The sequence below is a fragment of the Astatotilapia calliptera genome, chromosome 7, assembly GCF_900246225.1.
Source record: "Astatotilapia calliptera chromosome 7, fAstCal1.2, whole genome shotgun sequence".
Lineage (NCBI taxonomy): Eukaryota > Metazoa > Chordata > Actinopteri > Cichliformes > Cichlidae > Astatotilapia > Astatotilapia calliptera.
In genome coordinates, this window is record NC_039308.1 from 53,236,987 (window position 1) to 53,484,606 (window position 247,620).

Below are 247,620 nucleotides of genomic sequence, written 5' to 3' on the forward strand. Positions count from 1 at the left end.
GAGTTCAGGAAGCTCCACCGCCGCAGGAGAAACCAGGAAGAAGATCCAATGCAAAGCGAAGATCAGAAGGATATGCTGATGCTCATGACATACTCTATGGTTCCTGTAAGACATCAGCATGCTTGGATGTTTCTGTAGGACTGTGAATACTAATGCTAAAAGTTGTTTACTCTATTATGACAAAAACTGAATTTTTTTATTTTTCCACAGTTTGGTGTCTTTAATACGATCACGTGAGGCATCTCCTTGCAATCTAAGAAATCCAGGAGTCTGTTGTAACCATTAACAAATTTCTAGTCTTGAGTGCTTCCTGGAAAAGTACTTTGTGCTGTGAAGAGTGACTGCTCCTCCCTCGGCTCCACTTTCTTCCACTACAAAACTGGCATTTCTTCAAAGCCGTGCTACTGTATATTTTGTGAGGGAGCCGGGGGCAGTATCATTGTTTTTATTAACAATTAATCTTCACTTTCAGTTTGTTTCATCTAAAGCCTAAAGATTAAAAGAACAGCAGACATTTAAGAAGTGAGAAAATTTTAGGGAATTTTAGTTGTTGTTGTTGTTATACTCTAACTGCTTCAGCTCTGTTAACGAGAATGATTCTTTTGCTGGATTTTGGGAATAAACACTGAACATGGCAAAAGATTAAAATATAGACCTTTAGAAAACACCCTGTCCTTTCTGTGTTAACAGGGCCTAACTCAAATGGCCCTATATGTGGTTAACTTACACCTAAATCAAAACTTTCCTCATGCCTGTCTTTTTCTTTATTTCAGGTCAAAGCCTTCACAGACATGTGCAGGAGCTCCAAAGGAATTTGTTTAACAGGTGCACATCATAAAAACATGCATCTCCACTGTTTTCATTTGCGTATTTACTGCCCATAGTTGTTGTTGTTGTTTTTTTTAAATATGTGAATTGTTTTTTTCTTTCCAGGCCCACCTGGACCCCCAGGTAAAAACTGAAATTTAAATTTACTGAGTAAATTTACTCAAATTATGCTAAATTCCTACTGCATTACAAAGTGTTTTTGTTCTGTCAGGTAAACCTGGTTCACCTGGACCCCCAGGTCCACCGGGGCCAGAGGGGAGACGAGGTAGAAAAGGTGAGAACTTTTATATGTCTAAGAAATCTGAGAACCCATCTCCTCTCCCATTCAGCGAAAAGCTGTATGAAAACAACCAAATTTGCAGAACAGAAGCTTCTCGTGCATTTCAAACAGTCTTTCATTGTTCCTGCTGTGATTGCACAACACGAGCATCCCACTCACTGTCTGCAAGAAACTTGTATTTAGCTGCCACATAGCTGTTTACTGCAGTGGGATAAGTGTTTGCTGCACTGATTAGCACTGATTAGCCCAAATTATAGTATTTTTGTTGTTTTGAAACTGAAAATTGCAGTGTGGGCAATGTTTTTTTGTTTTTTTTTAACTTTCACTCATTCACTGTATCTTTTTACCAACTCTGCATGGCTTAAACTCTGAGATTAATCTGAGATTCTGAAGAAATTTAGGTTTTTGAACTAACATGAAGCTCTTGATGAATACTCAGGGAGCCTGACATTACCTTAAAAGACTGTTAACTGTTATTGGTTCCTTTTCCTTCCTTCAACTCTTCAGTCTTTTTGTGATGTGTTAAATTTATGCTAAGTAGGGCTAATCCTTACTTCTCTTTTCTAAACTGAGTAGCTTTTGTCATTTTTCAGGCCTGCTTCCAGAACAAAATAACTGGGTGTGCATCAAATGTTAATGAGGGTAATCTCTGCCCATACAGCTCACTAGGGCTACCTGAAAACCCCAGTGTTCTAATTTCCATCAAAAAACACACCTTTAATATGTCTTGTGTCCTGTTTCCCTTCACTCACTCCCAAACCAGTCATGGCAGAGGCTGCCACTCCCCGGTAGTAGTTTTTCTTTCCCACTGTCCCCAAGTGCTTGCTCATATCACCTGATTTTTGTGGCTTTTTCTCTGTTATTGTAGCATCTTTACCTTACAATATAAAGCACCTTTATTGTGGTCGTTGGTTGTTGTGGTTTAATACGATAAAAATAAAATGTAACTGAACTGAATACATTTGAGGCATCACAAGTCATTACTAAGGTTAAAACAGTCTTATATGAACAGTTAATAGGGTAGCCCACATCACAGCATTCCTTTTTCTTTTATTGTTTTTGTTACTTCTGTGCCAGACTTCTGTACTTACCATACACCTTATAACAGGATGCAGCTGTTCTAAAACTCTGCAGCAAGAGTACTTACAGGGAGTAGAGAGAGGTGATATTTCTGTCATAATAAGGCCCTTTCATTTGTTTCCTGTTAAATCTAGAACCGAATTGCAGTCCTGCTTAATCACACTCTGACACATGTTATAGATCTCATGGTACCATATTCTGTAGATAGCACCAGAGGGCAGACTTACTTCTGATCCTCACATTTTCAGCATTTCAGTGGGAGGCAGAGCCTTCAGATATCATGCTGCTCTCATTTGAAACCAGCTCCCAGTTTGGGTTTGTGAGGCAGACACCATCTCTACTTTTAAGATTAGTTTTAAAACGGTCATTTTTGATAAAGCCTGTAGTTAGGGCTGAATCAGGTGACCCTGAACCATCACTTAGTTATGCTGCTGCGTCAGAGGAACCTCCCATGACGCATCGAGCACCTTTCCTCTACTCTTCTCTCTTTTACTCCACAGACTTCAAAGGGCCATGAACATTGCATGCCATTACCTCCCTGTGCTTTCAGCAGAGGTCTCTGGCTCTGGAGCTGAACATTTCTGACTCAGCCAACCTTCTTTGTTTTAATTGTCTCCTTGACCTATTTTCTCCTCTCTCCCTTTAACCCAACCAGTCAAGGCTGATGTGTGCTCTTCATAAGTGTGGCCCAGGCTGATCTTTCTTCATGTTAAAGTCACTCACCTCATATTTATGCATCCAGTGATATTTATGAAAGTGGCAATAACTGATAACAGCTTCTTTGGCTGGTAACATTCAAAATGAATATAGAATCAGAGCCCCCACCCACCCACCACGTGAAGTCTTAGCCTTACAGTGTAAAAATACTCTGAGATGACTTATGTTTTGACTTTTCACTATATAAATATAATTGGGTTAATATTAAAGAGTCTATATTAGCAGTATTGTTAATTTGGTCTGTTCTGCACATCATATTTTTAATAATCTGTGTACATAAAGGTCTTCCTGGTCCACCTGGTCCACCCTGCTCCACCTGTTGTTCCAGTGACATGAAAAACAAGATTACTGAAGGAAGTAGTCGTCAAATTTACGCATGGAGAGGTAGGAATAATGCCACAATGAGCCAGTGGACCAAGGACCGCAAACATGATATGAGAAGCTGTGTGATTATTAAAAAAACAGTGTTGGCTGACCTGAAGAGTGTTCAGTTGCTTTTGTTCACTCTATATTCGATTTCAGTAGTAGTTAAAAATCACTTGTTTATCCACTATGATATTAAGCAGTGTAACATTCACAGTTCTAGTTGTTTTACCACAAAGTAAAATCTTTTCACGTCTCTCCTCACAAATCAGACTGGTCAAAGGCATGATTAATGCCGAGATTTTAAAAGCACAGAAGCCATTCTCCTACAGAAACAAGATTTAAGACTGTTATTTAGATTTTAATTTAAACTCTTTGATTGTCTGGATTTGTCTCTATTTTATTTAGTCTCTTAGTTTCAGTCATGTTGATCTTAAAGATAAGTTCCCAACACACTGGTCATAGAGGTGTCCATTAGCCTGATCGACAACTGTTCATCCATTCATCCATCTTCTGATTGTTTAGAGTTAGAGTCAGAGTCAGGGTGATCACTGATGATGACTTAGACCTCACAGGGTTAAAATTAATAGCTAATAAAACAACACAGAAAACAACAAGTTGCAAAGTATATATGTATGTCTGTATGGGTGGATGTTATGGATGGTGTGTGCTTCGTAACTGCTCTGAGATAAGGGTAGCAATTTATGTCTCTTTTTTTCTTCTTCACAGAATCACCGACACCACGTCCAGCTGATAACACAACTAATGTTTTGAATGTTAGTGGCACAAATATAAAATTAGGTTAGTTACCACTCTGAGCGATAAGAAGTCTTGTTTGGCAGACTAATATTTGACTAAGAAAAAGCATCAAACTCAACATCTTTTATTTCCTAGATTTTGGTTCTTTTTATCCAAACCACAGTCAAGACGCCTTCAACAATACCAAAGAAGAAAATGTCACAGAGGTCCCAGCAGGTGAGAGGTCCCAATCATCAGCAGGTGAGAAGTGCTGAACTTCAACAACAGTCAGCGCAGCCACGATCATTTGTTTTTTGTGTCACAACTGAAAATGCTGCAGAATTGTAAATGTCCTCTTTTTCCCTCCAGGCCTGCTGAGTGTAGCCTTAGACAACAACAGCGACTCCTTCAGAAATGTTACTGTTACTACAGTGGAAAGTGGTAAGAAAATGTCTGCTGTGCTTGCTATCAGTATTGCCACATCACTTCAGAACACAAATAAAAATGGTTGAATAATTGCATTTCCCACTCAGTTAAACCTTAAATGCGATCTTTTGTGCTTATTTCCATTTTGGCTCAAAAGGATTTGAAACTTTGGCCACATATACAGTATAATAGTGTATCTGGATTCATTTAAAAACATTTATGGTTATGCTGATCATGTTTCTTTTCTGCAGACTGGATATCACCTCACCCAGATTACCAAAGTGACAACCTGACTGAAATCGACCCAGAAAATGTTACAGAAGCACCAATGAATTTATTAGCAGGTTAATATTGGTACTCATTCATTGTACACACAAATCTTATTTCACACTATACTCATTGTACTGGATTTCCTCTTTGATTCCACGGTGTTACCAACACCAGGTGATTAAAGCATGATGCTGGAAAAGCTCTCTCTGATGAAACTTTAGACACATATTTGAAAGCTGGTAAGAAACCATTTGAGTGTCAGAGTGTCTCTGCTAAGATATTTAAGAGACGGCTGAATGTTTTAGAACTGACGTTAACAAATTCATTTATATTTCTGCAAACGATACATTTACGATCACCTAATAACTGGAGACACAAAAACTGGTGAATTATGTGATTTTAAATTACACACGATATGACATAAAGATCGCTTGCTGTTTGTAATAAACCAGCAAGTTTCTTCTACAATTATGATAAATTGTGTGTCCAATCATCCAGTGACATCTTCTACGTTCCTTCTGCAGAATCACCAACAGCACATCCATCTGAAAACCTCATAGACGCTTTGAATGTCTCTGACTCTGAGAAACTGGACAATAAGACAGAATCAGGTAAATGATCAAAAAAACTAAATTTGAATATATGAAAAATGTATTTAAACCACACAGTTTAAACCCCCCCCCCCCCAAAAAAAACAAAAAAACCCCATTCTAGACCGTTCACCGTTTTATGAAGATTACAGCTACAGCACAGCAATTCTTAGAAACCCTGAAGTCATCACAGAGGCAGCAGGAAAATTAACAGGTATTAAACTCTAAAACATCCTCTTTCTGTCACTTTAGAAGTGCTTTCACTGTATAGACCCCAGTGATGCAGATCTAAACAGTGCTGCATTTAAGGGCAGCAGAACTGTCAGTGAACAACAGTAAAAACTGGTGTGTTTTAAAAATGCTCCTGTTGTGAGTGTACGGGCTCATACTTGGTTTGATTAGTTTTACTGGCTGCAGATACTTTATTCGTTCACAATCATTCACAAGCTGACGTTACAACTGACTAACAGACTGTGCACTAATATCTTTTAAATGTCTTTGAATACTTACCTTAGTTATATAGTATTATATTATCACTTCATATTTTTAATCCATACTTATTTTACTTCATTTGCTTTCAGATTGTTTTTTAACACTTGTTTTTAATCCTAATGTGATCATACTGTATTCTATGTTATTGAGCTCTATTTATTTAAGCAACTTAATCATGTCTGCAGTGTTTAACTTGATTTTAACTTCTATGCAAAAAGATTTTTCCAATTTTGGGATTAAAATAAACTGCAAATTAAATTTTTCCTAAGAATGAAAAACTGTTTAAAATACTTGCAGCAGAGTATGAAGTTGAGCTCCAAATTGAGGCAATTAACTATTCGAATATATAATTTTTCTAATGTGTGGACCAACTTCTCTTTCTTACTGAAGAATCACCAACAGATGGTCCAGCTGCAAACACCAGAGGAAGTATGAACATTTGTAACCCTTCTGACACAAAAATCCAACACAAAAAATTCACCAGGACTGATTAATGACAACATTTTAATTCCTCTAGACACAAAACCATTTATGAACAACTTTAATGATGCCAACACTGAAAATGTTACAAATGGACCAGTACAATTATTACCAGGTAATAAACCTTGTGCTTTGAGTTATTAACTGCATGTCCTCCTCTTGTTGTGCTTGGTATGCAAAGAAGACGTGTTGAACTTTGTTGTCTTCTTTTCACAGCTCCACCTGATGCAGATTTAAACAGTGACTCCTCTAATGGCAGCGAGACCTTCATTAAAGCAACTCTGAAAACTGGTAAATTCAAGCTGTTTAAAGTTCAGTGCTGTTTTATGTTTCTGTAGTAAATGTTTTGGGGTGGTAAGAGCTTTATCTCTTAAACATCATTAATTATGAAAATATATAGTTTAGGCTTTTTATTTTTTTTATCTCATGAACAGTGAGATTTAACCAGGAGTGAGAAACCAATTTTTATATATTACTTGTATACAAATCTAATGTGTGCAGCAGAAATTGTAGTTACATCTTGTGTTTCTTCCTGAAGAATCACCAACAGCGTATCCTCTTCAGAAAGCCACCACAGATGCTTTGAATGTCTCTGAATCTGAGAAACATCTGAGCATGAAAGTGAAAACTGGTAAATCAACCAAGACTGCAAAGGCAAACATAAGTTTGAATATATTAAAAAACAAAATTCAACCTAATACTTATTTTTTAAAATCATAGAACCAGTAACATTTGATGACGATGAAAGCCAGGGGACCTTGAATGACACAGAAACTAAAGGACCAGTAATGCTGTTAACAGGTATGAAATCATTGCTTTGGATTATGAAATATCCTATTTGACTTTGGTTATTATTTATATAAAATTCTTGAACTTTATCATTTCACTCTAATCTTGAATAAATATCCAAAATGATGCCTGAGCTGCTGACAAAATCAGGAGCTATGCTGACTCAAGGTTCAATATTTAACTAAACCTTAAATATCTTAACTTTTTACATTTAGTGACAAGAAGCTCAAGCTTATAAGGACTGGTTGATTCTAGTTGGTGTGCCAGCTCTTCTAGTAAAAGTTTTCTTTCTTTTTGTAGAATCACCAACAGAACATTCACCAGAAAAATCCAGAGGTGCTTTGAATGTTTCAGATGCAACAACAGAACTTGGTAAACCTCAGATGAGACAAACCTTAGTCTGACTACATGAAGAGAAAATGCTAAAGCCATTTTTTTCTTTAAATTTTCCAGAGTCCTTAAATTTTGATCAAAATGACAGCCAGGGCTCCTGGAATGATACAGACACTGCAAATGTCACAGAGGGGCCAGTAAGAGTATTAATAGGTAGGAAATCATATGCTTTGAATGGTTAAGTTACTTCTTTCATAATAAAAGTTCTGAATGTGGCTCCAATTTCACTCTGCAGCCCCACGTGATGCCAACATAAAGAGTGATACATTTAATGGCAGGAGAACCATCATTAAAACAAGCACAATAACAGGTAAAAAACTGCCATACTGTATCTGATTCTGGTTATACTGTTTATACGTGTACTAACTCACTTGTATCTTTGTATCTGCAGTAACACCAACTCCACATCCAGCTGAAAACACCAGAGATGCTTTTACTGTTCCTGGTTCTAAAAAGGATGCAGATAAAACAATAGAACCTGGTAAAACATTAAGACACTAGAGATAAACTGAAGTCTAAATATATGAAAAAAAGAGAAAAAAAAACAAGAGAGTAAGCACTCTACTTTGTTTTCTAGAGCTAAAAGAGGCTGATAAAGATGTTGCCTTCAATGTTGCTATACGAAATGCTACAGAGGCATCAGTGACACGATTTATAGGTAAGACTAACACACTCGTTACTCTCATAGCGTTATTTATTTATATGGAATATTTCATCCTATTTATATTGGAGTCTTGATTTTTGCTGGAACATTTGGATGGTATGGTTAAAATTTTACGTAAACACCATGTGACACCATGGATTTTTGGGCCCCTAAGTACAAGTTAAACATCATTAAAGACCGTGGCCTACCCGCGTATTGATCCTGATCATGTCCATGTGCTTATGACCACAGTGTACACGTCTTCTGAATGGCTGCTTCTAGCAAACTGGTTAATTGACATGACTCGTCAAATGGGCTCCACATTCACCAGAACTCAATCCAATGGAGCACCTCTGGGATATGTTGGGTGGGAGGTTCACATTATGGATATGCAGCTGACAAATTTGCAGCAACTGTGTGTTGCTATCATATCAATATGGACCAAAATCTCTGAGTGTTGTTTACAATACCTTGTTGAATCTATGCCAAAAAAATCAAAGGTGTGAAGGAAAAAGAGGGCCCAACCTGGTGCCAGTATGTGCCTATTATGGTGTTTTTGAAACTATAATATCATTAGAATCTCTATACACTCTTTCATTTTTTTTTTTCAATTTAAAGGTTCACTTTCTGAAGAACTGGATAAAAACAGAGACACTTTCAATAACAGTGGAAACGTCAATGATAAACCCATGACAACTGGTGAGGAATTGCCACGTGTCCCATTTTGACCTCAATACTGACACTTCACTTCACACCTCACACAAAAATACAAAGTAATGATCACTTGCTATGACTCAAACATCATTAATATTTACATTAAAAATGATCTTTCATTTTTTTTTCAGATTCTTCAAATAAGCTCTGGTCTGATAATAAGATCAGTGTGACCACTGGTGACAAATCAACAGAAAGTGGTTAGAGACTTGCTAATTAAGCTTCAAATCGTGCCATTATCTAATTACCTTCTACTGTATAGTTTACTGAAATACAAAAGTGTGTGTGTGTGTGCTTTTTTTTTGTTTAGAGTGTATTATTAAAAACATAAAATGCTCAGAGAAGCCCACTGAAATGGAAAGCACCTATGGAGCCTGGATGTCAGACGCGTCGCAGCTGGATGAAGATCAGTACTGGATGGCCGATCATTTTTCAGGTGACTTACACAACATCCATGAATTCTCACTTCATAACAGACTTTTGAGAGTTATTTGATTGGATTTAACGCAAGAACTTTTTGTCACCAGGTCGACATTTGTGGGAATATCAGGACCTTTCAACATTGCAAAACACTAAAAACACTATAGACACCAAGAGGTTCTACCAGGGGTGTGGCCATGTTGTTTATAAAGGATCATTTTACTACCACAACGGCGGAAAAAACAGAATTATAAAGTAAGTGCTGCACCATCTGCACCTGTCTTGAGGTGTTTGATGCCTGCAACATTTATTTAATGGTCAATCTTTTAAATTTTTACAGATTTGGTCTGAAAACGAAGAGAACGCAGATTCTGACCATGCCAGACACCAGATATCACAACCTGACTTATCTTTTTCGAAACTCAAAGACATACTTCAAGTTTGCTGTGGATGAAAGTGGACTGTGGGTCATCTTTGCCTCAAACGCAGATGACAGCACACTGGTCGCAAAGCTCGACGATGACACATTCTCTATAGAGTCTGTCATAAACACCACCTACCCGACAGCTAAAGCAGGAAATGCTTTCATTGTGTGTGGGGTGCTGTATTTCACAGATGACAAAGACAGAAGGGTGACATATGCCTATGATTTAAAGAAAGAGAGTCCTGTGGATGCAGGTTTTGACATAAGATCAGGTAATGGAATCTTAGCTATGCTGTCGTACTATCCCAACAAAAAGATTTTGTACGTGTGGGACAACAAAAGTGTGAATACCTGCAGAGTTAAATTCAAAAAGACCTAAAAATAAATAATCAAACTCTATGACATCATGCAGTTGGCTTCACAAGGCATTGTATGATTTAGTTTTGTCACAATATACAGGTAAATAATTGCGCAATTTTTTTAAATTTTTTTTATTTTTTTTGTGTCCCGTTTGGATCTTTAGCCATCAGAATTGTTGTCTTAAGGCCAAGAGAGATGCCAAGCGGATTTATTTTACCAAGTGGATCATCATGGCCTTGCCATATTGGTCCATTTGATTGACCTTTATTATAATTATGAATTTATTTTATTTTCAGTTGCTACAAAGCGCAATTTTTCTTGATGTGTGCTTTTCAGTTTAATTTGTTTGTGAAAAACAACAAAAAACCAAGGATGAATAGTATTCATAGCAACGTATATTTTTGTATTTTTCTGTAGACAGACTTCTGTACTGAAAGTCTTATAATCCGGTCAAATAAAAGGTGTGTGATACCTCTTTAATAATAATCAGGTTCTACTGTGTCAACGTGATATTTAGCATTTTTCACTTCTCTCGAGAGCCTGCCTTAATGAGTATGTGCATGTGATAAAGCTATCTGAATACATGATGGTGGTGTACAGGTGGTGGTGGACGGCAGAAGCTCACAAGCCAAGTTTTGTCCAGGAGCCTTAAGAGATGACACACTGGAACAGCTTTTACAGCTAACTGTGCAGCTGGGTTGAGACATTTGAAATCAGACTTTAAATGTAAATTTATATGAGTCGTTTTTGTTTGCATGTCTTACTTTGTACAACTGACTGGGAGAAAAGTTGTAACCTTACACATACACTCATTGGCTACTTTTATAGGTACAATTTGCTAGTACCGGGCTGGACCTCCTTTTGCTTTTAGAACTGCCTTAATTACCATACAAATGTTGCAGTATAAACTGAGAACCATTCAATCAGGTAATGTTTTTTCAGATCTTCTGTTGTCCAATTTTGGTGAGCATTTGTGAATTCAATGTAGCTTTGGTTTCCTGTTCTTAGCTGACAGGAGATGCAGTCTTGAGTGTTATGTTTTGCTGCTGAAGCTTCAAGGTATGCTCTTCTGCATACACTTGGATGTAACAAGTGGTGATTTGAGTTACTGTTACCTTCCAATCAGCTCAGAGAAGTTTGGCCATTATTCTCTGACCTCACATTCATTCACTTATATTTAACAAGACATCTTGTGACAGCCGTCTGTTTGAATGATAGTAGCATACAGTATTTCTGATGAAACATGTCCCTAAAATTAGTAGTTTTTCCGTTATCCATATAACATCCATGACAAAGTGTCATGGCCCCTTCTTAAAACAAAAAAACAGCTTCTTGTTTGTAGCATACAGTATATTTCCGATGAAACATGTCCCTAAAATTTGTATTTTTTCTGTCATCCATAGATAACGGGCATAACTTCTGATTTAAAGTTCTGTCTGTCTTTTATCAAGCTGCTTTAACAGGGTGAAGAATTAGCTGTGCAGAAACAGCATGACATATGAAACGGTCAAGATAATCATACACTTTTTTTTTTTCACTTCACAGACTCGATCTCATCAAGTGTCCCAAAAAACCTTGTCAGCAAAACAGTGACACAAAGACAACTTTATATAGGACTGCACAGTATTTTTTAACCCTCGGGCCCTTCCACTACACATAGACAGACAAATGGCCCTAACTTTGAGTGGCTCTGGGTTACAGAGGCGGACACATATCACAAGAATCCATAAGTGATGTACTGAACTATAAAATCGCAAACACTATTGGATAGCGCAACAGGAAATACACAAATTAACAAGAACACTGCACAGTATCAAGAACAAAGACAAAATAGTGCATATTTGCCAATAACACGGGTGATGTCAAACCTAGCCCATATTTCTGAGAGTATTTCTTCATTTCTTTCTTTGTTTAAAGTTACATGCATTTGGCTGCGGTCGTGAGGTCTCAGAATCTGCTATGTGAGCAAAAAAGAGTGACAAGACCACAGAATCGACGGCTAATAACATCACGGAGAAGCTCGCAGCTATTAACGGGAGATTGAGAGACCAGTGTCGGAGTGTTAAAAACAGCTTGAAATTCTCAAGTACCATCATAATGCGGCTACCCCTTCGGCGCCAGCTGTGGGCTCAAGGCCGGAGCTCAAGGCCAGAGCTCAAGGCTGGAACCGAACAAAAACTCCCTGATAACGACTTGGTTGAGTCTGTTCCTTCCCATTCCCTACAAGGCCACCTGGGTTGGCTGGAAGACTGTTTACTAAGCCTGGCAGGGCGAAGGACACTGTCTCAGCTGAACTATGGACACGCACACACATACTGATACTGATAAGCACTCACTGACGCATCACCCTCCCTACCCCGGATCCAACGCCACCTCCAACGCTTACCTCCCCCATGATGTGGACATCGGGTCAGCTGGAGGCGCAGTCGAGAGATTGCAGCGGTCCCAGATCAGGTGTACACACTGGAACTCTTTCCCATGTTGCTTGTCTGTGTTTATTGTGTTATGGTGTGTTGATACCTGTGCATTCCTGTATTATCCTTTTGTGTTGCACATTTCAATGTTTTTTTCCCCTCGCTACCTGGCCTGACCTGTCTCCCCAATGTGATGTTTGTATTGTATGTACGGTCGGCAAGGTCTGTCATCTCGGTTGTGGGTAAAAGACCTGCAACTGACAAATAAAGGCTATCTCATCTCATCTCATCACATGCATTAAAATGTCAAACTAACTCTCATGAGTACCAAGGCTGTGTTAAACTTCTACATAATAATGCATACTGAATCTGAACTGAGCCTATCAAATAACAAAGTGTGACTGAAACGACTGTTAACAGGTTATAATGCTAGATGTGATATGTCCCTTAACTACCAAACGCAACTTAATTTCACAATATCTTTGTTAACGTTGCATATTACTATGTTGTCATGAACGCACCACGAATCGCGCTATGTTTGAGCAGATCTCAAAATATCTGGATGGGTTTTGAATGCTCTGGCACGAATGAATCCACCATGCTGCTGACACCTTGCACACTGTTTTTAACGCTTCCTTTGGGGAAGGCTAGTTCGCTAGCCGGGTAACCAACCTAATAACCTAGCTCATAACAGCAGGCGTTACATCACTTTAGTTCGTGTCACACCTGTGAAATAACGGTCTAAAGAAGTTGACACTTTTCAGTCCATGTAACAGGCACTGTGGCATTAGCATGACACACTGACCTTTCTAGCTGTAACAAACGTGCAGAAGCTTTAGTGATTTATCAAATTTGTGTTTCAGAGAGGGGCTGTCAAGACGCGACTGCTTTCAACGCGCACTGTGAGTAAAACTGGAAAGCTAGTTAAATGTTGCTTTGTGTTTCGTAGTTAGTAGTTTTAAATAAGCTGGGAACGATACCTGCAAATTTGTTTTTCTTAGGAGTCACTCTGCCTATTAGCTCTGCAGCGTCGGCTGCTTGTCATTTCCTCTAGAAGAAAACGCTTAGTGAATTTTGTTAAGGCCTAGCATGCGAAGCTAACAGTTACCTATTTACGTAAGCTAACTAGATAGAGTGTTCATAAAGGGTACCTTTATAGCATTAGCATTGCGTGATAGCTTAAAATACCAACACCTTTTCGTGTGGTGTACAGTGTAAATATTTAGACTGTAGTGGGGACTATCTAGTCTCGTCAACGAGCTGCTGTGCTAATGCTAACTGTGACGTTGGAGTATTGAGGCGTTAAACCGGCCTGTCTTATTCAGCGCAGTCTGTTAGCTGCACGATGCTAACTTGACACTTTTTTGCTTGTTTAAGGAGTTTGAGACAGAAGAAAAGATGTCCTGTCCATGTGCTTCGGCTGCCAGGTTGTTCCTAAACACTGCTAACAGAGGTACGAAAGGGAAGACGCACACACTCCCTGCCCTACAGCTGCGTTAAGCTGCATGACATTGAGCTATTTGCTTCAACTTGTGGAATCAGGGCCCCAGCTGACCTAGATTACTGTTTGTTATGACAGTTCTGTAGCTAACGTCAACAGGAGGTAAACAGGGTAAAAAGGTAATTCATGACAGTTTAGAAGCTAAAGTTAGGACAATGTTGTCACATCACCTACGTTTTCGTATTTCAGATTTTAGACCAACAATACATATGATTTCATGACAAACAACAAAAACATAAGGAGCGATTTTACCCCATGTAAATACAATGCTTGCATCAGACCGTGAAGTACTGCTCTTAATAATATACATGAAATAGAAATATGGTCTTTGGTATTATGGTATTTATGCATTATGTAGCCTTATAACATGTAATATTAGACATGTTGTTAAAATGCCCCTTTTTAAATCTTTAAACGTTTCTAAAAAACATTTTTGTTTTACTTTTAACCTTTATTTGCCCATTTCCCAGACACACGTGAAGCCTAATTGAAAACTAAAAGAAAATTTAAGTGAAAATATTATGCCCTCTTCCCCCAAAATTAATGCTAAGGACACTATGCATTGTATAGGAAAACGCAATTAAAATCATATGTAAATGTCATTAGTTTTCAGACTTATGGCTGATAGAAATCTAAAGGGATGTTGCTTTTTTTTAAAATTTTTAAATTTTTTTTTTTTAACAGGACTGTCGTGCTCTCGGATTCAGTTGTTTTTTCTGAGTCGTCACGGGTTTCGAGAAACTCATTTGCCTCCTCGAGTACGTGTGAGGTCGTTTTCAGAGACCTCTGTCTGTTATGGCTCTAAAGATGGGACAACCAAGGATGGTGGAAGTGATGGTGGAAAGGTAATCTTTATTTGCAACATTTTGTAAATGTGGACGTACACAACCTAGTTAAAGCAGTGGATGATAATACTTTAATTTAACACGTGCTAACACAGTTGTTTTTACACAGAAGAGCCTCAGTGAGGGGAAGAGAATGTCTGGCTCCGGAGGATCGGGTAAGGGTGGAAGCCAGCTACGCTGCCCTAAGTGTGGGGACCCCTGCACACATGTAGAGACCTTTGTATGTGAGTTCACATATTACTCTTCAACAATTATTTACAAATGGTCTAACTGTTGAATGATGTCATGTCATGTTGTGTCAGTTGTGGAAATGTTTGTGTCCCAGATGTTTTCTTACGATATAAAGTTGTTGTTTACCAGTTGTTAAAAAAAACAAACCAAAGTAAATAAACTGATTATAAATAAATACATGGTATTATCACTGCTAGAAAACTAATGGTTGCTGTTACTGGATTCCTCTCAACATGGATGATGAGCAGGGAGAAAAAAAGATGAATTAGATGTCACTTAAATTCATGATTTAGTGTTAAAACATGTTAACATCAACTTTCATATTTCTCTGTTACACAGACCTTTGTGCATGGAAATAACTATAAACACTAGTGTAAACACAGGAGATGAATAGTGCACCACAAACCACCACTTCAAGTATTTTCCTGGCACAGCTTGTCAAAATAAAGATGTGGATATAAACTGTGTAATGTCGGTTTTATTGCTGTCTCAGGAATGTTTTAGAGTTTGCGGTGCCACATAAACATTTTGACTCATTGCTTTAAACCAAGAGGGGCTGGTATATTTGTTTTTACGACTTTCTGACTTTAAATCGGCCAATCATAGTGAGTACTATCAATTAAAAATCACATTTACATCAGCTGTACCTGCTTTATTAATTTTTGCCAATCTAAATCTACAATACACTTTCCAGACAGAGAAGTGGTTTATGATGTACAGTTCGTGAGCTGTTTAACAATTTATCCTCTTATAGACCACAGGGAAAAGGTGGAGGTTTGTTTTGATGCTCAAATTAAAACAAAAATAAAAGCTTGAGAATCAGGTGTTCCAGTTAGGAGGATAAAACCTGAGTTGCAGGTAATAAAGGTCTTTATAAACAAAGGCCTAAGAAAAATCAATATCTGGGTTTTCATTATTTCTCAGTAAGACAAACAAATGCAGAAAATGTTGAGCTTTTCCTGTTGTCTAGGGGTAGATGGTCGACACCACACTAGTCAGTCAACACATCTCAGAAATATTCATGAACTATCTATAGCTTACAGAGGAAATGAATATGAGCAGCTACAGGAAATCTGATGGGGTTATTGGGGAGTTTATTTTCTTAAGCCTGTAATGCATGCGATGAAGAGAACTGCTTGTTATGTGTTAGATTGTGATTGTCCTTAACTGGATCTTAAATGAGCATGTGTTGACTGTTATTGGTAATCAAAGCTGAACAGTATTCAAAACAACGAAGGATCAAAAACATAATAAGGTGCAGTTTTTCACTTTTTCCATATTTAGTTTAGGTTTCAGCATCAGTGGGATTAATGCATAAATTTATGTTGAAGTGTCTTTAAAAATTACTTCAGCTTGGTTTAAAAATGTCTTTAATACTGTATGTGGTGTTTTTTTTGTTTTTTTTTTTTGTAGCATCAACACGATTTGTCAAATGTGAGAAATGTCATCACTTCTTCGTGGTGCTGTCTGAAACTGACTCTAAGAAAGGGCTAAACAAAGAGCCAGAATCTGCTGCGGAGGCAGTGAAACTGGCATTTGCACAGAAACCTCCTCCACCTCCAAAGAAGGTAAGAAACTGAAGCAGGAAACAATTTGTCAAAACAAGCTTTTAATATTCGATTGGGAATTTGATTGTGTTTTTCTCCTGTTGTGAAAGATTTTATTTTTTTTTCCTTCCCAGATATATGCCTATCTTGACAAGTATGTGGTTGGCCAGTCCTATGCAAAAAAAGTGTTGGCAGTTGCTGTGTATAATCACTATAAGCGCATCTACAATAACATCCCCTCTGGGAGCCGACAGCAGGTGGAGGTGGAAAAACAGCCATCTTTAACACCTCGTGGTTAGTGTCAGTCTTCTCTGCAGACACGGCATCATTCTGCATCTAAGGATTTATTTCAAATAATATCGACCATTACTGTCTGATGGAAACCATACTTGATTTTATCTATTTATTTATTTATTTTTTAAAGCTTATGAAAGTCCTTTTTCGGTATTGGTAGATAGTGCCGAGCTTAGTCAAATTTTGTGTGAAATTCTTGTCTTCATTTAAAAGCAGAAACACGATCCATAAATGAACAAGAGCTGAAATGTAATATGAATCTTTAAAAAAATTTTTTTTTTTAATGATTTCAAAACTAAACCTCAAAGTGAAAATAGGCTGTGCTGAATGTCTGTCAAACTTGGAGTAGAGAATTGGTGAATTCTAAGTTGAATTTGGACACAGCAACAGTATGTCCTAAAAGCAAAGCTCATTTAAATAAGCTGGTAATAAATTAACAAAATATGATCATGCAAGTTTTCACTTTGAAATGTGTTCATGCAAATGCCAAAATAAATAAGCAGACTTTAATGTTTGCCACATTGAAAACAATAATGGTAAATGGCCTGCATTTGTATAGCGCTTGTCTAGTCCCTAAGGACCCCAAAGCGCTTCACACTACATTCAGTCATTCACCCATTCACACACACATTCACACACTGGCGATGGCAAGCTACATTGTAGCCACAGCTGCCCTGGGGCGCACTGACAGAGGCGAGGCTGCCGGGCACTGGCGCCACCGGGCCCTCTGACCACCACCAGTAGGCAAACACGGGGTTAGTATCTTGCCCAAGGATATTTGGCATGCAGCCAGGAGGCAGCCTGGGATTGAACCACCAACCTTCTGATTAGTGGCTGACCTGCTCTGCCACCTGAGCTACAGCCACCCCCAATATTAAGTATTGAAAACAATATTAATATTTGCATGTTAAGAGTATCAACGGTTCCTCTTGAAACGTCCTTACAAATAACCGTAGAGAGGTTACAGCTGTGGCCTTAAGTTATAATCTGTATTATTTGGCATTTGTTCAATATTTATCATATGATTTCATAAAGCTCTTTTTCAGCAACTGCATTGATAATGTTATAATGGTAATATAGCAATATTAGTATTAATATTGATTTAAGCACTTTCACCCTCTCCCTGTAGAGCTAGAGATGAGAAGACGAGAGGATGAATACAGGTTCACAAGTAAGTGACTGTCCTACTCGCTGTTGTCTTTTAGCACTTTTGAAGTCACTTAATCAGCAGTTTGTTGTTTTTAAATTGTGCAAATGCCAAAGTGTACAGACCGCTGTGACAGTCAAGGGTTTGTTTTGCCTTTTTCAGAGAGATTACATTTTTTATGCATTTATGGCCGTGTCCAATTTAAAAAATGATGAACTTTGAACTAAAATGATTAAGGCATTTTGTCAACATCAGATAGTAGGGTATATTTCCAGTTTGTAACGGTGACCTTTTGTATAAAATAAAACCTAGAAATTGAACCAGTAAAATTACACTTTTCAATGATTGACAGACCAGACAAGCAGATGAAGTTGACCTTTGACCGACTTTCAGATGTTTGCTAATTTTAGTTGAGCTGTTCTCAGTAAGTCACAGTGACACTGAACAGGGTGTGTGTATTTTTAGCCCATGTATGGGAACTGTTACTCTACACAAATGGTTGCATTCATGATCAGTGAATGGCATATTTGTCTAACAGTGACTCAAAGGAATCCATTACATCATTGCATTGCATTTTAGTGATTTATGAAGCATAGAGTTTTTACAGTTCTTTTTAGTAATGAGGTGACCTGTCCGGTTGGCTTGTTGTTCCAGAGCTGTTGCAGATTGCAGGAATCAGCCCTCATGGAAATGCTCTCGGGGCGTCCATGCAGCAGCAGGCGAGCCAACAGGCACCTCAGGAAAGGAGAGGTGGGGAAGTGTTGGACTCTACACACACTGAGATTAAACTGGAGAAGAGCAACATTATTCTGCTTGGTCCAACTGGTTCAGGTAAGTTTGGTTTGTAATACTTTTAAGCTGATTCTGTCAGATACACTGTGCAATGTGTTTGTATTATGTCCTTCTCCAGACAATTTTATGATTCACATAAATTTTCACAGGAAAGACATTGTTGGCGCAGACACTGGCACGTTGTCTGGATGTTCCATTTGCAATTTGCGACTGCACCACACTAACTCAAGCTGGATACGTGGGAGAGGACATCGAGTCGGTTATTGCCAAACTCCTGCAAGATGCCAACTACTCAGTGGAAAAAGCACAGCAAGGTGGGCAGAGGGACTTTATTTACAGAAGGAGTTTCCAGTGTCAGAATGATACGTATGTTTACTAAGTAAGAAACTGCCTGTTTTGAAAACACTGAGCACAAGCAGCAAGCACCAGCAGTATCTAACACAAACATAATCTCGTTCCTCCCCCTCACATCCACCCAACTGTTTCTTTAATGTTAACATGCAATTAATAATAATATTTCATTTGATATAGGAAGTCTCAAATCATTACCTAAAATTAAGACAAGTGTTGGATTAATGAGAAAATATTTGAATGTCACAATGTTTACCATACAAACCATTGTTGTACAAATTAATGTACCTGATTATTTACAGATTCATTTATGGTGACCCTAAAAGAAAGCAATCACAGTGGTATTTTATAAAAACAAGGCCTCAACTGCGAGACCAAAACTCAGTAGTAATTAGATTAGAGGACTGGGAGTAGATAAGATTAGAGTATAAACAAATTAAAATGGTACCATAGGACTCTTGTATGGAAAATCACTTTGTGAAGCTTAATCATTGAGAAGATTAATGCTGTTTCATTTTCATATACATTACTGAATTACTCTGCTACAACACATCTAAAAACTAGAATGCTTTTTTTCATGTTGCATCCTTTACTGTGCTAAAGAATGTGTTTATGGCTTTACTATGTTGAATATACTGACAAGAAGAGGAACAGGTTTAAATTAATTGGATTTCAGGTTAAATTAACAAGTTAGCTTACACATGCACTGTACTCTGCACTGCATGTTTCCAAGCTTTCAGCATGAATACTGGTGAGGTGTATGCACCAGAAAGCATGAAATTGGAAGAAAATACTAAGCAGTTATCCACAGAAAGCTCATCAAAGACAAGAAGTGTCTCAGGCAGTGTCTTTGTAAGACATTAAGCTTTGTTCTCCTGTTTCATGTGCAGGTATTGTGTTTCTGGATGAGGTTGACAAGATTGGCAGTGTTCCTGGAATCCATCAGCTGAGAGATGTGGGTGGTGAGGGAGTTCAGCAGGTTAGTGTGCAATCTTTATGCAGCAGTTTGTTTAAAGGCTGCAACAAATTATTTTTGATTATACTTTTATTTAATTTAGAGATCATATGTTCGATTTATTCCTCCTTGTTAAAGTTTTAGGACAGTCCAGGTTTTTTTTTTGGTTTGTTTTGTGCGAACACAGACAGATTTTGTTTACATTTATGACCTTGCGGTTTTCTGTTTGTTGTCCTTTTCATTCTGTATTGGTCAACTGAGACTTACATTCACTTTTTCTGCTCTGTCAGGGTTTACTTAAACTTCTGGAGGGTACAGTTGTCAACGTTCCTGAGAAAAACTCCAGGAAACTGAGAGGAGAAACTGTGCAGGTCGACACAACAAACATACTCTTTGTTGCATCTGGTGCCTTTAATGGACTTGACAGAATCATTAGCAGAAGAAAGAATGAAAAGGTAAACTTGACAAGGCTCAGATGTATTGCACGCCAGCAGGTGTTCAGCCTGTTTGTTATTCCTGCCTTTAAAATGTTCCTTGTGTTTCATATCTGTCCAGTATTTGGGTTTTGGAACTCCCTCTAACCTGGGGAAAGGGCGCCGCGCAGCTGCTGCTGCAGATCTGGCAAATACCAGCGGCGAGACAGACACCGTAGCAGAGATCGAGGAGAAGGACAGGCTGCTGAAGCACGTCGAGGCCAGGGATCTAATTGAGTTTGGAATGATCCCAGAGTTTGTTGGCCGTCTTCCCGTTATCGTTCCTCTGCACAGCTTGGATGAAGACACGCTTGTCCGGATCTTGACTGAACCACGCAATGCTGTAGTGCCCCAGTACCAGGCTCTGTTCAGCATGGACAAAGTAGGAGTTCTAATATTGCAGTTGCTGCAACGCTGTGTGGGTGGTGGAGGTAGACATTCTCATATTTGGGCTGCTGTGTTTGCACAGTAAGGTTTTCTTGAGTCAAAATACAGCAGTGTCCTCTCAAATATCTGCACACAGTCCTTTTATTTATAATACAAACACTTTCCAGAGAGTAATCTGATGCATGTACTTTCTTGTTTCACTGGTACCAAAAAATCATGTCTCTCTAAACACAGCCTCTATTTCTTTTGTTAGATCAATGTACAGAAACATAATACATTTGTGTTTGTGACTTAAATGACTTGATTTTTAGAATTAAAATTAAATGGTCAATATCTGTTGTTTCAGTGTGATCTCAATGTGACTCAGGATGCCTTGAGGGCAATAGCAAGAATGGCTTTGGAGAGGAAAACTGGAGCTCGTGGCCTCAGATCCATCATGGTATGTGATTTTTACAGAAGGTGCCAAACTTAGGTTTTTATTTTTTTGTTGTGGTGTGGTGTAAAGTGAAAACTTGTCTTTATGCACAGGAAAAACTCCTCCTTGAGCCCATGTTTGAGGTGCCCCACTCTGACATCATGGCTGTTGAGCTGGACAAAGATGTTGTCCAAGGAAAATCCCAACCCAGATATGTCAGGTCAGTACCTCTCCTCACAGTTTCGGGGTAGATGGGTCATGCTAGAGATCAGTTTTCTTACACAGAGTACATGGCGACTCAGTAACTGAAACTCGACCTGCATCCTTTATTTGAATTTCAGAACTCCTGCCAAGGATTCGGCAGAAGAGGAATACGACTCTGGCATCGAGGAGGACAACTGGCCTAGGCAGGCAGACGCTGCTAACAACTGAACCATTTTACCCTAAAGGCCACGCTGTCGCAAATCATTAGATCACTATGAACCTTTTGGATACCAAGTTTGGTACCAACTCTTTTATTAAAACCCCTGACGAATAAGCTGTGGACACTGGTGGGGAGGGTTTTTGTGATGAAGTTAAGAGAGTGTAACAGCCTTGGGTCCTGTGCATCAGATGTAGATTCTATAGTGGTGCACTCACAGGGTGGACCTTAAAATATTTCAATCTCTGGGGATTGTTAACATTTTATCTATATAAAGATAATGAAATTTTATTCATGGAAATATTTGTAGCTAGTTTGTTTTTCCTTTTTGTAGTGAGGGGTTGTAATGGCAAGGGAAGCAAATGGAAATTATGGGATCATACTGTACACTTGCAAACATGGGATGCTGAGAAAAGAAAGACCCGATATGATGTTAACATGTTAGCTGATGCCTCATCAGGGCATCATATTCCATGAGCACATCAATATTTTTGATGTTTTCTTTTTCCTTTACCACCACACACAGTGAAATCAGCTGTAAATGTTTAGGCACGCTGCTTAGGTAGCATTTGTAAGCAGTTTGTATGACATGACCTCTAATTATTAAAACATATTGTGAGGTATAATGCACCAGCACACTAATTACAGCAGGTGAGACACAATGGTGACCTTTTAAACAGCCAGAATGGTTATTTTCAGTTTTTGGCTTCCTCCTTTAGCACACTTTTTAGGGAATGTATAAGTGTTTACTTACAGACCTGTTTCACAGAGGGCTGTTTCACAAAGCTGGTTAGCCGGGTCACTTTGAAGTATCAGTGAAATAGCTTCTGAAGTTTTGTTTTATAAAAACTGAACCGTGTTCAGATGCTCTCTTTCCTGTTAATGCTGGCTGCCTCTCCAAACCTGCATTGTCAAACACCCCTCAGAGCAGCATGGATATTTTTTATTTTCCTTGTGGTTGCCTGGTTGGTTGTTGGAAGCTCACCTTACCTTTAGTGATGTAATATCCTGTTACTAAATGGTACCTCAGTACACGTCTGTAATCAAGCCTCTACTTAAATGCTCTGACTGAACCATGCTGCTGCGGTCTTTAAAATGCTGTTTGTGCTTTCAAACTAGATTAAACTAGATTTGTTCCCCCCTTTGCTTGAAGCTTCATTTTATTTTACTAAAGTTTTCAGAGGTCTGTTACAGAACCTGTACCCCCCTACTCCCAAAATATTGTGAATCTTAAATTTATTGTGATTGTTTAAAGTGTACAAATAAAATGTATATCTCGGTACAATTTTTTAATTGTTCTTTCATTCTCATTTAAGTTTGAGGTGCGAATAAATGAATGCAACAGACATCACAATGTTGCGATGCACTGTTAGGCTGTCACCTTTATGTAATCAGCTAATCTCTGGAAAGTATTGTGCTGTGCTTTGTTTCCTGATACCTCAGCATTTCCCTAATCCTCCTCCTAGTACACAGGAAAGTCACAAAGTGTCCGTACAAAGTCTTTAGTGTGGCCTTGAATACAGATGGAAAATGATACAATCTGCTGAAAGGGATAAAATAGTGAAGTTTTAATAATAATACTTATAAATGTTAGACAACTGTATTTGTTTTTCAAAATATAATATGTATAATATGTTTTGGTGTTACATGGTTTAATTTTGATATGTTTGTTTGATATATTTCTAATGGCTGTATGACTGTGGGATTAACCTCCTAGGACCTGGCGTCCACATATGTGGACATCACATTTTGGGTTATTTAGACCAACATACTCAATTTTGCTCTACAAGGGCCTGATATCCACTTACGAGGACATTATACTGCTACTGTTCTAAAATTTTAAATGAATATCTTCATTTGTGGCTCTTATTTTTCTAAAAACAAAAATAAGGTTAAAAAAAAGAAAATCTGGTAATTCTTTGTTTTTACATTCATCGGGCCCTAATATGCCCAAATATCAAAGAGAAATTAAAAATGCATGCCGTTTAAGAGTTCGGGTCTTAGGAGGTTAAAGCAGGCACCTGAGGTATTGGTAAACAAACTCAATGATGTCAGAGGCTTAGTGGCGAAGGGGTTTATCGCGTCTGCTGTCTGTGAGTCATTTACTCCAAACACTTGCCGATTGTTTCAGAGGACCGTGGACCTGGAAGAACATATCTGACCAAGGTAAAAATGTCAAAAGGTAAAACTTTCTTTTAAAACTTAAAGCTGAAGATACAGGAGATCTTCATGTCTTCTGATGCAGGTTGGTGATTTGAAACATTTTGGTGGTGATGAACATGCTGGAAGATGTCCCGTTTCAGACCGAGCTGGGTCCACTGGAGGAAGAAATGCAGCTGTTGCCTGCTCCGGACATTACTCTACCAGACTGCCGACAGATAATGAAGGAAACTGAGGTCAAACATTAAAAAAACATTTCAAAAAATTTCTCAATATAGAGCCTGTGTGTTCTTTCTTGTTCAGTATCTGCTTGCAATTTTACTTTCTCAGTTTAATTACTTTAAAATCCAGTGTTTGAGTTTTGGAGTTTAGCAAAGCTTTTTTTTTTTCTTCATTTTAATGCACTTCTGAAGTTACAGATTCTAATAAGAGTTTAAACAGTGCTGAAGACAATGTTCTCCTGAAACAATATGCACACTGTAATGAAGGATTAAGTTCAAATAAAAAAAGCTAGATTGGGCTTTTACTGTGAAGTTGAAAATGGTTTTTATTGCACCTTATTAACATTACTGGTATAGGTCTTTTTCCCCTGGAAGAAAAGCACAGGTTGTATGATAAAATTTGTATATTTAGGGTCATGTCCACACTTGAATACTACACAGTTATTACGGTTTTTAGTAACCTCCACACCTGTAAATGTCAGCTGTGGAAAAGGCTAATGCTCCAAATCTTTATAATTTTTCTGCAGTACGGATTCAACCTGGAGAGATGGATTTTAACTGGCCAGCAGCCAGTCTGCCAGGCTCCATCCTGCCCACCTTACTGGTTGATGTTCAGCAGCCCTAAGGAGAGTCACAGAGTCACTCCCAGGAGCAGCGATCAGTGGGTCCCCAACCCTCGGCCCCGCAGCCACAGCTTGAACTCTGCAGACGCTCACTGGCTGCGCCATCGCACCGTCAAGTTCCTCGTATCTGACTCTGATGATGAAGATGGTTATCATGAGGACAATGAAATGTCCTCTACTGAAGATGCCCCTCACCTCATCAATTGCAGGGAGCGGCCCCGGAGCGCTTCACTCAAAGGCCCAATCTCCAGAGTCAAAGACATGCACTTTGTTGCTTCCCCTCACAACTGTAAGACTGGCTCAGCTCAGTGTTTCAGAGGTCACAGGGGCACGTCTTCTCCCCAAGAGTGCAGACAGCCTCTGCGTGTGCTCGAGCAGCACAGATCACAGCAAGCCAGCCCGCTCCCTCAGGGCCAGAGGAACATCAAGAAGAGGCAGCGCTCTTCAGGCAGGAAGTTCTCCCAAAACACACCACCCGCTGGACCTTCCCCACCGAGGCAGCAACAACGACCCTCCTCTGCAGGGCCTGTTTTAAAAAACCGCAGAAAGAAGGTTGGTTTTTCTGAGAGCGTCACATAACAATATAATACTTGAAGCAGGTAAAGCTGTTTTCTATTATTTGTGCCTGGTCTTCCCTTGTCATCATCAGGTTCTGACGAGCGGTGTGTCTCGGGGGGTTTTCTTCGACTGTGCAGCAGAGCTTTTGACAGCCCTCAGCCAGGAAGAGAGAGAGTTACTTGAAACAATCACTGAGAAAGGCTACCCTTTAAGAACAGCTATTCTGGCGCTGCAGAAGACAGGCTATAGGAGCCCTGAAAAGGTACGTAACACACTGGGGCTAGAACATGCCGTTTAATGATTGCATTTTTCTACGAAACTGTGAACTCTTAAGTCTGACTGAGTAAATTCTGACTCGAAATTAAAACTTTTAGGATAGAGCGGCACAGTGATACAGTAGTTAGCACCAAGAAGGTTCAAATCTACTAGCCAGCTGGAGCCTTTTGTGTTGAGTTTACATGTTCTCCTGCCTGTGTGGGTTCTCTGGCTTCTTTGCACAGTCCAAATACCTGCATGTTGGGTTAATATGTGAATCTAAATTGGCCATAGGTGTGAAAGTGAGCATGAATGGTATCTGTCTCTTTGTTAGCCCAGCATCACAGTTATGAGTGGTGGGATAAGATATATGCTATTGTATTTTAATTAAAGACACTGGGCATCAAGTCTGGCCTCAGGTGCTCTTACTACTGAAAGGCCCCAAGGTATATGTCGAGTCCCCAATATGCTTCAATCAATCATTCAGTCCAGGTTTGGAGGACTGTGTGTTTAAAATCTGGAGGCAGAAGGGTATAAGTTAGTTGGGAGACATCTATAGAGGGCTAGCTTGCCCCTTTCCAAAAATTACAGAAGACATTCAAGCTTTCCATTGAAAAACTGAAAGACGTGCGCAAACTTGAGACATGTATCCTTTTTAAAGATGAACAGAAGCCCAGCCACGCGGTCTTGGATGGTCTCCTGAAAATTAAGCTATTTTCCAAATGAGCTGTGTCTCAACTCTACAGCATCCAACCAAATGTAAATGATCCATCCTCAGTCATTCCAGGCAGATTGGCATGTAAAACTGGATTGGTAAACATTCACAGTATCTCTATAAATGCTCAGCACACCTCAATTCAAAGCTGTCCATACTTCTATCCAATTAGATTAAGTAAAATATTCAAAGGCACTTCACCTCTGTGTGCAAATTTTTGAACAGAGCAAGGAACCCTATCTAATGAGTTCAACAACATCTGTAAAGTAATAGTATGTAGGTCAAGCTATATCCTGTATTCACATTCCCAAACGTTAATGAATAGACTTCATAAAATTATACACAGAAATGGATAAAATTCATGCTTTTTCTGCTATCGACAGGTGTTAAAATATCTGGTTACCTGTGATCGTCTGTGTCAGCTGGGTTATGACCAAGCACAGGTGGAAGAGGCTTTGGAGATGTTTCAGAACTGTGAAAGCAAGGTAAATCCAGTTTTTCCAAGTCAGCACCTGTCACACACTATTGTACCTTGACGTGAAGGAGCAAAACAATATCTTCTTTTTCCAGGCTGCTGAGTTCCTACGCCTGTTGGCTCAGTTTAACGAGATGGGCTTCCAGCAAAGCGCAATCAAAGAAGTGCTGCTTGTTAATGAAAATCACCGTGAGAGGGCTCTTGAGGAGCTCATGACACGCATGGCTTAAATAAGTCATCACATTTCCAGTGAAAAGAAGGGAAGGACTTTTACATCCACTCACTAGAAGAGCACTCATGAGAGCTCAGTTCCTCCAGACCAGTCCCCTACCTATAGTTTTATAGAAAGAACAATACTTTACAATTACAATGATAACTCTGGCAAGGATTTACCTCTGGCTGAAATCAAATACTGCGTTTTGGCTTACACTCAGCTGAAGTAAAACCATGTTCAGCTGAAAAATTAGGGGCAGGAATGATGGGAAAATAATAGCCACAGAGAACAAACTGCTTTTAAAACGTTTATTTACAGGTTAAAGAAAAGAATAAAACCACCCTATGTTTGGTTTCTGATAAGCAAAATTAGCTGTCAATCCAGCTCGAAAAAGAAAATCATGGTGCCACTTTCCAATTTAGTAAAACAGTAGTGCCGTAGATAACAGATAATATTTAATCTAAGCCAAAATAGGATCAAATAAAAAGACATCGTAAAACTTTTAAAATGCCAGAGAAATGCAAAGAGCAGAGGAAACCCTGGAAAAAATTCTAATAAAGAGAAATGTTGACAAAATATTTACAGTTTTTTGTAAGAAGTTCCCTCTTGTTCATTGTGTCACCAAACTACCCCTGAGGTGGGCGACCCTCTGTGCCAGAGCAGCTCTGTTGAACCATCACTGATGACTGACAGTCGAGTTCAGCAGTCCTGACTTTACATTCGATTTAGAAGACTTCGTGAGGTCCCTCTGTAAGAAACAGTCCAAATTAATGTTTTCATATTTAAAAAAAAAAAAAGAAGAAAAAAAAAGATCAAAGGTAAAATATTTATGTATCAACATGGTTTTCTCACATGACAAATTAAGTAGATGTATTCACTTTGGAAACCTTTAACCTCATGATGACCAGATTTGAGTCATGTGGTGGAAAGTTTTAGCTGCAGCTCAGACAAATAAGTCATTGAAACTTTGGCATGACAGGATTTTTTTTAATTTATTTTTTATTTATTAGTTATAGCACAGGGCCGTAGCCATTTCAATATTTTTTTCATAAGACCTAGTGTACTTTGACTTTTTAAATTTATACATTCATTGTAGACAGATTCTTTTGGCTGTCCCTTTATTAACAGGGGGTTGCCTCAGTGGATGAATCAGTAACTTTGATTGTATGCCGGCTGCCCCTTCTGACGCAATCCCCCTGCCCGCTCTCCCAGTGGATGTGTCAAACACTATATGTATACTTATATGTAAAAGGTGGTGGTTCGTGTAAATCTCAATACAAATAATCAACATTTTCTATATATTAATTACTGCTGACTGTATGACGAAATTTGGAATAAATGTATTCAAACATTAAAAGATGGCAGACAGCTTTGTTTCTTAAAGTCTTGTCATCATGTTATAAATGATTTTTGTAGCTTTTTCTTTGCATCACAACTGCATAATGTGGGAATTTCATCTGCATTATAAAATACATGTACACCCACATAGCAAGAAATTAAATAAGTTGTACATTTGGTGGTAAACTTAAACTGTGAGCCAAATGTTTAGTCTTACAATAATCTTTACCACTGAGTTGACTAAACAGATGTAAAAACCCCATTTACCGCAAATTCCGAATAGGAGCCAGCAATAGAGTTAAAGGTGAAGGTGTGATCTTGAGTATCCTGAGACCTTAGTGGTGTGCCACTTGGAGTGTTTCTATTAAGGTGGGAGATATTTTCCTTGTTTCGCTCTAGCGCACGGGGTGCCTTTCCATGTCCAGGGGTTCGCAGGCCAAGACCCTACAATGAGACCAACTAGAATGATGATGTGTTTTGGCAAGCCCTTTCATTTTAAAGACTATATAGGACATTATGACAGATGAGCACTTTCACCGTGTCCAATATCTTGACATACAAAATAATGCATTTGATATTATGTATATTTATCTTAGTTAACAACACTGGACTTGACTAGTTGGGTAGAATGATTATCAGTGTCAACGTCTGCATCATATTCAGAGCACACTAAACTCAAACGTTGACCAACATTGAGTCTAGATACAAACTAATGTAAGAGGTTTTACCGTTTCAATATGAAAATAATGATGATCAAACCTGTCTAAGATACTGAACAAGCCAATCTAATCCTGATGGTTTGACTGTCAAAAACAACATGAAGCACAATACCTTGCTAGCAGACAACGGTGGTTTCTGGGTGGACGACAGGCACATGGTCCCACTGAGGCCTGAACTCAGGAAGCTGGTTGGAGTGGAGAAAGTTGAGGTGCCATTGAGCTGAGTGGACAGGGCACACAGGCGTTTCAGTCAGTGCTCACGTTTGACATTAACACAGTTACAGAAAAACCACAGAAATATTTTTCTTCTTCAGCTCTCAGCGAAGGCGGTCGCACTTTTCTCCTCTCCTCCTCACCCTTATCTTCCCTACTTAGCCTATGTCCTTGTCTTGTGTGCATTACTTTCCCTGGAATAGCCTCACACTGTCATTCTCTAAAACCTAAAAGAGAATTATGGATTTGATCAACTGGTCTCTGAATGCTATTGACACCCTTTTCTCAACGAGAAATCTGGGCTCGGGAGAGCCTGAGTGCCCTGGAGGGACTTTCCCTGCCGGATACACGATGGACGGGTGGCAGAACTGGAGGATCATGTGCCTGGCGGGACTGTCTATCGAGGACGCTGAAGATATCCATCTATTCGGAACCGTGATAACAGGGTTCATGCTGATCGGAGTTGGCTTAGCCCTGGTTTATTGGAGAAATAAGAGAGCGGAACCGGCTGTTCAAACCCCCCCAAGGCTGCCCGCTGGAATCGAAATGGAACGAGGCGCAACCTCTCACAACGAACGTAATATGGTCAACACCTTGGAGACGCTTGCAGCTGCTGTGAAGGCTCAAACAACACCATTGAGCGTATGGGGGGAAACATCAGAGAGAGGCCTGCTCAAAATGAGACCCTTGAGTGACAGTTGGAAAACATCGCGGAACGGATCACTGCAGTTGTGAGGTCTCAGAATCAAAAGAATGATAACACCATGGAACAGAAGTTTGATACCATCATGGGGAGGCTCGCGACTCTCCAACGGGAGATTGAGAGACCAGCGTCGGAGTCTTAAAGAGCAGCCTGAAAATTCTCCTGGGCTGCTCGCATGGAAATTAACAAAATCAACATGAACATTGCGGATCCCCATCACGGCGCCAGCTGCAGGCCCAAGGCTGGAGCCGAACAATCACTCCCTGATAACGACTGTGTTACGGCTATTCTTCCCATCCCATGCAGAGGAGTTTTTTTGTTTCCTGTTCTCATGCTGTCCTACCATGGAAGCACAGCATGAGTAGGGGTCTCTTTTTTCCCCTCTTGTACTTTCCCCACTGTAGTGTACATTTCAATGTTTTTTTCTCTGATTCTACCAATCTCCGACCTGTATCCCCATGTAATGTTTGTGCTATATGTGTAAGGTCGGGGGGGTCCCATTTCACTGCAGGGCAACCTGCATGTGACGAATAAAGCTTTGATTGATTGAGAAAAACCACAGAAATATCTACCCATTTACCTTTTTCATTTTTCCAGGTGTTGGAGTCCCTCCTATCCGCCTTTTAGACGGGGTTTTCACCATCGTTCCATACAGCATTTCCTCTTGCATCTGCTTAGTTTTCTTCATTTGCTATTTTCCAAAGAACAATGCATTTAAAGAAAAAAAAAAAAAAATGCACTGGCAAAACTACTGCTACAGGGAAGTGAAAGTCACGACAGAGTGTGTCACAGCAATAACCTCACATACCCTTTCAAGCTTCTCCTTCTCCTTTTCATTGTGGTGTTGATCCCACTGCTGCTGCACATAATCGAGGAATTTCTGTCCATTCACCAGAAAATCTTTGCCATGCTCCTGCTCCCAAACGTCGATTTGGGCTTTCAGACTCTTTTCCAACTGAAAACAAGCATAAGTTTTTATGTTGTCACAAAAAGGGGCCTTATTACACTTACTTCTCTTATATGTACACTTTAAAAAACAAACAGACACCACTGTGAAACAATACCAATACTTAATAATGAGGAGGGAGTCTAATGTGAGAAAAATCCCTGTGAGCCAAAACTCAAGGCTTCAAACTGCACTCAACTGGTTTTTTAAAGACCGTGTGGGCCTGAAGTAAGGTAGGAAAGATTACATCCAGTCATCACGGACATAATGTCAGAGTAATTTTGAGCATTTAATGATTTGCTCTGAACTGTTCTTTTTCCAGAGAAAATCCCAAAGCAGTTGAACTCACACGATATACAGTTGACCATAGATTGCAAGGCAGAAATGCAGGGCCACCCACCAGAGGCCCTTTGCTGCATGTGTCCCCTGACTAGGCTATCTAAATAAAGCCCATTTTGAACAGCAAAATGCGCATTTTTGGATTAGTAGAGCTCAGCCGATTCCCTTTTAACAGCTTCTGCACTGACAGTGGACTTTCAGATTACATCAATTTCTGAAATGCTTTTGATGAACAGACATATGCACCTGAACCAGAGAGTGACAGTCATTTAATATCCCCATCTGTTGGACAAAACCTGCAATACAGCAATGGAGTTTTTCTTCATCTCCTTTTATTTGCCAATTCATCCAATATGACATCTTTGAAATGTCTTCTAAGAGAATATCTTACAGGCTGGCATCTGCTTACAGTAATGCTATTTTTACTGAAGCAGCATAGAAATTCTCACCTTAGGCAAACTTTTCTGCAGGTCAGTTCTCTGCTTCTCTTCTTTCAGAAGGTTCCCACCCCTGTTGTTGAATCTTGAAGGGTCATTAGCCTTTTTCTAAAAGGGGAAGCATACAGCCACATGTCACCATGCCCAGAGATAAGCATTTTAAAAGCTTCCACAAAAAACTTAGAGACAGCACTCACGTCAAGCTCCAAGTACAACGTCCAGTTGTCCTGCCATTTAGTGACTCCCTCAAAGAGATCTTTGTGGTCCTCATAACACTTCTTCAAGGTCGTGATCTTAGCCTCATGTAGATTGAGGAGCTCTTCTGTGAAATCATCTGAGTAAAGAAAAGATGTACCAGAACAGTAACGCCCTCTGTGACCTTTGGTGCATATGTTTGAAATAAAGCAGTCGTTATTAAAACAGACATTCACCATCATGGAATGGAGCAAAAGCTTGTTGCTGTTCGGGGCTGTAGAAACATTTATTCCATAGGAGGGCGATCTCTGCTCGGATGGCCTCAATGACACTTTGCATGCTCTGCATTTTCAGCACCTCTAGACGCTGGACCTCAGCCTGGAGCTAGAAACACAGGATACACATTATCAGAACCTTTTACGAGGGCTTAGAGGATCTGGGTGGAAAGTAAACAGACACATTATTTAAAATTATAAATCAAAAGGTAGGTTTGTACCGCTTCCATGTTTCTTTTCTTTGTGTTGATCATATGCTCTGAGAAAATTTCCCTGTCCTCTTGGGGAATCTGAAGCCGTTCCCAGAGCTCCTGGATCTTAGTGCGGTAACCTGAACAAAGGAGCTCATTCTCAGCCTTGCGGTTTTGCAACTGGAAGAAGAAGAAATCACCCACGTTATTCTATGCAATACCATAGACGGATCATATTAGAAAAGGAAAGATCACAAACTCACTTGACCGAGGAGGAGTTTGAGAGCAGCAATGTTGTCATTCGACAGGCAAAATGCCTCTTCATCCTCACAAATCACATCAGTCTCAAAACTCGTCTCTGGCTGCTGCTCCAGATCATCCATGCATACAATGATCTCCTTTTTGATGCTCACAAATTCCTTGCGACGATGCTCCTGCAGTGACGAGACAGGTTACAAACCAAAAGCAAAAACTGTAATATTAAAGAAACAAACAGAAAATCAAAAACACCTTCTCTTTGGTGAGATCATCAACGTAGGCCCGATAGCTCTCTAGCTGTGTCAATGATGGAACAGAGTCCTGGTTGATGCAAAATGGGGTAGTGCACATAACATCACACAGCTCTCGGTCTTTGACAACGAGGCCTTTAAGCTCTTCCATTCTTTGCTTTTTGTGCTCCTTCATCACCTCCAGATGTGTGCGGCAGTTCTTCTCCATCTGCAACATGCTGCAGCCATCCTCCTCCTGCAAAGAAATCCAAAAGGTAAGGCCTAACACAGATCGTCTTGTTGGTTATAAAAAAACAAAAAAAAACACTCAGACACACTTCTCAAATGTAAATACCTCAAAAGGGGCCATCTGAAGCTCACTATACAAAATACTGAGTTCCTTGCGACAAGACTCTATACTTTTGAGTACTCTCTTCTTGAGCTCCTCTTCTTCTGCAATCATGAGGTCCAGCAAACCCTGAAGGCAAGAAAAACCAAAGAGGCAATTGTATGATTAGTCCTACAAGGCCAAAAGGTACCATAATGTACACCAGTGTCAGAACTCACTTTAATGTGCTTGTGAACATCATTGGTTCTTTGTAGGCGCTGCTCTTCAGGAATCCCTATCTCTTCCCAAATATCCTGCAACCTGACCAGGGCTCTGTTCAGGTAGGCAACAGACTCAGCAGCGTGGACTTCACTGGAAGAGAACCAGATCCTCAAGTTTGTTAAGATACACTTTACCACAAAAGTTGAGCAATTCCTTTGTTGCAGCAGTTCAAAAATAAGCTAAATACAAAAAACAAACAAAAAACATAACAAAATGGCATAAAAAAGTAGAAAGGTATACATTTCAATGAAATAAAATACAACATGACAACGCAATACAAGTAAAATTTTAATTTCATGAAGTAAAAATAAAGTTCAAGAGCTCATCAAACGGAAAAACGTATCCGCTCACAGGTTCAGGGTAACCGAGTGTAAAGTGTGGTGGATACTGTAATAAAATAAGCTGGTGTACACAGAGGTTACGGGTGTGTATTCGGGGCTAACAATCAAATCAGACAGGTTTCACTGGGTTTTTCCTGACTCAAAGTGGCCCTCGGGGTGGGTGGGGGGCGGCCTGTACGTTAGCAGGACTTTGATATTTTAACTAGTGTTTCAATTACTCAAAATGTAAACAAAAAAGTATATTATTTTATACTACAGTAAGCCAGGGATTTTAAAACCAGACAGGAAACAGCTGTGTTAGCACCCGCAAAACCAGACGCAACAGCCCTTCCACCATCGACCGAGCAAACTAACATTTAAATAGTTGCAGACGGCGTAGCATATCCGTGGTATCCCTAATCCTGAACAATATGAGTGACCAAAAAAACCCAAATAGTAATGACAGCATAACCTAACGACTGCTCCGTCTCAATGTGTGAAACAGGCTGTGCGACCTTTCTCACAATTAACATTAAATGCTAAAGCTAATCAGCAAGTTTAGAACACAACTTACATAAACCGCTAAGAATTATATTTATATTCAGTACTAACCTCACTCTCATTTCGCCACCGCAGACAATTGAAATGTTTTAAAAAGAATCGTCCTGTTCCTGCAGACGGTCTTTTGACTCCTCAAATAAAAAAATCTAGGTTAAAGTCAGTGTAGTTGCCCGACTGCCCGTTCGTTTGTCGAGTGCATTTGAAATTTGGACCGAAACAATGCTTGGACTCTGATTGGCCGGTGAAATGACGTAAGCGGAAATAGCTGTGGAGCGGAACCAGAGAACTTGTAAAATAAAAGCTTATGCTGTACGTGCAACTTCTCCCACTTGTCCAAACGCGGGGCTGCAGCAGTCTTCAGCAAGAGGTAAATGGGGATACATTGCTTTAATGATTCATACAAAAGTGTTTGAAATGTCTGCAACAAACAAAATAAAACAAAACAAAGAAAAATAAAAGTCCTTCCTCTTAAATAGCCAGGTATAAGGACTATACTGACGAGTGAAGAAAAAGTTTTGTCCAAGGAAGGACGTTACATAGGTACAGACTAAATACACCTTTATAATTTACTCGCAGGTCATTTCGTAGCAACTATTGTACTTAATCTTTTGCACGAAGAGTGTTGTTGCGACATCTATTTAATTTAATATTCTAATGAGTTCTCTATCTTTCCAGAGAGGGACAGCTCTATTCTGCCTTTTTAACAAGGCTAGGAAGATTTTTATTTTAAGGAGTAAAACACATTTTTTGTTTGTTCAAAGACAGACCCAGTTCATTTGAATAATTTGACAAAAATAGCAGAGCATTATATTTATTTACAGCATTCAGAAAATTACAATATGCATTTTTAAAACATTTATTTGCAGCTGTCACTGATCTTTTACTCTTAGTTTTGTTCTTATTCACCCATAATTTGAGTTTAAAATTAAGCTGTTTATATAGACATTAGCAAATGTCACAGATTACAAATAAATAAGGAAGGAAACATGGTAGAAAAACAAACTGAAATTGTAAATCTACAGACAAAATTTGAGTAGTTTAGCATGATTAAAGACAGCGTTTGTTCCCTTGTCATTGAGGGTACTGACGTGAATATAAGTTTCTCAACACATTCTCACTGAACTGGTAGGTTAGCTTCTTCTTCACTTTTTTAATCTCTCCGGTTTTACCATAGTTTCTCAGAGCTCGAGCCATTTTCTGGTAGGTCATTTTTTTGCGGTTTCCTTTCTGAATACCCCAGTGGTTCGCCAGGGCTTCCTTGTGTTTGGTGGAGAACTGGAAGATGCCCTTGTCCTGGTCCACCCACCAGATACTCTCACTCATGTCGCCGTTTCTTAGCATGTCCAGGAGGAACTGGTACAGACGGATTTTCTTCTTGTTGTCTGGAGTGGAAAGTATAAGAATTGCTAAAGCAATTTTATTCAGTTTACAAGGTTTATGACTGAATGTAAGAAAAAAAAAAGAGGTTTGAAAATACCCACTAGTGTCTCTCCTGAAGGAAGAAGGGTTATGACCTTCATATTCATCCTCGCCCTCTGATACCTCAAGCGGTGGACTGATTCCTCTCTGGTCCTCCTCTGAGTAGTACTGTCCAGGTGAGGCCGAAGGCGGGTACTGGTAGCACAGGGGTGAGGTGTAATATGGGATCTTTAGGGGAAATTTAAAGCATGTTTATGCACAGAAGTGACAGACCGGGCAACATTTTTTGTTTTGCAGTTATTCATCACCTGACATTTTCATTTAAACTCAGTCATTGTGTTAAAAGAGGAAGTTGCCGTGCCAGAATTAGAATTCAGTGCTCAGCAGTACCCAACAGTGCAGATGACATTTCAGAGGAAATATCCCAGACTGTCCACATCATGTGCTGTATTTGTGTAGATAAAATCACATTATAATCTTCTAAATCCCCGATTCAGTTCATAGCAGCACAGTTTGTTTTCATTTCTTGGCAGCAGTTGAATGATTCTGAAAGTCAGGAGCACGTACAGTTTATATACACAGTTATGTGTGAAATGGCTAATCCATTTGTTGATTAATCTGTCAACTAAATATGTTCATTACAAGTGTGTAGTAGAAAAATACCAAATATTGTCTGGTCTTCTTGGCCTGTGATTCTGCTTGGAGTATAGAAAATTGTTATAGGCAATTTTCTGACATTATGTAGGCTTCATAGTGAACGTGACCCTTACATGAGGAACATTTTAATGTCAAATGAATCAGAGTAAAGTCAAATAATTTACTGTTACTTCAGACATGGCTGTGTTCAAGACAGTGAGAATAATTACCAAAGCTTTAGGGTTTTTTTTTTTTTTTCTGAGTTTCTTTTAATGTTTGAGGTCTTTTTAAAGACTCCAGTAAATGTATTCTCCCTCAGGGAAGAAATAATGAGCAATCAGACTGATGTGAGTCACGCAGTGTAGTAACAGTTGAATAAATGTTTTTTTCATCACTGCCTAACATCACTGCTACATGTTAATACCTCAATCACAGTAAAACAAATAAAAAAAAACAACCCGGCAGTACACTTAAAAGGATTTCTCTACTTTAGAATAGTAGCTTGGGCAGTGAGTGTATCCTAATAGAAGGGGGTTCGTTACTTGTCAGGCCACTTGTCAGTAATTCCAATCACATCAATGGAAACTGTGTTTTTTCAAGCTACCATACATGGACTTACTTGTGGTGATGCAGACAGAGGAACGAGTGGAGGATCAAGTTGGAGGTACAGTGACTCACTGCCATAGCGGTAGGGTGGTATCAGCTGTGGGGGAGACACGGCCTGAAGCTCCGTGAGGGGATTCTCAAAGTCTGACGCCTGGACCCGCTCAGATTGGAAGGTCCATCTACGTTCTGAAAAGTGACCGAGGTTTAAGCACATGGCCGTATGATGAGTCACCTTCTAACACTGAAATCCAGTCTACTAACCATCGCAAATCTCCCCCACGCCGGTGAGGTAAGGGTACAGCTCCACAGACGGTCGATAGTTCTCTGCCTCATTTGCAATAACCTCCTCTGAAGCCTTTTGGGGGGGAAATATGAGATGTTGTTTCTGAAAAATTAAAAGTTTGAGTCTCTTTGTCTTTCCAAAATGTTTTCAGATATGATTTTAGAAGAACATAAAACAGACAAAACAATCAAATCAGCTGAATAAAGCAGGAGTGCAGATTATATACTGGACTTTACCATATGTTAACGGTTAAAATGCAGTGAAATAAGTATATCCTGTTTAAACACAAACAAAAATCATCTTTGCAGACATTAATAACAAATAAAGTACCACCTCCAGTGTCTTAAAGCTCTACTTTGGTCACTAGAATAACCTTCAAAGGTAACTGAAAACTCAATCTAACAGAAACCCACATGGAAAACAAAATACCTTCACGATGTCGCAAACTGAAATCAAAGCCTTATCTCCTGGTGTATGACATATACATGGTAAAAAAATCAAAAGAGATCCACTTACAGATGATATAACATAGCCATCCATCATGTAAACAAGGCTTCATGAGCTTCTTGGTTCTTTAAGCTTGTGGTAATTTTTAACTTTTTCTTATTGCTTCACCGATAAATACGGAGTGTCGCCAGGCACTGACTGCAGCACGCAAATGGGAACTGAAAGTGAGAAATAAGCTGGAACATATACAGTCTGCATTCATATCCAGTTGCTAGGTTCATATGGTGAGTTAGTTCCTGATGGCCATACACCATGTTTACATGCATGCATTAAAAGTCTAAAGCCCAGTGTGCTTTTTTTGTGTGTTATAGCACACTCTGAGTGCAAAACATCTCCACATGTCTGTGAAAACATTCACACCCTTAAAGAAGACGCAGTGAGAGGAGAAGGTTATCACATATTAAATGACGAGCCCTTCCCTGCTTCAACTCTTCTCTCTCATCAGTTCAACTGATGTGATTAGAGAGACATTAACTCTAATCTTTGCACTCATTCCTAACATGATTAAACTTAAAGATAATGCAACACTTATTTCATTTAACACATCATAATTGAAGAGGAAAGCAGGCTTTATGAGATTCTAACTCTCAATTACAATGAGTATGGTTTATTCACACAGGAATTTTTTAATCGCTACTGCAGGCAGCAGTCGAAACCAAAAGTGAAGTTTGGACCAGCCTTGTTCCTCTTTTTGTTTGGCATTATGGTTTCAATTGAGGAAGTTCTGACCATGAGATGAAACCAGTGAAAAAAAGACGGAAAGAGCTGGACTCACTTTGTCCCTGTAACTTGTCTACGTTTTTATACATACAACACTGAGATTTTTATAACCACCTTCTGACTTTTTTTTCTGGCATGGAGGTGGATTTTTATGACTTCTTTTAAAATAATCGAATGAGTCAAACATTATTACGCTGTGCTTTGACATCTTTGCCTCTGTTTAATGGAAACTTACCAGAGGCAGTCTGCTGGCTGTGATGAAACTGTTTCCTGTGAGCACACCACAGGGAGAAAAGCAGGTTGTTTGTCTGCATTTTTGTGTTTCACGGAACACATCAGCTGAGGTGCCTTGAGACATGGTCTATTAAAAGACGGCAAAGGTTCCTTTATTTTGTTTAACCCCAGAAAATCGTGTTTATGACGACTGCAAACCGTGACCCACGGTGCGTAAAGTGCAGGTCTGGGGCTTCTCGTGCTTTCAAATATTTGCTCTGTCTCCATCTACTGGAAAGAAACGTTGAACTGGCCAGTATCTAGGCTAGACTGAGTTCAGAGGCATAGAGGAGACAACCAAAATAGCACATCGAGGCCCAAATCTATTTATCCTCCGCCCCCGAATATGGCTCTTTTAGGGGATGCTTGACAAATTAGAGAAATGAGGGCTTCGCCGATTGATCAGCATTTCCGATTTCCAAGTATTGCCAAATTTCCTCCCCACCTTAGACACTGACATCAGCAGCAGCCAGGAGCGGAGTCCCGCTGTCCCGTGGAAATATCACGGCACAGAGGCGAGATACGCATGGAACATGGCTGCTATGAGGACTTTAACCGTGGCAGGTCTGTTTTTGGCTTTTTGCGCTTTGGGACTGATCGCGGTGGCGATCAGCACCGACAACTGGTACGAGACTGACGCCAGGAGGCACCGGGAACGCTGCAAGAATTACTCAAACAAAAGAAACGACCCCGGCTACATTTACATCTCCAACAACAACCTTCCGCTTCGGATGCTGCCAAAGGAGAAAAACGTTGAAAGAAAGGGCTCCAGTGTCAGCGGCGAAATGCTGCTGCGGGCTAAGCGGCACTTCTTGCCTCCTGCCCCGGCAATGGAGTCTCTCTGCAGTCGGCATTTCAACTCCACCGTCACCGGACTGTGGAGGAAGTGCCACAGAGAAGGGTTTGACTTGGAGACGGAGGATTTGATCTTTAAAGGTTTGGTGTCGGGCTTCGTGTTTTTGTGCTGTAACGTGTTTGTTTCGGAAGCTTTGTGTCGAGTGACAGGCGCTGTCGGTAACAATACTTTGTGCACGAATGCGCTATCCAAGGTGCTGATGCTGCGCAAAGACCCTCGAGGCCTACGCAGTATCGCACGGAGTACAGTTACAATGCGATCGACGTGCTGTTTTTTTCTCTCGCCCCAGCACAAAAGGGCAGCCTGTAGTAACAGAAGCCTCGGGATGCGTACAATAAGCTACTCCACAGTGGTGTGGGTGGATGGGTGGGCGGTGGTGGAGTGGGGGCTGGGTGCGTATTTTTGGGAGGTGGGGGGTGGCAGGAGCGAGCCTTGTGATATCCTCTTCATCTCGTCTCAGTGCTAATGTGAGACATCCTTTTTGTGTTGTTTACATCCACAGGATTGGTTCCACGCTGCACACCAATAAAATACTACTACTCATCATCAGAGCTCCCCAGAAATCTGCCAATCAATCTGACGAAGACAATAAGGCAGGATGAGTGGCACGCGCTTCGTGAGTTACCTTTTTTTAATCTGATGAATTAATGTAGAAAAACTGAGCACGCCCCCTGACATACACGGTGTTTTCTGCTGTGCCTTTTTTTTTTGCAGATCTCCAGAGGATGACTGCCAGTTTCATAGGAATGGCCATATCCATCATCATGTTCGGCTGGATCATAGGCGCTCTGGGCTGCTGTCAAGACCACGATCTGATGCAGTATGTCGCCGGACTTCTCTTCCTCATGGGAGGTAAGAAGTTCTTTACATAAAGAGCACTGCCCCGACTCACCGCAGAGGGGCGGTGTGGTCTTTATTAACCGTGGCGCATCAAAACGGGGGGATCAAATCGGGTTGCTGACTTGTTTCATCCTCGCTCTCTGGCAGGGACGTGCTGCATAATCTCCCTTTGCACGTGTGTGGCCGGAATCAACTTTGAACTGTCCCGCTATCCGCGCTACATGTTTGGCATACCAGAGGACATCAGTCATGGTTACGGCTGGTCCATGTTTTGTGCGTGGGGTGGACTGGGCCTCACGTTGCTGGCTGGCTTCCTGTGCACACTCGCTCCCTCCCTCTACCCCCCACAGGCCAGTGCGGTGCACAAGCCCAGACAGGAGAACGGCTGTGTGTGACAGGCCGCGGGCATACCAAACAGACACCTGTCTCATCTGTGAAACAGTGACGAGCCCTGTTCCAGAGACAGCTTCACCCAGGGACTCAGAGAGAAGAGAAAGCCTTCACTTAGCCAGGCACAGAGAAAGCATGGGACACTTGCTCGCACTCACATGGGAAATGATAAAGAGGTGACATTTGACTGAAGACGGTTTCAGTTCCTCTGGTGCTTTTTGATTTTTTTCTTCTGTCCCTCTTTATGAATAAACTGTTGAGTGTCATTGCTTGCTCTTCAAGAGGAGAATATAACAATTTCTTCTTGTAAAATCTGCTAGTTTGAGAAGAAAAACAGAATAAAAAAGAGAAAAAGATGCACTGGCAGGAGGTCAATAGCACAACTTTCAAATGGGAACTGAAGATCAAACCATGGACTTGTAATTCACATTTCAAAGGGCAACTGTGTATCATTATGTACCCATTCAAAACAAGATATGTACATGTACTTTATGAATTGTATGTATGCAGATGCATTTGTGTTTATTCAAGGAAAAAAAATAATGAGCATTAGACCAAACTGTGTTTGAGGGAAGTGTTTTGTTGTTCTTGAGGTCTTACCCCTGTCGGAATATTTTTGAAAAATAAAAGAGCCATGCAAAAGTATTTTTTTCCCTCCCCCCTCATGTAATGCACTGAACAGACATCATATAAAAAGAAACAAAAGCAAAAAAAACCTTTGTGGTTGTCTTATGTCTTAACATGTGTTCACTGTTATGCCAGCAGGCAGAAGAGGCCTGCTAACCGAGTCAAGGCGTTTACAGCATTGTTTTAAAACTGCAGCTGAATTTATTTCTCTTGGTGTTGGAGCTGCTTGCAGGCCACCGTTTTATGCAACCACTTCTAAATGCTTAAATGTGCAAATGTCAGTGGCCAAAATGTGCATCAGTGACCAAAACTGAGTGACAAAACTGACAGAAATAAATCAGTCCAAATTTAATAGAACATGAAAGTGAAGTAATTTTTTTTCCGCCTGCACGCTTCAGTGGAAATTCAATCTATGTTTATAAACAGCAGGGCCACATAAAATGAGGAATGTCCGGATAACTTCATCCAAAGCTCTCGGATCACAACATGCTGACAATTCACAGATTAACACACTGATGTTGCTGATAATTTTTCAAGGTGTTTTTTTTTTCATGCGTACTAGTTTTAAGAAAAAAATTAATCGTTCTGACAGCTAATTCAAATATTGGCTTCACTCATTTCCTGAACTTTTGCTGCTCATCGGTGCTATTCTGTTGCTCAGATTGTGGCAATCTTCATCTGCAGTCTTCAAATAAATCCCTGTTGTTGATTAGGCACAGTGTTTGTTTACTTAAGTCACTGGAGATTTAAGTAAACAGACACTCTCCATCATAAATGAACAAAATATATTCAGTGATAAAATCATTTGCCAGAGGATGCACAGACTCTCTTAGTGGACCGTTAATTCATTGCAAAGAGCTCCTTTTTATTCCGTTAACAGCCCCTGGAAACATGAAAACATTTTTCATGTAAACAAACAGTAGTCCTCTGTTGTAAATGTATCTAACTGTTCAAACGAATTGTGAAGACTGGTTTGTTTTGCAGTGTTACAGTGTCTGGTATCAATGATACAAAGGACTGTGTGGTTAATGAGGAGGAATCATACATGTCCTACATGTGCCCACATCATTAAAAAGTCATCCGGTGCTGTAGGTGGTCTAATTATGCTACATACCCATGGCTTGTTGGCCAAAGTGCATTCAATTGCTTGAACTTTAAGTATGCTTTGCATTAAAAACCCCAACCCCAACAGTGACTAATACCATGTCAGATAAGTGGAGTAAAAAGCGTGTATGCTTTTCTCTATATAAGGTCAAATGGGACTCTGTGGAGTCTTGTGAAAAGAAAAGCTAAATGCAGCCCATGATTCAGTAGCTTGTAGCCAACTTTTCTTTACAGCGTGGCTTCAGTTCACTGAGGGACTCATTTATGCACAGCTCTCTTAAGGTCCTATCACAGCATTTCAAACAGGTCTGGACTTTGGGCCATTGCAACATCTTTGTTCAGCCATTCTGTTGAAGATTTGCTGCTGCGTTTGGGACCATCGACCTGTTACATAATGCAGTTTTACACCAAGCTTTAACTGTCAGACAGATGGCTTCACATTTGACTATACAGAAGAGTTCATTGTCGACTCATGACTGCAAAACAAGCCTAAATCATCACTTTTCCACCACCGTGCTTGACAGTTAGTATTAAGTGTTCGCTCCAGGATGAGTGCTGTGTATTATGGCCAAGCATCTCCACTTTGGTCCTGTCTGTCCAAAGGAAATTGTTCCAGAAGCCTTTTGTTTTGTTCAGATGCAGTTTTGCAATCCAAAGCTGTGCCGTCATGTTTTTTTCAGAGAGAAGAGGCTTTCTCCTGGCAACCATTCCAAACAAACCACATTTGTTTTCCTGATTGTGATATTCATGAACTTTTACATTTAACATGCTAACTGAGGCCTGCAGAGTCTGAGATGTACCTCTTGTTTTGTTTTTGGCAGTTTCTCCGAGCATTGCACAGTCTGAGCTTGAAGTGTCTTGAAAGCTTTCCACGTGTGAATAATCTTCCTCACTGCACAATGATGAACTTCAAATTGTTTGGAAATGGCCTCATAACTCATCTCAAATTGATGGGCAGGAACAGTTCTTGGTATTCCATTAACACCCACCTGAATGCTGCAGACATCAAACTGCCAAAACATCTGGTTTTACAAGGGTGCTCACACATACAGATGATTAATTAATCAAGTGTAATCAAGTAATTAGTAGCACCTCACTGTGCCTTACTCTTTGAATTTCAGTGGAAGCAGTAAGAGTGTACTTAGTTTTCCATAGGCCTGGATGCTGAAAGTAGCAAGGACTATTTACTAAAGTACAGTTTGAAGGCCATTGTACTTAAATGTTGGTATTTTATTCTAAAATATATTTTTGAAAAAAATATTGTACTTTCCATTTCTCATCAATTAAGTAATGACTTTACAAATATAAAAAAATAAGACAGACTGATATACATAAATAGTTATAGTTGATCACCAGCTACTATAGAGTAAGGAATCAACTTTTCCACTTACAGCAAAGTAATGCTTTTTCATTGCAATTAAGCAGTGAAAGAGGTCATCCGTCCCTTCCGAATGGGCTATTCTGCATTTTGTTTTCTTTAACAATACTTCCTATACTAAAATTAATTTTAAATGTAGGATTTTTGCTTACATCCCTGCATACCACACTGGTATAAGTGTTTCTTTTTTACTGAAGTTAAAGCTCTCACTTCTTTTCGTCTTTGACTTAGTTATGTTGTCTTGTTACATCAGCAACATTTGTTAAGGATAAAATTAATTCTGCTCCTGAGTATGTGAAAGGGGGGGGGGGGGGGGGGGTTGGCCTTCAACACAGCAATCTGAAAAAAAGTCTTATCTCAAGGTTCACTTTCCTGCTCTTTCAAGAGCTTTCATGGTCTTTAGCAGAAGGCAGACTTTGCTCAGTGGGAAGTTTCTCTGTTGTCATGGAGCTGGTCCACTGAGATGTGTTAAAAAACTTGAGAAGTTAAACAGTATCTCTATTTTTATTGAACAAGAGCTCCTTAAAAGAGCGTCAGATGCAGTTGAATCATATTAAAACGATCAGTCGTTTCATTGCAGTAATAATAACGGTAAGACTAGTAGCAGATGGAGCACTTAACAAATCTCTCCTTTCTAACAATAGCACCCCAGAGGCCTGTCATTTTCGGGTCAGAGTAGTTTCAGGTCGACTGTGGTCTGCATTCTTGACCTTTCTTTCTTTTTCTTAAGGAGAATAAATTCTTCAACAGCATGCTTAACGCTCGGGCAGTCGTGCCTCTAAGCAGCGTGGATCTGAATCTAATCTTGCGGGAAAAAAATATTTTCCTATAGGTGGATTTATATCAGAGCCAAAAAAGACAAATTAACTATGATGGGCAGGTTGCTTATGAGAGGTTTTGCGAATAGCTCCACTTTTACTAACACAGTGGAAATTTTGTCCAAATATTTTAATCAAATCTTGGAGCCCTGTACTGTGCCCCTGGAAATTAAGAGCTGTATAGACATATAGGGTTTCTCAGGAGCTCCTGCAGCTCTGGGTTTTTGCTGTGCTGGTCTGCACTGTGCTAAGAAAGAAAGAGCTGTTTTTTTAAAAAGGGGTCCCTCAGGGGAAGCTGGACTGTGAGGAAAACCAGACAGAGGAAATCACACCCAGTTGCGCCCATTGCAGCCCATCTGGCTCACTCACATCTGCATAGACATCATCTCTGTTAACAAAAAAAAGTAAGAAAGAAAAAAAGTGGGCATGCTTGTAGCTGTTACTTTGTGGTTGTTGCAGACGTTGGCTGGAATAAGAACATTTTACGGTAGTCAGAGAAAGAAAATACAGAGATTACCACCAAAGGCATTTGTGATATTAAATCCAAGGCACTTCAAATGAAGACTGCCTAACAGATGTGTTTATGTGTGACCCTGTTAGCCAGGGTTAATGCTTATTTTGGAAATTCAAAACAATTTTCCATCCATAAACAGTGTCTCTGAAATAAACTCAAGAGCAAAACAGGGCTTTTTTTATAGGCATATAAACAACTTGCCAGTTAAAAGCCTATTTTTAGTAAAAATGACATAATCCAAAACAGCTCAGAGTTTAAACACAGTAACATCTCATGTCAACCTCGAACTGCGTGGATTATGACAGACAAAAGACTAGATAATGATGACAGTGACGGCCTTTGAAGAAGCATATTTCATACTCGAGCAGATTACTTCCAGATGGAAGTGGGAGGCAGTGACAGACTTCAGACGCCAATTAACCACGGCCACTTGAAGGGACAGTCGAGCCTGCCACTTGTAGTGCCAACAGCAAACACGGTGATGTCAAGACATGAGGGAGGAGGAGGGTCACATGAAAGTGATGAAAGTGAAAAAAATTACAATTTCAAAGATTTCGAGTTCTTATTGCACATCGCAAATTTTAAAGGATGGGAGACGTCTCACATTGAAAAAGAAAATACCTGAAAGTCCTGATGTGGTGAGAAGAATGAAGAACATTTTGTCTTGCTTGAAAGAAAGGGAGAAATATCAGATATTTAATATTTATTTGATCAGTTATGACAACCTAACAGCGTGAACAGCATAGTTAAAATCATACAGAGTTACATATTTTACTGACAATAAATCCATGTTGGGGGGGGGGGGGGGGGGGTTGTTTTCACACTCTCTCTTCTGGATAAGATTTCTCCTCTGGGGTGGCACTGAGGGTTCCTTGCAGACATAACTTATGTCCACATTTCTTTGTTCCCTCCTGATTCAGAGGAATGTGCTAATATTTCTGTTAGAGCTCCTTCAGTGACACAGCTCCAAGGAATGGGAACAACCAAAGGTCAGAGAAGTTCAAATGCTTAAGAAGGATATTCATAAGCCACAATAAACTTTCCAGTTGGTTAATGAACTGGAGCGTCCTCGCTCTTTCTTTTTCCTCAGTCTCTCGCTCTCTCTTTCATACACACATACACAAACACACACTTAAAGCTCCCACAGCCCCACTAAGAACCAGCATTAAGATACTCAGTCTTTAGGCGGCTCAGCCTGGTACCGTGACTGCGAATGATGAGAGACAGCAGCTCATGTTTATCTTTCAGGCCCAGCGAGATGTCGGTGGTTTCCTTCAGTGCGTCCCTAACGTCACCCACTTGCTTCACCACATGCCCGTTCAGCTGTTGCTCTTCCCTTAGCTCAGTCTCTTGACTTTGTTTAAACTTCACCTCCAGCTCCACCAGGGACTTGTCCACGTTTGAAAAAGCCTCGCCGATCTGGGAGATCTCCCGCCGGAGGAACTTTCCGTAGCTGTCCTCTCCGTCCAGATCCTGGGCCACAGTCCGGCCGATGCCCTCGAGCAGGCGCGCCGAGTCCTCCGCCTGCAGCTTCGTGAGGACGAAGTCCTCCCTCACTACAGAGTCACTGTCCTCTAAGGCCGCGCATGGATACACGTCTGAAAATTTAAACAGCATCTGGCACTTCTCGGGATCTTCTGTCTCCTCGTAATCTCCATCCGGGACGAAGAAGTGATGGAAAGTGCCATTGGAGATCTCGGGCTGCAGGGGCCCAGTGTAGACTGCCGAGCAAATTGGCAGAGATGTGACGATGATGAGCAGCAGTGGGACGGGATCCATCATGCACCTCCTCTCTCTCTCCAGCGAACAGCATCTGGACTGGCAGCCGGATTCAGCGCGCAGTTTTCATCCCGACTCATATTACACAGTCCCCCGTCACCTAAAAGGCGCAGACTGCCTGTTTTAAGGCAGAAGGGCCCCTCTGCGGTGGCTCCAGGGTCAGGCAAAGCGCGCAGCACCAGTGCAGAGTCATGCGGCTGATCTTTGAGCGTCTGTGTTTCCGACCGCAGAATTTTAAGGCATGGTTCACAGCAGAAAAATATCTTTGGGTTCCGTCAGTCATATCTAGAATAAGTGGTTTTTCTACAGCGTGTTTTGTGCATTATGCTCTATGATTTACAAATATAACCTCGTATTTAACAGTTATTTGCAATCGATCATGTATCAGCAGTCTGGTTTGCATTTTCATCCCCCCCCCCCCCCCCCCCCCTTTTGTTACAATCAGAAACCTTGCTAGACACTTTTCTGGGCATATTTGCACTTTTAGGTAGAACATTTGCACACTGAGAAGCATAAACTTACACACGAGAACCATTAACCATTTATTGATTTGATATTGATCCTTTTAATGCTCTTCTCTCAGGCCCTTGAGCCGCTACTAAGTGCATAGTGAACAGACGCTTTAAGATAAAGAGACAGCATTGGCCATAAATGTAAGTGATTGTCATATGATTAGAAAAGGGTGCAGGTAAGTGTATTTATGCAGCTCTTGTGAAGAGCAGTGCTTATTTCAATACAAGTGCATTCCCACTGTTTGCTTTTTGTCCTTTGTGGGGCGTTTTGTGGGCCTGAACATGATTTAAAGGGTCCAGGAAACAACAAGAGCAAGATTTTTGTGGGGAAAGTTGCATGTGATGTTTAGGTGTTTAGCTGGTTTTTACACGGATATAATACAGACACAGTTTTTTGTGGCAGCTGTTGGTAATAAGCCATAACATGCAAAATTGTTACATGTCTTAATTGCCTTTTTGGAAGCATGGAAACATCCATGGCATATAATAAGCAAAGCGTGGCTCACCAGCAAGAGGGTACAAAGTGCTTCCTTCTACATTCACAGTGACACTGTGCTGCTGAGAAATTGTGGGTTTTGGGATTCAGATGGATGTGACTTTGACATTTACTAACTAAAGGCGCTCCTCAATAGAACAAACCTCCTACAGGAGAATAATTTCACACACCACGTGACAAATCCGGTGTCAGAAATATCAAAAGGAAAATGACAAAGAGCCAAATACAGCGATGGAGCATTAGACTTAAATTGGGCGAGCACACTCAAAAAAATAACTCTTTGAATGAACATAAAAAAATCATGGAAAGAATTTCCACATAATTAAAATTGCTTTATTTTAGCATTATGCAATTCTGTTATTCCAACTTAATGCACTTGATTAATTAATGATGAATCAACTGTTTCACTACATTTGAGTCCAACTTAATTTAATTGAGTTGATCCAACCCATGCAAATTACGTTAGTGTGACAAAAATGCTTAATCGTAATAGAAAGCCATTTATTAATGTGCAAATCCTTTCCATGATTATTTTAAGTTCATTAAATGAGTTATTTTTTTGGAGTGTTCAACAGTCTAGGGTCTGGCTAACATAAAATGTTAAGGCATTTATCATAACTTCCACTCCATCCATCCTCTTATCTTTACCAGGGTTGCAGGGAGGTTGGGGCCTATCCCAGATGTGATAGGGTGACAGTCAGAGTACTGGACAGGTCACCAGTCTATCACAGAGAAACAAACAACCATCTGCACTCATGTTCACAGATATTTTAGAAACGACAATTAACCTAATCCTAATTACTGCGTGACTTTTAACTGTGGCAGGAAACCAGAGTACCCAGAGAGAACCCACTGCAAACTTGGCCAGATTACAGATTTATACCCAAGACCTTTTTGCTGCGAGGCACTGGACTGGCCATCGGGCATGCCTGGCATTTGCCCGGTGGGCCGATGTGATTTTTCGTTTTTATGGGCCGATCTTTGTTTGTTTTTCCGTAACGGTATAAACACTGAAAGGTGGTGGATTGGCCAGATGCTGGGAGATGTGTAAAAATAACTCAGTTGTTTGGTGGTGGCTATCGCGGAGCTTCCACAGATTCAGTAACATTAGCAAGTGGTGGAGGCCAGTAGGTGGATGAGAGAAAGGGGAGGCAGGAGGAGGACAGACCCGAGGCGGCCGCCAGTCCGAGTGTCAGGTGAACTGAATTTCAGGTAAGAAGTTATGAAAAGCTTGATCAGCTGTTGTTAGAATTTATTTGATATTAATTTCTAGTATCAACTGATGTTTGCTGGAGCCACAGCTGTAAAAGCTGCTGGTCATGATGTCGGTTTGGATATGTGGTGAGAGGGAAACATGAAGATGCAACCAGGAGATGTCCTTACTGGATCATCAGAGCTGAACAGGTGATGGAGAAACAGATTTACCTTTTAGGTGACATGAATGAGTTGAAGGGAAGTTATGAACTGTTTCTGAGAAACAAATAACACCAGGATCCTTTTCTAAGTAGCTGACAGCTGGTAACTGTGCAGGGGCGGGTCTAGCAACGTTTGTCCAGGGGGCCAGGTAGGGCATTAACAGGGAAGGGGGGCACAAAGAAATACTTTTCTTTGTTATGTCATTTAAAAACTTTGAATACATAATTATCTGAATCTTACAACAAAAGTGGTCATCTGACTAAATGTATAGAAATCCATTATTGTTCATAGTAATTTTTTTAGGGTCCCATCATAATTTCTTCAGAAGTAGCTAAGTACTGTATATGATGCCAGTATTTTCCCACATTTTCTAGATTCTGTACCAGTACTGTGTGTAAAATACCATCAAAAAGTCAATTAAGTTTTATTCTTTCTCACCTGTCTTTCTATCTCCTTTCACTTTTTAAAGGTTATGTTAGAAAAAATATCTTGCCCTGCCATGCTGATTATTGATGTGGTAAATGAATAGTTTATGAAAATATCCTTAAATCTGTCATTTATTATTTTTAATATTCACTAATGGTCATGTCTCACCTGTAGTCTTCTCTGTCTTAATTTCAGGTTTCCACCATGTGTTTCCACCATGTGTTGTAGATGTATCAATCTAATAAACTTAAAGTTTATTAGATTGATACATATATGCCAACAAGACAGTGTATATCACTGTGACAACAGCGTTTGTTTTCATTCAAAGGCTTTATGGTTTTTCCTATAATACCTGGTGGGCGGGTCTCTAGTCAAAATGCCCGGGCTGATTTTTTGTCCCAGTCCAGCCCTGCGAGGCAACAGTGCTAACTACTGTGCCACCGAGCTGTCAATATAGACTTCAAAAAATAGGGAGGCTATGATTACAAGGCTTGATGTAGAATTTTCTGTACGTTTTTGTCCTTTACAGGTTAAACCACAATAAATAGTAAAGGCATGTACATAGTGTGTGTATGGTTGTCTGTCTCTTCTAACCCCAGTGATTTTCCTGTGGTTTGAACTCTTGGGTGATCTTGTGAATTTTGTGAGTCCAGCTAACTAACCACTCTTAGTAGATTGTATCATGTCAGCTCAACAAGAATAATTTAAGTTGCTGAATTTCATGCAGATCCTACATGATTTAATTACATTCACCACCGAAACATGAAATTATTTTGTTCACATTACAAGCTTGAAATTTGTAAATGTAACAACCACCCAATTTCATTTTTTTGAGTGCAATGTAACAAGCCCGATCCACGGAGGCATCACCCCACCACCTACTGAATCCAAAGGATCAACTGTCATTTTCCAGGTGCCACACTAGCAGGGGTGGGCAACATTTTTTAGAAATGTATTTGCTAAAGTGAATGAAGAGCTGCATTTTGAACAAACTGAGTAGAAGCATTCTGTACATAATGCTCAACTCTATGAACATTTGTGGGGAAAAGAATGAATTCTTAATTCAAAAACAAAAATCTTTGTGTTAGAAATTGTCTACTTTTCCTCAGTATGGTGTATTGTGGCACAAAACAATCCATTTAAAAGCTATATCAATTTTATTTTTCACAATATAATTTTAATCTTTAGAATAAAGGTGCTGAAGTTTATTGCAGAAAAAACATTTGGATTACCCTGTGCTAAAATCAAGTCATAGGGCAGTACAGACTTGCTATAGTCAAAGACGTCACGGTCCATTAATTGGAGGCTGTGTTTTATAGATTTTTTAAATGTTAGCGGATGTTTAATTTCCCATTGAAGACATTAGGGGTCATATTGAGATAGCGCATGGGTCAGTTCTGGCCCTCTGGCTGTATGTTTTCTACATTTGCACTAGAGGTTACCTCCAGAACCCCCCTGTCTATACACTGATGGGTTAGAGCTGCTGTGGTGGTGGGGGGGCCTCCAAATTAATATGTAGTTTTAATGTTGTGCTGTGCCTCCATGGGGATAGGAGTGTCTCAAACAGATTTAGTAGTTAATGCATTTTTATTATATTTTCAGACTGTGAGAATATAGTGAGCAGTGAGCACTCACTCTGATGACTTTAGTCAGGTGATTACATTACTGTAAAGGGGAGAGTCCCCTGGGCTTCGATCCCCTCTAATGCACATCCTGTCCAAGATAATTGCATCATCACCGGGTGGCCTCAAATATGGCTCACAGCTTGTCAGCAATAGTCACCCAAATTGGAAACATATGGTGAGTTGTAAACACAAGGCTGGAAATGTCTTGTTTGGTCCTGTGTTTGATCCATATAGTATTTGCTATAGAGGGGATGCATCTTTGTCACTAAACAATGAGGTAGAGCGGTTGGAAATGCTTTTTTTTTTTTTTTTACAATAATACAAAACAGACTGGATTTATTCATGAACTAGGACCATGCAAAAATATTCAGTGAGCTCTAAATTTGCAGTATTTCACATTCAGCATGCAGGAGTTGCTGTTCCTTCACTTGCCTTTCTTGACTGACACCAACAAGCAGTTTAGAGCAGCAGGATAAAAGCAGGATTTATAGGATTTGTCAACAGGAAGGATATAGGTCAGCAAGATGTAAGCTGACAGCAGCAGCAAACAAAACCAAAAAAATAAAAAAAAAGGTAGGAAAACAACAGTTGAATAGAGATTGGGGTTACTCTTATGGACAGAAATGGACTGATGGAAAAGTGGAAATACAGGGGGGGCAACTGCTGCAGAAAGAGGTAATGGGCTTTTCTGCATTCTGCTTTTTATTTAATAATTAATGCTAACACAGTCTAGGCTCCTTCTAAGAGTATCAGTAAGCCATGTCAGCATACATAATGGGAGGTTTCCCTCTCTATAATGTTAAAGCATCTCTTAAAACCTTGTGGCAAGGCAGACTGATGCTTGGATAAAGAGGATGATTAATCAGAAGCAGATGTGCTGTTTAGTCAGAAAACCCACATTTGAGATGATTTATGGCCCCAGAAAAATATAGTTAGAGTTCCCCACAGTTATGTCACATATAAAAATCAGGGAGCCCATACAGGTGGATGTTGAGGTGGTGGAGGGGCTGACACAGCTGGTGTCATTATAGGGCAACAGTGGCAAAGAGATTGAACATATGGAGCTTAAATGCACCCCAAAAGTGGGGTGGGGATGATGGGAGGGGACAGAGATATGATGTATATGACACAGTGCAGCTTGAGATGACTGGTTGAACTAGCTCACAGGCCTCCCTCCAGATTAAGCTCATTGCTATAACTGTTCTAATGCAGGGATTTCCCATAAATGAAGTGTATTCTATCTCATCTTAGTCTTCATGGAAATATGTTTCAATTGCACTTTGAAATACATGTGAGAAATGCTACAAATGCACATGTTTTTCATTTCCCGTCAGCTCTGGGTCATCGGAGTGTTGCTTGTTTGTTTGAAACTGCTGTTGCACTTCTGAACACACTGCTGAATGAGGGAAACAAGCAGAGACAGCTTGAGGCTTCTCGGCATGCAGGCCCTCTCTGTTTCTTCTTAAGTCACACACCTGAATAAATACAGCGTCTCTCAATATAAACACGAACAGAATAAACTGTCCTGCTCGCAGAGGCAGAGCGGGGTACCATGGGGTAAAATAAAGCCGCCCAAAAGCAGATGTAACAACACATGCAGAAACAAATATAATTTAGCGGAGTTGGAAGGGATGTTCTTGTTGATCCACTATTGTTGACTTTGTGAGTGTGTACGTGTGCAGTGCATGTGAATAAGAAGGCCCAGAGTCTATTGTTTCTAGCAGATCCCTATTTGATGGTGATGGGCTTCCTCATGGTGCATAGGTCGAGGCCCTGCGGGCTGCGTGGGAGACTGCAGAAACAGCGAGCTGACTCACTGTGAGACTGTGAGTCAGCTCGCTGTTAATGACTTCATGCTCATTTCATTCCATCAAAAGGATTATTTTGATGTGATCATTCATATCAGGCTCATGCTCACATGTTTTATTAAAGCAGAGGATTTAAAACGGTGACCTCCGCTAATCAGCAAAAAAGTTTCCAAAGCACGCAGAGAGGACAAACCTCAACGCAACCCTCTAAATCTCTCTATAGCCACTTCAAATCTGTACAGGACCCCCTCAGTCCAGAAAGCATGCATGTTGGGTTAGGCAGTGATTCCAAATTGGCCACAGGTGTGGATGTGAGGATGAAGGGTTGTTTGTCTCCCTGTGTCAGCCCCGTGACAGTCCTGGTACCAATCTGGCCTCCGCACCCTCTGGCTACACACTTGACTCCTTTTGCAAACCAAACAGCCTCAAGCAGAAGTGGGTTATGAATCTTGCTATTGTTAGCTGATTACTTAGCACGCCACCTTCTCATCCGAACACGATCACTTGTGGCATCAAAAAACATGTTAGCAGCCAAATTGATGGATGACATTATGTGACTACATCTATTTGTTTTTATACAATCTATGAACTCCATAGCAGAGACTCAATAGAGTTACACCATAGTGGAGTAGGAGAGGGATTGGATTTGAGCCTGTGGAGACCTGTCTACTGTGAACTGGGAAAGGCTCCAGCCCCTCTCACCGCCCTAGTTAGATGAAAGATTAATGAAGGACTGTTGCTGCAGTTCTGTGAGAAAAAATGCTATCTTTGGAGGACTGCATCAGACTGGCATTTTGGCCATATGCCCTTAAGTGTTTTTTCATTAAATATTCAAGAGAGGTAGTTTTGTAAAATGAGCTAAATTTGGCAGCAACATACAGGAAAACAAATCAGGGTGTTGAAAAAAACAAAAGTGCCAAACAGAAGTGTAAGAAACTTTGGTGAAAAACTGGAAATAAATGTAACATTTTAAATGAAAAAAAGATTGTTTTATATCTCATGCTTCAGTAAAACAAGTTGGATCTTCATAAACACATGGGTAAGCCTTTCAGTCTTGACTGTGCACCACCACAGGACAATCAAGTATTTGTTTCAAGCTGTGTTGGTTTGATTTTTGCAGATCACATGCCGAGTCAGATCAGTCAGATCTCACTGCAGCTGCAGTTGAAATTGATTAGCATCCAAAGCGTGAACTGTAAGGGGTTTGGGAATTAACCGTAAAGTCAGAAGGCTTTTCTCTGGCTTGCTATCGATCCCAGTTTGACAATCTTACAAGCAAAAAGAAGAAATCCACTGAAGCCAATCAAATAATTGTTAAATAATTGTCAGCAGCCCCAATAGACTATTGTTATAACTACAAAACATGCCACTGTCAGCTGTAGCATTATGATCAGTCACAGTAGGGTTTATGCCTTTATGTTATGAACTGCGCATACTCATCACCGAAAGCAACAAGGTCTCCAGCCCATCTGTGATGAAGGAGCATTAAATTATTAATCCACTGGAAATCCACCTGCTGAAGGTCACATTTATATTCAAAAGTCTAAACGAGGGAGATTTTTCTCACACTGCCCTTCCCTCCTGTGCACTGTCTCTCTGTCGTCTCCCCGTGCTCATCACTCGTTTCCTGCGTTGAGTCGCCCGCTTTAATGATGACTTTTCATGTGGAAACTCTGCAGATTTCACCTCCCACGCAAGTGTTGACACGGAATTAAGTGCCCCTAGTTCCACACAGCTACACAGCTTCCACTGCTTGCTTTACTAGAGTGTGCTTTACTGAACTTCTTGTAAAAGTTCACACATTTTTCTGGACTGCGTTCACTTTTCATAGATTTTCTGAGCATTGTGTTGCAGCTTGCACCTTTAAAACATAAAGAGAACCAGTTTGCTAATGATTATCACACCGGCATTGAGACCATCAACAGCAGCGCAACAGTGACTGACATCAGAGCTGTGCGGTATGACTGTCTTCAGTGCTACCAGCATAAAAGTTTGTATAAACACACACGAACGAGAATAATCAGGATAATAATCACAAACATGAACCAGTAATATGTTAAAGTGGCCAAGCAGATGCAACATAACACATTTTTACAAGGTAGGACCAGATGTTGGATTAATCTTTTCATGTTTACTTTGAAGCAGCATGCACTTCACTGTCAGTTTTCATGTTCTCTAATAGGAAACGACCAAAAAATGCTTTCAAAAGTAAAATGAGTTCTGGTGTGGGAGTACACCCACTCTCCTAATACTATTACTGCTAACTCTATTATGAGAATAATAGCATGATGGCATAAAAAGATGGAGTCTGCTCATTAAGGTCCTGGTGCTTCAGAGACGCAGGTTTTGCTTTGTCCCTCTGCACAGCCGCCAAATCGTTCATCCATTGAGCTCTGTGAAGTAATTTGAGGCTGCTTCTCTGTGCAGGAGGCTTTACCTAGGTCCACTCATCCATCATCGCTGTTATTCACGCCTCATATCTGAGTCTCACCTCTTTACACCCAGCTCATTTTCCCAACGTGCGTGCTGCACATCTATCTTCCCCTCGTATGCTCTGCAAAATACCAAATTATATTCTTATAAATGTTACTCAAAGTGGTTCAGCTGCGTGTCTAAAATTGTCTCTCTCTGATAGGTATTATGCCACCAGATAAGAAAAAAACTTGCTCACGATGACAAAAATGGCTACCATGTATCCATTTAGAATGCGTGTTGCTAACAAAAAACCCCAAAAAACCAAAAATGAAGCTGATGGGAACGCTGTCTGGATTGTTTGGGCTACTGCATGACCTTTAGGAGCAAAAAAAAAAAAAAAAAAACAGACTATGACCCCCAATTTTTCTAATGGTGTGACAGAAGAAAACTTGTTACTTGATGGAAACTCTGGTGAGCACTTAATCAGAAGGTTTGGGGTTCGATCCCCTGGCTCCTCCAGTGTCGTTGCTGTGCCAAACAGTGATTTCAAATGTTTCTGTATATTTTCTGTGTAATACTTTTGCTTACACTGGCACATAGACTGGAGTCAACAGGAATTATGAAGGGCTTATATATAAAATAAACAAATGACCTGTTTTGTAAGTATATTCATGACTGCATTATTGTGCCTACAGTATAATCAGTCCAGTCGTTTTTGACCACAAAGAATATCTTTGCAGAGCTGTGATGTTATATTTTTTGCAATTTCTGCTGCCCTCCTGGCCACATCTCTCTGGAAAAAGACATTTTAAATGTCAATTACACTTTTAGTCACTGATTGCAGCTTCTACATCGTGACATGAATGTTCTTTCTGGTTCAAAATGGCTTGATATCATTCATGAGAGATATGTTTGACAGATTATAGGCCGACAAGTGATTTGCAACAGTTCAAATATGGGCAATCATTTTTGGCAGATGGTCACGTTTCGACACAACAGTTGTCGCCGATGCATTCATTAGCATGTTAGCTTCTGCATTAAGCACTTAAACTGCATAGAGCGTGTGTCAATGGTTGAACACAATGTAAAAGGCTTTTGAGTGGTAAGCGAAAAGCCAGACCAGTAAATACCAGTCCATTTAGCTGGTGAGAAAACTCACTCGGAACATCCTCCACGCTGACGCAGAGGGTGCAGAGAAAAATGTTAGTGGGCTTTCAACCTGTGAGGATCATGTCTGCACAAAATGTCATGGCACACTGACTAAAAGATTGTGAGATCTCTTTCTGGAGAACGACCATGAATCATCTTTGAATCATCTCTCTAGGACAACTAAAACTTAACTACCAGATGAAATCAGTGGAAATTCATAAATATTCTGACTTGCTTGTGAAAACACATTTTTCCATTACAAATCTCATTAAGTACACATTATGGAAGAGTAAACACCTCCCTACATAATGCTGAGAGCATTTTCCTGCACTGAGCTATCTCAGTGCTCTGATTTGTTGCTGCTGGTCTTTATTTACTCGCTGTCCTGTTTACACATCTGTGCTGGTGGATTTATGACGGCAGTCTCAGGGGATCTATTGATTGCCTTTCTAACTTGTAGTGTAGATCTGTGTTGTATCAATAACGTCAGTCACATGGCGCTGCTCTTAGAGACCAAGAACTGATGTCTGCAGTCAGGGGTGGAAAGATAGTTAAATCATTCAGTATATGGTTGCTCAGCCTAAAATGTGAATAACCTTTCTGTTTTAGTGGCAGAGCTACTAACGTGCTTCTCAGTGGAGAATAAATATTGTATTGAACCAGAGCATCTGTCGTTTTGTGGGGAGCAGACATGTGAAAAGATTGCTTGTCTCTCTGGAGCCTTTTCATCCATTTGTTTGACTTTCTTACATTATTCATTCATTTTTTTCCTTCTTTTTTTCCAGCAGAATCAGAATGTTCTCAGTTTGTTTTATTCGATATATGACAACAACAATAATAATATAAATGATAATCATGGCACCCATCACAGCAATATTTGGACACCGAGGGTCTCTTTCGTCTTTTATTTAATCCTCAGTTTGAAAACAGCCACAAGAGCCTCACAGTAATCGGAACTGGTTTATATGGTCAGTGTTTTCCATCAGACTTGGACGTGCTTTAAAACTGAACAGTGAAACTTTTTGTGGCTAAAATATAAAATAACAAGTCGAGCTTCTCAAGGGTTGACTGTTCAATCAAGCCTTGAAAAAAAATAACTATGTATATAACTTTTTTCAAAATGTGAGATAGCCACTTTGTTAGGTACACCTTCATAGTACTGGGGTGAACCCCCTTCTGAAGCAGAAGCTATCTCCTCTTCCAACACAGGTTCTCTATTGGATTGAGAGCAGCTAAGCATTTGAGCAGTGCACAGTGTATTCTTTGTTATGTACTGTATATAAAACACAGTTTGAGACCTTCCTGCTGTCAGAAGATGGGTACACTGTGGTAATAAAGGAATGGACATGGTAAGCAACAATACTCAAGTAGGCTGTGAGGTTTAAATGATGGTCAGTTGGTACTAAGGGGCTCAAAGTGTGGCAAGAAAATATCTCCCACACAATTACACTGCAGGCCTGAACATCGATACAAGGATACAAGAGGAGTGGCACTGCGCTTCTGCTGTAGCTCATCTGCTTGAAGGTTCAGCATGTTTCAAGTTTTATTTGTCATGTACAGGTAAAATGGCACATTACTACTGGAAATGAAATTCTTGGGTTCAGAGCACTCTCAATATCGCACATAAAAAGGTAAGTAAGTAACACTTGGATAAAAATAAGATGAGGTATATAAATAAAGAAAAAAATATAACAGAATAAAATAAATAAATACAGATTACTAAAACTACTGTAGGCTCTCGTGTAGAGGTGTAGACTGATTGTACAAAATAAACTGCCCAGTGTTTCAGTAGTTCAGTAGACTGATGGCTCGTGGGTAGAAACTGTCCCTGAATCTGCTGGTGCGGGTCTTTATGCTTCTGCCAATACAGGAGCATCCAGAGTGTAAGATCAGTGCATTCATGTTGTGCCTACAGACATGCTCTTCTGCATATCTTGGTTGCTTGAGTTGCAGTTACCTTCCTCTCAGCTCAAAGCAGTCTGACTATAATAATTGCAGCTCACTGAATAGTTTCTCTTTTTCAGACCATTCTCTGTAAACCCTAGACACACTTGTGTGGAAAAATCACAGTGGATCAGCAGTTTCAGAAATACTGAGACCAGCGTGTCTGGTACCAACAACATTCAAAGTCACTTACATCACCCTTCATGCCCCATTCTGATGCTCAGTTTGAACCACATGGTTGTGTTGACCATGTCTACATTGCTGACATGTGATTGGCTTTTAGATGTATGTGTTAATGAACCTTTTCACAGGTTTACCCAATCAAGTGGCTGGTAAGTGTATTATTACTACTCAAATGTATTTAGAGTGCTGCAGGATAGTAGATATCTGTTACTGCTACATTGTTTCAGTCGCTGGTTTTTCCCTCGTCTATAATTTGATTCTGTTTTTGGGTGTTTTGCTTCCATTTCATTAGTTTTTTGTCCATTAGTGGCATTTTTTTTTTCCTTCTATAGATCTGAGGCTTTAAAGTTTTTCCATTACCACATGGTCTAGCTCCTCCCACATGGAGCAACAGTACTAGAAGATAAAAATATCTGTATCCACTTTTGAAATGCTATTCTCCCTGAAAGGCTCAACGCTGACATGAAAGTCAAACCACAGCTTTCTAAGTCAAAGAGGTGAAAGGATATATGTCAGTGTGGGCGCCAGAAGAGAGGAAAATACTCAGAGTATAGAATATCAGTCATCGGGGCTCAAAGTAAACGAAATCGTACCATGTTTCTTCTGGACTGTTTAGATTTCATTGTAAAAAATGAAGCCTAATGTTAACCAAGACGACATAAACGGAAAAGCAGATAGAAGAGAAGCAGCATTTAACAGTAACATAGTTGTGGGGGGAAAATACCCCTGCCATACTCAAATAGTGGGTTTGTTACAGAAATGCAATCTTTTTTAACAATATGTTACATGAACACTCTGTGGCCAGAGGCTTGGTGGTTTATGATAATAGTGAGGAAAAAAGAAAGAAAGGGGGAAAAAAGCACCCTTTGGTGTGTGAAGAATATCAGCTATAGGCACAAAGGCCTTTTCTCTGCTGTTTATAAGAGAGACAAGAATGAAGCGAGCAGAATTGATTTAAAAGATACAATCCATGATTTATTACAGAAAAGAGTGATATCCAAATTAGTTTATGTTACATTGTTTCTTTTTTTACATGTAAACAGGAACAAAGTAAACAATGTTATTGATACACTTCATGTCACGACTGCTATCGTCCTATTATACAAATAAATCTACGGGCTTACGTCACTGTGCTTCAAGTACATCATTGCTCAAGCACAATCCTATTAGGAGGCATAGAACAGAAAGCTTAATCCCCCTCCAGACTGCTATATTTTCAGAGATGTGCAAGGTCACGCTATTATTACTTATTATACAATACCCAGATTGTGCTATTGCCAACAGTAGAAAGCATGAGAGACACCTTTCCACCACTGTACAGCATTAGTATCAGTGAGGTGAACTGATGAAGATCCACCCAGAAACGATTAGTAACTGGGCAAGCCAAACATCCAAGGTCATGTAATTTTTCATTCATAAAGTGCCCCTATTCCCTTCGGTTAAATGCTTCAGCTGTTAGAGTGTAAGCGTGATTATATGTCCAAGCGGAGGAAGTCTGAGGTTTCACATGTTTTATCAGACTCTGCGTAAAATTCCCGGACATATTTTTTAAATGAATCAGTCTGGAGATCATGCTGTTATTTTAGAAAATACTGCACCAGTATAAAATCCTGCCACATCTAGAAACACACCGGTCCTTCCAGAAACGATCAACACTAAAAAAACAGGGAAGTGATATGTTTAAGACGCAACTTTACAGAAGTTAGCTCTGCTCAAAGCAGTAGTTAAGTCATGCATACTCCACAGCACAAATGTACCAGTACATTTATGACTGTTCAAAATAAACATAGCATTCAAGGATAACAACATGCATAGATTTTAGGTGTTCACATAGCAGGGAGGATACTCTGAAAACACTGACTACTTTCCTAAGTATTGGAATAAGATTTGAAAGCAAATATCTCTCTCTCTGGTGAATGAAATCGTGAATTGTTGGACTGAATGTGACCCGAAAGGAGTTTTTTGACCAACAACCTGGAAAAAAAAAAAAAAAAGCCAACTAAATGAAGTATATGAGTGCGTTCCATGATCTTTGATCTGCTCTAACATACAGCAAAATAATAAAAAAAAAAAAAACATGCTTATTATTGTGAGTGCGCATTTGAGTCATGCAAAAACATGGCAGTGCAAAAATATATATCTAAAAAAAGCAGAATACCTTTGATTGCATCTTAGAAAATATGATAAAAAAGTTGATCATTGCAGACATTCAGAGGACACCTGAGACAAGTGGACGTAACGTTTTCTATCTGAGGGTGAGAACGAGTGAACTTGCACGTGATAGCGCAAAATCAAATGTATAAAAACATTACGTATTTCATTAAATGTATATACAAAAAACAGGCAAAGTAAAATAAAGAAAGGAGGACAATCCTTGCAAAATGAAGAATGTTGTCATTGTTGTGCAATGCATTCAGGGTAGAAATTTTCCCTTCAGATGTTAGATTGGTGCAGCTTTTACCTTTACAGTGCATAACATTTTTACATTTAACACCACATGATCAATATGATGCATTTAAGTGTTTGAAGTCCCCATCTCAGTTCACATCACACACCCTTTAACTCTTAAACTCAACAGCACAGAGAAAGGAAATTATCCCGACTCAACCTCGCAGGTCCAACTATACCTGCCACGATGCCTATTTTCCTGAGTTCATTAGGCAAAAACACACTTCTCTAATCCATGACATCAAATCTGATCACAATATAAAAAAAAGGCAATGTCACCAGTCTGCAACTGAATAAACTCTCGCGTCCGTTTGATCAAAGATCAGACAGCTGCTGAAACCGTGTGTCTCACTGTGTGTTTAATAAAAGTCTGCAACAGAAGCTTGTAGCGTATTATGCGAGCGAAGAACAGTGGATAGAAGTTCGTTTCAAAACTGAACATCCAAGCCACAGGTATTTCTAAGTGATCCAAGTTTTCAACCACGCTTTGGGGCTTCCAGCAGCAAATGAAAACCAGACTGCGAGGGTCAGAGCGGAAGAGCAGATTTGTGGATCCTGCATGCGAGCGTACACGTTATGTTAGGGCGTGCGCTGCTGACGTCAGCCGAGATCCGAGTAGGTACACTGCGGCGTGACTCATGTCCAAAACAAATCCTAAACGGAGAGTTCAGAGAGTCTGCTGCAGATCAGGACAACAGGATGAGGAGAGAGAATATTTCTTGCACTTCAAAGAAAAACAAAAAAAAGCACGTGCTGCACAACACAGGCACACGTGATGTTCGGTGACACAAACTGTGGTACGCGGCCATGTTGTTACACTGTAGGCACAGTCAAATTGCACAGAGTTCACATTTCCTCAACTCGAGACAGTCAAGCTCAGCGGTAGCACAGAGATTAACACACAGCTCACACTGAGTACAGACACATGTGAACCAGGCCTCGAGACAGGAAGTTTGTCTATCGAAAAGGTACAAAGCAGGATTACCATGCACTTCTTGTGATGTCTGAGGGAATACTTTGTCAGATGTACTAAATGGATGCTAACATCCTTTACAAGGAGTACTTTTCAGTTTTGTTTTGTTTGTTTTTTTTCCTTTGCAAATATTAATCAGCATGCTTCAACAGCAAATATACATTTAGGAAGCAAGAACAGAGTCATTCTTATTTGGTAGCCACATCACCAGAATCACTTTGCAACAATAAAAATGCCACTGTAGTTCTGTCACACAGAAGTGGCTCTGCTGATGTTCACGAAGGGTTGGGGCGGTGGCGGGGGAGGGGATACACGGCCATGCTGCGAGCTGCACTGGACTGCAGAGTCAAAGCAAAGTGGTAGCTGCCACACGGAGAGAGAGAGAGTGCAGGATGGGACAGTGAACAGTGCTGATCTGCAGCCCTTGATCTGCATAGTAAACATTACAATTGCAAAGTTGTTTTGTTTGTTTTTTTCCCAGCTAAGCCACAATGCAGCACAGACCCAAGGGCACCCTGTTGGGTGAAGCCAGGTAAGGGATGAGGGCGGAGGCAGAAAGGGTCAGAGCCAGAAACCGGGAGGTGGAACAGATGGCAAGGGAGTGGCCAGTGCCAGATCTGGAGAGGATCTCGAGAGGGTGTCTTTGGTGTACAGAATCAGCCATCAGTGAAGCTAGACTCTAAAAGCTAACACATAAATAAGCAGGCAGGGGAGGTGGAGCTTGTGAGCTGAGGATCGCGTAGCGGAGACAGGGTGAGGGGATTTAAGCTAAGGCCACTCGTGGTGATAACGCTTCCCATTCTTCTTCCTCTCCTTCTGCAGATGCTCGAGTTCTGCTTCATACATCATCTCTTGCATCAGGTACTTTTCCCTCCTCATGCGATCGCAGAGATCCTTCGGCATGTCTGGAATGAGGTACGCTATGAAGGACTTGATCCCAAACACCAGGTGCTGAGGGAAGATTAAATTATTCATAAGTCAACATCCAGAGAAATCACGTGCTTTAGATGCCAATTTTGTTTTGGTATTAGTGGCGCATGCAAGAGTAAAAGTAAACCCAAGGAACTTCATATGCCCTTCTATCTTTTATATGTAGTGTAGTGTAGAATGTGCAAGGCAGTGTTGTCAAGGGAATATCTTGCATGGCAACCATGTAATTTGTGATGGTTTTTATTTTATTTTTTTCGAATGGTAGAATTTTCTCAGCCTTCTCCAGGACCTTGATTTAATTAACCCATGAAAATCACTTAAATTGCTGCTGTGAGGTTTCGGTTTCAGTCTCAGCACATAAAATAATTAAAATAAAACATTTGCAAAGCTACAAAAATATTGAGGCTGACTCAAAGTGGCACAGCGTAAGAGGATTTAGCTTCAGCTGCTTGTCCTGCTTGTAAACATACAGAAGAGAAATGGCCAATGGTTACAAACCTCAAAGACGATGATGAATGCCAGCCTGGCAGCCAAGACATGCCAGAACTGCAGAGTGAATTCGTATGGCACTGTGTTCCAGGGCGGCGCTCGGTAGTCTCTATACCTGCAGTATCCCGAGTGGTTTCTGTTATTCAGCTCACCCATGTCAAACACGGACAGGCTGCTGTTCACGTAGCCTTGCAAACACCTGCGAAAGCAGACGGCCATCACGTAAAACGCATAGGCTACATACAGGGCACTTAAAGGTTACACGCTGTTTTTAAGGCTTACTCATTGCCATGGTGGTGCCTCTTGTTCACACATGGGCCATATTTGAAGGCGTAAACAAAGCGGGGGATATAGTCTGAGGTTATGGCAATGACGAAGGCGTTAGTGATGACTGCCAGCACACCAATACCTTCGAGAATCCCGTGCCAGATCCCTGACAGACAAAACAAAGAAGAAAGAAAAACAGCTGGTATGTTGGTTTAAACCTGGGTGCCTTTATCTGCAATGGCTGACATGACCAGCATACCGTATTTTGCTTTATAAAACACAGACTACATCAAATACTGTAGGCACCGATAAATTGATATGCTGATTAAACATTCATGCAGTGAATATGAGAATGCAGCTGATAGATTTATAATAATAAGGACGAGGCCATCTTATTCAGTTGTTCTTGCTCCCTTTTTAACCAATAAACTAAAGTTTAAATTGCAGTAAATTTATAGGTTGCACAGGTTTTTGTTTAAAGCTTCTCCCGGGGTGAACAATCCTGCTCCTTCTCCACCTACCGATCGTGCGCATAGTAAGTGTCATCTAATTGGCTCGCTTCTGATCAGAGAAACTGAAGGTGTGACAAGACTCCATATTAGTGATAAGGTCACAAATAACAGAAATGAACCTTTTATGGTCACAGTTGTTAGCAGTTCCTGACATGTGTAGCTCAAGCTCTATAAGTAACAATTTTCAAGATGCCATTTTCACTTCACTGCACTCAATTTACTTCTGCCTTCGTTAATAATGTCCCCGAATGCGATTGAACAGCTTCCGGTAATGGAGCATATTGAATTACACAAAATGTTTTGTTTTGTGGCAGTTGAATGAAGACAGAGACAGTAGATAAAAAGGATCTCTCCTCCTTATCTGCCTTAGATCTGTGTGTGGATGATCAGGAAATGTCAGCCTAACTCTTCAAAGGAGCTTAGCTTGCTGTGTGACTGACACATAATGTGTTCATTACAGCGGAGGAATTTCTAAATGTTTCAGGGTGGATTCCTCCTTTAATTACAAGGAAACATGCCACATGAATCACTGGGTCATATGGCAGTTTAAGGATGCAGTTTGTAATCGTATGGGGAGATGGGCTGATGAGAGGGGAGGTGCAGCATATGGAGTTGCAGAAGGACAGGATATGGAAACATATCCATCACTGTAGGAGAGGTCATGTTAAACTAACACAACATTTTACTGCTGGAAGAAAAAACAATAATTAAAAGTGACTCTGATCCAAGAAGATGTTGTGTGAGCCGCACAGACCTATATCAGTGGCTCGAGCAGGCATGGGTCTCCTCCACTGAGTGACAAATTTGTAGGCGTCAAGACGAATCTCAATGATGTTGTTGAGCAGAGCGAGGAGAGGAGCCAGCGGGAAAGCTGCTACAAAGATGGTGGTGAAGCCAAACTGAAGAACTGCAGCGGAAAGAATCATTCGGATGTCAACACTGGCACGAAAAAAAAAAAATGCTGAGGTTTGAATAATAGCCTGCATTTGCATGGATTATTTCCTTCTCCAGAAAGTCAAAACACAATTCTTAGTAGGAGTGCATTTTTTACCCATTTCGAGATATTCATCCACAAGCCCATGGGCGTTCATCGGCTGCAGATTCCAGTCCTTGTCCCACTGAGGAAGCTGGGCCTTATTCTCTACATTCTGCCCTCCACCACCTCCTTTCTTCATCTTTCTACGAGACCACCAGTTCTGCAGCAGACTGAAAACATAGAGAGTAGCGATAAACCCTGGCAAAGCACTGTGCTCTGCAAGAACTGTTTTACTGAGCCACATGCGAGAGGATTTGATGTGCTTCTTCAGGAGAAAAATCTTTTCACATGCAAATGAGCTGAAAGAGGAAAAGCCATGCAGAAACTACATATGGCCTGTTAATTGCCATCACTTGAATTCACGTCATTAAGCTTCATGTCATTTCTAATAGTTCATAGACAAGAAGGCGTGCGATTATAATGAGGCACTTACGGATAACCGAGCTCCATGAAGTTGTTCCAGATTTGCTTGAAGAACATGATGACTCCCATTTGCAGACACAGATCAATCAAACACCCACTTGGGTGACACTGAGAAAAATAGATTTCAATGAAAAATAATAATAATACAAAAACCGTATCATTCATATTTTGTGCCTAATAATTCAGAGCTAGGAGCAAACTCTGGGACACACTTGATCCGATTCCATTTTTTTAATCATTAAAATTGAAAATCACAGTAATTATGTGGTGAGATTAATGGTTCACATGCAGGCGGATCATTAGAAAGATGAATTACTCGAAATTTCTAAATATATCCCAAAACAGAAGGCACTAATCAGCCCAGTCACTGCTGACATAATCACCTACTTACGTTTGATGGCTAATTGCACTCACCTCCTCCAATCTCCATCGACTAAAGAGTTTATTGTATTTTCCAGGCCTGCCAGCAAACCTGATCAAATTAAGACGGCCAACATTAGCTGTTGATTCAATCAATGTAATAATAATAATAATAATAAACTTAGAGTAGAAAAAAAAGACACTTAGAGGTGCTAATTATGTGCAACAATCCGTGACCTAGTTACACTTGTAGGCAGGGCAGCATTTTGTAACTGCTGAAATATGAAACACCCAAAAAACACGATTTCCCCGGCTGAGGAGGGGAAGGGAAGGAGTCTTGGCTTGGTCATGACTGGGAGTTTGAAAGGAAACATCTTTGCACAATCCCTCATTAAAGTCGGTGTAAACAGTCACTGTAAAGTTTATGGCAGTTTGCCTACCTTCCAAGGAAGAAGGCGATATAAAACGTGGAGCTGTTTAAATTCACAAACTGGAACAGAAACATCTTCAGAGCAAAGCTGTTCTCCCACTCAGACTCCGTCCGTGGGTGCTCTAAAAGGGGAGGGACAGGGGTTTGTTAGGCAGATGGGTGAAGAGAATAAATAATGTTCAACCAGCTGGGAAGCCAAAGATAATGAAGGCATAAATGCATGAAACACTCACCTAAATTAGTCAGCAGATAGGCCACCTTTTCATACACCTGACAAAATGATAGTACACATCAGTGTCAACAGGAAAAGGTTGAGGAGGGTAATGATTATGAGAAACAGAGGAAGGCTGGAATGAAAAAAAAGTCTTAAATAAATGCTGAGTGAAGTATTTATGGGATAGAAAATGCGAACGTGGGATGTAGGATGATGCTCGTCCGGGCACCCACCACATTGAGAGACATGATGATCATAAAGTTGATGCAGACACCGGTGCCAGAGGTGGCGAACTGCCAGTTCTTCTTCACAAAATACCAGTTAAAGGAAGCAAACTTCTCCATCGCAATAAGGCGGAAAACCACTACAGCAAACACTGCTGTCAGAACAAGGGAAATCTAAGCAGAGGTGATGGAGAGAAGACAAGCACAGCAGAAAGGATGAAGAACCAGTACGATTAACAGGGTGAAAAAAAGTTTTGAATTTATCCTATAAGGAAGAAGTGTGCCATAAATATGAAAAAACTGTAAGTTTAGAAACATTGAACTATTTAGATGATAGATAATCAGAAGCAACTTATATGTAAACAGGAGAAATTAGGCCATGAGAAAGGGCTAATACACCATTTCCTTTGAGTATGGTCTTTGTCCAGCAGGGGGAGATGTTACACCACTGCAAACGCATCACACTGTTCTAATAAAGATGGCACACAAAATAACTGTGAGCTTACACCGAGCCCGATTCCCAAAAAGACAGATTATTCAAAGGTTAAAGGGTTTACCATGAAGAATATTCCGGACACAGACACCATGAGCCGACTAAGCTTGTCTGAGAAAGGCTGGAAAGGCTCGGGCTTGCCGGAGATGGGGTTAACTCTCTCCATCCTGGAGTACTTGGCTTCAAACTGTGGCCTCAGCTCCTCCTGATTAACAACACATATTCCAGCATTGTCTACTGAACTGTAGCTCTCTTACAGCATGAACACCTTAAAACTGTGAGGTAATCATATATTTGAGCATATGTCTAACATACCTCTTCCTCCTCCCAATCAATAAGATCCCAGTCATAAGTCAGTTCTGCCCTTCTTCTTTTCCAGAACTCAAGGAATACAGTGGCTGCAGAAGTGATCATGAATCAATCACGTTATTGATCATTTTTGATGTATACACTATAGCACAGCTAACTGCAAAGAGGAAGAGGCCATGCAGAAGCAAACAGCACATCATAGTCAGATATCCTGGGTGAAACAGGCTGCAGTGATGTGCACGGCCCAAGATGGAGACTGATTACAGTCATCAGTTCACACTCACACTGTGGATGTCAAGTTAAAGGAGACTGGCAACAGCAAATAGACTTTTTCTTGTTCAGTGCACATCCTCAAACTGTGTCTTTGTCGAGCAAGATCCATTTTGGGTTGAGAGACTTCTAAAGTAAAGCTTTTTGTGGGATGACTTCACAACTGGAGGCATTGTTTCCTTTGTGTCAGGCTCTGTTGTGACTTGAGGTAAAAAACAACGTCGGAAATGATGTTCTTTTTCTGTCAAGGCTTTTTATGTTTTCCGCCTTGAAAATGTGACAAATGTGTAACAGAGAAACGGGGGCTTTTATAAACGTGCACACAAAGGAATCATTTACATAAATCCACATGTTGGAAGAATTTGGCTTCAAAGTCAGTAAAAAACTGAAACTTTATCATGTATGATGGAAAACACAATGTAATTCTATACATTAAGATGCACAATTTGCTGGATTAAGACGCAATTGTTGCAGTTTTACCTCTGTTAACATCACAGTGGATTTTAAATAAAATAACTAAGACTGAACTGCAGACTTTCAGTTTTAATTCAAGTAGTTTAACAAAAGTGTTGCACTAACTGTTTAGGAAATTTAAAATATTTTAGACAGATGTCTCCATTTTCAGAGGCTCAAAATTAATTCTACAAACTAATGTAATTTGAAATATAAGGACTGTTTTTATTATTTTGGTGAAAATCCTGTACACTCAACGACTGCATGAAGTCTAGAACCCATGGACATCACGCTGGGTTGAGATGGGTCTCTCTGTCGTCAGTTTTGCATTCAGCAACTGAAAAGCGCCTCGGCTGGGTTGAGATCATGTCACCTATTTCGCCATTGAAGAATATCCTATTTTTATAAGTATTTGGCTGACTCTAGGCAGAGAGTACAGCCCTGCACACTTCACAGTTCATCCTGCTACTTCTACCTGCAGTCAGATCATCATGAAACACCAGTGTCCCAGTTCCAATTGCAGCCATACATGCACATGCCATAGCACTGCCTCTAACATGTTTGACAGATGTGGTATGCTTCAGATCATGAATTGTTTCTCTCCAGCTGTATAATTTTCTGTTCCCATCATTCTGGTACAAATTCATCTTTCAGGTTTCACCTGTCCAAATATTGTTTCCAAACTGTGAAGGCTCTTTTTTAGATGTTTCCAAGTCTTTCGAGTCTAATCTGGCCTTCCTGATCTTGAGTGTAACTAGTGGTTTGCACTTGTTGTGGTTTGCACCTGTTGTAAACACTTTTATTTCCTTTTATGAAGGCATCTCTTGAGTGCAGATCTTGACAGTGATAGTCTTGCCTCGTTGACAGTATTCTTGGTTGGATGTTGAGAAGTTGTTTTTCTTAACTAAGGACAAAAAAAAGTCTGTCATCACTAGGAATGGGTACCGGTATCGGTTCTGACATAAACGGTAGTAAACAGACCGAAAAGCAGCGCACATTTCGGTGCTTTATTTCGGTGCTTTATTTCGGTGCTTTTCTTTCCTGAGCTGTGATACATTTTGGATTCTAGCCAATCATTTTACGTTTCCAATGATAGTAGGCGGGCCCAGGTACGTACGTTCTTTTAGAGCAGAGCTACAGAGTAAAAATGCCCAAGGCGAAGCGGTCAAAAGTCTGGCTGTACTTCACAGCAAAAGATGCAAACTCAGCAGCCTGCAACAAGTGCTTTAAGGTCATACTGTGCAAAGGAGGTAACTCCTCGAATCTGACGACGAACCTGGCGACCTATAGCCTTTTGTTAAAAGCCAAGAAATGCGCCGTATTTGATAGCTTGCTGCGAGACCTCACACCGTGCACATCTACTGCGGTGTGTGGTGCCTGTTATCGGACCCGGAGTTAGCAACATCCCCCAAAAACCCGAAAAGGAGAGTCCTGGCCCCTAGCCCTGCCAGTGTAGCAGAAATGATGACGGATGATGATGGCAGCAGCAGCCGTTCTTCTCTGCGTGAGTAGCTTAATGTTGTTCGTGTGTAATTTACGTTGAGTACGCTAACCGCGTGATTACATTAATGCACGTATGGTGAACTAGCAAACACCGTCGTAGTTACACGAGGCTGTCTTCTTGTTTGATGGCAGATACTCCCTTCACCCTGGCCAAAAAGGCTAAAATGACCAAAGGAAAAGTGAAAAACAGCTAAAAATGAGAGGTTTTTGGACAAAGTTTGTGTTTTTTCCATTGATTAAGCACTGCTTCCAGCCAAGAGTGATACCATAAATCCCCTATAGCTGCAGAAAAGGCTAACATTGTTATCTTTTTACAAAAAAAACAGCTGCACATGAGAGGTTTTTGGACCAATTTTGTGTTCTCCATTCTTTAAGCACCGGTTCGAGCACCGTTTAAGCACCGGCACCGTTTCAGAAGTACCGGTTTGGTACTGGTATCGGATAAAACCTAAATGATACCCATCCCTAGTCATCACAGCCTTTAGTAGTCTTCTGGGGTCTTTCTTGTTATTTTGGTGTTGCTGAGCTGACAACACCATCTGTTCAAGTATGTAAGATTGTTGATTTGGCTGCTCCTGAAGTTTTTATGTCTTTTCAGTCCTCCCTCACTTGCCCTGAAATCTCATCTCATATTTAAGAAAGACAAAATACAATATTTTCGAATGAATTTTGAAAATTATTTGTCATGAAAGAACAAGAAAACCGATCTTGTCCAGTTTATATTGTAAAAATGAGCGATGCTTAATTCAGTGCTTTTGTTAAACCCCTTGAATTGAAGCTGAACGTTGGCTCTTCAATCACATCTCGATTGTTTGATTTAGAAGCCACTGTGCTGTAGTGCAGAGGCAAAACTACACAAATTGTGTCTTTGTCCAAAATATTATTGACCTCACTGTAGCAGTGATACAGTTTGTGTATTAGTTTGCATTAGATATGCACACAATGTGGTTTTTATAACAGATTTCCAATAAAATATATAAATATGTGGTTGGTTCTTTGTAGCCTCACAATGGCTCTCATTTATCTATTAAAATGTTTTATCCTTGGGGATTTTTTTAAACCTCATGTGGTTTGTTTTGCTTTTTTTCCGGCACTGTTTTAACTCAAATTATTAAAAGCCTGCAGATTAATAAGTGATAAATCAAGCAAACAAAGCAACCAAACAAGTGATATATTTTCTGTGAACTTATTTAATGTAGAGTAAAATGAGAAAGACCAGAGGCAAAAAATGCACCAGAGTTTGAATCCTCAGTCAGAACAACTTTAGCCGCTCGTAAAGATGTTGAAGTTTAATATAGCTTGACCCACTTTTGTTTAAAGAGAGAGAAAAGCGGCCTTCTCTGATGCCTACATTCAATCCCTTGGGCTAACCAATTTTTCATGTCTATCTCACACACACACTCACTAACACTAACTCCAGACTTTGAGTGCACTCACTCAGTGGTGCAGTGCTGCTAACTTTGGTCCAGATAGCCAAAAGCTTTTATGCAGGATTTGGAGCTACAGACCTCAGTTAGTGCAACTGTGTAGACATTCTTTGGCTTTTGAGCTCTCATTATCCTTCACTTAGTCCAAATAAAGAACAAATTGTGTCAATTGCTCCCTCTGGCACAAGTGATTATTTACCTCCTTGACAGATAGATGGATCTGGGCCAGCCGATGCACTCTAATGCTCACACTTCACGTTACAAAGTTATTATAGCTGTGGGAAACGTAGCTGCAATATATGAATATCACGGTGCAATTCTACAACCTTGACAGCCGAGTGATATTCTGCCCCTGGAGAAATCTTTAATTATCAAACTAATTACATCAGAACTGCACTGGAAGTACAAGTGTGGAGTCAGAGAAGGCGGACTGAGATTTACTTACTGAAAAACACATTACAGACTGACGATCTCTTGTTTGTCTTGTTTGTGTACTGCAGAGTGTCTTGTGGACTAAATTCTCAGTTGAAAAACTTAATACGTTTGGGAGAGATGAGTGGTGAGTGGAAACACAAGCACTCAAGTATAAATAGAATCAAATTCCAGTAGGGTTGGTATCAGGCAGAGAACAAAGCTTATGTGGAACAACAAGAAAAAGCCACCAACACAAACTGCTTCTACGCACCCCAAATAGCCATGAAGATAGCGAAGAATACAGTGCCACCGTTGTCAAACAGATAGGTCACCTAGAAGCACAAGCACACGGAGCGCTGCTCTTAAAAACACAAAAGTGAAACAGAATACATTATCAATATCCACAGCCCCAATTTTACCCAAAAAGATCTCCAGGCTCTCTGACAATCAACATTTTTGAGTTCAGGTCCCAACGCAGGAGATTTGTTAAAGAAATCATGGTTTTAAAATAGCATCAACTGCCTATAATAATGATCGTACAGCTACAGCTACCAACTGATTAGCTTAGCTTGGCATGCAGACTGGAAGCAGGTGGAAACAGCTCACTGGTTATTGTCAAGTGGGAATAAATCCACCTAATACTTACTAAAAAAAGACCTAATTTATTTAATCAACATTAAAAAAGTCAAATAAAATAATAAACCTAAGGTTTCACCTGAAGAACCAGGTTCACTGTGCCCCCGTTTCTAGTCTAGATACATGTCTGCTGGCATCTTTGTAACAGTTTTGAGAAACTCTAAGATCATGTAATGTTGTGCATATGGAGAAATACCAAAGCTGCACTGACCTTTGCATATACACAACTGTCACTCAGCGTCCAAGGCTCACAGTTTTCCTCACACATGGGACACATGATGGTAGTGTTGGCCTCGCAAATCTCTTTACTGGGGAGAGAGTAAACCAATAAATGCCATCATCAACCGACACGATGTTCGGACTTACATGGCATAGTTGTGTGAACTGACCTGATTTGGCTCGCGTCCATGGTTAAAAGACCATAGAGGAAGACAAAAACCCCAACCAGGGCAGCGGGGATTAACATGCCCGTGTACCAGCCCAACCACGCAAAGTACAGACCGATTTTCTCACCAAAGTATCGCCTGGGAGAGACACAAAAAAATAGAGTGGAGAAAATTCACCAATTAACTGTGACGACTTAATTAGACTTGACCGTGCCCGTTCAGCGTGGAGTTGTGGGCGTCAGTGGTGCACTGTGAGATGATCACAGCGGCTTAATGGATAGAAGGTTGAACGCTAAGGCTGGAAAATAATCGATGATCCCAGCAAGCTTAAGCAAGACATTTATTTCAAAACTGCTCTCGTAAAGATCCAATACAGTGTAAAACCAAAAAACCTCTCCAAAGTACTTACTAGAACCTCGAAAACCTAATGACTTTCACGCTGTCTGTCACCTGTTTAATGCATACAAAGCTGTGAATGTGAAAATGACAAGGTGTGCTTCAGAGACAGTCATTTCAACTCCCTCTTGACAAGAAAGTGAAAATAATATTTCCCTAAATATGAAACCATTCCTTGCCACTCTCATGTTCCTCGTAATAAGATGGATATGACAGACTTGACAGATGGTGATGAAATGCAGAGCTACCAAGGAAGCCGGAAACTAAAGCGAGTTCATCATCAGCTGTTAAAATAGCTCCATCACTTCAGAAATAACAGACGTGCTGCGATGTCAAGGAGTTGTAGATGAGACTGCTCCTCGTGAGAAATCTGTGATCGTGCAGACTTCAAACTCCATTTAAACAACATATCTTGACTGTGATCAAAGAAAGGATCGGCAACATAATCAGGACGCGGTATCTCGCGTACGACGCACACACGTACACAATGTATGTGTACGAAAACAGCTCGTGATTTGTGTCACCTGCTTCAAAGCTGATTACCTGATGAGATCCAGAGGCTGGTATTTGTACCACATCCCCCAGCGGGCCCAGCGCTCATACAGAAGATGCCTGTGGTTCTGGGCACCGTGCGTCTTGATTGAATGTCTGCTCTTGTAACCGCCCTGATGAGACAAGAGAAGAAGAGTCTAGACTAAAAAATTTTTTTATATCCTTCAGATATAATCAGCCGATAAGAAACACAAAACATACCAGATTTGAATTTTCACACTATCCCCTGCATTGTTGTTTTTTGTGATGTAGTGAAGTACTACCAAAGCTACTCCTATATTTGCTGCCTTTCATGGAAAGTCAGGTTCTCTCCACCTGCACCTCTGTGAAGGGCACCGGAAGTCTTTCACAGTGTAAAAATGATGTACAGTACTGTGTAATAATCTTGAGCCGCACCTCATTTCTTTACATTTCGATTCAGAGGTGCCAGACTTGCTCGTAATTTTGAAAGTGGTCTTGAGCAATTGTTTTCCAGGCTTTCTGAAGGTCGAAGGTTTTCTTTGTACATTATCTGCTTTTTCAAATATCTTCAGTCCAGTTTTCGTACCTGACTATTTTCAGAGGAATGTTTTGTTTGTTTTGTGTCTACATACAACAGCCAGTTAGCAAAGAACCAATTTCTTTAGGTCTCTTTGGTGAGCCACGTACTGTCCACAAAGGCCTCATCAAAATCAGTGTACAACACTTAGTGTCTACAGCTAATTGTAAACTGTGGCGGAGGCTCTGTCTTGGTTTGGGGCTGCATTTCAAAATTGATGGATTTATGAACTCAAAAAGTATCATCAGATTTGATCCACCATGCAATACCATACGGAAAGCATCTTATTGGCAGCAGCTTCATTTTTCAGCATGACAATAGTTTACATGACAACTGTGTAGGATCACCTTTACTGAAAACAAAACAAAAGGCAGACAACATTCAAAGAAGAGATTTGAATGTGATCTGAAAAAAAATCTGTAGCAATATTCCTGAAGATGGGACAGCACGGTGGCAAGGTGCTGCCTCACAGTGGGTAGGTGCTGAGTTTAATTCCACCATCAGGCCAACGTCTCTCTGTGTGGAGTTTGCATGTTCTCCCCGTGTTTGCGTGGGCTCTCTCTGGGTACTCCACCTTCCTCCCACATTCTCTTGTCCAAAGTCAAGACATGCAGTTAGTGGGGTTAGGTTGACTGGTAACTCTAAATTGCCCATAGCTGTGAGTGTGAATGGTTGTTTGTCTCTATTTGTTGACCCTGCGACAGATGGGTGACCTGTCCAGTATGTACCCTGCCTCTTGCCCTAAGACAGCTTAAGGCAAGAGGCCCTTTTCAGCCCCCCCTGTGACCCTGAAAAGGATAAGCAGAAGAGAATGGATATTCCTAAAGATGACTTTATGGAAAAGTCATCTTCAGATAGAAATTCTAAGAAAGTTTGACTAAGAGAGTTCAAACTTTGAAGTAAAGGTGGTTATGCCAAATACATATATATATGTATTTCTATGTATTATTGTGAGTACAAGAAAATAATTATTATAATATGATGTGTTAAATTTGTTTAGATCAGAGGAATAGGGAAGGATTTGTCTGCGTTTTAGTTTGGCTTAGCTGTAGGCCTGAGAGTGTGTATTTGTTTAGAGAAAAAGGAATTTATGGACACTGGGGGTCTGCCTGCCATAAAAGGAGACAGGAAGCTACAGTTGGGGATTGCTGATGCTGATGCTTGTACCTTTAATAAAACTCATAATTGTTATAAACTTAGAAGTAGGTTTGTAGGAGACTCTCCACCTTATCTGTAAATGTAAGACAACAAGAGGCCAATGGCCCATCTGACCCATGCAGAGTGGGGGTCTCAGTGTTTGTAATATGTTAACTCTGTTTTCTATGTTGTGTAGAGGAATTTGGTGTAGCTTGGGTGAGATTACTTTTATGACCCCCAGGAAGTCACGTACGCAGAGACACACACACAGTGCTTAAACTGTTACACTCACACATCCACACGCACATTCACTCACGTGCACTCACATAGACATACAGGGTACACGCACACACAGGCACTCACGTGCTCGTGCATACACACAGACACAGAGTTTGCAGCACACCATGGGGGTTTTATGATGGGGTCACTTCTACAAAATTGTGTTTCACAGACAAAGGAGTGGAAGATCTGCAGAGGGACACCGGCCTTGCACGTCTTCCCTTCTAGAAGATGCATGCGTAAATGAAGATGAATAAAGATGAATAAAGGTTTTTGTGAAAATGACTACTGAGTCCGGTGCCGTCTCTGGATGCTTCGAGGAATAAAAAAAGAACCGGGGTGAAACTGATTTTGTAACAATGTTTAAATAAAAATTAACTGCTTTTCACTTTCTTAGCAAAATTTAAAGAAGTGAGGGACTGAGCTCAAGATGTTTGCACAGCCTGTGCAAGCAATCTGAATTTAATTTTAGCCAAATCTGGGACTCGCGTCAGGGTTTGAATCCACCAGCCAGCCAGTCAGACAGCCAGGACATTTCTGTGTGTGTTTGCGTGTTCTACCTGGGCACACATTGGTTCTTTTCGGGTACTCCAGCTTCTTCCCAGAGTCCAAAGGATAAGTTAATTTCTGAATTAGCTTTTAGGTACAACCCTGAATTGGAACTGAACTGGAACTGAATTGGAGCCACAAGTTTAGGTTGTTTGCATTGATCATTCTCTCAGACACCTCAGTTGTAGAGCTCTGCATCGATAGTCTGACATCAAATGGTAAAATTGCAATTGTGAATATTCATGTAGTAAGAACAAGACCTGGCATGAGTATGCACAGTCTTATAGCAAGACTTCTGGATGAGGTGCATTACCTTGTGAGGAGCGAACTTGGAAGAGAATAGCAGCCAAATTTATATCAGGTATCTCATTTGCTCTTTATGGATTTGTAATCAAACCACGTAGTTTAAAGACTTTCTCTTTCTTTGAATGAATGAATCAATGCAAAAGGTCTCTGAATGCCTTTAAAAACTCTGCATGAATAAAAATGTGATTACTCATATTAGTAATTTGTGAGTCTCAACATCTTTTCAGTAGGAATTAAAATCATCTCACCTCATGTGGAGGAAATGCAGCCTCATACGTATTGTTGCCCAATAGCCGGTTGATTCCTACAGTGGAATAAAGAACAAGGACGCCACATTAAAAATTTAAACCCACTTGTAATTGAGAGACAAATCCACAGAGTGGCTCATTAAAACCGTTATTTCTGCAGGACAAAAGCGCAATTATTGTCATCCATTTACTGAAACACCAGACAGTGCGATAAGGTGGAGTATGGATTTGAAAAGGGTTGCTCCATCTTGTGACTGAGCTGATCTGATTTCTTGGAAAGTAAAGTGGTCAAAGCTATTAAAATATTAACGTGAAACCCATTCCAAGATGCTGAGGCCAAACTTTAATCAGCAAATAATGTTGGCAGTAGACAGAGAAGATGCTGAGATAAAAAGAAAAAAAGAAAACCAATTGCCCAGAAGGAGAAGAGAGGAGAGATCAGACACAAATTAGACTGTACCACTTTTGCATCGGCAGCTCCCCCTATCACTCTGAAATCAAATTAACAGAAACTGACGTTTTCCCTTTTAAAATAAATGTAGGCTCCGTTCCTTTCTCAGTGGATAAATTGTCCTAAATGGATCATTAAGATGGTTATACGGAATGGCATTTGTGCGATGCTGCGGGAAACATTGTTCTGAACGTGAGGAGAAAGCACGGTGATTTACCCATCTTTGATTTTCCGTCCTCATACTTGGTGCGCTGCAGGACATGATGGACTATTCTACTTCTGGTAGAATTGGAGAAGAAGGTCTCTCTGTTGTTGATCGTGAAGCTGGGAGGAAATAACGGCACACTCCTTCAGTTATTCATAAAGCAACAGTGTATCAATATCACTCAGCAGAGGCCTTTAATGAGAGCTGAGTCGATAACGATGGGAGGTTATTAAAACACAATTTATGGTGCAAAGCTTGTATTCATCCCAACATTATTATCCCCTTTCCCCTTAAAAAAACGGCCCAGGCTGACAAGCTAAGGGAAAGTGGAAATGATTCACTGATAGACGAGATTAGATGATGCCTTTCATCACAGGGAAGTGTTGAAAATATGGAACAGCAAGCAAGTTATTTCACGCACATCTGCTGCTGTATTTCAATTTCTTATTTATGATCAACTTGTCTTTATCATCATGGCTCCCAAGTTCAAATGCAAAACTATAAAATATACAAGACTTTAAAGTGCAAACTTCATCGCGTGGTTTCTAAATTCCACATTAAGACTTCAGGACGTGAGTGGAAGTGATGGTTAAAAAGAGGGGTGGGGGGGCTAGGAATGCTGTTGCCCGGTAAAAACACTGTGATCCTGTTTGTGTGTCCTGGCATGCACGAGTGTGTATACATCCTCCTTACTGATGCATGCGTGCTCTGCTGAAGGGAGCTGTGTAGCAGTCGGTTTCCTCCAGGTCAGGCAAGGCCTCTTTGTCCAGCTTCATGGGATTTCTGGGAAGCCAGCTTTTGATTTGGCGACATCTCAGATGAAACCTGCTGCACAGGCGCACGCAGAGAAACGAGATTAACAGCACAGATTAAATGAAGATTGTTTACTTTGGTATGAGACGGAGTTCCCTGACCCTTTTCTCCTGACCTACCATGACGACTTCGCGCTAGCACAAAAAAGCATGTTTGCACACACATGTACATGCATTGCTGGACAGCACGTCTGATTATCTTTTTTCATTCTCATTTCCATGACCCGTGAGCCCGAGAGAGACTGATCCAGGATAACAGCTAGCTTAATCCAAATCATAGCATCACTATATTTTTGCTAACCCTATGCTAACAAACACCTACCCAAGTCAATTGAAAAAGGAAAGTTTTTGTTGAACTCCATGCGGTCTCTATACACACAAACTTTTTTTTTTATTGTTTATTTCATGCCAAATGTTTTCATTTGGTGAAAGGTGTAGGCCATTACATTTTACAGCGTCCACAACCCCCTTTAGCAGCAATAACGTGAAGCAATCATTTTCTATATGACTTTATAAGTGTCTCACTTATAAAGAATTTTAACCTACTCTTCTTTAAAACGTTACTTTACTTCATTGAGGTTTGCATGCAGCTAAAGCATTTCAGTTTGGTTGAGCTCTGAACTTTGGGTCATTGCAGCTCCTTGATTGTTTTCTTTTTCAGCAATTCTGTTGTAGCTTTGCTGCTGTGCTTGGCATCATTGTCTTGGTGTATGACCCAGTTTCAGGCCAAGCTTTAGCTGTTGGGCAGATGGCCTAACATTTGACTCTATAATACACTGATATACAGCGGAGTTCATACTCGACTAAATGACTAAGCTGCCCAGGTCCTGTGGCTGCAAAACAAGCCCAAATCAACTGTTCCACTGTGTATTATGCCAAACATCTCCAATGTGGTCCAAAGGACACTGCAAATCTAAGCTGGGCTGTCAGAGAGATGAGGTTTTCCTGGGTATCTAATTGCAGACATCTGGCACCAACTTAGCCTCTGAATTCCTATAGAAGTAGTAAGTAGTAGGGCGATCGTGGCTCAAGAGTTGGGAGTTTGCCTTGTAATCGGAAGGTTGCTGGTTCGAGCCCCGGCTCGGACAGTCTCGGTCGTTGTGTCCTTGGGCAAGACACTTCACCTACCGCCTACTGGTGTTGGCCAGAAGGGCCGATGGCGCGATATGGCAGCCTGACTTCTGTCAGTCTGCCCCAGGGCAACTGTAGCTTGCCTCCACCAGTGTGTGAATGTGTGTGTGAATGGGTGAATGACTGGGTGTGTAAAGTGCTTTGGGGTCCCTAGGGGGGGGACTAGTAAAAGCGCTATACAAATACAGGCCATTTAAATGTGCACTAGTGTCTATCTGTATGACTGTGCCATATATACATATATTCACCATTCAGGAATAACCAAATGTATAGTATTACGTTAGCACTGAACCCAGTTCCAAGTATGGTCATTTGTGGCGCCCAAAAAAAGAGAGTTTAAAACAGAATTTAACAAACTGGGTGATACTGTTGGATATCTTTTATATCCTGTCTGAGTTTTACATTGCACACTATCTAATTTTAGGACATTAACTTGTCATAAAAAAAATACAGTGAAGCATTAATTTTCAGATATTTAGTCAATAACAAGTTAACTGAATTATCATTTTCATCAATGCAAAGAGTACATTTGAAGATATTTCAAAGTATAAAAAGGTGAAAATCTCAGAGCTGCTGCCGATGCCTTGGTCTGTATAAATGTAAAAATTTGCATATAAAATTTAACTGTAGTCGACTCACAATTATAAAGAAATTTAAGTTAAAATCTAATAAATTGAAACCTAATGGTGATGACATAAGTAGTAAGAAGCTGCAAAAAGAAACAGATGTAAGGATCTAAGGGTAGAGAGGACATCACAGTTTTTGATACCAGGCTTTATTAATAAAATGTATCTGACTTTAATATCAGTCCCAGCAGGAATTATCCTCAGGCAGCCATCAGTTTCTGTACAAAATGTCCTGACAATCCTTCAGTCTGGACAAGTGTTTGATCAGCCTTCAGACAGACACTCTTTCAGTGACTCTGCTATGCAGCTAAAAATCTGCTCGCTTGGCAATGCATCCTTCTCCAGATTTGTTGGAGAGGCCTCCAGTAATTTGTGAGGCTGCTGTTCTTGTATGCATTAAATAAATACAAATAGCAATTCTGCTGCAAAACGTACTTGCTGACAGATAGTGTTTAATGTGTTGTTATGAAGGCTCCAGGTACTGTATGTAAAGATACTGATATCAAACCAACAAGCAGTCGCCACAGCCCATTTGTTCGGCATTACAGAAATGTGAGTTAGAGACAAACCATTAGTTAACACATAAAGCTCATTTACTGCTCGGGTAGATTTTTCTTTTAAGAACAACAGCTTAGCGAAAGCCTGCAGGAGCGCAGAGGAAAACATAATGATCCTCTTTCTTCACAATGACTAAGATCGCTCTCACACAAGATTTAATTTAGTTCCCTGAAGTGCTTTGTTCTCAGTTGGACAGGTGGGCGAGTGATTCTTGTCTGTCCGTGTGATATTGTCTGATTTTTGTGCGTGCGGTTAGTGTGTATACACGGTATGTGAAAGCGTAACAAAACAAGCCTGCAGTTATCAGACTACGGTCAACCTCTTTAATTTTCTACTGACTACAGTCTGTCTATCATATGTCATTGTGTTAGTTTATGGCTACAACGCAGTCGGCATTTAAGTAGAATAAAACACTAAAGCGGGCACTTATACTGCAGTTAGTGTGTCAGGTCCACTTAGCCTTGTTCAGCTATGCTAATAAGCTGTGTTCAAAACAGCAAAACAACAGCAACGACAACACTCCCAGCATGTTCATAGTTTAATGGATTGAAGCGAACAGTCCTCCACCACCAGCAGTATCACACTTCACTAAATGTTACCTTTACAGAGCTTAACAAAGGCCCTTTCATAGCTCAGACATTAAGTGTCCACTTTGCTGTTGCTCAAGTATCATTTTAGTTCTTTCTCATCAAGTGAGTAAAGCCATTGAAAAAATAGCTTTCAAATTTTATGCATTTCTCCATAATGTTAAATAATTATAACAAATAAGCCATGACTAAAGTTATCAAACATTTTGCTGAATGAGTGAGTATATATTTTAAAGGAAATATTGTAAATCAATATATTTGACCATCAGTTGAGAATCATTTGCATTTAATGAAAACTATGGCTGTGCACGACTCATTCACGACTGATTAACCAGATACTGATGATCTATCCAGCAATTTGATGCGACCTTTACATGACTGGGAAAATAAGTTTGGTGTACAAAAATCTAAGAACCAGGTGTTTTGATTTTTAGTATGGTGGTTTTTAAAACAGTGTTCTACCACATTTTCTTTCAGTTTCTGGTTATTTCTGTCTGCTTTCCAGTGAGAAGAGGAAATGGAAATTTGGAGTTCTTCAAAGAACTTGGACAACACTTGAACACCACATCAAAGTGCAAATGCGGCTCTCTAAAAATAGCATGCAAATAAGTCTGTGGGGCTCCATTTTATCTTTTATGAAGAGTATTTTATAGAAAAGCAGTCAGAACTGGGTGAGCTGCTTTACTGGACCTTTAAAAACGTGCTGTATCGTAAACTCATTATTTTTTAAATAAATAAAAAAGGCCATGTATTTGGAAAACCCTGAAAAATTAAGTACCGCACTTAATCAGTTAAGAATAGTAGTTGATATTGTTAATTATTGTTAAAAGCTTTCCTTTTCAATTATTTATTGCAACTCATCTTTACTGCATACCTTCCAACTTTAAAATTCCAATGTTTATAAATACTCTATATGTACAGTACACTCAACTTTCACATACTTTATCACTATGAGGGCTGCAAAAGGACAAAAACAGGCTTACTCAATCTTCCACCGTCTCTGTTCCTCACAGACTCATAAATTCAGTCCATCATCCAACTTACTACTGAATCCCCCAGACACACCTATGCCTATGGATTTGATTAGAGACACCGATGTATTCAGAGTAAATTATTCCTTAAATCGACTTACCTGCCCAAGGTTTTGCTCTTCCAGTCTGTAAAGTAGCATTTTTTTCTTTAATAACAGACAAGAATATAGGTTAGAAAGACTGTGTAAAGTTGCTTGTGGCTTAAAAAACAACAACAAAAAGATCTACTTTTATGTTTTTTCAGAGTTAAAAGGTTCATTCTTTATTTACCTGAAAGGCATTCGGATATTCATCTGCTCAGCGTACTTGCAAAGCGTGTCCCAGGTAGCATGGATCTTCACAAACATGATGTCGTTGTTCGTCAAGGAAGGCTTTCGAAACAAAAAAGGAGTGCAGGGAACTGAGAACAAGGGAGATTTAAGTAAATAATAAAGCAACTAAAAGTCTCCCGGGTATATTTACCTCTTTCTCCAGCATCAGACCTTCAGCTCGTAAATTCTTCTCAAACGTGCACCTCTTCTCCACCTGTGGACTCGACTTCTTATAAACCAGGATGTAGTCGATGCGCTTTTTACCATCTCGGAAAAAGAGCCCGGATGAATCCGTTGGTTTCTTTCTCTGGAACAACAAAGTTTTATCCAACACAAAGGACTGCTTCTCAGTGTGCTAATGCCAAAATAACTTGGAACATCATCAGTTTACATTTTGTGATGATTCAGGTGGATCAGTGAAAGTGTGTTACCTGAACTGAATCTGTCCGGGCCTCTAATTTAGCACGGGTGACAGGCTTTTGCAGCAGAAATGACTCGTCTGCCCTCGTTTCACACGTACTCACTTCAGACTCCTCCACAAAGTGATCCTTGCCATCCTCTGCTGCACACAAGTCACAGCAGGACCAATAAAAACACTACTGAACTGGTAAGAAACAACTAAGAGTACCTGAAGTGCAATAGGTCTTTGTTCTTGCTAAAGTCAATATTCTCCCTAATCTGGCTGCCAACGCTGACATTAGATTTTTATTTCGCTAAGAGCTAACTTATTTAAACGTGGGTGTCAGGTTGAAAACGGCACCTTGATGCAATTTAACAGATCCGAGCACCGACGTTTAAAAAGCCCCAATCTTATTTCCTGCCTTGATATGTGCAAACCAAATAACATTTTGTCCAGCCCACACAATATAAACAGTAAATATTGTGCCATAAATTCATTTTCTAAATGTCCCAGCATTGCTTTTTTTTTTTGCCTTGCTGATTATTCATCTGGAGCAAAATGTGTGTTAGCTTTTCAGCTCACCATTTTATGAGGGCAAATGTATTTGCTGTGCAAAACAAAATGATTTATTAGTCTCAAGAAATACTTGTTGTGTGGGTTGTTATGACACAATCTAAACTTCATAATACAAGCTCTGTAATTGTGTGACATGGGAGATGAGGCATTTCACAGCACAGCACAGCACAAGTTATACTTTCTCAGGTACATGTGACAGCTCATTAGCTAATTTCTTCAGGCAGCTGTATCTTTACCTCCTTATCAGTGTAGTGTATTGTTTGATACTGATGTGCAGAAACCAAGTATAAGAAATCCATATTAAGAGAAGCAATGCTGCTGTATGGGTTCTACTTATTTTTCTGTAGCTAACCTTGCTCCTGTGACCTGGAGTTTTCGTCTGGATTTTTATAGCGATCAGAATGAGCCAAAACTTCAGTGTTTGGAAAAAAAAAAGAAGCATAGGGTTCATTTATACCTGCTGTGGCTAACAACCTCCACGTTTTCAGCTCACCTTCACATGTGTCAGATGTCGAATGCAGGGAGGTTATGGAAGGAAATATCTGTTCCCCAGCACAAACAGGATGAAACTATAATAGTATTAAAGCATTTCTTCCCAAGTCTACAAATCTAGTCCAGAAAGAGGAGCTAAATTGACAACCTTCTTTACACCTACTGGTGTACACAGTTTGTATACAGTTTGTTTTAATTCTCTATTTATACTCACTTTATTAGGTACACCCGCTCAACTGCTTGTTAATGAAGTGGGGCAGGTGTAGAGTGTGCCTTCTGCTGAAGTTCAAACCAAATAACAGAGGGAGGAAAGGTGATTTGAATGTGGCATGGTTGTTGGTGCCAGACAAGGTGGGTTGAGTATTTCACAAAAAGCTGATCTAATGGGATTTTCACATACAGTTGTCTCCAGGGTTTACAGAAAATGGACCGAAAGAGAGAAAATATTTAGTGAGCAGCAGTTCTCTGGGTGGTGATGACAGAAGAGAATAGCCAGACTGTTTTGAGCTAACAGGAAGGCAACAATACCTGACATAGCCACTCGTTACAATCAATGTATGCAGAACATCTCTGAACACAGAGAAGCAGATGGACAACACAGAAAGTCACTGTTGTCAGCTAACAACAGGGAACCAAGGATATAGCTTGCACAGCCTCACCAAACGTGCACAAGAGAAGACTCGAACAACATTGCTTGATTTGATGAGTTTCAATTTCTGCAGGAGTGTTGGGAAGGTAGGCTCTGAATTTATCATAAACAACATGAAAGCATGGATCCATTCTGCCTTAAATCAGTAGTTCACGCTCATGGTGGCATAATTTTGTGGCACACTTTAGGCTCCCTTAGTACCGACTGAGCATTGTTTAACCACCACAGCCTGCCCTTTATGACCACAGTGGATAATGCTTCCACCAGGACAACACATCATGTCACAAAACTCAAACTGGTACAACGAGTTCACTGTGCTCAAAACGCCCCCACAATCACCAGATCTCAATCTAATAGATCACCTTGGGGATGTGTTGGATGTTTCCAGCACCTTTATGAATATACGCAATAATGAATTAAGGAAGCTCTGAAGGAAAAAGGGGGTCCACACTCAGTACTTTGTAAGATGTACCTAACAAAGCAGCTAGTTTAAAGTTTCCCCACAATTAAAGTTAATATTTGTAGTTTTTTTTATCATTTAGAAATAAAAGTATTGTGTTGAAAAATGACTGACGTCTGGCTAATATTTGGTAGTAAAACAAATCCAAAAGGAGACGAGATGTCCAATTACACTGTGAAACTAATATGAATATTTGAAGCTGATCAGTTGCGATGATTCATGAAGAGGCTCAGAAGTAAAAAGCGAGCGGATTTATCTATTTTATTTCACATCTGGAAAAAATATCATTATAATACAGATGAGCAGAAATACTTGCTACTTAATGTGATGTTAACTGTCAAAACCTTTTTATCTTTAAGGGGGACCGGTTATGTTTCTCCCTGTTTTCTGTCAGGTGTACTGTTACAGGGGGAAGAGAGGTAAAATAGCTTCTTTCTGTGAGTGTATTAACTGAGGTGTTGCACCAAGAACCAGTCTGAGATAAGTAAGGATTACTTTGGACTGTTAATAATGCAGAGTAGAGTCAAACAATAGACTTAATGTAGAAAAGCCAGTGTGTTAGTGTGAACTACATTACCCAGTGGCCTCTGGGCAGTGATGGGATTCATGGGATTTCTGAGCTAGATGGTCTTCGTTCGTTCCTGGGCTAACGATTGAGGAGAGAGCTGCTGGGAAGGAAAGCAAATAGCCCATCCTGTATTTGTTGGGGATGGTGTGCGTCACATAAACAAATCACACCATATTACCCCCCCACATCCTCCTACTGTATGCCATACCTCCCTGTACCATCCATCTGACCGCCAATAAACTCCACCTGCGGTAATCTAATCCCTGGATGTCAGCCTCTCCTTCTGACCGAGGATAGTTACTATTGCAGCACCACCCAGCATTAAACTGACGTACACCATTCTGTACAAAGTGGATAGCCCGCCTTCTCCAGTTTTCATAGCCGACGCTCATTGGCCCTCAGAAGAGCCATGACAGCTTCTTGAGGTGCCTTCACCTGAGTAAACTCCGTGCGGCGAAGCAAGGGAGTAGCATATCGGTGGACTCCCTCTACCTGTATGCGGACTGTCCTTGATTCAAGAATGTCGATTGCCTGCTGGTCTTCCTTTGACCTGGTGACCTCCTTTTCATTCCTAAACAGGAGGACATCAAGCTGCCATAGCCTCTCAACATCTTTGGAGAGCTCTGAAGTCTGTGGGATGAATGATGAGTGCAAGCATGCCTGTCCAGCGGCTGGATGAGGAAGACTCTTGGCAGGTCCCTGCAGCATCAACCCCAGCTCTGTGCAGACTGCTACTGGCCCTCCAGGTGGTCCACGAAGCACCGGGTATACTGGAGTGATAAGGTGCGGGTGATCTGATCCAATCAGGATCATAGGTTTCACCTTGCTGAAACCTGTGAAGGGAAGTCTTTGTAGGTGACTGTACTTCCTTTTGAGTGTTTCCACTGGGCTAGATTGCTCCGCCCGAACCAGTTGTTTTGTTGTGAATGCATTTAGTATTTGATGCCTCACCTTCGGCTTAGCTTTAGTGGACACCTCCAATGATATGCTTCCCCCATGCAGCTGCAGGACATCCTGTCTGATGGTTCGGAGGGCCAGAGCCTCGTCTGTTGGGGCTAGGCCGAGGAACTTCACAGCAGCAGGCAATATTATGGTTCTCTCTGAACCGTCATCCAGCACAGCATAGGTGTCCATGGTTTTCTTCCCATTGCGGACCTGAACTCTTACCACCTTCAACATCACTCTCCCAGAGTGACTGGGATGGTCAACATAGATGACACTGGATGCTGTGCACATGGTCAGGATACTGAGGTTCTGCTCTTTAGCCTTGGCGAGGCTATGTAATACAAGGAGGTGTTGCTCACCACAGGTGCTGCAGGGTTTCTTGAGCGTGCAGTTGTCAGCAGAATGGTTCCGGCCACACCTCCAACATTTATTCTTATCTCTGATCCAGTCCAAACCGCAGCCACATCCAGCCGGGAGAACTCATTACATCCACTCCAGTAATGCTCTGTCCCTTCACAGAAAGGGTAGTAAGGCTTGAAACGTTCTCTTTTCTTCTGCATCGCAACAGCCTTTGGACCTGGATGGGCCACAGCAGGTGGTTTGGTGGCTGTGGTTTCAGGTCCATAATAAACAGAGGCCAACTTGGGTTTGCACAGGATATCGCTGAGTTCACTCTGTACCAGTTGTCTTGGCTGACCATACTTCTGCTCAAGAGCCCTCATTGCACTAGTATATGGAGTTGGGTCATGGATGTAGCATTTAGTCACTTGGAATGCACTTGGGAACTTCAAGTGATCTAGCAAGATCTGATACTTATAATCCTCGGACAAGTGCTTGTGAGGCCCAAGAACACTATCCAGTCCTTTCTTCAGTAAGGCAAAGTCACTCTCCTTCCCAGAACTGAAAACAGTGAGCTTGGGCTTAGGGAGGCCATAGAATGATGCAATCAACATTTCCAACATACTGGGTTCTGAACTCACGTGGTTTGCTGCTGGGGGCATACCTGGCTGAGGTCTAAGCTCCTGTGCAGATAGCACAGGCTGGAATGAAGCATATCGAGGCTGTTGAGGAAGAGGGCAAAGTGGGGGGATCCATGGCTCAAAACCCCGAGTGAAATCCTCCTTTGCAGTAGAAGGTTGCATAGTGGCTGGCTCAGCCACTAAGGGAGGGTCTGGTTGAGGTGTCTGCGATGGCACAGGAGGCCCAGACATCTGTATTGCCGGTGGAGCTACAGTGCTGGCTACAGCAGGTGGAGCAGGAGTCGCTGGATGCACTGGTGTGAGAAGATAGTAAGGACATGGCGAAGTGAATCTCGGGGCAGACGTTGATCTATCCATAGAGAGCACTGTGGGTGGCCCAACGTGTGCAGTGGAAGTGCCAGGGACTGGGGCTAAAGGAGCTGACATCACACGGATGGGCTCTGTAATTCTCTCCCCCTCCTGAATTGATTCGGGCTCCCTGGCTGTAGGATTTGGTGTAGAGACAGCTGAAGCCATTGGTTCCACCTCCATTAATATCCCCTTTGGCACTGGAGAGGTGAGCCGCTCAAGTCGCTGCACACGTTTGTTAAGGTCGCGGGACTCTGCTACAGTCACTTGCAGAGATCGCATCTGATGCTGGATATTAATCAGACAATCCTCCATTCTTCGCCATCTTATCTCCTCCACATCCGGCCTCCTTGTGTAGTGGGAGTCTGACGGTGCCATCATAACCTCCTCTGTTAGATTGGGTGACAGCCTTGGCCCACGGATATGGTAGGACAACTCATAGTCCACCAGATGTCCAGGGATTCGATGGATCCTGCTAGGACTGGGACTTCGTGCATCATCCTGCTCTCTGGAGGAAGCCATGTCATGCAGGTGCGGCATATCCAGCTCGAAGGACCAAAGTGGCTCACCACAGGTGCTGCAGGGTTTCTTGAGCGTGCAGTTGTCACCATTCTGTACACGTAAGGAGGTGGAATAATGAGCAGAATGTGTCCCTTTAAGGTGAAGTGTGATCTAATTGTCTTTATATAATGTGGGCACTGTTCAAGTTCTCATTCAAATAAAAATTGTGTGGATTTTTATGCCTGTAGTTCCTGTTTCAAGGTGCGATAAAATGATAACAATAGCAGTAAAATATAACCCGCTGTACATTTTCAGTTCTCTAGCAGTTTGTCTTCCAGCTTGAGAACCACTGAAAAACATCTGTCACTTTCCACAGGTGGGAAACTGTTGATGGATGATCTTCCTTGTTTACCAGCTCCTGCTTTTTGCTCTGTCTACACTCTCTCCTTCTGTCTGCACTCTGAGCCAAAAAGGAAAAAAAAAAATTCAGACCTGCTCCTCACACGAAGAGACGGTTTACACCAGAATAGAAACACCTCGTGCAGACAGTGTGTAATTCTTATATCAAGTCCCACTTTTGCACACTGCACTCCGCACCAAAATAACAAGTATGCAGACAAAGGGCATTTCAAGGTCAGGAAAATACCAATATGCTGAAGTGCTGCATGCACTAGTTTTCATGCTGTGAAAAAAATAGCACTCTCACCGTCTGTGGCCTCTAAATATTCTTGAAGCTGTTAATGAGACCGAGTAATTTTCGTCTCCAGCAGGCACATCCGTGGTACTGGCCCATAACAATAATATACTGTATTTATATTACCAGCGTTTTCCCATGCTATCGCATTCCCTCGGAACGTGCTCCCAGCAGCTGCGACTTTGCGCAGTGTTTTCTAAATCCCCTGCAGCATTAACACAATCTGTTCCATCAATATTACACACAAACCTTAAGTACCACCATCAATATAAAAATCCGTGTAGTGACCAGCTCAATTCCTGTTGAACCTAAAGTTCAATACAATCAGTCCACAGTACGGAGAAAATAATTAAACATGCCATTCAGACAATGAAAGGCGATAATGGTGAAAACATTTCAGAGGCTTTTGTTTTTTTGGAAATATTATACAACCTGTGATGTATACAACACAATTACTTCACAGAAAACACTTACACTGGGGGAAATAATTCTTTAGGAAGAGCAATGCTGAGTATAAACCCAAAGAACACTATCCCCATCAAGCATGGAGATGTAAACGTTATGTTTTTGGGCCGTTCTTGTGCTAGAGTACGTGATAACTGTACGTCACTGTGGGGCCATTAGACGGGGCCATGTACCATAAAATCCTGGAAGAGAACCTCCTTCCCTCAGCCAGAACTCTTGGTCTTCTAGCACAACAGTGATCCAAAACATGCAATCATACCACCAAAAAACAAACGAGTGACTAAAGAAGAAGCACATTAACCGGATCAAGAAATTATTTCCTCCACTGTATATTTATTAGGAGGCCCTGCAGACCATGATTGCTGTGGATCTTTAAAAAAATTAAAATAAAAAATAAAGCTTCGTCAACAAAAACAAGAATTTCTTATTTCAAGTTATTTTTTTTTATTTATTTCTTTTTGGCCAGCAAAGAACAGCAGAAGTCACAAATTAAAAGCAAACAAGACACAGTGATTAAACCTACAGTTGTATGATATTGTAATGCTAAAGTGTGCACATACTTTCATGGTGAGCTTCAATATCTCGCAAGATCAATTTAAATTGATGTAGGCGCTCTCTAATAACTGAAGCATCTCGTCCACTAATGAGTATAGAAAACATGTGAGTTACTGACAGCGGACTGACCTGTCTGTGGGGGGAGGAGGCTGCAGGAAGTGCTGATGCTCTGACTCAGACCCTCAACCTCTGGTTTAGGCTCCGGGCTCAGAGGCACAGACAGGAAGTGGTTGAGGTTGGTTGGATGAGTCTGACTCTGGGCCAGGCAGGGCAGACTGCGGCGAGATGGCTTTAGGCTCTTCTCCTTCAGGATCTCGCTGATGCTTGTGTGCATGCCTGAGGAAAAAGAAACGGAGGAAAAGTTCATGCCAATAGTTGCTTAAAAGAAAGAAGAGCAGTCAGAAATCTCTCAAGCCTAAAAAAATTCCATGCATGAGTTTTTCAGAATAGCTCATGGAGAAAAAGAAAGTGTTTTATACACTTAGTTTTATGTCATATTGTACAATTTATACACAGATCCACTGTGAAATTTATATTTCTATATACGGCAAATAGAATAATACAAATATGTTTTAATCAGATGCACTTGCATTAAAGGATGGATTGGCTTTGGCTGCGCTCGTTGATGAAGCTCTCAAAGAGACATCAAAAAAACAAAAATTATGCAGAGAGAACTACTCACCACTACATCAGCACTTCATTATAAGTCAGCAATACTACAAAAGTGGTACTCTAAAGTCCATGTGGTATGTGATGGTTACACGTATTACCACGAAAGTCTCTGAAAATAATCAGGGAAGAGGTCTGCTCACAACTCACACCGTTAGATTACATGTTGACAGCTGGTAGCATAGTAGCTAATGAATGAGAAAGTGATAAGAAAATATGAAAGGCGCACCGCTCAACAGAAAGTAAGCTTACTTGTTATGGCTAAGTGGACAACAGTCATGTAATGCTGTTCTCCAATTTCAATGCTTGTACAACATTGTGGAAATCACCACAATGATGGCATTTCAGTTTGGACATTTGATGTTGCATCAGTTTGGATAATTCTTTAATAAATCCAGCTCTTCTGGGTCAGCCAGTTTTATATAATATAATAAACACCGCATGACTGGATTATCTCTTCAATAAAGCAGCTGAAGTCAATAAACAGTAAAATAACACCCCTGGTAAGATGTTAAAGTAAGAAGAACTTGACATGCTGTACATCAATTATAGCATTAATGAGTTTCTTTCCGCTGTTTCCTATCAGGTTTCCATCCATTTTCTTAATCATTTATCCAACCAGGGTCACAGTGGGGCTGAAATCTATCCCAGCTGACATTAGGCAAGATGTAGGGTTACACCTTTAACAGCTACATCACATGACTAACAGCCCAATTCAGAATCAACATTTAATTAAAGTGTTTGTCTCTGGACTGTGGGAGGAAACCAGAGCACCCATAGAAAAGCAACACCAACACAAACATGCAAACTCCCCATGGAAAGCAGATCATGAATCATCACTGAGGCAACACGAGAGTTAGTCAACCTGCTACAAGTTTATATAAAATATTCATCTTATCATTTTACTTCCTTGCTTGTATCTGCTTTGCATTCACCATTTTTATATTTGCTTGTATCTTACAAAACAGCATATATGACCAGTAATAATAACAACAAAACATTTAAAAAAAAAACTGAGCGCCCTGAAATCATGAGAGGGGATGAAAAAACAAAACAAAAGAAAGGAGAAATCTCTGTCAAAAGGTCCACTTTTTTATGGGCTCCACTGATAATGTCTGTCCTTCATAGTGCATTAAAACCATCAGCACTCCCTCATTTCCATCAAATGACGCACTCCAGTACCTCGAGACCAGCAGTGCCTTAGCACTCCAACCGCCTGAACAAATAAACATTTAATAACATTAACTTGTTCTACACCCCGATTAGCTTTGCGCTAACAGAATATTCATCACTGTGACGATGAACTGTAAAGAGAGAAGTTAATGAGAATAATGAATTACCATCAGTTGAAACAGAACACTGTAAATGACCTTCAGCCTCAGCTCTGCAGCTCCTGACTTATTTATTAACAAAATTAAGGCGTTGTCTTTAGACGGGAACGTGACTTCTTTTCACATCCAGTGATGAATTCACTCACTGACCTTCCTGAAACATTCAAGTGAAACATGAATTGATCATTTACTCTCTGTACAGTGAGGGCCCGAGCTGCAAGCTGTTCAATAATTCATTTTCATGACATTGAGCTGAATGGGTTTGTCATGGGGAGGCCCTGTAAATTAAAGAGGACGTGGCACGCAGTGTTCGTCGACCGCAGTCATCCTCATCCTTCCATCGTGCTGAAGGTTAAGCATTTAAACCTGTGAGTGTTATGCTGAACACAGGGTCATATATGAGATCTTGAAGAAGATTTTAATTCATTTTCGTGTTTCTCACCTGTTTTCTAGGCCGCACTTTCTCTGGTTTAAAAGCAGGAAGGACCAAACTGACCCCCATGTGGTGTGGGCTTTCCTTGATGACATAACGAGGAGGAAAGCTTGGAGGCAGCTGGAGACCAAATTTCCACTATTAGCATGCTTAGTATTGTTTAAATATAGTCTGTTAATGAAAGAGCACCACTTTAAGTTAATTGATTCTTTTTTTCTTCTGGACTGGTCTGCACAATTTTAATAAACAGATATTTACATGCGAATATGCAGAATTTACAAGATGCTTGGTATCAGACCTGGTTTCTGTTTAGAGTCTGCTTGTAGACTAAATTTAAATCAGTGATGAGGTTTAAGAAGGATTTACTTGTAGTTTTTATGGATGAAATAGAAAAATGTAGGAGTGTAAAAAATAAAACGTTTGAATGGATTATTCAGAGTTTGGACTGAAGCGAGTTATGTAGAAAGCAAAAGAGGGATTGAATTTGCTGATATACAATCTGAAATCCATTTGCTGCTGCATGACAACAGTTTCGCCTCTTATAAGATTTTTGAAATCATCTGCATTTGTAAACAATGACTAATGCACGCGGCAGGATGTCTTGAGCCAGACATCCATTTTTTAACTATCTGGAGATATGCTGGCAACACTGGAGTCTGAAAAATTTGCCTTTGCCCCGTAGGCTAAGGCAGCAGACTGCTTTATATAAACAAGGGTCATTTTGGTAAATCAGGCCACAGTGGCTGCTCTACCAAGGGCCCAACTTTAAAAGGTTATAGCCCGGTGCAAAGTTGTATGTTATAGTTTCTCCTTTTAAAGTTTAAAGCATCCTGTTGCTCTTCATTTTTTACAGTTAATGAATTTAACTGTAAATGTGCAGCATTAATCCCCAGCTCCAAAGACAAAGGGAAAATAAAACAAAAATGCAAGCTTCGAATCGGAAACAACTTAATGACCCCTGATGCTTTTAACATTCAGCCAACCATCACGGGATCTTTCAGCACTGAGTGAGAATAAAGCCAGTTTAATATGCAAGCTTGTCGGCCAATCATGGTGTTCGTTCCCCCAATAACCCCGCAGATATGAAATGAATGAAAGTCGTAAGCTCTAGCTAACATCTACAATGAATTATTGAAGTGAAAAACTTCAATGCATTAAAGAAAAATTGTGCTTACAGCTTAAAATCCACTCCATTCAAGAGCGGGGATTTAAAAATAACTCTGAATGGTCAGCAAAAACACGACATGGGGGCTGGAAATTATTTTTTTGTTTTCATCATGTAATTTGTCCTCAGGCTCATAACAACATGGGATCACAAAGGTTCCTCCTTGGCACGCTTAACGTTTCAGTCAGTTTCATCAGAGGCATTATCAGAGAGAGTCATTACATGCAGAGACTGAAATCTGTGGGATAAATCAATTCAAAAGACAGTTGTAGAGGCACAACTTCCAAGTTTTAAAACATTATTTTGGGGAAAAGTTTTCAAACTTTTTAAGTGTCAGATATGACTGGTGATCCTATACAAGTTGTCCCAGTGGCCACTAAAAGGCAATGCTTCAAAATAACTGAGCAACTAAGTTCCCAGAGGCATTTCAAGATGGCAAGACTAGTGACAAGACTTGTTTCTGGAAGGACTTTTGATATTTCTAATCAACTCAGAGCTGTAGGTTGTCAAGCACTTTTTTCTGTGGGGAGACTTCTTGTGACAATTACATCTGCACTAACATTTAAAAAGAAAACAGAGCTTTTACGGTCCGGTTAGCAAAAAGGCTCAGCGCATGTTTTGCTTTATGACTGGAGTAAATCATTGAGAGCTTAAGTGGCTAGAGGCCTAAAGTGTACTGGTCACAGTGGATTAGATTAAAGAGTGGCTGTATCCTTATACAATGTAACTGTCCAATAAGCTGACTCTGTGTTGAATCGCTTATGTTTATGCATAAAGGTTAAAAAAGTCAAACAATGTCCCGATTATTTTAAAAGACAGCAGCAAGACTCAACATGTCTGAGATGATACGTCAGAGCAAAGTGAGCTAATTGGTCTGCGGGGGCACTGCTTGGTGGTCTCGATGGGTCCTCAAAGTTTAAAATAGACCCACAAATTGGAGTTGGTGTTGTGTGAAATTGCTTCTGTGGAAATTGAGATGATTTAGAGATGATAAAAGCACCATTCAAATCAGACTCTGTGGATATTAGGGATATGATAATAGTTATCTGACAATCACTGGCCTGATCAATAATATTGGCCCAATTTTGTCATGCACGATGAATCTATGTACTCTGTTGTCAGAGCATCTGAAGACGGTGCACCGTGTAAGACATAAATATAAAGGGGGGTTCATCTAGTAATGCTTAATCTCGCTGTGTTCTGGCTTAAACTGGTTTGTGAGGAGAAAGTTAATCCCATGTGCATGCTCAGACTGTGCGTGCATGTGTGCACGTCCGAGTTTTGTACGGGACTCGCCCACTATTCAGAGAAAAAGACGCTCGCTGTGAGGTGATAAGGTTAAAAAACACCTCCAAATTCTCTCTGCATCAGCATACAACAAAGTCTCTAAGACAGTTTCTGTGCACTCTCGCAAACACCCACTCAGGCTCATCTGACGTGAAGCTGGACGAGCTTCAGGGAGGGTCGTGATCTGGGATTTGGATCTCTCCTGTGCAGCTTGTCCATGACGGTCTTTTAATGTGAGATTAAAAGGATTTTTCAGGTCTGTCCATGTGTGTGGGTATGATACCGTATACATGTGCCTGTTTGATCGTATACTGTGTACTCTATTACTGCCTCCAAATGTTAGTGACAAATGCTAAAGCCAAGAAAGGAGGATGATTATCAGATCGTTATGCTCCTCTTGATTAATTCTGTCATAATATGATAAGTCTGGCGTACGCCTGACAGCTTCACAGCACTGTGTCTAGGTGTGAATGCAGCGATTCTACTCTGAGCCAGCTGGAAGAGCAAGCGGTTGATTTGAAAAACAGCAAGGATTTGATGATCAGGTACAAGCAGTGAGATATTAAAAACAGTGCGGTGAAACAGACGTAAAGTTCTGCGGGATGTCACTTTGAGTCACTTTTGTCCGCTATCACTGAAAAGGGCTATGAGGCATTGAGGCTTTATGTGAAAGGATGTTGCACAAAGAGAATTCAGGTCAGTGGGCTGTTTCCCATCATGCCTCTAAGTTTCCTTGCTTTACCCTTTGAATTATTCATCCTTGTTCAGCTTATAACACTTTCGCTGTCACAGCTTTCAAATTAGGAACACTGCATCAAGGCCTTTTCAAACAATGCTGGGGTTAGGTACTTAAGGATTAAACATCACTTGGATTGTGTCATCAGATTACAAAAGAAAAATATTAATTAGACCAAATTACATTTAAAAATTCGATTTTTTCCATATTGATTAGTTTACATTTTCATTGCATCCTAAGATAACACTTTTTACATTATCAAAGCGAGTCACTCCTCCATGCTGGATCACCATTATTTTCTTCATGATGTTTAGTTAATATATTTTTTTCAAGACGTGGTGATTTATAGATAATTGAGTTTTTCATTATTTTTTTCTCTATTCACATTTGACACACAATCACTTTGGTTAAGTGCTGTGTGTGGCCTCCGATGAAAAAACAGCAGGAGTATCTCAAAAGGAAAATACACTTCACCCGAAGGCACTTCTTTTATTTCATCTCTAAAAGCAAAACAAAGTAAAACTCAGACCAGACGTCAGGCACTGGATAAATGCTGTCAAACCCTCTCTCTCACAGAGAGTTGGTCAGAATAGAGATTGAAAATGTGACGTCATTCAGGGGTAAAACCGCAAAGAATTCTGGGAACTCGTGGCAAGAGGTACTAGCGCACGCAGGCTTTCAATTGAAATCAGTCACACAGCGATAAAAAGAAACACAAAAAATGGCAAGAAGCTGTTGTATTATTAACTGCAATAGCCGGTCGCATGACAGCCACGGGAAGCCGACGGGTAAAGAGATCGGTTATTATCGGATTACGTCGTTGAGGAGAAATTGTTCGAGCCATGTTTCCGAAGTAAGAGCCGACAGATGGTCTGGATATACCAAATATAACGTCTCAGAACACTCCAGCTCACAGGTTAGTCTGCTCCAAGCATTTCCACAAAGGTCAGTGTTTTGTAGTAGTTAATACGTCATTTTTCTTAACATAATTGGTGATATAGGTTACAAGCAAGTCTGGCGCTGAACAGAAATTGTCGCGCTATGCTCCTTTGTTTATTGTGCATAAATAGTGAATTGTCCTGACACAATATTGCGTTTCGCTTCTGTTATTATGGTACATTGACAAAAACATATACTTTTATTCACAGGATAAAACAGTTTTTTTGTATCACTAATTGCCCAGTACGATTACAGCATACAGTATTATTGTCACTGCTACATTTCTGTAATGTGAACCAGAAATTATTTCCACTACTAATTAATTACCATTGAGCTCAAAGGTCCTATTAATAAACGGTTAACAAATGTGTATTTATGAAGACGATTTGTGAGACTGGTAAACTTATGATACGTACGATGGTCTTTCGTTCTACACAGTGTATTTCAAGGTCCGTACCTGGGCTTGTTGCAGTGACCTGAAGATACTAAACTTCATGAGTGTATGCACTCACTCCAAGAACCGTATAATTATAAATATGAGCGTGGTGAAAGTTGGGCAGCACGCTAACGTATTTTGTCCCTCTGTGTGCTTGTAAGGGTCTAACCCTTTCACTCCTTTGATTTTTTCCTCGTATCTTTTCTTTGACTTTTCATCAAGTCTGTCTTTGTACGGACCGGCATTGTTCTCCTTCGTTTTGTACATACCTTTTTTGGGGGGCAAAGAAAAACCAAGAATTTATTGGAACCGGAGAATAAATGTTTTGCGGTGCTGCAAATGCTTGCATTTGATGCGGTACTTGGATTGTTTCGCCACGAGTTCCCGGCATGCAATGCGCGAAAGTCACGTGGTCTGTCAATCTCTATAGATCACTGCAACTGTGAACATGTAACCTTGTTTGTGTTTTTTTTATGATGAAGCTTTTTTCTTCTTCTTCCGTGAACGTCCACATTTATTTTCTAGGATGTGAATTGTTTTTAAATGTCAACTCAATGATTTATTGGTCAAAAATGGATAAAAACCCTGAATAACCAAGTGTGGTGTGTACTGTTATTGTAGAAATATTTAAAATATCATGTCACATTTGACCTTTGACTTTTCATCTGAGGCCACTAGATTGATGTGATGGTCAAAGTGATAATACTGCTATATACAGCTTTTCAAAACTATGTTTCTTACTGCCGTTCAACAGCATCACATTACTTTGGACCTCTGACCTTTTCTTCAAGGTCAAATAAATTCAAATCTTCATAAAATGTCTTTTATCTTTAAAGCTATGCTTGAAATTCTGCTGCCTTTGCTTGTTTGGGAACATTTAGAAAATGATGTTGGTATATGGTGTTTCTAAATATCACATTCAAGGATGCATTTTATACACATTTGACCTTTGACCTCACTTTCACATCTGCGTTTCTTTCAAAATACATTATTTTCCTGCACTACCACAAAGAAAACAAATATTCCCTTAAAAGTAAAGAATACCCAGAGAGTGAGCTGCCCGGGGGAGATTTGCACTCTCGGAGTGTTTCTTGTTATCATCATCACCATTAATGTTATATTTCACTGTACTTTCTGGGTGTGTAATACTTCATGTTTTTCTTATATAATAAAATCTTGACAGAATCAGTTCAGATGATAATAATGTGACCTGAGTGCTCTCTCTGCTAGCTGCTGGGACAGACTTATTCAGAAGTCTGTGTTAATGTGACTGATGTTGTCTCTCGAGAGTTTGGCAGCGTGTTTCAAAGCCCACGTGATTCTTAACTGTAGCGTTTAGCTTGGTTTAACTTCAAGAATAGAATCCCTCCATAAAACAGACATACGGAAGTGGGGCAGCAACGAGAAAAGCTCATGTAGTAAACCATTCATCAGTTTCATTTTTTAGAAACTAATTGCATTTATGACTGATGACAAACACAGTTTTTTTTTTTGATTACCATAATAAAATGACTATGAAATAACAACTATGGCCTCTCCCTCACCACCACTGTGGCCTGGATTAACGTTTGTGACCAACACAATTAGCTTTTCCTCCAAACACCTCACAAAATAAACAGTACGGTTCTAGATGACTCAAACCTACTCATGCATAGGTTTGCAGGATCAAGCACCATCAGACTTGACATTTGCAGTAAAACGCCGAGGCAACAGCACATGGGAATGAACAAATGCACCTCCTCTAAGGAGCATTAAGTATGTAAAAAAACAAATATGATCGAGGTCAGAAAATCTGCAGGCTCAGATCAAGTACGGGCCTGTGCGCAGACAGAATACTCCAATACTCCAGCCAAGTGGGGCCTCTGTCTTGTTTTAAAGACTTCATGAGGTTCAAAGAGCCTTTCAGGGTGAGCTGTGAAGGGAAATCACATGTGTTCATTATCCAACTGGTTCTTGTTCATCCACATCCGGTGAGAGGACTTGCTCAGTGTCTGTAATATCCTGTACAAGTCCACATGAAAGTCCACAGTTTCCCCCTGGTGTCAGGTAAAAGCTTACTTGAACAATACTTGACATGAAGCCTGGCCACAGTAGAATATATTCTGAAATCATTTGAAGCACTACCTTGCCCAGCTGCCTCCATCCTCCTATCAACTGGAAATGATCCTGAGTGCAATGTCAGAGTGTTTTTGGTGAGTAAGACACTGTCGATACTGTAGTCACCTAACTGCCTGCTAAAGTTAAAGGACACAGATCTACAAAAAGCCGTTTTGCTTGTGAACACTGGAACACAATGGGTCGAAACTCTCTGCATTAGGGTGGATGATGGGTGGAGTGACTGGTAACAGCTTCCAAATCACTGCAAATTTCTGCATGCAGCCCTATTACTGTACTCAGCTATTATTATCATCATTATAAGGTTCACATTATATTTAACCTGCTATAGTTTCATGTCAGCATCCTTGCATATAAATAACTGACACTTGCTACAGAAACCTGTCTGGGCACCCACGCAGAAGTTCAAGCTCACGTCTCTCCTCTTTGAGATGAATGTGCGTCTGGAGAGGAGTTACACTGATCCATCATCATCAGGACAACAGCAGGAGTGCAGTTTGTGTCTGCTGGCTTGATTTGAAGCTTATTGCATTTGAGCCTTTGCAGAAATACACGCTCATCCTCCGTCTTCACCTTCAAAAACTAGGCAGGTGTCAAAGAGTCTGCTGTGTGTGGGGATTGTTCATTTTATAGATATGAAAACAGAGAGGAAGACATGCAGGGACAAAGAAAAATAAAGAACCGAGCAAATGTTATGACTTCACAGGGTTTTAGCTGTCCGGCCGATATATCCATCCACAACAGTAAATTAAATCATTCACCACTGTATGCGAAGGAGGCTTTCCCGCTGGTATAGCCTCTATTCTTTGTTATCATGCTGTGAGTGGGAAATAAACTCCAAAACATGTGTGTGTGTGTGTGTGTGTGTGTGTGTGTGTGTGTGTGTGTGTGTGTGTGTGTGTGTGTGTGTGTGTGTGTGTGTGTGTGTGTCAGCAGTTCTGGTGAGAGTGTTGTTTGCGTTTTTTTGTGATACACCCCCAGGGATGATGGCGACAGTTACTGCTGATCACACAGGGGGGCGATATGATGATCACACTGTGGAAATTGCCCAGACCTCAGGAACACAATGACACTACGACCACAGACACACATTTAAGTTACTGGGAGAATGGCACACTGGTTTGAAGCACAAAATGATGCCATCTTTAATAAACCAATACTTTTTAAGTTTAAAGACCTGCAAACACTGACTGAAGACACACAGATTACCACATTTCTTTTTCATACACAGTTATGACTCCCCACTTCCAGATGATGAGAAATTCAGTCTTAAAACATTGCTGAGTAAAGTCCGGAGAGTCTTCGAGTCTTGTTTTTCTTCACAGTATTTAAGATTGCCTTAACTCTAAGCTTCTAAAGCTTAATGCTTCATCAGGCATTGAAGATGTATCACCTCTTGGAAAGTTCATTTAATTAGAAGGACCTGAACAAGAGCCGTAACACATAGAGCAAGGGCACTTTTCCCATTCATCCGTCCCTTATCAGGCCTAGCCAGTAAAACATGGTGTGAAGGCTATTCTAATGATATGAGTCATATGAGAATTTTGGTGCAAACAGCTTCCTTGAACGATCTTAAAAGCCATTAGATGGCAAAGGGTGGCGGATTGTTTTCAGTGCACACCTGCCAAGTGATAGATTCACAGCAGAGTGCAATAACGCATCCCTAAGCTTGATTTAACACGCAGCAGTATTCAGTGCATTTATTCAGCTGTCATAAAATTGCAGTTTTGGCGACTCTGTTGTGCACTAATAATTGATTCAGCCCTCAAACTTTTTTTGTGTAATGAACCGTGTGGTTAAACAGTGGCATTAGGCTACAATAGCTTTAAAAGCATTTAAAAAACAGGCAATGGAGCTAAAACTATATGTCATCTGTTTGAGCAAGCAACCCATATGCTGAAAGGCTGCAGGGGCCTAGGCCTGCGAGTCCATCACAAAACAATTAGTATTTGCAAAATAAAGGCTCAAATAAGGGCTAAAAATTCTCAAATATCAAACTTTTTCTATTTCTGTATTTTCTGTCAGTGAAGTTTAAAGACTGTAAAAGGCCTCAATCCTAAAAAAAAATCGGCAGGTCTTCATAACCTCCCTCCATATTTCTTGCATCTCACTGCTGGTATTATAGCCCAAACAGTGTCAAATGTTCTTATACTGTTCCTGATATTTGGAGAAGAACTTTTGTGTTACCTTTACCAAAAAGGTGGTGATCCCACTTTATTAAATAACTATCAACCCATTTCTGAAGTTTGCATCCCAGCTAAAGTGCTTGAGGAACTGGTGAATGACCAATTAAAAAAAATACTTGGTCTCTAATCAGTCTGGTTTCAAAGAACAACATAGCACGGTCACTGCTTCGATTAAACTTTTAAATGCCAACAGCAAAACACTTTGAAATACATGAATTCATAAATGGTTTCTAACATTTATAATTAGCCCCACGGACACGTCTGTCAGTCACGTGCAGTTGAGCCGGACAGCCTGACCGTAAACGTACCTCTGCACAGATGGCAAATTTTTACCCACTGTTTACACAATTCAGGATCCTATTATACAAGCCTGGCAGGACCTCTGGGTTGCATCATTATAGGAGATTAAACATCCTCTTTCTCTTCCAATCTGCGTCCTCATCGCTTTAACGTCACACTATCCACTTATGCCTCCGATTGCTTCTGATTCCACTACATGACAGGATTTTCTGCAAAGCCTCTGTTGCATTTCTGCATACACACCTGAGGAGGGAATGGATACAAGCTACAGGATACAATATGCAACATCAAGCCTATATTGTACAGAGGTTTGGTTTGGTTTAAAATGCCCAAATGCTCAGACTCTGCGGGGGTTTGTGGATGTGATTAAATATGTTTTGGGCTCCAGCAGAACTTCTGCCTGCATTGTTCTTATAACCTAGCAACCAAACAAGCGCCGACTATTTAAGGACTGTGAAAGTGTTAAAGCCGCTAACTGCCAGACAACACACACACATGTGCGCACACACATAGAAGACAAGACTTGTTTTTGTTATTTTGTTAGTTTCAGCCAAGCATGCTGAATAAATCATCGTACATAAAACTGATGTCTGCCTACTATCCTACAGTAGCCTGTTTAAATATATAATAGACAGATAATATTATCTGTTCTGATATTAGTGTCTGTGGCAATAAACTCATCTGCCTGCTTGCATAAGAGGACAGGTGGTCAGCCCTGGACTGTGCAAGCAAAGGTTTATGCACGTGTGCATGCACACACCACAACAACAAATACACAAAAACTTCAACATTTACTGTAGAAAACTGCAAAGAGAGCACAGCCTCAGTCCTACAGATGCCATCTACCACTGACAAGCACTCGCAAACATCAAAGTTACTCCCTTTTAAGCTAATGAGGGCTTCTGGGTTAAAAATAAATAAATAAATAAAAAAGCAACACCCATGATGAAGATGAGCAGAATATCATCTGATATAGAACATACAAACTATAATAGAAGCCGGCTGGAAGGACTACACACCTCTCACCAAAGTGCACAACGCTATGTAGAAGCGTGGAGCTTAGACTTAAATCTTTGATTGAAGAACCAGGTTACCTTTAAATTTTTATTCGCTTAAAGCAAAAAAAAAAAAGAAGAAAAACTTTCTGCAGAGTGTTCAGGATTTCAACATGATCCACCAGCATGCTGCAGACAAATCTGACTTCATGATCAGTCTGCCAAAGAGCATTTGAAATTCACTCAAATCTTTGAAAGCACAAATCAGATGAGTCATTTTTGCCAAAGACTAACTGTAGCTGTGCTTTTTTTGCTGTTCATATCACCCGAGTGAGATATTTTTGAAGGCAAGATGAAAAGGACATCTCTTCTGTTAAATTTCAATTTCAATTTTTTGCTGCAGGAATCCTACTAAAGCTTTTCATATGGATTCATATGGTGAAACAGCATTTCCAGCTCCAAGCCTTTTAATGCATATGGCGCAATTGATTGTGTTCCAGGAAGTGCAATATAATCGCTGAGTTTTGCTTTAGCAGGCCTTTGTGAGCCAAAATTCACCACCTTCGCGTTTATTTTAATGGTGCACTTAACAGCCACTGAAATATTGAGTGGGTCCTCTGGGTTACAAACTTTAACATAAATCTGATATAGTCCTCTGGAGCGCTGACTGAAGTCACGAGGTCATTATTCTGAGCTTATAAAATTTTTTAATGTAGGATTTTCTCTGATGCATTAATACAGAAGGAAATAATAACTGAACAGACGAACGATTTGCACGATTAAACAAAGAATCCAAAATAAACAGAGAGGTGAACAAGAGCAGCCTTTCCCAGCAGGGCATCCCCCACTCATGAGGTCGAGGTGCTCAGCAATGTCTCATCAGAAGCCAGGGGATGCACCTTCCCATCTTCAGCTGGGTACGCATAACAAAAGAGGTAACTGTTCCACATTTATTAGCCTAGCTCAGCATGAAAAACAAGATCTTTCTTCATCGTTTTTCTAAATTTAGACAGCAAGAACCGCAAAGCATTGAAGAAGCACTAATTTCCCCCAAGGAACCCTACTTAGGGTGTAAAATCAATACTGGCCCAGCAGTGTAATCAAGCTGCACTTAGAAGCTGTTGTATGTGGCACTGTTTTTTGGGGTTTTTTCCCCTCACAGATTTGCAGCAGTGTGCAGACACGAAGTAGTTTTCTTTTACAGAACAGTTTGTCCTGTGTGTAAAAAGAGTACCTGTCCGAAATGCAAAACAACCAACAGCACACCAACATGGAGAAATTAAATCTGACTGTTTTCCCCTCCATTTTGACTGCATTACAGGAACTTTTAACAGCTTCATTAAAAAAAAAAAAAACAACTGTCAGAAAACGCTGAGGAAGCTACTCCTCGCAGGTTTCAGGGCACAAACATATCACTTTGTCACAAACTATCTGGCATGCTTCTGAACAGATCTAAACAGAATGGTTTTTATTTATTTTTCCCCTTCAAAGCACAGCTGAATATTAAGTTTGGTTATCAGCTTCTTGTCCTACTCATTCATATGAGCATGGATACGAACACAAGTTTAGAAACTGGGATATTTTTTGTATGAACTGCGCAGAAATGTGTTTTCTCTGAGAACCCGCAGCTTTCCGCTTAAATCTACCAAACGTGCTTCAAGTTTCAAGTTGTTGACCTTTGTTTTACATTACTGATCATTTTGACCTGTACGGTTTTATTTAACTAGGCTGGACCTTTATAATAAAAACGTGGGTATGACTGTCGGTGCAACGTCAAGTAGCGGACAAAATACCAAAAGTGCAGGTTTCAGAAACAGGCTTCTTCCCAGGAGGACGAGGCTGCAAAGCTTCCAACTCTGCGTCACACTAACAGCAAGTGGAGAGACCATTACCTCCGAGCACCACTTCACACACAAACTGTTCAACAAGAGGAAAAAAAGTAGCCACACTCGTCTAAAAACAACGACAAAAAAGAAAATCACATCTTGACACCTTGAATTTCCCCTGACGTTATCCACAAACCTTTCTGCTGCTTGAAGGACTGGATTGAGCCCGAGTGGTGCACCATGGCGGCGTTCAGTTGGTTCCCAGCGCAAATCAAATTCCGTATTTAAAAAAGCAAAACTGCGGAAAACATGGGAAACTGTGGCGGGGTTGTGTAGGTGTTCCCTCAGCTCCCATCCTGCCAAACGAGCTCACTGGCGATGCGCAAACGCCAGCAACACCTGTCTCCTCTATGCAAGCTCCCACCCCCCTACCCCAACACCCCCCTCCGCTCCCCTATCGCCACCATCCACGGCTGTTGTCATGGCGACCGGAGGTAGGGGAGGTCCTGAGATGGACGCGTCCACCTCCTGTCCTCCTCCGTGCTGATTTACTAAAGCTGCGGGAAATTACCACGGACGGCAAATTGCAAATGGACCGTCGACAAATTTGATTTGCTCTCCAGTTATCCTCCTGCTGAAAGCTGCACTTATCCAAACAGAAAAAAAAACCCACAGCCGTGGACCCAGTATTAAGTTAAATATAATGCAGTACAGGCTACTGCTTCCCAAATATCACAGATAAAAATATGTAATCATGGGGACGTTGTTGTTTGTTCTTTTTAAGTTGAATTCACATTTGAGACACTGCAATCAGCCTTTTTATAACAAAACGAAAAATACGAAAATGTAAAAATACTTTCTTTCCCTCTCTAATTTTCTCAAGCCATGGGACACATGATCATAAAAATCCAAGACCAATGATGGCGTAAAGTTGTTGTTAGGGGGGCGACCGAGGCTCAGGGGGGTTGGGAAGCGTATATGTAACCGGAAGGTCGCCGGTTCGATCCCCGAGCTCTCTGTCCTGGACGTTGTGTCCTTGGGCAAGACACTTTACCCTACCGCCTACTGGTGAGGGGCCGATGGCGCGATATGGCAGCCTCGCTTCTGTCAGTCTGCCCCAGGGCAGCTGTGGCTACAACTGTAGCTGCCTCCACCAGTGTGTGAATGTGAGAGTGAATGAATAATGGAATTGTAAAGCGCTATATAAATCCAATCCATTATTATTGTTAGAGGAAGCTGCAGCTACAGTCAGGCTTCAATTCAAATTTTTTAACACTAAAAGAAATAATAATAATAATAAAAAAAATAACTAAATGCAAAAGCAAAAGGTCTGTAAAGTCAATATCTCAGCTCACACAGGCCTCACAGAGCCCAGGCTGCAGAGGCAGGGGACCCCTTGTATGACAGTAAATGTTTCATCAGTCATGAAAACTAAAGCTGAACAGGGCACCATGTAGCTGCAGTGCACTTTGATTGCAGACTATTAAAACTGGAGGACTAATAGTCGTGCACTGCACAAACAGAAATCCACTTAAATGAGAGATTTGTTGTTTATTGCAGATTTGGGCAGTGAAATACACAACAGTGTATATTTCATCAGGAAATCATTCTCTGCTTCTGCACGTTAACATTTTTGTTTTCACCTGCACTGCTTTTGACAGTGTTAAACAGTTATATTACAGTTATGTGGAAAATAAAAAGTGCAACCGCACTAATTTCTAGGCTATTACTATCATATTTAGTATAATTTAAAACTTCATTGGGTCCTTAAAATAAGGTCTTAAAATAAGGTGAATACAAAATTAGATTAACAATAATACTTGAGATATTACACTGTGCCATTATTTCTTTAACAAACACTAAAGCAAAATGCAGTTCCTGCATTTTTAGGAATTAAGAGGGTAAGTAACAGCCAACTATTCAAATGCAACTGTTAATTGACAGCAAGTCAAACAGTTAAGTGTGAGTACCTCTATCTAAGCAGATGCTTTGATAGCTGAGTTTGCAAAGTTGCTTTTGAACAAATGTGTTTTGGAGAGATGACACCACCGTGGAGATGTTTGCCCATGATGTGCCACATTAAGCACATTAAGGAGTCCTTCAGTTGACCATGATGCCCTCTGTATACCAAAGAATTCTAGAGGCAAAGGTGAGACCATCTGTCTGACATTGATGCCAAACACAGTAATAAATCTACAACAGAATGGCCAACAAAGAAAAGAATCACAGTGTTGCAATTGCCCAGTCAAAGTCCTCAACTCAAGCTGACTGAAACACTGTGGTGGGATCCTAAGAGAGTTGTGCATAAAGAAATGCACAAAAACGTCAAAGAAGAAGAAGTTTAAAGAAGTGTGGGTCAAAACTCCTCCTATGTGATGTGCAAGACTGATAAAGTCATACAGAAAATAACTTCAAATAATTGAAGTAGGCGGTGTTTCTGCAAGCTACTAAATCATGAGGTGTGCTTAGTTTTTCCACACACTGCTTCTGCATTTTGGCTTTGTTGTCATGTGCTGAGATTGTATTTACAGAATTGTAAGACCTTCTAAGGACTTAGGACCGAACCTTTAAACTAAGACCACACATGTTCTTTTTAATATAACTTATTGACATTATATACTGGCAAACACGATAATGATATTTAAAAAAAAATTGTACATTTAATCAAAGACTGCACGTGTTACCTTTTTATCACAGGTGCCACCTTCTTCCTTTGGCATTCTCTTTAGCAGCTGTAGTCAGAGTCACAAAATAATAGTAATAATAATGGAACAAATCAGGAGATTATTTTTATTATTTACAATCAGGTTGTTAAAAGTGAGACTGTACGATAGATTCAGTTGATATAGTAATAATAATATTTGAGTAATGATGCAATCCTATGTATTTTAACCATGAAGTATAGCAAAATTCAGTGTATATGAATTACCTAACATGTCAATGAGGATCGTGATTATCACGGTTATTAGTAAAACATGCAGGTAGTTTATGGGATAGAAAATAAATTCTTTTTAAGTCTCCAGTTTTATAGTATTAACCAAGCTGCCAGTTCATCGAGGTTTATCTGCAAGGTCACTGGTCTTATTTCAATGTCATCCCCAGAGAGTTACAGCAGCAGACCACTAATCTGGATCATGAGAGGGAAAGCTCTCTCATGGGTGTTTCATGCTGTTTCTGTGCAAGCAGACACTGAACTGACTGCTGTTATCTGGTGACTGTTTGCCTCGGGAACAATAACATAATCTTTATCTTGGTCTTTGGCCTTAGTTTTGTATATTAATCTACGTCTGTGGGGTTACTGAGAAAAGAAGCCTGGCATCTGTCATAGATGCAAATACCATCTGTTTTCTTGCAGCTCGGCATGCTTTTACTCCTCCCACTGTTCTGATGTTTATTAAAGACTGCTATCAGGGCATTGTGTGCCAACCCCAGCGACGCGACATTGAACTAGCAAGCTAATGCATTTCTTCTACTGGGGTGATTAATAAATAAAACTGCAGCTCTTATCAGTGGGTCAGTCCCACTTTAAATTCTATCTTTTCCATTCCTGCCTGGTAGTTAGAGGATGTAGGTCAGATGGGAGCACTGCAAAGGGATGAATTTAGACAAATGATATACTGCCACCGTGTGGAAAGTGTGGCTAACTGTTATTAACCTCAGCTCATGAGCGCAAATACACACAAAAAGAAGGACACCCTTGAATCCTTGAAATTAAATGGCCAGCTGCATGAAATGTTTACATTTTTTAAAAAAGCAGGTGCGTCATAGTGCGGGCAAGAGTGGAAATGTGTACCCAGGGCCTCTAGAAATCCTGGAATGAAAAGTTTTTATTTGCAGTTTTTATTTTTAAGTAATATGTGTTATAACTAAATTGCCTGGAATAATCAGTTGGGTGACTGAGTGTTGGTTTCTGGCCAATTACATAAAAATGTATGTAAATGGCCAGAAAATGTGGATAATAAAGAGGAAATGCCAATAAAGCCATAATGAAAAATCTGTTAGTAACAGTAGTCGGCACATCAATACATTTTTATTGAGCTGTGATTTGTAGTTAGACCATTATTCAGCCTGTATAGCAGTGGCGTAATATAGAATAACAGATACTCAACTCAGAGAAAACGTGAAAAACAGCCACTCAGAAACCATCAAAGCTACCTAATATTCAACACATTACTCGCCCCTCAGGAAGGATCTGCATTAGCGTGCCATTCGGAGAATCAAAGAAGCTGCTTGAGAGGCTCCTGAATAGTGAAGGCCTCTGGCATCAACACTTTCAGCTAAATTAACTATGATGGTTTTGTTGTAAGGCTTAGCAACTGAGAGATCTGCTGATTAAGTCAGTTTAAAAGTTCATTTGAAGCTCAAAACTTTTCCTCTCTGGACCGAAGTGAAGCCAACCACTCCCAATGTGTGCCTGAACAACAAATGCTTTTTAATTCTCATTGATTAATCTTTAGGCTTGAGACTTTCCTTTTTGAGAAAGCTCATAGTTAGGGCTGGATTGGGTGACCCTGAATCCACCCTTAGTTATGCTGCAATAGGGTGCTGGAGGATTCCCATGATGCACTTAACATTTCTCCTTCTCTCAACCTTTTCACTCACCATGTTTTTATACACCACTCTACATTTAATTATTAGTTAATATTAATCTTTAGTTGTCTTCCACAGCATGTCTTTTGTCCTTTCTCCCTCAGCTCACCCCCAACCAGGCGTGGCAGATGGCCGCCCCTCCATGTGCCTGGTTCTGCTGGAGGTTTCTTCCTGTTAAAGGGGAGTTTTTCTTTCCCTCTGTCGCCAAAGTGCTTGCTCATAGGACGTCATCTGGGGTTTCTTTGTATTATTATAGGGTCTTTACCTTACCTAATATTAAGCAGCTTGAAGTGACTGTTGTTGTCATTGGGAACTATATAAATAAAATCAAACTGAATTGAAATAAATATTACAGTAACTGATCTTTCATATTATAAAAAATATGAAACAATGAAAATAAGGGCTCAAAATATTGACTTTACTGGCTTTAACTTTGGTTCAAACACTTTTTGTGCTGTTTGTGCTGTTTTGGCGCAAATGTGTGGAGCTTGCTCTAGACTGACTGAGTCAGCCACTCACTGGGCAACACGAGGGAGACAGCTTCAAATGTCATAAACCGCAAATTTATACACACAATTTAGATGTGGAAAAATATGCTTATCGACAGGAGGCAGTGCTTGGATTGTTTGTAAACATTTGGCTTTCCAAGACCTGCTGGCAGGCTCACCAGACTGCTGGTCGGTGTCTGTGCCTCCAGAGCGGGAACTGCTCCAGGATGGGCTGATGGTGGGACTGATAGTAGCATGGTGTCTGATGCCACTGGAGGAGCTGGAGACCTGACTCTCCAGCAGGGGGAGGTACACAGAGTTTTCCTGATGACATGATCCTGTGAAACAAAGAAAATATCAGAAATCAGTGAGTGGTAGCATCCCGAAGGCTTTTTCCAGCTCAAACAATAATATCACTTGTGTAAGTTGTCCACAGGAAAATTAAGCTTGCATGTCCACATCAGTTAATTTTGTTGATGATCAGAGAAGCCCAGCTCTCTACTTATCCTTCTCAAGTGACTACGCTCATCCATTATTAATGAGTCTGTGATATTCCTTTTTGTCTTCTGATACTTGACACTAATGGGGACCACTAAACACTCTGGCTTTCAAAACTCAACTGTGGGACAGTTAAACTAACAGACAAGTCCAGATGTTTAATATCAAGGCTTTGTTAAGGGATCATTTTCACTCAAACCAGCTTTGGAAAACCAGATTTTAGCCAAACTAAAATAACTGGAAGACACTGATGGTTTGGCCTACACCGTTATGTAAAGTTACCTTTTCATCTGCTCGCATTTTAAATAATGTGGATTTTCACAAATATACACGAGCAGCATTATTAAATCCACTGGCTGGCAAAACAAACGACATCTGTCATGCATTTTCATCTGGCATTTAGCTGGAGCTTCCTTTTGACACAGAAAAATATTGTAACCTCATCCAACCGCTAAGCCAACATGATTTCTGCCAAAAGCAGCTCCAGAGACGACGTGTCCATGCCCCGACTCGCTAGAACTGATTCTTAGAGGGACTCTTCTCCTTTCTAGCACCTCATTTTTAATCTTAGTCTCTACTAGAGTTCAACAGTATAAATGAGGACATCACTTATATTGTCAAACACCTCTATTCTTCTTGTGAACCCACCCATCTGGAAACTAAGTGGGACTGTATTAGAAACCTTAACACCAAAACTTTGAAGCAGGACTCGGGAGAGATGCGTGAGGGGGGCCTCTCTCTTTGTACCCTTGACTCCTTTTACTTACTACTCTGGTAAATGGACTGGTTCTTATATAGCGCTTTTCTACTCTTCTGAGCACTCAAAGCATTCACCCATTAACACCAGCACATTTTTTCTAGGTGCCTTCTAAGTAACAGTCACACACACATACTCCAATGGATGCATCGGAGAGCAATTTGGGGTTAATATCTTGCCCAAGGATATTTGGAATGCAGGAATTGAACCACCAACCTTCCGATCAGTAGATGACCTGCTCTACCGCCTGAGCTAAAGCCACCCCAGAGTAGCTATGCATGATACACAGTGCATTATGGGCCTTAGTTCATGAAATCTACAGGTATTTCTCCCTTGAAGCCAGTTTTATTCTTCTTCCTGCCAGCATTACATTTGAACAGCAGGTGGTGGAACTGTTCCTAACCTCAGCTGTGTAACCGAGATGACCACAGTAAGGATGCGTGCTCTGACTGATCTTATATGAAACAGAGCTGTTAGAGCACCACGAAGTCTGAACTTTTGACTCACTGGAATTATTTCATGTCCACACTGACTGCACTGACCTCTATATTTGAAACTCTGACCATGTTTGATTTGAGCATCCTTAAAATGGGAAAAATGGGAGAGAACACAAAGAAAATTTGCAGATCTAATATTAACAGAAATTTGCTCTTTTTAAAAAGAAAAAGAAAGAAAGAAAAAATAAGACTTGCATAGAGTTAGAGTACTTTCAAAAAAATATTTATCTTTATTTGTATTTTTTTATTTTATCTATTTTTAAAAAAAATATGTGGCTTTTAGAAGCAGTAAATAAAACATAGTTCACTATAGTGAAAGTATATACTGAATATCTGAATACAGTAGATAAGAAAAAGCACAATAAGTGACTTTTTAGTGTATGAAAATTGTTTTTTTTTAACTCAATTTAATTGATTAGAATTCTTTATGCTCAGTGTTTGCTCTTCTTTGTGTGAATGTGTTGAATTGAAATAATGAACACAAGGTGAAACGGCTTAAGGCCTCTTAAACATTACACTATATTTAACCAGTTTATTATTATTTATTCTATCTAAACAAGTTAAACTGAAATAATTGCTGTAATCAGTTAATGTGGAGGCTACGATTCATAGTCTTAAACAGGTCACACCAAGGTTAACCACATTTTAATTGTAAAAAGGAAAATAACAATCCTGTGTGTGTGTGTGTGTGTGTGTGTGTGTGTGTGTGTGTGTGTGTGTGTGTGTGTGTGTGTGTGTGTGTAATGAAGGGAGATGTGTATATTTAGCCTCATTAAGACCAACAGGAAGCTCACAGTCCAAACAACATGACTCAGTAACATTAAGAGTTTTCATGTCAGAAATGACTCTTCACAGATTTAATGTCTCATTTTAATGAAGCCCACAAGAAAAGTAAACTTTGGTAAGCAGACATGTTGAGTACAGTTTGTGACTGAAATGCCAAATGTTAAACTTTCTGCCATTAACGAGATCATAACACTTTGAGGGGATGATCAAAGAAAGTGCAACATCCAGGTCATCAAAGCTCTGGAAAACTAGTAGGGAGAAACATATTGCCAAAATGTGCTTGCGTCCATTAAAGATGTGCGTGCTAAGTGCAGCAGTATGTTCTCCTGAAGGTTTCAAAAACTATAGAGACATTAGGTATCGATTGATGAGCAGGGAACTTCCTACTCAAACTTCCTGGAAGATTGATTATTTATTTAAACAAGTGCGTTTCAAAGCTGACTAAATCCCCGTCTCAAACAGACGCGAATCTGCGATGAGCTGTCGAGGAAAGAGTGACTCCATTAAAAGCTCACAGCTCTGTTCAAAAAAACAATTTGAATGTCTGGCTCATTTTGGATTTTTTTTTTTAAGTGTTTTGGTTTATTTCCGTTTTACACGGCAGCCAAACTTTCCTGAGGGCTGGACTCACAAGCATGACCGAACACAACAAATCCCAGAAACACATACTGGACTTTTAACTGCTTAATGTGCTCGCACTCAAGCCAGCTAAAACTTGTCAACGTCAGCAGATGATAATGTAATTTTTCGTGATAAGTGTAGTCAGGTGCACATCTTCCCCTGCTGTTAATTCAATAAAAAGGGCCTAAGTGTTTATCATTTTAACACATGTAAGCTAAAGGGAGGTGCATGTCCGCGTATGGGAAATTTACTGTGTGGTATTTGCATTACACGATGACCACTCCAAGCTGTTATGAGCCTGGACAGCTTACATTAGTCTGTGTGAATCACTTTAGGCCACATAAATGGCTGTAACATGCATGCTTCTTTCTCTAATCCAAAGTGACTGAACAATATACTGGCCTTCTTCAGATTTATTAAAAAATGCATTATGAAGCAGCAGGTCTGTATGCATGGCCTGTCAACACTATAACAAAAAGAACAAAAAGAATCAAGTGTAACAAGAGGGCACAGGGGAAACCTCCTGTTGCCTTTATTATCCTTACTTTAAAAAAAAAAAGAGAAGAAGAGGATTTCAGAAAACACCTGCCTATGCTGGGTCATCAGTTTGTTCCTGATTTTTGTGTTTTTCTTTATATAAATTGATTGACATATGTTACAAAAGTCAGCAAGGAATCGGGTGTCCAGTGCTGGAAAGTTGAAAAAATACAAATTGTCAGCAAAAAAGGAAAAAAAATGTTGCATATTCACCTGAACACTCATGTCACTTTAAGCTACGGCCTCGTTTTTCATACAGAAGTTTCAGGTTAAAGTCATCCAGCTTCACTCTGTCATTCTGCAGTATTGTTTTCGTTACAGTTCATTGTTTTCAGCAAGAGATAACATTTTGCAGCGACTCTCGGAGCGTGAACTAACTGGGATTTTAAAACCTGACATTTACAAAATAAGCATCGTGGGCACAGTTACTTGGTCACGTCCCGGGTCGCTCGCTATCAGAAACTGTTTCTGTGACATCTCTGCTTCATGTGAGGCAGTCACAGGGAGAAGTGACCCAAATGGACCAGAATACACTCACAGCTTTGAACTCCTGATGACTTGCGACCACTTCATGACACTTCCTGCCGCGCCACCACGTCACGATTTGGCCCCCGCGCCCTCCCCCCTCCGCTCAAGAGCGCCTGTCCCCTGGTCATACATCGCCCACTCAGCACAGATGGGATAACCACAGCATTTACCATTTCCCCGATTGCCTGTGGCAGAGGTGATTTAGAGCAGCTAATAAAAGCCACTCCACTCGTGCGTTAGTTAGCCGCCTCATTGAACTGAATGACACAAGACATGTTTGTTGGATTTCGCTAGGAAAAAAAGAAAATAAGTTTCTTTACTTTTATCAGTCTGTGGCTTACCACTTAGGTTTTCAGTACAAGATTACAATGAGCTTTCCTGAGTGCTGTGCAGACACTGATAAGTTAGCATGCTCCAAGAAGGCGCATCAGTTCTAGTCAAGCACAAGCTGGGCCACTTTCTCTCTTCCTAACTTATAGAAAATGACATGAAGAACACCCACCTCTCCAAGGAAAATTATTATTGACCATGATGAAACTTCACTTCCAAGTGCTATTCATTTAACATCATGCTTCATTAATAAATTAACCCACCAGTATCAGTGTTCATCAGGAGCATTACCAGCATGTTTCATACATATGAAAGATTCATGCTCTCATCAGATGCTCATGTTGCAAGCACTATGAAAAGCATGCACTGCTACAGCATGCAATGTTATTGAATGACTGCATAATATTAGCGTTTGTTTATTCCACACAAAAAAGAGCGGGAAAACAGCTGAATATTGAACAGCATATACACGAGAGTATAGCCAGCAAATAGGTTTGTTACCAAAGGCAAAGCCATTAAATAAGCAAGCTGGGTGAAATAAGATAACGTTGTATAACAGATCATATCAAGTCTATCAAGTCAGCTAATATTAAGCCCTTTATTTTTACAGCTAGCTGCTCAGAAGTGAGCTGAACCTACCTGAGGAGGTGCCTAGAGCTTGTGACGCCTTAACTTCCATTGCATTTGCTTCCACCTTCAGTATAATTCCCCCATCAATAAGTTTCTGAATGATAACTTGCACAAACTGCAAACGCTGTGCAGCCTCATGGACCTGTCAGTCCCACAGTGCAGCACTTAAAGCTGTGAAATAGCCCAGACGCTGCAGCAGGGATGAATGGGTGGAGTTTGAGGTTTGGTCCGACAAAGAGGGGTACAACATTAAACTCTCAGACTATTGACTGTAGCATATTGAGTGCTTTATGGAACATTACTCATTTCACACACAAAGGTTTCTCGGGAGATTGTGTAAGTTAGAGTGTAAGTGTATTAAGAGAACATACTGTGAATCTATCCACCCCTTTAAGGGTCTTTTTTTTTTTTTAAATAAAAACTTTTTAGCGTTTTGTTGTGTTAATTCATTTTTGCTTCAAAACAAGATTTATAGGGAATAATGAACCCTAAACATTTGTTTACATTTTTGTTGATCTGATCATTTCAACATTTACTGTGCAGGTTATAGGGGGTGAATTCTGCTTGCAAGGTAGTTATGTGTACACCACGAAAGTCCTTGTGGGAATGAGAATAAAAGGATATAATATCCTGGTATTATAATATCTTATTACAGGGGAGTATATCCAGCAAAAACACTTGTTACCAGAGAGAATTACAATCTGTGATAAAAATTCTCAAAAGAGCAAAGATGATGTTAAATGCATAACTACCATTGGGAAACAAGAGCTTGTAATACCTTTTTTGAGTGTAAGTCAGTAAACCTTTATCAGATTTCACTGGACTCCATGCAGATGCCCAGATGACAATTGGATTTCACAAGTTAGATAACTAATTTACATACTTTCCCCAGGGATTAATAAAGTATTCTGATTCTCATTCTGACTGACAATAACTACCAAAATAAGTGACCGAAGACATTTTAAAATTTCTGCTAAGTAACGAGGCTTGTTTGTAGATCTGAAAGAACTTTTGTCGTATATTTTGTTATTATTTTGATTATGCGCATCCACATTTACATCAGGCTGAAGTGGAAGATCAGCACAGATGCCATACACAAAAAGGGGATGAGCAAGATCTAATTTCCTGAGATTCTTCAAAGTGTGCAGCAAAATCATGGATATTTTCTGTCACTCAGCTGTGGTGAACACAGTGTACTTTGCAGTGGTCTGCTGGGGAGCTGGTGACACCAGCATACTACATAAACCGATTAGGAAGGTTGGGTCTATGACTGGCTGCAAACTGGACACTTTTGTCGTGGTGGAGAATAGGTCTGTTATCCATCAGGGAAAATCCCAACTGCCCTCGGCACCCCTTACTGGACAAGCAGCAGAGCACTTTCTGTAACATATTCAACTCCACTCCCACCTGCTATCACTTGAATAAAACAGTTTATATATCTAGCAGAAATATACCTGCTAGTTAATATTAGTTATTAGGTTTATTATTATTATTATCATTATCATTACTATTGTCGTTGTAACAAAAGAATATAAAGTATTTCTCATTCGATTCGTTCCACTCTTCGCCACAAGGTGGTGCTGCTGACCTATCTACAAGCGAAGTATCCGCCCCTTGTCAGCTAGTTATGTTCAAAGTCCCGCTACACCTAATTGTTATTCAGAGAGTAAAAACTAAATAAGACTACAACTACTTACTGTACTGTCAACTGTTAAAAACAGTAGTAAATTTTTTGTGTTTTTCATGGTGGTATTGCAGTATGGTTACTCTTGTTTTTATTGGAGGCGAACAGTAAAAGAGTGTTTACTAACCTATCGCTAGTGAACATACTTTGGCTGACTCGTCAGCCAGTTGATCTCGGACCAAAACAAACTCAAAGGAGGAAAAAAAGCATTTGACTGAGGCGTCTGACTTCCACACTGCTGTTTTCCAAATGTCGCGGCGATTAAACAAGAGGTGCGAGGAGGAGTAATTTATCATGCGGCTTGGAGACGCAGCTGGGCTTGTAGTGGTAGCCGCTAGCTAGAATGCTAATGTTCCGTAGCTAACGGTAACGTTATGCCAGATGACCCAACAGCAGTAGTAGTAGTCGGGAATAGAAGCTGCTGCTGCTCCTATTTTATTTGCCTGAACTCTCACCCAGCATTATAAACGGGCCTGCCATCTAGTTAGTTTTGTAGTTAGGCACCACGAAAACAGAGAAAACTAATTTTCAGCGTTGCCTTTTACTGCCTAAATTAAAAACTGAAGTATGGGGATGTGCTTACCGTGCCTTGGTGGAGCAGCGGACGACGTTGTGGTCACTCCAGATCCTGTAAGTTAAGTTACTATGATTGTTATTACACAGCTTTAACAATAATTCGGTCAGCTGTATAGTAGTAATGAGTACGAATTGATATAGGAATTAGCTGAGCCCACGTGAATTTGATTAATCACCATTAGGACACCAATGGGCCCTGGTAGGTAACGCAGAGGAGGCGTTGACTGTATGTGAACAGCGGCATGTTAATAAGTATGCTTCAGGCCCAACATGCTTAGCTCAGAGAGGACAGCTTTAGCTCACAAGTTTCCCATGTTTCCAACAGGAGACCCGGAGACAACAGTTAGCTGAAGCCGCCGAAAAGAGACAAAAAGAGGTAAGTTACGACGAGTCGCGTCTTATTGTCCATTTTTCAAGTACTAAAACATTGTTACACGTGTGTAGTACATTTACCAGGTTACTGGGTGCAGCTCGCTATAGCAGAGGTGTGTTATTCAGTACAAGTACAAACATGAACTCTGCCATCACTCATTGAAATCAGCAGTGAAGTTGAATTGTGTTGTTTTTTGTTTTAGCTTTTTTATAACATCACTAGAAGTGCATTTTTGGTAGTAGAATTAAAATATGAATAAAAGTCACCATTCTTAAAGTGAGCTCTGTAAAAAAACAAACAAACAAAAGTTTCACCAAAAACTGAACTTCACAAAATGTATTATTTACCGGTATTTATGTATTGGACTGTGTCTTTGGCGCCACATACGTACCCAGTAATCTGGTAACTGAGTGCAGTATTAAAGGTGGAGTTAGTTTACAGTGTGGTGAGTATTTTTTATCGCACAGAAAACCCACTTGAAAAAGAGACGCACTAGAGTTCTCTCAAGGTAAGTAGACCTGGACCAGGGTGAAAAACTCTACCTGGCCAGGTGAGTCTTCTGGATTGGCTTAACTACCACAACCTTGTGCTCCCAGTCACCGTTTTCATCCTTAAATCTTCCAACACCATGACAGTTCACACTCTGATGCAGGTCAAAGCACTGGTCTCTAACAACCCACAGTCGTCTCAGTTGAGCAGCACAGCACTGCTGAAAGTAGCTGCTTCAACCTCCAGCTGAACTGCCTTATTTGGCAGTTGAATGCCCCCTCGCTGGTTGTGGTTGAACAAGCCTTGTGTGCACCTGAAAGGTTGTGGTAAAATAATTTATTAAAACCCACATGCATGCTTTTGAGACTGTTTGTATATGCTGAAAATATAGACAAAACAAAACACTTATTATCAAGCTGTTGCATCTTGGCACTTGATTATACCCCACACTTTTTTCCAGACGGCGTACAGGGGTGTTAAAAATCCAGAAGCAGTCGAAAGGAAAAGGAAAAAACAGGAAGAAGCTGAGAAACAAGCGATGAGCACCTCTGTGTCAGGTGGTGGTGGCGGGCTGAAGGTCAGTTGTGTGTTTATCCTCAAACTTAGCGGGTTAAAAACAGAAGTATCTGTTGTAGATAGTGGCAGTGGTGGGCCATAAACTCATGACTCAGAGGGAATCAAAGTGATCAAAAAACGCTTTGGTTATACTGAGAGACACAGGATTGCACATGCTCGATACCTCTCCTTGACCCATCTCCTCAGTAAAGATATTTCAACAAAATGAGACATCCTGCCTTCAGAGCCTCATTTAAAAGTTTGTCTTGAGTGCATCATAAATCTTATAGATGAGCTATACCTGTATTTTATCAACTCAGGTGTAAAAGTCCTTATGGCATGTCTTATTTTTAGGGCTACATTAAATAGAATTCATTAACTCATTAAAAAAGGTTTTTTTGCATCTTTAATAATTGAAACATCATATGATTAAAAAAAGAACAAGTTGCCCTTTTTAATCAACACTGAGATATGAAAACACAAGGCTAGAAAAGCTACGAACACAAAGTGGCACAACCAAGCCAACATAACAACAGGACCAACACACTATCAAACACAGTTCTGAATTATGTATTGGCATATATTTTTGTTCTTTAGACTGTGTGCTTATGCACTTTATCTTCAAGTAACATCATAAAAAATATTCACACTTCAATAAGGGGTAAAAAGGAATGGGGACACTAGGCTGCAGAATGTTTTTATTTATTTTTATTGTTTTAACGTAAATTCATGCACAAAATGTCTGAAACACAGCAGGGAGTTATTTGGAATTTGAAATATGAACTTTGGGTTGACATGGAGTTTATGTCAATCCAAACCACAGCAGTGAAGAAGATAACAGGGGTGTTTATGTTCCGGCCTGTCTGCAGAAACATTCAGCACCAGCATAGTTTCCATTGTTTTACTTCAAGTAATAAAGCAGAAACGCAAAACCTGAACACAGCTGCACAGCATGTAGTTACTAGGGGTGCAACGATACACAAAATTCACGGTTCGGTTCGATACTTTGGTGTCACGGTTCGATATTTTTTCGATACAAAAAAAAATGTTCATGCCTTTTTAATTTGTCATTTATTAAAATTATAAATATATATTTTAACTCAAAAGTACAGTTTTTAAATTTAATGTTGCTGAAACAACAAAGTAATAAAAAAAATATATATATCTGATTGAGGAATCACTCATCTTTGGAAAAGAGAGTTTATTACAGAGAAATGGCTCTTTCCAAAATAAAAGCTATACTATCCGCTTCTTCTGGGCTATATTCTCAGCAGCATATTAAACATATCAGGTCCCCATAAGGAGAATCATGTGCTAACGGCTGTCTAAATGACTCGGGTATGACTCGGGTTTGTAGCATGCGTGCTTGTTGTTTTTGTCTGCTTCCACTTGTCTTTGCACTAGGATGCTGTCGGAGTAAATGTGCAGTCATATTCGTTGTGTTCCCACTAGTGCTGTCAGCGTTAATCTCGTTGAAATGACGTTAAAGCCACAACACGGCAAATCTCCGTTAACGAGCTACCGTGGATCGCCCCGTGCGTGGGGCTGGACGGCGTCAACACGTTAACGAGCTAACTGCACTAACACACTAGTTCCCACCAATGTAATTGAGCATTGCGTGGTACATCCAACATACTGTTTTACTTTAGTCCATGACGCGCTTACCTTCAGGGTCATACGTCACATGAAAACCAAAATAGTTCCAAACGCCACATCTGAATGAGGGTGGGGGGGGGTTCAATTTGCCATGTTGCAAGGAGAGCTTAACTTCTGTCTCGCTAGCTTGCCCTGCGCTCAGTGAATCTGCATTCGACTACTCCGCCTAGGCTGCACTGTCGAGCGCAGATCCACTGAGCGCTCAACACAGACAGCATCGTCAGAAGGAAAGTTGATAAAATAAATTCAAAATTTTGTATTGTTCGATACATATGCGTACCGAACCGAAAGCACTGTATCGAACGGTTCAATATCGATACGAGTATCGTTGCACCCCTAGTAGTTACCCATAAGATGGGTTAGAAATCATTAAACACCACTTCGAGCATGTCTGTGTTTGTGTTCTTTTTTCTGGCCTGAACTTTACCAGTCAGCTTTTTAAAAAAAATTAAACTAGAAAAATCTTTGACATTTGCAAAAGAACTTTTATAATAGTTTTGAAGCTAATTAAAATGTGACTGTATTTTGAAGTGATTGGTTATTCTAGAGGATAATTTCATATCAATGATTGCTATTTATCATTGTGAATGATATACATTGTTGTAATTTGTTGTGTTGTGTTTTTCTTTTTTCCTGTAGTGGCAGGTGGGCTGAAAATCCTGATGGTAAAGTCTGAACTCGGATGTCTAAATATATAACGTATTGCTGCAAGATGACTTGAAAGATGTTGGAACTGCTGTCCGTTTTTACTTTTTCTTTCGTTTTCTTTTTTTTCTTTTCTTTGCTTGTTATGTATCTGTGTCATGTTATGAGTCTACAGTTGTCAGGTGCAAAACAGTTAAGTTATTCCACACAAAACACAGCAGAATTTGCCAAGTTATACAAACCAGTTTGTACCTTTGGTCGAGTCAGGGGTGACACAGTAATGTGCAAGCAAACACAATTATGTGAGATTTGTGTGAAGATTGATTAGATACAGTGTTGCAGTACAGTGACTCCCATTAGGTAACATGGAAGAACATCGCTATAATATGCAGTTGTACATTAATACAGAGCTTCCCTCAGTGTGTTTGGTTTTCCTAGTCAGAGTATTCCACGTATATCCATTAACAGTTGGATATACCTTTTTAGCATGAACTCACTTTGTGATGGGCTCTGTTATTTGGCAACTCAAAGACTAGTGCAAACAGTGCAAACTTGACTATCTTTACCCAACTCATAATGGGCTCCTTGCTCATCACCGAGGCGAGTCAGTGACACAGACCACATTGGGGTCATTATTTTGTGTGTTTGTATTGGGGGGAAAAATGGGTGTTTTGTGCTGAGAATGTAGGTGAACTCTATGTGGCGCATCTAATGCGGCGATTCCTTGGTAAGCACAAACTTTATACTTGACAAAAACTGCAGCAGCTAATAAATACTGCTGAATAATGTAGAGCACAGGTGTCGAACTCCAGGCATCAAGGGCCGGTGTCCTGCAGGTTTTAGATGTGTCCTTGATCCAACACAGCTGATTTAAATGGCTAAATGACCTCCTCAACATGTCTTGAAGTTCTCCAGAGGCCTGGTAATGAACTAATCATTTGATTCAGGTGTGTTGACCCAGGGTGAGATCCAAAACCTGCAGGACACCAGCCCTCGAGGCCTGGAGTTCGACACCCCTGATGTAGAGCAACTGTAGAGCACTCTCCAGCCAATAAGAATGCCCTAGTTCTTCGCACTAGTCTTTGCCCTACTTTAATAGAGCCCTTTTTTAAATTACTTTGTTTATCACGCACAGTTTTTGAGTTTGTTGCATTGAATTGTAGTGTATGCAAACACGGATGGAATGGCTGCTTAATCTAAATGAGAAATGTTTGTGAATTGCCATACTACAACTGAAGCTTTTGTTACACACTTATTTGCACACCATCAGCCAATATGCTCACTTTCGTTCGAAGGTTCAAGTCCACTACAATGGAAACGAGACTGAAGGAATATGAAGGAGAAAACGGATGTTTTAAGATATTTTCTTTGACTTACTTGGCTGAGTGCGTTTCTTACAGCCTTCCTTAAATGCTTCTGGTGCTCTTGTCATTTTGTAGAAGAAATCTAGCCAATGTTATTTGCTACAATAAATCACATTTCTGCTACCCTTGTGTCAATTTCATGCGTAGAATCACAGTTTTAGAGGTAATACTTAGTGGTAGAGTTTCACTGTTAATATAGTTGACAAAAATATAAGCAAATATTAATATTTACAGTTTGTGATGTGTCTAGAGTCGTTCAGGTGTAGCCAGAGATGTGCAAAGTCTTGAGCCACCCCCAATTTCTTTATATTTAAGGATTTTGTTTAATGTTGTCTGTGCCTCTTTTTTTTAAATGTATCTTTGCTTGTGTTGCTAAATAGACTGATAGTATCTTCTACTTTGTCACAGGAATGTTGTTTGTGGCTCCAAATGACTTGATATCATTCATGAGGGATGCATTTGACATTGTTTCACATATTATTGGCCAACAAATCATTTACAGCTGTTTAAATACGGATAATCACTTTTTGGCAAATACCGGAAATCACTTTTGGTCAGATGATTACTTTTTGACACACCACGGGTGTCTAATATCCTTTTGATAAATAGTCTGCAGACAGCAGGATTAAAACTGGTTATACAAATAAAGAAATAACCTGTTTTCTAAGTGTAATTACGACTGTCTTCTACTTTGTAATCAATCCGGGTCCGTTTGGACGCTTAAAAATATATAACTTGTGTTATAGATGTTGCAGTTTATCCTGCACTCCTGGTCTGATCGCTCTTGAAAAAGACTTTTTAAATGATTTTTTTTATTTAAACAGATTATCACGTTTTGCCACAACACCGGCTCACATGGCTTCGAATATCACATACGTCATCTACCCGAACCGTACGCGCTTCACAATCTCGCTGCCTTAAGGCGTAACTAATGACGTAGACCGACGCAGAAGTATTGTTCCGGTGTGTTCGTTAGCTCATCCACACACATGGATACGCTAACTGTCAGCGTCCCTTCGATAGCTCAGTTGGTAGAGCGGAGGACTGTAGACGTCACAGCTGAAATCCTTAGGTCGCTGGTTCAAATCCGGCTCGAAGGAGACATATTTTCACAATTTTCTTTTCGTCTAACTACAGTAAAATATCCTGAACGTTACAGGTCAGTGTCGTATTGAAACATTAGCTCTGTCTCCCAGAGTATACTGAAATAAGTATGTTCAGACATAAGCAAAGTCACAAACCAACATCATCGTTGCTGTGTTTTTATTATGAATATTATCCTGGACTCTTCTTCAGCTTCTGTGCAGACCTCATTATAACATATGTGCAAACAGCAACATGTTTCTTCATGCCCTTCAGCAACCTCTTATTAACGCCAGATTTTAATGCAGTATTAACCGGAGATGAATTACTGAGGGGACTGAAAATCACACAGTGTTCTTGGCTGACACACAAACTGCCTGTAACATCAGTTCTAGTTCCTACCGGACACGATGTCCACAAAATAAAAGAAACAGTATTAATGAACAAAACCAAAACCTCGTCTCATTAGAACAGCATGAACTCTGTTTTTACCTGATGGACTCTATTTCCACTTATTTTTGCACATTTCACCGAATCTGTGCACATGACGGGCGGCTCGGGTCTTTTGGACGTAACTGTAGGATGATCAGATAAAGACGTACGTACATTTTGTTTTTATACATATGGAACCCGCCCCCCCCCAAAAAAGCAGCCTACTCTTAAAGTGATAAGCAAACTAGTATTTCATTAACAATTTAAAATACAACGTGCAAATATCAAAATGAGAAGTTTCAACTTTTCAGCATTTATTGGAAATGTACAACTAAAATCTGGCTTGAAAGTTGCTTTCCACAACCAGTGAATATAATACCAAACCGACATATTTATTCTCCAGGAATAAAAGCAAATTAATATAACATGAGTTATTATGCAGTGATTGATATTTCTCCATTGTAAGAACCCCCCAAAAGTAATCAATAATAATCGTATTTAAATCACTGCACCACCTGTAGGGGTCAGTAATACGACACAGTGAAGAACGTGAGACCTTAAATGAGTAAATCTATTTATAAATCACAAGCTAGTGAAACTGATTCGAACATATGATTGTCGGATGAAGACATTATTACACACAGGATCTATTCTAGTAATGCATAATACAATCAAAATGCTAATATATAAATGTACTGCATAGAACAGTTATGCAAAATGTAAACAATATGAGCATTGCTTTATTTATTTTTTAGCCTACTAAGAAATGCACAAAGAAAAAGCTATAACATTTTGTGAATAAATTTAGGTTTTATGAGAGTTTTTACAAGAATTTAAATGTATAAAGTAAAGCATTTAAACTTCATTGGGTTTAAATAATTCTTCTAATGTGGGAGATAAAATCCCATTTGAGCCACAGCCCGATAGGGTCTGTGTATTATTAAAAAATTAGATAAGAAGATCAGTTTGATGGGAAATGAAAAAAAGTGGGAAAACAACACTAGCACAGACAAATCAATAGAATCCACATCAAGGTACCAAGGAATACTGGCTTCATAAAATTGCCGACATCTCCAGCACCCATTTCATTTCATGTAAAAAAACAACTTGTGTTTTTACCTTGTACAAATACAGATATTTATATGAGGAGCTAAAAGATGAAAGTGTTCTACCTACCATATGTGATATTGCTTCAGATGCAATAAAAACAGGAAAATCTCAAATCTCAAGAAAATCTACACCTTCCCTTGCACTAATTATGAAACCAATTATACTGTTACGATAATAATGAGCATGTTTTTCAAAGCTGTTTGCTGTTATGTAAAAGTAAATAACACCCAGAGGCCTACTAACATGTGTCCAGGCCCAATCAAATGAAAACACCCAAGAATGACCTTTAACCAACAAAACAAAATCATCACTATGAGAAAAATGTGCTTTCTGTGAATGGTGTTGCACTACAGCTTTAATATTTACTTCATGAGAACAGGGATATGTTGCATAGCTACGCCCCCTTCTCTACACAGTAAAAAACAGCACGAAGTCAATCTGTCCTTTTATTAATGGAATTTTTTTCAGTCTCGTGTCTTCACTTTTTGCTGCGGTAGTGCGCTGCCACCACCAGGTAGCTGTCAGGGCTGAGGTCCTTGATATTAGGGGACTTGCTGCTTATAGGGGATATCTTGCCCTCCACCCTGGAAATCTGGAGCATGCGGCATGGGTCATGTTTCAGCAGGTAGCTCTCAAAGGTCTCCCAGCCTCCACCGACTCGCACCATCACGTGCTTATTGTGCAGCATCTGCGGAAGAAAATAGGATTATGTTGTGATGCTGGTGTGTCAGAAGGGGTGCTTTAATAGATGTGGGTGAACCCTTCTATAGGACTAATGTCATTACCCTGATTGAAGCTTTGGGTTTTAGCTGAACGAACATGTAAGCGCGGCTTTGATGTCAAAGCTTGTTGATTGATGTGGGTGTCCCAAAAGTGGTTGGTATCCCTGGAGGGATTCTTTATCAACCCTGCTGCCCTAACGTCTAGGTGAATTGATTACTAAGAAACTCTTATTTCTTAACTCTAACAGTGATGAGACTGTGTGCAGATGCAGCACTGCTTTGACCTTATGTTCATATAAAAATAAAAGTAGCCCTAAACACAAATGCTTCTGTTAGTAGCAGGCATTTGATGATAAACTAGGCCCATTAAAATTTCCAGTTTTTGATGATGATGGTGCTACAGGAAACATCAAAGGATTAGGTTATTAAAATTCCTTCTGAGTGGGACCTTATGGTCGGTATGAGAAATTATTAATTAATGAGACATTCCCTCAAATAAGTCTGAGGATTATCTACTGGGTCATATATATTTTGTCATGCAAAAAATGCAATGACAAATAGCTGTTGGTGGTAGAATAAAAGTCAAGAGAGCACTGATGTTTGTCAAGTGGGAATTTTTGTTTGTTCTGTTACTGTACCTTCTGCTAATTGTGCACTAATTAAGACGTGTCGGTGTGTAGTCCCCCTAGAGTATATGTAACAAGCAAACCAAGCTTGCCAGCATTAGCTAATAGACAAGGTCTTCCAGTTCTAACTTCTATTGTTATTGGGCAGTTTGTTGAATTTGAATGGGTGCTTAATACTGGCTCCAAAACAAGTTAGTGTTCTTTGACACCCATGTTACAATTTACAACTTCAGAGCAGAAGCAGACACTTTTACAGGCTGTTTTTTTTTTTTTTTTAAGCTAATTACCCACTTAATGATTGTACAGCAGGGTTGAGGTGCAGCAACTTTATTAACATCCAAGAGGTTTGTGCTTCAGTTTTGGTGAGTGGTGTTCTATTGTTTTATTACTGTTACTTTCCCAATTACACCACCCATAAAGTCTACAGGTTAATCAATAAGTGATAGCTTAGCCCAGTAGTTCTCAAACTGCGGGGTAGGCCCCACTGGTGTCCAGGTGGGACATAGATAATCAGGCAATAAATATGAATGGAAGTTAAGTTGAAGCATGTCTGTAAATATAATCAACCTGCCAAGGAATGCTGAGGAAAATTAGCCTATGTGGCTAAGTCTGACACATTTACATCACTGACTCTAAACAAACATCAGCATTACCGAAAAATTTACAGATGTTCACTTTTATATGGTAAATGGACTGGTTCTTATATATCCCTTTTCTACTCTACTGGAGCACTCACGGCACTTTATTTAACATGTTTCCTACACATACACATCCGTGCAAGCACATTTTTCTACGTCTAAATGCTTTCTATTTACCACACTGTGATGAACACATTTGGACCAACTGTGTGTTCAGTATGTTGCCCAAAGATAGTTTGGTATGCAGGCTGTAGCAGCCAGAGAAGCACCAATCTTTCAATAGCTGCCCGCTCTAACTCCTTAACCACAGCCACCCCAATTTCATCGTACAATTTTGTTGACTGATAATTCATACACATGAATTTGCATACAATCTGCAGTGTTAATGGGATATCTTCTGGTAACACTGAACATTTTATGGGTCTGAGTTGACAAGCTGGAAGATCAACTTCCCAACCTACTAGGATAGCTAATAAATATTCAGGTGATTTCATCACTAAAAAGCATAAAACCTTAAATTATATGTCTGGTTAAACAGACACATGCAGTGTTTTTTTTTTCCTATCCCTTTTCTACAACATTTGCTTGAAAACGATGCCACCTGCCACATCAGGGCACATTCCCAAGGTTGGCTACCATGGCAACGTCACCGGTTATAATAAAGAGACGAAATAAAAGGCGCTGGTATATTCGATGATCAGAAGCCTGCATTCCCCAGAGGCTGCACACATAAAACATGTCTGCCTTGCTATGGAGGCTTTTTGCCCCTCTACCTCATTAACACACCATTACACCTCTGAGGAAACAAGCTTGTTTGCTGAATGGCCCTATCTGAAGAAGAGTAAATCCAAAACAAGTTATTATAAAGATTATTTACTCAACTCAAAAATGATTCAGACAAATAGGAAAGCAATACATAGTTAAAAAGGGCAAATTACATCATGCAATTGTCACCTCAGTTTGGCCAGATATGACGCTTCTTGCCCTGCAGCAGCATAACATACAACATTTATAGGCCTCTTAAATGAATCAATCGTGAGGGCAGGAGCAGGGCAGTAGATCCAATCATCAGCACCAGGCCTCAGGCTTTGTGATTGTGGATTTAATGGACCTGTGTGATGCAGAGGGGTTTTCAATCACGCTGCTTTGGGACGAGACCCTTGCTGGACTCCAAACCCTTCTCAGTAGGCCAGAGAAGGGCAGAGGCCCGGGGCTGAGCTGGGACAGCACTTCTCACAAAACCACTCTGGTGTTTTTCTGCTCTCTCATTCAAGCTACAACTAGCTCATTTATTCCAGCAGAAGGTCAGCCTCTCCAGCGGCCCAGATTATTGTGAAGTGAGATCTGCTGCACGTCACTGCTGTCCTTGCTCCCAGCTGCCTACAGACAGTGACTGGGCTTACTGTATTCATGCCTTTTCAGTCGACCCAGCTGCTGGGGGGGAAAAAGCCATGTGAGGAATTTTAATTAAAGCATGTTCAGCATGAAGAGTGCTGGCTGGGAGACAGAGGAACAGAGGCTTAACACTTGCTTTGTTTGTCATCCTAAGCAGTATCGCACATACTGAAGGTGTGACTAGTATCCACGATGACACATGGTAACGGATGTTTAATAATGTTGTTATAATTTAGCTATTTTTCAGTATGGCTGCCCATTTATATACTATACGGTATATATTCATCCTCTGCTGCTTGTCCTGAAGCTTTTTTCCCCATTTTTGTTTAAGACTTTTTTGGTTTGTTTTTTAAAAACCAACTACTAACTATTAGTAGTTGCAATACAATGGACAAACAGCAGAGGACATCCAAGAGTAAACTCCCTTTTGCTAATGTACACATACCGCCAGCATGAATCACATCTTTGGAGGTGTAAATCCCGGTTGTGGGTTGCCAAGTAACCAGGATCCCAAGGGGAGAGATGCTACTTCTCCGATCTGTTATTCTCCATTTATCTTTCACGAATCGCCTTTATCTCTCCACTCAGAGAAAGCTGAGTAACATTTCCTGAGCTTAAAGACTGATTGTGTGTGATTATGTTAGTACAACAGCCAGTTCTGGGTCAGACGTATTCCAAGTGGTAAGTTGGTTGTGAGATCATAGGTGAATGTGTGGATGTTGCTTTCTCTTTACAGCAAATGAAAGTAAACATTGTCAAGGCAAAGGCCATTTGTAGACACAATGGATGACCTTCATGCCAAAACCAGCCCCACATATCTGCTATACGACTGGAAAAAGAGTTTGCTTTGCAATGTGAGACGTTATTGTTACAAACCGCAAAGTGGAATGAAAATAAAATGAATGGAATAATTAAAAAATAAGAAAACGGTTACTGTCATTTTCCACTGCTAGAAATAGACTATTTACTCTTTTTGCCAGTTTGTAAAAGAAGGTTACAATGTAATGTATGATTTACTTTATTTGAACAATGATTTCATAGAGTCATTATTGTATAATGTGTAATATTTGCCTCTGAAGCTTCAGTGCTGGGACTAATGTCTTCATTATTATTTGGACTGAGACTTTATAGTAGTGCATAACAGTGTAATAATAGCAAACTGAATGTGAAACATTCAGAACAGTGACCTGAAAACTAAGCTTAAGGATAAGCTCACCAGTAAAGAACTATGTCCGTTGGGGCCTTCCCAACAATAGACTTTTTCCACTGAACAGTTTTATGCTAATATCCAAAACCTGATAATTTGATAACCTCATATGAAAGTGATACAAGTGAAAAAACGATTATGTTAATTATTATATACAGTACTGTGCAAAAATCTTGAGCCATCACTCATTTCCTTATATTTTGCAAGGAAAATAGGAAACATTGAAAATAGAATATATAAGGCAAAAACAGAGTTTGTACAAGTCTAACATGATTGAAGGTCAGTATTTGGTATGACTACGTTTATACTACAACACAGCCTCAACTCTCTTAGGGAAGCTTTTTATAAATTTATTTAAGCAGTCTTCTTGAAGGACATCCAAAGATTTTATCTGGATATTGGCCACCGTTTCTTGGATTCTCTGTCAAGATGATCCCAAGCTGCCTGAATAATGTTGAGGCCGAGCTCTGGCAAGGCCAATCCTTGACTGATTGCATCCTTTTACTGCACTGACAGTGTATTTGGGATCATTGTTATGCTGAAAAATGAAACTGAAACTGTCAGTCAAATGCTTTCCAGGTGGTATTGCTTGGTAGATCAAAATCTGACAGTACCTTTTTGTGTTCATAATTCCATCCACTTTAACAAGATCCCCAACACCACTGGCTGAAATGCACCCCCAAGCAATCACTGTGTTTTTAAGATTGCTGTAGTTGTATCTCTCTTGTGACCTGCCCCATACATATTGATGATTTTGATTTTCAGTTCAGTTTTGTGGCATACCACAGCCATTTTTCCCTGATTCCCTTCCTCTGTATCTCATTGTACAACTGTATAGTGACAATAAAGGCATTCTATTCTATTCTTAAGAATTAGCCACCCTTCCGCTGAGAGTATCTCTGATGCGGCTGCAGTGAATAGTGGATGAATCAGCTCAGGTCCTGCCTCAGGTCTTTGGTGGATTTTTCCCCCCCCATTTCTTAAGGACGGGACTTTCAGAACCTGTTCATATGCTCTAGATATTTTTCTTAGGCCTGCAACTTCATTTCTCCTCTATTTGTCCATTTTCCTCAAAAATTTTAAGGACATATTGCACACCACATGTCAAGTGTTTGGCTAATAGCTCTTTGGGAATCACTTTGTTGTTGCAAAAATACTATTTTATTCATGTAAAATGGTGACATTTTCCTGGATGCAACGAAAGAAATGGGGACAAATTATGTTTTTGTGACAGACTGCTAATAACAAGGTGCCTAAAGATAGACGATTTGCTAAGGTCTCTGTCGCGTGCAGACGCAAGACTGGGCCATCTTTTGAGTTATGTGCGTTTTTTATGCTTCAATGAGTCATAGGTTAGTGTTAAGTGGCATAACAAACCAAAAAAACATTCTCCTGAAACTGGTCGGGTACAAGGACTGGACTCAAAATGAGGGAAAAAACAGCCAATATCCAAAGAAAAACTTGGAAAGACTTGCAAAAAGCCTGGAGAAGTATTCCTCAAGACTGCTTTTAAAAAATCCAAGAAAGTCTGGCTCCTTGGAAGCAAAATACAAAGAAACGAGGACTTTTGTACAATACTGTAACACACTCACCCGAATAAAGAGCATCTTCTCCCCAACACGATATCGACCCTGCGACTGTCTCTCTACACAGAACTTATTTGCACATCTGCAAGGTGGATCATTGGCGATATGTCTTACCTGTTTTGACAAAAACAAACATTGATGTTTTTCCTCTGATAAGTTAAGTAGAAACAGCAAACAGAGGTGAACACTTGCTAACTTACGGCATCATCCAAAAGCTTCCCTGTGCTTTTTTTGATAGAAGTCACTTTGGTAGGAGTTGGGGATGGGGAAGGGGATGGGGAAGGAGATGAAGAGGGTGATGGAGGGACAGGCTGAGCTGGAGATACAGGTGACGGAGGAGGTAGAGGCGCTTTCTCTTCTTGCTCAATCTCTTTCTCCAGTTTTATAAGGCCAGGAGGCTCCACATTGTACCTAGATGAGGAATAAAAGAGACACGGAAATTATGAAAGGATTTGCAAAACAATCCAAAGACATACACAGGAAAATCTAGACAATCAAGGAGGAAAATGTAAAAACCAAGAGCATACCGTGATGCTATCCGGCCCAGCTCTAAAAGACAAAGGCAGACTTCTCGTGGCTGCTTATGAAGAACTGCAAAAAGAGATCACCTTTTAGGATTTGGTGATTAAAATACTGTACTGTATCTGGATGAAGGTGATGAATGAGAATGAGTGGCTGTGTGATGGTGAAATGGACATAAAAACAAGCTTATGAACTTCATGCAATCACATGGTCCTCTCTAATCCTGTTCATCCCAAACCAAATGGAAAGAATACTGCTCACATGTTCATTTTAACCACTTCAGAGGGTAACGGTAACCACGGCAAATAATAGATCAAACCAGACTGTGGACACACAAAGCATGAATAATGTGACACACCACACCATGCAATATAGAAAGAATATATCCACTGCGTGATAGCAAACCTGATGTTGTTACACCTACTGCTGAACTGACAAATCCATCCAGAGAAAGTAAGAGGGAAGGAAAGAAAGAAAAAAAAGACATTCGTCAGCTGGATTGTTCACTGAAGCATTTTATTACAATCACATGTCCACTGGATTCGAAGGCGATTATAGTTCACTGCAGCTAGCTCACTGCGTGTGTGTATATCCTGGAATCCAGAAATGATTTACATAGCTTGAATATTTTTAGCAATGGCTGATCAACCTTTTAGTCAAAAATATGGCAAGAATTTATGACTATTCTGCGTATTTGTGCTCTTGTCAGGGGCACATCTGATTATGAGGGAAATATTTCAGTCCGGGCATATCTTTGCTGCAAGGACACTGCAGTGAAATAACGTGCAAGAAAGCTCTGCGAAAGATCAGAAAGACACAGATAAACACTGAGAGAGCGAATGAGGAAGAGAGAAAAATATCCCTACTGTGCGCTGAGGAAAACATTTGCATACTGTTGGCCTACTTTCTCACCATCTCACACCTTTATGTCCACGCTCCTGTAGTTTTACTTTAGATGTTTTGTGCATGAGTGCATTGTATGAGATTCCCTTATTGTCAGGTAGAGCTGCTCCCATCACTGTGCTACCCGGACTGTGAGCTTTTTGAGCACGTCAAAGAAGGTGAGGCTCGGTCTGGTGATGTGAGGCTTCTAATCCTCAGAGGGGAGGAGAGGGAAGCAGGCCAACCTGCATGTCACTGTACCTGTACAATCAGGCCATTCACAGAAGATAGAAATCTGAGCCCACTGCCCCAGCAGTGCCAGGGATAACCAAAGCCTGAGAGAACTGAATCTTTGTGAGGAAAGTGATGCCTGTTTATGTACCCGGTCTGTCCTACATCTTGACATTTTCGCAGGGTGAGAAATAAAAACAGACTCACCTAAACCCTCTGACTCAAACAGACATGTTTCTCCAACTCCGACCTCACGACACCAGGCCAGGAAGTTGGCTGTGTTGTCCCGTGCAAAGAAGGAGCCGGATGGAGCGCTCCGCCGACACGGTATCCTCCGATTGGGAATTCTCTGTCACAGACACAGAGAAGAACCCCCTTACTTTCACTTAAACAAGATCGGATTTAAACATCTTATTCTGCAGTTTAACAAAGAAAGGACAAAAGTCCTCCAGAGTGACTTGTTCGAACCAATACCCAGAGCTCCACCAAAACACAGAGCCACATTATCTACATCTACACTGATGTCTGCTGAGGCTCTGATTTCAGCCCAGGATCAAGAACCCTTCCCATTGAGATCAATATGAGAAATGACGGGTTTGAAAACCTGTGCTACTTTACCAGGCTGTCTATGATTTGGGCTCAAATGACATGCTTATGGGTTTCAGCCCCCACACGGTCTGTTCGGGGAGATTTATGCGCTTTGCTGTGGTTTTATACAGGATATGTGTGTCTGTGCTTTGAGAAAGGTGGAATGAGCTCATGCTGGAAATATGCAAGCTTTTGTGGGTATTTTTCTTTTCATTCCAGACTCTCCTTTTGACTTTTTTTTTAGGGGATCTTTTGTGTTAAATGACTTTGCATTCCCGGATAAATATTCAACTTTGCCAAGGTTGTTTTTTTTTTTTTCATCTAACAATCAGATGAATGTATTATTATTTCTGCCTTGGCTGCCAAATGATCTGCACCTTTGAATGTCTAATGATTGCACAGGAGGTAGGGGACTTCTGGAAAAGATTATCTTTAAACATATGGGAATAATAATAAGGAAAAGGAACTGCTATGCTTGAAATGAGCAACGACAGCTATAATCAAATTATTTCATTCAAAGAATTTAAATACCTCAACATGCACACACGAGATGAGCAGTTTGACACTTTAAAAATACATTTACTTGGTACTTTCTTACTTTAAGAGGTAGATGAGAAGATTATGCTATTATCACATATGTTAGTTGGAGGTTGAACTGTCTTCGACTGACATCTCTGTTTTTGCACTGGTTAAGCAAATATGTGGTGTGCTTTATGGGTGCAAGCGGACAGATTTCATGAACTTTGTACAGAGCCGGGCTACTTTTTCCTCTCCAAGCCTTTCTGCTGAGATAACCAGCAGCTGCGTCTAGCTTCATGGCCCTTCCTTTCCCTGTAAAAAAAATCCCTTTTGGTCAATGCTACTTATTTACGATGTTTGATCTTCTCATCTCACTCTCCTGCCGAAACCAAGTCTTGAACATTGCACTTTTGCTTAAAATTTCAGTGCTATAGCAATAAGTTCCCCCAGTTATTGAAATGACTGTACAAAAATCAGCCTGTCAAAGTGTTATGACAAGAACGAAAACAACCTTTGCTCATCTGGACTTAATACTGATTGATATAAACACATGGGAAAACGTCTGGAGCACAGCATCTGCAAAGTGTGATTGATGGTACCCCTGTGCTGTAGTCACAGGCCCACTTCACACACCACATCGACTTATAACAGGGCTTGAACACAGATGGATGTCCTCTTTTAAGTGGTGAAATCTGATAGCAAACAACTAGAGCTGATCAAATGCCACGACAAGCATAAAGACTCATTGGATGACATACTGTGTATCAGACATGAATAACACGGTTAATCTTTTAATGAAAACCCTTAATTCAGACAAACAGAATCAAATCACGCTCGCTGCACAATATCATAATGCAGCTTTGTTTCATTTTAAAGCCTATCCAAGGACTCTCTCTCTCCCTCTGTTGGCATTCACAATCAATAGACTCCTCTATTTCGGCAGCTCCTCTGCTGTCTCACGGTCATTGACCTCAAGTATTTCCTCACATCTGTGCTGCTGCGCTCACACTGAGATCAGGAGACCCACTGACATCAGCACAGTAATGCTTCAGTGCAAACATCAACAACTCTCACTGAAGGACCAACAAACATCTTTTACTTCTTGCCTTCCGAACAGAGGCACGAACATGACCCAATCACAGTTTTTGCTGCATGCCACTGAGACCAGCTGTCACTTCAGCATTTAAATATCTGCAATAAACAGATACTGAAGGTAAATATCCATCTTTTAACATATATTTTTGAACTTTTGAGGATGTATCCATGGGGTTTTTATAATATATGGGGCATAAATAGAAACATTTTTCTTTTGCCTAGTTGTTTTTGTTGTTTTAGTCACCAACCCCATAAATATACATCTGGACAGACTGATTGGGTGAAATTACAGGTAACCACTCTCAAGGCACCCGTTTTAATGAAATTCATTAAATCCTCAGTCAAGGCTCACAAGAAAAGAACGTTTAATGCTGTTCTCCCAAATCTCACAGGGGATGTGGGGCCCCATCAGTTAACGTGTCCTTGCTAGCCTTATTTTTTTTTCTTTTTTGCCCTGTTGAAGGCAAGAGGCCCCCATCCCCCCATCCCACTTTATGTGCACTTCTTTCTAAAATTGTGGAGTTCTTTGCAAAGTAGGAATTCACGGGCGCAGTCATCAAGAGCGTCTTTCTGCCTCTGTGCTACTTTCCAAATGTTGTGTTGGGATATCCTTTTGTATTTAGATGTGAAAAAGACCATTACATGTGGAAGTGGTTTTAAATAGTGACTGTCAGTCAATCTGACCTAATAAGTGTCTGCTCAGATGATGTTTTCATACTCAGGAACAATGCTCTGTGAAATCGTTCAAGCTGATAGTCTGGGAAGATTTTCAGCCAAGATTTAACTTTCAGATTAGTGTTTTCACTGTAACCTGTATCACACAGGACTATTGCAGTCTCTCTGTACCTTGCTGTTGCCAAGGGTAGGCAGATCTCCATTACTCTGCCTGAACTTCTCCTGCAGTGTCTCAGCCAGCTGGCACAACAGGAAGCCATTGTCTAAGCGGTCCATGAAGCTCTCAGCAGTGATTTCCAGACCTGAGCAGGAGACACATAAAGAAAGAGCAGCGCCACAAGTTTAAAAAATATACATATAGCGTAAGGAAATAAAATTTAATCTCCACTTCACTCCGAGTTGCGGTCAAACCTGACGCAGTGCTGTTGATTCCTAAAACCGTTTTAATGACCGAGCGTCGCTTTTGCTGCCGGGTTTGTGGCGGCTCTGGAGGAGCCAAAAGCTGAAATAGTACAACATGATTTGAGAGGATCTGGGGGATTTCCTGGTCACACACCGTGGGATGGCAACTACGGGGATGCATAAAAAAAATCCAAAAAAAACGTGGCATCTGTTTGTACACAGTAATGCCTCATTATCCTGTGCATTTGCAGAGCTACGTTGGTGATCAACATGTGGTGTCCAGTTGACTGACTTCCAGAGGACCATTCTTTCTTAGTTAGATCATCGTGAAATAGGAGGTGGTGGCAGGGGGGTGTCTGTGGAAAGAAACTGGAGATATTTTTTTTTATCCCTTTTCTCTTTCTTATTGGAGGAGGGGTTTAGGGGTTCAATGTTTAATGAGTTCCAAATGTTGCAATTGAGCCCAGAAAAGAGAGATTGAAATCTTGAGAAACACTCAGTGAGTCTTATACTCTACTCGTACGACCCTCGTTCCACGCTGTGAGAGGAAAATATCTTTCACCGGGCTCCAATAGAAGTATAGTAAAATTAAATATTTAATCATACGAGTTGCCCAGTTCCTTCAATCTGACTTGAGATCATCTTACACTGGGAATATATTAGGATCAGTGAGCTCTGACCGTTTGCAAACTCAGCCTTCTCCTTGCATTAAAACTACAATTAAACACCTGTTAAGTTTCTTGGGTTTTTCTTGCACTGCTAAACAACTGAACAACTGTCCACAGACAAATGCACAAAGACAAACATAAACACCTGCCAAGTGCTTTAAACCACCTTTGTGGTAGTTCCTGCTTAAGTAAGTGTCTTGAGGAGCACATTTTGCCATGATGACAGACAAAAAGACAGACTCGGGAAGTGAAAACAATACGAGCCAAGCTGTTACCGCTTTGACAACAATGACTCATCAGTATAACCAAACATATGCCTCCCACACGGCAGCGGGCCACACGGCAGGTCTCACCTGAAACTGTAATCAAGGATGTCAGCATCTTGTTTCACAGAATAAAAAAAATACTGAGCAAATACAGAACTTGGCCTAAACCAACAAATTAATTCTGTAGTGTTTATTCACTGGAAACACTTGCATGCTCCTGCTTCTGAACCCTTTAGTTCCATGGCTTTCTGGCTCAGCTGGTTCCAGTGCAAACACACACACAGCCAGAGATAACGCGGAAGACACTGAAGTTGTTTTAAGTTGTTTACACACAGACATGAGAGAGTCTCAGGAACCTTATAGTTGGTTTGAAAAGTGTCTGTTATATGCATCCAGGAGTAACTCCCAGTCATAACACATACAGTAGTTCTTAAGCATATTTTAAACAAAAAGCACAGTCTATGAAGCGTTTAGCACCAGGGCCAGCGGAGGCCCTTGGTTTTGTGTAACAAGAAACAATCAAGCAGTTCATACTTATCTCTTCTAACATATAGGTGCGACCTTGTTAATAACCTAAAAGCAGTACAAACATGATAATTACAAACACAAACCAACATACTTATGACAAAAGCTAGAGTAAACGTGCTGCATGTGTGTATTTTTGTGTGTTCACTCATACACTGGCTTCCTCATTAGCACTCAGTCATTGAAATTTTGAGAACTTGACTCTAACAAATTTAAAATTCTGATGAAACACTGGTTAACAGACAGTTTACATCTCTGAAACCCAACTAACAAATACATAATTCTTACTCTGGTGGCAGCCTTTGTAAGAATATTTATGAGCTGACTCTGGTGAGTCATTGGTGCAAGAATGCTTAAGAAAACATCATGGAAATGACTGTAGGTGTTTCTCTAAGGTATTTCACTAATGATATCCATGTTTAATACAAATTTTTCCCTGGCTCTAGGAACAAACAAAAAGAAACAACAACAAAAAAACCATACAAAACTCATTCATACACACCCATTCAAATCAGATCAAAGTGCACTGTGCTTTTGTTTTGTGGCTGCGCTGTTAAAGAAGTACAGCGCAGAGAATTGTTTATTATGCAACCACATCCTTGCACAGTGCTGATGCTCCCACCCACTGTGCATTATTTAAGAACAGTTAATGGTGTCCATTATTCATTTAAAGTAAATCTATGAAAGAGCGTTGCAACTGGAACAGGTCCACACAATCTGGGGACTTTAAAATAGTTTGTAATGAGGTGCGGATTGATCACAATCCCCTGCAGAGGTGTTTACATCAGCAAAGACCAGTCGAGTTAATTTTAGACACAAAGCAATGAAATGTGCAGGATTTTTTCAAAGCCAAGCTATTTCTAAGCCTGTGTATCCAATGAATCTACAAACCACACCCTGATTTTTTAAATTTATTTTATTTCGCACAGCTAGCAAAACATCTGAGAAATGAATGATTTAAAACACATTTTAACCACAGTTCAGGAATATAACTGTAACTTTATATATGTAATAGTATTACTACTCCTCAAGGCGATTGTTGTTATGATTTGGCCCTATATAAATATAACTGAATTAAATTCGCTTTGCTTAGCGAATTAAACCATGTTATAAACTATAACTCGTGGTAATAAATCCTCACTGTTAATAGCATGTGTTTCTTGCTCGTTAGTGTGACTTACCAAGAATATTAGTGAGCCACAGGGCCAGGTCTTCCTTCATAGGCAGCAGGCTGGCCTCATGTCGACTGGAAAGCCACTGTTGGTACTGCTGCATGTCTGTCAGACCGGGCCCGCTGGGCTGTTTGGGGCTCAGGGAACTGCACATGGTTCCCTATTCATCAGCAGGAGAAGGTTAAGACAGTCCAATGATATAGAATTCATGAACATGTAAGATATCTGTAATATTATGCAAGCAGACACAATGTGCAGCTCCAGTGTGCAGTATAGCAGATCTTCAAAACATTAATAAAGGAGGTACATATTATCCAGATACCTCAGCATATTAATTGGACTCCATCTAAGTCCTGCTAATAAATGCTTTGTTGTTGTAGCAGGCAACAAAACCATCATGTTCTTCTCTATACATGCATATGTTTGAGTATGCACCCATGTATGTATGTATATACATACATGAGCCCCAACATTAAAACCATTAAGTGGTGAAGTGAAAAAAACATTGATCATATTGTTAAAAAGCAGCGTTCAGCTGGAAAGAACTGGAAAAACTCTGCCAGACATCAGCAGCAGCCTCCCCCAGCGGGACGATGTACCTCATCAAATGGCAAAAACGGCTCAGGAATGGCTCAAAGAACATGACAAAGAGTCCAAGACATTCCCTCCAACCAAGTCCCCTGATCACACTGTAACGCAGACCCACTCCTGCACACTTCACAGTCAGCATTACTTAGATTACAAAGGTTCTTCAGTTATCTGCACAATGAGCTGATTTTCAACTTTGCTGTTAGCTTTGTGTTAATACTTAAACAATAAAAGAAAGATCCTGTGTCCTCACTAGGATAGGGATTCATGCCAGTGTGTGGCACTGTAGTTCAAGGTTGATACTATTAACTGGTAAATGGGACAATTCATCTCAGGCAATGTTTCTGAGTAATGCTAAAGTAATGTAACAAGTACTGCGAGGAATTACTCTTTCCAGGGAATAATTAGGTGATGCAATGCATCACTTAATTCAATTTAGAGTTGCCAGGAGGTGGGCTGGAACCTATCTCAGCTGTCACAGGGCAAGAGCTGGGGTACACTCTAGGAAAGGGCTTCTTCAATTCATTTGATATCAAAAAGGAAAAAAACAAAAAACAAAAAGAGAAATTCCCAGTGTTATACCCATTCAGTTGACAGTGATGCAAAACAGAGTGAATCGGAGAATTCTCATATGTAATAACCTTAAACCAGAGGTTCATTTACCTTCAAAGTAGTTACACATTTTCTGGAAATATACTAATCCGTCATTTCAGCTCTAGTTAGCATCCTCCAAATATTGTGCAGCTCTTTTGAAAGCTTAAACAAAGTTGGTTACAGCGGTCATGATATGTCACGATAACAGAAGGAACCTCTGAACATGTGTGTGTTTTATACTCGTGATCTAAACGGATCCTCACAATAAAATTCTTCTGTATTAGCTATCATTCATGTTGCATATTCACAAAAGGGGCAGAGGAGGAGCAAGCTGAAACAGGAAAGGAGAGCAGCTTTGTTCTCCTGGTCAAAATCCTGGTATGGATTACAATAAACCTGATGACATTAGAGAGCACCATTTCTTTCCACCCCTTCTTTGGACAAGAGACACTTTTATACCAGCCAGACTGGTACAGTAGGACTTTTATTCAACCAACAAAGAGCTCCTTCAAATTACTCTGCCATCTATTAAGCAGTCTATCCAGCGGTGCATATCAGCCCATCACAGTCAACAGTGCAGCAGGTCTTGCGTTACAGGTTGATGGACAGATTGCATTTGACATCAGTACTTGGAACAATATTTAACTGCTGCTTATTTCCTTGAAAGTGAAGTCACTGAGTAAATTAGCATTTGGCCCAGTCTTTTCCAATACCAGGCTACAGTGCGCCAAGGGTGCACCGCATTAGCTGCAATATGAAAATCTTTCAGATATCAGTCCAGTGTCACTCCATTAACGGATTTGCGGTGGAGAAGAGTGAGTGCCTGACAAAACAACTGGGCACCAGATGCAAGACCTGAGCTGTGTAACAGGGCACATCAGCAGCACTGCAAGCGTCAATCTGTTCTCTAAAGTACTCTGACATAGAAAAACGATGCAATGCAGACAGAAAGGAGACACCCCAACCTTTAGAGCATAGAGGTAGTGGCATAACGGGGATTTAAAGGCTCCCAAAGTACTCAAGAGTTTCTATTTTAAAATAACAAATAAGATATGAGCAAAATGTCTTTTCTCTGTTACATACAGAACAGACATCTTAAGTCTGGTATCATTACAGCTTACCTAACAGCCAATGATGAAGTGACTTTGTTCTCCTTTTTTCTGGTAAAGTTCTTTGTCCGGGGTTCTTTAAAGAAACAGAAAGTTACTTGAAGAGAATTCACATTCTTGAAATCTTGTTGTTGCATTTTAAAGGTTTTGCCTCCACCGCTTCCTCCAAGCAGGAACATTTCACATACCCTCTGGCACGCAAATAAAAACAGGATATCGGATGCAAATTGCAAGCAGAGCTTATTTAAACAAGGAAGCTGCCACGAACAAGTAGTTCAAAGCACGCGGTGGATGAAAATTTCCTGTGAATACTGAGTGAGTGCAGCACGATATGAGGAATCTGACCTTTAAAGCTGTGTAACATTTCAAGGTCCGTCTGGAGTTGGCTGCAACTAAATGGCACCGTGATGCAAAACTGGACATCAGGACCTTGATGTCCGACCAAGGCTGTCAGATCTTTGAGAAGGCAACTTCTACTCGCTTGCATACACACACAAAAGTCTGGAGCTCGGCGCTCACACACAGGTGCTACATTCCCATGTCCACTGGTGAAGGCTGACAGACAGAACAAGGGCACTAGGATGTCTCATGTCTCCCAGTGCAAGAGCTTAACAAGCTCATTCCCTGTGCTGCGTCAGTGGGCAATGCATCAAGCTGCTATTTTACGTATTGTTATTGTACATTTTCCTTATTAAAGCTGTATGGTATAAAAACTTTCTGAAAGATTCTTATGTGTCTTCTCACATGTCACTTTAAATTAACTTAAAATTCACTACAATTTTCTTGCTTTGTTTGAATTCGCACATACTAGTCTCTGTTCAATAAATCTTCATGTCAACCTTGGTTCAGTTTTATTGTTCTTGACAAGATCGTAAACAAACATCGAGCTCAATTTTCACCATTTTTTCCCCAAGAAAATAGCCCGGGCCAGCTGTTGTAAAACATACCTGGTTCCTCTCACCATACTGTTTCCTGACATGTTTTGCTTCAGCAGCCTGCACTCTGCGAAACTGCGTGTATTTTAAGAATCTGGTTCATGATCGAATGCTAGGCTTTGTGCATTCACAAAGAGATCCCACTTTTCAACCCAAAACATTAAAAAAAATATATATAGAAATACAAAATTTACATTCATCCTGAGTCATCTCGTGACTTCACTAAAGCCATGCTAATGTGCCACGGTTGGCTGCAGATTGCTTCGGGAAAGGCATATGGATGGGAATTTTGACTGATGAATCACATTAGAAAGTACAAGAGCGGCTCTGTCCTCGTAACCCTCTTTGCCCTGCGTGCCCTCCTCCACTACAACAGTTAGCCGATCTGGAGGTTGATTTGTCCATCTAAATAAGGACACTCAGCATGTTTCTACTGCTGACAAGTAATCTGTTGTGTTCAGGTATCAGATTGCTTGAGGTGCTACAGTCAATGAAGCACACTGTCTGTATGGGAATCTGCACTTAAGTCTTACAAATGAAATGATTTCATAATGGAATATGCAACCTCAGACCTTTGATTAAGGAAACATTTGAACTGTCAACAAACCAAAGTTCAGGCTGACTGTATGTCAAGAAAACAGATAAAATGAGCTATTTTTATAGTTTCTCTGAATTTGGTGCCAGGGCTTGGTTTTGGGTAGAACTGTATTGGCCTCTCACTTCATTTACAACTGCAATAAGGCTTTTTAGGTTGTCTCCTTCTTTACAGCTGTCACAAATAAAGCGCCCACAACAGACAATTTACCACTCTTGAAATAGGTCCAAGGGAGGACGCTTGATGAGTTATGACTCAAATCCAGCAGAGCGCCTGCTAATTAAAAACCAATGAAGTGACTGAGAGCAGCTAGTACACAAAATATATGATATTCCGTTTAATTACAGATGTCTGGTGTTAACTCTGAAAGGAGTAAAAAGGCAAGCACCTTCCTGTCAACTGTCAAGAAGTAAGATTCAACCAAGCCCCCCTCAACTGTTAAATGAGTTTCATTAGATGGTATTGTTCTGCAAAGCACACAAAAGGAAGAGATTGCAAAGGGTACTTTCTAAAAATGATCTAAACCTAAAACAGAAATGCAAGTATGAATAGTCTGACAGTCATACAGCAACAGTGTAAAAGTAGCGAAAAATGTCCTGAATGAAAAGCTTCTCGTGTGTGCTCACCCTGAGGGTTCAGCTCGCTGGTGCGCTCCTTCCTCTCACTCGTCCTGTGAGATGCTGGTTCCCAATTTTCATGCTTTTCACAGTGGTGCACCGACCCACAGGTTAGCCTCCAAAATCACAAACCAGTGTGTACCGGGGTGATCTTTCTCGCTGCACAAGCTGACTGCACAAGCACACGCATACGCGCGCACACATATACTCACTCACAGCAGGCTACGCTGCTGCTGCTGATTATGATGATGGGAGGAAAGTTTGGTCGTGTTGGCACTGCCTCTTCTTTGTGTTCCCTCTGTAACATTTTTTTTCTGGCCTGAGTTTCTATTCTTCCAAACGCTTTGATGTAAAGTTTTTGTCTGTGTGTGCAACTGTGCTGTTTGATCCATCTAGTCGCATTGTTATTATATCAAGACTGGTTCATTTAGGCGTAATTTGACACTATCTTGCATTTGAGAATAAATTGAAATAATGAATGACGATCATTATTAATACATTAATTACGTGTTTCAGGTGTAGTCTTCCTAGTCAGAACACCCTTATGATGCTTTTTAATGTAAATGTGTGTGTAATCCATATAATAAATACACGTAAGCACAAAAATTCCGAGTTTGTGTGTACCGAACTCATTAACTCATTTTGTGGCGCTAAGATCACTTGATGTGCTTTTATTTTGAAGGGGATGAAATTATATTGGCACACTTGCGCACTAACGAGCGGTATATTCAACCGGAAAATCAAGCAGTAGAAACCGGCAACAGATATGTGAGTTTCTTCAACTTTCTCCGTGCTGTCATATTCATTTTTTATTGTAACGTCAGCTGTTATTGAAACCCACGTTACTCAAGAGGAATTATTTATTGAAGTGCGGCACCGGAAGTCTTGTTTTGCCATGCTAATATGTTGACATCTTAGCTAACATGTAGCTAAACCGCTACATCTCAAATGCTATAGCAGTTTTTCAGCAGCATAGCGAAATTCAGATGATTCAGGTTCAGGCTGTAACCTTTCTCCTCAGTGGGTTTCCGAAGCCGGACTGAAGGCTGAACTCTGAATGCTGAGAGCGCCACATGGAGGCGGTGCTGAAAAACTTAGCTAGCACGGTGGAGATGCTGGCGGTGGCGGCGCAGAGCGATGCGGTGAATCACTGGGATAAACAAACTCTGTCCAGGGCGTTTCACTGGGCCCGGTACTGCGAGCACGTCTTCTCCAGGTTCCATAATAACGCCGCTATTAGGAGGATCATGGAGAAACAGCTGCAGCTCACAAACCAAACTCTGCGAGATACCATCCCCGGATACACCGAAGTCTCCTTCTCGGACCTCCCCCGGTGCCAGCACTTGTTGCTCGTCAGGTTGTTGAACAACCCAGAACTTCCTAGTTCTCTCATGAAGATCCTCTTTGACACAACGCGTCCTGTCAAGACGATGCACGGAGACTATGAGGACGTCACAGGTCTCTGCAGTCACATAGTTCAATGCAAATCAGTTTATAAGGTCCTGAGCCCCCTAGCTGATATGTCAGCCCTTGGTGCTGATGCTGAGGTGCAGGGGGAGATGCTGATGGAGAGGCTGGAGGCTCTGCTGAACCAAGGCAGTGAAACCTGCAGGGCAGAGCAATTTTTAGGCTCTGTTCTCCAGGGATGCGAAGGGGCATTGCAACAATTCTGTCTAGTCATCGCTGCAGCTCTGCTGACATCCAAAAGCTGTACTGCACAAACTGCTGCACATGATTTTCTCTTAGACTGGTTGCAAAAGAAACACAGCCTGCTGCAGTACATGTGTTCTCTACTGTCTCCTACACTTTTGAAAGACCTGGCAAAAGAACATCAGAAACTCAGAGATGCATCTTGTAATGTACTGAAAAAGTGGGCCTCGGAAATGGAATACAGCTTAAGTGACGGCGAATGGGTTCTAACCAGCACGGGTCCCGGAGTGTCCTTCAAGAAACTTACTGAGCTCTTTCTGGCTTTATTCGATGCCAGTCCGTCTCTGAGGGGGGATGTAGAAAAAGAACTAAATGCTTTGAAGATTTCTGATGGAGACTTTGATGTCACAGGGCTGAGTGTGTGGGGAGACCTGCTGTCAGCTTTAAACATGTGACTGATGGTCTTGGAGCTTGAAAGATGATCAAATTGTGGCCAAATTCCTGTTTATATCTTGATATTGTCTATATTTTTCGGTATCAGAAAAAGCATATTAAACAGCTGACATCAGTTTTTTTTTCTTAATGGTCACGTTGTTCTAACAATTGTAATGATATTTCTGTCAGTTTTGTTTAATTTTACCAAAGTGTGAGCATGACTGTGGGTTTATGAAATATTTAACATGGCGAGAATTTAGGCTGGTGATGAGAAGAATTGTTCTAGCAGAGCAAAAAGTTTTAGGTTCTTCTTGAATGTTTTCCACCTTTGTTTACAGAAATGTGTTTCAGTACAATATTTGACTCATGTTGCACTTTTCCTCAGTTCATGTATCTAGACAAACACATAACTGCTAATTACAGATGCAGTAGAAAGATATAATAAAAATGGTCACTGTGGTGGCTCCTCTCAGACTGAAAATTTGTTGCAATATAGTAATTCTTGTTGAAATGTAAACATGTTTTTAATGATATATTGTGATAATTAGAATATTTGTGATGACTTCACTGTTGGTGAAATTGGCCAGATTGCTTATTATATGAGATTTTAATCTAGAAAAGTGGAAAAAGAGGCAGGACGAAGAACAGGGTGGGGCATATGATACAAGAACAATGGCAAATGAGATCCTGCTCTTGATGCTTCAGGAGTTAATCTCTATCTCTGGATTTATTGTTTTTAGTGTGTGTGTGTGTGTGTGTGTGTATATATATGTATATATATTAGTCAGTCCAGTTGGCTGTTTGTTGAACTGTTGAACTTACTTGTTTGGACACATTATAGCTTTTGTGCTGCTTTGTAAACCGTGTCAGCACACGATCCGACTCACTTAAACTGAACGTACTTGTGAGACAGTAAACAGATGCCATGGGTCTTTGGAAGCTCAAGGTTTCATTCAGCCTCATAAATTTGATCCTAATACCAAGCCATTAGGAGCTGCGTTGTTTAAAATTATTCTGCAGCGGCTGATTTATGAGGACCTAAAAAGAAATTAAAGTTTAATTCCACATTATGCAGATCTGTGGAGAGAGATGGGTTTGATAATAAGCTCGGGGCTATAAGGAAATAGCAATAAGCAAAGCCAGCAAAAGCGCTGTGCAACCACGTACCCTTTCCTAACTCTACACACCTCAAATGATTTTCACTTTTTTTCACACCATCTGTCAGTAAAAGCCTCCAGCAGTGCTTGATCTAAACCTATACATTTGGATTGGCTTAATTCCAGTCATGTGACCTGACTGCCAATTTACACATCTCAGACCTTGCCCATGTGTCTGAGCGCTTGTGCAGCGAGGGATCAATTAGTCAGATCAGGCGTCTTCAATCAAACTCTGCACAATGGCTGGTGTGTGACGTAACCCTGTCAGCGAATTAGAGCCCGGGCCACCGTGCGGAGGGAAACACCAACACAGCCACGGCTCATTTAACACACCGTGAAAGCAATTCTCGTAGAGACGGACGAGGGTCACTGAGTAAAGGGCAGCGCATACACAACCAGTTTATTTCCAGCCAGTGAAGAACATATGCCAACCAGCAACGACTGCAGAGATCTAACCTGCTCTTGTGTTATAAATGCATGCAAAAATAATTATGAATTTGTTGGGAGTGTGTTTAATTTACAAAATCTACAAAAATGCAGTTTCAGAGCACCATTCCACAAACTAACGAGAATTATCCACCTCTACTCTTTTAGCATGTAGCCATCGGGTGCTTCCACCCACAGTTATTTTCTTGTGTAGACTTTGTGGTTCTCACTCTGATTCACAGCCTTACACGTTACTGGCAGGGTGAGAGAGCTGCCATGGTGATGATTCAGATGTGTTACCATCTGACTCCAATAAGCCTACAAGAAAAGCAGCATTTTTAGTACTATGCCTATGCCAATCTAATATTTAATAAAACCATGTTTTACCCGTTATTTATAACAGTCTAAATCATACCCACATGTCTGGAAACCACTAAGAAGAAACTGCTTCTTTTGGCAGTCTGTAACACTATTTAGCTATTAAACATCCACCTATCCATCTATCTTCTGAATTGCTTATTTTATATTTGACCTCCAGCTGTTTGCAGCAAGCTATAAGCCTTTATTAGAACAGACTGAGAGTCGAAGTCAGCCGCTTACATCCAGCTTATTTAATTTAAATGTGTCATGCGCTTTATTAATTCAAAAGGACAAATGAGAAAACTTATAATTTCATACATGTGTATCAGTTCTGTCTGTTATAAAGAACATGCTCTAAGCAAAGAGTTGGATGATTGTCTTATCCTTCCTTATTTTACATTCCATCCGTCCAGCGTCACGTTTGTTCTCCAGCAGCGTGGGGGTAACAAACTGCAGTGAGACGTGCTGAGAGCGACTGCTGTCCTGCAGCTCCTGGAGGGTCATGAAGGATAACATTCATTAAAACTCAGATCCAGCCACCATCTGGTGGTGTAAATAGGGAGTCCTCTGAGGGGGTGGGCGCAGGAGGGTAGAGCCCTCCCTCGGCACGTGCCTAAGCCGCTCCAGTCTGGCCCCTTTTGTGTTTTCAGCGATGGATCACAGAGGCAGGAGAAACCCCTCCGCACACCTGTGTCCCACTCAGAGGATGACGACGATCAGCGACCACCGTCAGCAGGCACGCTGTTTAAATGGGTTTGATTATCATCATAACATCTTAAACTAAACATCTCTGAAGGTTGAACAAAGATAGTGGCAACAAATTTATTTCTTTGAGCGGCATGATGGATTATATAAATAAAGAAAAATTGTGTGCAGAAAAGCAAAGTGAAAATAAACCCTGCAAAATATTTTGTCTCATCACCTGCAAATTCTTCCACTCTCTTATTACGATTTCTTCCAGAGCTGACGGTGCTTTGTCAAAACACGACAAGTATCGTATTGGATCTTATCTTCCTTTGTCTGCTTCTGATACTATATCAGCGTGTATGAAGCTGTCAGTGTAATCCGATATGGAGGGGTGGGGGGTAGGGAAGTGGATGGACCTGTGATGGATTGCTTCAAATGTGACTGCACTTCCGTGGAAGGTGAAAAACAAAAGATAAATTAAATGTAGCAGTCTCTGTCTACTCCTCTCATCCTGGAAAATTCTCACCTTTGCATCCCCGTTTCTCTGACTCATTAGAGCAAATGCTATCAAATGTAATGCTAATGGATACAACTGGAAAGTACAGCAGAGATGATAGCACACCGTTGTAAAGCCGTTTTGCAGAGGGTTTCATTTAAAATCGTTTTTTTAATATAATATCTAAACGTTTAGGAGTCATGGTGGAAACACACCAGTCTTTTTTTTTTGTGTGTGTGTATGTTCAAATTACATATGGTTTGTAGTGGGTGCAAAGTAGTGATATATAACATGTTATTTTGTGCAAATCCAATTTGAGCCAGCAAGATCTCCATTAATAAAGCAATTAACAAGAGAGAGGAAGGAGGTGTGTGGAAAAACCACTTGCCCCGGGGATGTGTATTGTCATGTCGGGGGGTGTTGTAAAACAGTAATTACTCCAATCCTGCCTTGAAATTTAGGCCTTAATTAATACCTGATGTTTTGGGGTATGAGGAATGTGAATTATACGTTAGGACTAAAAAAATATTGAGAATGCAGTGTGGAAAAAGAAATTGTCTGAGCTGCAGACTAGACGGGAGGATGGAGCAGGAGGATAATTGCATGCAGGGAGAGTCCCACAGGAGGCGTGCAACCCCGTCATCAAACACTCATTGTGGCTGGGCCTCATCCCATTACAGTCCCCCAGGAGCCAAAGTGCACCTGCCCCACAGACTGACAACTACTCAATCCCCCTCCACTCACCCTCCGGATTACACAACCAGACGAACATCACAGTGACCGAGCCGGAGATGCTGCAGAAATATAAAGAGTCAGTGATGCAGGCAGGTGAAGGCTGACAGACTTTCCACCTGTGAAAGAAATGCTGACAGAAGCTTTTTGCCCAATTACTGTGCATCCTAACGGGCACGTCACTGGTGTAACAGCCATGACGACTCCGGCTGGTTAGGCATGAGAAAACATGTTCCACGTGAGTGGTGACACAATTGTGTTTTCTGTCAAATTAACGTGCGCCAAGCAGGCGTGAGGGTTAATGGTTTCCCTCCTCGGCTGGGTGAATAATCAGGGGAGAAACTGAGATTTATTGTAATTGCTCCCCCTCCTGACAGTTGGGATGATTTAGACATGAAGCTGCTTCCTGTGATCCAACCATCAATTAAGGCGGTGAAAGGCTACTGTACTCTGAATGTCCATCACGGGCAGGAAACCAGTGCTTGACACAACCCTTCAGACGTCACGCCTTTCGAACGTTCCCTTCGGGTAAGAGGAGCGCTCCAAAGGTTTCACGTGCACGAGGCTACAGAGGTTTTCCCAGGACATTTTCACCTTGTGCTGCAGTAACAGGACAATGGAAATTCATACACTGCCATGATCAGACTTCTGATGATGGAGTCAGTCATTCCTTTTATTTTGTGCTTTTCATAGTCTTATACACCAATAAGCTGGAGACGTACATGAATTATTTACCACAGTTATCAAGATTGCTTGCTTTACTTAGCAAACAGTTAAAAGAAAAAAATCTGTTACTGTTCAGTTTATCTTAAGAGAAAGAGAAGATGAGTCAGTGTTTATATTTTTAAAAAGTTGATCTTTAGAGCATTTTTCTTAGTACGAGTTGATTGTTCTAATCTGCATTTTTTTCAGCAACTCTACACAGATTATCTCCATAGATATCAATATGTCACTTGTTCTAATGTCATTGTACATTTTTATTCCTTTATGTTTTTATGCTTTAATTTTCCCTACCAGAGCTACTTATTTTATTGAGTTTTATCAGGTAAATTTTATGACAACAATATAAATATTTTTCAACCTTAAAGCTGCAAACAGTGACTACGACTACTATTGCTCTGTATATATATGTTTTTTTATTCTAACAAAAATGCATTAATAACTACTAAGGCGAATCATCAGTGCTGTTTAAATCTTTTAAACAGGAGCATTTTTTATCTTAAAATGCTAATGAATTCTAGAGCTAAACAATATTGATTCGTCTTGTGATTGGACATAATGAAGGAGCTGGGTCAATACCTTAATGTGCTACAGAGAACAGTGTTGAGCTCAAATGTGCAGAGAAGGAAATGGGTGTGTCTGAGACCGCACATTACAAACATTAAAATGTCATCACCTTTCCTTTCCTTTTTTTGTTTTTTCCTGATCTTTTTTCCTCTGAAACAGACCCAACCTGACTCCACATCAGCTTATTAAAATCAGAAGTCTCTGCAAAGATGTTAAATGGTGGTGGTGTGCATGGATGAAACAGTTTAGTAATGCTGTATCTCTTGCCTCTTACCAATTTCCAGGCTACAGGGTCCAGTGCTCTCCCCTAGACCCCAGAGACCTGTGCCATTGATTTACTAATGAGAAACTTGGAGAGAACAGGAGATGCTTGGCAGTGATTGGAGAATTGGTGGTTAACCGATTTGGCAGTCTGTCTCCAGTCAATGAGGACTAATGTATCATCCCATTTACACACGAGATAAAAATGACAAAAAATTACCTTTTTGATTACTTTTTTTTTTTTTTTTATAAAATGATATGAGTATTTTTTTATAACACCTTTTGACATCAACATACCTCTTCATTAAACACAATATTAGAAGCCATAAAATCACATTTATCTGTTTACATAATCTTTAGGCACAAAGCCGTAATAGCATCTTTTGGTCATCATAAACATTCTTAAATATTCATATATTTTAAACATCCTTGCAGATTTTTCATACAGCAAAATGAATCAAAGTGTTTAAACAGCAAATAAAGTCAGGTGGAAGAGCCATCTATTAATCCATGTGGTCCACTCATATGCGACGATATCAATGTGTCAATAAAGTACTTTTTGGTGACAATGACAATAACCAAGGGACACCAGGGGCTCACAAAACGTGGTTGTTCATACACAGCAGTGCATTCCTCCTGCTTCATGAGCACTAAAGCTGGGGATCTCCAGACACTAATTGTAATTTGTTAAAACACACACCTTAATGTTGATCATCACATGACTCCAAAAACAATTACAGTTAAGATACAGCAAGCCAGTGTCACGTTACAAAACAGAATGTAATGGGTGGCAGCTGGTACACAGAATTTATTGCAGTGCACACCAAACATCAATAGTCAATGTTTTCTGAGCAGCAGTTGCCTTCACAACTTTTTTGATTTGTCTCACGTCACGACCGGAACCTGATTACGAAAATTCCTCTTATTATTTATAATGGCGGGAGACGCTTGAATCTAAGAACAAAGAAGTAGGCTGAATGAGGACTATCGGTGGCTGTGAGGCGGCCGCGTCTGAAACATTGATCTGAGCAAAAGTCATGCAACAAACACACACTAAAACTCTACGGTTCAACTTCACTCACGCTATTTTTGTCTTATATTGTGTTACAGGCCTCACTCGAGAAGAAGAAGACCTTTTTTGCAAGCAGACGTCTCCCTGAAGAGGTACTGTCCATGAAAAATATGGCCTTTTATATTAATGTTCACACAGATCAACGACCCAAAATTCACAATAGTCTCACAGAAACAGTATGCAGGTATATACAGTACATAAAACATATTTGAGAAACAGAATCTTGTTTTTAGAATACTTTCATAGTTTCAGTGCAATCAGAGTAGTATTTCAGAGAAAGACCCTACATGATGGTCGACTGCAGTTTCGTCTGGCTTGTCTTGTTCAAGTAGATTGATGAGCTTTGGGTCCTAAATAGTACGACTGCTGTCTGTATAGTGAAGCCCTACTGTAGGTACATGTGATGAGAAACATGAGGCTCTAATGAGAATTGTTCTGCATTGCAACTACTTCTTTACAGTGGCTTTTGAATCTTCTTTTACTTTAACATACAGAATGGATTTAAACATCTAATATAATGCTTGTGCAACTGGTGATGATGAGTCTGTTTTCGTGGGCAGACTCACCACAACTGTCTGGTTTAAGAGTAGCCGCGTTGGGTGTACATCTTTCCCGCTGGCTCCTGTACGTATTCCTCCGTTTTATCCCAGTCCTGCACCCAGCCTCCGTTCAGCTGCCCCGTGGCCCCGTAGCTTTTAGCCGGACCTCCCATCGCACCGTATCCCTGGGTGATGTCGCCCGTCTCCTCTGCCAGCTCGTCCTCATCTATAAAACCGCACTTCTCTTCGCTGGTTTCTTCAGGGTCAGCCCATGGCTGTTTCTCCCCCGATGCGAAGAGCCCGTAAAATATCACGCCTCCGTAATGCACGAGAGAAGCAATGAGGAAGACATACTGCCACTCTTCACGAGTCTGGGAAATGGACAAAGGTTGGAGCCAGGCTGAGTCCCTTTGTAAAGTTTTAGGTTATATCATAGAACAGATGTGCTCTTCTAACTTGCTCAGATTAGGCAGAACAAATACGCCACAACTGCACCAGTGGTTTGCATTTAAGTAAATAAAAATATGAGGGTAAGGATCAGGCACAGAGGGGATTGGTCATATTTTGGGCATAATGAGAGGGTTTGCTACAGTAAGGAAAGCTCTGTGATCCAGGTTTAAATGATTACACTATTAAACAGTAGACTAGGATCAGGAGATGGCTGTGGGCTTTAAAAACTCAAACAAAAATATGTTTGTTGTTGCCTGATTACGACTCACCTTGTTTTTTGTCATTGCTCCCACTATAAGAGGGCAGACCATCCCTGACAGTGTTCCCACGCCATTGGAAATGCCCATGAGGATGCTGGCATAGCGAGGGGCGATGTCTAGATGGTTCACGTTGAAACCTGCAACCAAACGAAACAAGGAGACTTCCTGAGTCTGCTGCTGATTCACATTGAGGTGGGATCAAATATGAACAATACATCGTTGTTTTAGGACTCACCTGATATTGCAAAACCGCTAAATCCCACCGCCAGAACTAAGAAAGAGATGGCCACCCCCTTACTGTGGGAATACCCAACCACTAGTAAAAGAGTAGCCTCCATGCCAAAGCCTGAAAACAGCAGGAAAAGAGTTAAGTCATGAACTGATGAGGAGTACTTCAAAGAACTGACAAAAATCTCACGATTAAGACCTCACCTCCACAGTTCATGATTTTGCGGACCGTAGTGGTGGACATGATGTTGTGGGTTCGCAGGTAGTCTGCTAGCTGACCTCCTAAAGGCACGATGATGGTCATGACCAAGTGAGGGAGAGCTGACACGATTCCAACCTGGGAAAGCATCAAATACTTTTCTGAAGCAGCTCCAACAGCAGCAGAGCAGCTGTCACAACAAGAAGGGGATTCTCTCAGTCTCAGAGCAAATCTCAGCCTCTGCTGTAACCTCTTGGCTCCTCTATCACATGTCAGCAATAATTCACCACATTAATATCAGAAACTCATCCTCAGCCTGAATTGCATCTGTCAGAGCAGCCTGAGTGATGCTTTACACTCTCGCTGGAGCTCAGAGGACTGGGGTAATTTGAGACTGGCTGCTTTCTTTTTACATGTATGACACATGAGGACAGGTAAAAACAACAAATCACAGCATTTTCTAAAGCAAGTTGTCCCAAAATTGCAAATGTAAATATCCATTAAACTTCAGAATTATTGTTTAATTTTTATATATGTTCTTTTTTAAATATAAAACAAAATATCTTTTGTTTTATATTGTTCTTTTTTTTTTAAATCCATGGTTATACATTTAAAATTAGGAAATTATTTCCATTGAGGTTGAGCAAATATAATAATGGTTCAACAGAAACAAACTTTCTTCATATATTACTTTTTAAGATGATATCGTTTAGCCTGCTGCATTGTATTAGCAGCTAAACGTACAATTATACACGTGGGTCTACCATTCCAGCCTAATTTAACCCTGGGGTGACAATTATTAATACAATCTAAAATGCAATAGTACTTAAAAGAAACCAGGAACAAATGTTGCACCTTGAGGCAACTTTTGTTGTGATTTGATGCTATATGAATAAAACCGCATGGCTTTAATTACATTTATACCATTTAGACCCAAACTTTCTTTTAAACTGAGTTATTATTTACTTAGCTGCCAAAGGGAGTCGTTAGCGGCTGAAATCTAATCAAAGAGGTTGATGTGCCAAGTAGGGTATAATATGTTTTAAGTACTTTATGGCTGCTTTAAACACCTTTGCCCATCTGTGAGTGAAAACTATAATGAGAGTGAACTAAAATAGTAAAAGCTGTGGGTGAAATTTTAAGCTTTTCACCCACAGCTTTGTGGGTGAAAAGCTAAAGGAAGCCAAAAATTCTCTGTAGGTTTCTAAGTATAAACAAAATCTTTATTATTGTCACACTGTTTTAATATTTTCATCCAGTTATGTTACTCGAATAAATTTCAGTTATGGCCAGTTTGGTATGTTTATCCCTGTGGTTCTGAAATCATGGGTTGAGCCCCACTGGTGAGGCATAGGGTCACTGCAGTGGCTGCATGGTGAACCCTCTTTTTGGTTTCCGGAGTTGGGATACCTTTGTTCAGCTAGAAAATGAAAACATTTAGTCTTTAAGAATAAATACATGACATTAGATGGCTGGCATAACAACAAAATGGACCTGTTATGCCTTTTTTAGAAGCAATTATAGCATCTTTTTTTTCGGAAATTTGATGGTGAGATCAGATGAGACATTTTAGGCCTAATAATAGACTTTATGAAGCATAAATTTACTCACCTTGCTGATCTCAAAGCCAAAAACTTCTTCAAAGTATGCAGGCTGACTGATGAGAAGCAGATAAAAGGTCCAGCTTCTGCAGAAGTTGGCCACAATGATTGCATAGACAGGCATAGAAGAGAAGAATTTCCTCCAGGGAGTCTTGAATTTCTGTTGAAGCAACGTGACAAATGCTAAATCAGCCTGAGCAGTGTTTGGTGTGGCATCAGAAATCAGAAGATACAGACTGAGCACCCACCTCCATCGCACCCATGAGCTGGGCACTTTCGCCAATGCTCTCCTCGATGTAACGGCGCTCCTCCTCGGTGATTGTTGGATGTTCTGCCGGGCTTTCATAGGACACCAAAATCCAGAACATGTACCAAAATATCCCAAAGGATCCTGAACAAATCAAACACATCAGTCATTAAAAAAAACTTCAGATGATACAGATCCACAGAACGTAAAATTCAAGCGGAGATTTAGCTGCTGTCAAAATCAGAATACAAAAGTCTGAAGTTTGGTTAATTCTGTACAAAATAATGGAAAACAAACATATATACTATCTGATTTAATGGGTTAGTCATAATAATGCTTGGGCTTATTTCAGAAGTTTAGAGAGTATATATTAGTTAGATAGTTGCATGCATAGACAGACATGGGAGAGGCAGTGAACTGACTCACCGGTGTCAGTTATATAACATTGACTTTGTAGACTTTGCTAACTTTATCTAATAAGCCCACATGAGACTGTAGCAGCACAAGAAAAATGCACAGAATTGAACTGTATGGCATTTATGGCTAAGAAAAAACCCAACTGTTACATTATTTCTACCTTTACATGGAACAGAGTGTCCTTTTAAGGTGAAGTCAGTCAGATAAAGCAGTACTTACCATACACATAGAAGACAGAGGACCATCCAGTATACTGGACCAGGATCCCAGCCAGAGGCATGGCGATCACTGCGCCGGCGTATGATCCTGAAGAGGACAAATTGTCATGACTGAGCAGAAAGCGATCTGTGTTTGTATTTAGTTACAAAGGTGTTCACTTCTTGTTTGCACACCTTTTAGGCACAGTGGTATGTAACCCTAAACCTGCACTCAAGTGTATAAAGTAACGTGATGATGCATGATAATGACGAGCCAATCTTGCTTTTGTGTGTCTGTTTTGTACCACAAAACGAGATGGTTGCCAGACGACTTCTTTCCAGCGGCGGAGCCCATTTACTCCAGATCCCGTGGCAGGCCGGGTAAGTCACTCCCTGTATGGTGAATGAAAAACACAACATTACAGCAACAGTAAGATCAGACAGCGATTGTTTCCCACCAGCTTTAACATACTTGTTTTGACAGCGTAAAAGCACAACATGCTTAATTTGCTAATTTCATCAAAACTGTAGCTGTTTTCACAATTAATGAAAATATATTCTGCTTGATTGACGCCGTCTCTTCTTTTTTGCCAGAGACTTACAAGTCAAATTGCAGTTAATAACAAACAAACTGACATGCATTGTAGCTGATCTTTCTAATAGAGACTAATGGCTTAGGTGTGAGTCAGTGCAAATTCAAGCTGACTGCCCACTTCATGAAAAAAAAAAAAAGAAGCCCTGGATTGTTCCCATTAAATCTTCATTACACACTAAGTGGCATACAATCAACTATTGATAGACACAAATTGCTGAGGCTTGCAGTGGGAGACACCCTGAAATGCTAATGTTTAATTTGTAGTAATAAGCCATGGCGCTGAACGCAGGCAGCTCCCTCTCTGAATGGTCATGAGCAGCAACTGAAACTACAGTTTGGAGCTAAACAAAACAACAAAAGAAGATGACCTTCAAACTAATAATAGCATCTCTCCCTCTGAAATCATTCCCCTTCTTGAGCTGCGGGAGCCGCCCGCATCAAGTGGTTTTTATCTCTTTTGTTCATTGTGTTTCTATGTGAACATGGAGCTCTCTAAGCCAGGCAAGCCAGTACACATAAGCCCTGCTATTCAGGGTTTTACTTTGTTTGACGATTGTGTACTAATATGTGTACAGTATAATGAATAGAGCTTCCTTTTTTTTCAGCAGAAATCCAAATAGAGAGCAGCAGGCTTGAATAGAAACAGAAGATTGCTGTAAAACCTGGCTGAAAACAGAATGTCAGGACAATTTCATTAGGAAGGGGTCAAACTCAGCTCCTGGTTTGATAATGAGGCATCATCCTTGAGTGTTTTAAAGGTCAAAACCAAATTGTGCATCAGTACCTCCACCAACCCTTGTAATATCCTCACAAAGATGACACATCCGTAGTGGACCCGGGCGGCAGAGGGAATGAACATGTTCAGGGTAGATGTCAGCACGATGGCAGCACCAAAAACTCTGGATAAACAGCATTACAAGATTATTTGTCAAATTTGTATCAAAATGAAATCTGTATGTGGCTCAAGGAAAAGAAAAGCGGGGTCTGCATCTTTTTGATCAACTGCAAATATCAGTAAACAGTAGACTGAATCCTATATTTTAAATTTTTATAATATAGTGGAAGAATAAACACTCATAATCAAGACAAACCAGTCCTAATTGGGTGCCACACACAAAAGCGCGCACACAACAGGCTGTTATTCGGTTTCCAGGGGAGTGAGGACAGGAGGTGTTTGCAGCAGAAGGCGTCAGAGGGCTCAGCTGACTTGGTATGATGAAGCTCTTCAAAGATTCATTTAGATTCAGTTTTAACAATCCTGTAATGTTAATGTAATAAGGACCCATGCTGCGAGCTTAGCGCACTTTATTTTTCCTTGCATCTCCTTCTTTCTGCAGTATCTGTCTACACTGCGCTCTAATATTGATCGATAGTTTAACCGTTTTTTTTTTTTTAAAGAATGATCGTTTTGTATATTTATCTATATTTCCAGTCAGCTGCTAATGAAATAATAAGGTATAGAAGTGGGACGCGGTGGTTGAAATCACGCTACAATCTTTGCTTAGAAGCACTTCGCACACAGGGCTTTGGCCGGTGTGGTTGCCATGCCTCTGAACATAAAGGATTAGACACGGTGGTCCCGTGGGAGCTCATTAACATGAGGAGGCACGCCTGGCGGGCATCAGCCAAATCCCCAGTTTATCTGCAGGTTTCTCCAAACCTACTGGTTTGCCAACAAGTCTGCACACTAAATTATACATTTTTTGTTCGTAGATACAATGGGAAATCAGTAGGAAACCGATATTTCCTAAATATAATCTCCTCAAAGACCTAACTCAAAAAATGTGTATAGTTTTACCTGTTTGCAGCCAGCCTGGAGGAGATGTACCCTCCTGGAATCTGAGTAACTATGTAGCCCCAGAAGAAGGAACCGTGAATCATCCCCACAGTCTCCGGGTCCCAGTTGAATTTCGCTTTCTTTCAGGCACATAAAAATAAAAACAAAATTACGTCTCTTTTAATTCGCTGTAGTGTGTATCGCAGTGAGATCACTTTTTCGTTTTTTTCCCTAAGTGGTAAGTGTTACAGGAAAGAAATATTTGCAGAAAGGTGTATATAAAATGTAATGCTTCGCAGTGAAATTGACCTCTGTGATTATCTAAAATGATTTTTTTTAAAAATCACAATTTCCAATAAATTTACAACAAAAAAGCGCAAACTATACTCATTTTGCTAATTACTCTGTTTAACACATGAAAGGCACTTGAAAGGGACAACAGACTCAGTTCTATCTCACCACCTATCACACATAAGAGGGTGGGGTAGGGTGGGGTGCAGGATGGGGTTCATGGTGAATGAAGAGGCGGGGTTTACAGGCACCTCTTTGATGATTATCTTCCCGTTTTGGTGGATTGTGCTGTTATTGACCATGCTGACGATGGCCACACCCAAGTTACACCGGATACCGAAGGAGATGCAGAAGCCGAGCCCGCTCAGCATAGCGATGATGTATCTGCGCGGCAGCCCGAAGCACGTGCAGTCACACAGGGGCGTCTTCCGCTCCTCGTCCGCTCGCGGTCTCCCATCCTCCGTCAGCTCGATCGCTTCACCTGTTTGCTGCCGCTTTTCGAGTCTCCTGCATTTCGATTATATAATACTCATTTTTTTAGGTGATTCATATGTTCAAAGCCGGCGTGAAGGGATGATAACAAAGTACCAGCCAGATACTGTGTTTAAAGAAAGAAAACAGTATTTTTTTAAAAAAAATATATATATATATATATTTTTTTTTTTTTAATGGATTTTTAAGCCAGATCAGCAGAAATAATTCCCCTGGAAATACCCAACACTGCTTCTTCGCGTTTATGAATGAGAATTTCATTTCAACTCCAGGCCCTGTCAGTGGCTCTAATTTATTCTTTAATCTGACACAGGCCTCCAAACGCCTGCACACTCTTCATGAGGGGGGAAATATCCTGTTATAATTTTTTCTTGACTTGTTGAAAGGAAAGGATGAATGGAATCGAGGAGAAAAAGATGACCTTCATACCGCATTGCAGTATCATCTGCATCAGCGCTGTTTGCAGTTAAATTTCGCCCTATATATGTTTTTTATTAAATATTTAATTAGCTGCCATAAATCCGGTGTAGGGATTTCGCTTTGGCTCCAATTCGGGAATTTTCACCGAAATTTAAGGTGGATTTAAAAACCCTGACATGCGAAGGCCTCATCCGGTGAAATGACTGGCCTAGCTACAGCTTAAATCAAACAGATTTGAGTCACGTTTTTTTTTCTGTGCTACAGCTTCTAAAAATCATTTCTGGTTCAGCAAATAAACGAATAAGGCTCAAAAGAGTTCCAAACATATACAGACCCAGATTAAAACCTTCGTATTTCTTTTGGAATACTTGTCGAAGATTTGTTTTTGCTGCCATAATATAATTTATGTGCATTCCCAATGAGAATTAAAAAGAAAAAATAAATAAATAATAATTCGCTTCTATTCCACCACATCCTGCTTCCCTGCTCCAAATCTAAACGGGTGCTGTTTCCTTTGTAGTCAGCCATCAGTTTCACCCGAGCCACGTTTCATGCAGCTCTTCGTGGCCGTTAAAGAATATAGGAAGTCAGTTGATATGAAGTTCATCTATCTTGAAGTAATACAGATGAATACGTGAGGTAATAGATATCCTCCGACCTTGTGTCACGACTCGTTCTGTTTCATTAATTATTAAAAAACACCCACAGCTGCTGGTGGAGGGGGACCGTCCTCCAGGGAAATATCTGATCCTTAAATATTCGGGCCACACGACTCTGCTCTCAGCACCCTGTTCGTGATTCACCTCATAAAGATGAGATTTACCTTTTTTCTTTAAAAAAAAAAAAAAAAAAGTAATAATTGTAATTCAGTAATAAGCACATTCAAAGCCAGTGCACGTTTTCTTTGTCTGTGTCATCTAATCATTTGGACGTATTTTCTATTTTAATTGATCCTTCCAAAACTAATTCTGCGATTAAAAGAGATGTACAATTTCTTACCTGTACAGAGCCCCGAGGGCCTTTCCTGCCATTTGTTTCATCCCCTCTTTACTGGTGGGGAGAGCTTTCTCCTTTCCTGGCTCCATATCCAAATTATCTTCTGAAAACAATTTCTACAATACTATAACAAATATAAGTGCAGCATTAAAAAGCATATTGTTAAGATATTAATCCAGAAATAAGGCGCCTATTTCTCTTCAGCGAAAAGCATGTGTCCAGTAGAAACAAACTAAAAAATAAAATAGATGCGCCAGAAAAAAAATGGAGAAAGACGAGAGAGGCGTTCAGTCTGAAAGGGTTGCTTTCACAGTCACAAAACAGCAGTCAAATAAGTCCGCTTTTGCCTTGCGCAATGTTAATCCGTGCAGTGCCATCTTAAGATCCAGCCCGCGATAAGAAAAAGGCACCACCGAAGATCACAACTTGGATTTTTTTCTCCTCCTTTTTTATTGTTCTATTATTTGAGAAACTGAGGTGGGATTGTGGAGAGCTTGAGCCGGCGGAGATGATCGGAGCTCAGGTCTAACCTGAGGTGGGGGAATCTCCGGTGTGGGTGCAGCTGGAGGAGGTTTCAGCACCGCGGACAGCGCACAGCTCATCTACCTGTCAGCAGCTCCGCGCAATGCCCCTCCTCCCTCCGCTCCCACCGCTCGTCTCCTCTAATTCAATTACAACTTCAGATCTGTTAACAGCTACGGCTGTCAACTGCATAATCGTTCCCCACCCTTCCCTATTTTCTAATTCAGGAGAAGATAGTTTCAAGATGATTCCAGACAACTTATAAAAGGGCAAGCTCTCGAGCACTGGGCTGGTCTTCGTCGGCTTAAATCTGAGGCTGAGATAGTTTGTGAAAAACAAAACAAAACATGCTGAAAGCCTTGCTTTTGCTAAAATCCAACAAAGATATCAGCTCACTATTTGTATTTGAATTCATTTGTTTATTTAAAAGATTTGCTATTCACGCACGCAGAACCAGAAGAAAGTACAGCACGCAGTCAACCACGCAGAGGCAGTGTTGTGTAAGAAGCAGAGCAACCTTCACAGATAACAGACAAGATAAGGGAGACCAGAAACCATTGTTCTTTGCAGTGTATGTATCCGATATTGCCACTTAAGAAAGGGAGGGGAGGGGAGGGCTCACAGCGGTTTGTGATCTCTGACACATTTACACAAAAAAAGAAAAACATTTAATCAAATTCCTCATTAAGGTCTAGGTGCAGGCAGTGCGCGCACAGGTGCAACACTGGACACCTCCTGCCTTTTCCTAAGGTTCATCTGGGTCCCTTTAGATGTTGCCTGCATGCGTGGACAACGTGGAAACATGGCAGCAATCGTGCCGTAAAACTCATTCCTAAACTGGCGTCCTGTAAGGCAGCTGAACAAGGGGTTAACGCAGGTAATGAGGCCGCAAATACACATCTCCAGGACGAAGGCCGTGTCTGCGGGTCGCCAGGAGGCGGGGCTGTCGGGGTAGATCGCCCGTATCACGACGGCAGCGTTGCGGCTCAGGTGATAGGGCAGGTAAAACGACGAAAATATGACTAGCACTGCGCCCAGCAGCCGCATGAGCCGCAGTTTCTTGTTGAGGTGATCGGGGTGGAGAGGTCGACGGCGAAGCTCTCTGATGCTGCGCAGGCCGCAGTAGCAGATGGCGAGCAGCGGGAAGAGGAAGCCGATAATGGAGCATATGAGGGAATAAGGGAGGCTCTCCCCTGTTTCACGTAGCAGTACGTACAGGGTGCACACGGTGCGGTTGCTTCCGGGGCAAGTCTGGATCAGAGTCATCCGGGCAACAGGTATGCTTAGGAGCAGCGTGGCCGTCCACACGGCCGCGCACAGCAGACAGGCCTTCCGCCGATCGAGCAGCACTAGAGAGCGCAGTGGGTGTACGATGGCCAGGTATCGGTCCACACTGATGCAGGTGACGAAGAAGATGCTGAGGTAGAAGTAGTTGTGGTAAAACATCCTCACAGCAATGCAGAGCGGCAGCCCCTGGTTCCAGTACATGTGGTTCAGATGGTAATGGATGAGGAAAGGCAAGGCCAGGAGCCAGGAGGTGTCGGCTAAGGTCAGGTTGAAGAGGAACACCGTGCTGCGGGTCCATCGCTGCAGCCGCACGGTGAAAACCCACAGGGAGAGCAGGTTGAGGGGAAGCCCGAGGATAAGCACAGTCAGGAAGGAGGCGGGCATAATGTAGAGCTCGACCACAGTTAAACCATGATGGGTGTCCAGATCACAAAGGTCTTCCTCTGGAGTCTGGATGACCACAAGCACAGTGTCCAGCTCATTGGCATTTAAATACATCATCATCTAAACTATCAATCCGATTTGTTTACTGGGCTCATATACAGAATCTAGGCTACACTAGAAGTATTCATCCTCATCGAACAACATGATAGTCATATAAGCCCTAATCACAGAGCTGAAAAATATTTCAGTTGATTCACAGTTTCATCTTTAATTGATACACATTTAAAATCACATTGAGTCTTTACAACCTACCTGAACCGGACTGTTCCCCATGTCTTTGTTACTGTAGGATCTGCACAGTGCCAAGTGAAACAACCCTGCCAACATATTTTGGTGTAAAACACACCCACCAGTGTGAGCAAACACTGAATAGTTATCAGTGCTCTCTCTCCGGCCATCTGTTCTGTGAAAAGCAACTTTGATGTCCTCGGCACAAGAGCTGCTGGTCGGCAGCATCGGTCCAAACGTGTCAAACAAATGCTCAAGTTTAATTAGTACTTTCTTTATTTTTTTGGTACATTACACATTTTGGATATAGGACTGGTTTACAAAAATAACATAAGAAAATAGAAAAAACAAATTTAAACTATAAGGAAACAGTAAACTCCTTCACCTTTTTCTGTAAGCGTGGACATTTGACCTATTATAGCAAAACAAATGAAATACAGGAGGGAAGAAAGTGAGCATGAAAGATAAATAAAGGGGAATTACACACAAAAGGGAAAGTACTAGATGCATTAAGGCATTAACAGGCACTGGTTCAACTAGGAAGACATAATAAGTAAGGCAAAATGTAACAGTAAGGTGGTCACAGGTAAATACACCTCAAACAGAGTCTACAGCACAACCAGTCAGCTACTTAAATTCAAATACTTCAGAAACAGATATTTCTCATGTCTCTATATAACCACATAATGTGAAATGTCCTTCATATCATCTCTAATCTTCTTGTTAACATTTAAAAGAACATTGAACTCCTTACCTACAGCACGACTCCTGTTCCATTTAAAGGAACAGTTACTCGCACACACTTCAAAACACTGCTCATGAATCTGTAGTGTCATGACAAGAATTACATTTACATGTTTATATCTCGGTAGTCATGTTTCATTAAGTGCTTTGTGCAACAACAACAAAAAAACAACCAAAAAACAAAATGTGTGTCTTTCCTTCTCTACAAAGACACTGCTGAGGAAGCCAGAAGCACAAGAAGGCGGTGATGGCTGATGTGCTTTGTGTAATGGAGCAAACATAGTTCAGTAGGTGAGGCCCGGCTTTCATTAGCTCTGTGTTGGTAAACATAGGCACATTAAAAAGGGATCTCTTCACTCCCATCTCCAAGAATGGGGCGGACTGTCAACATTCAACATGCACCAGCTGCTGCTTCTGTGGCTGAAAAACTGGCCACTGCAGGACAAAATCTGTCCATCGCCACAGCGGTAACAGCAGCACAGAGTTCCGTTCATTTAAAGAAAAAAAAACAAAGTAGCTACTTCACATGTCAGGTTTGGGCCTGCAGAAACTGTCGAGGCCAATGTGAGCATATAGCAAAAAATGTGCCTGGGCCTCCTAACTGCCAGTGGCGTGAAGAACAGGAAAGGTTTTGTTAAAGTTGTGCTGCGACCTTGATGCAGAGAAATAAACAATGCTCACAGTAAAAACAGAAACAAACAAACAATAGAGCTGAACGTGAATTTCTATTGTGTGGCTCTACAAAGCTGCACATACAGTAAAAAATATTCAAGAATAAGCAAACTCTGCCTTAAAACTACATTAGTTATCATTTGACTGACACACCAATGACAACATATGCTTTACACATTAAGGCATCGAATCTTTGGTTACTCATAGTGGCACTTAACAATAAATAGGCTTGTATTTAGAACATAAGAAAGCTCTCTGGTTGACACACAGTGTATAAGATTTTGTCTTTCCTTAAACCAAATTTGTGATCATCCTCAACACCACAATTAGAACACAGAGAGTGAGAAATCATAAATATGCGACAGACGTTTAAAGTCAAGTGTCTCAAACTTTCAGCATGCATGGAGACTTGGTCTTTCACCTGTGTGATCTTCTGCTATTGCTTGATTAGCAGAAGAGGGATGGCTGTGAGTAAAGAACAAGAGGTCTAGCACTTTAGCAAGTGTCATGGCATTGCAGCAAACTGGTGGTCAGTATCAGAAAACACAAGCAGGGAAATCTATGTCACTGTGTTCGACTGACTGACCAGCAGCTTGCTGGGCTAGAGGCACTCTGATAGCACCTCATGTTTGGATAAAGATGGGTAGATCATGGGTGTGCAGGTGCAGTCACTGTTGCTGTTCTGGCTGAGCTGGATCTTCAATTTCTCCACTTCATAGTTGTGGAGGTACTCCTGGACCAGGTAGCGCTCTCTCTTTACTCGAGCCCTCACGTCAGATGGAACATCAGGAATCATCCAGGCCACAAAGAACTTGACCATAAACACAACATGCTGCAGAGGAAGAGGACACAATCAGTGAAATAAGACCAGGTCAAGAAGAAGCTTAAAAATGTGAAGCTTAAAAGGTCATTAAGTGCTGGTGTTACCTCCATGATGATGATGAAAGCCAGCTTGGCAGCCAAAATATGCCAGAACTGCATGTTGTGTTCGTACCTCTTCTTATCGTCAGGAGGATAGCGGTAATCGCGATACCTGCAGAGCAGCAACACATCACGTATTTTGATTTCTTGCAGATTTTTAAACAAACTGTGATTCCCAATTCAAGATTATTTATTGTTATTCACAAAGGAGAATTGTCACACTAACCTCCAGCTTTATATTGTTATACTTTAACTCTCAAAAAAAAAAAAGAAGCTTTTTGTGCAGCACTTTAGTTCATTTACTGATTAAAACACATTGTTTTAGCTTCTTTACCTTAAAAACCACATTCTCTTTAGGCCAACTTTGATCTGACTGGCTGCCAGAGTGCTGCACTGTAGATGACCATATAAATGATATCTGCCGTCTATGAAATTACACAGAGTCAGGAGTAGAAAAAAACCTTTCCAAGCCTGGTGTTTAGAGCAGCATAACATCTGACTTTTTGCTCACAGGAGTTACTTGTATATAAACTCAACTCAATATTTGGCCATCTTAAATGTCACTAACGTTCATTATTGTCCCACCATATATCTATATATCTATCTATAGATATAGATAGATATAAGAAAAATAAGAAAAAAAGAAGAATTAAATAATATTATGGTACAAAGAAGCAGATCACATTATGCATTTTCAAGAATTAAAGGCCCTGCATACCAGCAGGTGTCTTGTATTACTGTCTAAATACAGTCAATACTAACATATCACAGGTATATTGGTAATATTTCTGCAATGTGACTCAACTTTAATTTTAGTAAAATAATTGTAATATTTGAATATATAGATTACACAAAAGACAATAAAGCCACAGTCCTGCTCTCTCCATCTCGTAATTACACACACCTGCATGTTGTGATACTGCTGTTGAACCAGGATGGATATTCCTCAGGCCTTTCTTCTTGGGAGAACTGAGAGATGTTAAACACTGACAGGCTGTTGTTTATGTAGCCTTTCATATTCAGCTCATCGTGTGTACGGTAGGCATACATGTACACTAGCCGTGGGATCATATCAGAGGTGAAGGCCACGATGAATGCCTATAACAAGCAAAGAAATTATGTTAGTCTGTTTAGTTAAATAAACATAATGTGTCTGCCAAAACATTTTGAAGTAAGACCAGCACTCACATTTGTGACTACAGAGAGTACGGCCATCCCACCAAGGATTTCCTCCCAGGCTCCTATGCTGTGGGCCTTGGCTGCTACAGGGCGTCTGAACTGCGTCGTGAGCTTCCAGGCATCCACTCTAACCTCAATGATGTTGTTGATAAGTGCCAGCAGGGGTGCCAAGGGAAAGGAGGCAACGAACAGTGTGATGAAACCAAACTGGATCACTGAGACACAGAGAGGAATGAAAATGGGAAGAGACACAAATGAAACAGCACCATCTGCAGGATGACGTGGATCACTCCAGTCCACCAATCAATCCATACATCCACCCTATTCTTTTACTGAAGGTGAATATATATTTTGTAGAGCTCAGCTTCTTGTTGAGGTCAATACTAACACATCACTGGTATAATAGTAATATTTCTCAATAATCTGTCATTAGTAATGTGTGTAATAGTCTGACTGTGTACTGGATCTTTACCCATTTCCAGGTATTCATAGAAGAGGCCTAGTTGCCCAAAGCCCTGCAGGTCGTAGTCCTGCTCCCAGCGGCTGTACAGACTCTCCGGGTGACTTCGTGCCTTCCTGCTGCCCCACCAGTTCATCAGCCACCTATGCGACACAAGGGGGCGATAGAGTGCTATTAGGAAAAAGTAATCCCTTTCACACAGCCAAATTGGAGGTTGTATTGAACCACAAACAATGGTGGTGAGGAGAGAACTATATTTCTCGAAGTTTCATACAGATATGATTACACTGCAAGGAGCTGAGGTTGTAAATACGTTTTAATATCCTGAGCTCACTTTGGACTCTAAAATAACATTTAAGCATCATAGTAAAAACTTGTCCAGCATTATAAAATGTAACCTACAGAATTTCAAGCAAATCAGACCACTCTTATGCTGACAACACCCAGATTTATCTTCGGCTCAATAGAAACACCTCCACTCTCATGGAATCTTTATTCAAATGCCTTGACGAAGTTGGATAACAAACTTACATTTGAGAAACAAATTAATTCAGTTGTTCAGAGGTCCTTTTTTAAACTAAGGCTCTTATCCAAGGCGAGATCATTTTTATCCTTTAAAAACCTGGAACGAGCAATCCATGTAGTCCTCCACTGGACTGCTGTAATTCGCTATACGTTGGTGTCGTTCAGTCCAGTCTGGCATGGCTCCAATTCTGCAGCCCGCCTTTTGACCCGTATGAACAGACCCCAACATATTACCCCGGTGCTTGCCTCTCTTCACTGGCTTACGGTGCGTTTTAGAATTAAATTTAAAATCTTACTTTTGACTTATAAAGTGCTAAATGGCCAAGCACCAGACTATTTGTCTGACCTTTTGCAGATTTATACACCCTCTACAGCCCTTCGATCAAGTGGTCATTTGCTCCTTACCTTACACAAGTCTAGAATGGTTCATAGAGGGGGATCAGGCATTTGCAGTTGTGGTGCTGAAAATGTGGAACGATCTAACCCTCCACATTAGAAAGCCCCCAACTGTTACTCTTTTTAAATCCCATCTTAAACATATTTTTTCTCGCTGGCTTTCTATCCTGTATAAGAGTTACCAATTTTTTATTCGAATTTTCTTACCTGTTTGATGATGTTAATGTTATTGTTTAATTATTACTTTTTACAGCACTTTGGTCAACTGTCTGTTGTTATTAAATGTGCTTTATAAATAAGTGAAATAAAAATAAATAGTAATGTAAAAATGTTTTTCTCTTTATTTGAATCATGTAATTAGTAACAATCTTTTTTAGGTTAAAATCACAGCACAGTTCACACATCAAATTCTGGACCAGCTCTTGAGTACTATTTAGTGGATTTATGTTGACATTACTTTGTGTACTTTGTTGAGCCAAATTGCAAACTGGTTAGGTAAGATAAAGATTAAAAAAAGTTCTTATTTGGAGAGATCACTCTAAGCATCGAGGCTACATTTACAGTGGCCCCACCACCGCAGATTACAAGGCATTTATTGTGGATGCCGATGAACTGCGTACTTGCATGTATTTGTTTGTACTTACGGAACGAGAGCTTCTTGGATGTTGCCCCACACCTGTTTACCAGTCATCACTATCACCAGCTGGGTGGTCAGCTCAATCAGACAACCACCAGGTTCACACTGAGTGCCCACAGGTCGAGGTAGAAAAGAGATGGAAAAGAGCAAACATTGACAAAAATTCAGGCCGAAGCTCAAAAACCAGTATGATTCTATATAACGTAGATATATCTAGTACCTCTTCATTCCTCAGTTTGCTGCTTCCAAACATATAGGTATAATTTCCAGGATAGCCAACAAACTTTCCCTTAAAGAAGGCCACGTAGAAGCAGGAAGAGTAATAGTTGACAAACTGGAAGAGGAACATCTTCACTGTCAGTTTGTTCTCATACTCCACGTGGGTCTTTGGAATTTCTATAAAACAGTAAACATTTGTTTTTAATACACTTCCACATTTTATCAGTCGAAAACTTTGATGATGTGAACTGACGTGTGGACATATAGACACAGAAAACCTGCTGTGGCCCCTCACCCATGTCAGTGATCTTAATAGCCACTCTCTCATACAAGAGGTTGAGGATCATGATGATAACAAAGTTGATGCAAGAGGCAGTGACAGAAGTGGCCAGCTGTGGGGTGACGTAGGGGGCAACCACGTCCAGGTTGGTGGCGGTATTGTTCTTCATGATGCTAGCAAAGGATGCGTATACCGCCAAGCGGTATGCTATGACCCCAATGATGCAGGCAATGATCAATGAGATCTTCAGGACAGAGAAAACATGAAAGCAAAATGAAAGACAACTACAACATGGCACAGGAAAATCAAAAGACAGAACTGGAGTGAGAACACCAAACGAATCATGCAGACATCTTTGCAAAGAGCGAGAGCTCGTTTTTCCACAAAGCGGGACATGTTAGTATTAAATGTCAAACTTGAAGTGTGCACACATGCCTCTTGGAAAAAGTCAGGCCATATTCTTCTCATTAGCTCAGTGACATATTACAGGGCTTTACAAACAAAAATACAACAGTAATGAGGTTTGGACCAGTATGTATAAACTTTCAATGGCTCACAGTTCAAACATTCATATAATTTTGCCAGTATTCGTAAAATCAGACCATGCACAAGTACCAAGCACAAACAAAGTGAAACTGTAACAGCCTGAGCTCCCAACTTGTCTTTAGGGCTCATTTTATACATACTAGCCTTGGTAATAATGATGATTATAATGAACAGTTTCTTAGTAAGGACAAATGACATCAGGTTGATGCACAGATGGAAAGATGGAAACAGATAAATTGTACCAAAGATACTATGCTCACCCACAACAGGACGGTAGCTCCAGACAGGCATATGCGTGCACACTTGCTTGTTATGGGTAAGTAAGGCTCCATTTCCTAAATTATAAGCAAGCAAAGCACGGACACAGAAGTCAGTCACCCTTTGTTATATCCTGAAAAGGAGCTCTAAAAGGCCACGTTCCTTGAATTACCTGAACCCTCACTAGTGAAGCAGAGCTAGTAATTGTAATTGTATTAGCCTGAGTCCAATTCTTTCATTGAGTGATTTTCTGCTCTTAAAAACCTCCAACAGAATAATCCACCAGCAGACAATCAGTAAATGTGGTGGAGAAGGAAACCCGTGCCTCCGAGTCTTTCCAGAAATATCTGTTATCTACAAACTACATCACAACAAAGCCTTCTCCTCATCAAGCTGGCATTTCACGTTGAGTACCCCTCCCCCCCCTTACCCAGAGGATCACGCTGGCCCAGCACAGAAACAATTTTCCCATTACATCTGTAGCAGTCCTTTCAAGAACCCACTCTGATTCCTAAAGACGAGCAGGATGTGGTCATGGCAAATTATAGAACTCTCGTAAATTCTGTGTCACAGCCGCTAATAATTTAGCTAAATAACTATGTTCTCAAAGAGTTTTGATTTAAGCCATGAAAGCACCTCATAAATGAGTGCAACCAGTTTATAAACAATTAATACAAGGGGGTTTGAAATGTGTCATCAAGTCCTACCATTCAGGACACTTAGCCTGGCAAAACCTTGTGTGGCTTTATATCACAACAGGATTATACAGGATATTAGTGTTTCATGAGCACACAAACACCTGAGTGATGCGGTTCAGCTTGCGGTTGGTGCACTTGGTCTCATACTCTGGCCGAAGCTGCAGCTGTTGTTGCTCCTCCTCAAAGTCAACCAGATCCCACTCGTACTCCAGACGCGCCTGCCGCCTCTTCCAGAACTCCAGAAACAGCGTCACTGCAGAGACGTACCAACGTCACACAAACTTATTTCAAATTAATTTAATCAACTAAGAATATTGCCTGGCTTACAAAGGCATTTTGTTTAAAGTTTTGCTTACTGCTTTGACAACTCATTACATGTGGTGTAAAACTGCTCATTTTAGACCTAAAAATTCTGACTAAAAGTTTTTTGACACGTCCTTTAAATTCAGAAAAGTTAGCAGCTAGCAGCTATTTTCATTCATGAAGCCAGGGCAGTGAGCAATAAACAAGTCCAGACATTGACAAGTGGCATGTAACAGGAGACAAGTTCTTCCTCACTGAAAATACCCCACATGGTTTTAGCTGCTTGCCCAGGTAGAGCACACAGAAGGCAGGACATGATGGCATGCATGAACTCACTGTGAAGTCTCTGGACAGTTACCTGCTTTATTCTCACGTGAGCACAGCTGCACATCACCCAGCTTTGTGTTCTCACATACAACTACACTAGCTAAAAAGTTTAGGGCTGCAGTCCAAGCATGTAAATTATTTAACAGTTATTCTGAACGACTGATAATCCCACTAGGTGGAGCACTGGACTTAAAAATGCTAAAAGCAGAGAAGCGACACATTTACTCACCCCAAATCCCCATGAATATGGCAAAAAACACAGTTGCCACATTGTCAAATAGGTGTGATTGCTGAAAGAGAACATGTTGAAGAAAAAGTGAGGTAACTGAGAACTGATTTGATGACATTAAGCTGCATTCGCTCTTTAAATGTCACATATTGTGGGTAGAGATGAATCATGATAAGTACAACAATTACTCACCCACGAGGAGTTGCATGTTATGTTGAGTCTCCAGTAGGTACACTTTTGGTCGCAAAGGGGACACATGACAATATTGCCTCCGATTTCCTCACTACATATTTCTTTACTGTAGAGGAAACAAAGGATATTTTAAATGAAAGAGATGATTATATTATTAACATAAAAAAAACTAATGATGTAATTGAATCTGTCTGATGATAAAAACTCACCTCCATTCATTGTCATCGTATGTCAGGAATCCATAAACGAAACAAATTGTCCCAACTACAGCAGCGAAGAACAGCATCTCAGTGTAGAAACCCAGCCACGCAAAATAAATACCTATCTTTTCTCCATAATATTTCCTGTTGAAAGTTGAAAAACAGTAATTATTGCATTCATTCTGATGTCAGATTGGATAATGAGTATTTCTGCTTAGTGTGTATCCAAAGAAAACACCGTTTTTGAAAAAAACTCATTGAACAAATGATAAAACAAATGAGGTTAATCTGTAGAAAAAAATTGAAAACGTACTGAAAGATAAGAAATATTTAAGAAGGGTTTGGAGACCCTTTTAACTTTGTAAACAACCAATCAAACAGAAAGCTGGTCTCATTTTATCCTCATGCTTATTTTAACCCATGTAGTGTTTCATGTTTCTGTGCAGCTTTTATGGATTTTGAATGAACAAAGTTCCCAACGCCTGCACTCTTTTTAAAAAGAAACAAGAGTTGTTTGGCTGTGCATTAAATTATCAATAATAGGCACATTTTTTGCTTGCTTCCTTTTTGTTTGTGTATTCCCTTCTTTACTGTAAATTAATTTTTTGAACATATTAAACCAGATATTTTAAGAAAGCAAAGACAAGTACTTTGTGTTGAGGGCTTACCTCACAAGATTGAGGGGCTGCTCCTTGAAGAAACAAAAGAATTTGGCCCAGTATTTGTAGAGACTGAATCTTTCACTTTCGCAGTTGGGATCCTTTGACTTTGTCCAGTACCTTGACTGAAGACACACAGAAGACACAGATCACTGTCATTCATTGTATGAATAGATGTTACTATTCAAAAACAATAGGCGTATATTCCACTAAAAAATGATTAAGAAATGTCTAAACTGGAGTAGAAAAAACTCACATCATGCAGAGGAAAGGCAGCAGTGTAGGTCCCATTGTTGAGCAACCTCTTGATTCCCTTCTTGTCTCTATCCCCACATTCATCCTTAAAGTATGGACAGCGTGCCAGGATATAGTAGACCTGTTCATGAAGACAGAAACAAAATAAATTGGTCTTATAAAACATAACCTTCTATGCTGGAAGGTTAGTTACTTAAATAACTCTGTTGGAAAAATGTTATTGTTGCATTTTTGAACCTAATTCAGTTCTGAATGCCAGAGTATTTTTAGAACTTCAAGGTGACAAACAAGATAAGCGTGCTTACGATCCTGTTGCGAGTAGAAGGAGGGAAGAACGTCTCTTTGTCTTCGATAAGGAAGAAGTCAGACTTGCTCTTGTTGAATGGAGCTGTGAAATAGTCTGGCTCAGGGTTCATGATGTGCCCCGGCAGACGGAAAGGCGTCGACAGCCAGTTCATGGGGATCTCGCTGTTGTCTGGGATATCGTTGACCTTGAAAGGAACCTTGATTTTCAGCACGTCTGCGTATGTGGCCAGTACTTCCCACGGAGCATGGATCTTGACAAAATAAGTCTTTCCATCCTCTGACTCCTGATAATAATGACAGTAAGTAATATTAGCACTGTGTTTGTGGTGTATAGAAATGTATATTACAGTATAATGAGTGTAAAAAAAATAAAATAAAATAAAAAGGACATCGCTGAAAAGTGACAGGTTTTATATCTATAGCTCTTAGTTTGTTCACTAAATAGCATTAAGGTCTTATGACATATTGTGAGTGATCAAAAAGCAAAACAATCTGGGAATCTGCTCAAAAAAAAAAACAACTTTTGTTGTAGATATCATCTTTTCGTCTAAATGGTTTTCAGTGCAAGTGTGTGTTTTTAGATCACTCCGTACAAGTCCCCTCAAACTTATCCCTTTAAAGTCATTCTGCCTCTTTTGTAGCGTGTGAACTTGATTCTCATTTTCAAAAAGTGGATGAGATTACAGTGAACCAAATGTGGGGAGCAGCCGACATTTTAAGTGAAAAAACTCAGCGTGAACTTAGCACACACTGGTACACACCACACTTCAGGTGGTTTCCCTGAATGCTGTCCCTGATAGTATGTCCATAATCGCACTCTCTGGACAAACTCAAGGTTCAAAGCCCCCTGAAAGATGAGCAAATACCTGATCCTACTTTTCACTTAATATGCTGCTTTCAAGCTTGTAAGCTTTGGACATCTTGATTGAAAACAGCTGGTTATAGACAGAGACCCAGCTCTCACAGTTTATAACCGTCTACAATAAATTTGGGTGTATTTGATGCACAAGTTTATGTCTGTCCTCTGTGCATGTTTATCGTAGCCTGCACAGTGCAGTTGGTCATAATGGGACTTCCAGTGAGCCATGCTGGACGGAGTTTGGACAGGACAAAGAGATGATCTTGAACAGGAAATGGCCATATTTACATCAGGTGAAGTTATTGATTTTCATGGACGCGTGGACAGAGCTTTTTGATCACACTGTGAACAACACACAATTGGATTGTGTTTATCAGCACATTCGCCGTATAAGCAAAAGATCCCTGGAAGAATCCCTGGAGCAGACACAAATCCCCTTTGGGTTGTGCAAGGTGTACACACTCTGACAACTCATTAATGCGGAGCTACCCACTGTGGTGACCCCTTGTGAATAAGAGCGCAGGCGAAAGTAGGTAGCTTACAGTTTTATCTTCTGTCTCCAGCTCCAGGCCGACTTTCTGTAAGTTGGATTCATACACCCTCCTCCTTTCCTAAAGCAGTAGAAGAAGAAAACGGCAATACACATGGACAAAATATTACCACAAAGACAGTGTAGGGAATATTTGCATACTATTAGAAGTAATGATAAAATATGTCCTCATCTAGATAACAAGTGAAATAACAAAAGCCGAATAATTTAAGTATGTTGAGCCAAAAGCAAAATATAAGCAGAAAATAATACATTATAAAATAATAATGAGAGAAAGCGGCTCATATGTGCAACATTAAGAGGAAAATCATGGAAACATGGTAAGTAAAAAAGACACAGGTGCTACAAAACAGCTACAAAAGTGATATATAAACCATGGTGGACAAGGAAGTATCAGTTACCAGAAAGAACAGGTAGTGAAAATAAGCTAACAGTAACATGACAAAAGCTTTCACGGTATATGACACTTAGTTATTTTCTACGAGAGGATTTCTGATACATTAAACCTATCTGAATCACTGCAGAAAAAACTGACAAAAATTGAATAAATAAATCCGCCTTGTTAGAACTGAATTTTAGAGTCACGTTTAACAATGCATGCAGATAACACACAGGAACTGGCCTCCGGTTTACCCTTCCTCATACAGTGGAAAAAATTAGTGGTTTCCTGACCAGGCAGGAGGGTTAACTGTTGACTCACCGACTGAGGCCGTAAGCAAAACTGGGAGTCAGCTGTGGAGTGTTGACACTCACATGTAAAGCTAGCAGCTCAGTGTGAAACAATGAAAGCCTTTCAGCACTCAACAGGTGACAAAGCAGAGTTATTATATCTTTGAATTTTTAATTTCTTTTTATTTGTACATCATTAATTCAGTTTAGTTTCAGTTAGCCTGCACAGTGGGCCTGCTCTTTTCAATTTAGTTTTTAGTGCAGGAAATGTTTTAATATTTATGAATTTCAGTGTTAGCTTTGGTTTTACATTAAAAACATTATTGTATTTGACAGATGCAAGATATATGAAAAAGTGTTAAAAAAATAAATGTGACATCCCAGTCTCAATAACCCTATGAAGCAACACTGCCTCAGACTAGTTATGCTGACAAATTTCAACCACACGGACTAAAAAAATACATGTAAAGATATTTCCTGCATATTTTTTTTTTGTTAAGATGTTTTGCAGGTAAATATTTATTTTGATTTCAGTTTTAGTTAACTATAATAATCCTGGAGACAAAACCAATTAAATTAAATACAGTTTTATTTACACCAAAATACAACAAAAGTTGCCTCAAAGCACTTTATATTGTAAGAAGTAGGAAGGAAGTGGGAAGGAAGAACTCCCTTTTAACAGGAAGAAACCTCCAGCAGAACCTGGGTCAGAGAGAGGCTGCCATTTAACTGGACTGGCTATCGGTGAGGGAAGAGAGACAGGCCACAGACAAAAACCACAAAATAAATAAATAAAACAGGCCACTAACCATATGGACTTACTTTAAAAACAAATTATTTTTATACAAAAAAAAAAAAAAAGACTTGAGAATGGATTTACATGTCAAAGTCACCTTATTAGAAAATACCTTGACAGGATTATTAACAGCTGACAGCAAAAGTCTTCCTAGCTTTGTCTGTTTTGTGGTATTTATGGTATGCTGTGGAGTCACAGGAACCCACAGGATATCCTGTATGAGCCACCTCCGACTGTTAAAATCTAACAGTGGAAATAACGTCAACATTTAAACTGCGCTAAGATATATTGAGTGCAATTGTATGGGGCTCTTTTCAGTTGTACATACAACTGTAACAGCATTATATACGCAAAACATGAAAAAAATAAGTTAGTCCAGTTAGTGATAACTGAAAAAAAAATGTGATTGAAAATGTCTTACCTGTTTCCTTTGATCATCTTTATCGTCAATATAGGACAGAACAAAATCGATCCTGCGCACTCCATCACGGAAGAACACGGAGTCCTTACTGTATTTTTGCTTGTCAATCTAGAACGAGACAACACAAAGGAGGTGAGATTTTAAACACACATAAATAGACAGGGACTGATATTTTGCAGTCACCACAGCAGACCAGAAAGTCAAGCTTTGCATCTAGTAGCTAATGCAAAAAATGCAAAATACTGATAATTATCACTCAAAACACAAACAACATGCCAAATGGAGGGTAGCTTCTTTGATGTTTATTGTTTGTTGTCTGTTTTTAAGTCATACTGAACAAGACGATAAACCTGTTATATCATAGGGCGAAACTAAAACAGATATCGAAGATCAAAACTAGCCATACTGACTTAAGGCTCCAACATTGCTGCAATTTAATAATCTGTTTTTCTGTAATCAGCACTGACCTCCAAAGAAATTCCAAGTACGTGTATCAGCCCCACAGTGGCAGTTGCTTAGCAAGCTACAAAAACTGGACCGCAAAGGAGTGCTTAAGGAGAGGACCCATGACTGGTTGCTGCTTCAGCTGTTCAGAAAGCTAAAAATAACTATGTATAGTGTGTTTCTCTCTGCCACATTACAGCAGCAGTAGGACTACAGGCAATACACAGAACCATTAAGCAAAATAAAAACTGTAATATCCATTTCAGGCACATATTTGGCTAGTGTCTTTGCCCCGTGCCATCACGGCAACACTCTGGAGGAAGGGAGGAAAGGAAGTGCACTTTACCTTCATGGTCCACTCCCTTTACCGTTACGATGCAGCAGCAAACAGGCCAGCTGCCTGATAGAGCTAAACTGCTTTACTCCTGGGAGTAGAGTCCAGGCCAGCAAGCACTGCCTTTCTCACCCTCACTCCACTGATCCCCATCCAAACGGGAGCTAACCAGTCCACTCACCTCCCAGGACAATCCCTCACTTCTTGCTCAGTCATCCATAAAAGAAGAGGAGGGATACTGGGAGAGAAACACAGCACAGTCCTAGAGATGACATCAGCAGAGGGGTAGCATAGCTGCCGCCAGCTAGCTAATCTAATCAGAGCACAGCATCAGGAAAGGGGGGAGGTAATGTGACTGAACTGTATATCTGTCCCTCAAATTACATCATCTCAAGTTTTCTTGGTGCAAAAGTCAAACAGTTACATGAAGAAATCTTTTCTACAAAGGGTGATAAGGGGGAGATAAAGAAAACCAAAACTGGTAGCTACTGTGTAGCCTTGGGTCAACAGCCTCAGACAACTTGCACAATTCAGCTACAAAAATATACTTTAAATGCTTCAGCTCCACAGCTGTATCTACCACCCTGTCTGGCCACTGAACTACGTGTTCAACGTGTACAGCTTGTCGTTTCCAACACCGTCACAGTCTCTTATTCCAAATTATGCATACGTTCAAACTGCTGGTCTACACTGCCTCCCAGCCTGGACTGGAACGTGCTGACCAATGCAGGGTGGTACTTTCTGTAACTGGGATGTTGCTACAGAAACTCTCTAATTTACAGTAATTACAGATCAGCCATATGGAATCGGCGCATCAGCTGGGACGTGCCCCTGCTCAGAGCCACAGACTTCTATACATTTATGAACTAACCCCTAACTACTGGGCGTATCGACGTGTCCCTTTTATCTTAATGGTGAAGGGTAAATGTAGAATATGGTGTAACACAAGAAGTCTTCCAATTTCAGGGGGTAGAAAAGTAAGTGGAAATTTTCAACTTACTTTCAAGGTACTATTTTTTTTGTGGAGGGATAATTTTAACCATGAATTCTTATTTTCAGGTCACTTAATTAGTTTGGAATACACAGGAGTTGCTGAACACACTTTAGTTGATATTGAAACGTAATTGTGTTATTTTTACTTTTTATTTCTTTATTAAGTTATTTGAAACATTAAGAGGAAGTAGGAGACCAGCAGAGAATGTTACTCCTATGCTGTCCAAACCAAAGTATGTTTTAGGTTATGGTGTATATCAACTTCAGTGATGACTCATCTGACAAAGAACACGCCCCCGTCTATCCTCAGTCTGTGTTTTTAATCCACCTTCTCTAATGCACTTTGATTTTAGTACCACTCAATCTAACATCCAGGCGGTGTATTAGCTATATTGTTTAAAGTACTTTAGTGGTGACTGCTGTATCACTGCAATGGCTTCTCTGCTTGCAATAAAGCATCGCAATCTGCATGTTTGTTCTGAAACGTGCACTTTTGTGCAGAGCTAGATGTCCAGCTGGATCTCCAGATTTGCAGAAAATTACATCTGGTTTAGCGGCATAATACAAGTATGCACATAAACCAAACCTCTTGAAGAGTTACATGTAGTTTAAACCGTGTTGTCTGCAGTGAAACAAGATTTCTATCCCTGTAATGACTACAGAGCCAGTTTATACATGTGCTGCCTTTAAAACTCCTTGATGTGACCTTATGCTCAGCTAAGTTGTAGTCCTAGAATGTAATGTTCTTTTTTACCCTGCAGATTGGCTGCTCTGAATAAAAGGTCACACTTTTCATTAACATGGGTTGCACAGTGTTTAAACAAGGCCATATTGAAGAGGATTCAAAGGCAGAAGCCTTCATTACAGTATATGGTTAGCCACACCACAGTGCAGTCCTGTCATGAGCAAAGGGTAGGGCCATGATTACAGCATATACAGTTCTGTACCACACACACACACACACACACACACACACACACACACACACACAAAAGAGTTAGGCAGGTGGAAATCTGCATGTGCAGCTTCTATTATGCTGTGGCACATGGTTGGGTTGTTGCTCTCTTAGTGAGGCCAACAATAATCACAGGTGAGAACAAAGCAAGAGAAAAGGCCTTTTTCACCTTTAATGAACTCTCACGATACATCAACACGCACAACAGCATGTTTCCATTTCTCGCAGCAGGCAAAACAAAACATGCCTTCAAAAAGCCAACATCAGCTCTCTACCAAGAAATGCTTATTGATTTCTCCGATGTCCAGGTTTAATAGCCTGAATGTCCAATACTGCTAGAGAAACTCGACCATGAGCATACACTCTGAGCAGCAGGTAGGAGATAATGGGTGGCTGGTAGTCACACATATAGCGTACATTTCTGCATCATAACACAAGCTTGTTTTACCATGCCATACCCTGGAACGAAACTTCAGGAATAGGGCCCGTTTTCTCGAAAACTGTGGAGGAACCGAGTGCACAGTGAGAGAAAGCCTGACAAAACGATTCAAAACAAAATTCAACAGCATACCGCTAAAACAGAAGCGGCACCCTTTTAGAGGGGAACAGGCACTTCACGCTTACATTACATCTACATACATTTACAGATTATGTCCAAAAACACTTCATACATGAAGATTCAGGCACAATCACAGTCAGTTAGATGTTTGAGGCTCAGAGATATGAGACACGACAGAGACATGAACACACAGACACAAGCAACAGCGACCTGTGCCCCCGACTGGTGTCTTACCCCAGTTAAAGCATTGATTTGCTCTATGGTCTGAGGCGCAAACTGTGGACTGTCGCTGTGGTCAGAGGGAGCCAGCGAGGCCAGGCTGTTGTTGAGAGACTCACAGCTCTCTACACGCACATCGGGCGTTAAAGCAAACTTTAATTAGAGTATGAAAGAGGAGAATACATGAGTATTAGAGTTATACCTAACTCTCTTCTGCCATTTGTATGTTGTGAAACAACAGCATGAATGGACTGAAAAGATGGAAGTAAACTCAGTACAGTTATCTCTAGTATTATACACGCAAAATAAACTGCTTTGGTGGGTAGGTAAAAAAAAAAAGAAGTGGATAAAGAGCAGGAAGGAAATCTTGATTAATCTTTGTAATTATACACAATATGCTTCCTGCAACCACGATTATAGGCAGGGAGCTGAATGTGAAGCTTGGACCTTCTGCTCCATAAATCTGCCTGCAAAAGGCTTTTTTTCCATAACTTTAAATAGCAGGTACTGCAAAACAACTAAAGCACCTACAATCATAAAAATGCAAAAAATAAGGTACCAATAATAACAATAAAAAATCCTACTTAGAATTGTTGTGAAAAGACTGTCAGTGATGGAGTTCTTGCTTTGTAGAATTGTCTGTGTGACTGAGGGCATGCTGTGAGTTTGGTTTTTACCTCCGATCGTCCCTGCTCCGGTGAACCTGTGCTGGATGATGCATGATGGTGATAGCCATTTACATCATCTGCAAGACAAAAAGATAAAACACAAAATTAAAAACACAGTTAGCAGTTAAGAGACGGCTCTCTTACCAGTGTAAAAGAATAATAAGAATCAACAAAAAAAAGTTATCTCAGACAGCCAGGATAATGCAGAAACAACTGCCTGAATAATGACTTTGGCCCATGTTGTGGTCTATATGTTTACAGCATTTTGTGGTCTTGTGGGGCAAACAGGGTGACTTAACAGTGAACGACGCTACTGAGATGAATATGCACCCATTTCAGAAGTGACTGCAGGAAACATGCCCGAAACGTCTGGAAAGCCCCCCTACAAGTCTTTTTTTTTTTTTTTAAATGAACGTTGGCTACACAATAAAACTGAAACTGAGTTGTACTTTACCTACTGCTCACTGCTTGGCATGTAATTACAACTTTCCAGATCATTCTGAGAAAAGAGTTACATAAACAAATGGAAAGACAGATGAAAAAGCAAGACAAACATGGAGCCCTGCTTGCACCACTACAGCTAAAAAAATATAAAGCGAAAGGTCTCGGGCTCTGTGTCTGTGTTTTAAAATAGAAAATGTTCTAATTGATAGTTTCTCTCTCTCTCCGGTTATATTTAGTCTGGGTTCAGCACAGGAAGAGTGTCTACACAGACCGTTGTCTACATTATTAAACGCCAAGTTAACAAAGTAAAACTTGGTGGTGCAAAACTGAAATTACAAACATTTATTATAAAAGACACACTTCAAAAGTGAAATACAAACTCATTTCTCAGCTTCTGAACAACAGCTTTAAAGCCTTTCAGCTTCTCACAAAGAGAGAAGATAGCAAGTGACTTTCATTTGGATAGATTTCTTTTGCAACATATGACAACGCCTCTCAAACAGCTGAGGATATTCTTTGCACAGTTGGGCGCAAGAATGTGTGCAATATTAGCCAGTTCATTCATGCCAAGAGTCGTTTCCCACTAAATATCCTCTACAGTTGAGGCTTTGTTCAAGTGTGAGCAGCTGATCAGTGGAAATGCCACAAGGCTGCTTCCCTCCCTCTTTCTCGCTCTGTTAGCCGCACAACCATCAGAATCAGAATCAGAAACTTTATTGTCATTGTCATGAGAACAACGAAATTATGAGCCCATGAGCCATAAAGGCTCATGGGGTCAAAAACTGTATACGTTGATTATTTACACGAAAGCTACTTTGCAACACAGCGCATGCTGACAATAAATGGCAAATGAACTGCAACATCGGCGACAAATATGGTCAGGCAACAACTCCCGCCAAATCAATTTTACACCAAGCCCAAGTGTCACAACAAAAAGTCAAAACTGTAAACAACTTTCATTTGACTGATCTAGCTTCTTAGAACTGGTATAGCTGAACTCAGGTGGAGGCCATATTTTAAAGCTGTTTTTCTAGACTAAATGAACAGTTTTAGACTCAACTCAAACTGCTACATTTTGCCCATAGTGAAAGTAGATGAGTTTGTTTGGTTTCCTCACACGCACAGGAAACCAGTAGTCACCTGCCATGTTGCAGAGGGGTTGGTTTCAGATGCACACATACACCTACTTTACAAAACGTAGCTCACATCTTAAGGCAATGCTGCTACAAAGCAGTAACGCATGTTCGTGTGAAACCCACAATCATGAACAGCTCTGTGATTTTTACATACAAACTATAAAAGACACAATCTGTACTTCTATATTGTAATAACCAAGTCATCTGTGACTACTGTGAGATATGTTTTGCTTCTGTTACAACGTTATCTCAACAAACCATAAGCACACAACACCAAACTGACAGAGGATGGCCCTGTGGTTATCACTTTCATTTCAGACTGTTTGAATGACACACTTCATTTTAATATTGTTGATAAGGTTTTCTGCATTCAGGATGATTCACCTTTTAATCATCAACACACATTTTCTTTAAAATATATCCCTAAATGGCAAAAAATTTAAGTAAATAAAATCCGTGTCCGGCCACTGGTTTAAAATTTACATAGGCGGGGAACAGAGATGGATTTGGGGGTTGTTGCTGGTGGATAACGTGGTTGTCTGTAAGTGACACAGTATTTCCAGTAAGCAGGCCAGCTGCCAGAGCCCAGCTGCACATAAGTCACTGTGACTTCCATTAAGAGAAAGGCAGACTGTGAGCTGGCTGGAGCCTTAAAGGGGAAATAACCAGGGTGGAAACGCTTTACAACAGTGAAGCAACGGCTACATAATTAAGTTTTAATATACCCTCTGTATAACTGACGGTGAGAGAGCTAACCAAAGAACAATTGTATTTGTCAGCTGACTTAAAGGCTACTTAAAAATGCTGGAAAAACCCATTCTGGAAAGTTTCATTTATATTGTTAAAATATTAAAGGTCTCATATTATAGCTGTAGTTCAATTTTAGCAAGCTTGTGAAAGTCTGGCGTACAGACTTGAGAATACTTAGCTCACTCCAGTAACTTCTCGGCAGGCTGAAAATCTCTCAGCTACATTTTAAACGTTTTTTTACATGGCCGACCAGCGCTGGCTCTCAGCTACTTACCGCTGAAAGAGTCTGTCGGGCTCATCTCAATTAAGCTGTCTTCTCCCGTTTTCCCCGTTAATCTGTGCATCTTGAGACACTCGCGAAGCCAAGCCGTTCTAATCCGCTCTGGTCTGGACTAATATATTCCGAGCCAGGCGTGTTATGTCTCGCCCGAACCGCTCCGCTTCACAGTCGATACCCCTTCGGGAAGCCAAACGGCTGACTCACTCGCCAGGATGCCCTCCTTCACCCACTGACCGCTCACTGGCGCATCACCACAGCCTCAAGGGAGGCCCATGAGGGAAGTGCCTCCACGCTACTAGCCAATAGTCTTCGCCCGACGGTGAACAGACACTGCACCCAAGTGTCCACGTGCTATGTACACTGAACTAATTCAAGAAGATAGTCCAGGTGACAATATTACGCTTACCGTAGATAAAACACAAAAACAAAGAAACAAACTAATGGCTGTGAAGGTTCTCAGTCATCCAGGTCATCGTAGTCAAACTAATGGTAATTTAACACATTTACATTCAGTTTTTGTGTTAATAGCCTGAATCTTTCCATTGTTCTTGGTAGATAGTGTTAGATTGAATTGTATGTATTTGTTAAACGTATCTCTATGTATTTAACCTGAACTTTGCGCAATATGACCTTAACTGGTTTCTTTGTATTTTTCTAATAAAATCATTTGCACTTGTTTGTTTGTTCATGCTATTTCCCCCCAAACATGGGACCCATGTCAAAATTGCTAAAAGTTGTTGGTAAATTTAATTTTTCCAGGACTGAGCAGCAAAAGCGTATAACTCTGTGGAAGCACCTATTTTGACTGTATGGAAAAATAGTTACATAATATTATTAACCTGGTTGTTTTATTAGATATATTATGTAATTCAGTTCAGTTTTATTTATATAGTGCCAAGTCACACGGAGAGTTACCTACAGGCACTTTATGCTGCAAGGTAGATCAACAATCATCAATCATAGAAACCACTGTGATCAACCATTTTAGCGGCAATAGGAAGTAAAAAACTCCCATTTAAGGGGAAGAAACATCCAGCAAAATCAGGCTCAGGGAGGGGCAGCCAAATAAGGGAGGAGTCACCTGATCCAGCCCTAACTATAAGCTTCCTTAAAATGCAAAGTTTTAAGTCTGATCTTAAAAGTAGAAATGGTTTCTGTTCCCTAAATACAAACTGGGAGCTGTCTCCACAGAAGAGAGACCTAAAAGCTGAAGGCTCTGACTCCCATTCTATTTTTAAATATTCTAGGAACCACATGTAAACCAGCAATCTGAGAGCAAAGTGCTCTATTGTGGTGGTATGGTACAAGGAGGTTCTTAAGATAAGATGGGACCCAATTTTTCAAGACCTTGTATGTATATGCAGTGCAGAATTATGTTTATGTTTCTCAAAGTCTCTAAAATGTGTATCAACTATTAAAAGCCAGTCAGTAATTAAAATTTACAAGGAAATGTTTATCTGGAGAAGTCTGTGCTTGTTTTCTTTTATACACTGTTTCTATGTTTATATGATATGTACGATTCTTTGATGCATTTTAAATTTTTGGAAGTTTCCATACTATGCTGGTCGCTTTCTCAGCTTTTATAATAAACAGATGATTAAAAAAACAACAACAAATAGCTGAGACATTTTACTTTTTCATAGAAAAATATGATCTCTTTTTAAATTTGAGCCAGCTACAAGTCTCAAAAAGTTAAGTTGTACCAGGAGCAATGTTTCCTCTAATTTTTCATGTGTCTGAGCAAGCACACAAACTCCCTGAGCGATCCCTGGGACCACTGTGAGCGACATCAGACGTGTGCACTGTGGTGATGCCAGCATCGAATCCATCCAAGTTACATGGTTTATTAAAATCAAATCGAATTACAGCATTTACATTTATGTTAGACTACCTTTAATTAACTAGCCCACTTACAATGAAAATGTAAAAAAAAAAATCTAGTCATTGACATGTTAAGACTATTGGAAGTAAAAATAACTTGAACCCCAATTTCGAAAACACAACTTTCTTTTTTTTTCTTTTTATAAAGCTCTGACTTGTATCATGAGTATGAGTCTGTGGTCTGGGAGAGAGTCATGTAACTCTCTGTCTGCAAAATACAGTATATAATGACCAATGTTGGGCAATTAATTATATAGTTACTTCTTCAAAAAAAGTAACTGAGTTTAGCAAACAACGTTTTTTGCAGCTATTTTTTAAATGCAGCCAAGGCGTTTTTAACTAAACATCTCAAACTATTTACTGTTCTGCATCAAATTTGATGCCACACAAATTTGTGCTACTCCAACAAATAATTTCTGTCCACTATGAGATAAAGGAGAAAAACAGCCTGATACCTGCAGGCCTGACAACAGGAGATGTATCACTCCTGTAACACATCAGCAGTCGCCTCATTGTTCTGACACACACAACAAAACTACACTACACACTAACTACACAAGATTTGCGCTAAATGTCTCAAATCTCTCATATCTCAAAACACTGCCGTCACTCCTAAAACTTCCCCCGTTTCTTAACAACTAGATGCCAGGTTGCCATATCATTTTTTGATTGGTCGGCATGGTACTTTTTTGGACGAATAGGAAAGGGGCAGCGGGGGAGAGGGGGCGGGGTTGTTTTTGCTCACAGGCGGAGAATGCTTTCAAGCTTTTTTTCTTATAAAAAAAGTTACCGTTTCTTCCTACGGAGCCCCCCAGGGGACATGGGAGAAAAAAAAATTACGGAGGAAAAAAAAAAATTAGGGAGAAAAAAAAAATTAAGACGGACTTTTGCGCAAAAGTATTGCGAGATCTCGCAAAACTCCAACAATGGCGGCAGCTACTTAGTTGTAATATTACTCTTTCTGGGTCACAAAATACACTTTTAAGATATTTTGAGGCGTGAATGTAGTTGTGTAAACGTCAGATACCTGCTCGGTTTACAAGACATCACATATTTGCAAAAGAGCTCCGACGTTTTTGGAGATCTGACACCCACTAGCTCGAAGCTAACGGGCGGTCGAGACCTACTACAGCTGGGAGGAACACCGCTTTCCCGGCACATCGTGCCTCGACCTCCCGGTCGGCTTCGAGCTGGCGGCCACTAGCTCGAAGCTAACGGGAAGTCGAGACCTACTACAGCCGGGAGGAACACCGCTTTCCCGGCACATCGTGCCTCGACCTCCCGGTCGGCTTCGAGCTGGCGGCCTCCGAAGAATGCGGCTAAAACTTTTGCGAGATCTCGCAATACTTTTGCGAGCACTCGCAATACTTTTGCGAGATCTCGCAAAAGTCCGTCTTAATTTTTTTTTTCTCCCTAATTTTTTTTTTTCCTCCCTAATTTTTTTTTCTCCCATGTCCCCTGGGGGGCTCCGTATCTTCCCGCAGTAAATATAAACAACGATAGTATTAAGGAAGAAAACCAAACATTGCATTTCTTTTTATCACAACTCTGGTGTTATGTGGCCTATCAACACAATTTAAAAACTGTTATAAAGTCCACACTTTTCCCATCAATTTTTCGTCTGTCCTGCTCACATCTCCAATGGTTGTACACGTTGGCTTCCCTCCACATCAGCCACACCGCTTTGCTAGCTAAAACACCAGTGTCAGCACATAAGGACGCTGTCATAGCCTGTCAACTACGTTGATTGGCTGCGTATATACGAATGTGAATCGCATAATGAATTAATTAAATACACCATTAAATAATTAATTAAATGTGGCAATAATTAATTAATTACATGTGTCATAACTATTTATTTAATTAATTAATTCCAATTTTAATTAATTATTGCCACATTTAATTAATTATTTAATGGTGTATTTAATTAATTCATTATGGCAGTCCTGGCGTTCCATAGACAACAGGTCAGTAACATGAATATGCATAGATAAGAGGACATTAGAGAGGCAGAGATTTTCAGAAGTGAGGATGGACAGAGAATCACCAGTCTGCAAAAATCTACATTTACAACATTACTGTTCCTCAACATAAAAATTGCAAAGAGATGGACACTTTTTACAGACTAAAGATGAGATGAAACATCTGACTTGCATTCAGTGGCTGCATCTCTGACCCATTATACATAGAACTGGAACTTTATAGATCGGAAAAGGCACCACAGGCGCTGAAAGATATTTACAGAGTGTTGTCTAAAGAAGAGGGAATGCTACACAGCGGTAAACATGGCTCTGTCCCAACTTGTCTCCTAATCATTGGTTCACTTATTCACACACTGAAACCAATGAAAAAGCTAAAAATAAAAGAAGAAGAAGCCATAGCAACAACCCAGCCCTTGTGATAAGATCTGTCAATTCACAATGAAAATGCTGCTGCTGCTTTAAACCAAAACAGAGGTCACATGGTCACAAGGATTTTGTTTCCTTTTTTAGTCAGTGATGTCTTGTAAAACTTCATTTGTGTAATTTGTTTAGCAAAATGTCCAGGGTTAACTTTGGGAAGGCACTGTCTCTTTCTCACACAAACACTCATGTGAACAGACACAACACATTTCCCAGTATGTGTAGGATCCCACAAGCTACTCTGTCTTTCACATAAGAGGGTGTTCAGGTAGTTAAATGGGTACACGGTGACCCCATTTTATCACCTCATGTGCCATGAGGTGATAAAATGATAAACGACCAGCTTCGTCAATGATGAATGCCGATGCTTCACTGGCTGATGAGCTGAACACGTTTTATGCTCGCTTCGACGCCGCAGCAATTAAAACAACAAACGGCTGCGCGCGCTCGGAGTGCACCAGTGAAGAAAATGCATTCATCATCACAGAGCATGCCGTGAGGAACACCTTCAGGAGGGTGAACACCAGGAAGGCAGCAGGACCAGATGCAATCCCTGGCCGGGTCCTGAGAGCCTGCGCTGACCAGCTAGCACCGGTGTTCACGGAGATCTTCAACCTCTCCCTGGCCCAAGCAGTGGTTCCCACGTGCTTCAAACAGTCTATCATTGTCTCTGTTCCAAAGAAACAACAGCCCTCTTGCCACAATGACCACCGTCCAGTAGCACTGACTTCAATTGTGATGAAGTGTTTTGAAAGACTGATGAGAGATCACATCACTTCTTCACTTCCTGCCACCATCGACTCACTTCAGTTTGCTTACCGGACTAATCGTTCCACAGACGATGCCATATCTCACCTGCTCCACACATCCCTGAGTCACCTGGACACTGGCAGAGGGAATTATGTTAGGATGCTGTTCGTGGACTACAGTTCAGCATTCAACACAATAATTCCCTCTAAGCTTTTCACCAAGTTGATGGATCTAGGACTCAGCTCATCACTGTGTCAGTGGATCCTCAACTTCCTCACAGACAGACCCCAATCAGTGAGGGTGGGAAAACAAGTCTCCCCCTCCATCTCACTCAGCACTGGAGCGCCTCAGGGCTGTGTTTTAAGCCCCCTGCTGTACTCACTGTACACTTATGACTGTGTAGCCACATCAGACACCACCTCCATTGTCAAGTTTGCTGACGACACTGCTGTTGTGGGCCTGATCTCCGACAACATCGAGACGGCCTACCTGGAGGAGATTAGGAACCTGGAGAACTGGTGCCAGGAGAATAACCTCCTCCTAAACATCGGCAAGACTAAGGAGCTGATCGTGGACTTCACTACAAAGCAGGCGAGGAATTACAAACCCCTCATCATCAGTGGCACGCCAGTGGAGAGAGTGGACAGTTTCCGATACCTGGGTGTCCACATCACTCAGGACCTGTCATGGTCCTGTCACATCAACACCCTGGTTGAGAAAGCCCGTCAACGTCTCTTCTTCCTCAGAAGACTTAGAGACTTCCATCTGCCACTGAAGGTGCTCAAGAACTTCTACTCCTGCACCATCGAGAGCATCCTGACGGCAAACATCTGCACCTGGTTTGGGAACAGCACCAAGCAGGAAAGTCTGCAAAAATCTACATTTACAACATTACTGTTCCTCAACATAAAAATTGCAAAGAGATGGACACTTTTTACAGACTAAAGATGAGATGAAACATCTGACTTGCATTCAGTGGCTGCATCTCTGACCCATTATACATAGAACTGGAACTTTATAGATCGGAAAAGGCACCACAGGCGCTGAAAGATATTTACAGAGTGTTGTCTAAAGAAGAGGGAATGCTACACAGCGGTAAACATGGCTCTGTCCCAACTTGTCTCCTAATCATTGGTTCACTTATTCACACACTGAAACCAATGAAAAAGCTAAAAATAAAAAAAGAAGAAGCCATAGCAACAACCCAGCCCTTGTGATAAGATCTGTCAATTCACAATGAAAATGCTGCTGCTGCTTTAAACCAAAACAGAGGTCACATGGTCACAAGGATTTTGTTTCCTTTTTTAGTCAGTGATGTCTTGTAAAACTTCATTTGTGTAATTTGTTTAGCAAAATGTCCAGGGTTAACTTTGGGAAGGCACTGTCTCTTTCTCACACAAACACTCATGTGAACAGACACAACACATTTCCCAGTATGTGTAGGATCCCACAAGCTACTCTGTCTTTCACATAAGAGGGTGTTCAGGTAGTTAAATGGGTACACGGTGACCCCATTTTATCAAACATCTGCACCTGGTTTGGGAACAGCACCAAGCAGGACAGACGAGATCTGCAAAGGGTGGTGCGCTCAGCCGAACGCATCATTCAATCAGAGCTCCCTGACCTGCTGTCCATCTACACCAAGCGGTGCAAGTCCAAAGCTAGGAAGGTTATGATGGACCTCTCCCATCCCAACAATGGACTCTTCTCACTGTTGAGGTCTGGGAAGCGCTTCCGCTCCCTTAAGGCCAAAACAGAGAGAATGAGGAGGAGCTTCTTCCACCAGGCTATTCAGGCCCTGAACCAGGTGTAGGACTGGACTCTCCCACACACATCACATCACCACACACACCACCACACATTTCCTATAATTTATAATCTTTATAATCTCTTTCTGCTGTTTGCACATTTTTTACTGTAAATTCCTAAGTTAATTTGTAAATTTTGTAGTAACCTGTAAATTGTAAATACTGTAAAACCTTTTTTCTGTCATTTAATGGTCGGGCATTGTACAGCTACAAGCATTTCACCCCCATGTCATACTGTGTATGGTTGTGTGTGTGTGACAAATAAAATTTGAATTTGATTATATATATATATATGTATGAAATATAAGACTTTCACTTCTTTGTTGAGCAGACATTTCCTGGAACTAATCCCCTCAGCAGTGGATGTTTGTATATATTTGCTTAGATTTGTTTAGAGCAGGACTTTGTTTGGCACGTCTTTTCCTCTCTGGCGTGGAGTTCAGGAAAGAGACTATCTGCAGCATTTTCACTCCACCTCCTATCCACCCCAGCCAGTCTTCTTACACTGGGGTCAAATTTAGTAGCAGTGCCCCCACCCCCTCCATCACCCTTGAAGTGGTTCTACAATCCTGTGTGGGTGTAATTATGATGTCCTCCTCTTAGGGGTGTGGTGGAGTACAGAAATACAGCAGCTTATTTTCGCAACCACTTTGTCTCCGCCCTCATATCGCCTATCTTCCTTGAGATGTGGGTTTTCCTGGGTGAGCGTTGCCTTTCCAGGATTCCAAGACTAATGATGAAAATCCTCCTTAATAACAAGGCACGGAGGACCACCCATTTGACATGTTACTTTGCCTTTTCTTTAGTTAAAGTTTAAGAAGAGGGCCACAGAAATAGATCCAGACTGCACAGCTGGAATCATATCCCCATCATCTCACAAAATCATTAAAACAGAATGAAAACATAGCTCAATAAAGTATAGCTGTAATGACACCAGGCAGGTTTAAATACATTGAGGTGACACAGAATCTAATTGTAGTATCAGATACATACATTAGTCAAATTATGATAGGCCAAATGTTTAGTCATTCAATTTTATTGTATGCTTAGTCATGGCTATCCTGTTGATTTAATCTCATACTGGCTTTAATAAGGTTTTTATGTGACATGACCCTCCATACGTGACAAATATAAAATAGTGTGTACATAAATTGTTGATAGAGACTTAAAATGATTTCAGTAGGTGATTGTGCTGTAAAAACGTGTCTCTGCAAGAACAACAGTAAAGGAAGTGCTCATCAAAATAGTTGTGCTGGAGGGGAAAAGCAGCCACTGGATGTTGTGTGTGTGTGTGTGTTTGTGTCTAGCTTTCTTTGTGAGGACAGAAATCTGCATTCTACTATCCTTGTGAGAACCAACAGCCATGTGTGTGTGTGTATCTGTGACTGTGTGTCTGTATATTGGAGGGGGATTGGGTGGATTATTGTGTTTTTAAATCAACAGAACCCTAAAACCAGCTTTATTTCAGTTCTAAGTGATGCAGACCACATGATTGATATTGACCAGTGTTGTTGCCCATTTATGAATAAAAGGTCTATCATTTTTAAGGTAAAATTTTGAAAAAAATAATCATAATCATAATAAAAAACATGTTAATCTTGAACAATTATGTTTACTATCTAATAAAACATCACAGGTGAACAGGTTTGCGTCCACCTATATAACTGTATCAGCCGCACTGAACAAAGAGCCAGTTTGTGCCAGCTTATCTGAGATTTGATAAGAGGAATCACCCTTTTATTTTGTCTCTGATTGCACCACATCAGCAGTCATACAGGATGACTCATTTCTTTGCGAGCAGACCATTCAGTTTGTGTTTTTTAACTGATGGCGTGTCTCATTCTCATCGTTAAACTCACCGTCAGACTCTGACAGGGCTTAGATTGCTCACCTGGTTGAGCAGGTGAGCCATGAACCGAAGGTAAGAGCTCTTACTGAAGGGGGCTGGGTTTCAGTCTACCCCAGACCATTTCCTTTGTGTCATTCCACCTTTCTCTCTACTGTCTGCACTGCCCCATCCAATAATGGTGAAAGGACTCTATTCTGGAAACTCTTTCTTTGTGATTTTCCAAATCTTCTTTCTGAACTAAAATCTCTGAGGTTCTTTGAGCAGAGACTCTTTTTTACAATCTTGATTGGTAAGGAGCCACAAAACAATTTTATTTGTTATGTCTGATGCCTGATTTACAGCTAGGATAGAGTGTGAGAAGATAGATAATGGTTGCTGTAAAACAGAGGGTAACGTGCAGGAATGCTGGAGCAAATACGTGCAGGTACTTTAAATATAACAATGTTGGAATCTTGTGCAGGAATAGCAAGTACATTGAGGTGAAACACAGTAATTAGAGGTGTGAAGTCAATGAAAATGTGCTATTTGATATATTCTTCACAGAACATGAGCCAAAGGCAAGGAATCTGAGATTGAAAAATCACTTTTTTTCATAAACATTGAAAATAGGTCCCACACAATGGTAGTAAGTAAGCCAGAAATCTAAAATCAAGTTCACTACATAATATAACCAAATCAATACAGAAATCAGAAACCACACAAATACAGTGCTTTATTGAAGAATTTTTGAAGTGGTCTTGTGCAGTCGTTCTTCAGTCTTCCTAAAGATTTTTTTCTTTGGACATTGGTTGTATTCACACACATTTGCAGTTCACTCCTTTAACCTGATCATTTTTAGAGGAGTGCCTATTGTTTGTTCATTTGTTAAGTTACAGAAGAACTAGACCTAAAACAAAAGCTATCAGCAAACAAACAGTATCCGAAAGTCATGCTCTCAATAACCAGGACAAAAATCCAGCCAACACCCTACACGGGACCTGGGATGTGGATCTGGCCCTCTGGTTGGTCCATTTATTGTTCCCTGAAGCTTCATTACAGATGCTCTCAATGGCTGTTAAGAAGTCATTCTTAAGGAAAGCAAACATGGAGTAAAGGCAGAGATATGCCAAATTACATAAATTAAACTGGACTGAAAAGAAGTGCTAACAGATCTTATGGACTCATGAATCCAAATTTGAAAGTTTTAGTTCAAGTCATCATTAATATGTCAGGAGAGAGTTACAATGGTGAGTGCCTACAGCTATCTATAAAACACAGTGGAAGTCTGGGACTCCATTTCAGCCAGCTGTGTTGGGGATCCTGTCAAAATTTATGGAATTGTAAATTTAGAAAAGTACAATCGTATTTTGATTCACCATGTTGTACCATCTGGGATGTTTCTGACTGACAATGGTTTAATTTTACAGCATCATAATGATCCCAATGCAGTAAAAGCATGCCTGGACAGAAAAACACAGAGCAGCCTCCCTAGACCTCAACACCACTGAAGCAGTGTGGGATCACAGAGGAAGGAACAAAAGGTTCCCAGTATCCAAAAAGAGCTTTGAACACGTTTCAAGAAGCCCAGAGAACTATTCCCGAAGACTACTTAAAGAAACAATAATAAAGCTGCCTAACAGAGTTCAGGCTGTGTTGAAGAATAAAGGTTGTCGCACCAAAGCTTGTTACAATTGTATAAACTGTTTATGCCTTATACATGCTGTAATTACCCAGTTATATTTGCACATTTCAATAAATGGTTACACACATTTCTTGTTTTTCCTCCCAAAATAAAATGAAATAAAATGTGCCTCAAGTCTTTTGCACAGGACTGTATATCCAGAGAATCTCAAACCCCCAGCACAATGAAAAACACCAGAACATTGACTATACTAATCATTGAAGCCTTTTAGTACTACCTGTAAAGATGACAGGTTGTTGTAAATAGGTGGAATAGATTCAATTATATCCAGCAAACAAAACAAGATGCCCATTACAATGTGCGGCTTAACACATGTGCATAGATATAATGATCTCATTCTAAACAGGGAACTTAACTATATTTGTCCTAATATTTAGAATGAATGTGCTTCCCCCTATTGTTTTATTTTTCCGTATTGCCTTTTTAGTAAATGTTAGCGAACCTGCTTAGTCCTTCCATTATAGACTCCAAAATGTTTTTTTAAATTTTGTAAGATTTTTATTTATTTATTTATTTTGTAAATGTCACAGTCAGTGCTGACAATGGTGTGTAGGACGATTTAGTCACAGCCAAGTCAGGGGGTTTAACAGGCGGTTTCAGCCAGTGTGTTTGCTTCCATCTAGCGGTGGATAAATGGTACTTTGCTCATAGGAGAGAAGGAGGAGGCATAACAAAAAAAAGAAGAAGAAGGAAAGCCATTCCATCGTATCTGTCAAGTGAAAAGGAGGTAGTTCAACTGGCTGGCTGTATGTTCTTTGTCTCTGGGGTTATTCTGTATCACACTGTGTTTTTTCCTGTCTTGTTTTTTGTTGGATTTCCCCCTGGACTGAGTGATCACAGAAGAAGGTGGAGGCTGTAAAGATAGATGGCGTGACATCAGCAACAGGTAGAGTCGGTTTTTATACATACCTCTGCTGGTGAAACAACGTCGCAGTTCATCTTAGATGCAATCCGGAAGTTGCCTACTGCTTGTTGAAGAGACATCATATCATTTTATAGCTGGAGAAATCGCTGAGCTGAGGCTTTGGTGTCACTGAATGGTGATCGAAGCTTTATTGTAACCGGAAAGTCACTGCTTCATTCAGTACCGACTCATCATGCCTCTCCACAACAGACAGGTAGGTGATCCGATTCATGAATAATAATGATGGTTCTGGTTTTTTTTTTTTTATCGTTACGTAGTGAAGATGCTCTGAGGCCGCCTCACACTTTAACAGAATTTATGTTATCAGCGGCCCTGCTGTTTATCATGACTGCACATAGCTTCATCAAGCAGTCATTACATCAAACCCACTACAGATTCACTTAAATCAAGTTAGTCAGATGAGGTCAGAACATATTCACGCTTTAATCTGCCCTGCGTATGAATCAGGATGTTCAGGTGCTACTGCCTCTGCCATGACTTCACTGTTTGTGGATGTACGTGTGTCAGTGAGAGAATCCCCTGAGGACTTAAAGAAAGCATGGATTTGGACTGACTGCTAGACTATATGAGCACGCCATGTTTTTCATTCAGGTTAGATTAGCTCTCTGTGCTTTGCTTTCTCAGCGCAGTGGCATTCATTGTCACGCCCCCGTGTTATCGTTAGACAGGATTCTTTTGGAGGTGATAACCTTCCTGCTTACTTTCACAAGCACAGTATCACAAAACAGTGGCCTCCTGAAACTCATCTGTTGTGACAAAAGTCTTTACCACATACTTTTCATGCCATTTTTAAAACCACGACTTAATGTATTTACATCAGCATGGGTGATTTCATAATGTAACATTGTTCATTGTTTTTGATGCTTCAGTCCAGTATTGAGATGCTGGAGCTGCTGGGAGTGGTAAAAGAAAATGGCAATGAACAGCAATCATTTCCACCTGTGGTAAGCCATTGTCCACAGTTATAGTTTAATATAATTATAATTCCAGTCCTGGCCATGTTAATGCATATATTAGAGCATATAATGTCTGATTTTGGCGTATTGTTTTTTGTCACTCAGCACACTCCACTCTCTTATGACTACGTCCTGGTTGCCAAAACGATTAATAACCAGGAGAGAGAGTCTTTCAAGAAGCAAACTGAGTACATCGAAGAGCTAAAAAAAAAGAACTTCAAAGTCACGGTGAGTGTTTAATAGTACACTTAACATTTCTGCTATAAAATATACATTTCATCCATACAGTCATTCATCTTAATTTCCTTCTGTTAGAAAATCATAGATGATAATCACGTCTTCTATGGGATTCAAGCGCCCAAGGAAATCTTTGAGAAGTACAGGTATCTGCTCAAGGTGTCCGATGCCTGCAACTGGAGCTCAGATCAGAGCGCAGTGTCTCTCAGTACGAGGTAAACAAGGCCACTGAAACTATTTTTGGCATTTTAAACATTCCTTGCTGCTGTTTTCTGACACTTAAAGCATCCCAGTGTTTATTTGCACTGTGTTGTGTTATCATTACAAAGGACTTGTTCTCAAGCAATTTATTTCCAAATTTTTCTAACCATGTGGTATTTAGATTAGGTCTTCGCCTTTGTGTTTTTATGAAAGTGGAATGCCTAGTTGTCTCTTTAAAATGCATTTTTTAAAGAATCAATAAAGATGCACTAATCTAATGACATTTGTACTTTATGATCAGCTGCATGAGTGATTCTTGTCCTTGTTTCAGGATACGGATTGTCCACTTCATCTTAGGTCACACCAGAATTCATTCAGGAGGTGAGACAGAATTATTTACAACCCCGATCCTTTGCATTTAACCAGACCCTGAATATTTTTATTATTATTCTCTTTACCTTTTAATCTGCACAGAAAATCTACGGGAGCTCATAAAGATGAAGGTTTTTGAGACCAAGTTCTGTCTACATGAGGTGAAATGTTTTGTTTGTTTGTTTTTAATTCTGGGTTTTAAGTCTTATCCTTGTATATGAAGTACTATGACAAAAGTGACATGATCAGTATAGACATGGGAAGAATGAGGGCTGCTGATTGCTTTACAGTATAAAAAAGAAAGAAAAGAAATGGTCTTCTTCCTCTTCAGAAATCACATCCATGGAGAGTGATAATGATAGCCAAGAATAAAAGCAGTCACCGTAGGAGTAACAATGATAAGAAGTCAGATAAGAATGATCACATAAATCAGTATTTGCCATTGTTTCTCTATGTGGGTCCACACATTCCTACGCTTAAGATAGTGACACTAAAAACTGTTAAACCATTGCCTTTCACATGGCTGCTTAGGTGTTGAGGTTTTCTCAAAAGCTTAATGAACTGAAACTTGGCAATGGCCTCTCAAAACAGAATAGTGGTGCCAAAAAAAAGAGTATTTGTTCGCAGAGACACTGCGAGTCATGTTAATGCTGTGAGTCATCTAATACCGAGAATAATTGGGTATGTGCGTGTACATGATTGCTGATGAATACTACATGTTACTGTGTAAGCACGGACATGAGCCACAGTCTGTTGTGTCGCCTTTACAAGCACATGTATGTTAGATAAAGTATCTTACAGTTTCAGCTTTGAACTTGTAAGGTCGAGTTGGTTTTAGAAGCCCTTAATTGTTGAAATCTGTTTTTTAAAAAGCCAGCAGATTACATATTCACACAAGAAAGCTTCTGTTCTCAGTGTAACTGTGTGTTTTGTTAAGCAGCTTGCAGAAAGATTTTCTACATGTTGCTGATTTGCTTTGATTTTGTGTGTTTCTGCTTTCAGAAAAAGAAACAGAGAGAACTGAAGGCGGGATGGGCACGGTGGACAGCCTGTCTCCAAGGGCAACCCATAACTGCTGTCAGGTTTGGACTGCAGCATAACAGCCTATTTATTATTCTGCACTCTATACTGTTCCAGTTATTGCAGCATAATTGGTTTCCAAACAAGACAACAGCAAACATGTCATGAACATGATGAATCTGTTGTTTGGAGCCATGATTTTAAAATAATGTACAGTAATTCGTGGAGTTTTGAGTTAGAAGAGAGCAGAGATGTCTCTGTCTTTAGATTCAGGTGTATCTAAAACATAAACCACGTGTCACAGCAGCAGTTTTGTCTATATGATATCTTTTATACATTTAACAACCCTTAGTAAACATTTTTAGCTTCTTTGTCAGTTGGTATTACAGATACAATTTCAGAATTTATTTAGCTCTTATAATAATAGTGCAACAGATAAGTTAATATTACAGGGAAATAGTTGATGGGTGCACCATAATATGTGCCTTATTTGAATGATCCTAATGTTCATCCATGTGGGTGCAGTATGATATGGGGTGTAGTTGCAGAAGTAATACTGTTTCAGTCAAGTATTATGGATGGACCTCTTATTCTTCTCACTGGTTACTCAGTTCTCAACCCCTAAAATGATCCCCCTAAAATCTTGTTATTTATGATGGTCGGTTGTTTGATCCCCAGCTCTTTCATCTGTATGTTGAAGTGTCCTTGGGAAAGATACTAAACCTGGGCTAGCCCCTTATGGATCTATCTGGGTTTGTGTGTGTGTGAGCAAGAGTATTAAAAAAGTATCTGTGGATGCAGCTTGCAAAAAGTGTAAAAAGTGCCTCTATAAATTACAATTCATTTGTGCAGTGGTTCTGGCACTGTCCAGATACCTGCTAATCAGATTAACTGGTCACTAAGATGTCTGTTGGTGCAACGGTAAATGGTCATCTGTCTTTCTATGTTAGCTTGTTAATAATTTTAAAAAAATTGATGGTAGGGTGCGCGAATGGGAGAACTGAGCCAAGAATCAAGGAGACTTTATGCACGCAATACATGAATTTTATGAAATTGCACGAGAATAATTTAGCACCCGATGAATATTGAATGCCTGAACCAACGTCTGGAATGAGAATGCTCTGCCTGAAGTGAGTTGCATTAAAGTACTACAAGAGTTAAAGGATTATCCTTTAACTTATAACATATTATGTGGCACTTCAGTTCTTTTGTTTTGTTTGAAACAAAGAAAAATTCTGAAAATAACTTTAACTTACTTCTTTACCTGCTCAGAAGCATATCCAGTAACAGTAAAACATCTGACAATTCACCAGTGGTTGAAATTCTGTGGTAAATCGGTAATTTGAGCCTAAAATTGGTCATGTGATTTTTCCAAATGAATAGCTCTAAAGTTACAAACGTGCACGTTTTGATGCTTGTATCTGCTTTTCAAAGGATTTTTCACTTATGTGCTGCACCATAAGCTAATCAGCTAACCTCTGAGACAGAACATCACTGCAGTACTTGTTTCTCTCAGGACTGTAATTATTTTAAATGCCATTTGGCAAGAACACATGCATTTGAAGACAAGACTCTACACTTAAAGAATCTACAGCCACTTCATTAACTAAGTGAGGCTTAGCTGCATGGCAAGGATGCTAATCTCAGCGAGTTGTTGCTAGCATCCTGCAGTTTACCTGGTTCATGCTGACTATTCTTACCACTGTGTATTATCAGAACTATACACAGTGCATGTTATATCGTGTTATGTTATGCATAGCATAAACTGTACACTGACATAAAGTTTGCCAGTAAAGTAGATAAATACAGTGAGGAGTTATTATAAAGAAAGTCTGTCCTATATCAGTAATGCATAGAATTGTTAAGAAATGTGTTACTGTGAAGTGAACATTTTTATCCACATTTGTTTCAGAAGAAATGATAAATGTATATTCCAAAACGTTGATTCTGTTCTTCTGGACATAGCGTTTTTGATGGGAGAAACATTTCTCACTCATCCAAGTGACTTCTTCAGTCTGCTGACCGCAGGTTTGCCCAACCTTATAAACAGTACATTTGCACAATAACTGAAACTAGACCACTTAATGAACAATGGGCTGGGAGGTCAGTTCCTTGATCATTAGTGTGCAAATTGTCATGACCATTGATCAACAACCACTGATCAATGGCCACTGATCAATGGCCACAAGTACCATTCACAGAGAGTTGGGGAATGGCTGCAATGACAGCATTGTAAGATGGTGAAAGATGTACCCTTAGGCCCCCTCTTCGATTCAGAGATGGTCGTTCCCTTTTCACGTAAATCAGTCTGCTGCCCAGCTAGTCTGACTCCCCGCTCAAACCACCATTCCTCCCTGTCCAGGATGTGTACATCCTCATCAATGAAAGAGTGTCCACTGGCCTGTAGGTGTAAATAGACTGCGGAGTCCTGGCCTGACAAGGTTGCTCTTCTGTGTTCTACCATCCGCTTCGCCAGAGGTTGTTTGGTTTCCCTGATGTATAAATCCTGGCAATCCTCCTGGCACTTAACAGCGTACACTATGTTAGTCTATTTGTGTCCGGGGACCTGATCCAATAGTTCAATATTGGTGTGTTTAGGGGTTTATAAGCCACACAGACTCTGTGTTTAGAAAAAATGCATCTCAACAGTTCTGATACTCCTGACACATAGGGGGATCACTAAGGGTTTTTGCTTAGGCAGGAGTTGTCCTTCTCTCTTGGTTAGGCTGGAGATTTCTTTAGGTGCCTTCCCAGCTTTGATAAATGCCCAGCTGGGATAACCACATTTACTCAGAGCCTTCTTAATGTGATGTTCTTCTGCTTCCCTGGCCGCTGTGTCTGTGGAGATGGTGTTCGCTCTGTGTTGTAGCGTCCTGATGACACCCAGTTTATGCTCCAGTCGATGATGAGAGTCAAACCTTAAATACTGCATAGATTTGGGGTACACATCAGCTTTTAGATGTCCCCCATTACTGATGGAAATCTCACAGTCTAAGAAGGCTAACTTGCTACTTTTCATATCCTCCCTGGTGAATTTTAAGTGTTGGTCCACTGAGTTACTGTGATCCATGAATTGTGGTACGTCCTGAGATTTGATTTTCACCTAGGTGTCATCCACATATCTGAACCAGTGTGTTCCCAGGTAGGATAACAAGGCCCTCTTTTCCACTTCCTTCATGTACAAGTTAGCGATGATGGGTGAAACTGGGGAACCCGTGGTGAACCCATTGGCTTTGATCAGTGGTTGTTGTGTCACGGTCTGTGTGGCAGACCGTGGGTGTGTGGGGAAGGAGGACCCAAGATGCAGGACTCTGCGGTGCAAACAGTGCGTTTATTTACAGTGAAGTAAATAGTACACAATAATGAATCCCCGTGTGTTTCCAACTCCCGTGACGCGTCTCCTTCCCAGTGCTCGTGATCCGTGTCTCTGCTCCCGTGAAACTTGTGCTCGCTGCTCTCCCGTTCCCGCACTCCTGCTGGAAAATCCACAGAGGCAGCCGGTAACACACAACTACAAAGTGACAGACTAGAACTCACTGATTTTGCTGGGAACACTGACGGGTAGTCACTCAACGATCCAGCGTCGAGAAGCTCTCAGCCACACTGTTTTGTAGCTCCTCTGACGAGGCTCGATCGGTGCCAGGTGTGTGTGGAGATCCTCCGGTGTGACCGGTCAACTGGCAGGGCCACACCCACCAGGCCTGAAGGTGCCTGTCACGACCGCGCCCACAAACACACACACACACCTTCCAAAACACAAACATGGAGTGCAGGAAAAGCAGCAGAACAGAGTACAACCATATAATAATAATAATAATAATAATAATAATAATAATAATAATAATAATAATCATCATCATCATCATCATCATCATCATAGTCCACACTGCAGACCCCGAGTCCCTGGAACCGGGTTCGTGACATGTTGATCAATTGTCATGACAATTTACATATTAATAATAAGGAACTGACCTCACAGTCCATTGTTTATTCACTGGGCTATTTTCAGTCATTGTGCAAAATATACTGTTTATAAGGTTGGGGGTACCTGCACTCAGCTGAGACTAAAGAAGTCACTTGGATGAGTGAGAAACGCTTGTCCCATTGAAAATGCTATGTCCAGACGAACAGAATCAACTTTTTGAGATTTACTTACCTGGATGATTGAGCATGCATCAAGACATAAATGTATTTTTTTTTCTATCTGTCTGTGTTTTATTGTGTCAGGAACTACTTTGGAGAAAAAGTTGCCTTGTACTTTCTGTGGCTGGGCTGGTACACATTTCTCCTAATCCCACCTGCTATCATCGGGATCATTATCTTCCTCTATGGCATCTCCTACTACAAACACTCACCCCTCCTGTAAGTTTCTGGCTGTATCCTCATATAGTACATCTTTCCTTTGTAATGACTTAAACTTTAAATCTTTTAGAAATGAGGTTTGCAACTCCAACACAACCATGTGTCCACTTTGTGACAAGGGTTGCAAAGAGTGGAAGCTCAATGACACCTGCATTTATACCAAGGTAAATCATTTTACATCATTACATTTATTGCGAAATAGATTAACAATGTGATTGTACATTCACCGCTTACTATGGCTTTTTTTCTATTTACAGGTGACCTTACTGTTTGACAACGAAGGGACAGTGTTCTTTGCGATGTTCATGGCAATATGGGGTGAGTTTGTCAATATTCACATCCATATTTGAGATAGACACAATCATGCAATAGGATCTTTTAATAATAGAAAATAAGAATGCAATTATGTTTTTTTTTAATTTGCTTGAACATACAGGACATTTTGTACAGACAAGTCTTTCATCAGCCTCAGATCTATTTCATTCAAATGCCAGTCTTTTTATGATTGCTCAGACATGCACTGCCAAGAGATGCCACATCACTGAACCTACTCTCCCTGGCTACTCATATCTTAATCAGCGCAGGCCATCTGGCCATGGGGGTGGTCGAGCATTCATCTATATGAACATATAAATGCTTTTCACTGTTCTGCTTTTAGTATCTATATGTTTTTATAGATGCTTAGAGTCTGTAATCACACTTCATCTAATATTAAATTCTAATGTTTAAGCTAAGGATTTATCCGATCATGCTTCAGGGGTGTTAAGTAGCACAGGATTTGAAGAGAATGAGCTAGAACTGGTTTGTAGGGAGGGGTGGGAAAGGGCAAAAGGAAGTGAGACATGATATTATTTGGATTATGCTGAATGAAGGTCACTTTTCACACACAATCCAAAACTAAATCAAAGAAAAGTAATGCACAATTTTTCATTGAAAAACACTTCAAAAGCTGAAATAATAGAATATGACAGTTTATAGGTAGATATAAGGAGTTTATCATAAGACAACTGACATAGAGAATAGCTAGAGTTTTCAGACATTCTTTTTATTTTTAAGTAAAGATTTTGTAAACTAAACCTCTTTCAACAGTAGTTCACATTCAAGTTAGTTCAACCTTGAAACTGTCCTGTTTATGTAAAAGTTGTTAAGGTGGACTCAGCTACTAACACAAAAGCTGAGACTCGTGTCTAAGTGTTCAAATGAATTGTTCATAAAAGAAGACTTTAATTCACAATCAAATAAAAGGCACTGCATATAGGAAGAGGCAGAATAATCCAATAAAAACAACAACAAAAAATACTTCCAGTGAGCTACACACAGTGTGTATTACACTGTGAAGCAAGTTCAACACACCTTTCCATTATCTAGCTTCACTTAAACTAACATCTTTAATCAGGCTGTATAGTCACACAAAGGTAATTAGCAACTTGATAGCTTATCACTGAATTAATTGCTGGTGTTGGTAGTATCTGGCCAATCACAAACATGGAGAACTCTGTTATGAGTTTAAAGGGAAAATAAAAGTGAATGTGTGTGCACTTTAAGTGTGGCCAGGAAAACTGGAAAAGACCTAGTATATTATAATGTTTAGCTTATTTGAAGCTTGGAAGGAAAGTTGGCAAAAATGCATACTGAGTAACTTAACAGAGATAGAAAAATCTGATGGATTAGAGTTGTTCTTCCCTCCAGTTAATGTTTAAATGTCTTTAAGGTAGTTTTATTGTCGGAGAGTAAAGATTGAATATAAAAACAGAATTCAAAGTAGGTTAAATCTATGTGAATATTTGATCAAAGGTTCACAAGTATAAATTGTTTTAGTACCCTCTTTATAGACCCTCTGTATAGACCACTGAAAGTGTCAATGACTTTGCAGTCACTGGGAAAAGGAAATTGAAGTAATTACTTCTTAGATTTTATTGTTCTTACTGATGCTTTTTATTGACAGATGCAATTTATAAAAAGTTTTGACCATCTTACTCACAGAGGGAGCCACAGATCTCACATGAATGCTAAGATCTGTTGATATTTTGCAGAGAGCTGACTGGTCACTGTGCTTTGTTCAAACCTGTTGATCTCGAATCTCAAACATAACCTGCTCTCTACCACGTGAACCGTCTTTGTAATACTGACACCTTTATTAGGCTTGGCTGGATAAGTAAGAATCATGCTTAATAGAGCCGACACACATAAACAGACACACACACACACTGGGTGAGGGATAATGTGGCATGGGGCAGCTCAATCAGGAAAAGAATAAAGAGAGTGAGAAAAGGAACAAAGCGGACCAGTAAATACACCGAAACTACTTGAACAGCCTTCAAAAAGTAGAAAGAATTGAAAGTAAAACTCAAACAGACAAACAAAAACACAGACAGGGGAAACCCAGGAGGGACATGGAAACGAAAAACAACAACAGCAAAAACTAAGGATTACTACAGAAACCATTTCACAAATACTATGTCACAGACAGCTGGCAGAGGTCAAATAAGAAATAATAATACGCTTTTCAACCTCAAATTAAAAGCAGGCCAACACTGACATATTTTCCACTCAAAGTTATATTTAAAACAGACAAACACCTAAAATATTCCCAACGTTGGCAGAGGTTATTAACATGTGGTGATCAAGAACAGTCACTGTTAATTGGTGCAACTATTTGGTGCATAAAATGCTCTATAAATCTCACAGAAACTCCTGTTTTTCACAGCAACACTGTTTTTGGAGTTCTGGAAGAGACATCGTGCTACCTATGTGTGTGAATGGAAAGTGTCTGATTGGAGTGAGGAAGAGGTATTTGACAGTATTATCCACCAATACAGTATTTATTACTTTTCATGGATGTATGTGTAAGGATGTGTTTTTTTGCTTTTCAAATCAAACTACAGGAGGAACTGATCCTGGAACTTGTGAATGATGTCAACTGTGAACCAAAAAAATTTAAGCACTCCTATTGGACCAGCAGTCTGATTTTTATCTGTGTAACAATTATGGTAGGATATCTTTTCTTCTCTTTGTCTAAATGCATTTAATAAGGATTAATAATGATTTAATAATGTACTGCTTAACATAAGAGTCAGGCTGGTTTGAACGTTTTGGAAAGAAAAATGATGTTGTTAATCGGAAAAGTATGGTGACCCAACTTAGTGTCTTTGTGTTTCTACAGATATTAGTGATCATCAGCCTAACGAGTGCTGTGGTGGTGTTCAGGGTGATTGCAGCAGATTTTTTGGCAAAGTACAAATTGAAATCTTTAAGCCACCACTCCAACATATCTGTGATGGTGCTCGGGGGTTTCCTCCATTACTTCATCATCACTATCATGACACGGGTACACAGATGTCTTAAAGTACATCTCTTTATGTGTTTAATGATGCTATCTGTGACCATTATCATACTTTTGCCTTTTTTTTTGCAGGTAAATTGGATTGTGGCCAGGAAGCTCTGTGACATGGGTATGTTTAATGCACCTAATTTTCTTCCCCCCCCCCCAAACTTTAAGGAGTTTCTGTCAGGTAACAGCTTCAGGAGGAGGCAGGAAGGAAAGTAGTCAGATAGGAAGCAGATAACACAGGTAATAGACAGATAACTTTCAGACAGAGCTTTCATCAATAAATTTTCCTAAAACTGATTTTTACACGACTTATACACATATTTATAATATTTATAAAATATTTATGATGCATTGATCTCTTTGAAATGGTCAAAAATTGTCAAAAATTAGGACACCCAAGACACTAAAATAAGATCTACAAAAGTAGATACACATTGCAAAAATGCTAAATGGTAAAATGGTAAATGGCCTGCATTTGTATAGCGCTTTTCTAGTCCATAGGACCCCAAAGCGCTTTACACTACATTCAGTCATTCACCCATTCACACACACATTCACACACTGGCGATAGCAAGCTACATTGTAGCCACAGCTGCCCTGGGGCGCACTGACAGAGGCGAGGCTGCCGGACACAGGCGCCACCGGGCCCTCTGACCACCACCAGTAGGCAAACATGGGGTTAGTATCTTGCCCAAGGACATTTGGCATGCAGCCAGGATGCAGCCTGGGATCGAACCACCGACCTTCTGATTAGTGGCTGACCTGCTCTGCCACCTGAGCTACAGCCACCCCAGACCTAACAAATGCTAGACCTAACAAATATAATACAAGGATGCTCTCTGGAATGGTCGTCGTTTTTTTGTGTCCTTGGGAAATAACTTGTGCATCCATCTAGGTGTGTGTGTGTGTGTGTGTGTGTGTGTGTGTGTGTGTGTGTGTGAGAGAGAGAGAGTGAGAGAGTGAGAGAGAGAGAGAGAGAGAGAGCGAGCATTAAAATGTGTCTGGAGATGGAGCTTGCAGCATAAGAAGGGCTTTCAGTAATATCTGAGTGCAAAAAAGCACTGTATAAATTGCTGTTTATTTGCCATGGGCTGAATTTGGAGCGAGCAGAACACAAAAAACTCTGGCTAACCTTAGAAATATTTTAGCTTTACAGTGCTGTTAATTTAGTTACATGAGTTAGGCAATATAACAAACAGCTTGGCAGCAGAATGATGCATTGGTTGCCTTGCAGCAAGAAGGCTTGAGTTTGAATTGTCTGCTGGTGTGATGGTGAATGGTTATGTGTCTCTGTGTGATGGCCTGTTAAATACTACTACTAATAATAATAATGATCATCATCATTATCATTATCATCATCATCATCATCACCGTAATAAACTGATGACAGGGTGTGGGCATAGAAAAGCTGAGCCAAGGGTAGTGGAGTCTTTATGCAGTGAATACATGAATTTCACTGACTTGCACAGGAATAAATTGACAGTAGATGAATGTTAACTGTATGAACCTAGTTATATGTGTCACAGTATCTAAAAGGTAATGTGTCTTTGCAGTATTCTTGTTTTACTTGAATCAATTAAGCTCTTTTATGTACTTGTGCTTCTTTACAAAAGCACATACATTAAAAGTAAATCTCTGACAGTTAACCAATGATTGAAATTCTGCAGTAAAACAACAATTTTCTAACATGGAAATGAAGGTCCTATCGGAAAATTTTGAAATTCAAGCGGCTAATGGGATTTTTTTTTTAATGAATAACTCCAGAAGCATATAATTCTTTCCCATTCTTGTTTCCATTTTTGAAGGAAAGATTGTTTCAGCTATCTGATGCACTACCTGGTGATGTTGATAAAATCTGCACACCAAGAGAAGCCACATTCCAAGAAATCAAAACACTTTTGCGATAGTGTTTCTGCAGCTGCCCTTGTTTTGGTGTGATGAGGCTCACAAATGCACACACATGTGCATGTACACACAGGCATGCAGGGATCAAACATTATCAGTCACGCTTTTGCAGCAAGTAGATACAATCAGAGAAAATTGATGTGGCTCTTTTGTAGGATGTGCGATTGTGCCATCTATTGGTCAAACAGTGAGATGCATGCATGCTGACGTACACTAACACGACTTCTGTCTTCACCAGAGGAGATAAGGTCGTTTGCTTCCACTGAAAAGAGCTTCACAGTCAAAATGTTCACCTTCCAGTTCTTCACCTATTTCACCTCACTGTTTTATGCGGCCTTCATTCTTGGCAGGTAAGAACTGCTGTCTGAATGCCTTTCAAAATTTATGGTTGTGCTGATTTGCAGCATCTTCATTTTTCAGTCCTCCCCAGAGCCTGGACCTCAACATTATTGAAGCAGTGTGGGATCATCTTGACAGAGAATGAAACAAAAGGCAGCCAAGAAGCCTGGAGAACTATTCCTGAAAGCTATTTAAAGAAATAACAAGAATAAAAGTAAAGAATAAAGAATGAGAATAAAACAAAGAATAAAAGTAAAGAATAAATAAAGAATAAAAGTGGTCATACCAGATATTGACTTTACAGCTTGTTAGAGTGGTACAAACCCTATGCGTTTCCAGATGTTTCATTAAATCCCCCTTTTTCTATCAAATTCTTCAAAGAATTGAAGGATGGCTCAAGATTTTTGCTCAGTTCTCTATAAATCTCATTGTTCTACCTTTTCAAACATGCTGTATGTCTTTGATCATTTGGACTTATCTGACTAATAATTCACATTTTAATGATACATATATATTTACAGGATAAATGGCCGTCCTGGGAATTATGTAAAAATTGCAGGCCGTTGGAGACTTGAGGAAGTGAGTATGGCTCGGTCCACACTTAGAAACACAAATGTATTATTATTTTTGTGATGTTTTACATAAACTTTCTGACTTTATTTTAAACTTTTTCGTGCAGTGTCACCCTACTGGTTGTCTGACCGACCTGTTTATCCAAATGACCATTATCATGGTACTAAAGCAAACCATCAGCAATGTCTTTGAGTTCACTGGACCGTAAGTATAAAAGAACTTTGTAATCTCATACAAACTTGTACATATGCCTCAACCTTGTATCTGTGCTGACATAAGCGGTTTGTTTGAATTAGCTGGTTATGCCGGTTGTGGAAAGGAAAAAGAACCCAGAAACTACAGAGGAAATGTGCTCACTGCTATCTGAAAGATGACTCAGACACTAAAGATGGGGATGAACTTTGTGAAAACTGCAAGCTCCGAGACTGGCTAAGCAACTACCGCCTAAATGATGTCGACTCATTTAGCCTGTTCAGAGAGTTTTTGGAAATGGGTATGTGCTCAGTGTCATGCTTCAACAACAACAGTAAAGGATAAACTAATATTGGGAAAAAAATAAAATTGATCTTTACTTTCTGTTCTCAGTGATCCAGTTCAGCTTTACCACCCTGTTTGTGGCAGCCTTTCCTCTCGCTCCTCTGTTGGCCTTCATCAATAATGTCATAGAGATACGTCTGGATGCCATTAAGATGGTCACTCTCGAGCGGAGGATGGTTCCCAAGAAAACCAACAATATTGGTGAGAACTGTTGTGAAAAGGCAGGACACTGTGGGTCTTGTTAGCATGTTGAGCATTAGTAACACTGCTGCTTCTCCTTAGGTGTGTGGCTAGATATACTAGAGGCTATTGGTGTCTTAGCAGTCATTGTCAATGGGCTGGTCATTGGTGTATCCTCGGACTTCATCCCCCGACTTGTGTACCGTTATCACTACGGCCCGTGTGCCCAAGGCACAGCTGCACCAGATACTGAGTGAGAAGTGCATGCCTCTCGAAATTCTATACATTTTGCAATTGGCTGTATGGCTTATATGGTTATATGGCTTTCTTTTACGTTTTTCTTTTTCTCATGTTCAAGTTGTATGGTGGGTTACATCAACAACACTCTCTCCATTGCCCCATTTCTTCGTGTGAATGGTTCATATAAATACAGCGAGAACATCCCTCCTGGTGAAGAGCCTTTCTTGTGCAGGTTTGTTTTCCTTTAGTTTTCTCTTACAGATTAAGTTTTTGAGTTAAAAATAAATAAATAAATAAAACATCTGATCAAAATCTAGTATGTTCCTTTTGACAGATATAAGGACTACAGGAGCAAAGATGACTACACTCATACCCATCAGTTCTGGATCATTTTAGCTGCGCGCTTTGCATTCGTCATCTTGTTTGAGGTAAGACCTTTGGACTTTTACAAAGCACGGCACTACATTCACACATTCACCTCTTTCCTGAGCAGTTTTTTAGCATTCTGTTACAATCTCTGGGTTTTGGGTCCAGGATTTGGTACTTGTAACTATTAATTATTAAGGTTTTTGGGTTTTGTCATCCTTTAAGTTTGGGAGAATTTTATACTTTTGTTGGCCTCTCTTTGTATATTTATTTGACTGATAAATATCTTTTGCATTTTCTGTTACATTCTGATTTTTATTCTTGGTTTTATAATTCTTACTTACTATCTTTCTTCATCCCTTTGTTCCCCCAGTTAGTCACCCATATTTGTGATCTCTGTGTTTGTTACAATGTGTTTCTGCTGCCCCTCTATCAAGTCTGTATGTCATAGTGTTGACAACATTTCCTGTTTTATTGTGATAGTCTGTTACCCAGTGTGTTGTACTTTGGTTTTCTATCTATGATTTGCTTCAGCTGTGCTCCCTGTGTAAGTTCCCATCTTCTATGGATTATTATACACCTTAAATTAAAGGTTGTTGCAAGTTTCAAGTCTGTCTTTGAGTTTGCATTGGGATGCTACTTCTTCCTAACTACAATGTATTCAACACAATGATTTTCTAACTTTGACAGCTTTGAAAAAGTTTTCAGAGCTTAGACTCGGGCTGTAACAAAACCAAGGTGTATGAAATAACCCATAACCTCCTTTTTTAATTAAATAATAAATTACGTTGTTTTTTTTAGTTAGTTTGTTTGTTTGTTTGTTTGTTTATAAAATGAGATCCACTTCCTAACCATGTACCCTCTGCTTGCAGCATGTTGTTGTCATATGCAAGTTCATTGCAGCCTGGTTTATACCGAGTGCTCCCATGGAAGTGAAGAACTGTAGGCTCTCAGATAAACTCAAGAGGCTAAAAGAGGAACTCCAGTGAGTCTTTGATAATACATGCTTACGTGTGACTGCTTAATGCAAGAAACCCCCCCAAAACTGTTGTGCAATAGTGTGACATGTCATGTATCTTCTGAAATGTACCTGTAAGTAATGCTTGTGTCCCCAAAGGTTTCAGAATGTGTCTGAATCACTATTAGCTCTATTAAGTCATGACATGAGACACTAAATATGTCAGTGTTATCAAAATGCTTTGTTACTACACGTTACTTTCTTTCAATTACAGTAATATCATGAGCTGATATGAGCAGTGAAAAGGTGGCTCATTTATTGCCCCAAAGTTAAACTGTACACTTTCCCTAAGTCTCTGATTTTCAGCTGAAACTATCAAGTTTAACCATCCTGGCCCGTTTACACAGATTCGGACAAGTAGGACAAAGGGCTTCTTTGTCAAGTATTTGGTCAATAAGCATAATTGAGTTGCTTTAACACAGTTTTGTTGTTTAAGATCTATTTAAAAGCTAAACCTTTATTCTGCTTGCAGAACTAATAATATTGATAGTAGTGCTACTAAAAAACTAACGAAGATTTATTTAAACATGCCTATATTAAAAAGGGTGTATTTAAATTTGGTTTTTCTCACCATTTTTCATGTAGACAGCCTGACTTCCTTAGCGATTGCCACGTGATATCTGTTTAAAATAGTTTTCTACACAAATTCAACAGTACTCTAATTTGAAATGTTTAACAGTATTGTTGATACATGATGACTTATAAAATGTGTTTGTTTTTATTTCTTGCAGATCATTTGAAGCATGACGGTGTAAACGGGATACATGTTACCCGAACAACACAAACCCAGTGTTGACTTGTGCATTAAAGTCTCCAGACTACTGCAGTGTTGCGTCAACTTCAAGGTTCTTAATCATCTCTCTGAGGAGCTCAGATGGAGGCCTGTGGCTGGATTGTCATCCATTAAAAGGACTGTAAAGGCAATTTGTCTTGAAGAAAACCAGTGTACAGCAGCTGATGTTACTGACCGCAACTTTCACGAGATTATTCTTATTCTGTATTGAGAATCCACCACTTGCTTGCTGTAGAAACTCCATATATACGAGCCTGTGTTTTGTATTGAAAGACTAAAGATAATTTATACTGATACTGTAAACGGGGTGTTGACTGTGTTATGCCTTAATGTATACTGTTTTACACAAAAAGCGCTGTGATGATTGTTGCTTTACTACAGGCAGAATCCAATTGTGTATTTTGTAACTCAGATGCAAAAATGTTTTGCTTTATAACATTTTATATCATTAAATACAAAAGAGAAAACATCTGTCATTGTGATTGTCTATTAATTTAACATGTGAGCATTTTTGAATTTGCAAAGCCATGGATAGGAGTAGAAGCAATCTCGATTCAGTGGCAAAAAAGCCACACGTCTTTTGTCTTCAAGTTTGATTTTCAAGAAAAATACATTTTAAAACAAAAGGTTTTAAAGCAGTAGCTTAATCACAAAGATATTGTAAATATTACACATTTGCAGTTTACATTTTGTGTGCATAAAACAAAATAGGATTTGTACTACCAATATAAGAAGAGCTGTTGATTTAAAACATTCCTTAATGAATTCCTCTGTGTCACGGCATGAATTGGAGATGGTTATTAATACCTTTATTTCATCACGCCTGGATTACTGTAATTCATTGTTTTCTTCCCTTAACAAAACTTCTTTGACAGAGCTGCAGGTTGTTCAGGACACTTCCACGAGGTTTCAGACTAATTCTTCACATGTCACACAGTTGCTGACTCAGTTGCACTGGCTCCCCATTAACTTATAAGTCCACTTTCAGATTCTGATTTCTACTTTTAGAGGTCTGCATGAAGCAGCAACATCATACATCAGTGAACTTTTACATCCCCAGCATGCCCCTGAAGTCATGTGATAAGGGGCAGCTGCAATAAGGTAACCTTGTGTTTCTAGCATTTTGTTGCAAAACATGTTTTTTTTAAAAAAAACAACAAAAAAAAACCATGTAAGTTGTAAAATGTATGTATATATTCATTTAATAAAATTGTGTATTGTAGAATGTTGGTGGACAGTTAGATTTAGAAAAACCTCAACCTCAATTTTACCTGACAGTAAAAAAATGGTTTAGAACTTAAGAGCTGCGAATATTTAAGGCTGCCAGTTGTCATCAGATGAGTGTGATTGTTCGTGCTGTGAGAAGGCTTGACATGTGAGTAACTGTCATAGCCAGAGCTAAATGGGCAAATAAATGCCTCTTGCTTCCAACATACCTTGTCTTGGTCTTCCTCGCTGTAAATTCAGCCGCAAAAGGTTGCAGTGCTATAAAAATAACATTTTACTTAGTTACTAATGACTTTATTTATGACATTTAGACTTATGGTAAGGTCACAAAAGAATGCAAACGCAATCAAAAGAACTGCAGGCCTCATTTGGCTCAGTTAATATCAAAGTTCTTGATCCAACAATAAGAAAGAGACTGGGCAAAAATAGCATCCAGGGGAGTTCAAGGAGAAAACTACTGCTAACCAAAAGCAACACAAAGGCCTCCCTCACATTTCCCAAAAAACATCTTGATGAACCCCAAGACTTTTGGGAAATATTCTACAGTGATAAGAAAAAAGTTTAACTTTTTGGAGGCTTTTTGTCCCGTTATATTTGTCATAAAACTAACACAACATTTCACAAAAAGAACATCATTCCAACAGCAAATGTGGTGGTGGTAAAGTGATGGTCCGAGGCTGCTTTGCTGCTTCAGGAAGACTTGCTGAAATTAAACCATGAATTCTGCTCTCTGCCAGAAAATCCTGAAGAAAAACATCCAGCCATCAGTTCATGTCATGAAGCTCAAGTACACCTGGAGTGGATGAGTAGCTGTCCAAAGTTAAATTCGATTGAGATGCTTTGGCATGACCTTAATCAGACTATCCATACTTGAAAACCATCCTGTGTGGCTGAATTAAAACAAATTCACAAAGAGGAGTGGGCCAAAATGCCTTCACAGCGCTATGACAAAGTAAACACCAGTTATTACAAATACTTGCTTGTATTGTCTTTGTCTTTGTCTGAATCAATGACTGTTTTTCTACAGTCATCGGTCTGAATAATAGAAGTCTGAAAAATATGCACAAAAAAAAAGAAAAAGAAAAAGGAAACTGTGAAGGGGTCAAATACTGTAAATTTTATTTGTAATAAAAAGTTATTTTAAAGCTTTAGGTAATACATTTACCGGTACTAGGTTGTGACAAAGTAATTCAACGCACCTTTTACAAACCCTTTGTTAATAAACAACTAATATTATGTAGGTGTTTATTCATTTCTATTTTACCAGGCATTCAAAATCTAGAGATTCATAATCTCTATTGCCAGAGCTTCTCGGGCCCAGATGGCGCCTGTATATTAGGTGTCATACATCTAAACAGCAATACTAAAATAAAAAGTTGACAATAAACCATTTTGGTTGTTCTCTCTGTTACAGTATTCACATACACCCCTTTTTAGCCAGTTTTCTTCCTGTACAGGAAGTTAAAGTGCAAGGCAGGTAAAAGTCGGTGTGTGCATCACATGACCAAGGGCCAGCCAATCGGCAGGAGAGCTTCAGGTTTTTCCAGGTGCAGTTAGTGAACCGCAAGGCTGTCGTTTGCATATCCGCCTCGACTCTGTTTGTAACCATATAATAAGCCAGGAAAGTTGTGGTTTAGTGATGTAGTTAAACAGAAAACTCTGCACTCGGTTCAGTGTTCACCTGAGGACGGAGGAAGAGGGAAACAGCTGCCCGCTCATGGCTGTGATTTTAGTGGCTTTCACTTTGATGTGCTCCGGGTTATGGGACAGAGGTTTACTCGCAGTCGGTAAGGGTGTTATTTACTTATCACTTTTTAAGGGCAGGTTTAGAGTTTGCTTGGAGCACCTGCTTAACAGCTCCACAGCTGGGAGCTGTGGCTGTATTCAATGTATTCATTGTGGATGCGTTTTTATTATAAACTATTTATCGCGGTCATAGATGCTGATGAGTATGCTAAACAACCAGGTCAATGCACATGTGGTCACTGCGTGCACGCATGTCAGTGTCACGCAGTCACATGCTGTTGCCCGGCAACAAGACCAGAAACGGACTTTAGACCCGGACGGGTTGAAAGAAAAACAGAGAAGAAAAGGAGGAAAAGTCAAAAGGAGGAGCGAATATTTGTTGGTTTTTCCTTAACGTCACAATGTGCGCATGCGCTGACCAACTTGACCGACAGGTTAGGATTTAATAGAGCAGCAGCTGACATTAGTTTATCCGATGTGTTTAATTTGGTAAGGCTCATTTGTTTACACTGAATACGCTGTTGTTTTTCTTGATTATTATTATTATTATTGTTTGAATCTATTATAATCTAAGTCAGGGAAACACTCCTTTGCTCATCGTCTTCATGGGTGAAAGTGTAAACAACTTCACCCTCATACATCATTAACCTCTTACTCCAGGCCCTAAAAACTACACAGTGTCGTGTCGCTCCACAGAGTCTGTGCAAGCTGCTTGTATGCACAGACTGTATGCAAAATGTTTCTTTAAAAGGAAGTAAAGCCAGTTTCGGGGGATTTTGGCCTGCATCCATTTGATCATACCGCATGCATCAGGGGTAGATTTGTGCTAATACTGTAGCCTTATTACATTGTGGTTTGTTTATGGGCCAAAATAACATAAATCCCATTCATACTAGATTGTTGGGCATCTGATTCAGTTTTTAGTGATGCAACAGTGCGTGGTGTCATGTTACCTTACATAACATGATACCTGATCAGGAAAAAACAGGGGATAAAGGAGGAAAAAAAACAGTATTGACCATCCTGATCATGTTTTGTATGCTTTGTGGTCTCATTTCAGGAAGCTGCTCTCAAGTCACTGCTATGTCCAGTGTAGAACAAATGGTTCCTCAAAAATCCTCAATTCCCTCGGCTATTTGATCACTTAACCCTGACAGGATCATTTAGATTAATTTTTCCATGATTGCTAGTTTTTAAACAGTTCTCCTTGTTAATCCTATTAATTTATTTTATTTATATTTTTTATTTAACTTCATTGTTTGTTGATCTGTGTCTTCTACTGGAACAATGTTTGTGAGTAGTGTTTAAAGAGTGTAGGCTGTGTGAATTTGACTGTTAAATAGGTTGTCTGGGTAAGATGCAAACTAACTGCCCTTTTGGGGATTCATAAAATTAATTGAATCTAGATGTAAATATAAATATTAAGTCTTTCAATACTTTGAGGTGTAGCCTACAGATTTTATCTTAGGGATATAAATGCACTGACACGGACTGAATACTCTGTCCTAAGTAAACCTCTGTATTTCTTCTCTACGAAGGTCAAACTTGCGTGGATGAGAGTAGATTTAAAGAACAGGCGGCATTTGTCGGGCATCCATATCAACTACAGTGCCCTCTGAAGATTGTTCAGAGCACATCTCAAACACAGCTGACCTGGCAAAAGGACTGCGTGCAGCTCCCTACAAATGAGAGCAAAATCTACCTGGACTTTAATAGCCTAAATTTGGAAGACCAAGGAAATTACACCTGTATGCAACAGAGCAACAGCACGGTCACATTTACTGTGCGTCTCCTAGTTAAAGGTAAAGTAATGTTTCAGTGTGCTAGAGTAATTAAGTTATTTCGAAATCAATGAGCTGCTGTAGAGTTTGTGTGTGGATTTGAAGGGGTTAATTGAATGGATATACCTGCAAACAGGTATTTTGTTTCAGCATGCCTTCTAGTAACAGGCTCAGGTGCTACCTGGCATGAAGGCCCCTATTGTCTGGAGATCTTGCAGTGAACATGGATAACAGCTGTGTGTCTTTACACAGAGTCTCAGTGCTCCAAGGCTCCAGAATTTAAACCTAACGGGGGCTCGACAACACTCTGGGAAAATGTGGGATCCACTGTGAAACTGAACTGCACTGCTCTCCTCTTCTGGGACCCAGCAGAGAAGCAATGTGACACCACGTTGCAGTGGAGTAAAGATGGTCATCCCCTCAATAACCACACACTTTCCTCGCTGAACACATCATCATGGTGATTTGAAGCCGTTGAATATTAGCTTGGCGAAAGTTAATAATGTACCTGTGTTTAGACCTGTGCTTAATCTTCTGTCTAACTATATCAGGTCTCCCGGTGCCAACCAGCTGATGGTAAATAGCTTCCTAGTGATCACCCTCAGAGAGCTGAAAGATTTTGGGCTGTACAGCTGCACAGTGAGGAACATTTCTGCTGACTTCAGTCTGAAGAATCTAGGTAAAAATAAAAAAACAAACAAGTTTCTCAAATAGGAGTTGAGGCTATTCAGGATACATAATGGGTCTATTTTCCATATTTAAACATATTCTTTAAATACTAACTATTTAACGGAGAAATTCCATCTACTCAGCTAAGGGTGTTTTCTTTTAAATGGGGTTCTTTGAAATTTTGATCCACAGTCAGTGGGTTACTTCCAGTGGATGGCATTAGGCTTTGCATGTACTGCTCTGGACACAGTCGGCAGCTAAAAGAAGTTAGTTTAAGCGTACACTATATTTTCAGCCCTTTCCCTGCAAACTTAAATATTAAAGACTAACTAAAGTGCTTACACAGGACCATCAAACTCAACAAACACAGGAATCTGACTTGATATGCTTGTGTAGCTCTGTCTTGATTGAATAATTTTTGATAATGAATTAGTTCAGGTCCAGACTGATGCTTTAAAGCACTATAGTCACATATTATGTGAGCAGTAACTACTTTTTTTTACATGGTAAGAATAAAATAAAAAAATGGGGCAGGGATAGCTCAGTAGGTAGAGTGGTGCCCCCATGATTAGTAGGTCGGGGGTTCAAATCCACTGAAAGGCTACGCTAAGGTACCCCTGAGCAAGGTATCATCCTTACACACTGCTCCCCGGGTGCCTAATGGCTGCCCATTGCTTCACTGGGTGAATGGATTAAATGCAGAGAGGAATTTCCCCACGGGGATCAATAAAGTATACATTATTGTTATTTAAAAAAAAAAACAAAGACTGGGAAAGAAACTATTTCTGTGCAGTTGTGGTCAGACATTCACATATACTCTATAAATATAATGGTAATTTTGTTCTTTTAATTCTTTGAGCTGTTCTTTTTCCGGGGTGGAATAATTATATAGCATACATCTTTAATCATTTAAATTGAAAAAACTGTGCTTTTTTTTTTATCTTGGATTTTCCTCCAAAAGTTTACTTGCTGTCTATGCTGTATATTAAAAATTGTGCCACAATATATGTTGTATAATATAAAATCTTTTAATTGGAGTATTACCTTTATATTCTCCATTGATTTCCATTGATTTTCCTTTTGCTTCTGGTATCTATGTCCAGGCAGCCCCAGTCACACAGGTGCCGTGATTGCAGCTGTCATCCTCCTCCTGTTCCTGGCTTTAGCTGCTGTCATTTACTCGAGGTGCCACCTGAACATCAAACTCTGGTACAAGAACTCGTATGGAGACTATGAACTCAATGGTGAGACCTCTCTTGAATTTAAATTAAGTTGCCGCACTGATATTTTTGTATTAACAACACCTGGATGTTTGTGTCTGAACCTTTTCAGATGGGAAATTATATGATGCCTATATCTCATATGTGAATAATGACTATGACAGGAAGTTTGTCAACTTCGTACTCAAACCTCACCTGGAAAATATAAATGGGTACAAAGTGCACCTCAATGACAACGATATACTACCTGGTGCAGGTATGATTATATTCCCACACTGCAGCGCTACTATTGCTTCTGTGTTGCTTCCCTCATTCATGCCTGCTTCATGATCAGCATATATAATTTTAAGTAACCCACTGAAATGAACAATCATGAAAAACATCATTTTTATAGGACACTCTGAATCAGTAATTTTCAGAACCACATCAGAGCAATAACTTCTTCACAAGTTTATCAGTCTCTCACATCGTTGTGCAAGAATTTCGTCTCACTCTTTGTTGCTTTAGTTCATTGAAGTTTGTGAGTATTCGTCTATGCACAGCTGGGGCATTGTAGCACCTTTATTCTTTTCTTTTTCAAGCTTTCTCTTGTATATTTACCGCTGTGCCTGTTGCATGACCCAATTTCATACCAGGCTTTAGCTTTCAGACAGATTGCCCCATATGTGACTAGATATGGTTAAAGTGCTGAAAGCCAGCACTCTGTATAAACCATAGAAAATCAGTTGTCCCAGTCAGAAAAAGACCAAAAATATAGGTCTCACTCTCTGTCAGATTGCCTGTCACACCTGTAGACAGAGTGAGAGTTAATGTATAACAGCTGTCTTTGACTGTCTGAGTTCACATCTTTCAGGAATGTGTGAAATTGAAGAAGTCAAATTCATCTTTAACCTCCTAGGACCCGGTGTCCACATATGTGGACATCACGTTTTGGGTTGTCTAGACCAAAATACAAAATTTTGCTCTACAAGGGCCTGATATCCACTTACGAGGACATTATACTGCCACTGTTCTATTGAAATTTTAAACAAATATCCTCATATGTGCATCTCATTTTTGTCAGGAACAAAAATCAGGTAAAACAAAAAAAAATCTGGCAATTCTTTGTTTTTACACTCATCAGGTCCCAATATGCCCAAATATCAAAGAGAAATTAAAAATGCATGCCATGGAAGAGTTCGGGTCTTAGGAGGTTAACTACACTCAGGCCATACAGTGTTACAATAGTTAGAAATGTTAGAAATGAAACAGAAAAGGTTTATGAGTTCAAATCCACTGGTCAGCTCTCTGTGCTAGCCTTGCCAGCCTCTTAGTCACTAAACTCCAGCACCATTGGTCAACTCAGAGACCACAAGGTGCCCAGGTTCTGTAGCTGCAAAACAAGCGCAAATCACAGCCCGTCACCACCGTGCTTCACAGTTGGTATGAGGTGTTTGTGCTAATATGCTATGTTTGGTATTCACTATATTTGGTGCTTTGTGTCATGGCCAAACATTTCCACTTTGGTCTTGGCCGTCACAGATCATTGTTCCAGAAGTCTTGTGGTTTGCTAAGATGCAACTTTTCAAACATTCCAAACAAGCCACACTTTGTCAGTCTTTTTCTATTTGTACTGTTGTAACTCCATCCATCCATCCATTTTCATCCGCTTTGTCCGGGGCCGGGTCGCAGGGGCAGCAGCCTAAGCAAAGAGGCCCAGACCTCCCTCTCCCCAGCCACCTCCTCCAGCTTATCCGGGGGAATACCAAGGCGTTCCCAGGCAAGCCGAGAGATATAATCTCTCCAGCGTGTCCTGGGTCTGCCCCGGGGCCTCCTCCCGGTGGGACATGCCTGGAACACCTCACCCAGGAGGCGCCCAGGGGGCATCCTTGTCAGATGCCCGAACCACCTCAGCTGGCTCCTTTCGATGTGGAGCAGCAGCTGCTCTACTCTGAGCCCCTCCCGGATGGCCGAACTTCTCACCCTATCTCTAAGGGAGAGGCCAGCCACCCTTCGGAGGAAGCTCATTTCTGCCGCTTGTATCCGCGATCTCGTTCTTTCGGTCACTACCCACAGCTCGTGGCCATAGGTGAGGGTAGGGACGTAGATCGACCGGTAAATTGAGAGCTTCGCTTTTACACTCAGCTCCCTCTTCACCACGACGGACCGGTGCAGCGTCCGCATTACTGCAGCTGCAGCCCCAATCCGTCTGTCGATCTCTGGCTCCCTTCTCCCATCACTCGCGAACAAGACCCCGAGATACTTGAACTCCTCCACTTGGGGCAGGAACTCATCCCCGACCCGGAGTGGGCACTCCACCCTTTTCCGGCTGAGAACCATGGCCTCAGATTTGGAGGTGCTGATCCTCATTCCCGCTGCTTCACACTCGGCTGTGAACCGCTCCAGTGTGAGCTGGAGGCCCTCACCCGATGAAGCCAACAGAACCACATCATCTGCAAAAATCAGAGATGAGATTCTGAGGCCACCAAAGCGAAAGCCCTCCGCCACTTGGCTGCGCCTAGAAATCCTGTCCATAAAAATTATGAACAGAACCGGAGACAAAGGGCAGCCCTGGCGGAGCCCATCACCCACCGGGAACGAGTCCGACTTATTGCCGGCAATGCGAACCAAGCTCTTGCAACGGTTGTATAGGGATCGAATGGCCCGTAGCAATGGGCCAGACACCCCATACTCCCGCAACACCTCCCACAGGACACCCCGAGGGACACGGTCGAATGCCTTCTCCAAGTCCACAAAACACATGTAGACTGGTTGGGCAAACTCCCATGCACCCTCAAGTATCCTGGAGAGGATAAAGAGCTGGTCCAGTGTTCCGCGACCAGGACGAAAACCGCATTGTTCCTCCTGTATCCGAGGTTCGACTAACGGACGAACTCTCCTTTCCAGCACCCTGGCATAGACTTTCCCAGGGAGGCTGAGGAGTGTGATCCCCCTGTAGTTGGAACACACCCTCCGGTCCCCTTTCTTGAAGATGGGGACCACCACCCCGGTCTGCCAGTCCACAGGTACTGCCCCTGATCTCCACGCAACATTCCAGAGGCGTGTCAACCAGGACAGCCCTACAACGTCCAGAGCCTTCAGGAACTCGGGGCGGACCTCATCAACACCAGGGGCTCTGCCACCAAGGAGTTGTTTAACTGCCTCAGTGACCTCGCCCCCGGAAATTGGCGGGTCATTCCCCTCATCCCCAGACTCTGCTTCCTCCTCGGAAGACGTGTCAGTGGGATTAAGGAGGTCCTCGAAGTATTCCTTCCACCGCCTGACAATTTTCTCAGTCGACGTCAGCAGCGCTCCGCCAGCACTATACACAGTGCAGGTAGAGCACCGCTTTCCCCTCCTGAGACGTCTGACGGTTTGCCAGAATCTCTTCGAGGCAGCCCGAAAGTCTTTTTCCATGGCCTCTCCGAACTCCTCCCACACCCGAGTTTTTGCTTCAGCCACTGCCCGAGCCGCATTCCGCTTGGCCTGTCGATACCTGTCGGCTGCCTCCGGAGTCCCACAGGCTAACCAAGCCCGATAGGACTCCTTCTTCAGCCTGGTGGCTCCCTTCACCTCTGGTGTCCACCATTTGGTTCGGGGATTACCACCACGGCAGGCACCAACCACCTTGCGGCCGCAGCTCAATGCAGCAGCTTCGGCAATGGAGACGCTGAACATGGTCCATTCGGACTCAATGTCCCCAGTCTCCCTCGGAATGCTGTTGAAGCTCTGCCGGAGGTGTGCGTTGAAGATCTCGCGGACTGGGGCCTCTGCTAGACGTGCACCAGGTCTGTCCAGCGTCTTCCCCCGCCACCTGATCCAACTCACCACCAGGTGGTGATCAGTTGACAGCTCAGCCCCTCTCTTTACCCGAGTGTCCAGAACATATGGTCGCAGGTCTGCTGATACGATTACAAAATCGATCATCGACCTACGGCCTAGAGCATCCTGGTGCCACGTGCACTTATGGACACTCTTATGTTCGAACAGGGTGTTCGTTATGGCCAAACTGTGATTAGCACAGAAGTCCAATAACAGAGCACCGCTCGGGTTCAGATCAGGGAGGCCGTTCCTCCCAATCACGCCCCTCCAGGTCTCGCTGTCGTTACCCACGTGAGCAGCACCCCCCCCCCAGGGACTCTAAGAAGGCTGGGTACTCTGAACTGCCACTCGGCGCATAAGCGCAGATGACAGTCAGGACCCGTTCCCCGACCCTAAGGCGCAGGGAACAAACCCTCTCGTCCACCGGGAAAAACCCCAACGTACCGGCAGCAAGCCGAGGGGATATTAGAATACCCACCCCAGCCCGCCGCCTCTCACCAGGGGCAACTCCAGACTGAGACAGAGTCCAGCCTCTCTCCAGGAGACTGGTTCCAGAGCCCAAGCCATGCGTAGAGGTGAGCCCGACTATATCTAGCCGGTACCTCTCAACCTCACGCACTAACTCAGGCTCCTTCCCCACCAGAGAGGTGACATTCCATGTCCCTATTGCCAGTCTTGGCAGCCGGGGGTCAGTCCACCAGGGCCTCCGCTCCTGGCCGCCAATGCACCCGACCCCTATGGCGCCTCCTGCGGGTGGCGCCTCCTGCGGGTGGTGGGCCTGCGGGAGCATGGGTCGATAAGGTAGCGATTCAAGGAGGGGCTGTTGTAACTTTAACCTTTAATATGCTGACTGAGGCCTGCAAAGTCTGAGATGCAGCTCTTCTACTTTTATAGAGGTAGCAGCACATGGCTGCTACTTACCCTCCTAATGTTTATGGAAACAGTAAGAGTGTTCTTAATATTCTGCACTGATTCGTGTAAAAAACATTAATTTTTGCCTTTTTAATTGCACCATCTGTTTTCAGATCCTTCTGCAGAGCTCCTAATGAACATCAGTCGCTCTCGGCGCCTCATCGTGCTGCTCTCTTTTGCTTACCTTGAACAGGACTGGTGTTCCAGTAACTTCAGGTAGGACGGAATACACAGAAATATCACTATTTAAACTTTGCTTTATAAATAAAAATGATATTGAATTTATATAGCAAACAGCCAAGTTATGAAAGTGTGAAAGCAAATGTAATAATTTGTGTATTAGTACATCGTACCACTTGAGGGCAGAATTGCTCCAATATGCAGTGTCCTATGTTTAACTGGAGCTCTGTGTATTTTTTAGACAAGGCCTCCTGCACTTGTTGGAGTTGTGTCAGCAGCCCATCTTCATCTTGTTGGATGCTCAGTATAAGCGCATGAGGCCAGAGTTCAAACAGCTGCTTAGTGAGCACCAGCACTGCCTCACCATACTTACCTGGAGACACAACTCTGTGGTAATACTCCAGCCATATGTTGTTTCCTTGCTAATATGATGGATAGTTTCGACTGACATTATCCGAAGGACACTGTGGGTGTGGTAGATTTGATTGGTTGTCACGATGTTTAGGTTTAAAATGTGGGGAATGATTGGTTTGCATTTGTACATGCCATTACATTTTCAACTGTAGCACTGCCCACTTCAAACCAGGGAAAACCAGGAAGAGGAGACAATAACAGAGAGTAACAGTGCAGATAGAAATCTGTCAGTTACAAGTCAGAAGATTTTTGTGTTCTTCTACGTTCTCAAAAGTTTATTGGAAGGTTCAAGGCTAGAATAATAATAGTGATAAAGCTAGTGTTTATTTTACAGGACCCCCCCCCCCCCCCCCCCCCCCCCAAGAAGATCTGAATTATCACTAAGTTAGCTTGTAAAAGTGACTGCCACAGTCATGCATTTTCACATATTTTTCTCAGTCTTTCATAAAAGTTGAAACATCTTTGTTTTCACTTTGCTATCATGCATTATTGATATCAAAAATGAGCAGCTTTATCAATTCAAAATGAAATGAAAACTATAGCATTGCACTTTAGAAGGTTCGTTTGACTTTGTAGCAGCTTGCTGGGACGAATGTTATTTGGTGTCTTTGTGCTTGTGTTTGCACAGACGCCTTCATCTGTCTTCTGGAAAGAGCTAGCTTTAGCAATGCCTCGCAGTGTTGTCTTCCACAAGGAGTCTGCTGGTGACCCTCAGACATTGCTGGAGGATGACAAAGACCCGATGCTGACCCTTCAGCCGGACTACCTGAACTGCCGTTCAGATACGGACCCTGCCGGTGATCTGGGTAAGAGGTGCAGTCTAGGTTTTGTGTGAGAAACACACACAAAAATGTTAAAATTTTAATATCTGGAAAAAATACTGAGGCAAGCATTCACATGTTTAACAAGCACCTGTTAATGACTTTGATCCAATAATGCAAATCATCAACTATTCAGCAGTTCTTGTACTTGTTGTCACAAGAGTGCAACATAAAATGTTCCAGCCTTCATACAAGTCTCAACCTGAAAGACTTAAAAAAAAAAAAAAAACACGTCAGAGTCGAAACTCTCTTCATTTCACTTAGTTAGTTCCCAATTTGAATAAACAAATACTGACTAAGCTATAGTTAATACTTAACTTCATAACTAAGGCATTATATCACAATGGTCTTTCACATATTTACTTTTCATTTCACTATTGACATTTTGCATCGCTCTCCTTCTCTCTGTGTCGCAGGTCTTCGCCTCCCTGTCTACAAAGCTTTGTCCTGCAAAGCTCCAGTTCTCCCCGCTGCAACCAGCTCAGCAGCTGAGCCAAAACCCTCTGACATCGACATCTCGGACCTGGGATCACGCAACTACGCAGCACGCTCAGACTTCTACTGCCTGGTCGCTGAGGACATCTGATTCACACTCCTTTCTAAAACTCGACGCTCTGTAGAGATCGCTGTCGGCACGTCTTTTCTTTGTTTTCTCCATCGTGTAGCCAACTGTTTCCATTCTGTACAATGTGTTATTAAAATCAGTGTGTTGCTTTCTGTTTCTACATGCCATAGATGATTTTTAGCATTTTTACATTTCATACTGATGTGTAACATACTTTGTGAGAAATTGTCTGAAGTATTTCAGGGAAGTAAGTGTAATTAAGAGTGTGTGTACAATAAATATTTTATTAATTGCCAATTTACCCTGTTGATCTTTATTTTAGTCTCCAACAAAAGACAGTGTAATGACGGTGTCTTAAGGATTTTCTTTTTTAATTTATAAGCACTCGATCTTCCTTTTATAGTTGGCAGTAAACAAATAGTTGGCAAAGACATAAAAACATACACATGACAGATCAGATATCAGTCCAGAGAATCCAGGGAATATGCTTTTTTTCCTAGTCAGGTGAAGGAACGGGACTCCCACACAATAGGATTGTTTAGCTGGAAGCTTTGCACGTACTGGAAATCAATCACAAGGTTTTCTTCCTTTGTAAACGTTGATGTTCTCTCTCCTCATGGAGGTCCTGCACTGAGGTAAGAGCCTAAATAAGGGTGCAGCAGGGAAGGTCTGGTATTGTTCCTGTCTGAGCAGGAACAAATATGCAAACAGGGTGTGGCTGGCATTTTACAGTGTTGGTGTGAGTCTGTTTCGGCAGCAAATGGTGCTGTGCGCACACGCTAAAGAAACGCAAACAAAATGTCATTTCATTTCCAAATGTTTCTCTTTATTAGATGTTAAATATGCAGATGACACCTCTGCAAAAAGAATCAAACAAAGTGTCTTCTACTGCACACACAGAAACACAAGGTTACCATTTATGCCACTGAGCAGCAACTGCTGCAGTTCAGGGATTTAATTTTTATACAATAGACTTTGCAAAATAGATTTACTGCACAATGGATCCAGGTTTGAAAGACGTTTACATCTACAATTTGCCACAGCTAATAGCTAAAATGACAAATACTTGGTTTCATCTGTCCTGCAACAAGTAATCAAGCCACCCCAGCATTAAGCACACACCATTAATTACAACAGAAAAACAGTGATTACAATAACAACATTGCATAAGAATAGAAATATGTATAAACAAAATTCCACATTGAATGACACCCCCCCCTTAAGCTAATTTATTTACATCCAAATTTCTATAAATCTATGGTTTACATTCAAATATAACAGACATCATCTATCTGAAAACTACGAGTACAAAGGACTGCTGTCTATAAAACACACACATGTCATTTCGATGCAAAAGAAAAAGCAATATTTACAAAAACAAGGCTATCTTGCATCTGAACCGTAAACGAGAGAGACAAAACAGGGAGTTTTGTTAAAACCTAAGGCACAAGTGTCCATCAGATTGTCCATCAACTGCTTTAAAACCTCTGTGACAGAAAATAAATCCCTGATTATACATAAAACGCATACAGTGATCTAACAAAGAGAGTAAATGCTTAAGGTGCAAATATGTGTATTAGAATCCATAAATTCTTGCACTGCATTGATGCCACTGACATTTCCTTTGGATGGATCCTCTGTTACTTGTGTATTGATATCCATAACATAAATGATTGCAGGTAAAGACAGAGCAGATGTTACTGTGGTATAGATTTCTGCCACTGAGTGCTGGTAGACTTCAGGATTGTTCGCTGTTGTAGAATTGAATTTGTCCCAAGTTACCTCAGCTTTAGATCAATAGCGTTGATTGATACTGTTTTGTGAATCCTTTCTGTAGCACAAAAGGTACAAACAAGATGTTATGATATTAAATATACTTCAAAACACAGAAAAACAACCTGCCGTGATCTTAAGATCATGTTTAATCTGTGCTCTTGTACTTACAATATTATGCAAAATGTAAAGTAACGCAATGGAGTGCGTATCTGATTAATAAAATGAAAACTCTAATCAAAGCCAACATTAAATCATGTTTCCTGTTGTGTGAACAAGTTCATGAAGAAACAAGCTGTACGCCACACCTATGGGTGGGACAAGCTGCGATCTGCAGAAGGCAGTAAAATTACCTTATCCTTCTCAAGCCCTGAACCTGCCTGACTGGATATGTTCGCGCGCGTGTGTGTGTGTGTGTGTGTGTGTGTGTGTGTGTGTGTGTGTGTGTGTGTGTGTGTGTGTGTGTTTAAAGAGTAGCAGTGTGAGGTGTTAAACGTGTCATCTAACAGAGAGTTTTGCAGAGAATGAACAGAGTTTGTCATAGAATTCCCGTCACTCTCACTCTTTCACACTCAGACATAATGTGCATGTACACACAAATGCACACAAGCTGATAAGAATGAGGGTGGGGCGGCGAGAAAAGAAACTGTTTTCAATGAATATTCACTTTTGTGTGGACAGGTCAGGAAACTCTTTAAAAGGATTTTTTTTAAGTGTCAAAAGCTTGGAAAAAAATAGTAAACTGAAAATGGAAAGATTGGTGTTTGTCTAAATATATGAGGAATAGAAGGAAATTAGATGCTCTATCTTTGATATATTATTGATTTTTTATTGCATGTCATGATTAGAAGTGCAGAGCTCAAAGCCATCTCTTACCGATTGGTACTGTCTGTGCAGCTTCTTGTAATGATACATGTTGGACAGAACTGTGGCTGCTGCTGTGGATGCCTTATTTTTTTCAAGGCTAGAAAAATATTTCATCCAAGGTTATTAAATGATACAAATGACTTCACACACAAAATTTTGGATAGCAACATTAAAATTGAACATCAGGAGTCTGGAAAAATGTTCCAACCTGCTGGTTCGTGTGTCGTGGATGCTTATCAGTTTTAGCAGGCCATCAAATTGGGCGATGTCTCTGGCTGCACTCATGCTGCCAGTCACCAGGTTATTGAAAACACCGCAGATGTTGACCACCGATTCGCTGGAGGGAAACTTCTGATTTCCATCCATAGGCAGTTTATCCACCAGTGTGTTCACAGTCTTTTTGGCTAAATAAACCGATACAAATTACACATCTTATAAAAAGAAATGTGAAAATCAATTTTGACAATCCACTAATTCTTAAAATTTTGCAAAGACAACAGTTTAGGGTTTTATATTCTGTGTCTTAGAGACATCAACATTTCTACAGAAGGGGAAGAGAAAAAAAAAAAAAAAAAGAAGACTGACCCATGTCGTCTTTATCGTCGGTATGGCGGGAAAGGTTTCGTAGGAAACCTGTGAGCGAACGCAGCTCTGCATCTTTGGCAGAACGAGGTACCATGTCTATGATGGTTGGCACCATGCGTTCTTTGTCCAAAGCCATATCGCTCAGCACCGCAGGCCACTACAAGTTAAAGAGACAGAGCAATTAATGTATGAGATGGACTAATTATAGCCAATTATCAAACAACCTTTGTAAACTTTGCATTGTTAGAGATCTTTTATACCGAGTCCTTCATCTCTGTGTTGCTTGTGCTTTGATTTGTGATGATGTTATCACTGTGTTACTCAGCACTTCCTTGTAATATGTGTAATGTCCGTAACTGTGATGTCTTTTTTTCCAGTTGTAGTTGTATTTCCCCGAGAGCGGGCACAAGACAAAAAATGTAACTACGGCTGACATTAGTCCCTTATCCGGACAGTTTGGCCTTGTATGTACCAGCGACTCCTTTGGAAACATTTTTAATGGAATTAGCGGAAAAAGCAGTTTTGGCTTTCTCTGTGTTACAGTGCATCCAAGAAAACTTTATTTCATTTTGGTGAGTGAAATTCGACTGTTTTACTTTTCTTTTAGGTAATTGGACCTTATTAAGATAAGATGTACTCCATTTGTCTTTGATCTCTGAACGTCTTTATTACATTAAACACAACAAACTCTTTATTAATGCAACTTGTATTCCCACCACTCTGGGATGCTGGGTGATGCCACTGTAGCTGTTTACATCTTTTATATACAGCGTATGGTTACTACATTTGAATCCCTGATGAATTTGCTGCTCACCCTTTTGTCTCCAGCTGTGATGTTCTGCAGTGCTCCAGCAGCTGCTTCGCGGGTGTTACTGTTGATTTCGCATTTTTTCAGCAATTCATGGTACACCTTCAAAATATCAGGATGCCAGAGCCAGTCCATACCATTTGGCATTTTGGCAACTTGACTTAAAATTTGAAACTGCTTCTTTTTCTGTCAGTCAAAGAAATACAGGAGAAGGCAGAATTAAGATGTGCAGGATGGTCTATGTGCACTTGCTAATGGAGCGGTTCTCACGCGTGCTTACAGTTTTGGTTTTTCGGCTCTGAGGTGTAAAGCAGCCGATGGATTCGCCCAGCCCATTGTCCTGATCTCTGTTTGGTTCAATGCGGGCTAAAACAGAAGATGGAAGTTCGCTGTAGAGCTGGTAGGAGAGGTTCCTCAAGATACACACTGAATTCTCCACCCCCTAGAACAGACATACACACATCCAGACAAATAAGTACACAAAGGAAATTAGGCCTGTGTATCATTTTGGACAAAAAAACAAAACAAAAAAAACAACATATATAATATACTGCAACTCAAGTTGTCTTAGGGGAAACTAGACTGTAGGCGTTAAAAACAACAACAACAAAAACAAGCCTCTAAGAGGTCACTTATCAAACCAACTTGAGCACTATATATATAGTTTAAAAAAGAGATAAAAAGAAGGGTTTCACCTGGAGGACCAGGGTTTGAATCCCACATGAACGCCAACGTCAACACTGACTTACTTTTAGTGCTATTGAAGCATGTGACAGTGCCTCGCCTCCTCTGGTAGGAGGGGCTTATTAAAAAAAATGTATATTTTATTTTTTGCCTTCTCTGGATTTCTCCTTATTTTTTAGCTATTCTCCCACCTTTTCATCGGCTCTGTTTGTTTTGAGGCAGGCCTTGATGTAGTTCACCAAAGACTCCACAATTCCAGTTGTTTCTCTCATCGACCGGCGGGTCTTTTCGTTCACGGAGCTCAAATTCCTAAGAACACAGAAAATAAGCAAGTGATTTCAGAGAACTTCTTCAGGTCAGATTGAGTGTTGTGCACATATAGATTACAGGACTCCTGGCACCAATGCATTAACAGAATAGAGTCAAAGGTAACTGGAGGCTGGAGTAATCAGCAAAAAAAGCGCTGGGTGTGAAAAAACAAGCTTGCCAAATGCAAATGCAGTCATGGGAAAGGAAAAGCATACGCATACATTTTAATCAATCATGTAGCAGCTGCAGACGCAAGACACATAAATGAGGTGCACCTGAGGCATCCTGTGGCGTTGCAGAAGATTTCTGTCTCGGAAGGGGACTCAGGAGGGATTTCTGTGTCTGAATCGGTATGCGCAGTCCGACCCATCTCGTTTTTCGAGAGGGGGACGAGGATCTTTTGAGCAAGTGTATGAAGTGTCGCTTTGGCTAGTTTCTCCTTAAGGTTTTCTTTGGATGAAAGGTTCCAAAAGATACCTGCACGAATACGGACAAATAAAAACTGGCATTTAGGCATACTATTGCTTCTTTTTTTTGTCATCAGCTTTTCTCAAATATGATTTCAGGATGTTTTTATTGATTGAGTTCAAGAAGTATGGCAACAGTTAACCAAAAAATTGGGGGAAACTATGTTTTTTCAGGCCAGCAGTGAGTTAAATGAACATTAACCAATTTAAAATGATTTCACAGTAATTATTTAACCTACCATAGCTTAGCAGAAATATCCCCCCCCCAAAAAACACATGCCATTAAAATAAAATATCCATTTGAGGATTACATTGTGCTCCATGAATCAAAAACCTGTCATCTGCTGTCACATTTTGGAAGCCCACTGATGTTAATAAGTACAGGTAAAAGTTATTCCCTATGCCAAGGCGTTTTACTTAGCACTCTGTGTTGTGGCTTAAAGGACAAAAGTGACAAGGTCTTGTCTCATCAAAGGGGGCGGCTGACATACTGCTGCTTCAAGGGCCCACACAGCTCCCATCCTCACCTACACAGTCTATAGACATGACAGCAGTTCCCCATCCAACTCTCTGTGTATTCAGACACGCCCCATGCCTTGCAAATCTCCACGGTGTGCTCTCGTTTGTTTGAACAATATCAATTTCAAAGACTGCTCTTTTTGACAATCTGATCACTTTAAATCCACACACTGACTTGAACCAATCTGTAGCCACTTCCTCTTGTGGGAAAGCTCCAAAACAATATTCTAGGTGCTTCTCTGGTGCATGCGTTGCAATACCTGTGATGTTTTTGCGGAGCTCGTCATCGTTCTCCTCAAGCGCCTTGACGAGCTCTTGGATGCCATCCTTATCGATCAGGGCCGACTTGTTTTCCTGGTTCTCGTAGATGATGTTGCGTGTGGCACCAGTGGCGTAGCGCCGTACTTCTGGGTCTTGGCTGTTGAACAGCTGCACCAAATCACCAATGCCACCCAGTTGACGCACCTAAAGAGGGAAGGAAAAAACAGTTGGGCATTTGGGTATTTATACAATCTCTAGGACTGTAGGACTGGGACAGGGACCTAAATGAAATTATAAAAACTGAGAGTTGCTTCAATGTGAAACAATGTGAAAGGGTCATTTAATTCTTGAAAAAGTCAGAAAATTCCTTTTAAAAATTATTTTTGGAGAAGTTAAATCTGCCGACAAGAGATTGCCGCACTATCTCAAGTTAAGAAATGGAGAAGAAGAAGAAAAAGTAGAAGAAGAACTAGGACACACCAGAACCGAAGCCCCAGCTTATATAAAGTCACCAGAAGAGGAGAAACATCTATCAGTGGATGCTGGCACTTGAAGGAAAACAACTTTCATGAATGAGTTTCTTAATAGCACAGAGGAAAGAACTGAAGGAATTGTAACCATGAGTTTAATCAGTGCAAAGTACCAGGTTTTTAGAGTCTTTGTCATTGTAACACTGATGCTGGATGTATGCGGCACCCAGGGCCTGCAGGCTGGGATCTTCCTCTGTCAGGTACTGCACTGCTGTTTGCATGTCCAACCTGACAAAGAAGCAAATAAACAAATTCAACACAGGAACTTAAAAAAACACTTTATTACATGACTTCCCTGCTGTTATGTTTGGTAGCACACAAAGAGACAGCTATTCGCAGGCGGTTTGTTACTTGTGTGCAAAATTGTGTTGTTGAACTTCTTCCAAATCGCACAGTGTGCTGCAAATCAGCTCGCCCTAACCACACGCTGTGGGATGTGTGAAATGTGAAGCTTGACACTGAGCTGCCACACCCGAAACCAGTCCTGCCACTATGGAGCCACCTCCCAATCCACAGCTCTTAGGAAACTCACTTTTCACATTGCACACTCCCCTTGTGAACTTAGTGACACATGAAATTTACGGTACATTGGTTCATCACCTTCACTAAGAACGTCAGTGACAAATACAACAAACTGAGTCATGAGGATGACTAGAGAGAGGAGTGGAGAACCACCTCTGTTAAAGGACTGCTTCCAAATTGATCAATACGCCTCTGAGCTCATCAATTCCTTTCATCAGCACTTAAATGTTTTTTTTTCTAAAGGTTGTGTGACATCACACTCATGCCAGTTTTCTTCATGCTAGCGTTGCTTTCTTTGCTTTCCGTTTTCTCTTTGACAGAAAAAAATGATGGGCTGAAGCTGAAGACCTGTATACAGTACACACACTAAACTATACTGAATTCTTAGAAAGACCAATCACTGTTCTGTTTTTCTAGGATTCTAGAATTCCTCTTACCCAACATCATTGGTTGTTGAGGTTGATGATGTTGATGACTGATAAAACCTGACCTATCAAATGTAAATATGGGCATTTTTCCAGACACTGACCTGCACCACATCATACAGTTATCACAAACTTCAGTACAGTACAGGAAAATCAGTGCTACCAATGAAAACACTGATCCTATGAATGTGAAAAGCTTCTCACCCGCTCAGGTTGCCCATGCTGGCTCCCAACTCCATCTGCCCGTCGTAGATGTCCATGCCCCTGCCCACACTCTGCATGCTCTTCACCGACATGGCACGGGACATGGTGCCTTGACGCTGCATCCTTAGGTTCCCCTGGGAGCCAGACATCGTGGACATCATGAACCCTCCGTCCACAGTGTCTCCACCTCCCCCGTAGACGCTCCCACCTGACGTCTGCTGCATGGTTCCAGACATGGAGCCCACGCTCATCCGGTTACGGTTTGTAATCCTGCTGATGGTGCGGTGGGCCGGGCCTTTGAAGGACTGCTGTTGGACAATCTCTGTCCCACCTGCTGGCACCCCTCCGCCACGGGAAAGAGTGCCGCTTAGAGATCGGCGCATGGTTGACTGAAAGCCCGAGCTGCCTCCTCCTTGCATCATCTGGCTGGTGTAGCCATTGACCGCGCTCTGAGCATACGAGCGACCATAGGTGGCGTCACGTTCGGAGACTAAACTGCCAGCATCACTGTTGTCGACACCCCAGCCCCTCATTTGCATTGGCATTGGCTGCATTGAATGCGTAGAGATTTCTGGGTCCATTCGTTTCATGGTCCCCATGCGCATTTCTTCTTGATAAAAACCCCCACCACCCCCACCAACAGCATAACCTGGACCTCCACTCCTCATACTCATCCTCTGAAGGCCAGCCATGTCTGGGGCAGCAGAACGGCTGCTGAAGCCTGACCTTTGAGACAGTTGCGGACCCTGAGGGTGGAGAGAGGAGTTACTGTTACAAACAGATGTGTAAAGAGAGTTACTCAATATATTTCACTGAACTGTAAGTTTGGATGAATCAAAAATATTTCTAAATCTATTCAGGGGACTGTTACGGAAACAAAGGCGAGGACACTGACGTGCATTAATCAGCCAGCGTCTTTCGAATTTAATCACTAAGATTGAGGAATCTAGTGAGTGGACAAGAAAACTCAGAGCTGATCTAATCACAGCCTACTGTGAAATACCACACACGCTGTGTCCTACGTGACATGTCAGCAAAGCCATCAGCTTTTTTAAGATGGGAGCTTCCAGCTAATATAACGTCTGGTGTTAGATTAAAGACTCAGTTTAATCATTTGTGTGTGTGAATATTGGGCTGAAAAAGTGAGAAACACTCCACTCACGATTGTTCTGGAACCAGAGTACATGAAGGATGATTTAGAGCTGAAACTTGGGTTATGGGTGTTATATTTCACTGACGATGAACCACCGTAATCTGAAAAGAAGCAAAAAAAAAATTTAAAAAAAAAAAAATGTAATCCACCATTTGTCAGTGAATAACACATAATTACAACACATTAAAATATATTTATACACATTACAACTGCTGTATATAATTATGGTGTTTTGGAGCAGTCTTTATACAACACGTCTCATTCACACAACCACTTGTTTCTAAAAGCTTTTTCTATCCTCTACCTCCTGAGCTACAGTCACAAAAATGTTTTATAGAACCTTTATAATAATAAATAATAATCATTCTGTTTTATACAGAAACGTAAGCGATTTCTTGGTGACTAACGTCTCTGTTAAACCGCTGTTCCACCAAGTCAGGTAAGGAATCAGTAATTTGAGAGATTTATGACTTAACAGCTCGTCTTTAGCCTAACCCTACTGCTACTAGTGTCAAAGAAAATCCCTTCTAAACAGGTCTGGACAAAAATGGAACAATGACAGCAGGAAGTGATTGGACTACAAAAATAGTTGAAAAAGTTCCCTTTTTTTCTTAAGAAACACTCTCCCATTTTTCAAAAAGGGAAGTTCATTTATACAGTACTTTCATTCTGAAAGTTGAATCAACTGCTGACTGTATTCTTGCAACTTCTAAGAGGCCAAGTGTGATTAAAAAAGAAGTTCAAAGAAGATATTGCATGTCATAAAAAAGGCACTTTTAGGGTGGGATCAATCGCAGACGAAAATCCCACAATAAGGTGTGCCTCTTTAATTTACAACAATGTTTTACATGAAAGACATTTCTGTCTAAATAGCCGGTGTCGTGTTGCGCCGAAGCCCAAAGGTTTGATTTCACACGGTGTGTTGCAGCAGGACCTGACCAGTCAGCAGGGCCGATGTCTCCGGTTACCTGTCCTACATACAAAGACATTTGCAGGTTTCTGTCAGCAAACACAGAGTATGCGAATGTTTTTTTGCTCTCCGTCCAGACTCAAATGGCAAGTGGTGACTCCACTAGCAGCCATGGAGCAAGCTATTTACAGTGTAAGCAGGCTTACAGTTTGTCGACCCACATATCTAAGCTGAGAGGGGAATATGTCAGTGACAAAACTATGTTAATTATAAAGTAGCATCTATGGGTGTAATTATGTTTATGTGATTTAGAATCCCTTCCCAAGAAATTAATTCTGCAGCCTGTAATTTACTGAAACACAAAATAGAGCCATGACTTATTGGAGAATCATTAGTTTTGCAAGGATTTGGTCATAAATGTTGACCTTCTGGTGGCTGTAGGGAAAATGTAATTTAAGGGATATTTATGTGTTTATTACACTTGATTGGGATCAAAATGGTGACCAGAATGTGTCATTTATAAAATAAAATTTCAAAACTGAGGTAGTGGCAGAGGGACATTTATTAATATTATGTAACAGTCTATGGACTTGTTTACAGGCTGGACTACTAACATGTCATAAAACAGTAACTAGCTGCCAGTTTTCAAACTGTGATGTCTTCAACTCACCTTTTGAATGATCTAAAATGAGGTTCAAGCTAATGATTTGTATTAAACCCGCTCATTCTGATTCAGAGTAGTTTTAACGCCTCTCCCATAACACTATTTATTTCCGCCTGGCTGCACTTCATACAATGAGGTGGTAAACTTGCAGAGATCGTTCATGTAAGCAGAAGTACATATACAAATAAAAGTACAGACAGAAATGTTGTGCTATAAAGGCAAAGGAGAGCTCTTTAGAAGGCATTTCTACCAACTCTTTTTGCCTGCTAAATGAATCTCATTTTAATGTTAATATCATAAGAAAATAATATTAACACACGGTACTACAAATTTTATTACAACTTAAATTCTAATGAAAGGACTCAGCTTGAACATCTGTTATGCAGAGAAAAAGAGAATTAAAAGAAAATTATCACAATACATAAGATATAAATTATAAGTTTGTTTTTTGCCTCTTTGATCTCTTTGAGTGTCAGAAGCACAGGTGATGGACACACCAATAGGACTGCCTTTTATGTGCTATTGTTAAGCTCCATTTAGGTTCATTTTGGTTTGGTTTGATGTTTGAAGGCGTGTGGTGACATGAAACTATAACTCCCCTAAAACGTCTTAAACTGGGGGAAAAAAACCAATCTCATTTAGCAAAATGTTAGGAGTATAAGGTAGAGATGTTTGTGTTTAAATTAAGGCAGTAAAAGAAAAATGCTGTCAGAGAAACACAGACTCAAGTCACGTACCTGAAAAGTCTACTTAAGTACAGTAAAGATGTATTTTCATTACTTCCCACATCAAAGACAAATGATGTGAAATGCATCATCTGACTGCTCACAGTCAGAGATGTCTCATCAGAGATGTTTCAGTGTATCTGAAACATGTCTATATAAGGTATATCCGTTCTTTATGACATCATACTGATCCAAGAGCAAAAAAACTGTACAAAACCTGAGCTTCTGGCTTGTAGACATTATTTTTTCAAAAAAAAATCAGGTTTGTGTGTTTTTGTTGCCATGCATTGTATCTTAGTGTACTTAACATGCATGTTTCTGCTGAACCTGAGCGGTTTTACACCTACCATATATGTAAAGAAAGGTGGGCTGGACCGCCCTTTATGCTACTTTATTGCATACCACAGGTATAAAAACCAGACTGACACATTCTCGGGCCTGACCCCTGTTCTACCTTGACTACGCCCAACACACCTGAGAGCAACAGCCGTTACAACACACCCCCTGAAAAGTCCTTCAGCGAGGAAACTTTTTTTCCCTTCCTCTGCTGCCACTCAAAAAAAATGTACTTTGATCACCAAGCCAGGACTCCTTGTAAATATTTCCTTTTTCACCCTCGCTTTCTGCTGAGACTTGTCCACATACAGCTTGAACACTGTTCACTCACTGTCATAAATGCATAGCTGCAGCAGTTTTTAGAATTGGGACGAAGTAGAAAAAACATTCCTTGCAGAATCCATGAACCAGAAACCATGTGCAAACACTTACGCATTCATAATGAACTTTTCTAAAACCGCAAACCACTGAAACAGCAGCATTCCCTGTTGTGTGGTAAGGAATGTGCCTCTTGTAGATGCTTTCAGAAGATGATTAATATGAAGTCACAGTTAATGACAATAAGTATTCTTCCAAGCTAAACCCAGGGCAAAGAATGGCACACAGAAACGCAGGCAATGACATATTTATCCGACATGTATGTTTCTGCAGCTGAACACAGCATGAACGTCATGTTCTCTCCGCTGAAGCAGGCGAGTAAAGGCTCAGGTAAACAAAGACCCAAGCCGTCAAGCTCCTCTGCCGTCTCCTCGCAGTTTGGTCGCACACAGAAAATTATGGAGTGCAAAGGTATGCACGGGATGATATACTTTATGGTCACTTTGGGCGAGATATGCTTTGGCCTCAAATGCCACTGGCATGTAGCTTCATGCATCAGTCACGTGTGCAGTCATGAGGTTTAAGAGCAGACACAGGCCATGACAAGACTGTGAGCATGAGTAGCTCAGCTCTTTCACTGAAGTCTTATCATAAACTTTGATGTAACTACTGATCATACTAATTCCCAGCGCTTCAGTATTGCCTTTCATTCCCCTTGTGGGAGTGTTGTCACTGCTTACATAACAGTCCCACCTTGACTTTGACTGCGTGTCAACATGCCTCCGACGGACCAGTTATGATAATGTATCAACTGTGAACGAGCCCCTCTGGTATCTCTTGAACCCACCTACCTTTAAGCCAAGCACTACCTGAAACCTAATCCCACGGGTGGGGAGAGGGGGGAGAGGTTTTCACCTTAGTCTGCTATCAGTGAAGTTCATGAAAGGAGCACTTGTTCGGGCTTGTTACACATTAACCGTTTCTCCTCTGCAGAGACATGACATTGAGTAAAATGGCTGCTGCTGGAGCTCATCTCAGAACAAAACGCAAATTCCTCGAAGAGCTGACGAGAAAAATGAGTCCACAGGAATTCAGACAAGCATGCAGAACACCCCCCACCCCCCAGGCCATATCAGTTGAGTGTCACTCTTGCATTTGAAACTATTGGCTCGGAGTCAGACTTGGAGGTCTGAAAAGAGTTTAGGGAAAAAACGAATCGAAAGAAAAACAAATTAATTTTATCATTAGGTTTCTATTTATTAGACAAATAAACAAGTGGTGAAGCAACAGGGAAGTAGTTTCTCTTTCAAGCTGTATTGATGGGATTAATCATCTGGGTAATTTTCACAGTAAAAAGTGTAAAAGAAAATGAATGCAGCCTCTTAAATGTCAGCATTTTAAATTTCCTATGGGTGTTGGAGTCTGTAGATGAATCCTTTTATAGCTCAGCGTGAGCTCTATGAATATGTCTTGTTTCAAAACTCAAACCAAGCCTTTCTTGGCTGGAGTTTGATATGTCTGGACATAAAAAGATCATGCTTTTATTACCTGGCATGTTTACTACCTGAGTCAGTGTGACAGATCATAATGTCGTCAAATAAGACCAAAGGAAACATGGTCACAGGACTGAGTGGTCTGATTAACAACTCATCTGTATCACTCAGCACTGCTGAGCACCTGTGCCCGCAGCGCCAGGCTGGAAACTTGGATTGTCACACTTAATTCCGCCACTTGTCCGCACTGAACACAGACCACCTCACACAACAGCTCTCAATTGGAAATGCAGAGCAGTGAGAGAGTGTAGGTGTACCTCCATGTGAAAGCGACTTAAAAACTCGTTGATGTTTACCTGACATGGCGTAGTGTGAGGTGGATCCATTCTGACGCGGAAGTGTGGACTTTTCCGCCAGTCTCATCTGGATCTGCTGCTGGACGCGTCGCGCTTTCGCAGAGTCGTCAGACACAGAGCCCCCATTCCCGACTTTGATCTCGGACGGGAGGGCGTAAGTTGAGACTGAAGTGTTGGGCTGTAAAGCAGTCAAAAACACGTGCTCTGAGCCGACTGTACTCATGGTGAAAAGTTAAAAGAGAGCAAAAATAGGTCACACACTGCCGCGGACAGGGTGCCTGCGCTCTGCGTCGTGGCAGCTCAAACTGTCTGTGGTCAGACGCACCGAAAGAGCCGAGCTCTGCAGCCGGAGGTGGAGCCTCAGAGACGAGTCACACTTACTACCAGATTCACAGGTGAGCTGCTCCCCCTTTAGATAAGAGTCCGATAAGATGGAGAAGAATCCAAATTCTCGCTGACTCAGTCAGTCATTTGAAGGTTTTTCAAAACAGTCATGCGAAGTTGATTGCATTTTTCCCCTACTTCACTGGAAAATACCAGAAACCGGGACAAATATGGAAACAACTCTTTAAAACGGTTGTGGGAACGTCAGCTTCCGTTTTTGTTTCGTTAAGTTGTTGATTTTCTTCTTGGTTTTGTTTTTAAATTGACTCATTTTTTTTGTAGTAACGATTTTTTAAATAGAATAAATAAATTAAGAAGATTTATTCAAATACTATAAAGCTGAATATTGTATTCGAGTATTTCTATTTTAAGTGGTGAGATGACTTTCAAATTGACACTTTTTAGCGTCAAGAGTTCACACACAAAATATAGCGAGCGATGCATGTAACAGTAATCGAGCAGAATTATTAAGCCAACTTTCATTTTTCAAATTTTGGTAGAAAAATGTGAAATAGCTGCAGTGATGTATTGAAATATGCAAATACAGTATATAAAGGCAAAAACAGTCTGTGGAGTTCTGGCGAGCTTGAAAGTCCAGATTTGGTGTGACCACCTTTATTCTTTTTAACACAGTCTGAACTCTCTTAGGCAAGCTTTCTTATAATTTCTAAAGTAGTCTTTAGAAATAGTTCTCAAGGCTTCTTGAAGGACATTTAAAGCTCTTCTTTGGATGTTTGCTGTCTTTTCATCTGCTCTCTGTGAAAATGATGCCACACAGCTTCAGTAGTGTTGAGGTCCAGGCTCTGGACTCCATGACTGACAGTGTTCTACTGTGTGTTTTTCTATCCAGGTTTATTTTTACTGTACTGGCAGTATGTTTGCAAATAAGACACTCAGCAGATGGTAAAGCATGGTGGATCCAAGTCTATCTGTGTTCATAATTCTATCAATTTTGACAAGACCACCCAAGACCTTTGGCTAAATTACAGCCCCAAACCATAACAGAGCCTCCACTGTTTACAGATGACCGTAGACCCGTTACCACTTGTTTTCTGTCCAGTTCTTTTATACAGTAATTTGACATACCTCTGACTTTTGTCCTCGTTTCCCTTCCTTTAAAATGACTTCTTTACAGCCATCCTTCCACTGACACCATTTTTGATGAGACTGGTGAACAGTAGATGGCTCAGCTGAGGGGTCAGTTCTCTTGCATCTCTACCTTTGTCAGATCTTTGCTGGATATTTTCCTGTTTCTTAAGAACATATTGTATCTGCATTATGTTTTAGGACTTCCATTTTTTCTTTTGTCCTCCACTGGTCAAGTTTCTTCCAAGCCATGAAGTTTTTGGCTAATGGGTCATCTTGCTAGTGTAAAAATAGAATTTTATGCCTGATAACTGTGTTATCTTTGGCATTTTCCTTCATCCAGCTAAAGAAACTGGGACAAATTAGGGGGTTTGTAAGGATGCTTGTAACAAAGTGTCTGACAATACAATTTAAATTAGGTTCTTTGCTAAGTTGTCTGTTATGTGCTCATCCCTTGAGTTAGGTGCATTTTTTTAAATGTTTCATAGGTCAGTGTTAAGCGGCTCAGCAAATTATAAATCATGGTCAGGTACTGGGACTGACTGAAAATTGTTGAAAATGTTAAAAAAAAAAAAAGTAATCAAATCAAATTTAATCTAATAAAAAAATATTATGTGAAAGCTTTACATAGAGGGAGATGTGATATATTAAGAGCATTGTTTTATGTCAGTGAGGGCAAATAAATTGCAACAACCTAAATGTGGGACAAAAATTGTTTGTGTTGGAAATGTTACTAATAGCTTGAGGCATTTGGCATGTAGATCCACTGTTCTCAACACCTCACTAAATAAATACTGTGAGCATAAAAGTTCTTTTTTCCCCTGCCGTGATAGTCTCCTGTCATGTATTCTTTTTTTTATCCCAATAACTTTTAAAAAATTTGTTATTTCAACTACCTTATACCTATATTTTGTTTGGCTTTCAGTGTGAGGCATGCATCATTTTGCTACAGGTTTGTGAGGCTCACACTGTAGTTGTGATAACCATCCACAAAAACCCAATCTGTGACTTTGTGGTGACTCACAATGTTCCACCTTGAGCATATAGCAAAGGCAGAAAAACACGGTGATCTGTTAACGAGACTCGTGATGAGAGTCACTGGATTTTAGAAAAATATCTGCTGACTTTTGAAAACTAGTGCCAGTATAAATATAAGCCTCAGTGTAAGACTAGGTTTAGGTCAGGGGTACTTAACACACAATAAAATACATGGATCAGATAAATATGAATAAATAACAGTGACATTTTTCAACTTTTTTTTTTTAAACAAATTTTCCTTCAAAATGAATTATTTATAAATGAACTAACATGTTAGTTACATTAGCCGTATACAAGAACTGACACTCACTGATGTTCATTTGACAAACAAATAATTTATTATTTTGCATTTGAAAGCTGACACTTGTAATGACCCAGCTTTGTCCAGGCCTGTTGAGTGTGTGTGTGTGTTCCCTTTGTGTTCCTTTAGCTGCCTGGTAGGTGGAGCTAACCAGTGCAATCTGAATCCCGGCCAGCCCCTTCTGCCATATTTATGCACCAACTTTCTCAGTCTGTGCTCTCTCTACTGATTGGCTTGTAAGTTTAGATTTTTAAAACCATGCATCACTTTCCCGTCATCAGCTAAGCACACGAAACTGCAGACACGCTATAAACACCAACCGATTTTTTTGTTACATTTGAAAGCGTTCACACATTAAACCTCTTCAGTCAGTTCTATTTACTGAATTAGAAAATGATTGGTGGGTCAGCCAGCACCAGATGTCATGTGGGTTGTAAATTGAGTATTGCTGATCTGGAATGCTTCAGTATAATGACCCTTGAGGAATACTGCTATTTAACATTTAAACCATTAAAATAAAGTTATTCTTAAACATGATGTCAGAAGATAATGTGACAGTGTGTATGTCAGATGGTGGGACAGAAAAATGTCTGTGCAGCAAACACGTCTTTCACCTTTTTCTTTTTCTTGTGTTTTTGTCAATTATTATGCAGATTTGTCAACATATCCTTATATATTCTAAATAATCCTATTTGTATGCTTGTAATAATCATAGTATTACTTCGTTGTACTTTTTTAAATACACTGGGTAGATTTACGTAGAGCTTTGTTCTCTGTGATTTCACAAATTGGCACGATATTAAGCTGAGTCTCGCAAATGACGTCATGTATGAATGCAGGACTGTTACAAGGTGTGGCACAGTCACACTCTGTTATTAAGCTGAGCCACACCCCAGTTTTATCTAGTTTGCTTTATTCCAGCTCTTAGCAACTATGAGTCACTGTATCCAAAACAAAAGTGATATAGAGCGTGATAGTAAGACGCGTTATCTCCATGTTGGCACCATCTACCTACCTAAATGTGATAAGATTAGGGGAAAAGAAAAACACAGGATAAACACAGTAATGGTTTCTATCTGACTGTACAAAGACATTACAACTCTTATTGCTTTGTCTGCTTCCTCCTATTGTGTGAATGCATTTGGACATATAAGAAAAAGAGGAATATTACACTTCATCTATCTAAAGCTTATTTTTCACTGATTTTCCCGTGATTATGCAATTTCATCTTGCTAATAACGTTAAAGATTTCATTTATCCAAAAGCAAATCAATCTCAGTGCATTTACACTGAAACACATGCAGCAGGTGATCTATGGAAACATGACCTCCTTCCTCAGATTAGTAACTGAAAAATCACCTTTTACATATTTCCTCACACACTCTGCAAACCCGTTCTCTCTGACTTCCCCTCTATTGTCAAAGCACATTTATAAGCAGAAACGGTTGGCCGCTTCACATGTAGGAGATAAATGAAGCTCCGAGTGATGCTGCAAATCTTTCAGTTCCACAGCTAATGAAATTCAAAAGAATATTACTTCATGGTCCAAACAGCAGGAAACATAATGCACTGAGTATAAAAGTCTGTTCATAAGTTCTGACTTACCATTACCACTGAAGTGGAGTTGAGTGTGGAGGTTCTCTCTCTGCAAACGTTTACCTGTTCTGACCTGATCTGGGGGCAATTAGAAAGTATAAGTTATATCTACTGTCACCGCCCAGAAAATTCTAATTCCACCAAATGCAGAGGTACAGAAAACAAAGAGGTGAGTCAAATGGGAGTAAGACATTGTGGGGCGTGAAAAAAATCGACAGTTGTCAGTGATTCCGAGGAAGAGCGGCAAATGAAAACGAAAGACTTTTTTTTAAAACTGAACTTTTGCCTCTGCTTCCGAGGCTCCCTGAGAACACAGAGCAGGTTTTGTAATGTGAATTGCTTTTAAATATCTCTGTTTATGTTGCTTTACGGCTCGATGTTAGTGGAATTTTTTTAGAATTTATTTTAGGATGTCGCAACAATTCATTGATGAGTCAGTCAGTAATTAAAGCATTGGAGCAACTGTTACACTGAATTCTCAGCACAAACCAGAGGTGCTGAGTGACAGAAGTCTACATAGAGGGTACTGACTCAGGGCAGTGCATGTCTGCGTGTGTGCGTGTGTGCATGTGTGCGTCAGAGAAGCTGATGGTAAGAGCAAGACACCCTTGCTCTGCGTGCTGCCTCATGTATTAGAAACCATCTGTTTGTTTGTGGTAATCTCTGAAACCTATGACTAGAAGAATGAAGACACCCAGACATTAGGAAAGCATAGAAAAAAAAAATAGAAACCAGACATTCAGACATGAAGATGCACATATCGGTTGTCATGGCTGCATCATTTCTGCTGTGGTCGTCTCTTTTGTTGGTATTTTTCAGGTCGGAGCAAACTACAGGTCAAATTTTATTTCATTTGTGAATTTTATTTGTAAAGATTGTAAACTCAAGAAAAGTCAGTTTATTGATTGACCATGAAAATAATCTATTATAATCTATTATTTCTTCATTATAAAGTTTTGACCTCAAGTGTTTGGACAGCTCTGCTACTGCAGTTCAATTCTGCCAGGGTCTGTGCATATTTAATGTGAAATGAATAAACTGACACTAGACTGATGTCTCAATTTTAATTTGAGTCGGTTTACATCACTATTCACAGGTGAGATAGGTGATACCTGTAGGTGAGACATAGTCTTTTAAACACCCAAAGCTTCAGTGGAAAAAATATCACAGCTGTCCCAGGGCACACACTGGACAGGTCACTCATCTATAGCACGACTAACATTGATAGACAGATAACCATTAACATCTTTGCTCAATTTAGAATCACGTGTTAACCCAACCCCAAGTCTTTGGACTGTGGGAGAAAACTGGAGGATGTAAATTTTAACCCAGAACCTTCTTGCTGTGAGTTGACAGTGCAACAATCACCCCACCATGCCACCTGAAAACTGACATGTACATATTAGATAAAGGAAAACTGACTGATGACACGATTGACTGTGATCGATAATTCTCTTTCGGATCCAGGATGTCCGCATGGGAAGACTTCAGGATCACAACCTGAGAGGATTTACCACACGAACCTAAAAAACTAGTCCCTAAGGACCCCAAAGCGCTTTACACATCCAGTCATCCACACATTCACACACTGCTGATGGCAAGCTACATTATAGCCACAGCCAGCCTGGGGCGCACTGACAGAGGCGAGGCTGCCAAACACTGGTGCCACCGGGCCCTCTGACCACCACCAGTAGGCAACGGGTGAAGTGTCTTGCTCAAGGACATAACAAACGAGACTGGCTCAAACCGGCAACCTTCCGATTACAAGGCGAACTTCCAACTCTTGAGCCACGATCGCCCCATTGCAGCAATATTCTCAACTGGCTCGGTTAAGCACCTGATTTCAGTTTCATCTGCAGCTGACCTGCTGAGGATCAAACTAAAGAGAGAGAGAAAATAATCTATTATAATCTATTATCCAGAAACAAACAAAAGTAACAAGTCTGATTTTTACAGGAAACAAAGAAATAATTATAGTGTGGTCACTTCCCGGATCGATTACTGCAACCCTCTTCTTTTTGGTCTTAGTCAAAAATCTATCCATAAGCTTCAACGTGTCCAGAACTCTGCCACTCGTATTATCACCAGAACCCCCGCTATGCATCACATCACCCCTGCCCTGCAGCAGCTTCACTGCTTAAATACCGCATCAATTTCAATATACTTTTGTACACCTTCAAGGCTATCCATCATCTCTCGCCTTCATACCTCTCTGACCTGGTTCAAGTCACCATTCCTTCTCGGTGTCTCAGATCCTCCTCCTCTCTTTCTCTTCCCATCCCTGTCCCCCGGCTAGCCACCATGGGGCGCAGGGCTTTCTGTTGCTCTGCCCCTTGTCTTTGGAACTCCCTTCCTCCTGAGATAAGAAACATCACTTCCCTCCCTCTTTTTAAGTCCAGACTCAAAACTCACCTATTCACATTAGCCTGTTCTACATACATTTTTCCATCCTGCTACTTTGAAATATTTTATTTATTTGCTAAATGTTGTAACGTGTTTGTGTACAGTGTCTTTGAGTGTTTTGAAAGGCGCTTTCTTAAATAAAATGTATTATTATTATTAATAATGATGATAATGGATTGGATTTATATAGCGCTTTTCAAGGCACCCAAAGCGCTTTACAATGCCACTATTCATTCACACACTGGTGGAGGCAAGCTACAGTTGTAGCTACAGCTGCCCTGGGGCAGACTGACAGAAGCGAGGCTGCCATATCGCACCATCGGCCCCTCTGGCCAACACCAGTAGGTAAAGTGTCTTGCCCAAGGACACAACAACCAGGACAGAGAGCCTGGGGATCGAACCGGCGACGTTCCGGTTACAGATACGCTTCCCAACCCCCTGAGCCATGGTCGCCCCGACCATTGCTTATTATTAACATAACAACATTAAAAGAATGCTGTGAAAAATTAAAGACATAAAAAGGCATGCTAACACACTCCATGCTAACACACTCCATAATATGTCTTATGTCCCAAAACATGCAGTGTACTTCTGATGTATGAAGGGGAAAGGTTTGATTGTTTTTCTGCAAAATTACCAGGAAATTAGGCTGTACTTAAATTTACTTACAGTATAATTATTTATTTTTTCCTATGGAAAATTGACTTGTTTACTCCCTTATTCTAGTGTATCTATTTCAAATAAAACACACTAAAATTGCCTTTCAATTAAAGTTGGATTACACCCTTGGTTGCAGGCCGTATTATAAAGTGTTAGCTTTATCTGTGAGATCTGTCACAAATGCCCAGGTTTTTGAGTTTCTGTGATGAATTATGATACATTTTAGTTTGAAGGATCATTTGTGTTGTGTTTGCTCCTTTTGTATAACGGGTTGTCTTGTTTATATTTTACCTTTATCTTCCAATTGTCTTTGTGTACCTTGGTTAAGTAGTATTTAGTTTATCCACTTTTGTGGGGTTTTTTTGTCTTTCTGTGCTTCCTGTGTGAAGTTGTTCTTGTGGGAAGTTACTCCCCTTTCATTTGTGTCCATCTAATTTTCATGATTAGCTTCAACTGTCCTCCCACCTATTTCCTATCTCCTCATTAGCTGGCATGCGTGTGCATACATTGTCTGAGTCTTCCCTTGTTCTTCGTTGCATCAACCTGCATGGTTGGGTGTTTCCTTGTTCTGTTTCCCCCCCAGATATTCCTAGTTTTCAGAGTACTTGCTCCTGTTTAACTGCACTTTGTATTTTTGTTCAAGAGTTCAACATTAAAAGTCCTTTTTTAAGTTTATGTTCCGTCTCCTGAGTCCAGCGTTCTAGTTCATATCATGCCTCTCAGCCGTACCTTGAAAATAATTGGTCACCTCACTAAAAAGTAAAAACTTTCAACGTCCTTTAAGACACACACACACACACACACACACACACACACACACACACACACACACACACTCAAACTGTCCATTTAAAGAGAGCCCAGGGTCTGCTGAAGCATTTAAACCTGAGTGACGCAAGAAGGAGGTGTGAAGGTTGTAGGCGTGGATGATTTTTCTCCAGGTGAAAGTTAATCTAATTTGCTTGCCAAACCTCAGTGCTGATTCAAACATCCAGCCAAAATGTGAATAATGGCCGCTGATTACACCTATGTGTGGTAACTGAACATCCCAGAGCAAACCCATGGGCATTGCTGTGCTTCTGTCACAGCTTCCACTCCTCTGCCTTTCCATGAAATTTTGGGTGCAAGCGTCAGGAAGCAATTTTCAATCAGCCACAAGATCATTAATGAGATCAAAGTTTGATTTTTGATTTTTTTTAACAGGAAATGCAGCTTCCACATATTGTATCCTCCACTCTGACTGTAACGCGCTGTTATCTAAATATTATTGCATTGGTTTTTCTTTCAACTTGGAACCAAAGTACACGCCCTCAAGCAACAGACCAAAGTCAGGCCAAATGTGTGGGCTTGCACATAACAACACACGATGATATGATAACAAAAATCAAAGAACAACATGCCAGAGATTGTCAACCAGCAAAATGTAGGTTTAAAAACACGTGAGATGAGCACAAATGCTTCGTTCTCTGATGAGAAAGCAGCCAGAGCAAACATGTGTACCGGGTGTGTCTGCCAAAGGGCCAGAAAGACAAGTCAGTTCACTTTTTAACTGAAGTGACTCTGCTGCTGCTGCTGAGGATGGTGGTGGGGGGGTGCTGAGTGAGCAAGAAGCTAACAGTGCCACCCGGTGGTGACTCGCATCAAAAACGGCAGGCCTGTGAGCAGGTTTGAAACAAGGCGGCAATCAAGAAGAAACTTAAAGAGCGAGATGGTTCAACAGAGTGGAGTCCTTAATGTTGAACAGAGAGCTCACGCACGGCATGTTCTATACTGAAAAGCTCACAGTGTAGAAACTGGATGTTTTTATGAAGATGTGGATTCACATGGACAACCTGGACATGGCTCAAAGATGGAAACTTTTTAAAAAATGTCCGAGTTGCATATTTTTCCTCCTGGATAATTATCAATAATAAAAATAATAATAAATTTTTATT

The 247,620-nt window shown here is 40.5% G+C and overlaps 17 protein-coding genes and 1 non-coding gene across 38 annotated transcripts in view; 9 read left to right on the forward strand and 9 right to left on the reverse strand.

The window, feature by feature from the left end:
- Positions 1 to 10,168, forward strand: part of LOC113026619 (uncharacterized) — a 10,586-nt gene extending 418 nt beyond the window's left edge. The window contains exons 1-26 of one of the 2 annotated variants that reach the window (XM_026175602.1): positions 1 to 105; positions 774 to 825; positions 934 to 951; positions 1,040 to 1,102; positions 3,188 to 3,289; positions 3,998 to 4,069; positions 4,163 to 4,267; positions 4,376 to 4,447; positions 4,684 to 4,776; positions 5,227 to 5,313; positions 5,417 to 5,506; positions 6,175 to 6,213; positions 6,302 to 6,379; positions 6,481 to 6,555; positions 6,803 to 6,895; positions 6,985 to 7,065; positions 7,354 to 7,425; positions 7,507 to 7,599; positions 7,682 to 7,756; positions 7,838 to 7,927; positions 8,024 to 8,104; positions 8,708 to 8,788; positions 8,935 to 9,003; positions 9,114 to 9,239; positions 9,331 to 9,478; positions 9,564 to 10,168. The exon at positions 1 to 105 is cut by the window's left edge and continues 418 nt beyond it. In XM_026175602.1, coding sequence (XP_026031387.1) covers positions 1 to 105; positions 774 to 825; positions 934 to 951; positions 1,040 to 1,102; positions 3,188 to 3,289; positions 3,998 to 4,069; positions 4,163 to 4,267; positions 4,376 to 4,447; positions 4,684 to 4,776; positions 5,227 to 5,313; positions 5,417 to 5,506; positions 6,175 to 6,213; positions 6,302 to 6,379; positions 6,481 to 6,555; positions 6,803 to 6,895; positions 6,985 to 7,065; positions 7,354 to 7,425; positions 7,507 to 7,599; positions 7,682 to 7,756; positions 7,838 to 7,927; positions 8,024 to 8,104; positions 8,708 to 8,788; positions 8,935 to 9,003; positions 9,114 to 9,239; positions 9,331 to 9,478; positions 9,564 to 10,026 — 2,523 coding nt within the window. In that variant the 3' untranslated portion in view covers positions 10,027 to 10,168. The remainder of the gene's footprint in view (positions 106 to 773; positions 826 to 933; positions 952 to 1,039; positions 1,103 to 3,187; positions 3,290 to 3,997; positions 4,070 to 4,162; positions 4,268 to 4,375; positions 4,448 to 4,683; positions 4,777 to 5,226; positions 5,314 to 5,416; positions 5,507 to 6,174; positions 6,214 to 6,301; positions 6,380 to 6,480; positions 6,556 to 6,802; positions 6,896 to 6,984; positions 7,066 to 7,353; positions 7,426 to 7,506; positions 7,600 to 7,681; positions 7,757 to 7,837; positions 7,928 to 8,023; positions 8,105 to 8,707; positions 8,789 to 8,934; positions 9,004 to 9,113; positions 9,240 to 9,330; positions 9,479 to 9,563) is intronic. The other variant, XM_026175603.1, reaches the window with a different exon arrangement.
- Positions 10,169 to 12,712: 2,544 nt separating this feature from the next.
- On the forward strand, positions 12,713 to 23,062 carry clpxb (caseinolytic mitochondrial matrix peptidase chaperone subunit Xb). 2 transcript variants are annotated; one of them, XM_026175638.1, is made up of 15 exons: positions 12,714 to 13,323; positions 13,799 to 13,874; positions 14,607 to 14,767; positions 14,877 to 14,991; positions 16,412 to 16,566; positions 16,680 to 16,839; positions 17,969 to 18,010; positions 18,641 to 18,817; positions 18,928 to 19,092; positions 20,020 to 20,108; positions 20,375 to 20,539; positions 20,640 to 20,939; positions 21,291 to 21,383; positions 21,473 to 21,579; positions 21,701 to 23,062. In XM_026175638.1, the coding sequence occupies exons 2-15, from the start codon at positions 13,820 to 13,822 to the stop codon at positions 21,789 to 21,791; spliced, it is 1,875 nt and encodes a 624-aa protein (XP_026031423.1). In that variant the 5' UTR covers positions 12,714 to 13,323; positions 13,799 to 13,819; the 3' UTR covers positions 21,792 to 23,062. The 2 variants fall into 2 exon arrangements, with proteins under 2 accessions (XP_026031425.1, XP_026031423.1); XM_026175640.1 differs by lacking the exon at positions 17,969 to 18,010 and having other exon boundaries at positions 12,713 to 13,323.
- A 702-nt stretch (positions 23,063 to 23,764) lies between these two features.
- Positions 23,765 to 27,227, forward strand: LOC113026652 (ubiquitin-associated protein 1-like). The gene is made up of 6 exons (XM_026175672.1): positions 23,765 to 23,946; positions 24,026 to 24,176; positions 24,689 to 25,336; positions 25,434 to 25,604; positions 26,696 to 26,797; positions 26,883 to 27,227. Exons 2-6 carry the CDS (start codon positions 24,054 to 24,056, stop codon positions 27,015 to 27,017), a joined length of 1,179 nt encoding a protein of 392 aa, XP_026031457.1. The 5' UTR covers positions 23,765 to 23,946; positions 24,026 to 24,053; the 3' UTR covers positions 27,018 to 27,227.
- A 68-nt stretch (positions 27,228 to 27,295) lies between these two features.
- On the reverse strand, positions 27,296 to 34,589 carry LOC113026632 (protein regulator of cytokinesis 1-like). 3 transcript variants are annotated; one of them, XM_026175642.1, is made up of 14 exons: positions 34,388 to 34,588; positions 33,413 to 33,545; positions 33,201 to 33,323; positions 32,868 to 33,101; positions 32,621 to 32,791; positions 32,388 to 32,537; positions 32,128 to 32,275; positions 31,894 to 32,030; positions 31,709 to 31,804; positions 30,783 to 30,929; positions 30,555 to 30,665; positions 29,171 to 29,278; positions 28,674 to 28,783; positions 27,296 to 27,749 (listed from the first exon to the last, which is right to left on the reverse strand). In XM_026175642.1, the coding sequence occupies exons 1-14, from the start codon at positions 34,396 to 34,398 to the stop codon at positions 27,716 to 27,718; spliced, it is 1,713 nt and encodes a 570-aa protein (XP_026031427.1). In that variant the 5' UTR covers positions 34,399 to 34,588; the 3' UTR covers positions 27,296 to 27,715. The 3 variants fall into 3 exon arrangements, with proteins under 3 accessions (XP_026031427.1, XP_026031426.1, XP_026031428.1); XM_026175641.1 differs by having other exon boundaries at positions 28,607 to 28,783; XM_026175643.1 differs by lacking the exon at positions 28,674 to 28,783 and having other exon boundaries at positions 34,388 to 34,589.
- Positions 34,590 to 35,170: 581 nt separating this feature from the next.
- spi1a (Spi-1 proto-oncogene a) lies at positions 35,171 to 37,952 on the reverse strand. Of its 3 annotated transcripts, none has more exons than XM_026175698.1 (5): positions 37,797 to 37,952; positions 37,259 to 37,382; positions 37,011 to 37,183; positions 35,818 to 35,950; positions 35,171 to 35,718 (listed from the first exon to the last, which is right to left on the reverse strand). In XM_026175698.1, exons 1-5 carry the CDS (start codon positions 37,821 to 37,823, stop codon positions 35,408 to 35,410), a joined length of 768 nt encoding a protein of 255 aa, XP_026031483.1. In that variant the 5' UTR covers positions 37,824 to 37,952; the 3' UTR covers positions 35,171 to 35,407. The 3 variants fall into 3 exon arrangements, with proteins under 3 accessions (XP_026031483.1, XP_026031481.1, XP_026031482.1); XM_026175696.1 differs by having other exon boundaries at positions 35,172 to 35,718; positions 35,818 to 35,983; positions 37,797 to 37,951; XM_026175697.1 differs by having other exon boundaries at positions 35,173 to 35,718; positions 35,818 to 35,983; positions 37,259 to 37,352; positions 37,797 to 37,950.
- A 1,028-nt stretch (positions 37,953 to 38,980) lies between these two features.
- Positions 38,981 to 41,845, forward strand: tmem276a (transmembrane protein 276a). The gene is made up of 4 exons (XM_026175695.1): positions 38,981 to 39,716; positions 40,139 to 40,252; positions 40,351 to 40,488; positions 40,624 to 41,845. Exons 1-4 carry the CDS (start codon positions 39,314 to 39,316, stop codon positions 40,869 to 40,871), a joined length of 903 nt encoding a protein of 300 aa, XP_026031480.1. The 5' UTR covers positions 38,981 to 39,313; the 3' UTR covers positions 40,872 to 41,845.
- Positions 41,846 to 45,995: 4,150 nt separating this feature from the next.
- On the reverse strand, positions 45,996 to 47,249 carry fibina (fin bud initiation factor a). Its single transcript, XM_026175704.1, has one exon. The coding sequence runs from the start codon at positions 47,087 to 47,089 to the stop codon at positions 46,460 to 46,462; it is 630 nt and encodes a 209-aa protein (XP_026031489.1). The 5' UTR covers positions 47,090 to 47,249; the 3' UTR covers positions 45,996 to 46,459.
- Positions 47,250 to 60,008: 12,759 nt separating this feature from the next.
- ano3 (anoctamin 3) lies at positions 60,009 to 115,342 on the reverse strand. 3 transcript variants are annotated; one of them, XM_026175590.1, is made up of 26 exons: positions 115,297 to 115,342; positions 110,283 to 110,441; positions 90,737 to 90,943; positions 83,406 to 83,536; positions 83,126 to 83,281; positions 82,934 to 83,034; positions 82,765 to 82,809; positions 78,612 to 78,746; positions 77,931 to 78,037; positions 77,263 to 77,318; positions 74,197 to 74,318; positions 73,261 to 73,395; positions 73,083 to 73,179; positions 72,507 to 72,567; positions 68,175 to 68,257; positions 67,924 to 68,064; positions 67,376 to 67,540; positions 67,162 to 67,198; positions 66,939 to 67,050; positions 66,553 to 66,610; positions 66,149 to 66,246; positions 65,731 to 65,885; positions 65,434 to 65,586; positions 64,183 to 64,333; positions 63,910 to 64,099; positions 60,009 to 63,432 (listed from the first exon to the last, which is right to left on the reverse strand). In XM_026175590.1, the coding sequence occupies exons 1-26, from the start codon at positions 115,334 to 115,336 to the stop codon at positions 63,250 to 63,252; spliced, it is 3,078 nt and encodes a 1,025-aa protein (XP_026031375.1). In that variant the 5' UTR covers positions 115,337 to 115,342; the 3' UTR covers positions 60,009 to 63,249. The 3 variants fall into 3 exon arrangements, with proteins under 3 accessions (XP_026031375.1, XP_026031378.1, XP_026031376.1); XM_026175593.1 differs by lacking the exons at positions 110,283 to 110,441; positions 115,297 to 115,342 and adding an exon at positions 105,222 to 105,443 and having other exon boundaries at positions 78,612 to 78,743; XM_026175591.1 differs by lacking the exons at positions 110,283 to 110,441; positions 115,297 to 115,342 and adding an exon at positions 105,222 to 105,443.
- Positions 115,343 to 116,937: 1,595 nt separating this feature from the next.
- On the forward strand, positions 116,938 to 122,106 carry svip (small VCP interacting protein). Its single transcript, XM_026175711.1, has 4 exons — positions 116,938 to 117,601; positions 117,873 to 117,923; positions 118,870 to 118,986; positions 121,260 to 122,106. Exons 1-4 carry the CDS (start codon positions 117,539 to 117,541, stop codon positions 121,272 to 121,274), a joined length of 246 nt encoding a protein of 81 aa, XP_026031496.1. The 5' UTR covers positions 116,938 to 117,538; the 3' UTR covers positions 121,275 to 122,106.
- A 1,536-nt stretch (positions 122,107 to 123,642) lies between these two features.
- On the forward strand, positions 123,643 to 123,729 carry trnay-gua (transfer RNA tyrosine (anticodon GUA)). Its single transcript is given in 2 exon segments — positions 123,643 to 123,679; positions 123,694 to 123,729. It is a non-coding gene; the product is annotated as a tRNA-Tyr (tRNA).
- A 712-nt stretch (positions 123,730 to 124,441) lies between these two features.
- On the reverse strand, positions 124,442 to 143,815 carry gas2a (growth arrest-specific 2a). Of its 7 annotated transcripts, none has more exons than XM_026175684.1 (10): positions 143,421 to 143,808; positions 141,277 to 141,340; positions 138,983 to 139,133; positions 136,112 to 136,242; positions 133,271 to 133,412; positions 132,356 to 132,376; positions 131,956 to 132,019; positions 131,629 to 131,839; positions 131,435 to 131,542; positions 124,442 to 125,942 (listed from the first exon to the last, which is right to left on the reverse strand). In XM_026175684.1, exons 3-10 carry the CDS (start codon positions 139,125 to 139,127, stop codon positions 125,733 to 125,735), a joined length of 1,032 nt encoding a protein of 343 aa, XP_026031469.1. In that variant the 5' UTR covers positions 139,128 to 139,133; positions 141,277 to 141,340; positions 143,421 to 143,808; the 3' UTR covers positions 124,442 to 125,732. The 7 variants fall into 7 exon arrangements, with proteins under 7 accessions (XP_026031469.1, XP_026031471.1, XP_026031472.1 ...); XM_026175686.1 differs by lacking the exon at positions 143,421 to 143,808 and adding an exon at positions 141,453 to 143,395; XM_026175690.1 differs by lacking the exon at positions 124,442 to 125,942 and adding an exon at positions 128,098 to 128,671 and having other exon boundaries at positions 143,421 to 143,815.
- A 286-nt stretch (positions 143,816 to 144,101) lies between these two features.
- fancf (FA complementation group F) lies at positions 144,102 to 145,977 on the forward strand. The gene is made up of 2 exons (XM_026175692.1): positions 144,102 to 144,179; positions 144,433 to 145,977. The coding sequence occupies exon 2, from the start codon at positions 144,485 to 144,487 to the stop codon at positions 145,514 to 145,516; it is 1,032 nt and encodes a 343-aa protein (XP_026031477.1). The 5' UTR covers positions 144,102 to 144,179; positions 144,433 to 144,484; the 3' UTR covers positions 145,517 to 145,977.
- A 3,798-nt stretch (positions 145,978 to 149,775) lies between these two features.
- On the reverse strand, positions 149,776 to 161,302 carry slc17a6a (solute carrier family 17 member 6a). Its single transcript, XM_026175647.1, has 12 exons — positions 160,687 to 161,302; positions 159,027 to 159,282; positions 158,506 to 158,624; positions 157,492 to 157,606; positions 156,418 to 156,505; positions 156,135 to 156,221; positions 155,500 to 155,642; positions 155,262 to 155,411; positions 153,656 to 153,788; positions 153,459 to 153,569; positions 153,233 to 153,360; positions 149,776 to 152,884 (listed from the first exon to the last, which is right to left on the reverse strand). The coding sequence occupies exons 1-12, from the start codon at positions 160,770 to 160,772 to the stop codon at positions 152,555 to 152,557; spliced, it is 1,746 nt and encodes a 581-aa protein (XP_026031432.1). The 5' UTR covers positions 160,773 to 161,302; the 3' UTR covers positions 149,776 to 152,554.
- A 190-nt stretch (positions 161,303 to 161,492) lies between these two features.
- LOC113026654 (P2Y purinoceptor 4-like) lies at positions 161,493 to 163,331 on the reverse strand. Its single transcript, XM_026175677.1, has 2 exons — positions 163,189 to 163,331; positions 161,493 to 162,942 (listed from the first exon to the last, which is right to left on the reverse strand). Exons 1-2 carry the CDS (start codon positions 163,261 to 163,263, stop codon positions 161,890 to 161,892), a joined length of 1,128 nt encoding a protein of 375 aa, XP_026031462.1. The 5' UTR covers positions 163,264 to 163,331; the 3' UTR covers positions 161,493 to 161,889.
- Positions 163,332 to 163,422: 91 nt separating this feature from the next.
- ano5a (anoctamin 5a) lies at positions 163,423 to 183,581 on the reverse strand. 6 transcript variants are annotated; one of them, XM_026175595.1, is made up of 22 exons: positions 183,242 to 183,581; positions 180,647 to 180,714; positions 179,985 to 180,122; positions 179,650 to 179,691; positions 176,466 to 176,573; positions 174,572 to 174,640; positions 173,170 to 173,454; positions 172,866 to 172,985; positions 172,619 to 172,734; positions 171,960 to 172,094; positions 171,751 to 171,856; positions 171,559 to 171,619; positions 170,801 to 170,952; positions 170,004 to 170,078; positions 169,213 to 169,441; positions 168,919 to 169,094; positions 168,706 to 168,803; positions 167,153 to 167,283; positions 166,690 to 166,895; positions 166,406 to 166,599; positions 165,508 to 165,613; positions 163,423 to 165,412 (listed from the first exon to the last, which is right to left on the reverse strand). In XM_026175595.1, exons 1-22 carry the CDS (start codon positions 183,309 to 183,311, stop codon positions 165,182 to 165,184), a joined length of 2,916 nt encoding a protein of 971 aa, XP_026031380.1. In that variant the 5' UTR covers positions 183,312 to 183,581; the 3' UTR covers positions 163,423 to 165,181. The 6 variants fall into 6 exon arrangements, with proteins under 6 accessions (XP_026031380.1, XP_026031379.1, XP_026031381.1 ...); XM_026175594.1 differs by lacking the exon at positions 170,004 to 170,078 and adding an exon at positions 170,432 to 170,512; XM_026175596.1 differs by lacking the exons at positions 170,004 to 170,078; positions 179,650 to 179,691; positions 179,985 to 180,122 and adding an exon at positions 170,432 to 170,512 and having other exon boundaries at positions 183,242 to 183,579.
- A 10,700-nt stretch (positions 183,582 to 194,281) lies between these two features.
- Positions 194,282 to 211,360, forward strand: LOC113026623 (anoctamin-9). Its single transcript, XM_026175615.1, has 26 exons — positions 194,282 to 194,345; positions 194,459 to 194,504; positions 194,618 to 194,736; positions 195,413 to 195,487; positions 195,605 to 195,727; positions 195,815 to 195,951; positions 196,269 to 196,318; positions 196,412 to 196,470; positions 197,312 to 197,391; positions 201,557 to 201,691; positions 201,762 to 201,855; positions 201,949 to 202,009; positions 204,399 to 204,481; positions 204,577 to 204,681; positions 204,855 to 205,019; positions 205,107 to 205,143; positions 207,166 to 207,277; positions 207,788 to 207,845; positions 207,946 to 208,043; positions 208,136 to 208,332; positions 208,425 to 208,577; positions 208,659 to 208,809; positions 208,915 to 209,028; positions 209,131 to 209,224; positions 210,035 to 210,147; positions 210,912 to 211,360. Exons 3-26 carry the CDS (start codon positions 194,716 to 194,718, stop codon positions 210,925 to 210,927), a joined length of 2,331 nt encoding a protein of 776 aa, XP_026031400.1. The 5' UTR covers positions 194,282 to 194,345; positions 194,459 to 194,504; positions 194,618 to 194,715; the 3' UTR covers positions 210,928 to 211,360.
- A 2,357-nt stretch (positions 211,361 to 213,717) lies between these two features.
- sigirr (single immunoglobulin and toll-interleukin 1 receptor (TIR) domain) lies at positions 213,718 to 225,515 on the forward strand. The gene is made up of 10 exons (XM_026175656.1): positions 213,718 to 213,987; positions 215,485 to 215,748; positions 215,980 to 216,187; positions 216,279 to 216,406; positions 217,500 to 217,640; positions 217,729 to 217,872; positions 222,443 to 222,545; positions 222,751 to 222,901; positions 223,552 to 223,729; positions 224,161 to 225,515. The coding sequence occupies exons 1-10, from the start codon at positions 213,918 to 213,920 to the stop codon at positions 224,328 to 224,330; spliced, it is 1,557 nt and encodes a 518-aa protein (XP_026031441.1). The 5' UTR covers positions 213,718 to 213,917; the 3' UTR covers positions 224,331 to 225,515.
- On the reverse strand, positions 225,114 to 242,742 carry pkp3a (plakophilin 3a). Of its 2 annotated transcripts, XM_026175605.1 has the most exons (14): positions 242,633 to 242,742; positions 238,219 to 238,396; positions 233,426 to 233,517; positions 232,264 to 233,009; positions 231,226 to 231,340; positions 230,582 to 230,786; positions 229,611 to 229,812; positions 229,218 to 229,335; positions 228,623 to 228,784; positions 228,349 to 228,528; positions 227,535 to 227,691; positions 227,158 to 227,353; positions 226,959 to 227,046; positions 225,114 to 226,140 (listed from the first exon to the last, which is right to left on the reverse strand). In XM_026175605.1, the coding sequence occupies exons 1-14, from the start codon at positions 242,633 to 242,635 to the stop codon at positions 226,099 to 226,101; spliced, it is 2,484 nt and encodes an 827-aa protein (XP_026031390.1). In that variant the 5' UTR covers positions 242,636 to 242,742; the 3' UTR covers positions 225,114 to 226,098. The 2 variants fall into 2 exon arrangements, with proteins under 2 accessions (XP_026031390.1, XP_026031389.1); XM_026175604.1 differs by lacking the exon at positions 242,633 to 242,742 and having other exon boundaries at positions 238,219 to 238,537.
- Positions 242,743 to 247,620: the final 4,878 nt, after the last annotated feature.

What these genes read in the sequence shown, in the direction of transcription:
- LOC113026632 (XM_026175641.1), bottom strand. An exon ending in ATGATCTCACCAAAGAGAAG is followed by an intron (nt 32,792 to 32,867) that starts GTGTTTTTGATT and finishes TCGTCACTGCAG; the next exon opens with GAGCATCGTCGCAAGGAATT. An exon ending in TGCAGAAAAGTTTGCCTAAG is followed by an intron (nt 30,930 to 31,708) that starts GTGAGAATTTCT and finishes GCTTGTTTTCAG; the next exon opens with TTGGAAAAGAGTCTGAAAGC.
- LOC113026623 (XM_026175615.1), top strand. Translation starts at nt 194,716, where the DNA reads ATGCCTCTCCACAACAGACAG. An exon ending in CACCAGAATTCATTCAGGAG is followed by an intron (nt 196,319 to 196,411) that starts GTGAGACAGAAT and finishes TAATCTGCACAG; the next exon opens with AAAATCTACGGGAGCTCATA. An exon ending in CATTCGTCATCTTGTTTGAG is followed by an intron (nt 209,225 to 210,034) that starts GTAAGACCTTTG and finishes CTCTGCTTGCAG; the next exon opens with CATGTTGTTGTCATATGCAA.
- ano5a (XM_026175594.1), bottom strand. Translation starts at nt 183,311, where the DNA reads ATGCACAGATTAACGGGGAAAACGGGAGAAGACAGCTTAATTGAGATG. An exon ending in GCAAACTGAGGAATGAAGAG is followed by an intron (nt 168,804 to 168,918) that starts GTACTAGATATA and finishes GTGGGCACTCAG; the next exon opens with TGTGAACCTGGTGGTTGTCT. An exon ending in AGCAGTATCACAACATGCAG is followed by an intron (nt 165,614 to 166,405) that starts GTGTGTGTAATT and finishes GCTGCTCTGCAG; the next exon opens with GTATCGCGATTACCGCTATC.
- slc17a6a (XM_026175647.1), bottom strand. Translation starts at nt 160,772, where the DNA reads ATGGAGCCAGGAAAGGAGAAAGCTCTCCCCACCAGTAAAGAGGGGATG. An exon ending in GGAAGATAATCATCAAAGAG is followed by an intron (nt 158,625 to 159,026) that starts GTGCCTGTAAAC and finishes TGTGCCTGAAAG; the next exon opens with AAAGCGAAATTCAACTGGGA. An exon ending in CTCTGTCTTCTATGTGTATG is followed by an intron (nt 155,643 to 156,134) that starts GTAAGTACTGCT and finishes TGATTTGTTCAG; the next exon opens with GATCCTTTGGGATATTTTGG.
- fancf (XM_026175692.1), top strand. Translation starts at nt 144,485, where the DNA reads ATGGAGGCGGTGCTGAAAAACTTAGCTAGCACGGTGGAGATGCTGGCG.
- svip (XM_026175711.1), top strand. Translation starts at nt 117,539, where the DNA reads ATGGGGATGTGCTTACCGTGCCTTGGTGGAGCAGCGGACGACGTTGTG. An exon ending in TTGTGGTCACTCCAGATCCT is followed by an intron (nt 117,602 to 117,872) that starts GTAAGTTAAGTT and finishes TGTTTCCAACAG; the next exon opens with GAGACCCGGAGACAACAGTT. An exon ending in CCGAAAAGAGACAAAAAGAG is followed by an intron (nt 117,924 to 118,869) that starts GTAAGTTACGAC and finishes ACTTTTTTCCAG; the next exon opens with ACGGCGTACAGGGGTGTTAA.
- LOC113026654 (XM_026175677.1), bottom strand. Translation starts at nt 163,263, where the DNA reads ATGTTGGCAGGGTTGTTTCACTTGGCACTGTGCAGATCCTACAGTAAC. An exon ending in TGGGGAACAGTCCGGTTCAG is followed by an intron (nt 162,943 to 163,188) that starts GTAGGTTGTAAA and finishes GTGGTCATCCAG; the next exon opens with ACTCCAGAGGAAGACCTTTG.
- pkp3a (XM_026175604.1), bottom strand. Translation starts at nt 238,441, where the DNA reads ATGAGTACAGTCGGCTCAGAGCACGTGTTTTTGACTGCTTTACAGCCC. An exon ending in CAAACAGAGCCGATGAAAAG is followed by an intron (nt 228,785 to 229,217) that starts GTGGGAGAATAG and finishes TGTCTGTTCTAG; the next exon opens with GGGGTGGAGAATTCAGTGTG. An exon ending in CGACGATAAAGACGACATGG is followed by an intron (nt 227,354 to 227,534) that starts GTCAGTCTTCTT and finishes CGGTTTATTTAG; the next exon opens with CCAAAAAGACTGTGAACACA.
- clpxb (XM_026175638.1), top strand. Translation starts at nt 13,820, where the DNA reads ATGTCCTGTCCATGTGCTTCGGCTGCCAGGTTGTTCCTAAACACTGCT. An exon ending in GCTTGGTCCAACTGGTTCAG is followed by an intron (nt 18,818 to 18,927) that starts GTAAGTTTGGTT and finishes AAATTTTCACAG; the next exon opens with GAAAGACATTGTTGGCGCAG. An exon ending in CTCTGTTCAGCATGGACAAA is followed by an intron (nt 20,940 to 21,290) that starts GTAGGAGTTCTA and finishes CTGTTGTTTCAG; the next exon opens with TGTGATCTCAATGTGACTCA.
- sigirr (XM_026175656.1), top strand. Translation starts at nt 213,918, where the DNA reads ATGGCTGTGATTTTAGTGGCTTTCACTTTGATGTGCTCCGGGTTATGG. An exon ending in CCTGGAGACACAACTCTGTG is followed by an intron (nt 222,902 to 223,551) that starts GTAATACTCCAG and finishes GTGTTTGCACAG; the next exon opens with ACGCCTTCATCTGTCTTCTG. An exon ending in GGACCCTGCCGGTGATCTGG is followed by an intron (nt 223,730 to 224,160) that starts GTAAGAGGTGCA and finishes TCTGTGTCGCAG; the next exon opens with GTCTTCGCCTCCCTGTCTAC.
- fibina (XM_026175704.1), bottom strand. Translation starts at nt 47,089, where the DNA reads ATGATGGATCCCGTCCCACTGCTGCTCATCATCGTCACATCTCTGCCA.
- gas2a (XM_026175687.1), bottom strand. Translation starts at nt 139,127, where the DNA reads ATGTGCAGTTCCCTGAGCCCCAAACAGCCCAGCGGGCCCGGTCTGACA. An exon ending in CTACCCTTGGCAACAGCAAG is followed by an intron (nt 133,413 to 136,111) that starts GTACAGAGAGAC and finishes TGTCTGTGACAG; the next exon opens with AGAATTCCCAATCGGAGGAT. An exon ending in CTGGGCCGGATAGCATCACG is followed by an intron (nt 131,840 to 131,955) that starts GTATGCTCTTGG and finishes TTCCTCATCTAG; the next exon opens with GTACAATGTGGAGCCTCCTG.
- tmem276a (XM_026175695.1), top strand. Translation starts at nt 39,314, where the DNA reads ATGGCTGCTATGAGGACTTTAACCGTGGCAGGTCTGTTTTTGGCTTTT. An exon ending in GGAGGATTTGATCTTTAAAG is followed by an intron (nt 39,717 to 40,138) that starts GTTTGGTGTCGG and finishes TTACATCCACAG; the next exon opens with GATTGGTTCCACGCTGCACA. An exon ending in GGATGAGTGGCACGCGCTTC is followed by an intron (nt 40,253 to 40,350) that starts GTGAGTTACCTT and finishes TTTTTTTTGCAG; the next exon opens with ATCTCCAGAGGATGACTGCC.
- ano3 (XM_026175590.1), bottom strand. Translation starts at nt 115,336, where the DNA reads ATGGAAGTTAAGGCGTCACAAGCTCTAGGCACCTCCTCAG. An exon ending in AAGAGCAAAACCTTGGGCAG is followed by an intron (nt 78,747 to 82,764) that starts GTAAGTCGATTT and finishes GCGCCTGTGCAG; the next exon opens with CAGGTTTCATCTGAGATGTC. An exon ending in TATCTTCATGGCTATTTGGG is followed by an intron (nt 68,258 to 72,506) that starts GTGCGTAGAAGC and finishes TCACTTCTGCAG; the next exon opens with CCACTGTATTCCTTGAGTTC.
- spi1a (XM_026175696.1), bottom strand. Translation starts at nt 37,823, where the DNA reads ATGATGGATGGCTATGTTATATCATCT. An exon ending in ATGGCTATGTTATATCATCT is followed by an intron (nt 37,383 to 37,796) that starts GTAAGTGGATCT and finishes TTAATTTTTCAG; the next exon opens with AAACAACATCTCATATTTCC. An exon ending in CGTGGGGGAGATTTGCGATG is followed by an intron (nt 37,184 to 37,258) that starts GTTAGTAGACTG and finishes GTCACTTTTCAG; the next exon opens with AACGTAGATGGACCTTCCAA.
- LOC113026652 (XM_026175672.1), top strand. Translation starts at nt 24,054, where the DNA reads ATGAACATGCTGGAAGATGTCCCGTTTCAGACCGAGCTGGGTCCACTG. An exon ending in GCTATAGGAGCCCTGAAAAG is followed by an intron (nt 25,605 to 26,695) that starts GTACGTAACACA and finishes TGCTATCGACAG; the next exon opens with GTGTTAAAATATCTGGTTAC. An exon ending in TTCAGAACTGTGAAAGCAAG is followed by an intron (nt 26,798 to 26,882) that starts GTAAATCCAGTT and finishes TTCTTTTTCCAG; the next exon opens with GCTGCTGAGTTCCTACGCCT.